The sequence below is a fragment of the Dipodomys spectabilis genome, unplaced genomic scaffold (genome assembly GCF_019054845.1).
Source record: "Dipodomys spectabilis isolate Male_0828 unplaced genomic scaffold, ASM1905484v1 ptg000231l, whole genome shotgun sequence".
Lineage (NCBI taxonomy): Eukaryota > Metazoa > Chordata > Mammalia > Rodentia > Heteromyidae > Dipodomys > Dipodomys spectabilis.
In genome coordinates, this window is record NW_024870908.1 from 1339069 (window position 1) to 1625984 (window position 286916).

Here is a 286916-nt window from a genome sequence, read left to right on the forward strand (position 1 = left end):
GTTCAAGCTTAGTTTGGGCTACAGATCCTGTCAAAAAATAAAAATAAAAACAAAAAACCCAGAAAATAACCAACTTGAAGGTTTATATTTCATTGTCATCTTTCTTTTTTCTCTCTCTCTTTCTTCTTTCTTTCTCTTCTTTGTTTCTCTTTCTTTTTTCTCTTTCTCTCCTTCCTTCCTTCCTTTCTTTCTTTTTGTCAATCAAGAGGCTTGAACTCAGGGTCTGGGCACTGTTCCTGAGTTTTCTCACTCAAGGCTAGCACTCTACTTCTTTGAGCCACAGTTCCACTTCCAATTTTCTTGTGGTCAATTAGAGAAAAGAGTCTCATGGGCTTTCCTGCCTGGGCTGGCTTTAAACCACCATCCTCAGCTCTCAGCCTCCTGAGTAGCTAGGATTACAGGTGTGAATCACCAGCACCTGGCTGAAGTAATTTTTCTCTTTTGAGTATGATATTTATTTCTTCTTCTTCTTCCTCCTCCTCCTCCTCCTCCTCCTTCTCCTCCTTCTCTTCCTTCTTTCTCCTCCTTCTCCTTCTTTCCCCCCTCCTCCTTTTTTGATAGGATTAGAGCCAGGTGCTGGTGGCTCCTGTCTATAATCCTGGCTACTCAGGAGGCTGAGATCTGAGGATTGAGGTTCAAAGCCAACCTGGGCAGGAAAGTCCCTGAGACTCTTATCTCCAATAAACCACTAGAAAACTGGCAATGATGCTGTAGCTCAAGCTGTAGAGCACTTGTCTTGAGCTGAAGAGCACAGGGACAGCGCCCAAGCCCAGAGTTCAAGCCCCACTACCGACCAAAAAAAAAAAAAAAAGGTAGGCGCTCCCACTTATTAAATAGGTATTGTACTGTTGAACCATGCCTCTAGCTCCCTTTTGCACTATTTTTTTGTTAGTTTGCTTTTTTTTTTTTTTTTTTTTTTGGAGACATAGTCTTGCTTCTTTCCTGGGATGTGTACCACTTTGCTGCCAACAAGGAAAGGGCCTTCTCTGTCTGCTGTACCCATTTGGCCAGAAAAGAAAATCAGTCATTCATCCAGCTAATATTTATTAGATGTCTCTGTGGCAGGAGGCTGTGCTGAAACTGCCTCTCACCCCAGAGAGCCACTAGTTCAAGGGCAGGAGCCGGGGAGGAGAGGAGCAAGACATGGAATTTCTCCGCAGTCATATGTTTTATTTAAACTTGCCAATTTAAAAAAATTCTACTTTCTCTAATATGTCCATATTTGATCTTAGTACTAAAATGTTTTTAAATTGCCAGGTGAATTATTTAACATTTCCTCCCTAATCGGCAGTCAGCTCCCTGCCCTGGAAGCTCAGCCTTGCTTGTCAGTGGCTGGTAGCGGTGACGGAAGCAGAGAAGCACTGTGCTAGCTTCAGGGTGATGAAGACTAGGTGCCATGTCCAGCTGCGTCATGGAGCTGGTACGTGTGTGCGCGTTCAGGCTGCCTGATGTTGGGTGGGTGTTTTGAGGCAGTGGAGACTGGTTTTTCTTGTTACCCTACTCAGTGAATTTGTGCCCTCGAGTGCACAAGGGAGATGTACTGCTGCTTTTCCCACATGACTGTCAGTTCCCAGACTCCCCTTGGGTGTGTCTGCTGACTGTGAGTTGTGTCTTGAGCAATGCGGCCCTCACATGCAAGCTGTCATCCTCCGGTATGCGAGATCAGAGCCTGCACTGGTGATCGCTGCTGTCCAGGGTGGCATGTCACGTGGCCAGCCAAGGTGAACTCGGGCTGCGCCTCCACACGCCTCCCTACCGAGTGCCTGGCTCAGAAGGGAGAGCGGTTTCCAGAGAGGGGCGTGGCAGGCAGGCAGTCACCATGGCATGCTCACCCCGTGCCCTTCTCTCAGAGGATGATGATTAAAGCCTTTGAAATCCTCAGGTGGCCGGACTTCATTTACTTTTATTTATTCATTTTTGTTGGTTGTGAGGCTTGAACTCTGGACCTCAGCTCCTTAGCTCAAGGTGAGCTCTCTACCACTTGAGCCACAGCGCCACTTCCGGTTTTCTGGTGGTTTATTGGAGATAAGAGTCTCATGGACTTTTCTGCCCAGGCTGGCTTTGAACCATGATCCTCAGATCTCAGCCTTCTGAGTAGCTAGGATTACAGGCATGAGCCACCAGTGCCCAGCTTTTACTATTATTTTGTAAGTAATCCAAAGCTTTTTGAGAACACACAGGGTCTGCCTGTGTTCTTTCAGGGAACGGCAGTGAACCAATACCACACCCTAATTCAGTGATAGAACATCACCCAATTGTGTGAGTTTTGTGCCTTGATTGGATTTCTGGGGATGTGATCAGGAGATTGAGAGCATGCTTGTGGAGTGAGTTTCCAAGGGGAAGAGGCTGGCCATGAGTTAGGAGGTCTGGCTTAGCTCACTCCAGCAAGCTGCTTACCAGGGACTCCCACAGACATTGCATAGCTAAATGGTGACAAGTCTGCTAACCTGAGAGTTGCGGCTACTCTGCCTCCTCCCCTCTAAGCTCTTTCCTTGCCTTAGTTGATCATGTGGGGATGGAGTGGGGTACACAGGGCTCTGCCTACACTTCGACCTTTGCTCTCTCTTCTGTTGTCATTTTATGTATTGCCAAGTGGTAGAAGCCAGGCAGTTGATTCCTCTGGCAAGCCCTGTTAGTTGAAATCATCACTAAGTACCATCTGTAGCCATGTACCTCCTTGCTGCTAGTTGGACAGAACTGATGTGGATGTAGCTTTAGAAGCATGACAGTTCTTAGAAGCAGTTCTTTTCCTGTTGGGAATGGCCCTATCTGCCCAGCTAACGTGACATGGGACACAGGACACTCATTTGCAGTAAGCTCACAGGTAAAACACGATGTGTGGTGCCTTCTAGCCAGATTCCAGGGCAGTTGCTTCCAGAGAACTTGTGCAATCAAGCATAATACTGTGTAAAAGCAGAGAAAGTAAAATCATTCATGAAGCACGCTTCAAGACCAGACTACTTGTATTACAGGCTGCGGAACTGGAGGATTAGAATTCAAAGGATGGCAATGTTTTTCTAGGGAACAATGTAGCGAGTACTTTTAAATCTACAAGCACTGTACTGTCAGTCTGCTCTGTCGATACCTGGCTCTAAGAAGTCATTTTTCAGTTTCCCAATTTCTATTGAGATCTTTTTGTTGGGGGAGAGGGGCTCTGTGGTTAAACCCAGTGACTTTTGTACAATAGCCAAGCGCTACCACTAATAGTATTAGGTATTTTGACATTACGCATAACCTTTGGGTCATTGGGAACTTTATTTATTTATTTTTTTGTGTGTGGGGGGGGTCTGGTCGTGGGGCCTGAACTCTGGGCCTGGGCACTGTCCCTCAGCTCTTCAGCTCAAGGCTAGCACTCTACCACTTGAGCCACAGCGCCACTTTCCGGCTTTTTTCTTTTTTGCTTATGTGGTGCTGAGGAATCAAACCCAGGGCCTCAGGCATGCAAGGCAAGCACTCTACCACTGAGCCAACTTCCCAGCCCCTCATTGGGAACTTTATGATGCATTGTTCTAAAGCATTCAAAACCACTGAAATATACCAATATCATGCTTGCCATTGTATTCATCATTTTTTACACATATTATCTAGCCAATTGATTATTGCATTGCACATCTAAATAGACAAATATATATATATATTACTTTCTCCTTATGCTATGGAAAACAAAACAAATGATTAGAATAATTTAGAGATAAGTGTGAGATGGAAAGGCTGGACAGTGCCAGTATTGCATGTGTGCTTGTATGAGTGTACGTGCCACATATGTGTGCTCGTTGGTATGTGTGCGTGTGTGCGTTTGGGTTGCTAGGAGAGCCTGGGGCCCCGGCGTCGGAAGACTCACTCCCCCACTGAGCCACGCCGCCCGCCTCCAGTGTCACTTTAAAAACCAATCTTATTCTGTTGGCAGAGAATTTCACAGATTCTTCTAGTATTGGAGATTATTACTTCTCTGGGTTTGGGGACTTGCTAACCACTCAAAGCCCTTGCCACAGGGCAAAGCTTGTTCTTGCTGACTCTCATTCTCTCTATTCCTCTCTCCTTTCCTTCCTTCCTTCTCCTGCTCTCTAGGTACTGATGTGTTGGTTCATCTCATTTTGGCAGTTTAGTGTCCCCCAGAGCAGAGCAGGGTAACTATTTGATGAGGAAGAAAATGAGGTGGAATAATCTTCAAAAATTATGTCATAGACTGCGAAGTGATTTGGGAAAAAAAAAGAGAAAAAAAGTAAACCAAGTGTAGAATCATATGAAGTGCTAAGACAGAATGGGGCTTTTAAATCATAGAGGTACACACCTGTAGTCCCAGCTACTCAAGCGATAGGAAAGTTCCTTGAGCCCATGGGTAGGAAAGTTTCATGAGTCCACAAGTTTGAGGCCAACCTAGGCAACCTTGTGAGACTGTGTCTCCAAAAATTAATAGAAATACCTGTATCTGTTTAGGGGTTTTATGTGTGCCTCCAGCAAAGCAGGTGATGGGGCTCAGCCAGTCATCAGAGCAGGGAAAGGGGTATGGAAAGCCAGCAGTGCCTCCCGCTTTGCTTTCTGGAGAAGTGGGACTGCGGGGGATGGGGAGGGGGCATCTTCTCTAACTCAGATCATGGCAGTAACCACACGTGTCTCTCGCTATCCTCAGGCCACCTGTGGTCTGAAGAAATGTCCTTCCTGTCCTACCAGGAAGCCCAGGACTCCTCAGCAGCTGGACAAGCATTGAAGGAGGCGTGCTGCCATTGCCCAAGACTTCTTTTTTTGGAGGAGGGGGTCGGGGGGAGGGAAGGACCACCGTGCTAGGTATCCTAGAGACACTGGTAGAATGGGGACTCCTGCGGTAGTATGGGGTGTTTGTGCATGTGGAGTTGGATTGCAGGGGTAGGGAGTGGGGAAGAGGGAAAAGGCGAGGACAGACAGAGGGCTCTTGTTCCTAATGGGGCAACCTGGGACACGCCCCGCCCCCTCTGTGGGGACCCCTGCAGTAGTTGACAAAGGCCTCACCTGGTGAAGGGATAGGTGGCTCCATTGGCAGTCCCTAGGGAGTTTCTGTGACTGCTCTGGGTGCTGACACTTTACCGCCCAGGTGAGCCAGCTCAGCCCTGCCTGGCTGATAAGGACTTGTCATTTCCACCCCCCACCCCCCACCCTATACTGCTCAGCCAGGATTTTTGCCCAGGGTGGTGCGAAATGGGAATAAAATGATGCTGACATTTTCCACCACCAGGTTGCTAATCACTGCAGAGGATTGAACACTTCCTAAGCGGCCTACCAAGTTGCAAGGTTCAGCACTCCCCTAAGTGCTGTGGGTGTGTGGCATGCTTCGGCCTCTTATGTTGTGCATGCATGTGGTGCGCTTCTCCCTCGTGTGCTGTGTGTGCATGTAGCATGCTGCTACCTCGTGTCTGCACCTGCGTGGAAGCCGAAGCATCCTCCGCAGGAATGAAAGGACTACACTTCAATCTGCCACCTACAGCCAGCAGTTCAGCTGCACACAGCTCCGATGGGGTCGTGTCCTGAAAGTTCTTTTGTTGATTAACCTTTCAGAACACAAAGCACATTGTCACATAGAAAGGCAGCTTTGAATGGTGGGTATCAGCGAGAGAGCTTCGGGTTGGGCGGTAGTGGGTCAAGAACGCAATGCTGTTTGATACCAGTACAAAAGGAGGGAGAGGCAGGGGACATCGGGGCGGCTTCCTGTCCTGAGGAAGCCTGTGTTTGGTGATACTGGGCAATCTGAGACCTGTTGCATGCCAGTGGTGCAGGGAAGATGGTTTGGGGGAAGTGGGTCCAGCAATAGCCATGGACTTGCTGTGGCTACAAGTAGCGGCTGCTTGCTCAGCCTGTCAGAGACTCCCAGTGTGACACTCATGCTACGCTGTCTCATCAGGTGGGATCAGAGAGAGAAGAGGATGTACTAAGACTATACTATAGGGCACCATGTTAGGATTTGAGATGATACAGAGCCTGTCCATGGCGCCTCTCACCATGATAGTTGTCTGTGTGCACACCTTTGTGTTATGTGCCCTCAGAGATCGCTATAACAAGTATGACTAACATGAGCGGGGCGGTCTTCCCCGGGGTGGGATTTATTCAGTGTTCTTGACATTTCACATGGTCTGGCTGAGCTTTGATTTTTTACCCCGAGTTATTCTTGTGTAGTTGAGACATCAGTCTCAATTTTCTTGCATGCAGTGTGAAGAATGTTGTAAATTGCTCAGGTCTTTCAGCTGTCTGTCAACTCCCGCAAGACTGTGAAGTGTGGAATTGCTTCCTAACTCCTGTTTTAAGTTAGGGGTTTTGTCTCAGAAAATGAAGGTTGGTTTTTGGTAATTTTTTTTTTGGAAGAAGTAATTGTTTTAAACTTTTTTCCTGAGCTCCATCTGTTCCTGCTTGCCTCCATCTTAAATTTCCTTCTGTTCTACATGTCACCAGTCCACCTTGTAAGGAGGTGTGTCGGCAGGTGGGATGCCTTTTGTGCTTGGTGTGGGGTTTTAGGGCAGTCAGCTACTGCTTTGAGGGTTCATTAAAGTTGTCCATAACTAGGGGTGGTGGTTATATACCTGTAATCCCAGCATATGGGAGGCTGAAGCAGGAGGATTGGGAATTTGAGGCTAGCTTGGCTACAAAGTAAGATTCTTCCTCAAGAAAACCCAACCAAGAGGGGAAAGGGTGGATGCATGCAGGAAGGAATAGTGAACACACACAGTCACAGTGTTCAATGTGTGTTTGTGAAAATGGAACTAGGAAACTTGCTGAGACGGATGGGTATACGGCCGGTGGGAGGGCACCTGAGCGCTCAGTGTGAGCTGCTCTTTGCTCTCCCTTCTCCACCAGCCCTTTTGTCCTTCCTCGGGGTTCACACTCCTTTCTGCCAGCTATTCCCAAGCTAGTTTCTTGTCTACCCCACATCTCTCTACTGGCTGTCTTTCAGTCCCTCCCTGTCCCTCACCTTCCGCCCTCCCTGCTCCTGAATGTCCAGCTCCCTGTCCCCAGCCCCTGGATGGGACCAGCTTGGGACTCAAGGACTGTTGCTCCTTCTGTCTTTCTGTACCCCTGCCTTTGCATCCTGACTCATACCCGCCTTCATATCCTTATTTACTGCTTGGCTTCTGCTACTCCCCAGAACCTACTGGGCCTTCCAAGTCTTCCACCACACTGGCCACAGCGCCCCCTACCGTCGCTCAGCCTCTGCTCCGTGTCCTTCCCAGAGATAGCTCCCTTCATGGTCCTGCCTGGGGCTGACTCAGTTCTCTTCAGTATTTTCCACACCACCTTTTCTCCCAACCCTTAGGCTCACCAGAGCCTAAGCGTCTTTGTTAAGGGTACCATTCCTGTGTGTTTGGCTTGATCAGGTGTCTCTGGAGACTGCAGGTACACACGGTCTGTCTCCCCAGTAAGTCCAGGTCTGTGTCTAGTTCACACTGTATGTTTGTTCATGGCTGAGTACGTGACTAAATGAACAAGTAAGAATTATGTGTATTTGTATAGCAGTTGACACGCTGCCTATCTTCCCAGTGGTTGATATTATCACTCATCTTCATTTTTGTCCAATGCAATATTCCCAAAGTGATAATCTTGTGCTCATTTGCTTGGGCCTGAGGTCGAGTGCCTCTGTGTGTGTTTATTGGCCTTTTGTGCTTCTGTGAGATGATAATGTGTTATCCTCACTCCCTTTTCCCATTTCCATTGTCATCTGACTGATGTCGGCATTTCATGTATTTCTGGGCTGGTTTCTGCCAAGTGTCCTATTAATGTCTTCACTTCACCCAGTGTTTCCTCTCTCTCTTTTAAGAATCCTCTGATGGAGTGGAGTTTTAATATTAATGCAGCCAAGCCTCCTGATCTTTTCTTTTATGCCTCTTCATAAATTTTTCCTATGTCAAGCTCAGAAAGATCTTCACTTATGTTTTCTTTTCAAGTTTTCAAAGTTCGCTTTTGACATCATTTAAGTTCTCCATCCATCTAGACTGGATTTTTTGGCCTGGCATGACTATGAATCTACCTTCATTATATTTCTATAGATAAACAATTTTTCCAGCTCTTCAATTTTTCTAGACTGTTTTATCAAATATCAAAGTCTCACGGATGCAGAATTTTATTTCTAGGCCCTTAATTCTCTTCCATTGACCAGGTTGTTTACTTGGATACCATAACTACCTGTCTTAATTATGACAGCATGAAAATAAATTTCCTTTGGAAGTGTCTGGTGGCTCATACCTATAATCTTTGCTATTCAAGAGGCAAAAGCAGAGATAGACTACTTATGGTCCAAGGCTAGCTTAGAAAGAAGCATGAGACTATCTGGAAAAAAAACAAAACAAACCTAAAAGCAAACAGTAGTATGGATCAAGTGGACAAGCACAAAGCCTTGAATCAATACCCAGAATTACCAAAAGGAAAAGAAGGCGGTGAAAAAAAAGAAAAAGAAAATGAGCTATTGTTGGCTCTTTTATTCTCCCATTTAAATTTTAGAATCTATCCTTCAGGCCCATGGAAAACTTAAGGTATATATCCCATTTGCTAAAATGACATCCCCATCATACTTCCATCACCCCCTAAGCTCCACATCCCATTGGAGTCACTGTCTGCCTCACCACCCATAACCCAGCCCAGTTCCTTCTAACTGCTGCTCTTTTCTGAGCTGTTGAGACTTTCAGATGGCTTATATGTCATATGTTAAATCTTTTTCTCCATCAACAACTAGTCTGTCTACTTAGACTTTGCTTGACGTGAAAGGAAAGCCCTTTTTCTTAGGAGGCAGTGGTAAGGCTGAAAGAGTCTGCCTTATACCTTTTTTCTTTTTCTTTTGTCGGTCGTGGGGCTTGAACTCTGGGCCTGGGTGCTGTCCCTTAGCTCTTCAGCTCAAGGCTAGCACTCTGCCAGTTAAGCCACAGCGCCATTTCCAGTTTTCTGGTGGTTTATTGGAGATAAGAGTCTCACAGAGTTCCTGCCTGGACTGGCTTTGAACCATGATCCTCATATCTCAGCCTCTTGAGTAGCTAGGATTATAGGCATGAGCCACCAGTGCCTGGGTGCCTTAAACTTATAATCCTTTTGCCTTAGCTACCCATGTGTTGGAATTACATGTATAAACTATCATGCCTGGCTGGAAAATATCTCAATTTTTAAAAAATGTAAACATAGCCAGGTACTAGTGGCTCAGGCCTGTCTGTAATCCTAGCTACTCAGGAGGCTGAGACATCAGGATCGTGGTTCCTTGTTAGGCCAGGCAGAAAAGTCTGTGAGATTATCTCCAATTAACTATTCAGAAAAAGCTGGAAGTTGTGCTGTGGCTAAAGTGGTAGAGTACAAGCCTTGAACACAAAAGAGGCTCCAGGACAGCGCTTAGGCTCTGAGTTCAAGCCCCAGAACCAGCAAAAAAAAAAAAAAAAGTAAACATTTTTAGTTATTCTTTAAAACTCTTAATATAGAAATGACTTTATGAGACACTTGTCAACCTTAAACAAAATACCTCTAAGTACACCATTTTTTGTCTGGATAGCGGTGTCTATATATTGCTCACGTGTTGGTTCCGTACCAGCTTGGCTGCTTAGTCTACATGGCCTCAGCCAGCTGTTGAGTTTGCTGGATGCTCAATGTCTATGTGGTCACTGAGACGTACCTTCCCTGGGGATTTGTAGAGATTGATTGCTCTGATCTGTGTGTGTCAGGAGCCGATGAAGCTGTGAACAGGTCAAGTTGTTCTGGCTTAGCTGCTTTGCTTGCCTGTAGGGAAATGGGGTAGATTCTCTATGCACTTGCTTCCCCTAGTGGCTTTGACACCACGTGTTGGGACCAAAAGATGGCCTTGAATCCTTGCTCTGACAAATTTAGAAAGGGTTTAATGTTACCACGCAGCCTGCTCCGCGCTGCCCTGCCCCTCGCAGGCAGGCTGGACGTGCTGGAGGACGCAGTTGGCAGCCAGTTCATTCTGCTGATGCAGCCCTCGGAGGCGTGGCTGGCAGCCAGAGCTTGGCCTTCTAGAATGAAGGTCCAGAGCTGCAAAGCCGTGGGACATGAAGGACGTGAGGCAAGGCTGGCCATGCGAAGGCCAGCAAAGTGGATTATTACTCATTTCCCTTCTTAAGTGAGCCTGATTTCCAAATGAATTCCCTGTTCACATTAGCCACTTGTTTGGGCACATGTCCATGGGACAGAGAACATGGTGACTGGAAACTGTCGTCGGATGCCATTAAACACACACGCACGCATGCACGCACATGTACTACACACACCCCTTGGCTCTCTATCCCTCTCATCACCTTTGCTCTTCTGGGGGATATTGACCTGAGCCTCCTCTTTTACTTGGTAATCCAGATTCAATTCCAGAGAGGCTTGCTGCCAATGCCATCCTTTTGGGCAGGCTTCAGGAAAAAACAAAACCTTCTAGATCAAAGGCTGGCATTTAAGAGGAAGTTCCAGGAGACACTCACATGGCAGCCGCTGGCACAGACGGTCATTACATCGCTAGGACCTGCGGGTCTCTCCACAGATCACATGTCGATGGATTTTCGCCAGAGCCCTCACCATCTCCTCCTCGTGAGTGGCACGTACCGAGTGTGCGTGCTCATGGTGTCTGATTCCTGCTCTGATCTCTTCAGGAGACTTTGGATAAGAGGAAAATTTGCAAAAACCCTCAGCTTTTTTTTGCCTTTTTTTGAGGGGTCCAGTTTTTGAAACCGTCTCTCCCAGTACCTGCCAAGATGTGTGGGCCGAGAGTGGCCTCAGACTCATGATCCTCCTGTCTCGGTCTTTGGAGGACTAGCTCATTTCCTTTTCACCTTTATCTGTACAGCGAACATTTGCAAACTACAGAGCACTTAAGTAGTGACAATTTGTGTCTTACTTTAAGTATTTGTTTTTTAGGCTTAATAGTGCCTAAGCACCAGTGGCTCGTGCCTATATTCCTAACTACTAGAGAGGCAGAGATCAAGAGGATTGTGGTTTGGGGTCAGCCTGGGCAAAAGATTCACTACACCCCATTTCCACCAATAGCTAGCTAGGTGTGGTAATACCTTCAATCCTATGCCGGAAGTAGGGCTGTGGTTCAAGTGCTAGAGTGCTAGCCTTGAGCCAAAAAAACGCTCAGGGATAGTACCTAGGCCCTGAGTTCATCTGCAGGACTAGCACATGTGTACATGTACACACACACACATACACTCCAGCAAAAAGGCTGGACGTGGTAGAGCACTTGCATAGCAAGCACAAAGCCCTGAGTCCAAACCCCAACACAGCCTCCCCCCCTTCCGCCCCCAAGAATAGTTGGTTAAGTATTGAGGGCTTGGAGTTGTTAAGTCATTGTACACTGCATGTGTACAGCCTCTGACTCCTGTGCAATTAGCCTTCCCAGCCTTGGGCTAAGGGCCCTGATGCATGACAGACCCTGGTCCAGTTCCCTTGTGCTTACATTTACCTCCCTGGCCACCTCTGCTGTGCACTCAGTCATGTTACAGCTTCTGAGAACTGCTCCACACCAGGAGCTCTTCTGGTTGCAGGGTGCATAGTTTCTGATGTCATTGTGCAGGTGCATGTGCCGAGGTACCAACACTGTCCTTGACAGTATGGCCAGGCTCTTACTGTTTCAGGGACAGCAGCTAAGAGAGTGCATGCCCAAGCTGCACAAGCTAGCACCAGCATGGGGGAGCCATCCATCCATCCTCCCTTATGTGGTGCCTGTGTGTTCATCCAGCAGCTTCGAGGAAGAGGGCAGCAGGGGGTGAGAACAGCTAACCCAGCTCGAGCTAGGGATGATGCTCAGTGGTGGAGCTCTGGCATAGTGAGGTCCTGGGTTCCAGCCCCAGCACTGCAGAAAGAAACTTAACAGAAAACCGGCATGAGGCTGGGTGTTGGTGACTCACACCTGTAATTCTAGCTACTCAGGAGGCTGAGATCTAAGCATCACAGTTCAAAGCCAGCACAGGCAAGGAAGTCCTGAAACCTGTAAGTGGAGCTGTGGTATAGAGCACTAGCTTTGGGCAAAAAAGCCCAGTGACAGAGCCCAGGCCCTGAGTTCAAGCCCCACAACTGATTAAAAAACAACAACAACAAAAACCACCTGACTTGGTACTGTTCCCAAGTCTTCCTGCTGGTAGAGCAGAATCTGGAGAGTTGATGTCCTTGAAAAAGAAAAGGAGTACGGCATGTTTCAGTACCCTGGCAGTATTGGGGTAGCAGAGCCTGTTGTTCTTTGTTTTCAACAAAATACAGTTGACAGTTTTTGCCTACTGGTGGTTTATTTTATTTTCATTTCTGTCTGAATAATTTACAAGCAGTCATGCTCACTGCGTTTATTTGGCTCGTGTTTTATATATATTACAGTTTGTTACAGTTTACGAAGCGTCTTCTCCTCCCTGTGCATCGGTGGCCTTGCTCTAGGCGAGGATGCAGACCAGGAGCTGTGCTGGACATCCCTGGTGTCACCCGAGCCCGGGGCCCCTAGGCCACACCCTCACCATCAGTAAGGATTGCTTCCTTTTCCCTGCAGCTGTGAATACCAGCAAATACGCAGAAAGCTATCGGATCCAGACCTATGCCGAGTATGTGGGGAAGAAACGGGAAGAGAAGCAGACCAAGAGAAAATGGACAGAGGACAGTTGGCAGGAGGTGGAACGGAAGAGGCTGGACACAAAAACCTTATCTCACGAGTTACAGAACCATGACTTCTGTACCAACAGGTGAGAGCCTAGCAACTGGGTCCCGCGCAGCTTCGTTTAGAATTGTGAGAAATCGTGTGTGTGTGTGTGTGTGTGTGTGTGTGTGTGTGTGTGTGTGTGTGTGTGTGTGTGTGTGTGTGTGTGTGACTAAGGCTTGAATTCAGGGCCTTATATTGGCCAGGTGGTGCTTTGTTGCTGAGCCACACCTCAGTCCCAGTTTTTTGCTTGTTATTATTCCAACACTATCTTTCTTGCTTTCTGTCCAGGTGTGGGTTTGGACTGGGATCGGCTTATCTTAGGTTTCTTGTCATTGAGAGGATGGTGGCACACATCTAGCTTCCCTCCAATGAAGTGGAGCCTCAAGGTCTTTTTCTGCCCCAGCTGGCCTGGGACTGTGATCTGTCCAGTCTCCACCTTCCACATGGCTTGGGAAGACAACCACGTATAACCACGTACCACCACACCTAGCTACAGGTTGAGAAGGACTGGCGTTGAACCACGATGCTGCCAACAATCCTAGCCTCCCACATAGCTAGGATTACAGGTGTGAGCCATTATACCTGGCTGTCTTAGATCTTTTTTTTTTTTTTTGTGGGTTGTAGGGCAACTCTGGGCCTGGGCGCTGTCCCTTAGCTCTTCAGCTCAAGGCGAGTTCTCTACCACTTGAGCTACAGCACCACTTCTGGTTTTCTGGTGGTTTTTTGGAGATAAGAGTTTCACGGACTTTCTGCCTGGGCTGACTTTGAACCGAGATCCTCAGATCTCAGCCTCCTGAGTAGCTAGGATTACAGGCATGAGCCACTGGCACTTGGCTTGTCTTATATCTTGAATTTGCATTTCTCATGATTAGTGATGTTCGTGGACTTTACCCATGCTAGGCAGCTGCTTTACCATTGAACTACACACCCCATTGCCCAGCCTTTGATCTCCTTTGAAAGTACTTTTTGGCCATTCAAATATTTTCTTTTTTTTCAAATATTTTCTTTTGTTTTCTGTCAGTTGAGCTTGAGCTCAGGGCCTGGGTACTGTCCCTGAGCTCTTTTGCTCAAGGTTAGTGCTCTACCACTGTGAGCCACAGCTCCACTTCCGGTTTTCTGATGGTTAATTGGAGATAAGAATCTCATGGACTTTCCTGCCCAGGATGGCACTGGACCACAATCCTCAGCTCTCATCCTCCTGGGTAGCTAGCATTACAGGTGTGAGCCACCTGCATCTGGCACGTTCAGCTATTTTCTTTCAGAGGTGGCTGGTTAACTCTTGGTCCTGGCTCCTTTGTAAACTGGGTTGATTTATCTTTTTGCTATCAATTTATAGTAGTTGGTTATTGTACCCTGGGTATACAACCCTTGTCCAATGCATGTATAGTTTTTTTGAGACTGTAAAACTGTAGCCTTATTCATTTTTCTTTTGTGAAGTCTTTTAATGGGCAGTAATTTTTAACTTTGGTAATGTTCCATTTATTAACTTTTTTTCCTTTATGACTAGTGGATTTTTTTTTTTAATCAGTTGCAGGGCTTGAATTCAGGGACTGGGTGCTGCCTCTGAGCCTTTATACTCAAGGCTAGCGCTCTGCCACTTTGAGCTACAACTCTATTTCCAGTTTGGGGTGGTTGATTGGAGATAAGAGTCTCATGGGTTTTCCTGCCTGGGCTGGAAACTGCTATCCTCAGATCTCCTCCAGCATCCGGCTGGATTTTTTTTTTCATAAAAAAAAAAAACTGCTCAGGCTGGGAAGGTGGCTCAGTGGTAGAGTGCTTGCCTCGCAGGTGTGAGGCCCTGGGTTCGATTCCTCAGCACCACATAAAGAGAAAAAGCCAGAAGTGGCACTGTGGCTCAAGTGGAAGAGCGCTAGCCTTGAGCTGAAGAGCTGAAGGACAGCGCCCAGGCCCAGAGTTCAAGATCCACGACTGACAAAAAACAAAAAGCTTTGCTCTAAAGCAACAGTGATTATTTTTTCCTCATATTTTCTTCTTGAAGAAGTGATGTTTTGCTTTTTATATTTGTCTTAGTCCATTCTCAATGAATCCTGTATTTAGAGTGAGAATGGGTATTATGGTTTGGATCTCAGCTGTCCCCCAAAAGCTCATGTTTTGAAGTTTTTGTCTGCACTAGTGGGGGATAATGGAAATCTTAGGGGTGAGACTTACCAAAGAAAGTAGGTCATTGGTGGTAGACCCTTGAATGAAGAGTTAACAAAAACGTCTTCCTTTCTTTTTGAAATACTGATATTGCTAATATCATTTGTATTCAATCTTCATTTTATTTTAATTCAGCTTTTCTTTTTTATTGTGCTGAATTAATTAATTAATTAATTTTGATCAGTCGTGGGCTTGAACTCTAGTCCTGGGCAGTGTCCCTCAGCTCTTCAACTCAAGTCAAGTACTCTACCATTTGAGCCACAGTACCACTTCCGGTTTTCTGGTGGCTCATTGGAGCTAAGAGTCTCGTGGACTGTCCTGCCTGGGCTAGCTTTGAAACAAGATCCTTGGATCTCAGCCTCCTGAGTAGCTAAGATTACAGGTTTGAGCTACCAGCGCCTGGCTTGAAAATTTTTTTATCTTAGTTATATTAAGGGATTTATTTTCTTTATCCCCTATAAAATGTGTGTGTGTGTGTGTGTGTGTGTAAAACAGTCTCAAGATGACTATTGTTACCTTTATTCATAATTATTGAGAAAAATCTTTGCTGTTTTTTGTGTCAATGGCTAGGCAGGAGTGTATGTAGTTCAGTGGTTAGAATACCTGCCTAGCAGGTATGAGGCACTGGGTCTATCCCCAGCATGGCCAGAAATTGGGAGGGGGGTAGCAAACAACCCACTGAGTTTTACTTTTAAACATTTCTATGTGGAGCCATGTGCCAGTGTCTCACAGCTGTAGTCATAGCTACTCAGGAGGCTGAGATCTGAGGATCTCAGTTCAAAGCCAGCCCGGGCAGGAAAATTCGTGAGATTCTTATCTCCAATATAGCACCAGAAAACCGGAAGTGGTGCTGTGGCTCAAGTGGTAGAGGCACTGTCCCTGAAGAGCTCAGGGACAGCATCTAGGCACAGAGTTCAAGCCCCACGACTGACAAAAAATAAACAAATGTTTCTATGTGGTTAAACTAAAAAACACAGTGAACATTTTTTTTTTAACTTCAGATTTTGCATTCTCATTGCCTTACTTTTGCTAATAGCTGGTGCTCTACTACTTGAGGCAAACATCTTATCCGGGAGTTTTGCTAGTTAGTGGGAAATAACAGTCTTGTAGATTGATTGGTCTGCTCAGGCTAGCTTGAAACTTCAGTCCTTGGATCTCAGCTTCCAAATAGCTAGGCTTATAAGTGTGAGCCACCAGTGCCCGGTATAGGCTTGCCTTATTTTTACTTTTGTGGAGGCTACTTCTTCCAGAATTTAAATTTTCATGACCGTTACATTAACCACTATATGCAGCAGGGTGAATCTACTAAGCAGGATACATTTAGGAAGCCTGGCCTCTCCCCTCACATCCTCTCTGTGTCTTCTCCATCCCCTGTGGTGATGCTCTTTCATCTTACAAGAATGTGAGTGTCTGGGGCTGGGAAGGTGGCTCAGTGGTAGAGCGCTTGCCTTGCATGCCTGAGGCCCTGGGTTCGATTCCCAGCACCACATAAGCAAAAAGAAAAAAGCCGGAAGTGGCGCTGTGGCTCAAGTGGTAGAGCGCTAGCCTTGAGCTGAAGAGCTGAGGGACAGCACCCAGGCCCAGAGTTCAGGCCCCACGACCGGACCCCAAAAAAAAAAAAGAATGTGGGTGTCTACATGAGCCCCTCACTGTCCCCTAGATCAATGCAAGGCACCCTGGCATTGTTCCCAGCAATTAGAACACAGCTCTCGGCACCACCAGGTCCTTCAGTCTCCTGTGGTTCCTTAGTTAAAACATGCTTTACCTACACCTGGCTGTTTGACTCCTCAGTTATACTAAACCACCTCAGAGCCAAGAGCAGGACTGTTGATAGGTCAGGTGCTTTTTGAAAACTAACTGGTGACCAACACTCTCCTTGTATTGAGAGAGAATCTGTTACCTTTCTCATCTCTTTGCTTTTTCCTGCCTGGTCAGGATAAGACTCACCAGCACACAGCATGCTTTCTGAGTTTCTTGTAGGCTGACATGTACAACATCTATTAAAGCACATTCTTCCTTCCAGGCACCAGGGTAGGTGCTCATTTATTTAACCTATGTATAACATCTCAGTGAAACCTGGGGTGATAAGCTGTTCCTGAAGGCTGAATCTCAGTGAAGCTAAGTCATTTAGCTCTGGCTACACAGGCACCTGCTTCTCCATGTGATATACAGCGTCATCTCCCAGCATTGTGGCGTGTTTGCATGGTTGCGTGTCTCATTTGAATAAATTATGAAAAGAAAGGTAACTAGTAAAGTAGCCTAAGAAAAGCCTCCCAACTTTCAACCTTGCTTTGTTGGGGAGAAGATTTGAATGTCCAGGCCAGTGTCATACCCACTCAAATCCTGCCAGGCCCCATTCCGCTACACTCCACGTGGAATCCAGTCTTGATCTTTGATGAATGGGTGGTTGGTTTCAAGCAGAGGAGCAGGAGCCAGTCCACAGGAAAATAGGGTATATGTGTGTCTGTTCAGCCTGGCTGGGAAGGCTGCAAGGCTGGGCGTGTGGGGGAGGAGGGCAGACGACAGCCATGAGGAAACAGAGTCTGGATAATTAGAAACCAGCACTGTGGAGAGTAGCCCTGAGAGGGGATGGAATGGCACCAGGGACAGAGCCTGGGCGGTCCTGCTGCCGCCCTCCACTGCTTCATCTGTTAAAGTGCTGGGGACCAAACCTAGGGCCTCGTGCACGGCCAGGCTCATGCTTTTCCTTTAGCCTTTCTCTTTGCATCTGCAGGATGGTGTAACACACCTGACATCCAGGTAGAGTGGTGTGGAGGTGGGGGGGGGGCCTGCTTTACTGTAGCAGTGTATAAAATGTAGGGACCACAGACATGGACAAAGCTCAGCTGGGAAGCACAGCAGTTGTTTGTATTAAAAATGATCTCTGTGTGCATTTTTAGGACTTTTCATTTATTTGATACTGAGAATGGAGCCCAGAGTTGTGTACATGTTGGACAGGATCTCTACCATTGAGCTTCATACACATCCCAGCCCTGTGTGCTTTTAGAGTTTAATCTCTAAGGCTTCTTTCCTTGATGTTTAAAAAAAGCTGTACTTCATTAAAATTTAGAAGGTTTTTGGCAGTGACATAGCTCTCTTTAAATTAGGAACTATGGAAAAGTTTTGTCACTGTCTTCAGAGTCAAAGCCAGTGTTTCCACGAAAAGCTTCTTGTCGCAGAAATTGAGGATTTGGACAAATGCCTGCTGTGGCCTTACTGTAGAGTAGCGTGGCAACTCGGGATTTTATTTTAAATAATGGAAGGCCGAGTTTAAAGTCATCTTGTGGCATGCATTGCCTTTTGATGTGTTGGGGGGGCTTTCATGTTTCATAATGTCAGGAATATTTGGAAATTAATGCTGTATTTCTCTGACTTTGGATTATTTACTCTATCCACCATTTTAGAAGTCATGGTCACCTGGGCTGGGTTTCTCGGTACTTTGTGTGGTAGCGTCATTTTCTGTGAAAATGTATGGTACTGTGATAACAGACTGCCCCCCCCCGCCCCCACATTTAGATAGTACTTAGTGAAATTCTCTGTTTGCCATGTCTGGAAGCTAAATGCATTTCCTGTTTGAGTTGCCTAAATTACACGCACTTAGGCTTATTTCTGTCGTCTTTGAAATAGTGTTAGCTAAAACAAAGTATGAAACGTGTAAATCCTGCATTTTAATTGGCAGATGTAGAAATCCTTTGCATTTTTCTAGAAGGCCTTTTTCTGACACTTCATGCTTAGCAGAAATTCTGCGAGTGCGTTCTCAACCCAGTGTGACACCACCGAGCTGAGAGTTGGAGCCCAGTTCAATTGTTGGCCATCTACCACCCCTGAGGCAGAGTTCCTTGCCCTTAGCTGTGTGGCTGGTAGTACAGAAACCAGGGCTTGCTAGCTGGGAATATTCTAGAATGTTCCAGAAGCCTTCTGTACAAGTGCAGATTTTGCTGAGGGTCTTGCTGTGTTGGACAGTGACAGGAGAAACTGCCTTTGATCTTAGGTCTTTCCTCTGAAGATCTTTCGGTTTCTTTATGGTGATATGTGTTTTATATCTACAGAAGCAATGTCTGCCCAAACTAAGGTCACAAAATGTTCTTATTTTCTCTAGCAGTTTCATAGTTTTCAGTTTTATATTGAGGTATACGATTTATTTCCAGTTGATGTTTATATATGGTGTAAGACAGAGGTACAGACATGCAGTTGTGATTACTGTGGCTTTGTGAGAAATCATCTGGCCGCGCCTGTGTGTGGACCTCTGGACTCGGTGTCCATCATCACCCAGTGCCCTTCTGCCCGCAGTAGTTGCTTCGTGGTGAATCTTGAGGTCAGTTATTGCATTTGCTTTTCACATTTTTCTTTTTAAAAAAGTTTGTTCTTTTATTTTTTTTGCCAGTCCTGGGGCTTGAACTCGGGCCTTGGCACTGTCCCTGAGCTTCTTTGCTCAAGGCTAATACTCTACCACTCAAACCACAGTGTCACTTCCAGCTTTTTCTATTTATGTGGTACTGAGGAATCAAACCCAGGGCTTCATGCATGCTAGGAAAGCACTCTACCACTAAGCCACATTCTCAGCCCCATTTTTTTTTGTCAGTCATGGGGCCTGAACCCTGGTCCTGGGCGCTGTCCCTGAGCTCTTCAGCTCAAGGTGAGTGCTCTATTACTTGAGCCACAGCTCCACTTCCATCTTTTTGCTGGTTAATTAGAGAGAAGAGAGTCTTATAAACTTAACCTGTCTGGGCTGGATTTGAACCATGATCCTCAGATCTCAGCTTCCTGAAATAGCTAGGATTACATGTATGAGCTACTAGGTGCCCAGATTTTAGTCAGTTTGTTAATTTCTACACAGAGCCTGCTAGCTCTTTGTTTGGAATGTCATTGAATCTGTCAATCATTTGTAGAAGAATTATCTTACCTATAGTATCTTCTTCTAGTCCATTAGAATAGTGTATCTTTTCACCAGTTTAGGATCTCAGATTTTTATCATCAGACCTGGCATGGATTTGTGTGTCTGTGTGTCTATCTGTGTGTCTGTGTGTGCATTCATGTGCGTGTACGCATGTGTGCATGCCAGTTCCAGGACTTGAATGATGGCCCAGGGGCTCTGTTTTTTTTCCCCCTCAAGGTTAGTGCTGCTCTACCTCCTGAAACATAGTCCTACATCCAGCTTTTTTTTTTTTTAAGTTGAAATAAGCGTCTCAAAGACTTTCCTGCCCAGGCTGCCTTCGAATCTCAGTCCTCAGATCTCAGCCTCCTGAGTAGTTAGAATTACAGGCATGAGCTACTGGTGCCTGGCTAGTAAAAAGTATTCTGATGTGATACTGTTAATTTTGGGTAACTCAGAGCTAGTTTTTCTCTGACGTAGGCCATTACATGTTTTCAGCTTCGGTTTTTGCCTATTTATGCTCTTTTGCTCTATAGTTCTCTCATATATGCACAGAGGGACACTCTCATTCCACAAGAGCTGTCCTTTATTGCTGTGTAACTGTCATGCAGACATTTAATGTTAATTTTGCTTTTCAAACCCAAATTCCCATTTTTTTTATAAAAGTGGGATTTGAATTCAGAGCCTTGTGTTGGCCAGACAGATATTGTACTGCTAGAGCTATGGCCCTTTTTGCTCCAGTTATTGTTCAGATAGAGCATAACTTTTGTGCCCAGGCTCATCTATATGAGGATTCTCCTATTTACAGTTTCCATACAGTTGGGATGACAAACACTTTTACCATGCTCAGACTTTTCTGTTGAGGTGGAATTGCAAATTTTTTTTTGCCGAGGCTGGCCGCACACAGCAATCCTACTCATCTTAGCCTCTTGAGTAGCTAGGATTACAGAGTGAATCACTGCACCCAAGTCAAACTCAAATTCTTCTTTTTTTTTTTTTTTTGCTGGTTGTGGGGCCTGAATTCTGGGCCTGGGCGCTGTCCCTCAGCTCTTCAGCTCAATCTAGCTCTCTACCACTTGAGCCACAGCGCCACTTCCGCCTTTTTCTGCTTATGTGGTGATGGGGAATCGAACCTAGGGTCTCATGCATGTGAGGCAAACACTCTACCACTGAGCCACCTTCCAGCCCAAAACTCAAATTCTTGATTAGAAATAGTCCTACTTCTGAGGGAGTGGCTTCTGAATTGAGCACATTCTGGCCAACATCCCACCTTGCACCCAGATCATGCCCTGAGTCAGAGAAGCAGTCGTGGTCATGGAATCTGCACTCAGCCTGAGCATTTGTGAATGAATACAAGAAGCAAGCTTTCCAACTCCCACCTCCCCACACTTTTCCAGTTCATTCTGATGTGAGAGGCTGCACTAGGGGTGGGAGTGGTGGGTGTCTGTCCTTCCTTCCTTCCCCTCAGGAAGCATTTTTTATCCAGCTGATGGAGCAGTCAGTTGCCCATATAATAGAGTGTAAGCCATGCTAACATTATATATAATTCAGGACCGAATGAAACAGTTTAGTGTTTGTCCCTTGCCTTGTTGCTTCTGGGGGGACAGCACGCTCTTCTTCCATTTATTTTACCCATTCAGCAAGCTGAACAGGGTGGGGTGGGACAGAGAACCCAGTGCCTGCCAGGCCCTGAAAGTGCTGTGCACATGGGCGTACACTCTTCTCTGGTGGAACTTGCCCTCTCCAGGGAGGGAGGGAGGGAGTGACAGAGAGAGGAGGGAGGGTAGGAGGAGAGAGCAAGAAAATAGAAAAAGAAATTACAAAGAGCCAATGAACAGCCAGGTAGAGGTGAGGAGAGGCCAGGCAGGGCAGCATGGAGACGTGAGTATGAGTGCTGCAGGCTACAGGGTCTTGGGCTCCTTCAGGGAGCACAACCTGAGAGAATGAGAATGGCGTGGCTCTAAAACAGTCCCAAAACTGAGGGGACAGTCTCAGGCCTGCCCCACTGCTTCGCCACCCCCGGATGAGCTTGCTCATCTGTACCTTAAAAATGGTCACATACGAATGTGAAAGGAGGGAAGTTTATAAGCTGAGAAGCCTCCCGAAATGAAGGGGCAAAGCTGGGTGCCAGTGCTCACGCCTGTCATTGTAGCTACTCGGGAGGCTGAGACCTGAGGATCGCAGTTTGAGGCCACCCAAGTGTAACACATGAAATGCACGATGATCCCTCTGAGGGCCTCTCAGCAGAATTCCCAGTAACCAGTGACCTTTCCTAGGAAACAAGAGACTATCTCTTCAGAGCAAACTTAAGATTAGTAACTGAGAAATAACCTGTAAATTAAGTTGTAAATGTTCACATACATACTTTGTACACTTAAAAGTTCTATGAGCTGAGTGCTGGTGGCTCACGCCTATCATCCTAGTGGAAGATCTCAGGAGGCTGAGATCTTTGGATCTCAGTTTGAAGCCAACCCAAGCAAGAAAAAGACTGTGAAACTTTTTTTTAAATATTTTTTTATTGTAAAGATACTGTACAGAGGGATTACAGTTATGTGAGCAAGGTAATAAGTTCATTTTCTGTCGAGCATTGTTACACCCTCCTTTATATTTCCCCTACCATCCCTTTCCTCCCCACCTTCCCAACTCCTCCTCCCCTCTCCACCCCAACCCCCCTCCCCACCTCACAAAGTTGTAAAGCTGGTTTTCAACCTAGTGTCTTGTACATCTCATTGTTACAATGGGTCATCTAGTATCCTTATTTCAGCATTTTGTTATTTCCCTTCCCTCCCCAAATTAGAAAAATGTATATACAAGATGCAGGGCACTGGAATCAAATACAGTGACAACAGGGAAGACTGTGAGACTCTTATCTCCAATTAACCATCAGACAACTGGAAGTGCTACTGTGGCTCAAAATGATAGAGCACTAGACTTGAATGAAAAAAGCTCAGGGACAGCACCAAGGCCCTGAGTTCAAGCCCCATGACTGACAAAAAAAAAGTTCTGTGAGATCAGGACTTGTCAGGCCTGCCCAATATAGTACCTGAAGCAGGGGAGCACTAAAGTTTGTGGTGGGCACTGCCCAGGCAGGAGCTCATTAGCCATAGATGCCACAGTAAGTTGGGGTTAGATAAAAGCAGAGTATCCTAACAAGGCTCTTCAGTTAATGTTAAAAATTAAAGCAATCAAACCATTTGTCTATGAAATATCCATAATCTTGTTGTTTCTGATTTTTTTTCCTTTTGGTGTTGCTGGAAACGGACCCCAGGGCCTGTGTGCCCTGGACATGCACTCTACCGCTGGGCCACTTTGCAAACCACCACCTCAATGTTGCACACTTGTGAAGAAACAGAGCGCTAACACATGCCAGAAAGTTTCCTCGTGTCCAAACCTGCTGAAGTTTTTCCTCTCTAGACCAGCTTCACCTCATCTGGAATTCGCATAAATGGAATTAGGAAATACCCACTCTTTCCCGGGAGGCTTTATGGTCTTAGAATGCTTGGGCGATTCATCACATTGTCGTGGCAACTTTGCCTTGCCAGGCTGTACGTTGTGGTGCGAGTGCACTGCCATTTGTTTCTTCACTGTGGATTGCCCCCTGTTTTCTCCTGTTGATGGACACCTGTGCTGTCACCACGTCCTGTGTGCTATAAATAGAAAAGATGAAGGGCTGGGTTATCCCTTGAGACCTTCTAGCAGAGTATGATGGGATGCACGGGTTGGGGGAGCCTTAGGGGCTGGGAATAGATGTGAGAGAGTGGAGTGTTGGAGCAGGAAGTGTGGGGGAGAAGCTTTTGGGCTTAGAAGCTCTGAGGGGAGCCGTGGACACCTGGGACAGAGCATCTGATGGACTTCCTAGTTCAGCCTGTGTTGAGGCCCAGCAGAAGAGCAGACTAGAAAAGCTGATTGGGCTGGGCGCCAGTGGTTCACACCTGTCAACCCCAGCCACTCAGGAGGCCGAGATCTGAGGATTGCAGTTCTAAGGCCAGCCTGGGCTAGAGAATCTGTGAGACTTTTATCCCCAATTACACACACACACACACACACAGAGGCACGCACGCGTGTGCCCAGAAGTGGCACTGTGGCTCAAGTGGTAAAGCCCTCACCAAGAGCAAAAAAGCTCAGACACAGCACCCAGGCCGAGTTCAAGCCCCAGTACCAATGAAAAAAAAATAGTAATAACAGGAAGGAAAGCTGATTGGACCCAGCAGATGGAAGATCCCAGCTGTCATCCCAAGCATGTACAATTCAGGTCTGCAGTGACATTGGGGAATGACAAAGGCCAGACACTGCCTCCAAGCCTGTGGCCAGGCCCACTGGCGGGGAGGGGGTGAGGGTGGGGTTAATCAAATGAGATCGTTTGTTAATGAGCCAAGATGGCTCTGCTTTGTTTCAAGAGGCCCACAGTTATATATTTATTAGTCGTGTATCAGTGCGTGCATCAGGACACTCCCCCTCCCCTCCCATTCTTTCTTTCCCTCTCACCTTCCATCCTTATATGATATCCATCTGTGGGTTCTTTTTTTTTTTTTTCAACAGTTTAGCATTTATTATTTCTGTTTAATTATTTGGCTAAAGCTGCCCTGCCAGCTCCTTTGCCCCTGAGACACACTCCGTTGATCTTTGAGCAGTTTCCCCCCTGGTGCTATGAGGGAGTTCACAGTCATTTTCCAGCTGGAATCAGACACTCTCAAGAAGCTCTGGTCTGTGTGGCTGAGTGTGGTAGCACATACCTGTAGTCCCAGCATTCAGGTGGCTGAGGCAGTCGGTTCATGGGTTTGAAACCAACCTGGGCTACATAACAAGAACTTAATAAAGCGCATGAACAACAACAAAAAAGAAACTGTGTAGAGATGTGAAAGGGGGTAAATGAAAGGCCAGCCAGTCTCAGAGGCCAACCGCCCAGACCTTTCCCTCCTGTGTCTCTTGTGACTCAGAAGAGGCACCAGGAAGCATTTGTTCTCCTGTTGGGCAGAACAGAACAGACCTGGGACCGCTGGATGAACAGTTTCTACCTGGGACACCTGAGCATTCGCTGTCCAGGGAGGGTACGTGGGCGCATGCTCACACTGTCTTCTCACCACACCGTGCTGTCCCCTTTAAATGGATTGCCTTGTGGCTTTTTATTTAGGGTTGTTTCATTTTTTTTGTTTGATGCTTTTCTTAATAAATAACCTATAGTATTTGCAAGACCATTTAGAGGAGAAAAGTTCACTGGCCATGAGCACTGTTTTGTTTTGTTTTGTAATGAAGTTGTATTTCTGGGGACATGTTAAGGGAAAATCAGAACACATAACCTGATTTCATTCAACATGTCAAATCTTATAAAGCTTCCAAAAGGGACCGAGGTCTCAGGATAAATGTAACGAGTCACCTTTTTGGAAAAGAAGGGAATTCTGTAGCTCACAAACTCTTCCTTTTAAGCCGGTGGATTGAAGATCCCGGGGAGACTCCATTAGAAGATTTAAGTCTCATCCTCTACTCTTCCGCTGCATCAGCTTCATTAAACCAAGGGCGGGAATGTTCTGGCAGAATGTGCCCTCGCCACTCCCAGCAGCTTGGCACAGGGCAGAGCCAGCCTCTGACCAGCTGGTCTTGGGGAGTTTTTAACTTGGTTCATAAGAAGGCCCTGTTTCCAGCCATCACCCCATTGCTGATGGCTAGGGAATGTCCCCTTCCGCTCCTCTGAACAGCCTGTGTCCCCCTTGGTGCCTTTCAGCTTCTCGGCCACCAGCACCGTGGGAGAGAGGAACGTCAGCCCTGGGGCAAGAGAAGCTGGCTCGGAGGACGGAGTGGCTGGGGAGGAATCTGAGTGCGAGGCTGAGCCCCTCTCCGAGGGACGCAAGAAGGCCAAGAAATTGAAAAGGATGAAGAAAGAGCTTCCTCGGGCAGGTTGGTGCCGTTCTTGCTAAACCCCTGGGCTGTCTGTACTGCCTAAAGGCTCTAGACGCTCCTGTGTTTAGGGAGAAATGCTAGCAGTGTTTCCCCTTGCAGGCAGAGCCTTGGCTCTGGTACCCAGGCCTCTCCCGTGGGGCTCCACGCTAAGTCCTGCCTCATGCTTTCGATTCTGGTCATGTGTTCAAAGCAGCCAAGGTATTTCAGATGTGCGTTCCATCTGCCCAGATCCACTCCTGCACGATTCCCACCCCTCCTAGCAATGCCTGACCACCCGGATCTCTCCCTTGTGCAGTGTTATGTAAGAAGCAGGGAAACAGGAAATCACCATGTGCTGAGCAGTATACCTGCCAGACTCTACCGCCTGCTCCCCCTTTACTGTCCTTGGTTCCCTCGCCGCTCCCCGCTGGTGTGGGGAGCCATCACCCCTGTCTTAGATGTGTGGTGCTGGCTCAGAGAGGTTAGGAAAGAAGGCATCGGGGCCACTCGGGTACTGGAGGCAGAGGTAGAGCCCAGGACCCCCAGCCCCGTGTCTCGTGCAGCTCCAGGCACAGACCCCAGGCAGGCCAGAGCAAGGGCAGGGGGTGGCTGAACGAGTGGCCACTCCTGCTGTGGGGGACGCTGGTCATTGGTCAGACTGCAGTCACAATGACAGTGCCTGTGACACAGCCTCCTGAGTACGCCTTGCAGGCTTGACCGGAGGCCTCCCCTTTGAATCGGTGAGGTGTTCACCATTGTCCAATTCACGATTGAGACTCGAGGCCCGGAGGTCAGTGGCTTGCTGATGGCCCAGAGCCCTTAACGTGTGTGTGCCCCACATCACGGTCATATCTGTGCACTTGGGATGACAGAGGCACAGGCCCGTGGCTGTGGCTCCCCCCCGTTGCACACAGTGCCTGCGGCTGGTTAGAGTTCAGCCGAGGTGGAGGAGGCAGCAGCCGGCGGTGGAGCTGGGCTCAGACCCAAGTCCAAGTCTATAAGCTCCATGTGCTTTGGTCCTTCTGCCTGTGTGGCCTGATCTGACTACTGAATCTCTATCTATCTCTCATCGATAGGAATGAAATCCCAGAAGCAGCAAAAATGCAGCAAGTGCTTTTTATAAATTGTGCTGGTTTCATTTTAACAGAAAACTTGGGCTCTTGTGGGAAGCCTTGATGGTTGTAGGTTAGCCATTCCCGTGGAGCCTGGCACCCCCCTTGAGCTGTCTCCTCTCCTTTTCCTACCTGAGTTTAGGAGAAGTCTCTAATCCCTGGCCCGTGCTCATAAAAGGATGAGGGATTTAGCTGGACATTGCTCATATTTTCTACCGCAGTAACTTTGGGGGGACAGAGATTGAGAAGGTCAAGGTTCAAGCCTATCCCTGGCAAAACGGTCCTGAGACACCATCTCAACAATATCCAGACATAATGGGGTACACCTGCCATACCAGCTGCACAGGAAGTATACATAGGAGGATCAAAGTCCAGTTTGGGCCTAGGCAAAAACACTACATACCATTCAAAAAATAACAAAGCCAAAAAAGTCTGGGGCAGCAAGGGCAAGGCCCTGAGTTCAACCATGCCAAAATAAATAAATAAATATTAGATGTTAGCATGACTTAGCAATCATGCTTAGCTTGTGTCCACTTGGTGTCTGTCCTGTGTAGCTTGGTCTCTCGGGAGCTTCTAGTTTATCTCCTCTCAGAGACAAGCCTTTTTAATTTTTCTCCTATGTCACCATAATCTTTAAAATATACTATGTTAATAGATTAGCTCCTTTTACAGTTTTCATCATTCTAACTGAAACCTTTATATAAATTATTTGAGGTTTTGGACTTCTACTACCGTAATAAGATAGGTTTTTTTTTTCTTCCCCTTCCCTTTGACAGTAAAGCTGTTATTGCCAAAAGATTGAGCTTTTTAAGCCAGGGGCTGGTGGCTCACGCCTGTAATCCCAGCTACTCAGGAGGCTGAGATCTGAGGATCATGGTTCAAAGCCAGCCCAGGCAGGAAAGTCGGTGAGATTCTGATCTCGAATAAACCACCAGAAAACTGGAGTGGTGCTGTGGCTCAAGTGGTAGAACGCTAGCCTTGAGCTGAAGAGCGCAGGGAGAGTACCCAGGCTCAGAGTTCCAGCCCCATGACTGACCAAAAAACAAAAAGATTGGAGCTTTAAAAAAAAAAAAAAAGATTGAGTTTGTGCTTCTCTGTCAGTGCTGCCAAAATAGGGAAAAGGATGTCATGACAAGTTTTAATTGAACCTGGGAGACGGGCTTTTTTTCCTGGCCCTCTCCCCCTTACCCAGGAAGGCCTGCGTACGGGGTCGAGCTCACTGGACCCTCTGACTGGCTGCTTCCGGCACTCTCCTCCTTTTGGCCTGTGCTGCCCATATGTCGGTCAAGAGTACAGGAGCCAGACCTGTTGAAAAGATGACTGTGCTTCTTCAGCCCCTTGAGTAAAACCCCGGGATTCAAGAGGGCTTGAAGCTCCAGCCTGTGGAGGACCTGTGTTGAGCAGGAGCCAGAGGGCGTGAGTGGCGGTGTGGTCAGGGTAACCCTCTGAAAGGCTCCAGTGTCAGAGCATTGTCACAGGTGGTCAGCAGCAAGTCACCTGGCTTCTGAGGCACACTGCCTTTTCCAGAACCTTTTCACACACACAATCCAACCTCGATCCTTCTTCCTTTATCCAGCACAATGCATTTGACATCTGTGATGTTGCTTGCATCATTGGTTCATTTTTTTTATTATTGAGTAATATTCCACTTTAAGGGTCTATGGCTGTTGGCTTATCCATTCTCCCAGCCGACGGACATCTAGGCTTTGGTTTGGGCTTTGGCTTGGAGGGTGGCTAGGCTGGTTTTCCCTGGACAGCTTCATCAGTGCACAGCAGCCTCTGTGCGGCCGACCCGGCCCGCACATTTCGCTCTATGAGCCTGCACTCCCTGGGTGGGTCACAGACCCAGACGTTAGACACTCTGCCTTAGCACTGACAGAAAATGGCGTGCATGGAAAAGATAGGCTTCAGACTTGGGGAGGAAGATCTCTTCCATCATAGAGATGGACTCGGCCAGCCTCAACCAAGTGGGGAACGCTGTGGCTGCAGCTTCTGTGCCATTCTGGGATCTCTGGGCCCTGGCTGGCACGCTTCCCTTTTGCTGCCCCTGGGGTGTCTCTGTGCCTCCCCACACAGAAACCCACATTCCCGGGTCCCCAGGGAAGCTCGGCGCCACAGAAGCAGCTAGCCACCTGCTAGCAGCGTGGCTCTGCCATGTCTTTCTGGTCTGTGTGTGTGTGGCTGCTGGCGACAGTGGGTGGACGTGAGTGAAGATTACCCATGAACCCGGCACCCAGCGTGATTGCGTGTGTGTGCACCCCTGCGCGCCCTTGTTTAAACTCTGGAAATGAGAGAACAGAACTGGGGCAGGGTAGGGAAGCTCCTCACTCCACCCGCGGCAATGGGTGACTTCCACGTGGCTGCTGGGGCTGTGACCTTTGCCCTGCTGCCCACCTGAAGATGCATGCATGTCGGGCAGGGCGCAGCGCCAGCCGGCTCCTCCATGCGTCCTCCCAGGTCGCCCTCCCTCGCTCACGCGGTGCTTCCTTCCCCTCCAGGGAGCTGCACGGACAGCCCGGCCAAGCTCTTCGAGGTTCCGGACACCTGGTAACGGAGACCTGAGCAGGAGCCGCCGCCGGCACGCTGGGAAGCCATACCACATTGTGTCACTAAAGCCACGGTGTGGAAGAGGCAAAACCACGAGTGTCTCCGGTTTTTACTTTGGTGGCTGTTGCTTTTTTTCTCTTCCCCCCTCCCTCTCATTTTAATCGAAACTAACTGTGGACACACATCACAGCTGTGGGCGGTCATGAGCGTGCGCATTCCTGTACTAACCCGTTAATCATTTTCTGCTCCCGGGAAGCTTTCTTGCAGGTTAATGCGGGAACAGAGCCCACTTCTGGTGTCTTGGTCTCAGGTCAGGCCTGAGCCCTCTCCTGCTTACCTTCCCGTCCCTGTCTGTGGGCTGGTCAGAGGCCAAGGACATGGCTCCCGAGGGCCTCAGCCTCCCACCACGGCTGCCTGAAAACATCCATCCATCAGGCTTGTTTCCAATGGGAAGGGTGCAGGGTTGGTCGCTGGGGGAGCCCGCATGGGCCTGGGCCATATTTATTACTGTTACTCTCCGGCCGTGCCAGCTTCTCCTGGGAGTGGTCCAGTGAACACCCAGTGCTGTTCTAAGTGGGTGCTGTTCTAAGTGGGTGCCCTACAGTCTCTACTGCTCATCCTTGCTTGGTGTTTCCCTGTGTGTGTGTGTGTGTGGCATATGTGTGTTGTGTGTGTGTGTGTGTGTGTGTGTGTGTGTGTGTGTGTGTGTGTGTGTGTGTATGAGAGAGAGAGAGGTTCAAGAAGGAAAATCTAGTGGTTTGTCAATGTCTAGCAGAGCTTCCTACCCTACAGGGAATGTGTGTGTGTGTGTGAGAGAGAGAGAGAGAGAGAGAGCGGGAGAGGGAGAGAGAGGGAGTATGGGGGAAGGAGGAAGGAAAGGAGGTGAACCCCATGGTGAACCCCAACCTGGATGTGAGCATCACGAGGCGAAACAGCACATCCCGGACCTCCTTCCACAGGTCTGCTTCCAGTAGCTCGTTAGATATTGAACATTTTTGTATCGTGAAAATAAAAATGAAAAGTGTATTTCCAAAAGATAAAATTAAAGAAATTTTCATAGAGCCCTGGGTCTTCCTTGCTCCGTGTCGTAAGTGAAGGGCAGACTGGCTGCCGGGGTGCGTCTCACCTGTGAGAAGACCTGGGAAGTTGGTGGGCCTGGGAGTGTGTGGACTCTTTCTTCCCTCCTCACTTTGTCTCCCCCCCTCCAGGTCAGACACCGGTGCAGGAGGCGGTGAGAGGGAGGGGACCCCTCACACCCCTCATAGAATTCCTGGTAGACCCCTTTACTACGTAAATTCTATGTTGGTGAAGTCTGTTGTGTCTTTTTTTTTCCTTCTATGTCTCATCTAAGAAACCATAGAGTGGTAAAACATGCTTATTTATTTTCTTACAGAAACATTGTAGTTTTAGCATGTCATCTTGAATTATCTTTTTAGTCTCGTGTGAGACTCGGTTGAGGTTCCTTCCTTCCTCTAATACGTCATCCGGGCATTCCAGCAACACCTGCAGAGGCTTTCCTGTTAAAATGCTTTGGGAATGTAGTTTAAAAAACCACCACCAACAACAACAAAAATGATTGGTTGAGCCCAGCTCCAGTGACTCCCATCTGTTAGTCTAGCTACTCTGAAGGTTGAGATCTGAAGATCACAGTTGGAAGAAGAAAATGCAACAACATTTGGCGGCTGTTAAGGACCATGCCAAACCATCTCTCTCAACCTGGAGAACCAGTGAGTATTAGAAACAGTTCAATCTTTTAAAATAACTTCATTCACTCGAAAACTGACGGACCTCTCTTTCTAGAACCTTCTATTTTGAAACCGATTGCTTTCTGGAATGGTAATCCTTGCTTTCGGAATGTATAAGGGGTTTTGTCTTGTTTTAGACTTTGGTTAGGTACGTAAGTTGGTTTAAGAGACAATGTCTCAGTGTGTGGCTCAGGCTGGCCTCCAGACTCGGAATCTTCCTGCCTCAGCATCTTGAGAACTGGGATTACAGGTATGTGCAACCTTACCCAGCTGAAAATACACTTACTGCTCCACTCCCCTGTGTATTTTTACTGTATCCTCATGGGAACTGTGTGTTGGGGCTTACTCTGCTCTGAGCCCTTCATACTTCACTGAAGCAAATTATTCCCATTTGAAGGAAAACTTTATGCCTGTGGCCCATTGTATTTGAGGCTCATACAAGCGTGTATTACATTTTTGTTCCGTTATGTTTTTTGTTGATTGTCAGTTGTGTGGCTTGAACTCTGGCCCTAGGCACCATCCCTGAGCTCTTCAGCTCAAGGTGAGCACTCTACCACTTGAGCCACAGCACCACTTTGGTTTTCTAGTGGTTAATTAGAGATAAGAGTCTCACAGAAGTTCCTGCCCTGGGCTGGCTTTGAGCTGTGATCCTCAGATCTCAGCCTCCGGAGTAGCTAGGATTACAGGCGTGAGCCACTGGCACCTGGTTCCAGATTTTTTTTTTTTTTTTTTTTTGGGTCCGGTCGTGGGGCCTGAACTCTGGGCCTGGGCGCTGTCCCTCAGCTCTTCAGCTCAAGGCTAGCGCTCTACCACTTGAGCCACAGCGCCACTTCCGGCTTTTTTCTTTTTGCTTCTGTGGTGCTGAGGAATCGAACCCAGGGCCTCGAGGATGCAAGGCAAGCGCTCTACCACTGAGCCAACTTCCCAGCCCCAGATTTTTTTTATATATTACTTTTTGCTGTTTTTTCAGATAGTATCTCCCTAAGGAGCTTACATGTAGCTCAGTCTGACCTTGAATCACAATCCTCCTTCCTGAGCCTCCCAAGTGCTGGGCATGTCATATGCCCAGATGACTGTACATATCTAGAATTGAGGTACTAGGTTGGGGCCATATGCTCCCCCCATCCCCCACTTTTTCTTTTTCTCCCTCCACCAGCAGCTGTCAGGAATCCAGGACCACCCAAATACACACAACCCTCCCTCCCTCCCTCCCTCCCTCCCTCCCCCCTCCCTCCCTCTCTCTCTTTCTTTCTTTCTTTTTCTTTTTCTCGGTTATGGGGTTTGAACTCTGGGCCTGGGAGCTGTCCCTCAGCTCTTCAGCTCAAGGCGAGGGCTCTACCACTTGAGCCACAGCGCCACTTCTGGTTTTCTGAGTGTTTATTGGAGATAAGAGTTTCACGGACTTTCCTGCCCGGGCTGGCTTTGAACCGTGATTCTCAGATCTCAGCCTCCTGAGTAGCTAGGATTACAGGTGTGAGCTACCGGCGCCCAGCCACACAACCCTTTCTTGATGCTGTGGGCAACCATGAAGTCCTAGGGGATGGCCTCTGGAGGTGGATTACAGCATTGGGTGCTGGAAATGCTTAGCCAGGTTCCTTTCCTAAACACCTCCGAGAGGACGAGTCCTGAGTCACAGCATGCAGGTCACCCACCTGGGGAGCCAGCTCATCAGTTCAGTTACAGAGAAGTCCCAGTGTTCACAGCGCCAGAGGATGGCTGGCCTCCACTCCTTACATACCGTGGGTAGAGCTGAGAGAGCTCCATCCAAGGTTTACAGATCAAGGGAATGAAGATGGAAATGCCAATTAACTGATTTGATCATTGTCTACCTTGAACATCCCACTATTTCCTATAAACAAGTACAGTTAAAATCAGTTGGGCATGGTAGTGCACACCTGTACTCTCAGCATTGAGGAAGCTGAGGCAGGATGTTGTTGAGTTCGGGGCTATGTAAAGACGCTGTGTCTCAAACAACAATCACAACAACAAAATCAAAGATTTAAAAGCCAGAGAAGAGCTGGGCAGAGAGGCTCCAAACAGCCCCACCCTCCACCTCCACCCCATCCCCTTACCCCCATCTTTGAAGCTCCTTGTTTCCAGAGTGAGCTTGGAGCCTGGCACCACCAGCAGCAGGTGAGCCCTAGTCAGAAGCACGTGCCAGGCCCCGGGGCTGGAGCCCAGCCATCTGCGAACACACCCCCGGGGGATTCTGGTGCACAGGCAGGTTTGGGAAGCTCAGGAAACAACCCGTCCTTGTTTGTGCCCAAATGTGTGTGGGCCGGGCAACAATCCAAGGGAAATGTCCCTGCACCCCTTGTTAATGCGAAGAGTCACCATCTTGGAAATGAATAACATCTTTGCTTTGGATAACTTGGGCCAGGGGGGAAAAATGTCGCTCTTTCTCTTGGGTCAGAGGACTGGTGCTTGCATAGCGTTGGCATTCAGACTGAGAGGTTCACGGTCTTCTCACCTCCTTCCTTCCCCCAGGAGGGAAGGTGAAAGCCTAAAGCAGCTCAGAAACATCCAGAGGGACACAGCTTGCAAAAGGGCAATGCTGAGAGCAACCCCCGCCCAAGTGCCAGGTCTGGGCTCTGCATGGCCTTCCCTCCTGCACTCACATAACATGGGAGCTGGGAGTGTCTCCAAAAACTTGGCATCTTTTAACTGTGCACCCCTACAAACCACTGGTGGCTCTTGTAGGCTTGGCGCATCCCTGGCCAACTACCGAACGATCCTTTTCTTCTTCCACCTGTTTTCAGTGCTAAGGAATGAATTGGTTTTAGATGTGTCTCCACCAGATGCCCCTGCCCGCGTCTCAGTCAAATGTCACCCTGCCTAAGACATTTAGGTGATAGACTCCCAGGTCCTGTCTCCAGTGACAGATGGAGGCCAGAGCCATTTGAAAATGAGGGGACAGGGGCAACAATGGCAACTTCGGGTATTTTATTTGGGCATTTCACTCTGGATGGGCCTCTCGTTGCCGTGGCTGGGATGTAGCCTGGCACACTGGCTCTTCTTGGTGGCTGGTGGTGGAGAGCTGTGCCAGAGGCCAGAGCTGAAGGGTGGGGCAGAGCTGCTGCCGCCCATGGAACCCTCTCTCCCCCTCCCTTCAAGAGGGTCTCCAGGGGTGCCAGTCACAGCAATGGAACAGAAGACGGTCCAGCCATTTCCTTTTGGGGCTGGGGAAGGAAGTCGGATGGAATGTGAAGCTGCAAGGCCGGAGGAAACCAGAAGATCCTTCCAGACGTTCTATTTGCGGCAAGAAACCTTGGCATGGGGCGGCCAGCTCTGCTGCAGAAAAATAGACTAATTTGCTGAGCAACAGCTCACTTCTGCAAGCAAACAGGGGGAACACAGTTCCAGCTGAGACTCTAGGAACTTCGGCCCCTCTTCTCTGCTTCCCAACACTAGAAAGAGAGGGAGGAGAAAAGCCACTGAACCTCAGAACAGCTCGAGCAACACCATGACTTTACTACCATGGCCAGAGGGACGCAGAGCAGAAAGATAGGTTTGTAGCTTTCGTATCTTGGAAACACAAAGGGACCTTCCCTGCACCAGCCAGGAGGTGACACACAGGCCAAAGCTCAATTCCCGTTCCTTCCACAGAGGTGACATGACTAAGAAAACAGGCCACTGTGTGCAACAGAAGGGCCTGTGGCTAGACAGCATGGTTAAGTGGCAGCTGTGGTCTGCATCGTGTCCTAGAAATGGGACCATTTGTTTGCCAGGCTGCCATCATAGTGTCATTCATTCATTCTGTTCGACATCCCATAGAACTGTGTGGAATGTGACCAGCAGATCCCGATGACCAGCCACACAAGCACAGCCATAGGCATGCATACATGCATGCATACTCAAGATCTCTCTGGAAGCAGTGCCTCACACACTGACTTGCTTTTGACCTTGGATAAATTCTAGGTAGCTATAAACCTTAGAGTTTTCTTCTCTGTATATGGGGTAATTATACTCCCATGTGTTCAGTGAGTGTCAGCTGTAAACAGAACTCTGAATATGATGGTTTAAAACTCATATATGACTGCCAAAGTAGGCAATCTGAAGTCAGCCTTCTGGAACTAACTTCCATTCCAAGATCACCTCATGGTCACAGGTGGCTGCCACAGCTCCAACCATTATGTTCCTCAGTAAAAAAAAGGAGGAGGGGGGGGGGAGAGGAAGAAAGAAGAAGAAGAAAAGTCTGTGAGATGGGAGGAGGAGGAGGAGGAGGAAAGAAGAAGAAGAAAAGTCTGTGAGATTCTTATCTCCAATAAACCACCAGAAAACAGGACATGGTGCTGTGGCTCAAGAGTGCTTGCCTTGAGCTGAAGAGCTCAAGGAGAAGGAGAACAACAACATTGTATCTCATCTTTTAAAATCCTTTCACAAAAGTGCAGCCCAATACTTCTGCTTATAGTTTATTGGCTACAACTTAAGTCTCATGGTCACATCTAGCTGCAAGGGAGTCTGGAAAAGGAGGCTGAGATAAGGAGCCTCTAGGATGGCCTCCACCAATTATCACTGCTTCCTGGGTTTCACTTCTTGTGAAGTGACAACACACCCTTGAATGTGGGCCAATCTAACCAAGAGAAAAATGACAAAATAATAGGATGACATTTCTGAGATTAGTTTGCAAAGAGAAGGTAGGTTTTTAGCTTGGGTGCCCTCTCTTGCTCTGGGGGAAGGAGGCTGCCATGTTATAAGCTGCCAGATTCCCCCACTCACCCCTATCAGATCCACACGGCATGGAACATAGGCCTAGTGAATAGCTACCAAGGTCTAGAGGCCCTCAGTCAACCACCTAATGGAAGAAGGTCCTCCCCCACTGGACTCCTTAGACAACAGCAGACCTAGAGGACATCTTAACTGCAAGATCTGAGCCAAAGGAGCCATAGAACTGACCCACAAAAATGGTGAGAAAATTAGCATATGTTTTTCTGTTGCTACATTATTGGTCTCATTTGTTACCCAGCACTCGCTAACAAATACAGTGGTTTTCTGGCTAGCCATATGCTTAGTCTTCTGTTACTAAGCTGTCACACTCTGGGAAGTGGTTTTTAATGAAATACCAAGCCCAGGACCTCTTTCCCAGGTGTCTCCAGCATCTGGCCCTGGAGGGATGTGGAAAGAAGACAGAGCACTGACTTTACAAAGTGGTTGTAAGGGGCTGGGAAGTTGGCTCAGTGGTAGAGCGCTTGCCTTGCATGCCTGAGGCCCTGGGTTCGATTCCTCAGCACCACATAAGCAAAAAGAAAAAAGCCGCAAGTGGTGCTGTGGCTCAAGTGGTAGAGCGCCAGCCTTGAGGTGAAGAGCTGAGGGACAGCGCCCAGGCCCAGAGTTCAGGCCCCACAACCGGACCCAAAAAGAAAAAAAAAACAAAGTGGTTGTAAGACACTGGCACAGTTTGAGCACCTGTCTTATCGGGGGAAGCAAGCTGGGCAAGCAGCAGCGTGTAGGGTGCATGGGGTGGGGGCGCTTCAGGTGGGAAAAGCATGTGAAGGAGACATCTCATACTTCATGAAGACCAGAAGCCAGGGGCTGAGCAAGTGGCCACCTTGGTTCTTGTCGAGCTTGGTGACAGCATTGGAGAACTGGCCCTTGGGTGATCATTTTTCTTAACACCACATTCTGCCTGAGTTTCTCTACTGGGCGCTCAGTAGGCTTGAAATACAGGAGTTGACCGCTTGCTCACAATGGGCCTCTTTTTGCTGACCGTGGTGTCCTCCACAGGAAACACCATCAACGCATTTCTTTCTTTTCGGCTTGTACTGGTGCTTGAACTCAGGGCCAGAGCATTGTCCCTGAGTTTTTTACTCTAGGCTGGAGCTCCACTTGAGCCCCAGCTCCACTTCTGGCTTTAATTGGAGATAAGAGTCTCACAGACTTTCCTGCGCAGGCTGGCTTCAAACTCTGATGCTCAGATCTCAGGTTTCTGAGCAGCTTGGGTTACAGGCAGGCACAAGCCATCAGCGTCACGCTTTCACCAGTGGGTTTTTGTGACCTGTACTCATCTTTTCAGACCTCATGGAATAGCCTTGGAACTTCTGAGCCAAAGTAACTGATCCTAGCACCAGGACAGTGGACTGGCGGCAGGTGGTTTAACACTTCCAGCCCAGCCTGGCTTTTTCCAGTGTGTGCGCATCCGAAGACTCTGGCTCACCACGGGAGGGGCAGGGCTGGTGGGCTGTGCCAGCTTCCGGTCCAGTTTAGTGAAAAGTTCAGCAGAACGGCAAGGAGGTCCAGATCCTGGCTCCATCTGATCTTGGGTATTCCCCCAACTTTTCTGAACTAGCTATCCCTCAGGCAAAATGGGCAAAGCTTGTCATACTGAGTGCGTAGCGTAGCAGGTTGCGGGTGGGGGGGGGGGGGGCAGGGCGTGACAGGAGAGGGTGAACTGCTCTCTAGCCTGCTAATTCGGGAGGATCAAACATCAGCCCCCCTCACAAAGATACATTCAAGTCCTGCCTCCAGCCAGCTGTGGGCGCATCATTATTAGGAAACAGGGACTTTGCAGATGTGATTGGAATTAAGGATCTGAAGATTATCCAGGTGTCCTTGTAAGAGAACACAGAGGGAGGAGGGAGACGCAGGATGCAGAAGGAAAGGCCACGTGTCAGTGCGCAGACATTGTGGCAATCTATGATCTCATTCCGGGGAGAGCCAAGGACTGCCAGCAGACCCCAGCACCTGAGACGGGGCGCACCGGGCTGTCACCCAGCACCTGATGAGAAGCCAGCTCTGCCAAGGGAACTCCAGAGAAATCTGTGACTTCCAGGCACCCAAGTTTAGGGTAATTTTTATGGTCATTGGTTAGGCAGGAAACCAATAAACAAATACACAGATATTGATCAGTTAGTTAAGTAAATGTGACAGTGCAGTGTGACCAGGGAAGGGCAGCATGCTATAGGGAAGTCACAGGAGGAGCTAACAAATCAGAGACAGCACGGGCAATGGTCCTGGGGTGGGCAGTTAGTTCTCTCCTGACTTTCAGGTCCCAGTGGGTCTCTTAGGAATTGTCTTGGTCACCGATGGCTTTTAGACGTCATGAAATGCCGGCCACCGGGGGCTCATACCTATAATCTGAGCTATTCAGGAGGCTGAAATGTGAGCATCATAGTTCGAAGCCAGGCCCAGGCAGGAAAGTTCATGAGATTCTTATCTCCAATAAACTAGTCAGAAAAAGCCAGAAGTGGTGCTGTGGCTCACACGGTAGAGCACTAACCTTGAGCACAGAGAGGTTCAGGGACAGAACTCAGGCCCCGAGTTCAAGCCTCAGGACCAGCCAAAAACAAAAAAAAGTCATGAAACTAGATAGCTGTCCTTAATAGCACGAGGGGCAATTTGGCGCCTGTGGTGTTTATAATCGAACACTGGCCCCTGAAGGGAATCAGCTTGCTCAGGCCCTGACCTGCTGACTAGAAACAGCTTTGCCAGCATCCTCTGACCTCCACCCATCCAGTAGAGCTGGTATCTGGTTGCTCAGGTTAGTTGTGCCGTGGTTTCTGTGTTCCCAATAAACAAAGAGGAGAATTTACTCTTACTTTTGAATTTACTCTTACTTTTCATTGCCAATGAGAGCTCTAACCTGGTTAGAGGTGTGCTGCCTTGGAGGGCCCCAGACCTGAGCTTTCTGGAGGGAACTAAGTGAGAATGCAGCCAGGTTAGGAAGGGATGCTTGGTGCTGGGTCTTGGATGGCTTGGGGGGGGGGTACCCTACTGGTCCTTAGGGGCGTGGCCTCAGGACATTGGGGCGTGGCCTGTAGCCACTTGGAGGTAGTGTAACACTGCTTAGGGGTGGGGCTTCTGGTTGTTTAGGGGCAGAGCCTCAGGCTGCTCAGCAACACCAGAGTGGTTTTTTCCTTCTCTGAGTCCTGCTACAGCACATTTTTAGGCTTGTTTTCCCATCAGTGAATCCAGAGAAAGTATTCTCTTAAACTCCTCCTCTATGAAAGAGTCCATCACCCCCTTGGTGACACAGTTTCAAAGGCTGAGATGATTTGCTTTCATTCAACCAATACGTTTGATCTGCTGCTGATACTAGGCCCCATTCTAAAAGAAAGGGATGGCAAGTAGCACAAGTAGAAGAGGAATGTTCTGTACAGCTGTATTGGAACAGGGGCCCACAAGCTGGGGTTCCAGGGCTAGATTTGAGGGACTGGTTTGGCCTGGACTGTGAACTCAAAGTGGGTTTTGCTTTATTGGGGGAGGAGGGGCGGGATACAGTGGTACTGAGGATTGAACTCAGAAACTCACACTTTCTAGGCAGGCGCTCTTCCACTTAAACCATGGTCTTTGCCCAGTTCTTACATTTTTAAATGGTCAAGGATAGTCAAAATAATAACAGGAGTTCTAGACCTGGGCAGATTACCTGCAACTCAAAATTCAGCCTTATAAATGAGCTCACACTCTTTCTTTGGGGCTTTTTGCTATACATTGGGGCTGAGTTAAGTGATCAGAGACTACTGGTAAGGCCTGCAAGGCAGAAATCTTTCCTGTGGAGTCTTTTGCCTAAAAGCATTTCCCCGTCTCCTTCTAGTTCCTTGCTGTTCAAAATGGCTCTGGATCACTATTATTGGCATCACCTGGGTGCTTGTTAGAAAGCCAGACCCGAATGGGAGCCTGTATTCTAACAAGATAGCCAGGTGACTTGTGTGGATATATCTGAGTGTGAGAAGTGCAAAAGCACAGGGCACGTGGGCTACACCTAGCACCTGGGGTGTCGATAGTACAGTGTAGAGCTGCCAATCCTTCCAACCTGCAGCTATGCTTGTTTACGTGGTAGAAGGGACTTGGCTGGTGTCATAGGATTACCCAGTTGTGCCCAATGATTAGATCACGAGGGGCCTTATAAGAAGGCCCAGGCGTGAAAGAGGAAGAAGAACCCCACTGAATGAAGTAGAGCCGGAAGGAAGACAGAGCTCTGGGGCCAGCAGGCCGTGTCTGGAAAAGCCAAGATGCCGTGTTCCCGCTTGGAGCCTCCAGGAAGACCACAGGAACACCTAGACCAGACTTCCTACCACAGAACTGTAAGCAAGTGATTTTCTATTTTAACTTGTGGAGTTTTTTGGAGCTTGGTTCAGCGGTGATGGGAACTGAGTGCAAGTTACTGTTGGCGTCAGTGTTGTGCTGGCTCTGCCGTGTGCCATTCGGGTGTTTCCACCGTAGTTTCCTGCTCAGTTAGGGGTGGTGAGAAGCTCTGATGTTGTGCAAATGTTAGCCTAGAGTGGTGGTATATACTCCTGTAATCAGCCCTAGGGAGTCTGAAGTGACAAGGATGGAGAGTTTGGGACTGTGTGACTTTGGAGAAGTTCTGGGAGCTCTTTGACCTTGGGTTTTCTCCAAGGTCAAATTGTGTTCCTGTTTACCTCCCTAGGCTGCTGGGCGTCCCTGAGCAGAACTCTGGGCCCAGGCGGTAAACAGGGAGGGTGGGGCACGTTTCGATGGCCTCCGTTAGTCTGTCTGTGTCACTCAGTCGGAAATGTGGTAACCTGTCCAGGGCATGCTTGCTTTCCTGGGCCCCTTTGTCTCTGCTTGTGGCCCCATTGGAGGGGCCAGGCCCATGGGAGGTGCTCAGAGCAGGGCCTGGGCCTTGGCACCCCAGCATCCATTCTGTGCTGGGACTCCCATCTTCGCTGGATCCAGGGGGATCTGACACCTGGCCTTGGGACTCCAATTTCCAGCTAAGCTGGGCTTCTGGGGGCTTTGCTGAGTAGGCTCTGTCCATGTGCTATCATCGGGCTGAACTGAGACTTCTCTGTCTTGGTGGGGAGGGAGGGAGGGGGAGTTGGTTGCCCCTGCAAGGCACACAGAACGCTGGGCCTGTGTGTGGATGGATGACTCGGAGGCATTGCCAGGAGCCAGCACTATCAGGAAGCTGTGTAGGCCCCCTAGCAAGCCGTGTGACCCGGGTCTGCGTGTCATGGAAATGCCCAGCATTTCCCCAGCACCTGCTGTATGCCAGGTTCATTGGCAGCGTGGTATGGAACATTCATCTGTCTCCCGCCTCTCTCCTGGAAGAGATCTCATTTCCCTGTTCAGACCTGAACCTGGCTCCATGTGAGAGTTGGATAATGACCCCAGGAGCGGCAGGTGTAGCTCAGTAGTAGATCACTCGCTTGGCTAGTGTGAGGCCCTTGGTTCCAACCCTAGCACCACACACACAAGAAGATAATAGCAGCCAGGTGTTGGCTCATGCCTGTAATCCTAGCTATTCAAGGAGACTGAGTTCTGAGTATTGCAGTTCGAAGCCAGCCCAGGCAGGAAAGTCCACGAGACTCTTATCTCCAAGTACCACCAAAAGGCTGGAAGTGGCGCTGTAGCTCAAGTGACAGAGAGCTAGCCTTGAGCAAGAAGTTCAAGCCGCAGGACTGGTGTGCTTGTGTGCACACACACACACAGTAAAATCAAGTTAGCAATGTGCTCAGGGCTGCTCCCCAATACTGCTCCCCCTGTCTCTCATATTGGAGTGGGGGTGGGGGGCTGCTTAGGTGCTAAACCCTCTGTAGAGCCACCTCTGGGACGTATGGTAGCTGAAGCTCAGAGAAGGGAGGTGACGGGCCCCAGGTCACACAGTGTCCTGCTTCCAGGTCTGGAGGTGGATTCTCCATCCCAGCCACCGGGACAGTGGCTTGGCCGGGGCGGCGCTACCTCCGGGGCCGAGGCCCGTTTTATGGTGGCGGCTCTCTGCCTCCCAAATGCGTTCCACTCGGAGGCCAGCGGGCCTGTGGTTTCCACTTGTTTTCCGTAACCTGAGCCTGCCCAGTGCTTGGCACGGCATCTGGGCCTCTGCTCAGCTCAGGTTCCTGATTTCATTGGATGGGTTTGAATTCTTCACTGGCAGAGAAGAGCCGAGCCACAGGCAGTGGGCAGATCCCTGCTTCTCCCCCCACCCCATTCCCAGGGGGGTGGGGACCTGCTGAGCACCCTGGGCTCCCTGCTCCCGTCTTGAGTGGAAGTCAGAGAGGTTGAGAGCCATGCCTAAGGTCACACAGCAAATGGATGATTGGATTCAACACCCAGCCATCCAGATTCCTTTTCCTCTGTGGGCTGCAGGTGGAAGCTGATCGCGGGGACACGGTGTGGCAAGAACCAGGCCCTTGGCGAGGGGTTCTCTGGGATCCTTCTCATCCTCCTTGCTTGTGAAGGGCTAGAGGTGGGGCTGCACGTTCTGGCTTATTTGGAGGGTGCGTTTGGAATCAGTGCTGGCCAGTAGCTCGTGTTACCTGAATTAGGATATGATATAAACAGCTGCGCGTCATGTTGCATGCGTCTAACTCTGGACTGGGTGCCCCTGCTAGGTGCTGTGGAGACGAATGGCTGAGAACAGTCTGGCAAAGCCCAACCCCTGCGCCACGGATCTCCTAAAACAGCTGTCGGTGTGCTCTCCCTATTACAAGGCCAGACGCAGTGGCGCAAGCTTGTAAACCCGGCCACTCGGGAGGTAGAGTTGGGAGGATTGCAGTTCAAGGCAGCTCAGGCAAAAATGAGACCGCTGCCCCCCTCCACTGCCACAACAAAGAAGCTGAGCAGGTGTTTTACTTTATCATCCCAGCTACCTAGAATGCATCACTAGAAGAACTGCGGTCTGAGGCTAGCCCCAGGCCAGAACCAAAAACAAGACCTGTGAAGTATTACAGTCCGTGGTCCTGCCAGAATGTTTCTGTCCTGTCTGTCTCTCCCCACCCTCCAGTCCCACTGTGTGCCTGTACTGGCATGCTGGGGATTGGTTAGGATGGGGAGGGTCCCAGAATGCCCCACGCCTTGCTGGATTTATGAATGACAGGCTGAGACATTGTGATGGCCAATTTGGGGGATAAGACTTATTGTTGTAAAATAGCCACACGGTGGTCTAGCTGGGATTTGAACCCAGACAGCCCTGACTCCAGGGTCTGTAACCCATCCCCACGCACCCACACAGCCAGGGCCTGGTGTCCTTGAGCTGGCAGGAGGGTAGCCCTTGCTGACCCTGGTACTTTGTGGGTGGAGGGCCCTGCTCTGTTGGCACAATCACGGGCTGTGGCTTTGATGCCCGCCTTCTTCTGACCCTAGGGGAGGACCGAAAGGGGGGAGGGGCTATGCTACCTGCAGCCCTGCTTCCTGCCTCTGCCGCTCGCCTTGGCTGGCATAGATACCTGTGTTGGTTCCTGCTACTTAAGCCATTTACTTACAGCATCCAGATGAACCGATTACCCAAACAGTAGCTCCCCTTCCCTGCTTGGCTGCCCTGCCCAACTCTCCTTAGAGTGAATGAATGACCACAGCCAGGGGAGCTGGGGGCGGGGGTGGAGTAGGGGAGCTGGCCACGTCACACTCACAGCAGCCCCAGGAGGAGCTCTTTTGTTAAACAACTTTGTTAGATATGTTTTATAGAACCCCCAAACGCACTCATTTAAAATGCATAACTCGAGGTAGGGTGTGGTGGTGAACAGGTCTTTAATCCCAGCTTCTCCAGAGGTGAAAGCCGGAGGAACATGGCTAGCCCAGGTAAAAATGGAAGAAGCTACTTGAAGAATAAACAAGGGCGCCAGCAGCTCACGCCTGTCATCCTAGCTACCTAGGAGGCTGAGATCTGAGAATCGCAGACCCAAGCCAGCTGGGGCAGGAAAGTGAGGCTCTCAAAAACTAGAAGTGGCAGTGTGGCTCAAAGTGTTAGAGTGCTAGCCTTGAACAAAAGAGCTCATGGTCAGTGCCCAGGCCCTGAGTTTAAGCCCCATGACTGAAGAGGGGGGGGAAAAGCCAAAAGGCTTGGTTGGGGGCGTGGCTCAGGTGGTAGAGCACCTGCCTAGCAAAGTGCAAAGCCCCGAGTTCAAACCCCAATGCACAATTCTGGGAGTTGTAGTCAATTTGTGCAACTATCTCCACCATCTTCACTGAGGCTTGTCCTTCCGTTCTTTGTTCCTGGAAGTGGCGTCCCAAACCCCCAAAACTGTGGTGCCCTCCGTAGCTAGGCTTCATCCTACACGCACATGCCTCTGACTGGTTAAGTAGTAAGAGACTAATGATAAAAAGGAATGTTGGTGACCATATACTGCAACAAAAGTTATAGGAATGTGTTTCCTCTCTGTCTCTCAAAATTGGTTTGTAGTTTTGCTCTTTTTTTTTTCCGTTCTCTTTTTGGTATGTTTGTACTGGGGCTTGAACCCAAGCTCTGGTGTTCTTGTTTGGCTTTTTTGTTTTTTTGCTCCAAGCTGGCCCTGTATACTTGAGCCACGCCTCCACTTCCTTGTCCTCTTTCATGTGAAGGAGGGATCTTGTCACTTCTTGTCACATCCAGCTTTCCAACATGGGCTCCCCCTCCTGCTCTTGGGAGCCATTATTAAATAAGATGACGGTTGCTTACCACAAACACTGTGATTCTGAGAGACATGAGCTGGTAGCCACCATGGCTCCCAAGTGACAAATGGGCAGGTAGCATATACAGCTTGTGCACTGTGGACAAAGGCACGATGGGGTGGGACAGAGTGGGCCCAGGGGCAGCAGGAGGGAGGGTGGGCCCTGCGCAGCGGTGGGGTAGGAGGGAGGAAGGCCTAAGGGTAGGAGGGAGGGAGCTCGTGTCTGTGGTCACTCCCTCGGTGCTAGATGCTGTCCTTCATTGAGACCCAAGTTGTGGTTGGTGGCAGCCAATTCCACTAGGGAAGGGGACTCCAAGGGAAATGACCGGCTCAGGGTCACTAGAGGCCTGGCAGGAAGGCTGAACTTGGGCCTCAAGCTCTCATCCCTTGTGCTTGCTGGGTGGTACCTGAAGGAATGTTCTGGAATGCCTGTTCTGTTATGAGTGACTGTAGAGATACGGGACGGGGATGTGCCACACCTGTGCCTAGAGAGCCAGCAGTGAAACCTAGCAAAAGTGGCCTCTGGGAAAGCTTCTGGAAGCTCCAGCCAGCAGCCAAGCCCTGCCTAAGGGATTGGAAAGAATGACTCCCACCAGCCACCGGCCTCTGAGGTCAGGGTGACCCGTGAGCCGGGCCTGGAGCCTGCCCCTCAGCCACGCCACACCCAGCCTGGGCCGGCAGCTCTTGTGGCCCCAGAGACCCCTCCCTGCCACGGCCCACACGTGGCCTGGCCTGACTACCCGTCCTGAGCTCTGGGCTCTGGCCCCACACAACACACTCCCTGGGGGGATCTGCAGCGAGGTCTCCAGAGCCCTGTCCCCAGCCTGACACGCTGGAGCCTTAGGCTGGCAGGGCTGCGGGGGGTTAGGGGGGGGAATGCTGTGTCTCCTGGGGTGTACATGTAGCACAGAGCTCAGGTGGTCAGGGTGGGGGTGCCCGGTCTTCGTGCATTCTGCACAGAGCCACAGGGGACCCCGCTAGAGAGGGCCCGGCACGCGGGCTTGCATCCGCAGTGTGGCTGCGCCGCAGGTCCCCTGCTCTCCTAGCGTCTCCATTGCCAGTGCCTTTGGGTGCCAGGATGGAGTCTCCACCGACCCTCAGCGCCTCCCTAACTCCAGCCTGTGTCAGGCCAGAGCAATGAAACGGGGTGGAGAAATGGGCCAGGAAGCCTTGGATTGACAGCATCCTCAGACAGTCAGTGAGCTGGGAGCTGGTGGCTCAATGCCTGTCATCCTAGCTACTCAGGAAGCTGATCATGGTTCCAAGCCAGCCCAGGCAGGAAACTGCATGAGACTCATCTCCAGTGAACCCCACCGTAAAGCTGGACGTGGCTTTGTGGCTCAAGTGGTAGAGCACCATCCTTGAGTGAAAAAGCTAAGGGACAGCATCCAGTCCCTGAGCTCAAGCCCTAGTATCTGCACACAAAACACCAGGGCTGGCCATTCAGGTGGCGCCCACTGCTTCCCTCTGGAGTCCGAGTGGCCTTCAGTAGGGTACAAGGTTTCAGGAAAGTCTAGGGTAAAGGATGTGGCATGGGAAAAGTGGTCCTGAGCCCTGGGATTGTGACAGCTAGGAAGGCCATCCCTGGTTCTGGGCAATGTGTCTAGTGTCAGACACAGGGAAAAGAGAGCCAAAGGTAAAGTTTCAAGTTGAAAAGGAAGCTGTTCCAGGAGGAGGGATGGGCTTGTGCAAAGGCCCTGGGGTAGGAAAGAGCTCTGGGATGCAGATCAATTGAAGTCTATCTAGCAGCCATTGCTTCTCAGACCAGGATAACTCTGGGGTCACCCGAGAAGGGGCAGGCTGCCTCCTCCTCTTCCATTCAGCCAAGGGGGGATGTGGGGAGACCAGATTTGCTGAGCTGATGCCCCGAGGCGCTACGTAAATATGGAACTCATCTGTTCTTTCAAACTGCAAGCTTAGGGCTTTTGTGTTTCTGATTTCTGAGCTGGCCTCTCTTTTGTGGCTGGGGTTTTGTTGAAGTGCAGTGGAGCGTGCGTGTTTCTGATCAAATCACTGGCTCTGTGCTGGCCGGCCCTTCCTGAGGGCCGGTGCTGGACTGCCAGAGGGGAGCAGGGATCCACAGTCCTTCTCTGGCCACAGTGATGTATGTGGTGTGACTGAGGGGTGTGACGGGGGACCCTGACCCAGGGGGCAATTGGGGTGAGCGGAGAAGAGGGAAAGGTATTTCACGCTGGAGGAAAATGCCCACAGGCGTGCATGTGTCCCTGTCCCGGCAGGGGTGACCGTGCCACACTTCACCATTAGCCTGAGCTGAAGCTACCACTCCCATTGTGGACCTGGGGCTCTGTAGAGGGCCCTTCCCTCTTCTTTAGAGTTTTCAGCCTTGTCCACCCAACTGTCCACCCATGTATGTCTCTGTCCATGCACCCATCTGTCCCTCTATCCCATCCAGCGCATCCACTATGTGCATCTGTCTGTGTGTTCATCTGTCCATCTACCCGTGCATCCACCTGTTCGTTCATCCAATCATCTGTCCGTCCATCCACCAACTCCACATGGGGTGCTGGGCTTAGCCTTCCCTGGCAGATGTGGGCCGGGCTCTGCCCAGGATGGGCACAGATTTGCTCCTGGAGCTGCTCCCACTCAGATCTGGCTGCCTCAGGCAGAACAGGGGTCCAGAGCAGCCTGGAGCGGGCCCCGGCCTCTTCCCAACATTCTCCTTCCCTGACTCAGGGTAAGGAAGCACACCCACCACCGCCCAACCAGCCACCCTCTCCAGAACAGCCCCTCCCTCCAGCCCCCCTGGCCCTGCTTAGTCTCTTCTGGGGGTGGGGGGGAAGGTCTGCTCAGCCTTTCCTCCCTACGTAGCCCTTCCAGTTTCTTTTTTTTTTTTTGTCGGTCGTGGGGCTTGAACTCTGGGCCTGGGCGCTGTCCCTCAGCTCTTCAGCTCAAGGCGAGCGCTCTACCACTTGAGCTACAGCGCCACTTCCGGTTTTCTGTTGGTTTATTGGAGATAGGAGTCTCATGGTCTTTCCTGCCTGGGCTGGCTTTGAACCGCGATCCTCAGATCTCAGCCTCCTGAGTAGCTAGGATTACAGGCGTGAGCCACCAGCGCCCGGCATTTTTTTTGTTGTTGTTGTTGTTGTTTTGTGTTTTTTTTTGGCGGGGGGTCCGGTCGTGGGGCCTGAACTCGGGGCTGGGCGCTATCCCTTAGCTCTTCAGCGCTCTACCACTTGAGCTATAGCGCCACTTCCAGCTTTTTTTTTTTTTTTTTTTTTCTTTTTTCTTATGTGGTACTGAGGAATCGAACCCAGGGCCTTGAGCATGCAAGGCAAGCGCTCTACCACTGAGCCACCTTCCCAGCCCGCCCTTCCAGTTTCTAGACAATACGCTTAGTGCTACCTGGTGTCTGTCTGCTTGCCTTCCTTTCCTTTTTTAAAAAAATTTTCTAGGGGGCTGGGACGGTGGCTGCCTTGTGTGCATGAAGCCCTGGGTTCAAGCCCTGGGTTCAATTCCTCAGCACCACACACACAGAAAAAGCAGAAATGGTGCTGTGGCTCAAGTGGTAGGGTGCTAGCCTTGAGCAAAAGCAGTTCAGGGACAGGGCCCAGGCCCTGAGTTCAAGCTCCAGAATCAGGGGGAAAAAATTCTATTTTTTTGAACAATCTTGCTGTATGGCCCAGGCTGGACTGGAACTTGCCACCCTCTCACCTAGGTCTCCCAAGTGCTGGATTACAGGAGTGTACCACTAGGCTTGGCGATCAACCTATCTTTTGGGCGATACTACTCAACCCACATCACTACAGGATAGGATCCTGATTCTACATTTAAAAAAAAATAACAAAATACAATAACAACAACACACAGGCCTGCTGTTCCGTTTCCTAATCAGGTCGCTCATTATAGACTTGGGCTCTGCTCACTGATAGGTCTCTGTTTGAAGATGCCTGTGCATGTAGTTCGCTTCAGCTAATGTAGTACAAAGCACACGTGTGGCGGGAACAGGCTGGCTGGTGGCTGAGAACTTCCCCTACGGTGCCGTTTGTGGACTGGCTTCATTCCTCCTTCCCATGTGCCAGGTTTCTGGCAATAATCAGAAATTGATTTAATCAGGGAGCATATACGTGCCTTTGATTAGAAGACTTGTGGTGGGATGTGAGTCGGATCCTTTCCAAGTATTTTTTGTTTGTTTGTTTGAGGGTCGTGGGCCTGAACTCTGGGGCTGGACACTGTCCTTCAGCTCTTCGGCTCAAGCTGAGCACTCTACCACTCGAGCCACAGCACCACTTCCAGCTTTGTTCTTCTTATGTGGTGCTGAGGAATCGAATCCAGGGCCTCATGCATGCAAGGCAAGCGCTCTACCACTGAGCCACCTTCCCAGCCCTCCAAGTATTGTTAGCACCGTAGTGCATTCCACGTCCTGTTCAAACGCCCTGCGCATCATTTGTGCCTGAGGACTTTGTGCAGAACGGGGTGTGAGCTCTCTGGAGGACAGCACTGAGAACAGAGCTGACCTCGTGAGTGGCTGGCCAGCTCTAGGGTGGCCAAGGGCAGGCTGCTCTGGCCAGACCCCTTCTGGTGAGGTGATGCCAGGAGGACACGAGGCCGCCATCTTCTCCATGTTCTTGGGGTGGCGGGAGGAGGGATTGCTTCCAGCTCTGGCCACCTTTTGGGGGCCCCTGGACAGACTGGTCAGGGAACTTGGGGTTTCCTTTCCCATTTTTGCCCCACAGTCCCGGTGCTCTTTTTCTGCCTTTGGGTATGTCCCTGTCACCACTGTTCCGTCAGTCTGGGCGGGAGCTGCTGCAGGGGACAGGCTGGGCTCAGCTGGGGACAGTCCCAGGGAAGAGCTGCGTTACTGCCTTCAGTGGCTCTTCAGGCCTCGCTCCCCAGACATTGCTCCAATAGACCACGCCCCCAGAGGCGGGCTGGTTCCAGGCTCTACCCAGACAGCCCAGGTGGCCACGCCCCCACAGGCGGGGCCCTTTCAAACCCCGCCCCTATGTAGCCACTCCCCCAAGGGCCGAGCTCTGGCCTGGTCTCCCTCCCCCCACCCTGCCCCAGGGCTCAGGGCTGTGCTTGGAACCTGGTCTGTCCCCTTTGGCAATCGCTGCCCAGATGACAAACGCAGATCCTCTGTCCCAGCTGGTCTCCTGCCCAGCAGTAATCCACTGATAAGCGGCGTCTGTGAGCCCTTATGTGTGTGCAAGGTTATTCTTTGCACCGCGATTTTAGCAGGGAAAGATTTCTGTGCTCTACAGATGTGAGAACTGGCCAGGCTCCATCTCTGCGCTTTATTAGGTGCAAACTGGAAGGTTTGAACCAGCATGGAGCAGAAACCTCTTCTCCTAAAAAGGAGGAAAGGGGGTGGGTGGGGGAAACCACTCATGCTTATTAGCATATATTTGCATATAAACCCCATCGACTTAGAGGGACTCAAAGTTACTTAGGTGGAGGAGGCAACCCTGGCCTGTGTAGGTAGGGGAGCTGGAGGGCACGTCACAGATTTGCACATTATGTCGTAAACTTATTCTAATTTGAGAATTAAACATACACACACACACAAACACGCTGAAAACAAGAGTGTGGTTTAAAACTGCGGCTCCTTCGGTTTGCACCTCTCCCTTGGACATTCCTCCTCTGATAGCTGGGTGGCCTCCGGTAGGTTACCCAAGCTCTCCATTGAGGGGGATGAGTAATAAGTGCTCCGACCTTGGGCTGCTCAGAGGATGATGAAATCAGATAAACTAGGCCTAGTGCCTGGCGTGCAGTGGGCAGGTTGGCAAGTCAGTGAAAAGTCCTATGGTTTGAAAGTAGGGGGAGCAGCAGGATGGAAGCCCGAGAGGCTCACAGAGGCTGGGCCAGGCCTGGTGGGTCCCTGTCTGAAAGGAGCTGCCTGCTGAGCAGTGGGGGGGAGGATGTCTTCTTTTTTGCTCCAGGTGTGGGGGGAATGTGTTTCTGTCTGTCCCGTGGTTAAAGCCTGGTGTGAGAACAGGGTGTCACATGGAAGTCTTGGAGCCCCTTTGGCTCCACTTCCGGGGAGTCCCATCTTCGGGGAGGGCCTACCCCTGGCTTTGTTTCACGGTTAAACAGCCCTCTTAGGATGAGACTACAGTGTTCTGCCTGGGTCGTGGTTGCTGCAGAGGATGACAGTAGGACAGCCAGAGTTGCTGGTGTGTCCCGTTTACCTGATCTCCATGTGGCCTGCCAGTCCCAACAACATCTGGTGATACTGTATGTGTATGTGTGTGAAGCGGGGAGGTTAAGACTCCTGGAGGGGCTAAGCTCTGGCCCACGCTTGTCATTTCAGACAACTGAGAGGCATTATCCAGGAGGATCACGGTTTTTGAGGCCAACCTAGGCAAATTTTAGCGAGACCCCATCTCAACAACAAAAAACAGCTGTCGGTAGTACTACACATCTATCATCCCAGGTACTACTCAGGCGATAGAGTTGAGAGGATCTCAGTCCAAGGCTGGCCTGGGCAGAAGCCAAAAACCTTATCTGAAAAAACAGACTCACAAGCAAAAGGGAGAGGGGCATGGCTCAAATGGAAGTGATTTGTGCCTAGCAAACCTGAGGCCTTGGGTTCAAACCCCAATACTACTGAAAAAGCAAAACCAGCTGCTGTGGAGACCCAGGGCTGCCAGGACAGAACTCTGCAGTCAGGCTCACCTGTGTCCCTGGCACCGCATCCTCCACCCCCTCTGCCTCGGGCTCAGCGTTGTCTCTATTCTGTTGTGTCTAGCATGCTCCTGGCTCAACCTGCACCTGACTGCAATTCCCATGGCCCCAGTGGTGAGGACAGGGGTTGGCAAATTTATGTCTTAAGCTTTGTCAGTCACTTTATCTCTGCCCATTGATTGAGCCAATGTAGGTCAGGGGCAGCCAGGGACTTGAACAAACTGTGTCCCAATAAAACTTTATTAGCAGGTTGCCAGTGGCTCACACCTATCATCCTAGCTGCTCAGGAGGCTGAGCTCTGAGGATGATGGTTTGAAGCCAATCAAGGCAGGAAACTCCATGAAACTCTTACCTCTAATTAACCACCAGAAAACTGGAAGTGGAGCTGTGGCTCACGAGGTAGAGTGCTAGCCTTGAGCAAAAATACTCAGGGATGGCACTCAGGCCTTGAGCTCAAGCCCCAGGATAGTGCATGCACGCACACGCACACAACCCTTTATTTACAGAAACAGCACAAGAATGGAAACAGTGGAAAATAAAACCTTAGGAGGGAGAAAATAGGTGCAAGCTGGTTATCAGTTTTTTGATAGAAGGGTCTCATGATGTAGCTCAGACTGGTCTTGAAATTGTGATTTTCCTACTTCAGCCTCCCAGTCGCTGGGATTACAGGTATGCACCACCATGCCTGGCTGAAATCTATGTAATCTTAATAAAGCAGAGATGCAGAATGCCAGACCTTTGGGCTCCAGTTGGCACAAGATAGGACAGGCCTGTGTTGGGAAGCATGGATCAAGTGTGAGACCCCGAGTTCAGTCCCTAGTACCACCAAATGTAAAAAAAAAAAAAAAAAATACAGTCCTTGTGTACTGTTGGATGAGAATGTAAAATAGCACAGCTCTGATGGAATGCCCTAAGTACAGACATTTTCCCCAAATCAGAATTGCCACATGGTGCTAGCCAAGGCTCAATTGGATATAGCTCCAAAATTGACATCGGGATCTTAAAGATACCCTGCATACTCACCTCCGCGGGAACATGATTCGCAGTAGCCAAGAGAGGGAAGTACACACATGCAGATGGATAGAAGAAAGGCCACACACACACACACACACACACACACACACACACACACGACATTAGTCAGCCTTCAGAAGGGAAGAAGTTTCCTATCACACGTGACCCCACCAATGAGCTTGAGGGAAAGTGCGCCGTGAAATAAGCCAGGGACAGAAAGACCGACACCGCCTTGAGTCTGCTTCTGTGAAGCCTGTATTTACGGGTCCCCTCCCCCACCCCCATATACTTCATTTCCCCTAGCTGACGCAAATTTCCAGAGACTTAGGGGCTTGAATCAATAGATTCCTTATCTTACAAAGGTGTGTGTGTATGTGTGTGTGTGTGTTATCTGAAATAGACTGGTAAGCCTGCCTGGACATGCCGGGAGAGCACCAGCATTCCTTGGCTTGTAGCCCCTTCCTCCATCTTCTATTTTGGATTACTGTGTTAAGTAGTTGTACAGTGGTTTCCACTCAATGTGTCTGCGAGTACAAGGTGCCTTGATCTCCTGTGCCTTTGGGGTGAGGGCAGGAGCAGAGAAACCTCTAAACCGCCTCTGAGATGTACGGCAGAGGAGGGAAACACGGGGCCCTGAGTCCATGCCTTTGTCCTTAAGGTGCCTTTCCTTAAGGCAAATGTTGAGTACTGGCAGCACACCAGCCATTTGCCATGTGGACGGGACAGGTTAGCAGGCCAGCGCCCCACGGCATCTCCTGATGGGGGTCAGGGGTGGGGATGCACACCGGGAGTTAGAGGGAACCTCAAGGACAAGGTCATTTTTAGAGATGGCACAGTTGGCCTGATGTGGTAGTGCATGCCTGTAATCCTGGCCAGTCCAGTGGGAGAGTTACAGTTCTAGACCAGCCTGGGCAAAAGCTCTAGATGTTTCCTGGAAAACCACTAAAGCAAGAGGTACTTGAGGTACAACCTAGGTGGTAGAACACTTACCTAAACAAGGGTGAGGCCTTGAGTTCAAGCCCAGGTACAGCCTGGGCGCATGCACACCCGAGTTCCAGCTGTCCAGCTAGTCACACGGGCTGGGAGGTGGTGGCCTTCTGAGCCTCATTCTGTCACTTGAACGACGATGTTCCCTCTGCCACCATAGCTCACACACCATGGCATCACAAGGGCTCGGCCTCCACTGGCTCCCTGGGGACCCCATTGAAACACTCCCTGCAGACCATCCTTACGTGTGGGCTGCTGCTGGAGACATTGCCTGTCCCTCTGGGTACTGGCCAAGGACAGAGGTGACATGTCTTCCTCTCTAGTCACTCAAGCTCCAAAGTTATAGTGCTCATCATCCATTCCATTCAGCTTGTGTCTGTCCCCTGCCTGCCAGAGCAGAGAAACGGCACAAACTTTGCCTTGCGGGGCCATGCTGGGGCTCCTGGACACAGGAGATAAGGTCAGGCGGCTAGCTGACCCTTCCCTGACCTCCCTTCCCACAGTAGTTTGATCTGGAATATTCCCCCGAAAACTCGGGCACTGAAGATTTGGTCCCCAGTTCTACAACTAGAGGACGGGAGCGCAGGGGATCCCAGGGCTCTGATGTCATCCCTGGGTTCACCAGGGAGTGAACTGTTGGGAGGTAATGGAAGGTGGGAGGTGAGGCTCCAAGGGAGAAAGTGGGTCATGGCGGAGTGACTTTGAAGGTGGTGGCCGTGGGCTTGAACTCTGGGCCTGGGCGCTGTCCCTGAGCTGTTCAACTCAAGGTGAGCGCTCTACCACTTGAGCCATAGTGCCACTTCTGGTTTTCTTGGAGATCAGAATCTTGTGGACTTTCCTTCCTGGGCTGGCTTTGAACCATGATCCTCAGATCTCAGCCTCCTGAGTAGCTAGGATGACAGGCGTGAGCCACTGGCACCTGGCTGAAGGGGAGATCTTGTCTCTGGCTTCTCCTTCCTTTCCCCCATTCTCCTCCCTTCCTCCCTCCCACGTCTCTCCTCCCTCTCCCTCCCTCACCCCCTTCCTCTTCTCTCCTTCCTGGCTGCCATGAGGTGAACAGTTTCTTCTGCCACACATCTGCCACTATGATTGTTCTGCCTCTCTTGGTCCCCAAAGCCATGGAGCCCACAGTCAATAAAGGAAAAGTCTTGAGGCCATGAGCAAACAAAACCTTTTCCTCCTTTAAGTTGATTGGTGACAAAACGTGACCAATCCCTACGTGCACATGTGGTAGTTCTTTCCACCACCCTAGTGCAGTGCGTGCATGCCCAGGGGCTGTCCAGCAGGGCGTAGAGGGCGTCTCTAGTGTACAGTTCTTAAGGGACCTCCACACTGCCGTGGTGGTGGCATTCGGTTCTGCTTCCAGCAGCAGCGTAAGATGCCCACCCCCCTCCGCCACCCTCCAGTCCTCCTCAGCATTTATTGTCTTCTTGATGACGGCCATTCTGACCAAGAGCCAGAGTAGCAGTGTGGCTTGGATGTGCATTGGTTTGCTATTTTGTCTGTCGCCGTCCCTCCATGTCAGGCATCCTGAGATCCCAGGCCACATCTGCCACCAGGATCCATGCTTGCCTCCTGAGGCAGTGACCAACTCGCTAGGATGCAGGAAATAGCCTCTCCCACGAGGGCCCGGCAGGGTAGGCAGTGTCTCTGTCCCTTTTGCTGCATAACCAGCAAGTCCCAAAATGCAATGACTCAACACAGCCAAGTGTGACTTTTGTTGTCTTCGTGGTTCAGTGGGTGAGCTGGACAGTCCATTCCCTCATGACCACAGCTGTCTCTGGCTGGCTAGAGCATGATAGCCTGGCCGTGTGCGTCATTCTGACAGTCAACAAGCACAGAAGCTTCTGGAACATTCTGCTAGTGGAAGTCAGATCACTAGGACAGCCTTGATGTGTGGGAGTAGAGAAAGGGACTCCACTGCCTGTAAGCAGGGCAGCAGGGAGTTTCTGGCCAGGCTTAAACAGCAGCAGGCGGCTATGTGGTTTGCAGCAATAAATCCTCGCCTCTCTGTGCCTTGGGAAGCACCCCGAGGAAGGACCCCCGGCCATTTTTGCTAGTGATCGTGGGAGCTGGGTGGGTAGATGTAGAGAGAGATGGGGAGAGGTGGATGGGTGTCGGGTAGATGGCAGGTATGGAGGGCTTTATGAATGGCTTTTGATGTTCAGGTAAGTCCTCTTGACTTATTAGTTAATGATAAGTCATCTTACTTCCTGGGCCTCAGAGTAAACAGCTGCTGTCTGCTGTTGACGCCAAATACCTGGATTTCTAAAGAGATCCGGCCTGTGGCTCAATGTGCGTTTTCGTCATCTGTATTTGTCTGGGAAGAGGGGTGGGAGGCTGAGGGTCAGGCCAGGCTGCAGGCTTTGTGGGTGAGAGATTAGATCCAATCCTCCCTCCCCTCCCTGGGTCTGTCCCTCCCTCTCCCTCCTTCCTTCTCCTTCCTCCCCTCCCCACCTCCTCCTCCTCTCCTTCTGCTCTACTCCAGTCTTGGCACAACTTGGTAGTGTTTGGTTACATTGAACCACCACAGACCTACCTTCTCCTGCAGAAGGGAGCAACAGGTGGCTCTGCTCTGGGCATAGCATTGGTTGGCATTCGCCTTGGGGGTGCAGGGTAGGTGTCAGAGCCCCAATCCTCTCCCAGGCCATCCCCAGGGCTGCTGGATGGGGGTGGAGGGGCTTCCTGACCCTTGTTGGCACTGTGAGGGGCGGAGGCATGGGTGGTGTTCTCCAGGCCTCATGGGCAGAGCAGGTGTGGCCAGGCGTGCATTCTGGGCACCCTGGGGTGGCTGCCCCAAACATCAGCCACCCTGGGCTTGGGGCTGCCTCCCTCCACACAACCCTCCTCCTTGTGGGTGTCTCCTTTTATTTTTTTATTTTTATTTTTGGGGGGTCCGGTCGTGGGGCCTGAACTCTGGGCCTGGGCACTGTCTCTGAGCTCTTCAGCTCAAGGCGAGTGCTCTACCACTTGAGCCACAGCGCCACTTCCAGCTTTTTTCTTATGTCGTGCTGAGGAATCGAACCCAGGGCCTCAGGCATGCAAGGCAAGCGCTCTACCACTGAGCCACCTTCCCGGCCTGGGTGTCTCCTTTTAGAAGGACCCTGGCCACTGGATTTGAAGCCCACCCCAACCTAGTGCAGCCTCAACTTACCCCATTACCTCTGCAGATGCCTGGCTCCCACCAAAGTCAGACTCTGAGCTCCTGGGTAGGCATGAATGTTCTGGACCACCATAACCCAGTCCTGGAGGTGGGGCAGAGGTGCCTGGTGGCGTGGGGAGAGAAGCAGAGGGTGGATGGCAGAATGATGTAATCCAGAAGCTTCTGGTATAATCCAGAAGGCCCTGAGTGGGAGCTCCTTCAGCCTGGGGCAGGCTGGCCTCGAGGTTCAATGGAGGCCCAAGTCCTCCTCAGCTAGCGCCTCCCTTGCGAGATGTGAGTCAGAGGGCCTGGTACACCAGGTGCCCATGGGGTTGCCATCGGAGAGCACTTCCGGGTCCCCATCACCGTGGAATGCCTGACCCGGAACCACTGGGCAACCCCAGCTGAGCCAGGTGTCTTTCCCAGAACTGCCTGTTGCAAGCAGGCTGCTCACCAGCATGTGTTCCCCTCAGCCTAAGGGATGGCCGTCTTTCTCTGTTTCCTGCCTCTGTAACAGTACACCCCGAGGCCAGGCCAGGTATAGACAAGAAAGGCTTACTGAGCTCTCAGTTCTGGAAGGTCAGGTGGTCAAGGACACTGTGCTGGCATGTGCTGGACCGTGTCCACACAATGCCATGGTGGCTGCTGTGGCCCTCCTGTGGGATCCCCAGTGGACTAATCCTCTTACAAGGGCAGACCTAATCATCTCCACTTAGAGGACTGCACGTGGTCTCACCTCTGATCCTTCACCACATGGTTTCACTTCGCCAAGAGCTGGCGGGGACGTTCATGTCAGGCTGTGAGCAGCTAAAGGGAAGATGCTGGTAGCTCAGGACAGAGCTGGACGCTGGGTTTGGAGGAGAGAAGGAGGCTTGTGGACTGCCAGGGTCTGGGGGAGTTCTAAACTCAGGGCCCGGCTTCCAGGTTGTAGCCAAGGTACTTTCCTTACACCATGTGTTAGCCTGCATTCAGCTTTTAAACACACAGGCTTTCCCCAGGACCTATTCCCTGGGCTGTGCACACATTACAAGGTCCGACTCAGGACTAGCAGTCTGGACTGGCACTGTCTGGGTTACTGTGTGTATATGTACACATGCATGCATTTGTGTGTGACGTGTAGTTTATGTGTGTACATGTGTGTGTGTTGGTCCTGGGGCTTGAACTTGGAGCCTGGGCACTGTCTGAGCCCTTTTGCACAAGGATAATGCTCTACCACTTGCTATCTCTCTCTCCACTCCTGGCTTTTTGGTGGTTAATTGGAGATAAGAGTCTCAATGGACTTTCCTGTCTGATCTGGCTTTGAACTGTGATCCTCAGATCTTAGCCTCCTGACTAGGATTATAGGCATGAGCCACCAGTGCCTGGCATAAATGGCAGCTCTGTGTGTGTGTGTGTGTGTGTGTGTGTGTGTGTGTGTGTGTGTTGGTTCTGGGGGTTAAACTCAGCTGTGTGTGTGTGTGTGTGTGTGTGTGTGTGTGGGTGGGTGTGGGTGTGGGTGTGGGTGTGGGTGTTCTGGGGCTTAAACTCAGAGCCTTGCCGCTGTCCCTTAGGTTTTTTACTCAAGGCTAGCACTCTACCACTTGATCTACTTCCTACTTTTTGCTGGTTAATTGGAGATAAAAGTCTCTTGGATTTTTTTTGCCTCGGTTGGCTTTGAACTGCGATCCTCAGATCTCAGCCTTCCAAGTAGTTAGGATTACAGGGATGATCCAGGCTGGATTTTTATAGTAATCTCTGTGGCTATCTTAAAGCTGATGGCTCTCAACATTAATTATCATCACAAGGGGGACCCACAGGCTCTTGACATAAACTCTGGGCTGTTTTCTGTTCTTAGGGTTTTTCCCAAGTTTGGGCTTTGGCAGAGCTAAGGAGAGGCATCAAGGCTCTACTGACATTTCTGGTCCTCAAGAGTTAAATTCCACAAGGTGGAGGCCAAGTCCTTTCTTGTCTTGTGCCCCTCTATAACAAGACTTGGTGATCCCATTTTACACCTGGGGAAACTGAGGCTCAAAGAGGCTAGAGATCCTGCTGTTCAGTGGCAGGATCAGAATTCGAACCTGGATTTGTTCTCTCCACGAAGTGGCTTCTGCCTCCCCGGAGGCCCCCTGGGGCTGTGGAGAGAAGAGGGGAGGGGGATGCAGCTCTGCGCAGGGCTTGGGGTTCCTCAGGAAGATGCTTTCCTCAGGGAACAGCTCTGTGTGTCCCAGTGTGACACTGACATCCTGGCCTGACCCTCAAGTGGGCGAGAGACTTCGGGAGGCTGCTGCTTCTCCCCTGCCTCCCTGGTTGCCACGGAGACGGGGCAGGATGCTTGAGGATGCATTCCATGCCTGCTGCCCGAGCTCATACCCGGGGATGCCAGCCATGGAAAGGCAAGACTAGCCTGCTCTGAGGGAGGGAAGGAAGAAAGGGAGGGAGGGAGGGAGGGAGGGAGCGGGCTGGCCTTCCCTCTGGTTGTTATTATTATTATCCTTAGTGATTATGAAAAGTGCATGCGCAATGGATTTCATGGCCTGGGATACCTAGCCAGGCCCATCCCCAGCTCTGTCCATCTTGTCACTTGGATGCCTCCCTCTGCCTCTCCTCCTCCCCTCGGCTATTTTGAAGCAAATTCCAGACAGCAATCAATTCCTTTTGCAAACCTTTCCATCCACAAATCCCAAGGAAAAGATAGTTTCCTAATCACCATCACCCCTGGGTTAAGTTTTAGAGCCCTAATGAGATGTATTTGGGATTGCTTGGTGCATCCTACCTCTCTCTCCGCTACATGCTTCCTTCTCCGCATTCACTTAGGTAATTTATTTGTAACTTGTTTCCTGAGGAAAGCCCTCCCCTCCCCATTCTTGGTTTGACCTCAGAGCCTTGAGTTGGCCAAGCAGGCACACTACAGTTTAACCCATGCCTCCACAGACCTTATTTTTTGCTCTAAGTATTTTTGATATAGGGTCTCATGCTTTTGCCTCCTCCAACCTATGTACCTCACATAATAGGGGTTACAGACACACACCACAACTCCCGGTTTGTTGATTAAGAGGGGAATCTTGTTAACTTCCCCACTCCTACCCCCGCCATCCCATACTGACCTCTAAGCACAGTTCTCCTAAGCTCAGCCTCCTCACTTGCTGAGATTACAGCAAGTGTCTTCGTTGGCAGGAATTCTTCCATTAAGTATATCAAGTTACTGCTAATTACCTGGGCTTAAGATCTTAGCTCATCCAGCCCTAGAATGAAATCTGTGGAACAACCCTGGGCTCTGGAACTTTCTACAAGGGTCAGAATGACCTATGTGTATCTATCCAGTGTGGTAGCTGCCAGCCATATAGAACTATCAGATGCTCGAACTCCTGGCCAGCACAACCAAGAAATAGTTTTAAATGAATTTATTTAAGCCAATTTAAACATAAAAAAAGAGTCACTGAAATAGATGTTGGTGGCTCATGCTGTAATTTTAGCCCCTCAGGAGGCTGAGATTGGAGGATTGCTGTTCATAGCCAGCCCAGACAGACAAGTCCACGGGACATTCCTCTCCAATTAATCAGAAAGTGGAAGTAAACGAGCCTTGAACAAAAAAGCTCAGGGACAGTGCCCTGAGTTCAAGCCCCAGTACTGAGGGGAAAAATCACAAATGTCTGTCCTTTTGGACAGCCCTGCTCTATCTAAAAAGTTCCCTTGTAACCCAAGCTTCACATATGTAAAGCTAAGAATCATGATGATTTTCCCAGGAAATTGGTGGGATTAGAGAAAATGTATATGAAGAACCTGGTGCCAACAAGGAACTCTATAAAACACTTGTTTTCTTTATTAGCATCCGCTTGCTATTCATAAAAAAAGAGGGGGAGGGGTACAACGTTTGCTTGGAAATCAGGCGCTAACGCACCTTAACCACACAAGCTAAAACTTCTAAGTTTCTGTAGAAAAACTCTTGGAAAAGTTTCCTCAGTGGTAGAAGTCAGATTACAGTGGGAGCAAGGGGCGGTCTGTTACAAGGGCTTCATTTCATGGCAGATGCAGCCACAGCTCGATAAATTAAGCAATCAACTCCCAGTAACCAGGCGTTTTAATCCTCTGACTTGGAACCGTTTCAGATTGCTTGGTTTTGTGTTCTCACAGGCTGAAAGGAGGCATCCATCCTTAATTCTGTTCTTTTTTTTTTTTAAATTTTATTCTGGTCTTGGGATTCGAATTCAGGACTTGGGCGCTGTCCCTGAGCTTTTTCACAAGGCTAGCACCACCACTTGAGCCACGGCTCCACTTCTGGCTTTTGGATGATTCGTTGGTGATAGGAGTCTCACAGACTTTCCTTCTCTGGGCTGGTTTTGAACTGTGATCCTCAGCTCTCAGCCTTCTGAGTGGCTGACAGGTGTAAGCTACCAGGTGCAGTCTAATTCTTTTCCCTTAGTTCATCAGTTCTGTTCTGGAAACATCTTTGCAGATGTCTAAGTGGCAGGAGGGAGATAGGAGGCTGGAGCCTCTCCATCCTCTAGCCCAGGGTCGAGTGCTGAGATTTCCTGCAAGTTCACCTGCAGCCCAGCAAGAAAGAGGAGCAGGAGCTGCTGCTGGCCCGCCAGCCGCGGTCTCCTGGCCGTTGGGTGCTGAGCCTGGATGAGGCCATCACAGTAGAACTTCATTTCTCCTAGAAATCTTGGCATCCGAAGTGTCAGCCTGGGAACATATTTGTTTGTGTAAATTAAAAAGGAAAAAAAAAAGAATATGTTTTGACCATATTTAAGTGCTAACTGCGCGAAAGAAATAAATCCTGGCGTGGGCTGTGCTACTCTAGCCTCGGGTCTGGCTGTCTCCCTCCCCTCTGCCTTTGTTTATAAAACTCCAACTAAGGCGGATCTCAGTGGCTCCCTGGGGGCCAGCCCCCTCCCCCACGAACAAAGCCCACTTACCTCTGCCTCCCCGGTGTCTTTGCAGAGGCAGGAAAAGGTGTGGGAAAGGGGTACCCACTCCTGGTTGCTGTTTGAGCCAGTTGGCCATGGCTTCAGGGGAGCACCAGGCCATCTGTGGAAACATCTAGAGTGTCCTTGTCCTCTGACAGAGAAATCCTGCTTTGAGGAAGTGGGGTGCAAAGGAAGAGCTTGTGCAGGTCACCCCCGTGGGTGCTAGAAGTCACTAAAACTCCTCTTCAGCATGCACGTACAGTCATCACCCGGAACCATCTTCTTTTCCTTGTGGTAGTACTGGGGTTTGAACTTGGGGGGGACCTCTGGCTTGCTAGGGAGACACCCTACTGGGTGAGCCATGCCCCCAAATCTCCACCCTTAACCTTTTTAACATCATAAGCCAAAAAACAACATGCTTACAAAATGTATGAAGATGGAGCCAGGTGTGGTAGTGCATGCCTGTAATCCCAGCTCTACACAGGAAACAAAGAAGGATCACAAGTTCAAGGGCGAGTCCAGGAAAAGTTAGGGAGACTGTATATCAGTAAACTAAATGAGAACAAAAGGATCGGGGTGGGGGATGTGGCTGAGGTTCGAGGTTTGAAGTCAGCCAGAGGAGAAAAGTCTGTGAGACTCTGATCTTCAAAAACCCAGAAGTGGAGCTGTGGCTGAAGTAGTAGAGCACCATCCTTGCGTGGAAAAAGCCAACCAAGAGTGTAAATCCCAGCACTGGCACAAAAAGAAGGGGAAAAAATTGAAATTTTTGAGGATTGTGCAAACTATGCATTGATTTCTTTGTCTTAGTAAGGTTGGGTCATAGAAAATTTATAAAGGGGCTTTTGATTTCCTACCTTAATCTTTTTTTATATACTGTTTCTTTCCACAAGAATGGTATTATTTAAATTTTGAGATAATTTGAAAACATAATAGGACGGTGTACTCAAAATTATTTCTAGCCAGGCATGGTGGTACATACCTTTAATCTCAGCATTTAGAGGAGGCTGAGGCAGGAGGATCCTAGGTTAGCCCATGCTACATAGCAAGAGCCGGTCTAATCAACAATAATAGCTTATACATGCAGAGCAATATAATTCACACTTTTTTTTTTTTTTGTCGTGGGGCTTGAACTCAGGGCCTGGGCGCTGTCCCTCAGCTCTTCAGCTCAAGGCGAGCGCTCTACCACTTGAGCTAAAGTACCACTTCTGGTTTTCTGGTGCTTTTACTGGAGATAGGAGTCTCACGGACTTACCTGCCCGGGCTGGCTTTGAACCTCAATCCTCAGATCTCAGCCTCCTGAGCAGCTAGGCTTCCAGGCGTGAGCCACCAGCGCCCGGCATCCCATTTTTTTTTTTTTTTTTTACCACCTCCCTGCCGGGACAAGAGAGAGGTGGCAGGCAGGAGCTGGCTCTGTCTTGTGGGTGACATGTGCACAGCTGGTAGTAGTAACAAGTGTTGGAATGAATGAATGTCCCAGGGAGAACAGGAGGGGCTGACCAGACCCTTCCCCTGTCCTCCCGCCTCTGCGTTCCCCTTCAGGATGTAGCAGCGCTGTCACGCACCTGTGTGCATGTGCCGATCCACCCACGGGGGAGGGCGTGGAGGGAAGGCTGCAGCTCCCTGGGGCCCAGGGCCTTGGTCAGCACATGAGGCCGGATGGAGGTGGCCTTCAGCAAGGCCAAGGCCTCTCCCTCGGGGCTTGCATTGGCTGCCAGCGGCCACAGACTTCTCTGTGGCATCCCTGGTCCTCCTCTGGTTCATTTGCTGCCCAGGCCTCAGTCTCGTCTGTCACCCGGCCGCCGATCAGAGCCTGCTCAGAATCGGAGCCATGCGAGTTCTTAGCACGCAAAGCTTGGGGTGGATATTGAAGTGTCTGGGGCCATTTTATGTTTGGAGATTCTGATGGAATGAGCGTCTTAGGTGTTTTGTTTGTTTGATCATGAGGCTTAAACTTGGGGCCTGGGTGTTGTCCCAGTGCGTTTTGGCTCAAGGCTAGCGCTCTACCCACTTTAAGCCACAGCTTCACAGCTCCAGTTTTCTGGTGGCTAACTAGAGATTAATCTCACTGGCTTTCCTGCCTGGGCTGGCTTTGAACTCTGAACCTCAGATCTCAGCCTCCAGAGTGGCTAGGATTGCAGGTGTGAGCCTGTAAGCGCCCGGCTCAAGATTTCATTTTAAAACAAACGTGCGATCCTACAAGTTCCGGGGTTTAGCCTGCCTCAGTCAGGACGGTTCTTGTTCCCTCCCAGTTCCTCCGTTCTCCACACCACGGCCGAAGCTGGGGGTGACTTGGAAACGCTCGGGAGTGGACTGTGGGGCCTGGAGAGAGGCAGAGGGAACTCCAGGCTGAGGCTGATCCCAGTCAAAGCTGGATAACGAGACTGCACATTCCAGAGGTTTCTCTCCTCCCAGTGATGGTGGGAAAGTTCCCTGCTCCAGAGTTGAAAAGGGTCCTTTAAGACCTGTCTCTGGCAATTCCACAAAAATGTGAATCTTAGAGCTGCCCTGTGACCTAGCACGTCCACTCCTTCATCCCCAGGAGACCCGGAAGCATCTCTGCATGAGAGCATCCGGGAATGCGTGTAGCAGCGTTGTTTATAATGGCGTAGAGAGGAAACAACCCATACATCCATCAACTGACAAATGGATAACGGATGCGTAAAAGGTGGTCTCTCTACAGAATAGAATATTACTCAGCCCTAAAAAGGAAGTCCTGATGCAAACTACAACATGGCTACCTCTTGAGATCATCACACCACGTGAAAGGAGCCACACCTAAAGGCCCACGTACTGTAGGATTCCATTTCTGTGAAATGTCCAAAAAAGGCCAAGCCATGGAGACAGACATAGAGCAAATGCTCGGGGCCGGGGGAGAGGAGGCAGGCAGGATGACCACTACAGGACATGGGTTTCTTCCTGAGGCGATAAAAATGTCCTGAAATTCCTTTGTGATGATGGTTGCACAACTCTCTGACACACGCAATGCTATTTAAAGTGAATTTTGTCTCAGTCTAGCTGTGAAGAAAGCCTGCCCTCCATCAGGCATGGTGGTGCATGCCTATAACCTCAGCTACTCAGGAGGGAGAGGTAGGAAGATTCCCATCCAAGGCTAGCCTGGGGCGGGGGGGGGGGGGGGGGGGAGGGGGAGGGGAGGAGTGGGACTGGGCTAAAACCAAAAGGAGTAGGAACATGGCTCAAGTGGTAGAGGCCCTAAGTTCAATCCCTAGCACCAAAAGAAAAAAGAAAAAGAAGAAAAATCTGCCTTCCTTCCTATGTTGCTAGACTTCTTAACTCCTTACCAGGGGGTCCCCCCAACGCATGCACACATGCGTGCACACACTTGTGCACACACACGCGCCCCTCTCTTTTCTAATTACCTTCTTATGACCTAAGACGTTTTTCTTTCCAGTTTCTACACTTGACTTTTACAAAATGCCTTCTCTCTACAACCTTTGTGTCCTCTTTGAAAATTCTCACAGGGCTGGGGCTGTGACTCAGTTGTAGAACTTAGCACCAGCAAGGTTTACAGTTGATCCCCAGAACAGGAAGGAAAAAAAGTAGTCAACTGAGTGACTAAATGCCAGCCTGCCAGCTCCTGCCTTGTCCTGAAGAGCCACCTGCCTCTGCCTCTGCCAAGTCAGGGGTGTGAGCTCCAAGAGCTTCAGAATTCCCTGCAAGGGGAAGCAAAGAGGTGCCAGCTCCGCCTCTCGGAGGCCCTGGCGGCCTGCTCTGATGGGTAGCTGAGCCCTTTTCCAGGTATGGAGAGGAGAACCTTGCCGGGGCTGAGATCCTGTTGGTCTAACTGAAAGGCAGTCTGAACCGGGGATAGGCAAACTGTGGCCTGTGAGCCCACTCCCTATTTTTTTATGTTTTTGGTCGATCAGGGGGCTTGAACTCTGAGCCTGGGCGCTGTCCCTCAGCTCTTCAGCTCAAGGTAAGCACTCTACCATTTGAGTCACAGCACCACTTCTGGTTTTTGAGTGGTTAATTGGAGATAAGAGTCTCATGGACTTTACTGCCTGGGCTGGCTTTGAACTGTGATCCTCAGATCTCAGCCTCCTGAGTAGCTAGGATGACAGGTGTGAGCCACCAGCACCTGGCTCCCACTCTCTATTTTTTTTTTTCTTTTTTTTTGGGGGGGGAGGGGGTCTGGTCGTGGGGCCTGAACTCTAGGCCTGGGCGCTGTCCCTCAGCTCTTCAGCTCAAGGCTAGTGCTCTACCGCTTGAGCCACAGCGCCACTTCCAGCTTTTTTCTTATGTGATGCTGAGGAATCGAACCCAGGTCCTCGAGCATGAAAGGCAAGTGCTCTACCACTGAGCCACCTTCCCAGCCCCCCACTGTCTATTTTTATAAATAAAGTTTTATTGGCACACTGAGCCACAGCTGTTCTTTTGTGGCTACTTTTGAGTAGAGAGGAGCAGGTTCGAGAGTCTGCCACAGGCTCTTACGGAAAAATGCGGCGAACCCTTGAAGAGAAGATTGGGGTTTGAACCCCAGCTGTTCATACACTGGCCATGTGACCCTGGATGGATCACCTCCCAAACCACAGCCTGGTGTGCACTCTTGAGTAAACCTGGGCCAGTAGGTGCACCTCCATCTTTATGGCTGGTGTCATTTAAGATGCATCATACAAATTGGGTGCTGGTGGCTCACGCCTGTAATCCCAGCTACTCAGGAGGTTGAGATCTGAGGACTGCAGTTCAAAGTCAGCCCAAGCAGACAAATTTGAGAATCTTCTAATTAACCAGCAAAAATCTGGGAGTAGAGCTGTGGCTCAAGTGGTAGAGTGCCAGCCTTGAGAGGAAAAAGCTAAGGGACAGCACCCAGGCCCTAAATGCAAGTCCCAGTATGGAGACACACACACACACACACACACACACACACACACACACACACACACACACACACACACACACACACACACACACACACACACACACACACACACACACACACACACACACACACACACACACACACACACACACACACACACACACACACACACACACACACACACACACACACACACACGTATATGTGGTATTGGCAGTTATGGAGGAAACCAAGACAATGTTTCTGAGGGTTCTGATCTGAGATACCTGAGAGCCGGCTGGCAAGGCCCCTTGCAATGCTGTTATGGGTGTCTGCAAGGTTTGGGGAGTGAGTCTTTACGTCTGGGTAACGTGTCTGCGTGGGGGTTGGGCACAGTGGAGATGAATTTTAATCCCAGGGGGGGAGAATCTTGAATCTGGAAGTTAATGTCCTGGAACGTAACGGCCCCTGCCACGCTGAGTGCCCCCCTGCAGATCTCTTGGGCTGAGTAACCAGGCTCCGAATCCAGCCTGGGCCTTTCAACTCCTGCCTTTGAACTTCCCTGCGCAGACTGTTCACGAATGACCCATGGCAGGGTGTGGAGGCCGGAGGAGGCCCCCGGTACCCATACAGTCAGGCTGCCCAGCTGGGTGGCCGTGCCTGGCACTGCCAGCGGCCTGCTTTCCCTGGAAGGGGCCATTGAGGTGGGTGGTTGAACAGCACTTGATTCATCGGCTCCGCTTCTTAACCATTAACCGAGCACCTACTACGGGGTGAGTGGCCTCCGATGCAGCTCTTCAGACACCTAGGCCTGGTATGGTTCTTACACAGTGCTCAGCATGGGCGATCTTGGCAGTGTTTTTGACCCTCAGCAGCGGCTGGGACTATGGCATTTCGTTTTATAATAGTTCATGTTTAATATTACATAATCTTATCTAAACATATGGTGCACAGTCACTGCCAGGTACAGTTCTCAGGCCTTTGTTTATTTCATTGTCTCTGTAGCCTCTTCTCCTAGTGCCTGCCGATGGGGAAACTGAGGCACAAAGAGCCAGAGGTTGCACAACAAGTCAGTTACAAACATAGGAAGCGTGGATGCGGTTGTCCCTGTATGTAATCCCAGCTCCTCTGGAGGCAGAGACAGGGAGGTAGCCCATTAGAGGCCAGACTTGGCAAAGTTATGGAGTCTGTCTCAAAATACAAATAGAAGGGCTCAGATAATAGACAAGACTCTCAGTTTAATCTTAGCTCTGGGAACAGGGGAAGGGGGAGAAGGCTGGCTCCCTATCTGTGTGTGTGTGTGTGTGTGTGTGTGTGTGTGTGTGTGTACATGTATGTGTGTGTACCAGTACTGGGGCTTAAACTCAGGTCCTAGGTGCTGTCCTTTAGCTTTTTTATTCAAGACTAGCACTCTATCACATGAGCCACACCTCCACATCCACCTTTTTGTTTTTGGTGGTTAATTGGAGATAAGACAGCCCATGTTTTGGACCATGATCCTCAGATCTCAGCCTTCTAAGTAGCTGGGATTACAGTCATGATCCACTGGTGCCTGGCTCTCCAGTCTATATTCTTAACGTGCCATGAGGTCCCAGGAATTGCTGGGTCACTGAGGCACGCATGTGTACCATCCCTTGGCTGACCCCCCAGCGTGGAAATCTCTCCCTCACAGAACTATCCTCTTCTCTGCTTGACCATCAACACTGCCCCATGGGAGCCCCGGCCTCACAAGTCACACTCAGCACACAGTGGGCCCCCAACACATCTCTGCCCATCAAAGCACACAAGGGAAGCCGGGCCGGCCGGTTCTAGAAGCCACCGTCCATCTTAGCTCTCTGGATTGAAGCCTGTGTGGCTTAGAACTTTGGGGGAGTCCCTGCGGGCACCTGGGTTTCCCAATGGGTGCGTGTGGGTGGAGGGGTAGGTAAAGGGGTGCCCTGAGGGCTGCAGGGCGGGGTGGAGGCATGGGCTGGCATCTGGCCTGGCAGCTGTCTGTCTGTCCCCCTCTGCCACCCCCACTCCCCCATGACACAGCAGAAAGTGACACCCGACTTGGCTCTGCTTGCTGGGAACGCAGCACGACTGTTTGTCTGCGAGCCCTGGTCCTGGGGGACTGGTGAGGAGTGGGCACCCCGCCCAGAGCAGCGTGGCCCTTCGGACAAGCGCCCCTCAAGGCCGAGGGTGCTGGGGACCCCCACCTGCCTGAGGCTCCGGGGGTCTCTCTAACCCTGCTGGCAGTCACACTGGACCTCCCCTGTTGATTCTCCCCGTCTCAGCCAGGAAGGGGGAGTGGGGTGCTGGCCCGTATGAACCCACACGGGGACAGATCAGAAAAGGGAACATAACAGGAAGCGTCAGTGTCCAGGAGCGGGGGATGGCTCCCAGGTTTTTCATGCTGGAACCTCCCCACCCCATGTAGAAAACTCCTAAGGACAGCAAGGGTTCTTTACCAGGTAGACCTGTGACACTCTGCAATTCTGGGCTACCAGTGCCGCATCTGCTGTCTTTAAAAAGAAAAGAAAAGAAATTCTCAAGAATTTTTACTTGGGGCTGGGAAGGTGGCTCAGCGGTAGAGTGCTTGTCTAGCATTCATGAAGCCCTGGGTTCGATTCCTCCATACCACATAAACAGAAAAGGCCAGAAGTGGCGCTGTGCCTCATGTGGTAGAATGCTAGCCCTGAGCAAAAGAAGCTCAGGGACAGTGCCCCGGCCCTGAGTTCAAGTCCTAGGACTGGCAAATACATATATATTTTTTTTTTTTCAAAAATTAAAATTTTTCTTAAGTGGGGCACTGGTAGTTCATACCTGTAATCCTAGCTACTCAGGAGGCTGAGATCTGAGGATCGTAATTTGAAGCTAGCCCAGGCAGGAAAGTCTGTAAGACACTTATCTCCAATTAACTACCAGAAAACCTTGAGCAAAAGAGCTCAGGGCAGTGCCTAGGCCCTGAGTTCAAACCCCAAGGCTGACAAAAAAAAAATTCCTCTCTATCTCCACCCCACATGGAAAAACTGACGGCCTGCTTTATTACCATAATTGAGATCTTTAGCGCGTCCCACTTAAAATCGCTAACGCACAAGTGCTACAAGACTTGGGAAACCTCTAAGGCAAGCCATGGATTTCACTGCCTGAGAACCAGAGGCGTGGAGAGGCGGAGTCATCTTCTGTGGGGTGACGCAGCAAGAGACACCCAGAGGCTGAGCTGCGGTTCCCCCTTGGGCTGTTTGAATTGGCCTCTCTGTATGAATAAAAATTAGTATTAAAACCTTCTGCGAGCTGGACGCTGGTCGCTCACGCCTGTAATCCTAGCTTCTCAGGAGGCTGAGATCTAAGAATTGAGGTTCAAAGTCAGCCCGGGCAGCAAAGTTCTTAGGAGACTCTTATCTCCAACTAACCATCAGAAAACCAGAAGTGGCGCTGTGGCACAAGTGGTAGAGCACTCACCTTGAGCTGAAGAGCTCAGAGACAGTGCTCAGGCCCAGAGTTCAAGCCCTCGACCCACCACAAAAAAACACCATTCTGCGTTGAAGGCATTGATTTCTCCATTGCCAGACCTTGTAAGTCAGTTGAATTCATTACAACATCAGCTATTGCCAAGAATTCTTTGAGGCTGTCACCCCCTCCCTTGGTGGGTGGGGAAACTGAGGCACACTGAGGGAGCTGATGGGCCTGTCAGGGCCCCCTGTCAAGGTGAGGATCCCAAACAGGTAACTCTTGTTTCTTCTCCATCCGCTTCCCATCCAGTCCTTTCCCAGGCCTGGAGGAGGGAGATTCACCAGCCAGAGGGCTGGGCACCTGGCTCTCCTTCCGCCAGCTGTTGGCAGAACTCGGGGCTGCTGTCTTCCCGACCCAGGGACCCCAGAGGAATACTGCAAGAGCAATAAGGATTTTTAGGGGCATTATGATAGTGGAGACATATCTGCCCCCAAAAGTCCCTCATTTTCCCTGCGGTAACCAGAGCAGGCTTCCAGGAGGAGGTGGCTTGGGGAACACTCAGAGCCCAATCTAAAGAGGACAAAACAAAATGCATAAAGTTAGAGCAAACTTGAAATAAGTCCACACTTTGGGGCTGAGCGGCGGCTCCGTGTAGCCCCACCCTCACCCAGAAAACCTCGTGTCTTGGCCTCTTGGCAGTAAATGGCAAAATGCTTCAGCTCAAAGGCTTAATACAAATGTTCACTGGGGGGAACCCACAGGTCTGGAACCCCAGAGTTCCTGAATCTGGACGTGGGGATGATTCCCTAGAGCCACATGACCCACAGGAGTCTATACTGTTTTATTTTTTTGCCTGTCCTAGGGCTTGAACTCTGGGCTCTACCATTTCAAGTGGTTTTTTTGTTTTGTTTTGTTTTTTTTGTAGTTTAGTGGAGATGAGTCTCACGGGCTGTCCTGCCCAGACTGGCTTTGAACCATGATCCTGAGATCTCAGACTCCTGAGTAGCTAGGATGACAGGCTTATAATGCTTCCCCCCTGCCCTCCCCACCCCCTCACCCCGCAAAAAAAAACACCTCTGGGTGATCATTGATGATCAAATTGAACAATCTTTCTCTTCTGCACCAAGGGAAAGCGGGTCTCCTTGGAGGCACATTTCAAGGAGGCTGGGGGCACACTCTGAAGGTTGTCCCTGGGGGCAGGTGAGGGCCCCACACAACCAGCACCCCAGGGCTATGAAAGGGTTAACCAGGCCACAGAGGGGGAGGAGGAGGAGGAGACAGCAGCTCACCCAACAAGGCCCTATCTCCTGGCCCCTGTGGGGGGGGGGGGGGAACGGCGGGGAGAAACTGAGTCGTATGAGTGAAAAGTGGTATTCTCTCCCCCAAAGAAAAAAGGGGCAAAAAGTCATCCCAACACATCCCCCTCCCCTCCCCGCACAGAACCTGCGGGCTCCTAGGTTCTGGCTGGGTGGCCCTGAAGCTGGCAGGGCCTGGGACCTGGGCCAGGCCAGGCCACCATTGCGCTGTGACATGTGGCAAGGGGCAAGGTGGCCTGGAGCTCTTCTCTGGGCAGTCCCTCACCTAACCCTCTGGGTGGAGCTCAGGTTAAATGCAGCAGGCCCCCAAGTACCCAGGTGGGACCCACTGAATGCCAGCCTGAGACAGAATCGAGAATCCATGAGGCCTGTCTGGTCGCCTGGAGTCAGTTACTGGGGCCAAATGGGAGTCCCACAGGTTTGGCCCAAGCTCCCTGCGTGTGGGCAGGCCCCATGCCAAGGCCTGGCAGGCTCCACTGCTCTTAACTGGCACGGCTCAGCCCCAAATGCCCACTCCCCCAGACCTTGCCCTCAGTTGACCCGTGGTGGCTCGAAGGTCGCCCACGCGGCCCCCCTCAGGTCCCCTGCGATCACCCGCACAGCTGCAGCCCCAGCCCCTCCAGCCTGGGTTTGCCTCGAAGCCAGACCCCTGGAAAGAGCTGGAAACAAATGCAAAAAGAACTCAAGCAGCCTATGGGGTGACCATTTTCCTGGGCCACTTTACACTGATAGCGACAACTCTACATGGGCAGAGGGGGCTGGCTGCAGAAGCATAACCCTGCCCCGGAATATTCTAGAGCCACGTGTGTGTGCTCGCCCAGGGTAGATTTGCCCGTGGGACAGCCAGGTGGCCCCCAGGCTGCGGAGTGCTACCGAACACTCGCCTTTCAGCAGAACCCCAAGGAAACGCGCTCCCAGCCACCTGTCTGGGCCACATTTGGGCTCCAGGTGTAGCTTCGACCACACCTGGGCCTTGGCTGGCAGGGGTCAAGCTCTAGAGGTTACAAACCCACAGGCTAGGCCACTAGTGCCCTGACCACGGACTCCAGCCACAAACGCTCACAGCCCGCTGTGCGTAGGGATGGAGCCTCGGGCCAGCCCTGCCCGGTCTCCTTCCCAGGGCAGCCTAGGCACCACTGCCTCCCCCAAACTGCCCCCACCCCCCAGGGCGCTTTCTGGCGACACTAATACCTTTGCATTTTTCCGAAAGCTAGGGTCCTTCCGGGCACTAGAGGAAATGGGGTAGGGGGGGGGCGGTGATTTGTCTTTGTGGTTTCCAGAAAAGTCAAATATCTTACAGAAGGAAGAGAGAATAAAACCAGGGCCTTTATTTTAAAGATCTGTACGTGTCCCCGCAACTGCGGGCATCTGAGAAGGCAGTGTCTGAACACTTAGCTGCTTTGAGTGGAAACCATTCATGGGGCAGGGGGCTCAGCCTGGCCCTGGGAGATGGGGACCCCAAAGTATACTCCTTACAAACCTCAATATTTGCCCATGTCCCTGAGGAGGCTGGCTGGGCACCAGACCTACCAAGTGGATGGCAGTTTATATCCTATTTGTGAGTGTCAGCGTTGTTGTTTGGGGTTTATTTTCATCTCGTTACAGATCTGAGGCAAAGAGCACTTTGTTTGCTTGGGTTGGAACAGGGGGTGGTAAAGAAAGATTGAGCATGAGGTAACTTTGATCCACAGTGTTTTTTTGAAGAGTGTGTGTGTGTGTGTGTACATGTTACTAGAGCTGCACACAGGGCCTGGGTGCTGTCCCTGATTTCTGCCTCTCAAGGCTGCTGCTCTACCACGTGAGCCACAGCTCCACTTCTGACTTTTTGCTGGTTAATTGGAGAAAAGAGTCTCATGGACTTTTCTGCCCAAGCTGGCTTTGAACCTCAATCCTAGGATTATAGGTGTGAGCTACAGGGCGTCCAGCTGTTTTTTGTTTTGCATGGTTATTTTCTGACATGGGACTCGGAGAACTGTTCGGTTTAACACTTTGGTTTTTATTCTATCCTGACTGAAAGGCAGCTGATCTCTCTGCCTTAGGGAAAGCTACCTGGCCGGAATCTTTCTGCTCTCTGTGTTAATGAAGAAGCAGGGGCACAAAAAATAGAGGAAGACCCCAAGTAGAACTTCCCCATCTTTCATTGCATTGAGTCTCCTATGCATGCTTTATTTTGAAGCAACTACTCATTCCCCCCTCCCTTTCATTCTTTTCTATGGAAATATTTTTTCCTTATATATTTTGCTAAGAACTAAGTTGCTTTTTTTTCTCTCTAATTCCACACTTTTTTGGAGTGGAAAAATAGCAACTGTTTAATGAAATTTCACAAGGAGAGGCAAAAGGAGAAAAGCCAAAATGCGTTTGGTGTATTCAACAGTTCCCTGTGGAATATTATTTTTTCTTTCATCGTATTGCTTGGATAGGAGTAAGCGGGGTGGTGTGGAGAGGGGGAAGGGAGGGGTAGAGAGGGGAGTGGGGCTTAGAGAGGGGCAGAAGAGTGAAAAATGCTGAGTTCTTTGCTGAGGACTTGTACCCGCCAGCTCCTGATTTATAATCTTGCCACCATACTACTTTGCCTGTTTGCAGACTCGCAGGGGGAGAAAGTTTGCTAGATGGATTCCTAATTATATGCGGGGATTCGGGGCTTGAATATAAACCAAAGCCTGTGCTTGGAAGTGTTCGCCTTCCAGGCAGAAATGGGTTTGCACTTAGCACTAAATTCTGTCTGCTTTTCCACCCTGAACCATGCATTCATTTCTAACGTTCAGCTCGGGCGCCTCGATGATCGCTGGGTGTCTGGGCCCTGGCAGTCAGTGTTCTGGCCTCGTTAACTCACCTAAAACACCCTATTGGTAGATGTGTCGTTAGAAGCTAATTTGCCAGAGATAGCCTTGCTTAGCAAAGCAGATAGGGTTTGACGGTGAGCTCGGGTGGTAATTCACACGCGCTGCCATAAGCACGCTTGCGGGAGGACTTCCCACGGACAAGCCAGGCTGTCGCCCTGGCCGCCTAAAAATGGTGCGGCTTCACCTCCCCATAGGACAGAAGAGGACTTGGAAGTGGAGATGGTTTTGCCAAAAGCTACTGTCATCCATGTGCCACAAATCTCCATCCCGTGGATCAAGGATTCTGTTCTCAAACATCGTTTCTGGTCTAGTTCACTGTTCTGTTCCCTGTTGTGAACACTTCATGTAAAATCCAGGCTTGCAAATAACTTAGGGCCTGTGGCTGCCTATGGAGAGCGTTTGTGTGTATGTGAGTGTGAATTAATACAAACTGACAAGGTGTACTTGTGTGCTGGGAGGGGCGTGTGTACCCCCACTGTCTTGTGCTAAAGACTCCCCTGATCACATCTACACTTTGTGTGTGTGCACATACAAACACCTACACACACGCGTGCCAGTATTAAGGCTTGAACTAAGAGCCTGGGCACACTGACTCTTAGCTTTCTCTCTCAAGGCTGGTGCTCTACCACTCACTGAAGCCACATCTCCGCTTCCAGCTTTTTGCGGGTTAACTGGAGATGGACTTGGCTGCTAATCATGATCCTCAGATCTCAGCCTCCTAAAGAGCTAGGATTACAGGCATGAGGCAGCAGGCACTGGGCTCAGACTTTCCTATAAAATGTCTTTGACACTGAGATAGCATGGGATTGCCAGGTAGCCATAGGCAGCGTGCATCTTTGACAAGCGTGAAGCGGAATCTGATGTCATTACGCTTTATGATTTCAGTGGCATTTTGTTTGGGCGGCTTGAAACACTTAACATGCATCTGTCCTTCACTGCCCCCCCATTCTGCTCTCTCAACCATTTTAATAAACCATGGGGAGGGAATCATTTTGCTTTTTGGCCTCCCAAATCACAGCAGGTTCGGCAAACCCAACACACACACACACACACACACACACAGATAAGAGCACCCCCCCCCCCCCCACCCCACAATGGGTCAGTCAGTGTGACCTTTAACAAAGCAGCAAACATCCCTTTTGACTTTGTGGGTTTTAGACAGCAGCCAGGGCCACAGTACCACCTGCCCTATCCCCCACCCACCCCATCCCACCCCAGGTTCTGCCAGGCTCAGTCCCTCGGTGTTAACAATGACCCCAAAAGCGGGACTTTGTGGGCCAGTTGGATAAAACACAAACTCATCTCGCCCTCAAAACCCCGATTCTGGGCCCACAGCCTTCGGAGGAGCTTTCCTTTCTCCCAAAGTGAGATTCCTTCTACTACCCCTCCCCCCCCCCCCCAGCTCACAGCACCCAGAGGAAATCCTGAAGAATTAAAGGGGTGATCACTGGCTCTTCCCTTAGAAGGTGTTTTGTTTTTTCCCCTCTGTAAAGTGTGGAGGGGGAGTGCCCAAGGTTTTGTACCCCAGGGAGCATCCTATCCTTCACCTCCTTACCCAGAGCCCACCAGATGCCCCCAGCCCAACACTGAGTCCTGAAAGCTTCCCAGAAAACATCAGGGGCTCCCCCCCACACCCCACAAAAAAAATCCCTTGGCACAAAGCATTCCTGGAGTGTGAGGAGCCTTCACAGTTGAGCTCACGTTGACAGCTAAATAAAGTTTAGTTATAATTGTCACTCATTAAAGTCAAATTTGTTGCAGGTCCAGATTGGGAGAAACTATTTTCATCTTAATAAGCTCAATTAGTCTGTAGCTTCCGGGGAGGCCATCCTGCCCTGAACATTTCTTCTCTCCCCATTTGACCCCCTCCCCTCTGTACCCCAACTTCTCCTAAGAACAGATGATAGATCTGGACGTCCTCAGAGGGGTGAGCCCGACCCTGGGCTCCTGACGGAGGCAGGGACCCCCGGCCCCAGCCAGAAGGCCGCCGCCTTTCTTTCCTTGATTTTCCCCTTGAACTCTTCCCCCCCCCAACTTAGTGTCTGGCACCGACACCCCGATCCGTACCCTAAAACCTAGGGGTTTCTATTTAATTAAAAATTGGATTCTTAGTCCGGTCCCCTCAGCGCGTTCGGCGTGCGGGGCGCCCGCGGGGGGGATGGGCCCCAACTTCACGCGGGGTGCGGCCAACTCTCCGGGGACGGTCCCCGGCCGGCCCGCACGTGCGGGGCCGGGCGCCGCTCCGCCTTGATATCGGGGTCACCGCGTGGTTTAATCGGGGTCACGCAGCGAGTCAGTTTCCCCAAAGGGCTGTGGGTGGGGGCGGGGCGCGGTCTCGGCGCCGCCGGCGCCGCGGGGAAGTGGGGGGCGGCCCCGGCCCCCCCCCCCCGGCCTGGCCTGACGCTCGCTGGTCCTGGGGGGCCGCGCGGGGAGCCCCGGCCCGCCGCCTCCCCACCCCCAGGCGGCTGACCCCTGCCCCGGGCTCGGAGGAGGGCGCCGTGCGGGGAAAGCGGGGAGACTCACCGCTGCCGCCTCCTGGGGGGCGCCGGGAGCCCCGGGGCTGCGCCTTCCCGCACCGGCCGGGCGCCCCGGGCCCTGCAGCCTCCGCCTTGGTCCTCAGAGCCTCCATCCGCACGAGGAGAGGGGTGAGGCCGGGGGTGCAGGAGGGTCACCTGTCCGCCCCACAGACCCGGCGGGAACCCCAGACAAGAGCCGGGTGGGGGCAGGGGTGGGAGCTCTGCGGAGAGCACCGGGAGTCGACCCGGCGGGCGGCACCGGCCTCCCGTCAGGGGCCCGCAAAGCCGCGCCCCCGCCCCGCCCCGGGCCCCGCCCACCGCACGCCCCGCCCACCGCGGGCCAAGGTCCCGCCCAGGCCCAAACCACGCCCCCATGTGGATCCTGCCCCGTGGCCCCGCCCAGGTGCCCAGCCCAGAGCCACGCCCCTTTGTGGAACCCTGCCCCTATGGCGCCGCCCTCCCCCGACCACGCCCCGCCCACAAGGCCTCCGCCCCGAACCAAGTTCTCAGCGAGGCCCCGCCCTGGCCCCCGAGGCCCCGCCCCGCCCGAGGCCCCGCCCCGCCCGAGGCCCCGCCCCGCTCCCCGAGGCCCCGCCCCGCTCCCCAGCGCCCGCCGCTGGCCCGGGTCGGTGGTAGCTCCTGGCTGGGCCTCCCTCACAGGTTGGGAGATCTGGGGGTGCGGGAGGGGTCCGGGGCGCCTTCCTGGAAATTTGCCCAGATGTGGTCTCCGGGCATGGGAATTCCTAGAAGTTCCGCGGCGACCCTCGGGGTACAGCCTGGGGGGGGACCCCGCTTCCCACCGCAGGGTCCTGGCGGCTGGGTGCTTCCCCGCGCGCCTGCCCCTGGAGGAATCCGGGGGTTGGGGCCCCCCGTGACCGAGCCCCTCCCCAAGCCCTCACCCCGTGAACGGGCTGCGCCCTCCGACCCTGCCCTGCCCCCCGAGGCGACTCATGCCCCCCCCAAAGCCTCAGGTCTGAAATCTCAAGGTCACACTCCGCTCCCAAGATCGCCCCCAAATTCTGACCCCGCAAATGAAGTTGGCTTTTCCCTCCCGAGCCCGAGTCGGGGTCGGCTCGCGGGTGCCGGGCGGCCCCAGGCTCCGGGCTGAACACGGGGCGGGGGGGAGCGGGGCTGGCGTCCGTCCCCGGCACGGCAGCTGGGGGGCCTCCCCCCCCCCGGCCGCCCCAAAATCCCCGCCCCCGCCCCCTCGGGGATCCCCACATCCGGTGCGCGGCGCTTGCTGTGCCCAGAGCGGTTCCCACGGCCTGCGGCCCGCGTCTCCACCGCCGGAACTGTTAGCGCTGCCCCCTGCCGGCCGGCCGGCGCATGCACAGGCCCCGCCCAGGGTCCCGCACGACGCACGGTCCCCACGGTCCCCACGGTCCCCACGGTCCCCACGGTCCCCGTGCGCGCACGCGCCTCCCTCCCCCCACGGCCACCCATGCTCCAGGGGTCCCGAGACCCCAGGCCGCAGAGGACGCGCTCCCTCTCCTGTTTCCTGAGCTCCCTTCCCCTCACCGGAGGCTAATTCTAGAAACATGGCAAGGAAGCCTGGGGTGCAGGGACTTGTGGGGTGCAGGGATCCCCTGGGGCGCGGGGACCTCTGGGATGCAGGGACCTCTGGGGTGCAGGGGCTCCCTGGGGATCAGGGACTTCTGAGGCGCAGGGACTCCTAGGTGCAGGAATCTCTGGGGCGCAGGAGCTCCCTTAGGGATCAGGGACTTCTGGGGTGCGCAGCCCCAGCCTCTTGGAGAGGGGATGAACTTTGCAGAAGAGGCGCGGGCCCTCCCCAGCCCCTCGCCCGCGCACCTGCTGTGGCACTGAGGTGCGGTGCTTTCTAGATGGCTGTAGGGTACCTGGTCCCTGAGTCCTACAGTGAGCTCCCTGGGCTCCAGCTCCCCAGGGCAGCTGCGGCTAGGTGTCTTAACCTTGGCAGAGGGAAGGGGACCCCCCAGGTCTCCCCCAAGTCCCCCCAGGCATCTAGGCTTCCGCTCAGACCCCACGGCCCGGAGCTGCTTTCCCAGGCTCTGTCTGCAGGCCCCTGGCACCTCTCTCGCCTCGCACACCCAAGGGCTCAAGAGAGAGCTGCGAGATAATGAGTAAAGGAGAAAAACACTGGAAGAGAGGCTGAGTGAATTCAGGGGTGACATGTTTGTGATGAGCTTCGTAGGAGGCCAGGAACACCTGTCTTCATGTGGACAGACAGACAAGACAGACAAACCAGCCAACCTCTCCCCTCCCCCCCCCCCCCCCCCAGAGTGCTTTGGTGAGACTCAGGGTCTGTGGTAGACTGGGAGAATGTCCTCACTACTAAGAGGCCACAACAGGAGCACACAGGAGCCTGGCTTTTCAAATAAAAGATAGAATGCTGGGTGCTGGTCATCCTAGCTACTCAGGAGGCTGAGATCTGAGGATCGCAGTTCAGTGCCAGCCCAGACAGGAGAGTCCATGCTGTGGCTCAAGTGGTAGCGCGCTGGCCTTGAGCTGAAGAGCTGAGGGACAGCGCCCAGCCCCAGAGTTCAAGCCCCATGACCAACAAGAAAAAATGAGTGCTAGTACAATTGAAGGCTTCTGCCCAGGGGTGCAATTGATGGCAAAGTGGAGCCTGCAAATGTGTTTTATTGTCCTTCAGAGCATTTAAAATAGTAATAATTGGGGCTGGGAAGGTGGCTCAGTGGTAGAGTGCATGCCTTGCATGCATGAGGCCCTGGGTTTGATTCCTCAGCACCACATAAGCAGAAAAAGCTGGAAGTGGTGCTGTGGTTCAATGTGGCTCAAGTGGTAGAGTGTTAGCCTTGAGCTGAAGAGCTGAGGGACAGCGCCCAGGCCCAGAGTTCAGGTCCCACGACAGAAAAAAAAAAATTGGATATAACAGCCAACTGTTTTTTTTTTTTTTTTCTTTTTTTCTTTTTTGCCTTAACTGGGGCTTGAACTCGGACCTGGGTGCTGACCCTTAGTTTTTTCCATTCAAGGCTGGTGCTCTACCACTCAGGCAAGAGCTCCATTTCTCACACTTTTTTGTCTGGTTAATTGGAGGTAAGAGTCCTACAGACTTTTTTTTTTTCTTTTTTTGCTCTGGCTGGCTTTGAACCTGGATCTTCAGATCTCAGCATCCTCTCTCTCTCTCTCTCTCTCTCTCACACACACACACACACACACACACACACACACACACACACACGTCCAAATTTCTGCCTTTTTCTTTAAAACTCAGATGACCTAGAAGATATGGCTGTAGAGAACATTCCGTTGGGGGGGAGGGTAGAACAGTTGCAGGCTGGTCAGGATAGGCTCGCTGCTGTAACAAAGAGCCCCGTGCTTCTGGATTGCTCCACGCAATGCAAGTTCATTTTTATTGTGGTCCAAACTTGTAGAGCATGAACATCTACAAACTGGCCGCTCCCCCATCCCATCCCATTTGTCTTCTTCTATAAGGCAGTCTGTAAGCAGGTGGTGTCATCGGGGATGGGAGGCCACTAGCCTTGGCTGGGCGGGCGCCTCCTGCCGGTCCAAGGACAGAGCCAACTCTTCACGGGGGGCCTGGCATCTCGTCTGGTGACGCCAGCTCTGTGCTCCCCAGAGACCTCCCTAGGCTTTCCCTTCCATCATTCCTTTTCTTTTCCGGGCTTCATTTTGTACATTTTTTTTTTTTTTTGCCATAAAAGTAGTGAACTTGAAAGTGGCCCCGTTTCTCCTTGCTGTGCTGCGATCTTAGAGACAGACGGCCACTCTGCACCCCGTGCCCCACCTGGAGTCCTTCGTGACTGCCGTGAGTCTCTTGGGATGGGGATGGAATGGTATGTTCACAGCCTCAGAAAACCGCAGGCATGGTGTGCACTCCCGTGCAGCCCTGGAGAGGCTGAAACAGGATGTTGGGGAGTTTGAAGCCAACCTGGGCTAGACAGTGACAGCCTGTGTCAAATAATAGTCATACAGATTAAAAAAATCAAAGCCAAAATGTGCATATATGCGTGTCTATTTATTGAAAGATTTTTTTTATGGCACTGGAGTTTGAACTCAGAGACTGATAATGCTAGACAGGTGCTCTACCATGAGGGAGGAGAAGAAGAAGATACAGAGAGAGAGAGAGAGAGAGAGTATTCTGGGGCTTGAACTCAGGGCCTGAGCACTGTCCCTGGGCTTTTCAATTCAAGGCTTGTGTAGGAGCCTCTGCTCTATTTAAGCTTTTTGGCTGCTTAGTTACAGATAAGAGTCTCACAGACTTTCATGCTTGAGCTGACTTCAAACCACGATCCTCAGATCTCAGCCTCCCAATTAGCTAGGATTACAGGCCTGCGTGAGTCACAGGCACCCTACAAAGTTCTGCTTTTCCTGACTCCCAGACACACACTACCTCACCCTGGGTCTCTCCATGGAGATGGAGTTTCTTGAACACCCATCCTCCCCCGCCCCACACACACACATTGTCCTGAACTGCAATCCTCCTGATCTCTGCCTCCTAAATAGCTGGTATTAGAGGTGTGTGCTACAGTTCTGTTTGTCTATTTTCATCTAAAGAGGACACCAACTGCAGTTCCAGTTCCATGAGAGGAATACATGCTAGCGGTATGCTGCCAGCACCGCATCTGGTAGCAAATGTGGTAGTGTGCAGTTGAAAACTTTCTTTGGAGAGGAGTGCGAGGCTGGCCATGGGGCTGAGGGAGATGGCCTGCACAAGGTCTTGGGTTTGACTCTAAGTACTGGGTAGGGGTTTAAGGAAGCTAGATCTCCTGTAAAGTGTACTTACCACACGAAAATAAGCAAAAGGAATGAATGCCACAGCCCGGAGGGAAGCTCAGGGCTGGGTGGGTGGCTTTGATGATGAAGCCATCAGGTGGCTGGGTGGGGTGGGGGCGCTCTTGTCCAAGGGAATCAGATTGCATGCATTAAGTATGTGCTTCCTCCCCCATTGAACTACGCCTTAATAGACTTTTCTTTTTTCTTTCCTTTCTTATTATGTGCTGGGACAGATCCCTGGGCCTCCCACTCCACAAACTAGGTACAACTCTAACCCTTTATTATTTTAGGCCCTGAGCTTTTTCACTCACTTTGAGCCACAGCTCCATGCCCCAGTTTTTGGTGGTTCATTGGAGCTAAGAGTCTCAAAGACTTTCCTGCCTGTGCTGGCTTTGAACCTCAATCTTCAGCGGTCAGCCTCCTGAGTAGCTAGGATTACAGGCGTAAGACTTTGGCACTTTAATATATCTTGAAACTACAACAATAATGAGATCAAATGTCTCTGGGATTAACTGTGTTCATTGATCTCCCTCCCTTCACCTGATCTATGACTCTACAGAGTGTCTGTGTCACCATTTATAGACCCAACCTGGCTAGTGGATGTTTAAAATGTCAACAAAAGTTCTTGGTGGAGGAAGCAAATGAACCTGTGTCTGTGGGTAACTTCACATTGAGAGAAACTGAGGCACAGAGAGGCCACACCCTAAGCCCAAGGTGCTCCTCAGGCAGTTGACTGGTAGAGCCGTGGGACATCAGTCTCATAGTGTTGTTTCTTCCTGCCACCACAAGGTGGTGCTGTGGACAAAAGCATCTGTGCAGCTTCTGTGGAGAGCGGGTCCTTCCAGCTGAGGGGCTACACAGAGCCCCTCTGCCTTGCATCCCTCCAGCAAGCCCTCACCTGCCACCAAGGGACTCTGAATACTAGGGAGGTAAATTGTAAAACTTTAATTTCCTTCTTTCCCAGAAAGCCATGGGCTTCAAAGGTCATTTCCCCACGGGGCAATGAGGGTCTCCAAGGGTTGCCCCAAGCTTCTCCACCCACCCCTCCCTATCCCCTGCCTAGAAACCTCTTGGCCTTCCCTTCTCGTATCTCAGGGAGGCATTGGCAGACTGCTCCAGAAAGCCAAGGTGACCCTCACACCTGAGATGCATAAACGTTACAAGAATCCAGATGCCACTTTATATATTCATGAGTGCAAGAAACATCTTGCTTGTTCAGGGCAAACAGAACTTGGGTTGGGGATTTGCTTCTCTAGTTTCTGATCGCACAGTCCCACCAAACTGGCCATTCCTTGCCCTCCTCTCCCTGCCCCCTCCGCCCCCTCCGCCCCCTCTGCCCCATGGCACCCTCCCAATTCAACCAGAGGATTCCTGCCTAGAAACAGAAAGAAAATGGCAAGCATTAATTCATCCTTTTAGCTGTTTCTATGTGGTCTGTGTGGGGGGGGGGGGCAGGTTTTGTTTTGTTTTTGTTGGTCGTGGGGCTTGAACTCTGGGCCTGGGTACTATCCCTTAGCTCTTCAGCTCAAGGCGAGCGCTCTACCACTTGAGGTATAGCACCACTTCCAGTTTTCTGGTGGTTTATTGGTGATAGGAGTCTCACGGACTTTCCTGCCCTGGCTGGCTTTGAACCGCGATCCTCAGATCTCAGCCTCCTGAGTAGCTAGGATGACAGGCGTGAGCCACCAGCGCCCAGCTTGTGTGGCAGGTTTGAGCCTAGGAACATGCACTTACTAGGCAGGCAGGGACACTACCACTGAGCTACATCCCTAGACAGAGCAGTTTGTTTCTGTTGTATTTGCATATGTGGTTTATATAGTAAATTTGCCATTCATTTATTTTGGTGGTGGTGGTACTGGGGTTTGATCTCAGAGCTTTGAGGTAGGCAGGTGCTGTACCACTTGAGCCATGCCCAAACCTTTTGCTTTAGGCTATGTTTCAGAGACTTTCGCTGTTTCTGCCCAGGCTGGTCTTAGACTGCCATCTTCCTAGCCCTAGATTGCCTTGTTCTAAAGAGCATAGTGGGGTGGAGAATGAAGGCATGAATAAGCTCTTACCCATGATGATAGCCCAGAAAGCAATCCTTGTCTGTCCTGGGGCTGGGAAGGAAATTGGGTTGGGGTGACACTTCTTGCTCTGCAGGTACAAGCTTACTTATTGTCTATTGTTGTGTGTGTGTGTGTCTGTGTCTATGTCCAGAAGTGCTGGTGCTTTACCACTCGAGCCACGCCTCTACCTCCTGAACAGCAGTCTTTGTTTATTGGAGGGGGATATTTGATGACCTTTCTTGCTTTATTTTGGTTTTTGCCATGCTGGACAGTGAACCCAGGCTCTGTGCGTGCCTGGCAAGGCCTCTACCTCTGAGCTACTCTTCACGCCTCTATGTCGGTTAGTTGGTTTACTGTTTATTTGAGACAAGAGTCTGTTTTTCGGAGCGCTGGGATTTCAGGTGTGCGCTACCGCAACTGTCTGGGGCATTTCATGATGATGGTTTTTAGTGGGGAAAGAACCTAAGTGCTCTTTCGAGGTCTCTTCTTCAAAAAGAAGCAATTCTGCATTCCTGGCATCCGCCTGTGTGCTAGTAGTTTTGTCTTGCGTGGGCTGTTGTGGGGGGGCCGAGAGGATTCTGGGGGCCACCAGCTTGGCAAAGTCCAAAGCATGTCGAGGGTAGGAGCAGAAGGAATCCTTTCCGCAGCTTCCCTTGTCATTTGCTATGATGCGGCCTGGCTGTGCCGCTCTGCTGGGGGGCCCGGAGTGCTGGGGGGCCCGGGGTGCGGGGGAGGGGCCCGGGGTGCTGGGGAGGGGCCCGGGGTGCGGGGGGGGGGGCCCGGGGTGCCGGGGGGGGGCCCGGGGTGCGGGGGGGGGGGGCCCGGGGTGCTGGGGGGGGCCCGGGGTGCTGGGGGGGGCCCGGGGTGCCGGGGGGGGGGCCCGGGGTGCCGGGGGGGGCCCGGGGTGCCGGGGGGGGGGCCCGGGGTGCCGGGGGGGGGGGTCCGGGGTGCCGGGGGGGGCCCGGGGTGCCGGGGGGGGGGGCCCGGGGTGCCGGGGGGGGGGGCCCGGGGTGCCGGGGGGGGCCGGGGTGCCGGGGGGGGGCCGGGGTGCCGGGGGGGGCCCGGGGTGCGGGGGGGGGCCCGGGGTGCCGGGGTGCTGGGGGGGGGCCCGGGGTGCCGGGGGGGGGGGCCCGGGGTGCGGGGGAGGGGCCCGGGGTGCCGGGGGGGGGCCCGGGGTGCCGGGGGGGGCCCGGGGTGCCGGGGGGGGGGGGCCCGGGGTGCCGGGGGGGGGGGCCCGGGGTGCCGGGGGGGGGGCCCGGGGTGCCGGGGGGGGCCCGGGGTGCCGGGGGGGGGGCCCGGGGTGCCGGGGGGGGGGGCCCGGGGTGCCGGGGGGGGCCCGGGGTGCCGGTGGGGGGCGGGGTGCTGGGGGGGGCCCGGGGTGCTGGGGGGGGGCCCGGGGTGCTGTGGGCGGGGGCCGGGGTGCTGTGGGGCCCAGGGTGCCGGGGGGGGGCCCGGGGTGCCGGGGGGGGCCCGGGGTGCCGGGGGGGCCCGGGGTGCCGGGGGGGCCCGGGGTGCCGGTGGGGGGCGGGGTGCTGGGGGGGGCCGGGGTGCTGTGGGGGCCGGGGTGCCGGGGGGGCCCGGGGTGCCGGGGGGGCCCGGGGTGCCGGTGGGGGGCGGGGTGCTGGGGGGGGCCGGGGTGCTGTGGGGGGCCCGGGGTGCCGGGGGGGCCGGGGTGCTGTGGGGGGGCCGGGGTGCTGTGGGGGGCCCGGGGTGCTGTGGGGGGCGGGGTGCTGTGGGGGGCCCGGGGTGCTGTGGGGGGCGGGGTGCTGGGGGGCCCGGGGTGCCGGGGTGGAGGCGGCGGCGTTAGAACACAGCCCTGGGCAGGGAGGCCCTGGCCGCGGTGCCACTTCCTGCGGGGCGGGGCGCCTCGCTCTGGAATGCAGTGCCGGCCCGGAGTTCCGTTAAAAATAGCAAGACAGACAGACAGACAGACAGCAGCGGCGGCTGCGGGCGGAGGGCGGGGCTCCCGCACCTCTGCAGGTGTCTGGGGCGGGAGGAACTTGGATTTAATGTTCAGAAGCAGCACAGGGTCTTTAGGCCGGGGGAGGCCTGGCGGTTCCGGGGCTTCCCGGGCGGCCCAGCCCCAGCGCGTCCGGGCGGAGGCCGAGTCCGAGTCGCAGAGGGCGGGCCCAGCGCAGGAAAACAGCTGCTCCCATTCGCAGCCACAGATCCTCGCCCGTCACCTTTGAAAAGTAGGCTTCCCCTAAAAATTCACCCCACCTTGCGAGACAGGGCAGCCACCCCACAGGCACGGACGGGGTTCGAACCCGTGATCTTCGGTTTACGAGACCGACGCCTTACCACTTGGCCACCGCGCCTGCGTTGGAGCGGCGGCCCGGAGATCCTCTATGCTGGCGCCGCTCCCGAGCGCCGGCCCCGCGGGCACGCGCAGCGCCGGCCCCGCCCAGGGCGGCCAGGGGGCGGGGCGCCGCGGCCGCGCACGCGCGGGGGCCCGGGCTGTCCGAGCGCGGCCCGGGGCCGGGGTCCCCCGCATCGACGGGGAATTCGGGGGCCCGGCCTGCCGTCGCCGGCGGAGGGGAGGCGTGGGCCCGGCTCTTGTCGTTGTCCCGGAGTTTGTGGTTCGAATCCCAGCGTGGCGAGCGATCGTGCGATTGGGGGGGGGGGCAGCTGGTGTCGGAGCCTCAGTTTCCCCCTTGCAGCGGCGGAATGGCGGCAGTTATGATCATTCGCCGTCCTGCTTGGGATCGGGCTTAGCGAGGGCTGTGGTGGCAGTGGGCGCCTTCGGCTCACGCCGGGTCACCCCGGCTCCTCGGGTTCGAGGCCAGCCCGGTGGGAAAGTCCGTGAGCCTCTGGCCTCCCGAGCAGCGCCGAGGCCCCGCGGCAGCACCCGCACCTCCCGGGCGCCCGGCCCCCTCGGCCGGGCTGTGCGCTCGGTCCGGGATGGGCAGGTGAGGGCGCCCGGATGTGGGCGGAGCCCTGGTGCCTGCCCCGCCCCCGCAGGAGGCCCCGCCCCGCAGGAGGCCCCGCCCCGCAGGAGGCCCCGCCCCACAGGAGGCCCCGCCCCGCAGGAGGCCCCGCCTCGGGAGCCGCCCCTGGCCGGGCGGGGCCGCCGGGCTGCAGGCTTAACTGAGGCTGAAGGAAGGAGGCAGGGAAAGCCGGGTGGCGAGCGAGGAAGCGCTGGGGTGAAGGAAGGGGTGGCACTGTCCGAGAAGACACGCACTCCACCTGCCGTCGGTTACACAAGAATAAGACTTACCATGTGAGCCAGCGCCGTGGCTCACGCCTGTCATCCCAGCTACTCAGGAGGTGAGATCTGAGGATCACGGTTCAAAGCCAGCCTGGACAGGAAAGACTGTGAGACTCTTATCTCCAGTAAACCACTAGAAAACTGGAAGTGGCGCTGTGGCTCAAGTGGTAGTGCGCTGGCCTTGAGCTGAAGAGCTGAGGGACAGCGCCCAGGCCCAGAGTTCAAGCCCCACGACCAACAAAATAAATAAATAAAAAGTTATCGTTAAGGAGTAGAGAAGGGTTTCCACTCCAGCATCTCTGCTTTCTAAAGTGTCTGTGTATTCTGAACAATAAATACTTCTGATGGCCAAGCTGCACGTCACGCCTCCTGGGCTGTGGGACAGAGATTTATATTTGAGATGATCTGTCTGTCTGTCTGTCTACCTGCCTACCTATTTATCTACCAATAGTCCTGGGGCTTGAACTCAGGGCCTGGCAGCGTCCCTGGGCTTCTTTGCTCAAGGCTAGCACTCTACCATTTGAGCCACAGTGCCACTTTGGCTTTTTCTGTTCATGTGGTACTGAGGAATCAAACCTAAGGCAAGCACTCTATCACTGAACCACCTTCCCAGCCCCAATATTTTTTTAAGGCAAATTTTCTTCTTGTAGCCCAGGCTGCCCTTGAACTTACCATCCTCCCTCAGCCTTCCGGAGGCAGGGATTACAGACAAGTACCACCATGCCTGGCTGAGTGGCTCATCTTGAGCTTTGTGGGGTTGGGGAAAGTGACAGAAGTCATCTATCTGCCCCATACTTGGTATGACAGTGTGGCCATGGTCGTTGGCACTAACCCTAACAAACGCTTTTGGCTCTTTTTGTTAAGAGCTTGTTAGACACAACATACAAGCATTCACAAATGGCTTCTCCACATACGCTGACGCTTTGTGTAAACTGCTATGATCCTTTCACCCAAATGGCAGAGAGCTGGTGTATGAAAGAATCCTTTATTTTTTAAGTTAATTAATGTTATATAACATTTCAAGAGTACAGCACTTTCTCACAGCTCTAGGGAAGTTTTCATCGGTAGGTAGAGCCCTTTTACTAGACCTGCCGTTTTGAAATCACTGTTACGTAAGTGGCGATCAACAAGCCAGGCATGGTAGCTCATGTGTGTAATCCCGGTTACCTGGGAGGAAGCGATCAGAAGAATCTCAGTTCAAGGCTAGCCAAGGCAAAAAGTTAGCTGGAAAATACCCTCCCCGCCCCCTCAGCAATGAAACAAGTCCGGGCTTGGTGGTGCATGCCTGTGATCCCAATTACTCAGGAAGTATAAATAGGAGGATTGTGGCCCAGGCACAAATGTAAGGCCCGATCCCTCAAATAACTGGGTCAAACAGGGCTGGTTGACATGGCAGCGTGCCTGCCTACCCGGTGCCAGGCCCCTGAGTTCACACCCTGGTCCTTCAGGCCTGTGTGCGGAGCGGCGTGCATAGGGTTAAAGATGGAGTATCTGTGCTGAAGTCTGCAGTGACTGTGGAACTGTGGAGGTGTCTTCTGCCATCCGCCTCCAGCCGCTCCTCCCGCTTGGTGAGTGATCACGTGGTCCCGCCCCCTTGTCACCCTTCAAGGCACAGGGTGGGAGTTAAAGCAGCACGCTGAGGGCGCCTCCCAGGCCGCGCTGGGTCTGAGCCCTTCCCAAGGCCTTTATTTGTCCTTGTTATTTTTCTAGTAGAATCTTGAATTTTTTTTTTTTTTTTGGTCCAGAGCTGGCCTTAGACCAAGACCTACAGCTCCCATAGTAGCTAGGGTGACAGGTATAAGCGACCACACCTGGCTTACTGATTGAGATGCTCTTTGCCTTGAACCGTGATTCCCCCTGATCTCTGCCTCTCAAGTAGCGAGGATTACAGACTTGAGTCACTCTGCCTGGACTACATTGCCCCATGCCATGCTAGCGTTGCCCTGTCAGTTGCTTTGCAGTAGATTTTTTTTTTGGGTCTGTTTTGGGGCCTGGACACTGTCCCTCAGTTCTTCAGCTCAAGGAGAGTGCTCTACCACTTGAGCCACAGCACCACTTCTGGTTTTCTGGTGGTTTATTGGAGATAAGAGTCTCATGGTCCTTCCTGCCTGGGCTGGCTTTGAACCATGATCCTCAGATCTCAGCTTCCTTAGCAGCTAGGATGACAGGCGTGAGCCACCAGCACCCAGCTTGCAATAGTTTTTTTTTTTTTTGGGTCCGGTCATGGGGCTTGAACTCTGGGCCTGGGCGCTGTCCCTCAGCTCTTCAGCTCAAGGCTAGCGCTCTACCACTTGAGCCACAGCGCCACTTCTGGCTTTTTTCTTCTTGCTTATGTGGTGCTGAGGAATCGAACCCAGGGCCTTATGCATGCAAGGCAAGCGCTCTACCACTGAGCCACCTTCCCAGCCCCTGCAATAGGTTTTGAGGTTGGAAAATGCAGGTCCTCCAGCTTTGTTCTTTTAGTGGCTATTCTGGATCTTTCCATTTCATGTGTTTAGGATTCACTTGTCCACTTAAAGAAGCCAGTTGGGATTTTGGTAAGGAGAGTAATTTGTAGATGTGTTTGTTGGGGAGGGAGTAACTGCTGTCTTAAAAATAGTACAGTCAGGCACCAGTGGCTCAAGTCTATCACCCTAACTACTCAGGCTGAGAACTGAGGATCACAGTTCAAAGCCAGCCTGGGCAGGAAAGGCCAGGAGACTCTTATCTCCAATAAGCCACCAAAAAACTGGAAGTGGTGCTGTGGCTCAAGTGGTAGAGCGCTTGCCTTGAGCTGAAGAACTGAGGGACAGCGCCCAGACCCAGAGTTCAAGCCCCACAACTGAAAAAAAAAATAGTACATCTTGGACTGGGAATGTGGCTTAGTGGTAGAGTGTTTGCCTAGTGTACATGAAGCCCTGAGTTCGATTCCTTAGTAGCACATACGCAGAAAAAGCCAGAAGTGGTGCTGTGGCTCAAGTGGTAAAATGCTAGCCTTCAGGTAAAGAAGCTCAAGGACAGTGCCCAGGCCCTGAGTTCTAGCCCCAGGACTGGCAAAAAAAATAGTACATCTTTGGGCTTGGAGGTATGGCTCAGTGGTAGAGTATCAGCCTGGAAAGTGAGAGGCCCTGAGTTCAAATCCCAGTACTGCAGAAACAATAACAAGGTGACCATCTTCAGCCATACCTCATCCTAACAGAAGAATCTTGGCATGACATCCACACCTGCCACCCCAGTTACAGAGGGAAGCCCAAGGAGGGGATCATGGTCTAGGCTGGCCTGAGCAAAAAGCAAGACCCTGTCTCCAAATAACCCCAGCGAAAAGGGCTGAGGGCGTGGCTCCGGTGGTGGAGGCCTGCCTACAGCCGTGACACCTGAATTCAAACCTCAGTATTGTCCAAAATGTTTTTTTTACAAATAGTATCTTCTGCCCATGGACTTGGGATGTGTTTCCATTTGCGCCTTTGTTCAGGAACATTTTGAACTCCTCAGAGTGCAAGGCGTATGCATCTTTCATTGGACTTATTAGCACAAATCCTAAGCGTTTTCTCTTCTTGCTGATGCCGTATGTGTTTTCATTGGTGCATTCATCACAGCAATATGCAACTGAAATGGAGTTTGGGGTCTCACTAACTGCTGTTTAATTGTTCGCCATGGCAAGGCAGAGGCCCTGTCTACAGGGCGGCTTTGCTCACAATGCTTTAGTGTTCTTTCTTGAGTGCCATTTCCTGCGCGCACCTGTGTTCTCCAGGATGCGGGACAGAACTGTGGGGAGATGGAGTGTGTGCATCTTTAGCTTTGCTGGATTTTTTTTGTTTTCCCGTCAGTAGTGAGGCTTGAACTCAGGGCCTGGGCACTGTCCCCAAGCCTCTTTGTGTTCAAGGCTAGCACTCTACCACTTAGGCCACAGTACTACTTCCCGTTTTTGAGTGGTTTATTAGAGATAAGAGTCTCATGGAGCTGGCTTTGAATCCAGGATCCTCAAGTCTCAGCATGTGAGTAGCTAGAACTATAGGCATGAGCCACCAGAGCAGCTTGGCTATTTTTAAATTGTTCTCTCATTCTTTTATGTCCCTTTAGGTGGTGGAACTGAGGCTTCATGCTTGTCAGGTCAGTACTGTACCTCTTGAGCCATAACCCCAACTTTTTGTGCTCTGGTATTTTATGCTGATACTGGGATCTGAACTCAGGGTATCGTAATTTTGGCTTGCTTGCTGCTGGCGCTCTACCAATTGAGCCATACTTCCAGCCAAGCATTTTTCGTCAGTCCTGGGGCTTGAACTCAGGGCCTGAGCGCTGTCCCTAAGCCTCTTTGTGCTCAAGGCTAGCGCTCTACCACTTGAGCCACAGTGCTACTTCCAGTTTTTGAGTGGTTTTGGAAGTAAGTCTCACTGGGACTTTTCTGCCTGGGCTGGCTTTGAATCTCGATCCTCAGATCTCAGCCTCCTGAGTAGCTAGGATTACAGGCGTGAGTCACCAGCGCCCAGCTGAGCCCAGCTTTTGGTGGCTAGTTTGGAGATGGAGTTTTGAGGACGTTTCTGCTTTGGTTGGTCCTCCAGATCTCAGCTTCTTGAGTACCTCGATTACGACATGAGCCAGATAGTTTTTAATTTTAGAGTGTTGTGATTTTGCCCCAATTGATTTTGGACCCTGATCCTTCTCCCTATGCCCCCCACTGAGCTGGAATTATAAGCATGCACCTCAACACCCGGGGTGGTCACTCTGGAGCTTCTGTATGCGACTGTGTGTGCTCCAGAGGGCCTTGGATCAAGGCAGGGTTTCATCACAGGTGATTTGGGCCCAGTCAGGCTCATAGAAGGTGTCTCAGCCTCTGGTTAGCTTTGGGTCTGGCTCAGGTGACCATAAAGGTGCCCACTGCGTGGCTTTTACCACTGTGCGCAGCCATGTGTACAGCAAGGGCCTTGAAAAGGCCTAATCGAGACCTTCAAACTTCATCATGGGTGAGCATCAGCTAAGCTATCACCGGTTGTACTGCAGAGCCTGTGAACAAAGGCTGAGTCTACAGGAGGTTACTACCCTTTGCTACCCTCCAATTCATGGTGGCACTTGATCCTGCATGTAGAGATTGGGAGGTGGGCCTTGGGGAGAGGGTCGGGCTGGGAGTGTGTGTGTGTGTGCTGCTGGGATCAGAGCCCTGAGAAGGGGCTCGAGGGAGGCCAGGCATTAGCCCCGTCTCCAGGTGAGGACGCAGGAACATGGTGCCATCCTGGAAGCAGAGGCTGGGCCTCACTGGACATGGACTTCGGGTCCTTCAATTGCCAGAACGGTGAGAAGTACGTTCTGTTAATAAATGGCCCTGGCTCAGGGACATTCATAGGGCAGCCTGGACAGACTGAGACCCTCGGTCTGGGTTCTAGGATTTCAGCTGTCTGGGCGGAATCTGCTTTGCTGGTGCTGGAGGCTTCCAGTCCTTGGTGGTCCGGCTTGCAGATGGGGCTGTCAGGGTCTCCCCAGACGCCCGCGGTGCCCACAGACTAAACTCGCCGTGTTCTTCCTGAGGAAGGCACTGAATTCGAAGGGTGCTTTGCTCATTATGTGAATGGTACAATTGGAAGGCCTGCTTGGAGAGTGCTGGTGGTGCATTCATGGCACGTGTGTTCACGTGCGTGTGTGTGTGGCACTGGGGTTGGTGGGGGCCTTGGACCCAGTCTTTTCTCTGCATTGCAAAAAATCAGTTTGTTAAAATGGTTTCTTTTATTTGAGACACAAAAATGCAAAATCGCTGAGATATCAAACATTTCCCGACCAGCTACGATACCGCTATGTACAAAAGATCTGATGATAAATGTGCACACATATAAAAATACAGTATGCAGAACCTATGTACAGTACATGTGCAAAATGTATGGCATCAAACATGATAGGGGACTGATCTCAGGGCGCAAACAGCACGCACAAAGGCATCATGGTTTTTTTCTTCTTAAGAAAACGACACAAGGCAAGCCGGGCGCCGTGGCTCAGGTCTGCAGACCCTGGCGACTCAGGAGGCTGAGAGCTGAGGATCAGTTTGAAGCCAGCCCAAGCAGGGAAGTCCGTGACACTCATCTCCAATTAACCACCAAAAAAAGCCGAAGTGGCGCTGTGGCTCAAGGGGTAGAGCATCAGCCTGGAGCAAAAAGAAAAAAAGCTCAGACGGCGCCAGGCCCCGAGTTCAAGCCCCAGGCCCGGCACGAAGCGACGGCGACGACGACGACACAACCGACACAAGGCGACGCATGAATGGACCCGGATTGCCATCGACTGGTTTATTCAATGGACAGGGCTCGCGGACGGACGCCTGCTCCTCCCCGTGACGTGACGTGAGATGTAAGACGTAAGTGACTGAGCGCGCGACCCTGGCCGGTGGCGCCGCCTTTGCAGCCGGCCCGGGCAGAGAGCCGGTCCGCGCCCGAGAGAGCGGGGAGAGCGGGAGAGAGCCGGTCCGCGCCCGGGCCCCGGGAGAGCGGGGGGGGGGGAGGGGAGGGGGAAGGCCCTGCCCCGCCCCGCCCCGCGCGGACACCGCCTCGCTCGGGGACGGACCTCGTGGCGGCTGCGGTGCACAGCGCCTCCTTTTGGCAAATACTTGGCAACGCCTTTGGTTTGCAGGACTACAGGTGGCTGAGGCCGAGCACTGTCGCAGGGCCTGGCCGCCTCGCCCTCTGACCGCCGCCCGCGCCGCCGCTGCGCTCCGTCCGGCTCCGCGGCTGGGGCGCGCGGCGCGTGCGCGGAGGTGACGCCGGGTGCGGGTTCGGGGCTCCGCGCTTAAAGCTTTGCCTGGCAGTTGGCACAGAGCTCGGCACACGCGGCCGCCGTGACCTCTGACCCCGCCTGGGCAGCACCTGGCAGATGTGAGATGGCCACGCTGCTGTCGCAGAGCGGGACGCTTCCCGGGCGCGGGGGGGGGGGGGGGGGGGACGGGGCTCCTGTAAACATGGACAGCTGGGGGGAGGCTGCGGGGAGGAGCGGGGCGGGTGCAGATGCTCCGCGGACAACCACTCGGCAACAAAATGCAACCCTGAACGCAGGGCCGGCGCGGGGAGGTCGGGGAGGAGGTGGGGGGGGAGGTCCGGGATGGAGGAAGTGGGGGTCGGGGGAGGAGGTGGGAGTCGGGGGAGGAGGTAGGGGTGGAGGAGGTGGGGGATGGAGGAGGAGGTGGGGGGGTCGGGGGGAGGAGGTGGGGATGGAGGAGGTGGGGATGGGGGAGGAGGTGGGGGGGATCGGGGGGAGTCGGTGGGGATGGAGGAGGTGGGGGGGTCGGGGGAGGAGGTGGGGATGGGGGAGGAGGTGGGGGGGTCGGGGGAGGAGGTGCGCGGTTCCGTTCCAGTTCTGGCTGCAGGGCGCTGGTCTCCGGCACCTTCCAGTTAGCGTGGATCGACCCGGGCGGGGGCGTCCGGAGCCGGCCGCGTCCGCCGCCAGCGCTGCCCCCAGCTCCTGCTGACAGCGGAGCCCCAGAGGCGCAGCCCCGTCTGAGGCGGGCGCGGGCGGCCGGGCCGGGCTGTCACGGGCCGGCGGGCGCAGGGGAGGCGGCGGGCGATCCCGCGCGGGCAGTAGCCGCGGCCTCTCTGCGCTGGGCGCGCGCACGTGCGTGGAGGTCCTGTACAGTAGGCGCGTTTCAGGAAAGCGCTAGAAGCCAGCGGGGGTCGCCGGGGTCCCCGCCCCGCCGCGGCGGCCCCGACCCGGGAGACTGAGATCCCCCGGGGGTCGGCGGGGGAGGGGGTCGGCGGCCTCCCGCGCGTTTACATCCCGCATGCGCGCAGCGGCCCGCGCGGAGCTCGCTCCCGAGAAGTGACAGCACGGCGTTTCTGCGTGAAAAAGCCTCCAGTTTTTCAGTCCGGGCGAGGGGACGGGCGCGGGGACATCCAGTTACAAGGCGGAGGGCGGCGGCTCCGGTTCCCTGGAACGACTCAGCAACCTGAGCCGGGATGGGCGGGGATGGCGCGGGCATCCACCCCAGCGCTGCTCAGAAGGTTCTAGGCTTCCGCAGACCAGGGCCTTTCCCGGGATTGTCTGGTGTCCGTGTTTTACAGCATGGGAACCTGGAGATCTACCATGAGATCCCCAAACTCCACGGTAAACTACAGCACAGGCGCGACGCCGACGCGGGCCTGGGCGGCCGGGGTCCCCCGCGCCCCTCCCCTTCCTGTGCCGGTGGAAGTCCGCGGAGCCTGCGGAGCTGCGGGGCGGCAGATGCGTGTCTCCGTGGCCGGCTCCCGGGCCTCCCTCCTCCTCGCGCTCGGGCCCGCGAGCCGTGTGCGGCAGCGCCTTAGTCCCAGGGCAGCGGCAGGTCCTGGGGGTCCAGAAACTCGGCGGAGAACATGCTGGGCGCGGTGGCGCTGAGGGGCGTGAGCCCCGAGGACGAGCTGGGCAGGGTGATGTCCAGCCACTCCATGCTGTCCAGGTTGGAGTCCGAGAGGTCGAGAGACAGGCAGGGGGTGCCCGCGGCGAAGGGCGCGTCGGCCGTCTCCATGGGCGCCGGCGAGGGCTCGAGCGCCGGCTGGCTCAGCAGCTCGGCCTGCAGGTCCTCGATCAGGCAGAAGGCCTCTCTGTCCTCGGCCGCGCCCTGCAGCGGTGTGACGTCGCCGGCCGGAGGCAAGGTTCCGTCCAGAAAGGCTTCCAGCTGGTTCTCCAGGCTGGCCGAGAGGCTGCTCAGGGGCTCTAAGGCTACAGGGGGCGCCATCTGGACTTGGGGCGGCGGGCGGGACACCACGGTGTTGACCGGCATGGTGGTGATGCTGGCTGTCACTGGTCTCATCTTGGAGATCGGGGAGGGCTCTTCTTTGATAGGGAGGGAGATCTCTGTGTAAAGTGATGGACACGATTAGCAAAGAATTCAGGCACCACTGCTAACTTACCACTTTGACTCCTCCTCGCATCGTCTTGGAACAGAGAACTGTGGGATCAGCCTAAGTCCCCATCAGCCTCGGGGTGGGTAAAGAAAACCGGCCCAGACACACAGGGAATACTGGACACAAAGAAGGAAAGGGTGCTGTGTGCCAGCGCATGGATGGAACTGGAGAGCATGATGTTAAATGAATTCTGCCAGAATTAGAAAGAAAACAGGAGGGTAACAGAGGGGAAGCGGCGGCGGAGGGGAGATGAGGCGAGGCACTGGTGAACGCATGGATGGAAGAATGAACAGCACAGTGGAACTTTCCTAAGATTAATATCAAAAGCTAAAGGAGAAAGGGCAGGTCCCTGCTTGCTTGTTTCCAGACTTGTTTTCTGAATTTGTATAAACTCAGGATTTGATACGTACCTTTTTCCCTGCCCTGGCCAGTCATGGGGCTTGAACTCAGGGGTGGGCACTGTCCCTGAGCTCTTCTGCTCAAGGCTAGCGCTCTACCACTTTGAGGCACAGCACCACTTTTGGTTTTTGAGTAGTTAATTGGAGATAAGGGTCTCATGGGGATTTTTCTGCTTGGCCTGGCCTGGAACCATGATCCTCAGGCCTCAGCCTCCTGAGTAGCTAGGATTCCGGGTGTGAGCCACCAGCACCCGGCTTGATGTGTGTCTTAAGCACAGATTGTTATTCCTCCCTAGGTCAAGTGGCAAGTTATTGGCCCCTGCTGTAGTCACATGTGTACGCAAACCAACCTCCTTCACTTTTATGAGGATTAGCTGGCTTTGTTTTATGCAGACCCCCTAGGAGAACCAACTAATGGCAGGTCTTACAGCTCAGCTGTAAAGTGGACACTTTAATAGGTGAGAACACGGCCTTGGAGCATGGGCTGTCCATGTTCAGCAGTGCCGGCCTTCCTCACCCAGCGTCCTAGCCCGTGAGCAGGCTTGTGCAAGCTCTATGCCCAGCGTCCTAGCCCGTGAGCAGGCTTGTGCAAGCTCTTTGCCCAGCGTCCTAGCCCGTGAGCAGGCTTGTGCAAGCTCTATGCCCAGCGTCCTAGCCCGTGAGCAGGCTTGTGCAAGCTCTATGCCCAGCATCCCAGCCCGTGAGCAGGCTTGTGCAAGCTCTATGCCCAGCGTCCTAGCCCGTGAGAAGGCTTGTGCTCTATGCCCAGCGTCCTAGCCCGTGAGCAGACTTGTACAAGCTCTACGCCAGCCTCCTAGCCCGTAAGCAGGCTTGTGCAAGCTCTATGCCCAGCCTCCTAGCCCGTGAGCAGGCTTGTACAAGCTCTATGCCCAGCCTCCTAGCCCGTGAGCAGGCTTGTACAAGCTCTATGCTTACACCTTGTTCCACTTGCTGCTGGCGTCAGCAGTAGGATGAAGTAGCACACATCTTCACCTTGTGATAAGAAAAGCCCTCTCTTTTAGAAAGTAATTGTTTGCTGGCTTTTGCACTTTCATTTCCAAGTGTAGGCTGTAATATGATGCTTGCTCATCATTTATGAAGTCTTTTACCAGGTTTAGAAAAAAAAATTTGGGGGGGCAGTTGTGGGGCTTGAACGCTGCTCAAGGTGAGCACTCTACCAATTTTTGCTCCATTTCTGGTTTTCTAGTAGTTAATTGGAAATAGTCTCACAGGGAGTTTTCTGCCTGGGCTGGCTTTGAAGTGTGATCTTCAGATCTCAGCCTCCTGAGTAGCTGCGATTACAGGTGTGAACCACCAGTGCCTGGCTACATTTTACTTTTTTTTTTTTTTGTCGGTTGTGGGGCTTGAATTCTGGGCCTGGGCGCTGTCCCTCAGCTCTTCAGCTCAAGGTGAGCGCTCTACCACTTGAGCTACAGCGCCACTTCCGGTTTTCGAGTGGTTTACTGGAGATAAGAGTTTCTCGGACTTTCTTGCCTGGGCTGGCTTTGAACTGTGATCCTCAGATCTCAGCCTCCTGAGTAGCTAGGATGACAGGCGCGAGCCACCGGTGCCTGGCACATTTTACTTTTTAACCATCACATTAGAACATGGATTGCCTCTTAAAAAGTGCATAGTTGAGATGCACCATGAGCTTATTTTGCAAGGCCAATATAGTTCTTTTTTTTTTTTTTTTTTTATTGTAAAGCTACTATACAGAGGGTTACAGTTACATGAGTGAGGTTATGAGTACACTTCCTCTTGAACATTGTTACCCCCTCCATTGTTTTCCCCCTACCATCCCCTCCCTCCCTCCCTTCCCCGAGGTTCTTTTTTTTTTTTTTTGATTGTGATTAAATGATTACATAATTTCAAAGTCACAAGTTCATTCTAACTTCCCTGGAGCAAATTGTCTACCACAGTCTGTAATATATAACAGTGTTCACATGTTATATACCATATTTGTGATCAGCAGCATGGGGATATTTAGTAGTGGTTCAACCAGATGAGCGGGAGTTCTTTGTTTCTTAAGTCCTGTTAGTTTTATCGTATCACCTAACCTTTTGGATTTAGCATCCACTTATCAGGGAGACCATGTTTGTCTCTTCGTTCTTGGCTTACCTCGCTCAACATGATTCCTTCTAGCTCCATATAGTTCTTAGCAAAACCCACACTTCACATGCCACTGCCTGCAGTCATGTGTCAGAGCTCTTTGGTGCCGAGTTTCCAACCAGAACATCAACCTCACTGTCAAAAGTGCCTGGTACCAATGGAGACATTTCATCACACTGAAAATGTCAACTTCTTCCATCAGGGTCATTTAAAAGTACTTTGAAACAGCCAGGCAGCGGTGGCTCTCGCCTGTCATCCTAGCTTGTCAGGAGGCTGAGATCTGAGGATCTCGGTTCAAAGCCAGCCAGGGCAGGAAAACTGTGAGACTCTTTATCTCCAATAAACCACTCAGAAAACCGGAAGTGGCGCTGTGGCTCAAGTGGTAGAGCGCTGGCCTTGAGCTGAAGAGCTGAGGGACAGCGCCCAGGCCCAGAGTTCAAGCCCCACGACTGACAAAAAAAAAAAAAAGTACTTTGAAACAGTAAATAACTTTTGTCCTTTTTTTTTTTTTTGACAGTGTTGGAGACTGAACTCAGGGCCTCGCACAGGCTAGGCAAGTGCTCTAGCACTATAATCACAGCCCTTGAACTTTTGAAATAGATTTTATACTTACTTTGAAGGCCACGTAAGCAGAGGCAAAGATACCCTTGTTGTTATTTTGTGGTCGACTGACCGCTACCTCGGTTAAGACTACGTGCTGTAAATCTGAGTCTTAGAGCGCAGGTAACTTGCAGGCCCAGGACTAACGCAGCCTGGGAGGGACCTGGACACACAGCCCTGAAACTGAAACTGCCTCTACGCTGTGCCTGGGAATGGCCTTTGCTTTCCATCTGGCATGAGTCTATGGAGACCCAGCATCGCGTTACTGTGTGAAGTCTCATCAGCGGCTTTCTCTCCTTGTACTACAAGTTGTCTTAACTGCCTTAAACGAAACAGATTTAAAAACAAGTGCTAGGATTAGCTCTTTCTTGGTGTGCGCAGGTGAGCTGAGCAGGAGGGACACTCTTGGGCATGTGTGTGTGTGTGTGTGGTCAGGTCCTGCCTGACTTCACCTACCTCCACTCTTTATGAGGATGTCGAAGAGGTCGTCCATCTGCTGGCTGTGCGCGGTGGAAATCTGCAGAAGAGAAGAAGAGAACACTGTGTTAGCCGCTGCCCACGTGTGCCGTGCCAGCTCCCAGCACATGCGATTCTACCATCTGGTTTTCTGGGAAACACCGAGGGCACCTGAGAATGAGCCCAAGTGTCACAGCTGTGTAGGTAAGCGGAGAGCAGAGCAAGAAGTCAGCTCAGAGCACTTCCGTGCTTCCTCATTTCCTGTCACAGAACCACTTTTTCAAAGGTGTCTAGAACTTTAAGAGTGCCTTCATTCACTTAGGCGAAAAGCTGTACATCAAAAACGGCCACATCACGTAGTGCATGCTTTGCCAGCTTTGACTTTTACCTACTGAACAAGAAGCTGCCTTTAATGTAAATGATACGTTTAGTTCCTGACAGCTGCTGACCTGTTTCCTGTGCTCTCTCTAGCATTTTTCTCATCAGCCTATGTTCTTCCAGCGTGTTAGTTTGCCTTGGGCAGGGCTGGGGTTATTAGGGCCTCATACTTGCTAGCAGGTGCTCTACTGCTTGAGCCTCACTCCCTACCTCATTTTGTTTTCATCATTTTTCAAATAGGGTCTTGGTTTTAGCTGGTCTGAAACATGATCCTCCTGTTTATTCTTCCCACGCAGCTGGGACAAACAGGGGCAAGCCAGTGCTCCCAGTGTTTTATTGGTTGAGAAGGGATCGAGCAACTTTTTGCCTGGGCGGTCCGGTCCTCAGCCTTCTGGGAGCTAGCACTGCAGACCCGTCCACACAGATCTGTGGATGTAAATGGATCCATACTAGGTTCTCTTTTTGGCAGACATGAGAAGAATTAAGATTCTTTTACTCTGTAATTACTTTGAGATTTACTCCTTTAGGAATAGTTCTTTCCTTTTTATTTCTAAGTGGTATTGCTGGACTTCTTCGTTCACCTGCTATTGGACACTTTGGGTTTCCAATTGAGTTGCCAGGAAAATGTGGGTGGAAGTCTTTGTAAAAACATGCTTTTTTCCTCTTTGGCAAAAATTTAAGACCGGAGTAACTAGATGATTGAGTGGATAGACCTGCAACTCTTTTTAAATTAGCTTATAAGGAGAAAGAGATTTTACTGTTCCATTTCGACATATTTACCATAACAGATCTCAGCCTCCTGAGTAGCTGGGACTACCGGGGTGAGTCACCAGTGCCCAGCTACTCACACATTTCGTATTCCCATCAACAGGGTGAGATTTCTCGGTGTTCACATTAACACGGCTGGTTTGTAAATGCTGGGTGTGTCATGAGGTATGTAGTGATGTCACAGTGGTTTTATTGGCATTTCCCTGAGGACTAAATGGCTGGGCGTCTTCCCACATGCTTCCCTGCCTGTTATTTTTTTGGTGAAATGCTTGACTCTTGCCAACAGCAGGTGGTCTGTGTGTTTAGGCATCGGCCCTGAGCCCGTGTCTGTGTTTGATGTAGGACTGTGGAGAACGTCAGGCATCTGTCGCTGCCCTGACTGCCCCAGCCCTCTGGGGCAGGTCTGTGGGCATGGAGCTTGGGGGGGCGTGGCTGGGCTGCGGCTTGCAGTGTGCTGGAGGTTGCATGGAGGTGCTGGCTGCACGGGGTTGCCTGGGTCCTTGGCTGGGTGCTGCCTAGACAGACCATGGAGCGGGGGCAGCACAACGTCAGACTCCCTCTGTCTACATGAATGAGGGCCAGTCCTGCTGGGATCCACTGAGGAACATGCCAGCAGGGCCGTTCCTTGCGTCCTCTAGGAAGAGGTGGGCCTTCGTCAAAAAGGAAGTTAAGTGGGGGAGCTCTAAGAAGCAGGGATGTCAGGAGGTGCTCAGGGTGGTGGGTGAGATGCTGCTGGATGGACTATGAACTGGGGTGCTCCCCTGCCCCGCTCAGAGGAGAGAGAGGCACCGGAGGCCACACGGGCACTAGGTGTGGTGAAGTCTGCAGAGCTGGGGGGCTGGCCTGCTGGGCGGAGCCTGCCAGGAGCGAGTGCATTGGAGGTGTGCAGCCCTGACTGACGGCCTGGCAAATGGTGGGTTTAATAAAGCAAAGGGAAACAGGAGAACTGCCATCCTGGGTGGAGTAGCAACGTGTGAGGACATCTCACGTAAATAATTCTTTGGACCCAACCAAAACATGAGGTCACAACTCTGTGTGTTGCAGGGGTGAGTTTCTGAATGGGCGGTAGCCAAAGGTTGTGCAAAAGTGTCTGGGATTCTTCCTAACGTCCTTTCAGTGGTGCACAGCTAGGTAAAATGGAAGGCTCCTGGGCATAATTTTCGTGTTTCGATGGCGGCAAGTTGTTGTGGGAACCGATGCCTGCCTGTGCGCTGGGCGCGGTGTGTGCTCGCTCACTCGCTCACCTCCGGGAGGGCCGCGCTGCGCGTCTGCTTGATGGCCTCCTCGTAGCGGGGCGGGTCTTTAGTCTTGGTGACAGGGGTCCCAAACAGAGAGTGCTGGACGACAAATGGCTGGGCTGGAGGGGGCGAGCTGGGCTGTGTCAAACAGAGGAGGAGGAGTCAGCCAGATGCTCACCGGGCTGTGGGCAAGTCGCCATCATGGTGGTTTTTTTTTTTTTTTGGGGGGGCCTGAACTCTGGGCCTGGGCGCTGTCCCTCAGCTCTTCAGCTCAAGGCTAGCGCTCTACCACTTGAGCCACAGCGCCACTTCCGGCTTTTTTTCTCTTTGCTTATGTGGTGCTGAGGAATCGAACCCAGGGCCTCATGCATGCAAGGCAAGCGCTCTACCACTGAGCCACCTTCCCAGCCCAGCCATCATGGTGTTTTGACCATGTCGCCCCATCAGTACCAAATGCAGTCACTCCATGTGTGACGCCCAGGCACTGGAATGACTGAACCCAGCATGCACCGCACCCGAGGTCAGGCCGCCCACCCGGCATGCACCACGCCCCGTGGTCATCATGGTTACCTTGCTGGGTACGCTGGGCCCGTTCTGCAGGGGAGGAAGTGGGGCGACTCGCGGCCCATTCTGCGGGGGAGCAAGCGGGGCAGCTCTGGCGGGAAGCGTGCTGTTGGCGGCCTTAGTGATGAAGGGCTGGGGCGCGGCGGGGACGGCGGGGGCAGGCTGTCTCTGATATGGAAGGATCGCAGTGGGCGCTGAGGTTGTAAAAACCTGGAATGAACGAGTGTTTCTGTCAGCCTGTCCTTTGCAGACAACCCAGTTTGAGTGCTGCGAAGGGCCAGGGAATGCCACGGGTGAGGCCTGTGAGCAGCCTCTGTGGAAGGCCTCCGGCAGTGGGAGGTGAAGGGGCTGGGCCTAGAGACCGAGGCGCCCCGGGCTGGCGTCAGTGTCTGAGCACACCCCACTCAGGATCTGCCTCCCCAGCGTCTGCCACTCGCAACATGACTGGGAAGTGCCAAAGCCTCGTGGACTCCGTCTTCCTGCGTCCACGCAGACAAACGGGCAGGGAAGTGCCGGAGAGCCTTCCTGCTTCAGCACTTTCTAGAACTGCCCCAAGTCGAGTCTCTGCTCTGTGTCACTCCCTGGGGGACTGGGGAGTGCGGCACAGCCTCCCACCCCCCACCCCGGCGCTGGAGGAAGCCCGCCCTGCCCTGCCCCGCCCACCCACAGGCTCTTTTCTCCTCTACCAGCAGAGGTGAGAATTATTTATTTTTTTGGGTCCGGTTGTGGGGCCTGAACTCTGGGCCTGGGCGCTGTCCCTCAGCTCTTCAGCTCAAGGCTAGCGCTCTACCACTTGAGCCACAGCGCCACTTCCGGCTTTTTTTCTTTTTGCTTATGTGGTGCTGAGGAATCGAACCCAGAGCCTCAGGCATGCAAGGCAAGTGCTCTACCACTGAGCCACCTCCCCAGCCCAGAGGTGAGAATTTCTTTGTTGGAACTCTGGAATGTTTGGTGCAGCTCTATCCAGTCACGGGCTTACAAATCACGTCCACACTGCTGGCGTGGCACTGCATTTCACAGAAATATTCACGTGTTCTTTACACTCCTAATATCCAGAGAGGGGAAAAGCCTATTCCTGGTACTTTGCTTATAAATATACGTAACTGCTCGGAGCAGACACCTGTGTGACAGGGGTGGGAGACGGGGTTTTCTTCCTTCCTGAACCAAAGAACACTTAACATTTACTATGCTTATAGTGACCACACCAAAATAGCATTCTGAGCTTTCTTGAAAGTCCGCGGCCATTAACTACCACCGCCTGCTTCCTCTCTGGGGGGAGGCGGGTCAGCGGCTTGCTTCCTCTCTGGGGGGAGGCGGGTCAGCGAGCCAGCCGTCTGCTCCCCATGCTCTCTCAGAGCCTTCAGTTGAGCTCTCCTTGCCACCTGGACAGGGGCACCCAGGTACCAGGTTACGCTGAAGGTGAACACTGTGGGATGCGTTATTGTCCAGGTTTGAACCAGGAACACCTGTTTGGGAGGCCTTAGGATCTTTCTGGCAAGGAGAAGCACACAGAGCTCCACCTACTGGATGAGAGCAAGTTTTGACTGGAGGCAGCCAAACTCAGGATTGGAGTAGGAACTTGGGCACAGGAGAAAACTGACACTCGGAGAAACAAGTGAATTTTGCATGAGGCCAAGTGTCTCAGTTGTGGCAAAGTACAACCTGGAGAAAACAAAAAATATTTTTTGGTTGATCGTGGGGCTTGAACTTGAGGCCTGGGCTGTTCCTGCGCAATTTTGCTCAAGGCGAGCAGCTCTACCACTTGAGCCACAGTGCCACTTCTGGTTTTCTGGTGTTTCATGGGAGATAAGTCTCAGACTTTCGCACCTGGGCTGGCTCTGAGCTGCGATCCTCAGAACTCAGCCTCCTGAGTAGCTAGGATGACAGGCATGAGCCACCAGTTTTTCTTTTTTTAAAATGTTTTTATGTTTGTTTTTAACTAGAGGCAGGGTTTTGCTATGCAGTCTAGGCTGGCCAAAGTCTAGTCCTTTTGCTTCAACCTGTGTGCTGAGATTATAGGTAGGAACCACCTTACTAGGCACTGTTGGCTCTTAATACACGAGATGACAAACTCTTTATATACATACGTGTGTGTGTGTGTGTGTGTGTGAGTGAGAGAGAGAGAACACGAGTACTTGAGATAAAAATAATCAATTATCTTCCTCTTCTGTTCTCAGGGAGCAGCAGATTTAATTCACAAAGAAATGTATTTTAAAACAGTAAATTCAATATATGAGAATTTAAAAAGTACTTCTGCAACTCACCTGGAGGAGAGTTAACTATCAAGTTGTCTTTAGCGCTAAAGAGCCCCTCAACCTCAGAGAATGGGACATAGTAGCCCAGCAGCCTCCAATCTAAGGCTCCTCTGATGGCGGGGACTGGGGCACTAGGGAGCTTCCCGAGGCCCAGGCCTCCTCCAGGAGGAAGAGCAGCTGTGCTCCTGGGCGGCACCCTGGCCTGACTGACCTGAGGCTGGCTGAGCACGTGCTGTGGAAAAGTGTCTTGCTTCTGAGGCCCGGTCGGGGCCAGGCCGGAGGGCAAGGCAGCAGCTGGTATCTGAGGCTGGATTCCTGCTTGTTGCGGCGTCTAGGAGGTGAACAGAAATCAAGGAAAAATCAAAGGGTGAAGCAAAACTGGAACCAAGAATTGCCAATTGTATCTAAAATGAGACACCATGTTGATAGATAATGTCCACTCATCTGTACAGATCTGAGTCTTGTTTTTGTTTTTGCCAGTCTTAGGGCTTGAACTCAAGGCTTGGACGCTGGCCCTGAGCTGCTTTTGCTTAAGGCTCGTACTCTACCACTTGAGTCACAGCGCCACTTCTGGCTTTTTCTGTGTATGCAGTACTGAGGAATCGAACCCAGGGCTTTAGGCATGCTAGGCAAGCACTCTACCACTAAGCCACCTTCCCAGCCCAGATCTGACTCTTAACTGTTTTTTCAAATTTAATTTTAACCCATACCTATGTACCATTAATGGGGTGCCATGGATGTTTTGATAGTGTACATATTATACTTAAGGTTTAAAAGTCAGGTGAAACTTTTATCTTTCTGGTGCAGAGTGATGAACCAGGCTCCACGTGCCAGGCCAGCGCCCTGCCACTCTGTCACGTCTCCACTCTGTCATTTCTTTAGGAAAACGTTCACAGCTTTTCTCCTGGCTTTATGGAGGCCATCTGTAGTGACCCTACTGTGCAATAGCAGGCAGGACTCCCTCTCCTCTTTATTTTTTGTTTACTTTTGTCGGTAGTGGGGCTTGAACCTGTGGCCTAGGAGCTGTCCTCGAGCTTTTTCATTCAAGGCTAGCACTCTACCACTTTGAGCCACACCTCCGCTTCTGGTTTTCTGGTGGTTAACTAGTGATGAGTGTCGTGGATTTTCCTGCCCAGACTGGCTTCAAACCGGGAACCCTAGACCTCAGCCTCCCAAGTGGCTAGATCATAGTTACGGGCGCCGAGCTCCTGCCCGCCAACCAGGTGAACCTGAGCAAGGCTGACCCAGCATCCATCAGCTGGCCTTTCCATCTGCACAGGGAGCAGTTTCCACCAGAAAACTGGGAACTGAACGGGGCTGCGTAGTAGCTCTGCCCACGGCAGGGCAGGATTGTACATTTCACAGCAGTAAGGAAATCTGTGAGCCTCAACTCCACGATCACTGTTTCAACATGCACCAAGGAGCTTGGGGCAGCCGGCCACATGCTGGGTCCTCACAGGCTTGGATAAAATCTGGGTTCATTTCTGTATCAGCTCTAGTGAAAAATTGTGTGTGTATGTGTATGTCATATGTCTTTTAAAGAGACAGCATGGAGCCAGGTACTGGTGACTCAGACCTGTGATCCTAGTTACTTGGGAGGCTGAGATCTGAAGATTGATGTTCAAAGAACAGTTCTTGAGATTTTTATCTTTAATTAGCAAAAGCCAGAAGTGGAGCTGTGGTTCAAGTGACAGAGCACCAGTCTTGCGTGGAAAAGCAAAGGGAATAGTGGCCAGGTTCTGAGTTCAGTCACCAGTACTGGCGCATGCACACACATGGACATAACGTGCACACACTTAAAGAGACAGTATGGAATAGACTTTCAACTCAGATGATCTACAGATAAAAGTGTTAAGACTTTAGGCATAGGCCAAGGGCTTCCAGATGATTTCTCTCTGTTGTTACAGATATGAAGACCAAGAAGCACTGGTCCACATGGTCTGTTGGGACTTACAGCCCACAGGTGGTTAAGACCTACCCAGTGGCACTACACAGAAGCAACTGGGGCAGATGGGAGGTGAGAAGCTGCGTGGAGACCTGGGGGCCTGGAGCTCCGGCGCCCCTGCCCCCCAGGGCTGTGCGTGAGGCAGCGTTACGTCACCAGCGCCTTCTAGGATCCAGATCTGGGGGTCAGAAGACCTGGGTCTAGAGGTCCTTAGCCAGAAGTGGGGTCTGTTGCTGGGGCCCTTCTGGGGAAGGGGGAATTGATGTTGGGGCTGTGCTAAATTAGGGCAGCCACTGGTGTTCTAAAGGGTCTCTATGCCCGACACGGTTCACTGAGGGGAACAGCAGGAACAGAAAGGCCCGTGTTCACTGGATGAAAATGGGGCTAGCCCTCTACTTGTGAACCGTTTCCCTGCCAGTGGTGAAGCCACTGAGGGAAAGGGGGGGGGGGGTAAAAGCGACTCGGCATGATGGGCCGATGCGCGTCCCACCTGGAGCTTGAGGCTGCCCACCGGGAGCTGCACTGAGGTGACGGCCGAGCCCTGGATGGAGACGGGGAGCAGCAGCTGGGCCGTCTGCGTGGTGAGCAAGGCCTGCGGCTGGGCGACCACGGTGGGCGGCTGTCCCTGGGGGCTCACATAGAACTGCGAGACGATGCTCTGCGGCTCGGCCGGCGCCTCCTGCTTGATGACCACGGCCTTTTTGGCCACGAGGGCCTGGCCGCCGGTGGACATGGGCTGGCTTCCTGAGTGGCCGGCCACGGGGCCAAGCTGCCGCGGGCTGGAGCAGTCCGGGAGGGAGGCCTCGTCCTTGACGGTGGGAGGCACGCTGCTGCCCTGCTTTGGGTCCGACATGCTGACGGGATGTGGGGCCGTGCCGGGCTGGGGCTCGGGGGGCCGCTGCTGCTGGCCTCGTTTCTCCACCTCCAGCTGCATCTTGAGAACCTCCACGAGCTTCTGCTCCTGCTCCAGCTTCCTCTTCAGCTCCTCGATCTGCTTCTCCTTCTCCTGAAGCTTGCGGTCCTTCTCGGCCGCGTCCTGCTCCAGGGTGGACAGCGTGCTGCTGGCGGGGCTCAGGCTGTCCTCGTGGCTCGCCACTCTCAGCGGGGACGAGCACAGGAACTGCGAGGGTGACATCATGGTCATGATCTCGGTCAGCGTGTCGGCCATGGCTGCGTCGTCGGTGCTGAGGCTGGACTGCTCGGAGGGCGCGGGGGAGATGGGCAGGGGGGAGTGAGCGGCGTCCGCAGGGGTGGGGTGGCTGGCTCCGGCAGGTGGCAGCTCCGCCTTGAGCGTGGGGACAGGGCCCGGCCCGGCAGCACTGGGTAGCGCTGTGACCGGCAGGGCCACGGTGACCTCCGGGTTACTGGTGACGATGGCAGCGGAGGCCGCCACCATGCCGCCCGCAGCAAGGCCGCTGCCTGCCTCCTGGAAGGGCTTCAGGCGCTCGATGAGGTCTGTCTTGGTGCCCGACACTGGCAGTCCCCTTAATTTCAACTCTGTCTTCAGTTCTGATACCTGGTGGCACAAAGAAATCACATCTCTGGGTTTATAGGGATCTGGCGGAGCCACAGGCTGCTGTCCACCCCGTACCTAGGGAGCTGTGTTGTGTCCCCAGCCTGCAACCATGGCTACCCCGTGAGCTGTCTCCTCCGTGTGCTCACCGACAATGACGCTTGGTTAGCAAGCAGGGCACAGGAGGAGACGAACCAGAGACTATGCACACCCTCTACCAACAGCTGCTCGCCACACTACCAGCACAAGACAGTCCCTGAGAGCTGTTACGGGCATCCTAGAAAACCCACGGGAAGTAAAAGCAAGTGCCTCTGAAAAGGCTCTGGTGTGGTGGAAGGTGCTGTGAGCTGAGTGCGCCGTGTCTGGCAGGCTGGCCTAGGTGCTTCGAGTGGGCTCCGTGTGGAATCACCTTGAGGTCATCCAGACTGGAAGGCAGAGGCCCCGGCTTCCTGCCGGGCGCGGCGGGGCTCTGTCGGGGGGTGCTGGGCGTGGTGCTGCTCAAAGTCGGAGTCCCACTGTTGCTGTTTTTGTCATTTCTTCAAAAGAAACCAAGTTCATAATTAGACAGTTTCTCCTAAGGGTTAGCTTAGGAAGACACCGGGGCCCTGGTCACGGATCGGGAGAGTCGACAGTGTCAACTAGAACTGCGGCAGGTTTTGTGAGCTTGTTTGTGCTGGGGTGCCTCACAGAGGGCGGCTGGGCTGGAAGGGCGGCCGGGCTGGAAGGGCGGCCGGGCTGGAAGGGCAGCCTGTGCGCTACCAGCTCGCGCTACGCTCCAGGTTCCGCGCCGGCATGGTGCTGATGGAGAGCAGCCAAGCAGGGGACAGAACGGAACTGGAACCAGAGCTCCCTCCACACAGCCCTGGAGCTAGCAGGGTGGCACTGCCATGCCGTGGAGGGAGGGGGTGCTTCAACAATGGCACACTTTCTAGAGGTCTGGATAAAATGTCAAATGCTTATCTTTGTTTCCCTCTGCTCAGGTTAGAGTGAGCAATCTGTGCTGCGCAGCCTCACTGTCTCCTAAGGAGCCTTCAGACACTTGCTTTCTGCTCCTGCTCTACGCTCCCTGGGTCTGAGCAGCGGACGCACGGCCTACACGGCCCTGGCGCGTCGCCCCAGCCACTGCCCGTAGGACGCACACTTCAATTATTCTATGCAGACATCCTCCAGTTGAAAAGTACTTGGTTTAAAGTACTTGTGACTATGATTCAGTGTTTAACTTGGTTCTGTTACTTTAAAGGCTGAACGAATCTCTTCACTCAAAGCCAGAGAAAAAGAGGAAGGAGCTGAGGGCTGCATGCAGGCTGCCGTGCTCCCGTGGCCATCCACTCTGGGCGAGGCAGATTGAAGGAAGCCCTCTCTTACTCCTTCCACAAACAGAAGGACTACACGAGGTGGGTAAATGCCACTGGCACAGGTACTATCGGGCTCCAGGCTTTGTGAGGGAATTCGGGTAAAGATAAATAATGTACTGTGGTACTGGGGTTTGAACTTGGGACCCTGTGCTTGCTAAGTAGCTGCTCTACCACGTGAGCCATGCCCCAGTCTTTTATGCTTTAATCATTTTTCAGACAGGTTCTCGCTATGTTGCCCAGGTGGACCCGGACTGCAATCCTCCTCCTTTGTGTCCTATGTGGCTGGGAAGACAGGTGTGAACCACCAAGCCCGGCCTTTTGCTGTTGAGATGGGACTGTGCTAACGTCTCCCTCCTTTGCTTTGCCACCACCCGGCACCTGGGCACCCTCTCCACCAGCGCTCACACCATGCCCCAGCCCTTCCAGGTGCGTCCTGAGCCATTCCTATAGAAGCATTTGCTTTCACCGGGCGCTGGTAGCTCACGTCTGTCATCCTAGGTACTGAGGAGGCTGAAATCTGAGGATTGTGGTTCAAAGCCAGCCCAGGCAGGAAAGGCCATAAAACCACCAGAAAACCAGAAGTGGCTCTCTGGCTCAAGTGGTAGAGCATTCACCTTAAGCTGAGGAGCTGAAGGACAGTGCCCAGGCCCAGAGTCCAAGCCCCACGACTTGCTTTCTTAGACCACTCCCACTCTTGTGCCCACTTCTTTTCAACAGGCAAATCTCTCCCGCATGACTAATTGTGAAAGGGCATCTCTAACTTACAAAGCCACCCTCACTGTGACTTCCAGTGCTATACTGTGAGCTTGGATAGCAAAGTGTGAACAACCGTGGAGCTTGAACACAGGACCACACCCAACCTCCAGACCTCGGGTCCTCCTGACCCCAGAGCCCCACCCACTGCCCAGGCCGTACTTGATGGGCGCAGGCAGGATGGCCTGGTAGCTGTAGTGCTGCTGTTGCTGCTGGCTGAGGATCTGCAGCTGCAGGAAGAGCTGCTGCTGCTGGAGCAGCCGAGCGTAGTTGGAGTCCATCTGGGGTGCATTCTTCTCCCCCTTCTGGTCTGGAGGAATGTACTGGTGGTACTTTAACTTCTTTACCCGTGGCTTGGGATCTTTGCACTTTTTGCTGCGGTGTTTATCATTTGGATTCTTGGGATGGCTTTGCTGTTTTTCGGAGGGAGAAAGACAAGATCGTTTTTCACAGCTTTACCCTTGCAGTTGATGGTAGTGGGAATCTCAGTGACTAAGTGAAAAAGCAGTGTACCTAGGAACTAGTGTGCCATCACATGGCAAGAGCCAGGGAAACAGGCCATTTTGGCTTAGAGCACACAGCCTCTCCCGTGGTACTGTTCTTGGGATTAGTGCGGCATTCGTCCTTTAAGCTGGATGAGCCCTTACTGTGGGCCGTGTGGACACAGTGCTCAGGGTTTACCTGTCACTTCATGTGCAAAGGGGAAGGACAAGACTAGTTCACTGCAGTGTTTAAAAATAGATGGGGGCTGGGAAGGTGGCTCAGTGGTAGAGCGCTTGCCTTGCATGCATGAGGCCCTGGGTTCGATTCCTCAGCACCACATAAGCAAAAAGAAAAAAGCCAGAAGTGGCACTGTGGCTCAAGTGGTAGAGTGCTAGCCTTGATCTGAAGAGCTGAGGGACAGCGCCCAGGCCCAGAGTTCAGGCCCCACAAAAAAACAAAACCAGAAGGAAGAGAAGGGAGTGCTTGACCGTCTATACCTGGAGTGGTCCCTGGCGAGTCTGTGGGCATGCTCCGGGCCAGCGTGTGCTGACCCTGTCTCCCGGCCTTTGCATGTGGTGACCGCTCGGTGCTCACAGGACGCTTCTACAGCATGTCATGGCTGTGTGATGCAGCGGGTGGACATGGCCGGGGCACTGGAGCCAGCGCTGGCTCACCAGGGCTGATGTGGACATGTCCTCCATCTCTTCCCAACTCAGCCTTGTGGTGGTGTCTTATCCTTGGCTTCTCTAACCAAGCCCTGAGTGTCACTTTTTTTGGGAGGGGGTCAATTTGGGGCATGAACTCAGGGCCTGGGCACTGTCCCTGGGCTTCTTTGTGCTCAAGGCTAGCACTCTACCACTTGAACCACAAGGCCACTTCTAGTTTTTGAGTGGTTAATTGGAGATGAGTCTCATGGGGACTTCTCTGCCTGGACTGACTGGCTTTGAACCACAATCCTCAGATCTCAGCCTCTCAAGGAGCTGGGATTACAGGTGTGAGCCACAGGCAACCAGCTTGAATGTCACATTCTTAAACAGTGCTTTTCCCCCCAACCAAGGCCTTCTATTGAGAAAGACTCCAGCAAAGAGCAGAAACTTAGAGGCAGTGCTGGATTTTCATGTCAGCAGAGGAAAACGAGCTGCCTCTAGCCCTGACATCACGAGGATGTGCGTATGGAGAAGCCCAGGTACGAGCTGATGGGCAGGGATGGCCCCAGTGCTACGCAATGGGAGTTGGTGACACACACAACGTGCTGTCCAGTGGCCGCGTGGGGGAGAGAGCAGGCGGCAGCTCTTGTGGGCGGCGCTCCCTTGCTGCTGGCTGTGGGGCGGGCAGAGCTGCCTTGGCCCCGTCCAGCTCCTGACTGGCAGCAAGAGGGCAGCTAAGTCCCTCATGCCCTTTCCAGTTCCACTTTGAAATGATTATAGCATTACCAGCCCGCCCATATACTTCAGTGAGAGATTCTAAGTATCATTTTAAGAACTTTAAGAATGTTCTTCTTCCCTGAGATTTTTTTCTAACTGCCCAAGTGAAATGTAGGGACGGGACCCAAATCGGAAGCTTCTCTAGGAGGCGCTGGTGGGAGGACTGGAGGCCTGGCCCCGTGGGCCAAACCTGGTCTGCAGAACATGTCGTGTATGGACAGGTTTAGTGAGTCTTGGGGGGACACTGGGCATGCAGATGGGCGCCCCGCCCCGCCGTGTGTGCACTCGGTACCCACCTTCACCAGGGCAGGGCCAGTCTTTGCGGAGGACACAGTGTTTGTAGGAAGGACGGGAGCTGTGGACCGGGTGGGAGGCTGGTCCGTAGTGGGAGGTGTTTTCAAGAATTCAGGAACTGTTGGGGTCACTGAAGTAAACTGGTGAAAAAGGCAGAAAAGGAACAAGGAAACTGGAATGAATGACAAGAAATCACCTCATTAAAAGTCTAGCTGGGCACCAGTGGCTCACACCTGTAACCCCAGCTACTCAGGAGGCTGAGATCTGAGGATCATGGTTCGAAGCCAGCCCACTCAGTAAGTGCGTAAGACTCTTATCTTCAAATAACCACTCAAAAACCGTAAGTGGAGCTGTGGCTCAAAGGGGTACAGATTAACCTTGAGCAAAAGAGCTCAGGGCCTCAAGTTCAAGCCCTACAACCAGAAAAAAAAATCCACTAGAGAAGAAATGAAGGAAAAATGCACTGTGTCCGAGACTCAGGTGGTGGAGCATCATGCCTTACCTTGGAGGGATCAATTATTTAGGCTTTGTCCCATATCAACAAGCAGCTCTAGGTAAGGCCAGCCTGACTGTTGTATGTTCTCAGAATTATGCTCAGAGCTTACCACTTTTTGGCAGAAAAAAAAAAATTTCAAGATTCATGATCAGAACAATATATGGCATTTGTATGGTTTTCGGGCTGGCTGGAGGCTACAGCACAGTGCCCCCGAGCCCAGGCCTGGTGACACCCTCATGGTCAACCCCTCCACCTACTGCATCCCCAACCCGACCAGCAAGTATTGGCCACACCTCCACTTCCCACGGTAGGAGAGTGGCTGAGGGGCGCGCTGTGCTGGGACGGGCCGGTCTCCCTCTAGCCACCTTGCCTACGGAGAAGGGTTGTCCTGTTCTCTCCATCACAGCTGCTGGTGCTCAGTGGAGGGAGTCAGGTGAGCAGAGGAAGCTAGGAAAGGCTTTGCTGGGCTTTCTCACCTTTTGTTGTTATTGTTGGCTGTGGGGCTTTAACTCAGGGGCCTGGGTGCTGTCCCTGAGTTCTTTTTGCTCAAGGCTAGTGCTCTACCACTTTGAGCCACAGCTCCACTTGTGGTTTTCTGGTGATTTATTGGAGATAAGAGTCTCATGGACTTTTCCTGCCCGGACTGGCTTTGAATCCTGATCCTCAGATCTCAGCCTCCTGAACAGCTAGGATGACAGGCGTGAGTCATTGGCACCAGGTGGTTTTCTCACTCTACAAGCAATCTGCTTTCAGATTTTAAGTGTCCATCTACTGGAAATAGCACTATGTCAGCAGTCAGTGGGAGGGATGTGGTAGGCTTAATACCAGCTTTATTTTAAGGAATAGTGTCTTGATTTTCTTTACTTTCATTTCCCCACACAGTTCAGACTTACGACACTAACAATCAAAGTCAGTTCTCTAGAAGTACTTGTGTTTTAAAATAGTAAATCATATTTTCCCTCCTTAAATGACCCCAAAATCCAGAGGGCTATTAGCAGCAAGAAATATGAAGCACGGCGCATCTAGTTACTTAACAAACATTTGTTTGATGGATGAATGGACATTCCTCATGGCTTTGCTCAGCTAGGTCACATTCCCCAGTCCGGCCGGAGCTGTGTGCGCGTGCAACTGTGTGTGCCAGCTCAGCTTTCTTCATGGATGTCAGCTTGGAAATCATGGCTAACAATACGAAACCCTTCAGAAAGATGGTCACACTGCACGATTCAAGCAGAAATGAAGGGAAACGACTCATCCCGGGGATGGCCCCAACATCCCTGGAAGCCCTGGCCCCTTCCTGAACCTCAGACCAGCTCACCTCACACTCCATGCAGAGGATGTGGCCTTCCTGAATCCTTGCATCCTTTTTGCGAACAAGGGTACTTATCTCTGGGTAAGTTATCACAGAGGGCAAAAAACATCTCCTGGGCTATTCCGTAACTATCTGAGGTAGAATGGAATGTTTGGATTATGAATTATATATGCATGTATCTACTCCAGATACACTGTGAGCTGGGAATCATGTGACCTGTCCAGCCCTCACCGACTAACTGGTATGACAGTGTGAGCAGGGTTAATAATCTGAAAGAACATCCAGAAGCACGGATGCAGAATCCATCATAATAGTTGTGCAAATGTTCTGCCTCGTTTCTAGGCGGTGCCAAATCATCCTTAGTCGCAATCACTGTTCTCATGAACTCCGCTGGAATTTCAGAAAAGCACAAGAATAACGGAACTGAAATAGTGGTGGTTAGCCACTCTTACTGCAAAGATAATTTCTAGTAAAGAGAGAAGTATTTAAACTCTTCTTCACATTGTTAGTACACACACCCCTTTTTTGGTAGTACTGGCTTTTTGCACTTGCTCTACTGCTTGAGCCATACTCCCATCCCTTTTTGCTTTTGAATAGGGCCTTGTGTTTATTCCTCAGGCTGGTCTGAACCTTGAGCCTCCTACTTATGCTTCCCACATATCTGGGGTGACGTTTATGTACTACAGTACCCAGCTACTAGTTGAGCTCAGGGTCTCACAAACTTCTGCTTGAACCTCAATCATTCTATCTGTCTCCCAAGTACCTAGGACAATAGCACTTTGTTATATTTTGTAAGGCTTTTTACTTGTTATTTACCAAAGTGTTGCTTTGAGCATGGCTGTGCACGACCCCCAGTATCTAGGATAGCAGGTGCCATACTGGAGAGTCTGGTTCTTTGTTGAGAAGGGGTTTTATAAGTAGTTCTGCCAGGTCTGGCATCAAACTATGATCCTTCTCCCTCCAGGCTCCCAAGCAGCTAGGATTACAGGTATCAGTGGCTCCCAGTTTATTAGTCTTTTTAGTGTGCCTTAAAAGAGAGAAAAAAAATAGGCCATCCTGGTGGATCAAGCCTGTTAATTATAGCAACTTGGGAGGTAGTGAGCAGGGGACTGCTGCTGGAGGCCAGCCATCTCAGTCAGCAGCTGGGTGTGTGCCTGTTATCGGCGGGCTGGCATCATGGCTCTTGAGCCTGCCTTTCCCAAAGACAGCGGGGGGGGGCGGGGGGGGGGCGCGGGGGGGAGAGAGCACACGTAGGAGGCTCACAGTCCAGGCTAGCCTGAGCAAAAAGGAAGACCCTACCTTGAAACAACCAACATAAAAACAGGTGGGAGGCCTCGCTCAATGGTGGAGCATGTGTGCGGCAAGCTCGAGGCTCTGAGCTCAGCTACAAGAACTGCAGTCCCCAAACACAACGACCCGAGACCTCATTTAGGCCGTGTCTGTTTCCTTCCTATTGGCTTATATTACCAGAAGAACTTAAAAGATTAAGAATATCCAGGCTATATAGGATACCATGGCTCACAGTAAATTCAGCAATGTGTTAAAATCTTAAAAAGAATCCTAGGCAAGCTTAAGTTTGGTACTATAAAAATTGACTTTCAAAATGCTGGGGAAATGTTTCCATAGAGAAACAGGCAAGTTGCTGACTTTCCTCTTCTTGTCCCATGACTACTCATGATTCCTTCTTAGGTCACAGTGGCAGGAGGCCCTTTCTCTCATTGTCATGTTAGCACCGTAAGAGGACACATCAGAAAAATGCTTAGACCAGCAGTTCTCTTCTGGAGATTGCTACGGAGTTCTGCACCATGGAACAGTTAAGGCTGGAGCAAATGAGCAGACTCTGTGCTCATTCTCCTACAGAACAGCCACTCACCAAGGACAAACGTCGCTCTCTGGCAAAGTGCGTGTGTGTGTGATTGCTTCCTTCCTTCCTCTCTTTTTGTTGGTCATGGGGCTTGAACTCTGGGCCTGGATGCTGTCCCTGAGCCCTTTTGCTCAAGGCTAGCACTCTACCACTTGAGCCACAGCACCACTTCTGGTTTTCTGGTGGTTAATTGGAGATAAGAGTCTTTTGGGGACTTTTTTTGCCTAGGCTGGCTTTGAATCATGATCCTCAGACCTCAGCCTCCCGAGTAGCAATGCCTGGTGGAAGTGCTTTCTTCAATTACTATTTTCTTTATGCAATATTGGGGACAGAAACTAGATATTGGGAAAAAAAACCTAAACAAACCAAGCTTTTGTATACTGTAGCTTTTAAATCTGCAGTAAGTCTGTTTTACTTTAGGATGTAGTAAGAGTTTTGATTAAGATGTCTACATGCAAACAAATTCAAATGCAGCTAGTCATTAATATTTCCATATATGAATCCCTAGACAAAATGAACAATGAATAAGCTCAATGTAAACTGAAAACATGTTTTGTAAACTGAAAACCTGTTTTGTATGTTTGAAAGATGTGTTTAATGTAAAACCTTAGCTTTGTCTAGCCCTGATTGTTCTAATTTATAATTTTCAGTTTAACCATTTTACCTTTAGAACAATATAAAAAGCCATTTGATTTACTGGCATAAAATCTAGCGGACATTTAGCTGATTTACATGCATCACTGATTAGTAGTGCAGATTTGCATAAATCATGGCTTTGAAAGGTGCATCATTAAAATCTGCAGTAATACGTACATAAGATTTACCGCTTTTGATCACTGTAGGTAACGTTTACACTCTTCATTCCTGTCACCGCCAGCTTTTTTCATGACCCCATCATTCTCTAATCCTAGGGACAGCTTACGGGTCCCTGGAGTGGAAGGACAGAGTGGCTTTGGGGGCTGGGCTGTTTCTTTTGGTATAATGATAGAGAGTCACCTATGCACTGCGCCTGGTGGAACTGTCTTCTGCTCTGACTGTGAGAGCCACTGCTGGCGTTCTGTGCACTGGGTTTGTCCACTGTCAATGGACACTAGCTCCCTGCACTCCGACTCTCAATGCTGCTCCTGTAAGCCAGGTAGGCATATGTCTGTCCTAACTTGGGCTTCCCATTCTTTCAGATGGAGGACACAAGCAGACCGGCTAGATCGTATGGTGGATTCCATTTCAAATGTCTGGAGAGGCCAGCACTGGTCTCCAGGGCTACTTTGACTTCCTTAGCTGCACATACAACCCCAGTTTGCTCAGCATCCTTGCCAAAACTTGTTACTTTCTGCTCTTTGGACAGCAACAGTAACTATGGGCATAAGGTGGCATCCTTTGGTTTTAATTTGTAATTCCTTAATGATCAGTTACATTATACCTTATCATTTGTCATCATGTGTACAATGGGTTTATGCTATATGTTGGGAGGTTTTGTGATATGCCCATTGACCAATGTATAGTAATCCTTTATCATGACTTTCTAATATTCTATTCTATAGGCTGACCTTTGACTGTTAATAATATGCTTTTTTTTTGTCAGTCATGGGCCTGGGTGCTGTGGCCCTGAGCTCTTTAGTTCAAAGCTAGCTCTACCACTTGAGTCACTTAACCACTTCTGGTTTTGAGTGGTTTATTGGACATAAGAGTCTCACGGCCTTTCCTGCCCGGTCTGGCTTTGAACTGCGATCCTCAGATCTTCAGCCTCCTGAGTAGCTAGGATTACAGGCGTGAGCCACTGGCACCCAGCTGATTGCTTTGCACAGAAGTTCTGAATTTAATACTTTGTTTTTAACATAGTTACTTTGGTCTCATAGTCAAAGGAAATTTTCATAACACTGATTTGGCAATGATTTCTTGCTAAGAGTTTTATTGCTTTGGATCTTACACAGAGCTCTTTGTTCATGAAGTTAACTTTGGTGTAGAATGCTACAGAAATAGTCCCACTTCATTCTCTCCCATGTGGATGCAAAGCTGCTGAGCATCATTGGTTGAGGAAGACTGTCTTTTCCTCATTAGATGATTTGGTACCTTGTCAGATTCTTTCACCATGCATGTTAAGAGCTTATTTCTGGGCTCTCTGCTGTTAGTCTGTATTTGTGCCTGATTAGTGTAGCTTTGAAATAATTCTCAAAGTCAGGATAAGACAATCAACATTGTGGTTTTTGGTTTATCACAGGGGATGTACTGCAGCCACCGAGCGCCTGTGTCGTAAGGACTCCCAAGGTACACTTCCCTCCCTGAACTCGGGCGTCTTTCCATCTGTTTTTGATGCCCTCCTCTTTCTCTTTTGCTTAGATTCTGTAGATATTTTCCTAAAATAATCCATAGATTACAGTTAACACCCTACATTTGTGACATCTTGTCTTAATACCGACTGTAGTCATATACAATATACTGCTTTACAGGCTCCACAAATTATACATCTACGTTCATGGCTACATCACATACAATTTTTATGTATTTTTGCTTTCAAATCCTTTAGGAAAAATGTGGAGTTACAAACCAAAATGACAGTATTGTAAACATCTGTGCACATGTCCTTGTGTTAGCTTTCCATGACTCTGACAAAACGCACAGACAACCTACTTGAGGAGGGCCCACCTGCCCTGCTCATGGGCTCCAAGGTGTTAACAGGTGACGCAGGACGGCGCGCTCGCTGAGACAGCATCTAAGGTTTGGCCTATGGTTCAGAGATGATCAGTCCTTGGTCCCTAAACTGTGCTACTTCAAGCCTGTGAACACACGCTGTGATGGGAGAGAAGAAAGAGAGCAGAAAAGAGACATAGAGAGAGGGGGGAGAAGAAGAGAAGGAAAAGAGAAAGGAGGGAGGAGACAGAAGAGAGAGGGGACAGGGAGGAAGGGAAGGGGGGAAGAGAGGAGACAGAAGGGGAGGGAGAGAGGAAGGAGGGAGGGGTCAGGCACATAGAAAGGACAAAGTGGAGAGGAGGGAGAGAGGGAAGGGGATAAAGATGGTGAGGGAAGACAGGGAGAAAAGAAAAGCAGCGAGGGAAAGGAGAAAGAGTGAGGATAGACACACAGAAAAGACAAAGTAGGGAGAGAAGAGGGGAGTGATAGGGAGAAAGATAGGGAAGGAAGAAAGGGGAGGGAGAGGGAACACAGAGAGAGAGAAAAGAGGACAGACACACAGAGGACAAAGTGGAGAGAAGACGCAGAGCGGAGAGCAAGGCTGAAGAGAGGAGGGAAGACAGGGCTGGGAAGGTGGCTCAGTGGTAGAGCGCTTGCCTAGCATGCATGAAGCCCTGGGTTCCATTCCTCAGTTCTACCTACATAGAAAAAGCCAGAAGTGACACTGTGGCTCAAGGTAGAGTGCTAGCCTTGAGCAAAAGAAGTTCACGGACAGTGCCCAGGACCTGAGTTCAAGCCCCAGGACTGGCAAAAGAAAAGAAAAAAAAAAGGAAAGACAGAAGGAGAGAGACATGAGGGAGAGGAGGAAAAGAGGGGGAACACAGAAGAGGAAGAGAGAACTGTTGCTCACCTGGGAACGGCAGGCAGGGAAGGTGGAAGAGGATCTAACAGTCCATTCACCCACGAACTCATCCATGAATTAATCCATTAATGAGGTCAGGACCTCATGACCCAATCACCACCTAAAAGTCCATTAGTTGTCAACCAAGACTTTTAATATACCCCCTTTGGGTAGGGTTTGGATCTAAAAATAGCCATTTCATTCATTAAATCAGTAACTACTTGCTGATGTGCTGGACCCAGGTATTTGGTGCAAGTTATTGGGACAACATGAGGGAAATCTTGGTATCTAATAAACAATGTGTTAAGTCCTTTCTCCTTGAGGGAAATAAGAGTAGGTAAATATACACATCAACTAAGAAGTCTGGACAAATTCTAAATAAAGTACAAAAACTACCCAAATAAAGAAAGCCTAATTATCCATTCTTTGTGATTAAAAACAAAAACCCCAGAGACAGCACTGAATCATAGTTTGCCACTGAAAACTATTCCAGTTGTGTTCCGTCTACTCAGGATGCTGAGGACTGAGGGTTATTAGGCAGAGCTAACCTGAGAGAGCTAACCTGAGAGACTTGTATTTTTTTAATCAGTAAAAACATAGACGTTTGACACTTGAGATGGCTCAAGTGGTAAAGTGCCAGCTGTGACCCAAAAAGCTGAGAGTTCAAGGCCTGGAGTTGAAGTCCCAGTACCCGCGCAGCAACAACAGAAGAAACCAGAATCCTCACTATTATTTACAAACCTCCCGAAGATGCATCTTTCTCCGATAGCAAGCCGGCACATTTTCCTTGGATGTGCTTTAATTCCATGAATAAAAGCACAAGAAAAGTGGCTGTCAGGTTCCTTACTGATACGATGGCAGGCACGGGGCAGGGCTCCATTTCTGGCTCTGGCCTGCTAGCAGCCTCTAAAGTGGGACAGACTTTCAGCAGTCTGCGTGTTGCCTATAGACTGGCAACACGGGAGTTACTTAGTTGGAAAAGCTGTGCCTCACTTACCAGTCCAAATTCATTCTTTAACACCACCACCATTCCTGTTTTCCTTCAAAGATTCTAAATGCCAGTATGCTGGGTGGGGCTGCTGCTTTTAACTTAGGCTCATCTAAGTAGAAAGCTTAACTATCACAAGCAATACAGGGAAAGGAAGAAGATAATCTACGCAGGCGCGCAGGCGGAGGCAGAATTGTGATGACGCCATTAGCAGGCAGATGGGCAAGGTGGTGAAATGCTTAGGTCATGCTAATAGCCATCACATCCTGAGGCGCTTGGGCGGTAGCAGAGGACAGCCCAAATGCTAAGTAGAACTGGGTTTTAAAAATGCTATTTGCTTGCATGCTTGACATTCTTTTTAGCCCTATTTTTAAAGCTCAAATCAGGATGCACCAAATATGTGAGAACACAGCAGGATGGGGGGCACGGCTCCCCATCCCTCATCCTGTTTGCAGGCCAGCTGCCCAGAGAGCCGAGGGGTCATGCTTGCTGGTGACCGTGGACAGGATGGTGTGAACTGCTGGCGCTCACACCACCTCGAAGGAGCCCTACTCAGATGAAGCGAGCAGAACCTTCTACAAAGAGTCTGTCAGTCTGCACTCACAGAGCCTGCGTGGGATGTTGGATGCGCACACACAGTAGGTCTAACCTCTAAGGGTCAATGTCTCCCCTCTCTAGTAGGCTTACATTCTTGTTAGAGGCAGAGAAAGAAGGAAGTAAATGAATGTACTTCACAGCACAGTGATGAGTGAGGCGAAGGAAATAGTGCTGAAGGCATAGTTTCCGCCAAACAGATGTTTGCGAGGGAAAAGCAATGATGTAGGAAAATAGTCTCCAGTCTATCATGCTTATGTAAACACAGGCTGTCTCTATGCTAAGGATTAAAGCAGATAACTGTCAAAAGTCCTTTAACAACTCAGAAATCAGACAACAAGCTTAACAAGAACATTTTCCTGAACTTGAGCAGTCCCAATAAGAACTGCCAATAGTTTTCATTGTAAAATAACCAAGGGCTATTAAGATTCACGGAGATGAAAACGAGTAATGTACAACACTAGAATTCTTACCAAACCTACAGACACGTGAATACCATTAAAAATTGGAAATGTGAATTTCCAATATAATTAAACAATAATCTAAGATTCTTTTGCACGTACTGCATTTCCAGTTCCAATATAATCTAAGGGTAATAAGAGCTCAATATTTGCTAAACTAATAACTTGGTCTCAGAAACCATTTAAAATGCCAGTTATAACATTAAAGGTCGAGGCTGGGGTGTAGCTCAGTAGTAAAATACCTCCCTGACATTTGTGAGGTCTTGGGGTCTATCCCTGGCACTGCAAAAGGAGACAAAGATAAAACAACTATCCAGGGTTGAAAGTATTGTTACTTATGGAAAGATAGGGATAGGGAAGTCTGTAATACACTCCAGGAAAAACAATCAAGTGCCCACCTTAGGCCCAACAGACTCAGTATCTGGTAATTTATCCAAAGAAATAGACAAGCACCCAATGATATCTACTTATCTAACTATACTTGTAGCAAGTATGTGAGAATACCATAGTGGTCTTACTGTATGGACAAGAATGAAAAAGAGGAAAACAGTTCTAGATAACCCTCAACAAGGCACTGGTTAACTGAGATACAATATATTAGTTCAATTCAACTGAAATGCTATATATTTGCTTTTTGTTTTCAAGACAGTCTATCCACAGGGCCTAGGTGGCCCAATATTGCCTATAAAGCCTAGGCTGGCCTTGAACTCTGATCCTCAGACCTCAGTGATGGGATTACAGGAGTACACCTTGTGTTTGGCAAGTGTATCTGCTGATAATGAAAAGCATTTATAAATGTTAAGATAAAAAGCTCAATGTTGAATTACTATGTGATAAAGCAGTTCTAATCATAGGTGGAATGCTAAGAAAAATAAAAACATGTCCACTTATTATTCAAAAGTCTATGATGCTGGGTGCCGGTGGTTCATGCCTGTCATCCTAGCTACTCAGGAGGCTGAGATCTGAGGATTGTGGTTCAAAGCCAGCCAGGGCAGGAAAGGCCGTGAGACTCTTATCTTCAATTAACCACCAGAAAACCAGAAGTGGAGCTGTGGCTCAAGTGGGAGAGCACTCGCGTTGAGCTGAAGAGCTGAGGGACAGCGCCCAGGCCCAGAGTTCAAGCCCCACTACTGACAAAAAAAGTCTATGAATATGGCAAGTCTATATGCTGGACTACTAATCAGCTATTAAACAAATGATGTATTGATACAGATGGCAAATTATGGATGAATCTTCAAAACATTGTACTAGCTGAAGGAAGCCCAGTATGAGAGACCACAGGTATAATTCTATTTATAAGCATGTTCACTGAGCGCCTGGACAATGGGGAGCATCTGTTAATAGGTCAGTGATTTCTTTCACGTTGTATACTTAAGAGAGTGGCAATGATCACACAACTGTATATATTGAGACCTACTCAACTGTATGCGTCACAAGGGCCAATCTTCCCCCAAACAAAATATTAAAATTCGTATGGAATCTTTCTGGTACTCTTAAGTATAGTTTTGAAAAAAATAGGAAAGATGGTGTTTGCACACGTTAAGTGTGCAGTACTGACATTAAGACAGAAGTGGAGGCCAGCGGCCACGTAGCTGAAAGGTTAGCCCTCACGTCTGTATAGTCAGCTGGTTCTCAACAGGGAGCCATAGCCTCTCACTGGGCAAGAACAGTCCCTTCAACAGATGGTCCTGGGAGAGCTAGCTGTCCACATGTGGACGATGGGTGGACCCTCTTCCTAACACCATATAAAAATCTTTGGGGTCTTAGGACCCCAAACCATAAAACTACTAGAAGAAAACACAGATACAACGAATGAACATAATGAATAAATGAATAAACACACTGGAATAAAAAGAGATTCTGACAGACTATAGTATAGATAAACATTGAGGACAGTATGCTAAGTGAAGCAACCATCACGAAAAGATGAACACTGGTCATGCACCCATGGGTCACACTTATAATCCCAGCGACTCCAGAGGCTGAGATCTGAGAGTCACAGTTTGAAGCCAGTCTGGGTAGTAAAGGTCACAAGACTCTTATCTCCAATAAACTACCAAAAGTCAAAATTGTCTCCAATAAACTACCAAAAGTCAAAATTGGCGCTATGGCTCAAGTAGTAGAGTGCTGCCTGAAGCAAAAGCAGCTCAGGGATAGCACCCAGGGCCTGAGTTCAAACCCCACCATAAAAAAGAAATGCACATGTAGAATAGAAATAATACGTAAGAAACTATTGAAAAGTTTTAAGTGTTTGATCATAGGTAAGTAAGTCTATTGTATTTTTCTGTGTGTTCAGATTTTTCTTCTGGTGAAAACATGTGGCCCTGATGCAGTCTATAATAAAAAGCAGAGCAGCGCGAGGCCATACCTGGGTTGGAGTGTTTGTGGTCACAGGAGATGGCGACTCCCTGGCTTTTGGCTCACTTGGCGATGCAGCGGACCCCTGAGACTCCTGGCTAGCTGGCTGGTCGGGAGACAAAGCATCACTGCTGTCTTCGTCGAATGAGAAGTCGCCCTGACTGTGGGGATAGCCCTCCTTCCCGGCGCCTAGAGAGAGAAATGACTGTTAACGTACGCTGGCCTGGGAATACCACGCTTAAAAGGAAAAAGGGGAGACAGCACCACCCATGTGAATGTCACAAGCTGGTTTAAAGTAATAAAGAAGAAAGGAACACAGTGGAAGCACACACTGCTACCTATGATTTATTTTGGGGGAGAAAAAAATTAAAAACACCAATCAGACCAAGCCTTTAGATCCGACTACCAGTTAAAGAGTGCAGAGGACAGGAATGAAATCCTGTGGCTCAGGCCTATTTGTCAACAAATGAGTAGTAAGATAAAAAGGGAAGGCCAAGGTAGAGATTTAAAGATCTGTAAGGGTCTGAGGCAGCATGCAGATCAAGCTCTGACAGCCCCAGAAACAAGTGTTGAAAGGCCACATGGTTATGGGGGAAAGGGCTAGAACGTCAGGGTTCCTCCAGGTAGATCCACATCTTATTTTGGGGGAGGGGAGGAGAAGGGGGGGTGTAGGAGGGTGGTTCCTCCAAACCTAGATGGACAGTTGATTGCACAAATTGGAATTCATGGCTATAAATCATCTAAGCTTTAAACTCACACTTAAATAAGTCCCTGGGAGCAATGGAAGCTACAACAATTTTTTGTGAGTTTTTTTTTTGATCGGTCGTGGGGCTTGAACTTGGCCTGGGCACTGTCCCTGAGCTCTTCAGCTCAAGGGCTAGTGCCCTACTACCTGAGCCACAGTACCACTTCCGGTTTTCTGGTGGTTAATTGGAGATGAGTCTCATGGCCTTTCCTGCCCTGGCTGGCTTTGAACTGTGATCCTCAGATTCTTGAGTAGCTAGGATTACAGGCATGAGCCACAGGCACCTGGCCTAACAGTTTTAAAATAGGACAGTAACTTTTCAAAAGATTAACTACTATTATTTTTGAAATGACGTTTTCCCTCTCCTAGAAGTTACACCAGAAACAAAAAACCACTGGAGATAGGGGTATAGCCCAGTGGTTCAATCCTTAGCAAGGAAGAAGAGGGAGAAATCAGGAGGTATGGGAAGGCCAAGGATAAAGCAGACAGAGACTACCATTTCACAGAACACATCTGTATCAGCGCACCACTGGCTTTCCTAAAGTAACACAGAACAAGCCATTTCTCTATTCTCTTTTCTAAAAGAGAAGAAAAATAGCTTGTGAAAATATAATGAAAGGTTTGTAAGAATACCAAGCACCAGAAATGAAAAAGTATAACACTGAACTTTATCCTAGGAAATGTGATAATGAAACGAAAAGTCGGACCTAAATCTCAGACATGAAAGGGTAATCTGTGTTAATCGGGAGGAAGTAACAGTCCTGAGAATCACTGTCCATGTCAGGCTACTTCTAATTGAGCAAGAGAACAATACCCATGGTGGATGCTGGTCCTTTCATGAATGTGCTTTATCCATCCATCCTCCCTCCATCTCTGCCTCCCGCCTTCCCTTCCTTTCCCTCTCCCCTCTCTTTCATTTCCCTTCTTCCTCAAAAGACCCCATAAGCCAGCACTTGCCTATAACTGCTTCCTTCACACTGGAGTCCACGGGGAGGATGTTCTTCTCCACCAGCTCCATGGGACCAGGTCTTTGAGCAATCTTCTCATTCAGATCGTCAGCCAGCCGAGCTCTTTTCAACTTCATCTGAGTAGCCTGCAGGGAGGGCTCTGCAAATGTTTCTGAAAGAGGAAACACAATTTTCATTGTTCCATGGACTACTATCTCCATCCCACAATGTTATCAGGATCATCAGCTCAGGCCTAGACATTTACAGGTTCCTAGCATCTTTGCTGAAGAGGAGATGACTGTTTATGAATGCTCCAGGTCAGGCACTGGAGGCTCACGCCTGTCATCCTACCTACTTAGGAGGCTGAGATCTGAGGATCCTGGTTTGAAGCCATCCAGTGCAGAAAATTTAGGCACTTATCTGCCAATTTTATTTCTTTAAACCAAGCTAATCAAAATTGATTTAATGTTTTTTTTGCCAGTCTTGGGGCTTGAACTCTGGACACTTTTTTGTTCAAGGCTAGTGCTCTACCACTTGAGCCACAGCACCACATCTGGCTTTTTCTTCATTTACTAAAAGAGGTAAGAGTCTCATGGACTTTCCTGCCTGGGCTGGTTTCAAACCGTGATCCTCAGATCTCAGCCTCCTGAGTAGCTAGGATGACAGGCGTGAGCCACCAGTGCCAGATGGCGATTCCTTTTGTAGTTGTGTATTTGCCCTAGTTTTAATTATTTTAATTAAAAAGGAGTTTTGGAAGCAGACAGCCCTGTTACTACACAATGTTGTGCCTCATACATCAGGAAATTTTGACCTAGGACCCAGAAGGAGTCATTTTCCATGTTACTTACCAGAGGGCTGGCTTCTTTGAAATTACTTATTGCTGATAGCTGGTAGATGCTCTGCCCGACTGAAACTCTGGGAAAAGCCATTTCAATCCAGAGGACTTCTGAGAACATGACCCAAGTAGAGCAAGGTATGTCTGTACCTTCTACCCTTGCGCTGGAGAGAGGAAGACTAGCACACAACCATGGACTCTTCAGGCCAGAAGAGACCCTACTTTGGAGTCTAACTCAATACACAAGCTGTTTTACAACATCCTAAGGTGGTGTCAGCCTGTGTCTTTCCTCTACCACAGCAGCCTCTTTATTCTCCAGTGGAACACTGTTTCAGTTTGAAATTCACCTTTTTGTTTATTGTGATCTGTTTTCACCACTAGAACATCAGCTCCAGGAAGGCAGGGGTCCATATGTTTTACAACTCGTGAAGATTTCATTTTGGACATGTCTGACCTTTGAGGATTATTCCTCATGGTAAGCTGCAATCCTTTATCTTGTAAGATGCACCTAATTCTATACTAATTCTATATTCAGGCTCAGAGACAACGGATCTTGTTTCTACCTGACAACTATCTCCAAGTGCTTATGAAGTTTCCAGATTCTTTCTGAATCTTCTCAAGGCTTAACACACTTGTGACTATCACAGGATCAAGTTCCTCATCCTGCTCATTAAATCAGAAAAGCTTTGGGAGCTAAAGTAAATGGATAGAGGCATGAGCTTCCAAGACTGCTCTTCCTGAAAAGGGGGAGAAGGGGGGCTAAGCCATGTCTTTCGCAAGGATGGAAGGGCAGCTGTTCCCCTCAGGATCCTCAGGGAGGAGGTCATGTCACTGGGAGACTTTGAGAGCGGTGGGTGGATAAATGTCAGATCATAAGGACTGTAGTCATGCCCAGGGGATAGGAAGGACTTGGGGCTTAAGGTTAGATTTATGACTTAACGAGCATGGCATATGTCCTTCATTATTTAAAAAACAACAAAACCCCTCTGGATGAAGCCTGTCCAGGGGTGTGGGCAAGGCACCTGCGGGACTGGCAGTGGAACAGCCAGCTCATCAGCTGGTTATTTGGAGAATCAAGTCTTCTCCTGTACCAAACACAGTGTTTTAGTTGGGGGTCTTCAGATCTGGAGAATGCCAGCCTGTGAGGTAAAAAGTTACTAGAATGGGAATCAGAGGAAAGAATGGAATTTGTACTTGCTTTCTTGAGAAAAACGCAGCAAAATAAGCAGAAATAAAACTTGTACCTTCTAAAATATGCATCCTGACAAGTTCAGAACGGTCTGGTCGACTCCGAATCTTGTGTTTCAAAAAGTTTTCAGTCTTTAAAAAAAAGAGGTAAAGAAAGTCTTATCATAAATAATTCATAATTTATTGTGGTTTTCCATTTTTTCAGGATAATCCACTAAGTAAACTGTGTATTCTTTTTGTCAGGTGTTTGAGAAAAAGGCTAGAAATCAGTAAGAAACTATTTCCAATATGATTTAAATTGTTATCTTCAAAATGCTCCAAAGACTTGAAAAGGATGTTAGTAGCAAGTAAGTACTTCATTGTCTTAACATCAAAACTTATGAAAATCAAAAGCTCAAAATGTTAAAGATGAGTTTTTTAAAAGCCGGGCGCCAGAGGCTCACTCCTATAATCCTACTACTCAGGAGGCTGAGATCTGAGGATCGTGGTTCAAAGCCAGCCTGAGCAGGAAAAGTTCGTGAGACTCTTATCTCCAATAAACCTCTAGAAAACCGGAAGTGGCGCTGTGGCTCAAGCGGTAGAGCTCTCACCTTGAGCTGAAGAGCTGAGGGACAGCGCCCAGGCCAAGAGTTCAAGCCCCATGACCAACCAAAAAAAAAAAATAAGATGATTTTTTTAAAACACAAATCTAATCACTTAAACATATTTCAATAAAATATTATTTTTGGATTTCTAAAAATATTAATATCCTTTGATAAGGTCATTACCATCATTCATATTTCCTTTATCAGAACTATACTCAGTTCTTAAAAATAAGGCTTTAAAGTAAGTCTTAACCAGGCACAGGTGTCTCATGCCTGTTATCCTAGCTACTCAGGAGGCTGAGATCTGAGGATCGTGGTTGGAGGCCAGCCTGGGCAGGAAAGTTCCTGTGGGATTCTCATCTCCATTAATCATTCAAAAACTGGAAGTGGTGCCTTGCCTCAAGTAGTAGAGTGCTAGTCTCAAGCACAAAGAAGCCCGGGGACAGCACCTAGGCCCTGAGTTCAAGCCCCACAACTGACAAAACAACCAGTCTTGTATCTTATAAAATTCTTTTTTTTTTTTTTTTTTTTGGTCGGTCGTGGGGCTTGAACTCTGGGCCTGGGCGCTGTCCCTCAGCTCTTCAGCTCAAGGCAAGCGCTCTACCACTTGAGCTACAGCGCCACTTCCGGTTTTCTGGTGGTTTTTATTGGAGATAGGAGTCTCATGGTCTCTCCTGCCCAGGCTGGTTTTGAACCGCGATCCTCAGATCTCAACCTCCTGAGTAGCTAGGATTACAGGCGTGAGCCACTAGCGCCCGGCAATCTTATAAAATTCTAAGTGGTTATTACTGCACGCTGGGAAAACTGTTAAGGAATTTTTGGAATATGCGTCATAGACATTATACCCCAAAACAAACTCAAAGGAACAAATGAGCATAACGGCACTTTTAGAGACAAACGCAGACACCCATGTGTGTACTGATGGCGCCTCCCCGAAGGACAGGGCAGCTGGGCCAGCACGGCAGGGTTTTTATGCTGCCATTCCTCCACGCTCAGGTAAACGCCTCACTGCTGCTCTTGGCAGGGTAAGGGAGGGAGGATTACTCTCTTACCATGTCTCTAAGACTTTTTCCTGAGAACAACGTGAAGAAATGTGACTGATACACCGAGTGGGGAAAACTAATCCATTTCTGGCTTAAAACTAATACTATTTAAATGTGACACATTTTCTTCGAACTCCACCAAACCACCCTAGAACCCACACCATTTAGGCTGTGTTTTTCTGATACACTTAGGTGTGCGATTATGTGTCCACATGTACAATACAACAACATGGAAAAATAAAACACTTTAAAAGTCCTTACTCTGGCTCGTTCCAAGCTTTTTATCTGTTCATGGAATGCCGCTGGGCTCTTCAAAGCTGTGAGGGGAAAATCAATGGTTTCACAGTATAAATACAGGAGTTCACGCCTCAGTCCAAAGCTACACCACATCACCTTGATGGATAATCCTAACTGTGCATAGCTCGAGGTCCATTTAATTCCTCTAAGAGATACCAAAAATTTGAAGTGCTATGAAATTAAATGTATATATTTTACAAATAAACATTTAAAACAGGGTTACATATATAATGACAATACCGGGCCAGACGACTTCCCACCATCTGGGCAAGCTTGCTTAGGGCCCGTGACTGGCCCTTCAGAGGTCTTTGCTCTTCATGCCATATCAGCTCAAAGCCCAACGTGGCCTCAGACCTGAGGCGCTGTTTATTCCTAACCCACAACAGGCTCAGCTCTGGGGCCATCATGATGCTGCTGCTTTGGTCTTCATAGCAGCCGTGCATGTAGGTGTCAATCAGCCTGGCACATATGAAAGACCCAAAGAAGCCAGTGACTTCTTGAGGTCATACAGGTAGGTGATGGTCAGAGGGACTGAGATTTAGGGGGGTGAATTTCTAAGGCTCTTGTTCTTCCTATCATGTGCTCAAAAATCACAGTGACTCTTCAACATGAGGGCAGGCAGAAGTTAGGAAAACCACACCTGCTACACAATTCCTATAGACTGTCTTCGCAAAATCATCTTGGCTATGTGCATCAAAATCTCCTAGTAGACTGCATGGATGCCCACAGGTGAGCAGAAGGGATGCGTAGCCCATCCACCAGGGCTAGGCTTCCTGTGTCACTGAGACTCGGTCTGGCCTTGAGGCACTGCAGGGGCTCCCAGGTTCTCTATGGTTCTCTATGGCAGTTAGAGTGGCCTAGTGATATCATCCTGAACATCTCCATTGAATCCTGCTTGTTTGATTCACAGAGAAGAATGCAGTAGTGGGAGAATCGGGCAGATTATCAGAGCAGCCTTTGACTATTGTAATTCTTGATGGAAACTTTTTCAGTAATTAATCGTCTAGGAAAAAAGTTTCACTAGGAAAAAAAATTTACTGCTGAGAAAAATCATTCCTTTATGATAAATCAGTAAATGGTTTATGGGCCAGCAGTGACTTAGAAGACTGGGAAGCAAAAAACTCACTCGAACTTCTTTCTAGTGTTTTAACTGTTGTAAAACTTTAAAAAAATCCAGATGAGTTAAAAACCTACATAAAACAACTAGCTTCCCCTTAAAATACAAAATCACCCCCAAAGAAGGAATGTTTAAAGGAAAAGAGAACAACTTAGGCAAATACTCAAAAATCTCTTGAAAGGTTGAACCCAAGGGACACTCAGGAAGTATTTGTACTTGAGCCAGAAGGATTTTTATTAATTATAAATAGAATGCTTATTAGTTTTCTAATTAAGATACCTTTAATTACACAGACTATAGTACAGTACCAAAGATAATTAATTTGGATTAAATGAGTAGAACAAGACTGAATCAACTTCATCATGTTACTTTTGCAAGTCTAATCTCATATCCATTAGCAAAATGATTACTTCATTTTAAAACTAAAACAAATACTCAAGTTTGAAGGAGGAACTTCAGTGTATTAAGAGTGTTCCTCAGATAATTTGAAACGCATTTTGCGTGGTTCTCTTAGATTGGCAATGCTGACGGCTGCGTCTCCCGCTAGCTATGTGGTGGCGGCTCTGCCTGCGTGGACAGGCGCCCCCAGGCCGGACATGGCCATGCTGCTGCTGCACACAAGAGATGAACACTCCGGGTCTTACGTGGCATGATGCCCTGGTCCACTAGTTGTTCTCGCGTCCTCCTCTGCTGCAGCCTCAGTTGGAGCACTGTGGAGAGAAAATAATGACCGTTGAAGCTGATGGACAACTGCAGGGCATAGCGACTCAGGCCTTTATTGAACACTGATTTCATAACCAAACAACAAGGACCTGGCCTGGCACTATCCAATTTGCCAAGCGAATTGTTTTGTGATTTCTGTCTGCTGGATGAACTCTGAATTTACACTGCATAAATTTTGTTTAGCTAACAACTTTACTATAAAGCTTATGATTTCCTGTTTAAATATCTTCATATGGCAGTAAAGCAAATCAACTGAAATTGGAGGTTTACACTCTAAGACTTACTAATAAAGGGACTCTCTTCCTGAGAAACTGAAATGGGAGGTTCTGTGGCATCCTTTAGCTTCTTAGCTAGCTGGCTTGCCAAACTGAGTGAAAGACAAATGCTCCCTAGATTTCCCAAGCAGAGTTCTTCTGTGGCATCTCATTGCCTTATTTAGAAAATGAGCCTTTTTCAAAGGATGTGATGGTGGAAAATGCTTCCTTGGTATATTAGCTATGTTTGGGGTTAAGCTTCCATTTAGGTTTTTATAGCAGACCAGCAATAAAAAGCAAGGTTAGGAGGATTAAGCCTGCGCTTAGAGGTTATCAATAGGTATACAAAAAATAGCTGTGCATTTTTCCAGCAGTGGGGAGGCAGGGGTGCAGGGCCCCGCCCCGGGCTGCCACTCACTTTTCAGTGGCTCTCAAATGTCCTTAGCTCTGCTTTATATACAGAAGTGTGGCTTCTGTTAGTTTTGGGGGCTACAGGGTCCAATGCTTCACCTACACCTCACGCAGAGGTGAAGCAAGTGATGAAGAACTGTGTTACACAAAACAAGAGAAAAATCATGCTTGCAAAGAACTGTGCACGTTTCTGACATTTAAATGTCTGGTGACAGTTTGTCAGCTGTGCGTGGCACGCGAGTGCGTCTGCGGATGGTGTGCTCCGCTCCGCTTAGTTAGGAATGAACAGAAGCAAGGCGTGGGCCTCTGTGTCTGGCAGTGCCCAGTGGTTGAGTTCTCGCAGGAGTGCCGACACTAATGCCCAGTGGCACATAAGGTGGTAATGCACAGAGCAGAACCCGGGGAAAAGCACCGGAGGGCAGGGGTGAGGGGAGGGCGCGCAGAGGCAGGCTCTGGAGTGGAGTGTCAGCAGCGGCGTCTCTCCTTTCTCCTGATGTGATCCTCACGGAAAAGCATCAAAAACAAAGAGTAACACAAGTATTAACAGCCTCCTTTTCTGTGTCAAAATAAGCAGCAAACTATCCCCAAAGCAGGAAATGTACTTTCAAGGCAAGTGTGTCCAACACAGTTCACTCGTGGGCGAGTGGTTTCTTAGAGTGGCAAGTGACATGTAATTAGACTGGAGTGTCTCCCACGCTGCAGCAGTCACGGCAGAGCCCACACACAGCAGAGCAGCTGCTCCAGCTGATCTCTGACGATGGCACACCCCGGCATCACGCTCCTGGGCACTGCCACCTGCAGCCGTGAGGGCAGCAGAGAGACGCGTGCCTCCCTGCTCCTTCCCTGTGCGCCTGCCCTGCACCAAACACGCGGCTTCAGCTCTGACTCCAAGCACACAGTTAGGAGTAGATTCCCAAGCCCGCTCCCATTTCAGATGCCAGTCACTAGCCCAGATGACTCAGACTATGAACTTGTGAGGATCCCACCAGACCATTCTCAGGTTTGAGAATTTGCTAGAATGGCTCCCAGAATGCAGGCAGGCACTGCATTATTTTAGAGCACACAATTTAGAAATAGCTCAGTGAAAGAATCGCATAGGGTAAGCACGGGGAAAGGGCGCCCTCTCCAGGCAGCCTTTGGTACTGGCCTTCACATGGTATAGTGCTCGAGGCGGGGAGGGGGGACGACATCCTGGTGTCCTGCTGAGTAAAGGGCTGAACTGTGTGCTTTTGGGGTCCTAGTTCACAGCTGCTATGCTGTTTGTAAGGTGACTCTCCCATGGTTGTCTTGCAAATAGTTGCACATCAGCTATAGATTTCTCAGGAGGGAAGACAAGTCCAAAACACTCAGTGACAGTATTTACATCTTAACAAAAGCCAAGTGCATAGGCCATAGACTAAGACAATTCATGCTACAATTGCTCATATTTGTTCACTTCAAAGAATGTCTCAGAAAAGCCTAGAAACTAAAGCAATCCACATAACAGTCCTAAGTCATTTGTAAGTTTGATTACTACAAAAAGAAAGGGGGGGGGCAATACAAAAAAAGTCCCTTTCAAACAGGCAGAGTGCGTTCTCCATGGAAAACACCAGCCTCGTGTGGGACTATGACAGCTGTGCATTCCAGAGGAGCAGTTCTCCAGAGGCTACCCGGGCCACCAGCGCAGAGCCCAGGGTATGCTTAGACCATTTGCTTTTTGCATGCATGTATCTTTCTTAACTAGAATACACCAAGGCCTCTGAAATCAATTTTTCATACATAGTAAGATTGATACACATTATACAGAATGAGAAAATATAAAAATGTAGGAGAAAATAAAAAAAAAAAAGAAAATTGCCAAAAATGTCACCCAGAAATGCAATTGCTGTTATTATCTTGGTATATTTCCTGTCTTTTATTTAAGCATAAATTATTTTTATTTTTATTTTTTTGTTGGTCGTGGGGCCAAAACTCTGGGCCTGGGCACTGTCCCTCAGCTCTTCAGCTCAAGGCCAGCGCTCTACCACTTGAGCCACAGCGCCACTTCTGGCTTTTTCTGCTTATGTGGTGCTGAGGAATCGAAACCCAGGGCCTCATGCATGCAAGGCAAGCGCTCTACCACTGAGCCACCTTTCCAGCCCTAAGCCTAAGTATTGACTGTTCTTACAAATTACAGTTATAGTTTATGAACATGGAACAGACATAATTTCACAGCTACAACGTTCCCTCTTGCTGGGTCCCTAAAGATCCTCATCGCTGCTGGGCGCTGGTGGCTTGCGCCTATAATCCTAGCTACTCAGGAGGCTGAGATCTAAGGATCATGGTTCAAAGCCAGTCTGGGCAGGAAACTCTGTGAGACTCTTATCTCCAATAAACCACTAGAAAATCGGAAGTGGCGCTGTGGCTTAAGCCGTAGAGCACTTGCCTTGAGCTGAAGAGTGGAGGGACAGTGCCCAAGCCCAGAGTTCAAGCCCCATGACTCACCACTTTGCTTTTTTCCAATTCTTGTACCTCTACAGAATTCTGTAGTGCACTTTTCCTCACTTCCCATTATCCCCAAATTCCTAGATGGAGTAACACCTCTGTGTAAGCGGGACTAGGCACAATTGCTAAGAGGAAAATTCTGTTCCCAGACAATGTCTTTTGAAATCATGCCAGATGCGAGAGACGATGGCTGCAGATGACTTTTTATCTATTTCATTCAGAGAAAAAAAATTAAGTAATTATGGACCTTTGCCAAGACAATGTGTCTTCATTATTTCCTAAGAAGTCAGGTTCTTTTCTATTACATGCCAACAAAAGAAAAATGCATAGACTTTTGAATATTTAATACTATTTATTTCTTGCCAATAGATTAAAAACAGTATTATCTAAATCAAAGTGCTTTCAACTTTCTCTACTTTTATACAAGCAAAAATTTCATTTTAATCACTATGCTGAAGAAAGCAGACTTGCAATGCTACACTGGAATTATCATTTCTTAGTACCATGGATAGTTCAGGTGTCAAATTCTTTTCCCCAAATCTCTAAATGGTTCTAAGTGACAAAATCTTAAGACTTCCAGTATAAAGTACCTTAAAATACAATTTATCTCACTATCATGTTTGTACCCAATTTTAAATTTTCAACTGATTTTTGAACCAAGATGCTGCTGCTTGTCTCCCTAAGCACTTTCACATTTAAGAATAAATTCCCAAAGGGGAGAGGTGATTAATCGAGGGAAAGTTGTTTTACTTCAGTGTGTGAATTTAGGGTCTGAGGTTATTTTATTTTGAATTTTTTGGCAGTATTAGGGTTTAAACACAGGGCTCTGCACTTGGTAGGTAGGCACTCTACCACTTGAGCCATTCTGCCAGCTGTTTTTGCTGTCTTTTTTTTTTTTGTTGGCCGTGGGGCTTGAACTCTGGGCCTGGGCGCTGTCCCTCAGCTCTTCAGCTCAAGGCTAGCGCTCTACTACTTGAGCTACAGCGCCACTTCCGGTTTTCCGGTGGTTTATTGGAGATAGGAGTCTCACGGTCTCTCCTGCACGGGCTGGCTTTGAACCGCGATCCTCAGATCTCAGCCTCTGAGTAGCTAGGATTACAGGCGTGAGCCACCAGCGCCCGGCTTTGCTGTCATTTTTAAGACAGGGTCTTATAGTTATGCCCAAGCTAACTTGGACCTCCTATTTACACTTCTCTCCATAGCTGGGATGGCAGGAACATACCACTATGCTCAGCTTTTGCTGTTGATACAGGACCTCACAAAGTACACAGATTAGCCTTGCATAACAGTTCTTCTGATCTCAGCCTCCTTGGCTGATTACAGGCATGAGACAGCACACTTAGCTTTGAAGTTATTTTTGAATTTATCTTGATGGAAGATAAAAGACGAAATGTGATTATGTTGCCTTGAAGAAGCAGCTATGGGCAAAGTGAAGATCATGAGAAAGTAGTGGATACCAGGTTCTTCTCATCTCCATTACAATTCATTTGTGCCACGCTGGGGGAGAAACAAAGCACTGCATGCTCTTAGAGAGGTTAACAAGTGGCAAACAAACATTAGAGTTCTGGGCATATTTTCGGGGGTCTAATTTGCCCATTATAAACTAAGATTCCTTTTCCAGTAATTTTTATTTTTTGTTCGGTCATGGGGCTTGAACTCTGGGCTTGGGAGCCGTCCCTCAGCTCTTCAGCTCAGGGTGAGCGCTCTCCCGCTTGAGCTACAGCGCCACTTCCGGTTTTCTAGTGGGTTATTGGAGATAGGAATCTCACGGACTTTCCTTGCCCGGGCTGGCTTTGAACAGTAATCCTCAGATCTCAGCCTCCTCAGTAGCTAGGATTACAGGCGTGAGCCACGGGCGCCCGGCTTTCCAGTAATTTTTTAAAATGTGATGCAAAGGTACCACAAAAATGTTGGCGTGTCAGTGAGAGCCAGGCTTTCTATACTACTAAGCCAACTTCACCATTGCTTCCTGAGACAAAAGCAGAGTGGTGCACGCACACACAGATGCAGAGCACAGGCACCACAAAGAGCAGGTGGATGTGTACCAGGAATTTTCATTTCATAACTATTTTCTAGTGAAAAGGGGAGTAGCGACATCAAGCTAACTAAAAATTTGCACCGACCTTTGGCCTAAGTAGCAGATGCTACCTCCATTCTACTGCACCTTGTTATGCAGGCTGCTAGCTTGTGGAGAGATGGATTTGGAGCTGCCATCCTCTGCCCGTAAGGAGGTCTCCTAATCTAGAATGCAGCATTTACCCTCTATTAGCAAGGAAAGAGTAAAACTGTAGGAAAAACTGAAAGCTGACAAGACTGCTGTCATTCCAGGCTGCCTCACTGTGGGTTTCCTGCATTGATCTGCAGCATGAGGTCAGGAAGACAATGTTTTCAACACCCAGCCTTGGAAATTTACAGGAGCTCTGATAACTTGCTGGTTGGCTGCTGCCTCTGTTGCCATGGAAACAGACTGCTAAAAATGGGGCATGTTTCTTTAAACTGATCATACCTTCACATAAATCCCTGGCTCCTTTTTGTCAAAAGTTGGAATGAATTTAAAGTACGTTTCTTATGGTATGAAATGAACTATTAAGCCAGGGGCCTAGTACAGATGGGCAGAGACTGCATGAGCCACCAAACGTACAGAGAACTATCATAATACATCAGGGTTTTTTTGGGGGGAGAGGGGTGGTAGCGGTGCTGGTCCTGGGGCTTGAACTCAGGGTAGAGTACCCACCCACCTAGAAAGTATATGATTCTGAGTTCAAAACACCGCTCCCACCCCACCCCCGGCAAAAAAAAAAAAACCCCAACCCCTTAGCATACAGAAATGCTTTCTATATTCTATTAAGTCTTAGTTATAGTTACCAAGGAACATCCATAATGCTTTTACTCATATTGACTCTATTTTATAAAAAGTCCTATTTATATAATCCCAATAGAATAAGATATATATCAACAAGAATTCACAGGTGTCTAGCTTGAATAGTGTCCTCAAATTCCTATGTGGTTGTGTTTGGAGTTAAGGTGATGTGGGCAGGAGGCGGGACCTCACCCACTAGGATGAGTGAACTGACAAAAGACAGCAGAGCTTTCCGAAGGGCCATGGAGTGAGCACAAAGCCAGCAGTGGGACAAGATTAGGGGCCCTGCCCAGAAACCACAGCCTTATGTGATTCCAGCCTCTAGGACTGTGGGAAAAGTGATGCTGTGGTATTTTTGTCATTGCAGCCTGGGCTGACAACTCCAGACACAAGAGGAATTCTAAGCTTGGCCTTTTTACCACTCAGGAGCTTGTTTAACAAACCCAATAAAGCCACCATTAGGAAATAACCAAAACCCAATGTTTGAAAGCTTTGAGTAACAGCTGTCTGGTGTCATACTGGTCTGTCACCTCACTGAGGTGACACTGCAGACACACTTCTAGGGGGTCTCAGGGGAGTTCTGGTGAGGAGGGCCCAGGACAGCCCAGCAGCCCGTCCCTGTGTGTGTCTGATGAGCCAGCTCAGGACAGAGAGGTCTGCTCTCACAGCACCTTCCCTGAAGAGATGTGCAGCTCTGCCTGCACACCTGCGGTGCAGGGGAGACCACATGATCGGGTGCACGTGCACCACTGACTCGTGTCCCAGAAGGCTGGCGTGCAGAGGACCTGAGCGGGGCGCAGGGAGAGGTGATCTGAGACAGCAGGGACTCTGACTTGAAGGTTTTGGATTTTTTCCCAAGCACACTGGAAATCCTGGGTAAGGAGTGCGCAGTGGCTTTGGAGACTGTGTGGAGAGCTCTGTGAGTAGGGGAATGGTCCGGCCAGGCACATGTGCCTATTACTGAGCAGCTGAAATGTGGCCAGTGTACCCAAGGAAGTGAATTTTTCATTTTTATTTATTAAGTATATTAGCCAACTCACCTTGTTTTTTAAGAAGAGACAGAGTGTCCTGTGAATCCCTGGGCTCACTCCTGGGCTCCTTCCATCCTCTCAACCTCTGGTACTGATTGATAGCTGGTGCCACTCCCTCCACCCACCGGCCACATGTGACAGGTGGACATGGCGGGCAGTTCCATGAACTGGCAGCTACCAACTTTATCCAATCTACGTTCCCAGCATGGATTACTCAGAATACCTCAAACGTTCATCTTCTTTCCAAGTCTACTACAGATATGCCTCAAAAACACATGCTAGGGCATTGTTGTTTCCTTGGCAATCCACTGCAAACTGCCACATGGCAGAACTGAGAACCTGGTTCCTCAAATAAGAAACTCTTCCTCGCCCCCAACTCCTGGGTTGAGTTGCCTATGAGACAGTAGTTTAGCAAATCACACGAGAGTGTCTTTAATAGCGACACATTGAATTTGAGGCTGCTGGTGACTTTTAGCCAAGTAACAGTTTTCTTTCTGTGGTACTTTACTGTCAATGCTAGAGAACTCTTTAGATTAGCCTTCAATTTCCATCCTTTAAGACCACTTACTACCATTTTGCCTTTGCCAAGTATGCTGTGGCACTGATATTATGTCATTTGTCTCAATAGTGATTCATATTAAAATAATTGTATTACATAATCTCAAGTCAATTGATTTTTCCTGAAAATTCATAATTATCGTTTTTCTATTGTCAAGTCAGTGTGGTCTGTAACACACTTCTTCACTGCAGGTCTGGAAATTAATTTTAAATCCTATGTGTGTGGAGCATAATTAGAACATGTTCAAAGCTAAAAGTTGAGATTTCCCCACCACTGCTATGATAAAAGAAGCTAATCTAAGTAGAATGCTATTTTGAATTTGCTCATGAAAATGTGTGACCATTATTACTATTCTTGCCTATAGCAAAAACGTACTTAAGCTCTCCAACTAGTATTTATTGGAAAAATCACATAAGCACGGACCAACCTGTGGTGATACGGTTTGTTATGCACACATTTCCCGTGCTGGCGGTCGGCACAGTGACTTTGCCGTGGGCTGGGAGAGGCTCTGGGACACAGTACTTATCTAGCATGTGCAAGACCTGGGAGAGATTGGGGGGGGGGCGTTCGGAGTACACTTCTCTTTTTCATATGTTACTAACATTTCTTGTTGAGGTACTATGAAAATCTCTGACTCTATTCAGCGTCTGTTTCTTCCTGCTCCCGTCCCATATTTTCAGCCAACTACTATTATCCACAGTAACACAAATTAAGAAAAATCCTAATATATAAAGAAGCAAGCACCTGAGAGGCAGGATGACTCCAAGTCCTTTCCAGGCGACATTAAGTCAGCCGCTCCAGAGAGCAGGCTGTGTGTGTGTGTGTATTTAGAATTATAGAAACTTCCTATTCACTCATTAAAAACAACATCAACAACAACAAAACCAAAAAACCCCAACAAAGTCAGCCACTCCAGAGAGCGTGTGTGTGTGTGTGTGTGTGTGTGTGTGTGTGTGTGTGTTTAGAATTATAGAATCTTCCTGTTCACTCATTAAAAACAACATCAACAACAACAAACAAACCAAAAAACCCCAACAAACCCAAGCCAGGTGGCATGGCTCATGCCTGTAATCCTAGCTATTCCAAAGCCTGAGCCAGCTTGGGCAGGAAAGCACATGAGACTCTCATCTCCAACAAACCAATTAACCTTGAGCAAAAGCAGCTCAGGTACAGTGTCCAGGTCCTGAGTTCAAGCCACAGAACTGGCAATAAAAAATAATAAAATCTAGAGGCTGCTTTTTCAAACAGATTTTCTTTTAAAAAACTGACCCTGACAAGGATGAGTAGCAAATCAGATGTGATGGATGGAAATGTAATGCTGGAGGAATAAACGATGAGGCGTTACTGACAGTCACTTATGTATTTGTCTCTGACAAAACAGCATAGGACTGCCTACTAGACTCTAGGGCACTTTCAGTGATAAACTAATCACAGGTGTTTGCACAACTGCTGGCATACTGACGGCCTTTCAGAAATTAATACAATGCATGTGTAATCCAACACTCAGCGCAGATGAAGCTCCCCAGGGCGCCTTGTCCCTATGTTGCAATCTGTTGTTCCGTGGGACTGTCCGCTGCTGCTCGTCTGTAGGCAGCGCCGCTGTGACACAGCCAACTTCAGGGGTTCCGCCTGTCACAGGAACCGAGGTTTTCATATGACCAACCAGCCATTTCCACAAAATTCTCAAAACTGCTCTGGATTTTTTCCCCCAAAATAAACCCTGGTCCGAGGTAGCAGATCATACTCTCTCTCTCTCTCTCTCTCTCTCTCTCTCTCTCTCTCTCACACACACACACACACACACACACACACTTCCTCAGGAGAAATACATACTTTAGTCAGATATAAATCAAAGTCCAGTCTAATACAACTGTGGTAAGATGGACAAATTCACCATCCAATCATTTCTGTGCAGTTTTTTGAAACATGAAAGTTCTTTCCTTACCTCTTTATATCTACTTTTTTTAGGATGATAATACACAAGCTACTTTGTAAGCATATGCCAGCTGGATTTAAGTGTGTGTGTGTATGTGTGTGTATATACATAGATATATAGATATATCTATGTATATATATGGAGAAGTAACACAGGATTAGAAAATGGGTGGGAAGAGGATGAGAACCTGCATCAAGGCAGACATCTTGTGTAAACAGCAGGAAATAGATTCTGTTTATCTTCACTGTGCAGATGAGGAAAGAAAGGTTCAGAACAATGCAGGGGCACAAAACTAGTCAATGGTGCACCTGGGATTTGAACCTGAGGACACTTCACGCCCTAGTCTATCCACATGGTATCACTGCAGCTCCAGCTGTGCCTCAGAACTGGGGGGGGGAGGACAGGAATCCATCCATTATGGAACTATCAATGCTACTTTGCCATCTGGTAACAATGCCCTACCCCATATTGTACTCATGGTGCTGAGGATCAAATCGAGGGCTGCACATGTGCCAGACATGTGTTTTACCCGGAACCAAACCCCTAGTTTCTGTCTTTATGCTTTTAATCCTTTCGTTCTATGCTCCTTAACCATTTTCTTCTACCTTTGTGGTTTTCAAGTAGTGTAAAAACTGCTTTGAATATATGGAGCTAATGGGAACACTCAAATGTGACTTAAATGAAACAGATAAAAGTTAAAGTTTTTTAAAAAGAACAAATGACTTAAAAAGTTTTGTTTCCTCCTAGTGTCTCTCCAGAAATGTGCCTTAAAAATCTGGCCTTGATTTTTATGAGTCTACAATAAAGCAAGCTGGGTACAAACAGAAGCAACACACTGTTCAGTTCATGACAGTGGCCGCTGACACCTCATTGTCTATCATTCATTCCCATCCAGGCTCCTCTGGTTCTACATACACCAAAACAAGTTCAAATCCAGTAAGTCCAGCAGCCACTGTCTCTTCTTATAGTTGAAAGTCATAACTATCTGTCATTATATTCTCATATTCTAAACATGGGAGGGAAAAAGGGAGGGGGGAGGGAGAGAGAATAAAAGAATATCCTTTTGGAAGAGGCTCCCAGTGGTCCTTAGGTAGATGCAGTGTTTATACTCTGAGTTTTTGTAAAATGAACAAGATCCAGAGTGAAGGCGAGGGCAACAGGAGGAAAGTAAAAGGGGTCCCGGGGTCTGTGCTTCCTAAAGTAGGACTTGAAACGTAAGGTCAAAGACAGCAGGCATTGGGAGGGGTCTCAAATTTAGAACAAACTTACTGAGATCCCTGAATTAAGGCCTTAAACCAGGGCCCCTGGTCTCCAGCTACTGGAGCGCAGCATTCCACAGGGGCCTGCCTCGGGCAGTGCCAGGCCAGAACAGCCAAGCCCCTGCCTTTGGCCATTTTCTTAGGTCAGTCAATCAGTGCTGTGCTTGCTGGCAACAGTAATTAACAGTATTCTCAAGCTTATTCTTTGCTTGCTTTGTTGAAAACAACAACAACAACACTACAAAAACCCAATATACAATACAAAAACTATGCAATATGCTTTTAAAGCAAAAAAAAATGTAAATGTGGTGTGCGTTATGAGCAACTGGCCATCATTCAGGATTTAATGAGAAGCAGCTAGCTCCTTCCTGGCTTTGAACAATACAAATTGCTAATATGTTAAGTGAGGGAAAATTAATTTTCCGGGAATTATGTGTATGCAAACCTAAAAGCAGCAGTGCTCTGACTAATGTTGAAAAGGAAATGGCTCCTAAAAAAACACCAAAAAACAACCATGGGGGAGGACCAGAGAAGAGATACAGGACGAGGGCAAAGACGTTCCTGCAATCGGGAGGGCTTCCTCGGCCGGACGGGCGGAATCATCACTGCGGCATGCCCAGCGCTCGCTCCCCGGCGCCCCTTCCAGGACCGGCGCGGGCTGTGGAGCCCGGGCGCGGGCAGACCGAGCGGAGGGCAGACACACGGACGGCGGCACCGTACGCGGACAGACGGACACGTGGCCGGCCGCCCGGCCCACAGACTGACCTTCCTTGAGGCTCTTCTGGTGGCTCCCCTCAAGGCATTCCTTCCCCTTCAGGGGCTCGAAACCCCCGGCGGCCAGAATCTCTGGGAAGCCCTGCGGCTGCTTCTTGGAGCTGTCGATCATGGTGAGGCTTTAGGATGCGGAGGCAGCGGCATCGGCGGGAGAAGGCTGGGTCTGCGGGACGCGGCTCCTCGCTCCTCGCACCCCGCACGGGGCGGCCAGGTCTTCCACTAGCAGAAGGCAGCCATCACCTCCAGCCGCGGCCCGCCCCGCACGCGCCGCGCCGCGGCCCCAGCTGGCTCCCACGCCCGTCCTCCGCGGGGAGGCGGAGCCGGTGCGCACGGCGCCAGGTCCCGCCCCGCGCCCGCCCCGCGCCCCCGCCCGCAGCCTGACAGCCCCAATCTTCCGATGAACACTGAGTCAGGCGGTTAAAAATAAGTCCTCCGGTGGTGACAGGAGAGGGCGGCGGACACCCAGAAGACGGGGCCCGCGGCCTGCCGTCCCGGGCTCCCGCAGACCCGGCTCCGGGCTGGGAAACTTCCCACTGCGGCTGGCGAGGGGCGGGCGCCGGCGCCGCCGGCCGCGCTGCCTTTGTACCGGGAGGTGGACACTGCTCCGGCCCGCGGCAGTTCCCTTCCCGCCGCTAGTCGGCCGAGAGTCCGCGTGGCGGGGCCGGCGTGGGGACGAGGGGACCAGGACGTGGAGACAGGGCACCGCTACCGGGCGCCTGTCGGAGCGGCCGCGCCGCGAGCCTCGCGGGCCTTCCCCTTCTCCTAACCAACCATTAGCAGAGTGCCCAGAACATTCACTTTCCACTAAAGGCGCGAGTGGACGAATGAGTGAACGGATGAATGACTGGCGTGTAACAGGCGAAGTGCTAATACATCCGGAGCTCTAAACTAGTCCTAGCTCAGCTGACAAAGCACCGCCAATCTGGGGTGAACCACTAGCCGCGGCCTGAGGACACACAGCGCGTCTTCTGCGGGAAAGGAATCGCACCACGCACCTTCCTAGGCACTCACACCACCCACTCGGCGGCCGGAAGTCACTCGGCCTCCCGGCCACACACAGATGGGGCTGGAGCTTCGGCCCAGTCCCGGGCTCCCGGGCTGCGGCCTTGGAAGGGGTGGCAAGCTTCCTGTCAGCCGCACCCCGGCAGGAGGCCTGGCCCGTGCAGGCAAGGCGAGGGGCTGGTTTTAGCACACCTCTCCGACAAGCTCGCACATTCTCCACTATTCTCTCTAGTCCTGAGGCCGGGATTTTGTGAACAAGAATGCCAAACAAGAGCACGGGGCTGCGTTCAAATCCCAGTTTACCCCCGCTCCCAGCAACTTCTGCGCCTATCTCCATATAAGTAATAAAAAAGCACCATTTTCTGAGGATACATTTTAGGTTGATCACTTAGATATTTTGCAAAGATTATTTCATGCGACCCCTGGCAAAATCTTGTGCTCTCTACCGTTATTTGGACATTTAGACATTTTATACATCAAGACAATCTGACAAAGCTTGTAGCAGCCTTAGGATTTAGCCACGTTTTAGTTCCTCAAAGCTCAAATCTTTCTACTGCAGTTCAGTATATTGCCTCCCTTCTCTAGAATACCACCATTTGCAGGCTTTGTTCTGATCTTTAGACAGATTCATGAGCAGAAGCCAAAACTTTTATGACTTTTTAGTAATTCTACTGGTGAAAGCAGAAGCAAATATAATGATTTTACAGAATTTTAATCTTTTACGAAATAATGTTAATGCTTTATTTAGTGCTTATCCTGTGCTATGATCTAAGTGTTTTTCATATATTATCTTATTTATCTTGCCAGTAGATTGGTGAGGTCAACCTCAGATGGAAAAACTGAGGCATAAAAAAATCAAATATTTGAGCCGGGCACCGGCAGCTCACGTCTGTAATCCCAGCTGCTCAGGAAGCTGAGATCTGAGGATTGCAGTTCAGAGCCAGCCAGGGCAGGAACATCCTGGGACTTATCTCCACTAAACCACCAGAAAACCGGAAGTGGCGCTGTGGCTCAAGTGGTAGAGTGCTCGCCTTGAGCTGAAGAGCTGAGGGACAGCGCCCAGGCACAGAGTTCAAGCCCCACAACCAGAAAAAGGAAAAAAAAATTCTGTCAGAGGTGACCTATTTTGTAAGTGGTGGCCAGGACACCAACACAAGTAGACTCCAGGCTCTACATTCTTAATTACTTTGCAAAAGGAATAATGAAACCAGCAAATACCAACATTCCCTTTCCCAGGATGCTGCTTTTAAGTTCTGAAAATGAAGTCTAATGTCACAGGCTCATCCATTTCTCTCTTTGCTGCTGGTAGTTTCCTTCCCTAAATCCTGTAGTCTCTACAACCCACCCACCTCATGGCTGCCCTGGACGCCCCGCCCCCTCCTGCTGCTGCTGAAGCTGACGTTCAGGTTCCTCCTCTGCCTAGCCCACTGCCTCTGCTGCCCCCCCCCACGACTGGCAGCCACTAACTCAGCCCCATGTCTTTGGACGGAATTAGGGAGGAAGGAAGGAAGCCTTCGTTCTCTCTCATAAGAGAAGCCCAGGGTCATTCACTATTCCTGCTTGTTTCTGAGCCCAGGGCTGGACCACCTTCATTGGCATTTGGTTCTGTTGTTATGTGAGACATTGAACTGCAGATGGTATGTGATTAAGGTCATTTAATAGATGCCTATGATCTGCTTCCACAGTGTGTGTGCGCACTCGAAAATGTTTTACTATGAACAAGACTGCTATACATCACGTCAACTTTCCCACCACCCAAGAAGAGATATTTAATAAGCGTGAGAAAAACTGTATGGCTTAGAGTAGCAGCAATCCAAGAAAGACTTTGGGGAATCAGAACACAAACAGACGTGGCTCAGGGGATCTACACAGAAACTTGGCAGAGCCAATGTATGCTTACAAAGCCGATGAAGAAAAGACACTCTGTGATGACGCTGTGCCTCAATAAGGAAGACGCAGGGCATATTACTAATGGACAAGGCTTCCCTGGTGCCAAACACTCAAAAGCCAAAAATGTAAAGAGCCTGCGGAGAAGCAAGGGCTCTGGAGACCTCGCTCACCATTCCTGCCATGGAGGGGAGAGAAGAGGACATTCCACCTAGCGCTGCTTTGTAGTCTGCGGGTGAATGGTGCTGCGCTCTGAAGCTTCATCCAGAGGTTGTGGGTGGATACATTTGATGTGTGCTGAATACATTTTAGTGGAGTTTGTATTCAAGATTTCTTCCAGGGTGCCATATTTCAAGGAAAATACATATTTTTTTATCTGTATTCTAAATACTACTGAGAAATACTATACCTTTAGATCATTTCTAAATGGGCATAACAAACTATTTTTGTAAAAAAAAAAAAAAAAGGATTTGAGAGGAAGAATTGAAGAAAAATGTTCTGTTTATACAGAGAATAAAAAGGAAATCAAACTATGCTATCTCTGAAATCAGATAATGTACCTTAAAAGAGCTGCACAGTGACACATGCCTGTAATCCAAGCTACTTAGGAAATGGAGGCAAGAGTTTCAAGAGGCTGAGGTCAGCCTGGGCTCTACAGTGAGATCCTACCTCTAAAAACTACACATGTAAGAAAATGTGCACACGCACACGCACACATTGAGGGGAGAGATGCCCTGTGGAGTGGGGTTCACAGCTCTGTGCTCTGTCCTCACACTCTCCGTTCTGTGCACGCTCAGTGGGGGTGTCCTGACGTCCCTGAGTAGAGTGTGCTGGTCTCTCCTCCTGCTCAGAGCAGTGGTACAGATGTGACAGAACCACAGAATATGCCTTATTAGCGTAAAGCCATGCGAGCTCTCTCCCTTTACCCAAGGTTTACAGTTAAGTGAAACCCATCCGCTCCACTCAGTAACTACTCCTATCATCATGCTACAGTGAGGCCCTGGGAGCTTAAATGACTTGTCCATCCGTGGCTTTGAAGAACTGAACAGAAAACTTTTAACCTAGGCGTATGGCTTGAGTCTCCTTGCTTTTCTCAATGAGCTTTGTGAGAGAATTGAGCCCTCTGCCCAAAGGCATTCACTGTACACAACAAATTAACTTCTAAGAATCTAAAATGGTTCATACACTTATTCGTTGGAGAATTGGGAAGTCACTCAAATCACATTTGTAGGATTTCTCTTTCAGAGTCTGGACTGTGAAGAGTATCCCATTGCCCTCTCCCTCCTCCCTGCCCGCTGCTCCTCCCCTTTCAGCCACTCTGTAACCTGGATGGTGTTCAGTACAAGGGGGAGGGAAATGGGTGTGGGGAGGAGGGAGAAGGGAGAGCTCATTCAGGAGGAGACCTTGGTGGCCTTCCTGAAATCCCTCAGTACGGAAGGCAGGGGTGGCAGGCAGCCTCCAGGGTGAAGGAACAGGGAGGGAGAAGCAAGGACAATCACAATTAGTTCTGGAAACAGGGATACTTCCCACAGAGGCTGATAGACCCCACCTATCTAGTAGAACACAAACTGCCATTGAAACAGTGTAACAAAATGGAATGGCTAGATACAAAAATTTAGTTTTGACTTGGGCATACCAGCTCCTATATCCTTTGTGTTTCTGCACATAAAAGCTTTAAATATGTTTGTATGTGTGTGTGAGAGAGACAGAGAGAGACAGAGAGATAGAGACTAGGGATTGAGCTCAGAGGCCTTGTGCTTGCTGGGCAAGGGCTCTGCCACTAGAGCCATACCCTGAGTCTGAAACTTACAGTTCTACGGAAAAAAACAAAAAAACAAAAAACTCCTATCCCTTGTCATTTCAAGCAAAACATTCAGAGAAGTTAAAAGTACAAAACAGTGTCTGCAAAACAGGGAATGCTAAATGTTTTCTATGGCCTAGTGTGCCAGAATTAAAAACCAACACAGAATGGTAATCAGACTTTAACCTGGAAGGCCAAGGTGAAGCATTTTATGGCTTAGATTGACCTCCCTACAGTGATTTACTCTGAATCATCTATCGGGACAAGGGGAAAAGGAGTGGGGGCGGGTGCCTCACAAACAAGGCTATGGGGTGAGAAGCCTGGAAAGGGAAGGACAGGAAGCACATGCAGAGAGAACAGTGTGTTCAAAGATACCAAGTCTCAAGGAAGAACAATGCCTGGGGAGCAGTGGAGCCAGGCTGCTGGGCAGGGTGCAGACAGGCACAGGCAAAGGCTAGTCGGGGTCTGCAGGTTGTGGAGCATCTGGGCTTCCTCCTGAAGACAAGCCTCAGGAAGCCACTGGGAACACACTGGGACTCAGGGAGCGGCCAGGCCGCAGGCTGTGTGTGCAGTGCGGGAGGGTCACTCCGCCTGGGTGGCAGAGATGTTCTCCCCACAGCATGGGTACTATTTTGGTTTTTGGGTTCCAGATAAATACCTTTCCGCTGACTAATCTAGAACCATTTATTTTAAAAAGACCATTTCTCTTCTACATAATACACAAGTGGCTGGGTATTATCTCTTCTCTACTCTGCCTCACTGTTGAGGAGTAAATCCTCTGGTTTTGCTCTCTTTCAAGACAGCATGGCTACACTTGGCTGGAACTCACTGCTCTTAAAAAAAGAGCCACACAGCAACAAATACATCTAGCCAATTAGCAACAAATACATTTAGCTTTCAAGTATTGGCTCATAAATAAAAGAACCAGAGATTCTTAGCAAAAGGGTTAATTTTAAGACTAGGTTAACAAAAGTATAAGGTAACCCTAAAGTATCTTGTGCTAAACATGAACATTAATAGGTTAAAAAGGATATAAAAGAGAAGTAGGTAAAAAGACTCAAAATAAGGGAATCTCATTGTCCACATCTGTGACAATTTGTACATTCAAAACTATAGCAATAATGGATAAGACCATTCCAATTTCAAAAATTAAGGACTCTAAGTCTATAGCAATTCCTTCCTTAGAGAAGGTGGCTATTCTTTTCAGAATGCCAACTGTCAGAGAAAAAAATGTGTCAGAATTAGAAGATCATTTTGCAAGTCACTTTATAATAATTTATTTAAGTGAGAACTGTCAGTGTAACCATGAATATTAGGTGTCTGGAACACAGAATAGTTTCAAGGCACAGTCCACAGATTACTTATTAAAAAGAAGAAAGGCATATTACCTAGAAAAGGAAAGGAGAATATTACCTAGAAAAGGAAAGGAGAATGTCATCTTCACTAAGTGTCCACACAATCTCACCAACAGTGGGTCCAACTGTCACGTTCCTTCTAATGTGATTCATGGAGATGAAGCACCTATGTTTCTCACTGAAAATGTTCAACATGAACTGACCAAGCAAATCCAAACTGGGGTCATCCTATAAAATAACTAGTTGTTCAAAAACACCCAACTGTGAAACACTAAAAACAAACCAGAGCCGGGCGCTGGTGGTTCACGCCTGTCATCCTAGCTACTCAGGAGGCTGAGATCTGAGGATTGTGGTTCAAAGCCAGCCCAGGCAGGAGAGACCGTGAGACTCCTATCTCCAATAAACCACCATAAAACCGGAAGTGGCGCTGTAGCTCAAGTGGTAGAGCGCTCACTTTGAGCTGAAGAGCTGAGGGACAGCGCTCAGGCCCAGAGTTCAAGCCCCACGACCGACAAAAAAATAAAAAATAAAAAAAACCAGAGAACTGAACTACACTAGAAGAACAGCTAACACACTGAGTTAAGTGGATTAGATCCTGGCTTAAAGAAATGATATGGGACATTATCAGAGTGAGTGGAGAAGTAGAAAAATAGGTCAATTAAAAACTATTTTACTGATGGTACTTTTTTTTTTCTTTTGGTCAGTCATGGGGCTTGAACTCTGGGCCTGTGCGCTACCCCTCAGCTCGTCAGCTCAAGGCGAGTGCTCTACCTCTTGAGGCACAGTGCCACTTCTGGTTTTCTAGTAGTTTATTGGAGATAAAGAGTCTCATAGACTTTCCTGCCAGGGCTGGCTTTGAACCATGATTCTCAGATCTCAGCCTCCTGAGTAGCTAGGATTACAGGCGTGAGCCACTGTTACCCGGCTGATAGTACATTTTTCAGGGTGATAAGGATATATGTAGTATATAGGAGAATGTATACTGACATATTTGGGCATGCCTGTAATTTACTCATAATCCTTAAAATTAACAAGCAGCTCTAACTTTGGCAGTTTAAAAAAGTATGCAAAAAGACTACTGTCTTATTATGAGAAGTCATTTAAGAAAAATGCTAATTTATATTGAACAGAAAAGATAGAGTTGATTTACAGAACTAGTAGATTTTTTAACTCTCTTGATGTCAAAGAAAACTTGCCATAAGAGAGTGATCGATTGTAAGCTCTTGATTTTCCTGGAAATAAAAATATATTTGCTTAAAAGATTTAAAAGAACAAAGGGATTATTTGCTCATCTACTGAAAGGATTTTTTAACTTTTATTTCATTTATTTAGCTGAGTACCTTCAATGAGCATATACAGAACACAGAGCACATTTCTGTACTCAAAATCACCGTGATGCCTGCTTGGAAAATGATTTTTTTTCCTAGCATGGCCACATTTTCTGAGAAGAGTGCAAAGTGGGATGCAGTACAAAAAGAAGGTAATGAAGACTGGGATGGATTTGTTTCCATGAATGTCCACGTGAGTACTTCAGTGCACACGTACATATCTATGCACTATCATATATATATATATATACACACACACACATATGTATGTGTACATAGGTTCAACCAGTGCATGCATATGGTATTATATATATATATATATATATGATTATGCGTGCATATATATACACACACACACTCAATCCTGACTATTTTAATGAGGTAGATGGTTAAGCAGAATGTTTTAATCTTTAGAATGTTCTTATTGATTTGACAGTACTGGGGTCTGAGATCAGGATCCTGTGTCCATGTGCTTACTATCAAGTGTTCTAGCCCTTTGACTGCCATTCTTTTTCAGATAGGGTCTACCTTTTGTCTGGAACTGGCATTGGACCCTGATCCTTCAATCCACAGCCTCCCGAGTAGCTGGAATGTCAAGTATAAGCCACATACTTGGCTTCAGGAGACTTTAAAAGAAAAATTATACTGCTGAAGTAAAATCTTACACTTACTTTAGTTTTATATATAGTCATTTATTTTTATTTGCTTTATGCAAAAGAAAAAAGCCACAGACTACCTTAAAAATGTCCTTGTTTGAGCTTTCAATTAAAACCAATCTTTTTGAGGCTGGGAAGGTGGTTCAGTGGTAGAGCGCTTGCCTTGCATGCGAGGCCCTGGGTTCCATTCCTCAGCACCACATAAGCAAAAAGAAAAAAGCCGGAAGTGGCGCTGTGGCTCAAGTGGTAGAGCGCTAGCCTTGAGCTGAAGAGCTGAGGGACAGCGCCCAGGCCCAGAGTTCAGGCCCCACGACTGGACCAAAAAAAAAAAAAAAAAGATAAAACCAATCTTTTCTATTGCACTAGCACTCTGTATCATTTCAGAGCCAAATGTGTCTTTAAAACCTCTTTTTTATTAGCTGGTCTCCTTTACTGTATTAAAACCTCCTCTCAGTTTATAGGTCTTATAAAATTAAGAACCTACCTCATGGGTAAAAGGCCTTTGCCTAATGAGAGGGGGAAACCTCTACCTCCTGGCAAATTAGGGGTTTAACTTGGCTAGCTACCGGTTGGTTGTAGGCTCTTGGTTTGGTGAGGAGAAAACACGTGGACAGAGCCTTGTTAGTAGGTGGATCTGGAGAAATAACTGTTGGTGGTTACATTTTCAAAGAGAGTGAGGGAAAAAAGTGGTATGTTTTTGTAAGAAAATGCAGGATAACAGAGAAGGCCAGAATATGATGTTAGGTATTTAATTATATGATTATAGCCCTTAGAAAAGCAAAAGAATGGGAGAAGAGCACCTTATAAAAAGTGTATTACTTAAAAACAAAAATCTTTTGGAAAAGATTCTGTTGGCACATTTTACTTGCTACAAAGCAAGATCCTATCTCAAAGACTTAAACAAAAAGAAAAGATAGGAATATTACATATTTATGTAAATGGCCAACCATAATTTGATGTAATTCATTCAAGGACTTTCTTATGCATACATATGCTTTCTTTTCTTGAGGTGCATATATGGGGCAGAGGGAGCTGATGGCAGGATGCTTAACCAAATGGTTAGTTGCATTCATGATAAATCCATAGTTTTTTTTTTTGGTCCAGTCGTGGGGCCTGAACTCTGGGCCTGGGCACTGTCCTTCAGCTCTTCAGCTCAAGGCTAGTGCTCTACCACTTGAGCCACAGCGCCACTTCTGGCTTTTTTTTTTCTTTTTGCTTATGTGGTGCTGAGGAATCGAACCCAGGGCCTCAGGCATGCAAGGCAAGCGCTCTACCACTGAGCCACCTTCCCAGCCCCAAATCCATAGTTTTTATTTCTTGTTTATCGCAATATAACAAGATATTCTTGGCAAGAAAATTCCCATTTAACAACATATGAGAAGAAAAACAGAAGCTTTACTTATCTCCTAATGGTTGTGTCACCTAATTGAATCAGTCAGTTCTTTATTAATGAAGTTAGGATTCTGTAAACCAGAGAAACCTTTCATCGTTAATTTTTTTTTGAAGGAAGGAAGGGAGGGAGGGAGGGAGGAAAAAAGGAAGGAAAGGAAAGGAAGAAAGGAAGGAAAGGAAAAAAGGAAGGAAGGAGAGGAAAAAGGAAGGAGGGAAGGAAGGAAAGAAGGAAGGAAGGAAGGAAGAGAGGGAGGGAGGGAGGGAGGAAAGGGGGAGGGAGGAAGGAAGAAAGAAGGAGAAAGGGAGGAAAGAAAAAAGGATAGGAGGAAAGGAAGGAGGGAGGGAAGGAGGGAGGGAGGAAGGAGAGAAAGGAAAAAAGGAAGGGAGGAGGAAAGGAAGAGAGGGAAGAAGGAAGGAAGGAAGGAAGGAAGGGAGGGAGGGAGGAAGGGAGGGAGGACCTTTTAAACAAACGATATTCTGCCTCTAGCTCCCAGTACCAAGAGGTTTTTCTCACAGCTTGCTAGACATTTTGTCAGCTTCACAGGTTCAGGGTTACATGTCTCACTTTGTAACAAACAGTTCATTCACTGACCAAGAAGTACAGAACACTTTGGTGTGCCCTGAAAGGCTGGGTCTGAGTGGATCCAAAAAAAATGGCTTTGCTGTCCCAAGTCTAGTCTGAAAGCTCAGTTATGCGTATCAAGAGTGGATGTGTATTTCTAACCCAGTGTTTTGGCAAATGATAGAAGCAAGCCCTAAACTTCACCTCCTTCCACAAGAAACTTGACAAAATACATGAAGTAACTGCTTTCACACATTGTGAAACAGGTAATAAGGGAGAGAGGTTGCTACTAAGGGAAGGTCAAGGAAGGGAAGGGATGGGAAGGAAGGGCCTTAGCTTTCTGCTTGGAGGCAATACCCAGTCCCCGGGTTTGAGAAGCTGGAAGTTAGAGCAGACAGTCAGTCGGCTTGTGGAGCTTAGGAGACAGAGGAGAGCCAAGGAAGACAGGTAAGCTAGAAGTATAGGGCAGAAACCAGGAGGTCCAGAAACCCACCTAAAGGTATCCTTGATCCTTTGCTGTACTAGGCTATATGTACATGGAGTAAAACATCACAGGGTTGGGAAGAAATAGCCAGGGTCTATAAGCTGAACCACCCGAGTGCATACTGGTTCGAGCTCTCCCCAGCCGGGGTGCAAAGTCCTCTCTGGGCATTCAGCAGACATTCTAAATGGTCAGCCCTGGTTGTGGAAGCACCGTCTCTGGCACGAATGGTACACTAGATCTTTCCTAGGAAAGGTCTTGAGGGCGATCCAAAAGCAACTCAGCTGCGTACCAAATCACAGCACAACATCCTCTAAAGGAAGACAACAAAATAAAATCCAGACCCTCAGCAATGTAACATTCACAGTGGTATATTAGCAAAAACAAAACAAAACAAAACCAAAAACCAACCAACTACACTACTTAACAAGAAGCAGGAAAATGTGACTTGTTTAACAGGAGACAAATAAAAAGGAGGACAAAAACTGGAACTATGAACAGCTATATAGCTATGGAAAAGCATTTTAAAGAAAACATGATCATAATGAGGATGCGGGGGGAGAAATGGACAATACAGAAAAGAACAAAATGGAACTTCTAGACATAAAAACTCTAATATTTAAGATAAACATTTTATTGGGTGGGATCAGCAGTGTATGAGATCTACCTTAGGTAAGACCAGAAAAGTCTTAAAAACAAAAAGTGGAGCTAATAAGACATTACAAAAATTAAAGTGTAATCTTTATAAAAGGCCAAAAAAAAGAAAAGAAAAAGAGGGAACAGAATGGACCAACAAATTCCAGTGTAAGATGAACTTAAACATAACTGTGGTAGGTAACCCCAGTAGTGGCCCCCAGTGATCCCTTCCTTATGGTATTTATGGTCTTAATCCTCTCCCCTTGGATAATGTGTTTCTAATCAATAGAACATGGCAACATTGAGGAAATGCTACAAAAGACTCAGAGTTTTGCTACTGCAGGACAGAGTAGGAGAGACACTTGAACTTAAAGGCACAGGCAGGAACTTCCTGAACACAACAAATTGGAGAGAGAGACTGGACAAATGGGACTACCTTAAAATAAAAAGTTTCTGCACAGACAAAGAAATAGCAACCAAATTAGAAAGACAGCCAACTAATTGGGAAAAAATGTTTACCAGCAAAATATCAGACAAGGGTCTAATATCCATTATATACAGGGAACTTAAGAAACTAACACCTCACAAATCTAACAAACCAACCATGAAATGGGCAAGGGAACTAAAGAGAGACTTCTCAGAAGAAGATATAAATGGCAAAGAAACAGATGAGGAAATGTTCATCATCCCTGGCTATAAAGGAAATGCAAATAAAAACAACACTGAGATAACACCTTACCCCAGTCAGAATGGCTCACATCGCTGGAGGGGATGTGGAGAAAGAGGAACCCTACTGCCTTGCTGGTGGGAATGTATACTAATACAACCACTTTGGAAAACAGTCTTGAGATACCTCAGACCTCCCTTATGACCCAGCCATACCACTCCTAGGCATATATCCTGAGCAACAGGAACCAGTATACAGACACATGCACCTCCACGTTTACTGCAGCCAAGATTTGGAAACAACCCAGATGCCCCACTACTGATGAGTGGATCCAAAAATTGTGGTACCTATACACAATGGAATATTATGCAGCCATTAGAAAGGACAAAATAATGGCATTTGCAGGGAAATGGTTGGAACTAGAGCAGATTATTTTGAGGAAGTAAGCCAAAAACAAAGAGACAAACAGCACATGGTCTCCCTGATATGTGGATGCTAAAGGCAAAATACAAGAAGATATGGCAAACAGGACTCAAGAAACAAAGGACAGCCACCCATTTTGTCATATCATTGCTAAATGACTCCATGTTCTGGACCATATATGTGGTAGCTATACGCACGCAACAGAGGGAAGCCGGAGGAGGAACAGAATAAGTGGGAACAGCCCACACTAAGCAAAAGGAAAGAAATGTAAACATCACCTGATGTGGAAAAAATAACTTGTAATGTTAAAGCTCATAGAATTCAAACTGTATGATACTGACAATTTACCTTGTGAAAATTAAAATGTGTTTGTGACTCTAAGTATCACTATTCCACAATACTGTGAAATTTATATAATCACCTAATCTCAAAGAAAAAAAAGTGAGAGAAGGGATGACAATGCTGTCAGACACTATGTACTCATATACTGTTTTGTAGAATGGCAAGTTTTTTTTTTTGTCGGTCGTAGGGCTTGAACTCTGTGCCTGGGCGCTGTCCCTCAGCTCTTCAGCTCAAGGCAAGCACTCTACCACTTGAGCCACAGCGCCAGTTCTGGTTTTCTAGTGGTTTATTGGAGATAAGAGTCTCACGGAGTTTCCTGCCCGGGCTGGCTTTGAACCGTGATTCTCAGAGCTCAGCCTCCTGTGTAGCTGGGGTTACAGGCGTGAGCCACTGGCGCCCGGCTAGAATGGGAATTTCTTTGTACAACTACTTAAAGATAATAAAAGTAAAAAAAAAAAAAAAGACTCAGTTTTGCCTTGTGAGGCTACTTGACACAGGCTTTAAACAAGCTGGCATGCTGGGGACACCCAGGTGAGGGCCGCCAACAGCAGCCAGCAAGGAACTGATGCCTGCAGGCCTCACAAACAGCATCTTGCTAAGAATAGTATAAGTAAGCTTAGAAGCGGCCCCTTTTCCAGCTCAGCCCTGGCTGACACCATCTCCGGCTCCCAAGAGACCCTGAGGCAGAGGCAACCAGCTAAGCATGCCTGCACCCTGACCCACAGAAACAGAGCTGAGAAGAAACATGTGCTGTGGTACTAAGCTGCTGAGGTTTCAAGCAACTTGTTTCATAGTAATAGTTCAGCAATACATCAGACATATTCCCTTCAATGTTACTGTTGAAACACAGCAATAAGATTATCAGGTTACAATTTCAAAAAGAGAGATCTAGCTATATGCTATATATAGATATAGATATCTAGATATAGATATATATGCTATAAGTAAACCATTTTATAAGCTACAGATGAGTTGAGGGCAAAACCATGGAAGATGGTAGCTCACATCAGGCTAGACGAAGAAATCCAGAATGGCTGTATTAGTATGAGAAAGTCGACTTCAGAGGGACCATTACCAAGAAGGGAAGAAGGCTCGATAATGTGAAGGGATCAGTTCATCAAGGACTTGCATCAAAGCCTCAAAACACATGAAACAGAAGACATACTGAAGTAGAAATGAACACATTAGGCTGGGTGCTGGTGGCTCACACCTGTCATCCTAGCCACTGAGGCTGAGATCTAAGGATCACGGTCCAAAGCCAGCCTAGGCAGAAAAGTCCCCATGAGGGGCTGGGAAGGAGGCTCAGTGGTAGAGCACTTACCTTGCATGCCTGAGGCCCTGGGTTCGATTCCTCATCACCACATAAGCAAAAAGAAAAAAGCCGGAAGTGGCGCTGTGGCTCAAGTGGTAGAGCGCTAGCCTTGAGCTGAAGAGCCAAGAGACAGTGCCCAGGCCCAGAGTTCAGGCCCCACGACCGGACCCAAAAAAAAAAATCACAAAAGTCCCCATGAGACTCTTATCTCCCCAGGAAACTAGAAGTAACACTGTGGCTCAAAGTGGTATAGTGCTAGCCTTGAACAAAAAGAGCTCAGAGACAGTGCCTAGGACCCGAGTTCAAGCTCCATGGCCAACAAAAACAAATTTACGATGGAAGTGGAAGTTTCCAATATTCCCCCAACCCTTGGTGGAACAAGAAAAAAAGGAAATCCATGAACAGGGACACTGCAGACTTGGACAACTGTATCAATTCAACCTACTGGGCCTACTAGCAAAAACATTGGCTGTACCCTAAAAGGTACCTAAAATAGTCAGTCATTTACAAAATACACATATTTACGTGAGAAAGTATAAACCATTTGTGTGTCTTCACTGAAGAAAATAAAAACCATAGTACTTTCTATATGCACTGGGCTTTGAGAATCATAATTAAGTCCTTAGATTTCTTTAAATTTCATTTTTTAAAAATCCTAACTTGATTTGATTCATGGAAGTTTAAACATCTTCCAAATTACAACGTTCGGGTATCCAAGTCAAATTTTGAACGTTTTGAGGTTTTAAGCATCTTGCTCCATGGGGGTTCAGAAAGCACTCACTAGTCAATTAGGCAGACACCCCCTCTTCTACCCAAAGACAGCAAACATGCAATTATGCCCCATCAGCAAATTGTTATTTAACCAAATTCCACTTCTTCGGAAAAAAAAGGAAATTAACAGATATATAAATGTTGAAGACTGTGTTAAAAATATATTCGAAATGCAGTATTTTCTCATGTTATGAATACCACTGTTTGTTCATTCTTTCTTTCCTTCCTTCCTCTCCCTCTCTCCCTCCTTTTCTTCTCCTTCTTCTCCTCCTCCTCCTCCTTCTTCACAGGGATGAGGACTGAACTCAGGGCCTCTAGGCAAGTACTCTTCCACTGAGCTAAATCCCCAGCCTGCACTGTTACTCTTGGCTTGAGAAAAACATCTGCCTGTGTACATATTTTTCAGCATACAGTATATATCTTATCTATATTTTAAACATTAATCAAGAGCCATACAATTCTCTAGGACATTCCATTATTTCTGACCAATTTCGTACTTTGATTTCATTTCTTTTTTTTTTTTTTAAACTTTAAACCTAAGGTAACCTAGAGTAGCCTGGGCTTCTCTTTTTTAGAATAAAATGAATTTTAACTTTTACTACTAATTTTAAGAGGCTAGCTTGAGATCATAAATCAATTTACTTGTTTATATTCCATTTTTTAAACTTATTCAAAACATATTACATTCCAACAAGAGAATCAAATGTCAACTAAGGACTCTGATTGTGCAGGGTCTCTAATTTAATAGAACTCTATGGACTTACCTAAGGATCACCACTTAGAAGAAAAACATGCAGACAGAACAAAGCAAAACACAAAATCTCACAACAAGCCTGCCTCCGCACCGCACCGCACTGTGGAGCACGGTTCACCTCTGGAATGGCTCTCAGCAGTTAAAGACAACTGCAATCCAAACAAATCCTAATTACCCACTCATTTCCTTAAGTTATTCAGGCTCCAGATCTCTTGGGTTCTGCCCTTCTCATGTATTTTTAGCACTATATTCTTTTTTTTTTTTTTTTTTAAGAAATGTGTAATAATACACAGTAAAGTATCTTAAGGAGATCCAGATGGAGTGAAAACGCTCTGCAGAGCCACCCCCACGGGTGACCTCAAGCCCTGTGTGGGGCAGCCGCCACCGACCCAGATCCTCAGGGGAACTCTCTGACACAGGAGCTGATGCTGCTCTCGCCATCCCAAAGGTCACTGTGAAACACTTACAGATTCTTAACATACATATTGGTTTGTTAAAAGAGGATTTACCAATTTAACCTAATTCTTTGTTAAATGATTGGGCTAAAAAAATGAAAAAAAAATAGAGATATGATTATGACATAGGTTCCCTGGAATCAAAATGAAAGTGATAAAGAATGTAGAAGATGACTTAGAACAAGAAACTTGGTAACTGTTTTATTGCTACTAGATCCCAGGTCTTCTATACAGTACTTACTATATACGTCTCTCATGCCTTAGGAGTCTCAGCAATCATAACTACTTTCTAACTTCCTGGAACAAGGAGAGAAGAAGAAAACCTATAAATCAGCCCCTGATGACAGGGGGTCTGTTCAGGGGTTTACCAAATGGAATGACCCTACTGGAATTCCTTCAAGCAGCCTGTGAAAACGTCAGAATGGAGTCTTGTTTTAGAGGTCAGAGTCCCTAGAGGGCTCTGAGTTTTGGCCTGTTTGTCTTTTCACATGCCTTACTATTGGAAAATCTTTCCTTGTAGACACTGACTGATGCCCAGAGAATGTGAGGATTGTGGGAACTGGCAGTACCCATAGGAGACGAACTTCATGGGAAACCCATGCCTACTGCCCAGGCCCACTCAAGAGCGCATCAGATAAGCTGCTCTTCAAATACCATGACGGACACGAGATACATTAGGAAACTGTGTCATTCTGATCTCTACAAAGAAACACTCATGGAATAGGGGCAAAAATTACTGGAACTATTGAAATAAATATTTTAATTCAAATACTAACTTTGTGCTCTATACCAACACCAAAAGAGATGAACTTACCTAATAGTTGAGGGGTGAGACCCCCCCAACCCGACTTGAAGGTGAGCAAACTGAGGCAAAGGCAGAAAAATCACAGCAAGTACTGGTGAGGCCAGGACCAAGACTCAGCCAAGGTGGCCTCAGAGTTGTGCATATGGCCACCGTCCTGGCATGTGTGGATCAGGCACATCACGTGAGGCTGGGTGGCCAGTCCCGGTGCTGAGTGCTTTCCATCAGCCATGAAGGCACTAGTCACTTTTCATGTTTGATCTCAGTTGTTCTCCAAACAGCCAAATGACCATTTCAACTCTTAGCCTACAATTATCTCTAGAAGAAGCTGGTTTAACGAAGGAGGGGTACAGAATCTGACCTTGTGAGAGCCCTCTCCATTGAGCTGGGTATTTGGCCTGAGATACAGCCCAGCCTGTCTGGTATGTGTAAGGTCCCAAGTTCTCCTTATCCTCAGCCATCTGCAGGTATCAATCTCACTTAAAATTAATTCTCTGTACAAGGTCAGGGGGTTACCTTTAAAGATCTATGTATCCAATAATTAACTTTATGAGTCAACTCACTTTTAAAATGCCAACTTTGTTATTAGAGGCATAAAATCTAGAGATTATTTTAGGGTAAGAGATGTAATGATCATTCCACAAATGTTATTCCTAACAATAATGAAAATATCCTTATTTTCATCCTTGGAACATCAACTTTTTAATCCTTTGAAAGATCAGAGTATCGGGCATAGCAAATGTTTCTTTTTTTTTGGGGGGGGGGGGGTCAGTCGTGGGGCCTGAACTCTGGGCCTGGGCACTATCCCTCAGCTCTTCAGCTCAAGGCTAGCACTCTACCACTTGAGCCACAGCACCACTTCCGGCTTTTTTTCTTTTTGCTTATATGGTGCTGAGGAATCGAACCCAGGGCCTCATGCATGCAAGGCAAGCGCTCTACCACTGAGCCACCTTCCCAGCCCCAAATGTTTCTTATCTCTAGTACTTGATGGTATCGATCAGTTATCTTCCTGACAAACGGTCAGACTATGTCGCTTTCCTTGTTAGGTTTCTATTAAACACAGATACTGTATGTCAAAATTTTAAGCTAATGAATACAGACATTAGCATCATCTTAATGAAAACAACAACATACATGACCATAAAAGAACAAACAATTTGGACTTTAAAAAAAGCTGAAATATTGCCTTTTGAACTGAGATTCTGATGCTACAATCAAAACAACACATACCTGCCAACTCTTGAAAACCAAGAATAGGAAAATATTACATATTCTAAATTAGACACATTATTTTGGAGAGTAATATAAATTGAAGCAATTTCTCCTTCCTTTCAAGGGAAGTCTGATGCATTGAGAGAGCTGGCATGTATGTTTCATGATTCTGCAAGGTCCGTGTTTAAACAGCCACAGGACTAACTGGGACCTACAAACACTCCATCAGCTACCGCGATGGAGGTGTAGTTCTCTGTGCCACAAGGTGAGAGGGACATGGTGGAGAGCACATGATGCAATGAAGGGCAGCCAGAGGAAGACACATGGGCCAGAAGCTCCCATACGGACACTGCGATGGTCACAAGGCCACAGAGCGCGTCTCAGACTTACCCACGCTCACGGGCTGAGCCAGCAGAGGCGGCTGGAGTCCTGACTCCCACAAGACTACACTTCCTGTTAATAGGAGGGCAGCAGGTGAGGGCAGGAGAGCCAACAGTACAGATCAATTAAAGGAGATAGAAATACATTGGGTATGAAATCAGCTTACTAGTCTATGTGATTAGTAATTACAAAGCAGAGAAGTTTCCAATACATTTGTCATTCTAACATATTGTTGCTGTCATAATAGTACATTAGTGATGTTTTAAAATATAAGCCAAATAACAAAGGGATAAAAATAATTATGGGTCACCTTTTCCCAGGACAGTCCCCAAAGTTAATAGGCTGTTTTTTAGGTATGATGGAGAACGGGCAGCCCATGCCTATCATTTCTCTTGCCCTGTGGTGAGGTCATGTGGCAGACATATAAGTAAACAGAGCCACAAGTTAATTGTACTAGATCCCTCAGCCTAGCAAAGGGACTGATAGTAAATTATTCAAGTCCAAGAAGTCTTGAGATGACTTTAGTAATCTTCTCTTCCTCCCTTCCTCCAGATCTTAGCCTTCCGAGTTGCTAGTATTACAGGCATGAGCCACCAGCACTGGACTAATGATATTTCTTAAGTAGCCATTTATATTAAATATGCTGTGATTGCTTTCTGAGGCAGAGCAAAGACTGCTCCTCCATACATTACTTTTTTTTTTTTTTTTTGGTCTGGTCGTGGGGCCTGAACTCTGGGCCTGGGCACTGTCCCTCAGCTCTTCACTTCAAGGCTAGTGCTCTACCACTTGAGCCACAGTGCCACACTCTGGCTTTTTTTTTTCTGCTTATGTGGTGCTGAGGAATCGAACTCAGGGCCTCATGCATGCAAGGCAAGCGCTCTACCACTGAGCCACCTTCGCAGCCCCATAAATTACTTTGTTTATCCACAGGTGGGATGTATGGCAAAAATCATATGGTGGATTTGAATTTTAAGATAATCATCTCCACATAAGAAAAATGTATCTCTATGACTATAGTAATTACAACAGCTTCATCAATTTTTTAATGTATTTTTGTAAGTTTAAGTTTAAACGGCTAATTGCTATTATGCTGTAAGTCTTCCTTAAATCCTGATAAATTACTCAGAATGAGGCTTCAGGAGTGCTATATTAAAGCATCCTCCACCCTCCACCCCCAGAGATAGCTAGAAAGTGTTCATGCTGGCTTTGAGATCAGACTCACTGCCAGCTACAGACGGGAGGAAGATGACTCCCACACAGCCTGCCCTGCTTGGGTGTGTTCAGCCACACACTGAAGCAAACTAAATCCTTAGTAACAATGAAACTATCTAAATAATTAGAAACCTAGCATAGAAAAAAAGACAGAGATGTTCCAGGTTTTTATTTACCTTGGGAAACAAGGTAATGAGAGATTTTTGTGAAGGCCATTTTGAAACAGTATGTCATCTTTAAGCTGTTTAGAAGGCTTCTTGCATTTTGAAGGGTTCTATAGATAAATTGTCACACAGGGAACAGGAACTGCTACAATTAAGAAAGAACCTTATTTGCAGCTGTCAGGAGGTTTGTAGCTCACTTTTGCACTCTGTGTTGTATTTAGTATATGTCCTACAGGTTGATTAAAAATTACAAAGAAGGGGCTGAGAAAGTGGCTCAGTGGTAGAGCGCTTGCCTTGCATGCCTAAGGCCCTGAGTTCGATTCCTCAGCACCACATAAGCAAAAGAAAAAAGAAAAAAAAAAAAGCCGGAAGTGGCGCTGTGGCTCAAGTGGTAGAGTGCTAGCCTTGAGCTGAAGAGCTGAGGGACAGTGCCCAAGCCCCACGACCGGACCCCCAAAAAAAAAAAAAAAAAAAAAAAATTACAAAGAAGCTGGGTGTTGGTGACTCACGCCTGTAAGCCTAGCTACTCAGGAGGCTGAGATCTGAGGATCACGGTTCAACGCTAGCCTGGGCAGGAAAGTCCACAAGACTCATCTTCAATGAACCACCAGAAAATTGGAAGTGGAGCTGTGGTTCAAAGTGGGAGCTCTAGCCTTGAGCAGAAAAGCTCAGGGCAGCCAGCATCCAGGCCCTGAATTCAAGCCTCACAACTGACACCCCCCCCCCCAAAAAAAAAAGTTTACTAAGATGAATTATATTCAAGAAATATTTTTTTCAGTCTAACTCCTGAAAACAGCAAAAGAAATGATCAAAAAGCATCAGAATGTTCATTAGTGCCCTTGAGCCAATAAATACTCACAATCCTATGTGTTAACAGCAAAAAATATGATGATTTTATAGCAAAATATTCACTTCTATAGCTCCTAGTTATTTAGAAAGGACATGTGAAAATTCCATAGTTCTGTTTTGGCTACCTAGCACCTATTGATTGCCTCCCTATTTATGATGCTATGAGAGTTTGCTGTGTGGTTGTCAGCTCCCGAGGAAAACAGATATTTCCTGTTTTCCCCACCAACCTCCACTCAACTCCATGTCAGTTCATATGCAGTCTGAGGAAGACAAAGGCACAGATGTGCGTTTCCAGACATCTGGACTGAGAATAAGTCTGACAGGTTAAAGAGGAGTGGGAACGAGTTTTCAGAGCAAAAGTTAAAGAGAAGGTCAGCTATAAATGTAGGCCATTCCTTTTCTAAGGTGCAAGGCAAGCAGTTGTCTTTGATTTGGTTCCCCAACCTGGCAAAGTTCAACTGTCTTTTTGCAAATATGTTAATAATACACGTACGGAATCCAAGACAAAGAGCTACCTTGTGTGCAACAAATTTTTCAGGAAGTTATTTTCTCTCTAGTAAGTTATCATTTAAGAGGCAGTCTAAATTATTCACTGTGATAAATTTAATGGATGAGAAATCATTAAAAAAAAAAAAAGCCAAGACAGGACCAAAAGCGAATCCTCATGACTGCAGGGACTGGTCATACCAAGCTAGGTGCAGATGGCTCACCCTACATTCCTAGCTACTCAGGAGGCAGAAATTGACCAGAAGATCACAGTTTGAAGACAGATTGGACAAAAAGTTCATGAGACCCTACCTCAACAGAGAAGTCTGGGCACCTATAATCCAAGCTATGGTGGGCAGCATAAATGGAAGGATTGGCCTGGGAAAAATATGATACCTTATCTAAAAACTAACCAGTAAAAATGCTTGTGGGCATGGTTTAGCTATAAAGTGCCTGCTAATACTGGCTAAAATAGCAACAAAATCTCTTTTTATTGAAAACATGCATCACAATGAACAGAGTCAAAAAGTCTCAGTAGAGGAGGGTGGCAGGGTTCCCTCAGAACCCTGTCCAACTGGAGAAGGCTGGAGAAGGCACCCTTTGAAGAAGATCATTTCCATGACTCCACCTTGCCCTGAAGCCATGATATTCAACCTCCGCCACCTGAGCAATCCCTACGTGAACACTAGTTTACCTGTCCCTTTCATTCCCCTTTGGCCCAGTGCTGACCACTGTGAGGAACACCACTATGATGCAGAGAGAAGCCTATGACGTCAAAATGAACACTACTTTCTTCTTTAACTACCCAGCTGGCTGTGCCACCTCTGAGGAGCTGCTTTCTATCTACTTGGTCTTGCCACATCCGCCACGAAGAACAACTCCAGCTCATCTCTGTGGCCGTCTTCCTTGCCACTCCCCTCTCAGTACTCTCCTCAGTACTTTAAGAAGACAGGGCAACCCTGGAGGCACTCCCCAAACATCAGCTTCCTTTCTGCACACAGCACACAATAACCTAGCGCATGACCTACCAAGATGCCCACACCTCCAGGCCACCCGGGAGAAAAGAGCACAGCTGAGGAATAACAGGACCAGACGATCTGAATCAGCCTCCTCTACCACAGCTACACAGTATTTTGTAGTGACTAACTTTAGGCCAGCCCCTGCATTTTTATATGATTTAAATTTGACACTAATTAGACCTAAAACTACAAAGAGCAAACATTAAAAAAATCATTAAAATAATAAAGTTTGGTTTCTTATATATTTTTTGATATGAGTGAAGATACTCTTCACATAATTGTCAAAAAGCTCTATGTTTTTACTTGGCATTTTTATTTGTTCTAATTGATGAAAATGATATATATATCTGTCATGATAACATCATATTATGTACTGAGGACACTTCCAATCTATTCTGCTGGCAATTTTTAAGAATATGATGCATGGGCTGGGAAGGTGGCTCAGTGGTAGAACGCTTGCCTTGCATTTGAGGCCCTGGGTTCGATTCCTCAGCACCACATAAGCAAAAAGAAAAAAGCCGGAAGTGGCGCTGTGGCTCAAGTGGTAGAGCGCTAGCCTTGAGCTGAAGAGCTGAGGGACAGTGCCCAGGCCCAGAGTTCAGACCCCACGACCGTTAAAAAATAAAACAAAACAAAAACAAAACAAAAAAAAAAGAATATGATGCATTGTTAGTAATCATAGAGAATGTATTCCTCTAACTGAAATTCTGTATCCTTTGTTAAACATTTCCCTAAAGACCCATAATTTTGATACCTATACAGAAGTGCTTTATGTGCTTTATATACCATAAACTGGAATTAGAATTCCTGAATATAAGATTTCAAATGTCTTTTTTTATTTTGCTATTCTTGGGGCTTGAACTAGGGCCTGGGTGCTGACCCTGAACCTCTTTGTGCACAAGGCTAGCGCTCTACCACTTGAGCCACAGTACCACTTCTGGTTTTTCTGAATAGTTTATTAGAGATAAGAGTCTTAGGACTTTCCTGCCTAGACTGGCTTTGAACTGTGATCCCCAGCTCTCAACCTCCTGAGTAGCTAGGATGACAGGCGTGAGCCACCAGCACCTGGCTTCAAACTTCTTGAAATCATTTATTAGAAAAATGAATTACCTTTTAATTGATTCCTTACACAAATTCCTTACATAGTATTACTTGCTTAACATTGAACAGTGAGGCATTTGAAGAAAACACACAGTTTGAGATTTATACAAACAGTAATGAGAATCAGAAAAAAGGAGAAAATATATATACATTAATTATTCCCTGGCTATCTTCTTAAAATTAAAACATTACTTGTTACAAAGAAGCCTTTTAAGAATCACTTCTTAAAAAAGTAGCCTATTTTTCTCTCTGAGGATATACAAGGAAGAGTAGTGAATTCTGGGAAAAATCAGGCAGGTAAGGAGGATGAGTTGCTCTTACTGTGGGCACAGAACATCTTAAACCATGCCAATACATTCTCTACAGAACCAGAAAACAAATCAAAAGATAAGATTCCAAAGCAAAAATTCACACCTAGAATGTTTTACAATAACAAAAACAAATTACATGATTATGTTATAGAGATTATGCAGGTGTTAACTACACAACAACTTAAAAAACCAGCCCTACTGTTTTGTGACTGGTTTTTATGATGTAGCTATGAAATTCTCCATGTCAGGGCATGCACATATTTAAAAATTTCTGGAACTCAAACAAAAGAGGCAGATATAAAGACATGGAAATTAGATGGGAGATGGTTGGTAAAAACAAAAAAAACAAAAAAAACCCCACACTGATCACAAGATTCAGTGCAGAGTTTGAGCATGACGATTTTAAGAACTGGAAGAACAGAAAAAACAATCCTCCTATCTATTACGGCCTTGCTTCAAAGGTATAGTTACACTGATAAGCCAAATTCTGACCATTTCATGTGGCTACTAAGCATTTGTGGGGGAGACACAAAGACAGAGAACATAGAGGACATGACCAGAGTTCCTCCCCTGCTGCACATGGCCAGACTTGTCCATAGTAGAACATTCTGATTTTATGCTAATAGGACTCTAATTTCTTTTAGGGAAGGAACTTTGGCACTTTACTGGCTCATGGGTACTATGTAAACCTTATCATACTTAGTCATTTCTCAGTAAATGTAGTCCTGTGTCTCTGCCACTGGCTCCTACTGGCAGAAAGTTCAAACACCATCACTAGTGGACCTCAGCCTCCTGATGGCGCTGATGGCAATGTATCCAAGATGTTGATTTAAGCCAGTGCCTAACAACAAGATCCAGATACAAAGTGAAGTATAAACTTATTTGAAGGGAGAACAAAGTCACGCCCAAGGCTTAAGCCAGGGGACTCTGTTACTTCCCCACCTAAGATAAGGCCACTGGAAAACACTCAGGACTAAGAAACCTGTCACAAGGTACAAGGGGAACAGTTCCCTTTCTTCTGGCTTTTTTATTCTTCTTATTTTTGTCGGTTGTGGGGCTTGAACTCTGGGCCTGGGCACTGTCCCTGAGTTCTTCAGCTTAAGGCTAGCGGTCTACCACTTGAGCCACAGTGTCACTTCTGGTTTTAGTGGTTAATTGGTGATAAGAATCTCATGGCCCTTCCTGCCCAGACTGGCTTTGAACCTCGATCCTGAGATCTCAGCCTCCTGAGTAGCTAGGATTACAGGTGTGAGCCACCAGCACCCGGGTCTTCAGGCTTTTAAAGTGAAATTAAGAAACTATGTTTGTGATGGCAAGACTCATTAAAACTGTGAAACATACAGTAACCCACTTAAAATTCTGCCATTTCAATATATGTACTTAGTGTCATCAACATTAACATCACATTATATCTACATTTTATTGTTCAAGTGTCTATCATCTTTCTTCATCTATTTGAAAAACTGACAGCACTGTTTTCTGGAGACTCTGGATTCCTCTCTGACTGAACATTGCTGTACCAGTAAGGAATGAATAGAAATTACTCTCTTTACATACAAAGATATTCTAGCTAAAGCCTGAGCCTCTGGCCAGATCTTGAACCCACTAGTCTAAAAATACTCAAACAAGAAGTCCTTGCCTTCTCAGTTATCACTGAGCAGTCTCAATCTTGTCATTTCTGAAATGAAGGCCAACACCCTGGAGATGAGGAGGGAGGAGAGGGAAGTCAGACCCACAGTCTGTCTCCCTGGCATCGCACGTGGTATGGCTGCCCAGTGCCACTCCAGATGAGATCTTCTGTGCTAAAATGCTTTCTGAAGGCAATGCTGCTACCAAAGCTACCTACTGGGACACACTGAAGGGACTGGCTAAAAAGTAAAATTCTGCCCACTGTTCAAAACCATCCAGATCCTCCAGTTCTCTTCCATGGCAGATTACTGATTGTAACTGACAGACAAGATGAAACTGGAATCCTGGGCTCTAAATCAAAGTACTGCTGCGCATGTTGAGGAACTCACCGTTCTTCCTTTCGTTCAGAGGGGGCAGGTGCTGACTGGACTGCAGGGAGAGCTCCTGGAATTCATGAGCCACCGCTTCACTCTGAGGACTTGGCGCAAGAGGAGCTAGAGGTCCCAGTTCGTCCTCCGTGTCTATGGCCCCCACGTGATCCATTGTGTCCAGCTACTGGCGACAGGGAGTGTGAGATACACCTTACACGTGGCCTGTTGAAGAGACTGTCAGAACAAAGTATGGGTAAATAAATGGCACGCTAATTGTTCTTCAGCTTCCACAGAAGTGGCAGCGTAGGGTTCTAGTTCAATTTTACTGCTGTGTCCATTACCAATTCATTTACCTTTCTGGAATAATAGGAATAATAGGAATAAACTTTACTTATTCTAATTTATTTACTTTATAAGAGTAAATAAAGGGCTGGGAAGTCAGCTAAGTGGTAGAGTGCTTGCCTTATACACATGAGGCCCTGGGTTCGATTCCTAGCACCATATAAGCAGAAAAAGCAGGAAGTGGCTCTATGGCTCAAATGGTAGAGCGCCAGCCTTGAGCTGAAGAGCTGAGAGACAGTGCCCAGGCCCGGAGTTCAGGCCCCATAACCAGGAAAAAAAAAAGATGAAAGATATGGGACATAATTCTTTGGGCCCAAGAATGAAAGAAAGCTGTAACTATAACTATCAATTAGCATTCATCTTTGATGCAATGAAGACTTCAATGCATGTTAAAAATGAGATAAAAGTCAACTAATGCTAATGAAAATAAAGAAGCAGCTGGCTTGAAAGTCCCTTAGCTCTTATATATTAAGCAACATAAATTAGTCAACATCTACAACTAGCAATATTTAAGGTAGAGAATCCCTCCTCACCCTGGGTCTCAAAGTGAAAAGACCAAGGAATAATACTTTCAGGTAAGTACATGAGAAAGAAATACATCTATAATCACTGAGATTTGGGGGTGTTTTAGACAAAAACACCAATAGAGGAATTTAAAAAATACTCAACCCTCCAAAAGAAAGAAGAATAGAGAAATAAAAAAGGGAAAGAAAAACAAAAAACAAACTGTAAAACAGAAGGCCTTAAATCAACTTAACAGTAATGACATTAAATGTTAAGGGACTAAATATTGCAATTAAAAGACAGAGATTGGCAGATTTTTTATTTTTTGCTTGTCCTGTCTCTGACCATCTTTGTACTCAAGGATAGTGCTCTAACATTTGAGCTACAGCACCACTTCTAGCTTTTTCTGAGTAGTTTAGTGGAGATAAGAGTCTCTTGACTTTCTTGTCTAGACTGGCATCGAACCATAATCCTCAGATCTCAGCTGTCCTGAGCAGATAGGATTACAGGTATGAGCCATCAGCATCCTGCTAGAATATATTTTAAGTAAAACAGGTGTGTTCATAAATAATCTACTTTTAGAAAGAATACGTGAATAGGGTGGAGATAAATGAATTATAAACAAAGTCATATAAATGGGAAGCCAAGAAGGCTATAATGTCAAGTAATAGAGACTTGAAAAAGTTGTATTAGGTAGTTAAAATTTCAGATGAAATTATTTACTTCACTACAGAACACTGAAATGAAACTCCTAGGTTTTTCAATACTATTCACTTTAATTTCAAATGATTTATTTCAACAAAATCAAATCAGTTCATATCAACATTTTTCTAAGGTACCATAATGTCCTCAATAAGCCTAATGGAAAGCACATCCAAACATAGTTCTAGTGATATCAAAGATACTTTATGAATAGATTTAAAAAATAAGCCAGGTACCAGTGGCTCATGCTTAAAATCCTAGCTACTTAAGAGACTGAGATCTGAGGAATGCAGTTCAAAGCCAGCCCAAGAGGGAAAGTTTGTGAGACTCTTATTTCCAATTAATCACCAAAAAGACAGAAGTGGAGCTGTAGCTCAAGTGGTAGAGAACTAGCCTTGAGCATAAACATCAAGGATAGTGCCCATGCCCTGAGTTCAAGCTCCAGGACCAGCATAAAAAAAAATATGTATTTTTTTCATGGCAGTATTTTTTCATAGCAGATTTTTTCAATCTATTATGCTTTGACATCATGCTCACCACCTTCAACTCCAATGCATCCTCTGAATTAAGAAAATTATAAGCTAAGCAAATCTTTACAAAATGAAGCAAAGGGGAAATTAATTTTAATATTCATGAACATTTTTGATGAAGTATAGATTATATTCTGAAATATTGCTAGCTGTCATATTAAAATCTACTTAAGCAGCTGCTTGACAATTTCTTTTGAAAATGAAATTCAATATTCATCATAAAATCACTCTAATAGTCTCTAACTGGGATGCTATGTGTAGGAATCATTAATTAAGATGGTAAGAAACTGTATCAGAATGGATTTTTTCACTGGGTCATAATTTAGATATGAGAGTAAAATGATCACTTAGCTCTAACTGGTCAAAAAAAAAAGACACAACACTAATTTGGCTGATCTGACAGAATGAGCAAATAGGGGCTAAATACCTTACAAATATCATTAATATAATTGGATCCCAAAACAAACCATGCCATATTATCTGGCACTAGCCTGAAGCATAGAACAATAGGATCTGAGATACTGCTTCTACTCTCACAAAACAAACCACTTCCATGTCAGATAATACCGTCATGATAGAAAAACTACAGGAAAAAAAAAAGACAATGCCACAAACCAAGGAGCCATTATATTTTCATTTCTTAAAATCATCATTTCCTCATTCATTTTTTCAGGATGAAGCAAAACTAACACCAAGAATCATGATTTTAAAGAGATTCTGGGTTAGTGGGTTAAACATTTGTTTTGAATTTAACACAAATCCAAAGGCAACTTTCTATCCTCTGGACCTTATTGTTATAATGACTAATATGAATGGCATACTAGTAAATAAAATGGCTATAATCACTGCTATCTATGTACAAGAAATGTATATAGCTCAAAGATATCAGCATTAAATTTCAAAGGTTCAATAGGTAACTAACTGATTGAACATAGGTAGATTATACAAAAAAAAAAGTTTTGGCAATAATGTTTTGCTATTGCCACTGTCCCTGCCCTTTATTTTTTTTTTAATTTTTTATTGTAAAGCTACTATACAGAGGGTTACAGTTACATGAGTGAGGTAATGAGTACACTTCCTCTTGAACATTGTTACCCCCTCCATTGTTTTCCCCCTACCATCCCTTCCCTCCATACCTTCCTCGAGGTTCTTTTTTTTTTTTTTTAATTGTGATTAAGTGCTTACATAATTTCCCAAATTTCACAGTATTGTGGAATAATGATGCTCATTTAAAGTCACAAGTTCATTCTAATTTCCTGGAGCAAATTGTCTGTCACAGTCTATAACATATAACAGTGTACACATATACACCATACATGTGATCAGCAGCATGGGGATATTTAGTAGTGGTTCAACCAGATGAGTAGAAGTTCTTTGTTTCTTAAGTCCTGGTAATTTTGTCATATCACCTAACATTTTGGATTTAGCATCCACTTATCAGGGAGACGATGTACCATTTGTCTCTTTGCTCTTGGCTTACCTCGCTCAACATGATTCCTTCTAGCTCCATCCATTTCCCTGCAAATGCCATTATTTTGTCATTTCTAATGGCTGCATAATATTCCATTGTGTACAGATACCACAATTTTTGGATCCATTCATCTGTGGTGGGGCATCTGGGTTGTTTCCATATCCTAGCTATTGTGAACAGTGCTGGGCTGGGAAGGTGGCTCAGTGGTAGAGCACTTGCCTTGCATGCTTGAGGCCCTGGGTTCGATTCCTCAGCACCACATAAGAAAAAAGCCGGAAGTGGCGCTGTGGCTCAAGTGGTAGAGCGCTAGCCTTGAGCTGAAGAGCTGAGGGACAGCGCCTAGGCCCAGAGTTCAGGCCCCACGACCGGACCAAAATATAAAAATAAAAAAAAAACAGTGCTGCAATAAGCATGGAGGTGCACGTGTCCTTTGTCCCTGCCCTTTAAAGGTCCCTGAATCACACACATTAAGGACACATCTAGTTAATAGCCAATATAATGAACTTTCTAAATACAAGTAACAAAGCAAAGTTGGATAAAGAAATTCAAAGACCAAGTTAACTACATACACAAAGTAATTCCCTGCATCAGAAAAGTATTCACAATTAAGTCCTGTGATCAAACAGAAAGATTTGGGTCAGGAAACAGAACTGTATGTCACTGTTGAGGCATGTCGATGATGTCAGCTGTTAGCTATTTTACATTATCTGTTCTTCCCCCAAAATTCCTGGTAGCAACTTGTAAATATCTGCTATAAAAGTTTACAATTGATTTACTAATGTGAGCATAAAATCATATCAACTGGCCATGTGAAACTATTAGCATACTATTAGCATAGTTATTTGTTTTCTTCTTCCTACCCTTTCTCCCTCCATACTGGGATTTGAACCCTGACAGGAAGGGGAAGAGTCTCCAGAGATTTAATTGCAGTAGGTCAGAGAGAAGGATTTAGTGTATAGCCAGAGTTGAGAATGACTGATTTAGTGGAACCCCTTATTTTAAACAGAGAATAAATCACTTATCTAAAGAGTGGAAAGACAAGAAAGAGGCAAATTACTACAGTCTATATGAAAAAGAGAATGCAACAAAATTAAGACAGTGGTATCAAAGCCAGGCTACCAATTTAGGGCCCATATTCCTTCCACGAACACAAAACACAGCTATGCCAAGATACAAATGCAGTGGAATGAAAAACATGAAAAATGAAGAGAGTCAGCTTCAGACAGTGGGGAGGAGCAGTAGGGAGAGGGAGATGGCCCATGTATTAGTGTGTACTAGCACAGGCTTGGAAGCTGGGTGTGCTGTCAGGCACTGTGCTGGCCTCCGGCCTCCCTGCCAGCAGGGACACAGCCCTGCTTATCGGGAGGTCCTAGTGGCTGAGGAAAACCCCTCCTCCCGTTGTTGCAATTTAGCAGTGTGCTCACGTCATTTTGCAATTAATCAAGGAAAGAAATAAAATCTACACTGTTTGGACTACAAATAACGGGATTTTTTTTTTTTTTTTTTTGCCAGTCCTGGGGCTTGAACTCAGGGCCTGGGCACTGATCCTGAGCTGCTTTTGCTCAAGGCTAGCAGTCTACCACTTGAGCCACAGTGCCACCTCCCACTTTTTCTGTTTCTGTGGTACTGAGGAATTGAACCCACGGCTTTACGCATGCTAGGTGAGCACTCTACCACTAAGCCACATTCCCAGTGCATAGAACATCTTTTAAGAGAAGATTATAATTCTTTCAAATAAACAGCTTCTAAATAGTTTTAAAAATTATTTGTAGCAGTTAGATTTCATGCATAGCCATTAAATATGTAACAAAAATGTACTATGAACATACCGAATACTAATGCTATATACTATACTGATGTATAGAAAACTTACTAATAGCACTTCTGTGCTAAAAATGGTTGTTGGAGTTCTAAGGAATGCTAATGGGATGATTTGGGGTTATTTTCATTGGTCGTGGGGCTTGAATTTAGGACCTGGGCACTGTCCCTAAGCTCTTTTGCTCAAGGGTAGTATTCTACCACTCTGAGCCACAGTTCCATTTCTGCTTTTCTGGTGACTTACTGGAAATAAGAGTCTCACAGATTTTTCTTCCCGGGCTGGCTCTGAACCACAAGCCTCAGATGTCAGACTCCTGAATAACTAGGATTTACAGAAGTCAACTTATGTCCTGCAAGGGATGATTTGTTTTTAAACTTATTTACAGAATGAACATAGCACGAAAACAACTACACACTGACCTTCACAAATGATGCATTCTTACTAAAGACAATACTAATACTTAAGTAAACAGCATTTCTGAAACACTTATTATGATCCATCTATAAATATAGTTTTGAGTTAACAAATATTTAAAACACATGTGGCTTTTAAAATGCTACACAAAAAGACACCAAGAACTAAAATGATGTTCTTTGTTCGCAAAGTAAAACGCTCCAAATCAAATGCTCCAAAGCTCGAATAGCTGTTTTCCAAATTTTATTCATAACAAATGATTCTTAAAGAACTGATAAGAGAATGAATTCTAACTTGGAATGAAATTATTTTCATAGTTAGCAAATATAAAGATAGTAAATATTAGTTAAATAAGACACTTAGTATTATTTCAAAGTTCTGGGAAGTAGGAAAGAAGGAAAGAAAGGGAAAGGGAGGGAAAAAAAAATAAAGCAATAGGGAAACTAGCAAGAGGGAACTCTCGCCGGGCTCACACTCTGGTGGCTCACGCGTCATCCTAGCTACTCAGGAGGCTGAGATCTGAGGATCATGGTTCAAAGCCAGCCCAGGCAGGAAGGGTCATGAGACTTTTATCTCCAATTAACCATCAGAAAACCAGAAGTGGTGCTGTGGCTCAAGTGGTAGAGTGCTTGCCTTAAGCTGAAGACCTGCGGGACAGCACCCAGGCCCAGAGTTCAAGCCCCACGACTGACACCCCAAAAAAGAAAGAGGAAACTCTTTTGTTTTCTAGTTTCGTAATCCTGATATTAGTAAGCTACAAAGCTTAAGCTTAAAATACACTGGGATAAACCCAAACTGAATTACTTGTGTGAAATATCTAACTGGGTTAGCAAAGTACTGAAACCAGGAGTTCTAGTTGTAATTCAGTTCTTTATGTCTATTTTTTTTTCAGTAGTGGGATTTGAACTCCACGGCTCACAACTGCTAGGCAGATGCTCCGTAACTTGAGACTCAAGTTTTTTTAGTACTCACATAACCAGTGAATTGGTTGGTAAACTATTTCTACATGATCCCTAACTTCTCCATTTCTACCAAACCAGCCATTGGAGCTTTGACAGGCATTATGCTGAATCTGTAGATCAATGTGACAATGCTGCCATCTTAATAATATTACGTCTTCCAATCTACAAACATGGAATTTCATTTCTTTTAACTTGTCTTGCTGCAATATGTAAGTCTCATACATCTTTGGTTGAATTGAGGTATGTTATGTTTTGGATGCTACTGACAATGAAACTTCTTAATATCTTGGTAATTGTTCACTGCTGTACAAATAAAAACTATTCAATGTGCATATTAACCATGCATCCTACAACCTTGCTGAACCATTTTATTGGCTCTATTATATTATGTTAAGGATTTTTTTAAAATACCACAGATACTATATACAGGCATTGGCAGTTTTCCTGCTTCCTTTCCAATCTGGATGGTATTTTTACTGGGACTTGAATTCAGGGCTTGGGCACTGTCCCTTAATTTCTGCTCTAATCTTTATTATTTTCTTCTATTTGTCTTAGTTTATGCCTCTTTTTCTAGTTTATTAAGGTGGAGACTGGTTTATGGATGTTAGTTCACTGGATGAAGATATCCTTAAAGTTCCAAACTTTTCACAAAGCAATATAATATACATTTGAATGCTTCATATGTGGCATTCATAACTTTCAAGTCACTTACTATAATGTTCAAACCAATTAATCTCAATGTTTCTTATTTAAAATACACTTTTAGGGCCAGGAATATTGCTTAGTGGTAAAGTGCTTGCCTAGCATGTGTGAAGCCCTGGGTTCGACTCCAGTACCACATACACAGAAGAAGCAGGAAGTGGTACTGTGGCTCAAGTGGTAGAGTGCTAGCCTTGAGCAAAAGAAGCTCAGGGACAGTATCTAGGCCCTGAGTTCAAGCCCCAGGACTGGCAATAAGTAAATAAATATACACTTTTACTTTTTATAATTCTGATCACACATTCTGGATTAAAGGACAGTTTACCAACATTCTCTTCTTTATGAGACCCAGAACAGAATCTAGTCTTCTGACTAGGATATGTATAAACAGAATTAATTTACTCCTTAGCTCATTCTTGACTTTAGAGGAAATTATTTGTTTTTACCTGTTTAGTATGTTATCTATAAGCTTCTCATATATAGCCTTTATTATGTTGAGATACATTTCTTTTATTACTAGTTTTTTCAGAGTTTTTAGCATAAAAAGGATGTTGAATTTTGTCAAAGATATTTTCTGAATCTGTAGAGATGATCATCATTCTTGCCACTGGTTCTGTTTATGTGCTAATTACATTTATTGATTTACATATATATATTTTTTTTTTTTGGTCGGTCATGGGGCTTGAACTCTGGGCCTGGGCGCTGTCCCTCAGCTCTTCAGCTCAAGGCGAGCGCTCTACCACTTGAGCTACAGTGCCACTTCCGGCTTTCTGGTGGTTTATTGGAGATAGGAGTCTCACGGTCTCTCCTGCCCGGGCTGGCTTTGAACCGCGATCCTCAGATCTCAGCCTCCTGAGTAGCTAGGATTACAGGCGTGAGCCAACAGCGCCCGGCTGATTTACATATATTGAACCAACCTTGCATACCTGTAATAAAACTAACTTGATCATGATATATGATCTTTTTGATGTGGTTGTTAAATTTGGTTTGTATTTTATTGAGAATTCCGGTGTCTACACTCATTAAAGAAGTTGGTCAATAATTCCCTATTTTTGTTGTTGTTGTATCCTTGTCCAGAGTAAGTACAATAATGGCTTTATAGAATGGTTTGGTAGTGTTTTCTTCTCTTTCTGTATTATGGAAATGTCTGAGGATTATTGGTGTAGCCCTGCCCTAAAGGTCTGGTAGAATTTGGCACTGAAGCCATTTGAGCCTGAGTTTTCTTTGTGGGGAGACTATGTCTGCTTCAATCTCTGCTGGCTCATGTCTTCTTGGTTCAATTTTGGTTAAGTGCATCTAGGAATGTATCCATTTTTCTAAATTTTCCAGTTTATTGGAACATAGGTTTTCAAAATAGTCTTCTGGATTTCATTGGCATCTGATGTGATATCCTTATTTTCATCTCATTTGAGTTCTTTCCTCTTCCTTTTAGTGAGAATGCCAATGGTTTATCAACCTTGATTATCTTTTCAAAGAACTGACTTTTTGTTTCATTGGTTCTTCCTACAGTTTTAATATACCCCTTTAGCAACATACATAACCAGTAGCTTTTCCATACACAATGAACAGGTTGAGAAACAAAGAACAATTCCATTCATAATAGCCAACTCCCCCTCACTTCCCCCAAAATATCTAGGAATAAACTTAAGCGAAGTAGTGGAAGACTTCTACAAGTGAAAACTAAAACACTGAAAAGGAAAGTGAAGACCTTGAATTATACCACAGAGCCATGGCATTGGCACAAAAACAGACATGAATGAAACAGAAGGTCCAGAAATAAATCCACACAGCTTGTCACTGAAAGCTGGTCAATTATGGAGGCAGGGGAGAGTGAGAAGAGGAACATGAGAGGTCAATCTGATTAAATATTGCAAATGCATGAGTGATATATCAGAGTGAAAATCCTTCAAACAATATATACTTAAAAATGAATGAAAGTAGCTGGGTGGTAGTAGCTCATGCCTGTAATCCTAGCTAGTCAGGAGGCTGAGATCTGAAATTTGAGGTTCAAAGCCAGCCCAGGGGGAAAGTCCTTGTAAGATTCATCTCCAATAAACCACTCAGAAAACCAGAGGTGGCGCTGTGGCTCAAGTGGTGGGGCACTTGCCTTGAGCCGAAGAGCTCAGGGACGGCGCCCAGACCCTAAATTCAAGCCACGTGACCACCACCACCAACAACAACAGAAAGAAGGAAGGAAGGAAGGAAGGAAGGAAGGCAGGGAGGGAGGGAGGGAAAAGAAAAGAGAATATGGGAATGTAAAATAAGGGGTAAAAATAATGTGGGCACTAATGTATGGTTGCAATCAACAGGAGATAGGTTCATGTTATTATAAATCTGTGCAGTATTATACCACTCAGAAGGATGAAGGAACCGCTCTACATGTGAAACTGATGCGGAAAATAACTAAACTGTGTTGCTAAGTGACAATAAAAGGAGCAAAGAAGAATATGAATGTATTTGTCTGGAGTTGCATTTTAGCAAAGGTGTCTATGTTCACATATGTGTATGCATTCAGACATATTTAAAGACATTTCTGATTGTGCAGTCACCTCTCATCCTCATGCGCAGAGGCATGTATCTCAGCGGTGTGTGAGCTGGACAGTGTAATGAAGTAACTGGCAGGGGCACAAAGGGACATTTAGTGTTGTTACTATCTCAGAACGTGTAGATATACTCCACATCAACTCAAGATCTTTGGAAGATTCCTCCATCTTGGCATTGAGAGTACTCAGCTTTGTTTCATCTAAAACTTGTTCACCTTTTATATATTTTCATTTTAGTCACTGATTAAACTAGAACTGAGCTCAACCAGAGAAATCTTAACTAATAAGACTGCTCTTAAGCTGATGCTGCACCATCATTCACGCTGGAGCCTCCCGAGTTTCAGACAGCAGAACCAAGGGCGGGTTACTTGGCCTCCTCAAGCCTCTGTAAGCATCTAAGTATGCGTGGCCTTGAGGACACATTTGGTAGCTCGTGGCTTCACTGAAGTTGCTGCGTCCGCTGGCTGATGCGCACACCCAGCCGCACGTCACCCACAGCATGGTGGAGCTGAGGGAAGGCAGGCTCTGTCCCTGGCTGCCTGGGCTCACGTCTGGCTTTCACACCTCCCAGTTAGGATGGCAGGCCACCACTTACACTTTTAAAGCATAAGATCTTTAGTTAAAATGAGAGCAACAGAGTGGAAGGAGTGTAAGAAATCCACTTGTGGGGCACGGCGAAGGTTTGAATAAATCAGTGTCAAGAATAGGAACAGTTAGTGTTATTATTTCATCTACCATGTTCCAGGTTCCCTGTATCTCTTATGTGAAATAACACAAAAAGCACAATTACTTGAAATTTTTCTAACTGCATGTCAAGCCTCATTTCTAGTTTCTCTTGACTTTCTAATTATACTTCAAACTTCTAAATTTTTAAAAAGTTCATTCCTACCAACTGTTCTTACACATACACAGAAAATATTCAGATGAATAATGACAACAGGGCTTGAAATTTCCTCAAGATGAACACACCACAGTCTAGTTCTAAAGTAACAGACATTGTTTCACCAATATTGGGGATGTAACAAGCATTTGGGTCCTAAGATATTCAATGACATTACGTGTATGGCTATCTGTAAAAGCTAAAGGTTTTAAAGGAAATAAATAACTATAAAGAAAAGTATTCTTCCTAAAGTTACTTCTTAAAACTAGGGACTCAGGAACTGAAGGCATGGCTCAAATAGCCAAGTGCTAGTCATAAAAGGAAAAAAAAAAAAATCAAGCAAAAGTTAGACAGCCTGAGTTTAAGCCCCAGGATCAGCATGCATGTACATATGCACATACACATAAACACACACATATAAAACAACAACAAAACCTCAGCATCCAAAGTAATTTTGGTAGACTATAAAAATTTCCTATACTTTAGTTCAGTCAGTAAAACTGTCCCCCAAAATTTTTATTCCTTGTTATATCATCTTTGGTTTTTCCTCACTCAGAGCAGCTCAAGAGATCTGAGGATTTTGGTTCAAAGCCAGCCTGGGCAGAAAAGTCCCCATGAGACTTATTTCTAATTAACCACTCAAAAACTGGAAGTGGTGCTGTGGCTCAAAATGGAAGAGCACTAGCCTTGAGCAAAAAGATTTCAGGGACAGTGTCCCTGGCCCTAAGTTCAAGCCCCATGAAAAAAAAATTAATTAAATAATTATTTAGTTATTTCTGTGCTGAAGACGACTAAACTAGTGAAGTGAAAGAGGTCTCAGATTTGTGTTCTGCAAACCCTTTGTTTTTCAAGCAGCATTATTTCAATTATTTCCTACAAATACATCACTGTCCTGACAATATCCTGTTTGTGTTTAATCTTTAAAAATTAAAAACCCTATAATCATTACGCAGAGCATCACTCACCATATTATAAACTTTATAGAACAGACTTAACCCTTGAGCTTATTTGCCAAATGAAGAAAGTAATGATTGCATGCAATCTCACTAAGAATTATTTTCTATTAATTTTATTTATTACTGATATTGAGACTTGATCTCAGGGGCTGGCTCAGTGTTGGATCACAGCTGGTGTTCTACCCCCTGAGCCATGTTTCTGTCTAGCCCAGTGTTTTGCTGGTTACTCTAGATGGAATCTTGCAGACTTTTCTGCCTAAGATGGTTTCAAACTGCTACCCTATAGGACCCAGCTTCCTGAGAAGCTGGGATTACAGGTGTCAGCCAGGGGTGCCTGGCTTGAATGAGTTTTTTTAAAAGGCAAGAGACTCAAAAGGTTTTTAATCAGACAAGTGATGACAGAGGAGTTTTAGAAAATTTCTAGACTTTTTTTTTTTCTTTGTCAGTCATGGGGCTTGAACTCTGGGCCTAGGTACTGTCCCTCAGCTCTTCAGCTCAAGGCTAGCGCTCTACCACGTGAGCCACAGTGCCACTTCGGTTTTCTGGTGGTTTTATTAGAGATAAGAGTCTCACAGATTTTCCTGCCCAGGTTGGCTTTGAACTGTGATCTTCAGATCTCAGCTTTCTGAGTAGCTAGGATGACAGGTGTGAGTCACCAGCACCTGGCTTTTTTTTTCTCACTGGATGAAACTGAGGTGTTATCTGCCCACTGTCACCGGGTACCCTCAACCTTGGTCCCCTCCTGCCATACCCTCTGTCTGTCACGACCACTCTCTTTGTCAGGACAGATTTCAAATTCCAAGTGTTTACTTCCCATGGGACTCTGACCAGGAAACAAAGGTGGTCTTCTGGCGGGCTGGGCCACAGGGGAGCCTGGTGCCATTTCATACACTTGCCATAGTGGCCTCAGGAAACCGTGCAGCTGTGTCTTGTCACTCTCCAAACAGACTGCATGGATACACCATCGCAGACACCGCCTCCGCCTCAGCACACTGGACAGCACGCTAAACGCGGCCACCCTGTCGCTGCCCAGGCACTGACTGCGGCACGGCCCTTCAGGCTGCAGCAACGATTCTGGGGAGAGGTGTCTTTATTTGACACGTGAAGGGCATTCATTCCAACAGGTGCCAAAGTACAAATGAAGGCTGCCTTAATATTTTTAAGGACTAAATTCCTGAGCGGATCTGACTGAGGAGAAACCAAAGATAATTGATGGTTTTGAATAAACCAAACCAGTATATGCCAGCAAGGTCATTGAAGAGCACACAAGAAAGAAAAATATATACAAAGAAAAACACGTAGTGGTTAAAGAGCATTAATAGGGAAAAGCTAAAACAGCCTATTACCCTTCACCCCACTGAAATGATGCCAGAATTGACAAGAATGACATGGATCTATATGAACTGAAACGAAAATGCCCTATTTATGTTATTAAGGAGATGGTACAAAATATACATCACACACACAACAGAGAGAACAAGAGAAAGAATGAGGTGGGCAGGTAGAGTGGAGGTGGACTGGCGGGTGAGGCCAGGCAGAGCCGTCTATGAGTGCTGAGTGACAAAGAAACAGAGAGGTGAGAAAGTAGGGACAACACAGGGACAATGAGAGGAAATGCAGAGGATGCTGGCTGGCTGGCAGGCAGGCAGGCAGACAGACTGTCAGACAGACAGACAGGGAACGACATACACCAAGCACCACACTAGTGTGTTCCACACAGCAGCTCTTCGTCACGTGCCCATTAAACATGAACCAATTACAACTAGATCAAATAAGCAATTCAGTCCCACACTCATGGCAGTCTCAAACATGTGGAGTGCTCAGCAGGTGACTGCACGTGGCTAAGAGACACCATGTCATATAGGATGTACCAGCAGTACAGAAGGCAGCTTTAGGCAGTGCTGCTATACCTTTAATATTACGTAACGTTTTTATAACAAGCTTGTAAGGAATAAAGACATTTTCAATTTGAGCATAAAATTGCTTTGGAGTCTTCTCATTCTGTCTCTCTTGTAATTTTTTTTTTCCAATACCACATAAATACCAGAGGTTTCATAAGGCTTTAATAACCTGTGGACTGGCCAACTTTCTCTATGTTCTTTGACTCTTACGCAGGTCTGCTTAGTGAAAGTTCAAATGCCACCAAAATAAAGAAGACAACGACATGAGTTTGGAGCATTGTGACATCGCTCTTGTTCTCTGAAACCTAAAAAAGATCTTGTTACTCATTCTTTCTTTGCAGAAGCAGAGCAGTTGATAGAAACCCTGTGCAGTTCCAACAAACATTTTAAACTGATGCTTTTCTTCAAAAGAACAATGGCGTTTAAAAATAGCACTTTTTTTTCTGACTCAATTCAGTACAAAGTAGAAGGAGAAAAAAAGTAAGCCTAAAACTTAAAAAAAATCCCCATGAAGAAAATGGCAATGCTGAAAATCAGTTTTCATATGAAGATTGCAATACCAAAGCAAAGAATATCTACGATAACCAACTGTCAAGGCTTTCTGATATAGCAGAAATTTGAGGCATCTGGTGATGTTTTAGGGAGGTCACAGTTTAAAATGAGCTAACTGAAAGATCTTTGGGGAAAAAAGTACACACAAGTTTACAGGCAACATATAATAGTGTCTTAAGACTTAGCTCCCTTTGAAAATGGGACTAATTTGCAGCCCAAGATCACAGCCTCAGTCCTGACTGCTATACAAAGCCTTCACCAGGAAAAAGCAATTTTCCTAGTGTAACCACTCACTGTTTCCACTCAAGTATCCACAATATCCACTCAAGGCCCTCGCTACAGGCCAAGTGCAGTGTAGAGATGTAAAAAGCCATGGTAATTAAAGACAGCGTGGAAGTGGCCAAGGGTATATCTACAGCCCAGTGGAACGGACCCCGTGCATGTTGAGCAATGACACGGTAGCATCACAAATCAGTGGGGGAAAGACAAACCATGAAATAAGTGATGCTGGCTTATGCAATTAGCTCATTTGCATGGAGTATTATTCTCCATCTCATACCACACAGAAAAATTAATTCCATGTGGATTAGATTTACACAGGAAAAATCTTTGAATGAGGACTTATTATGATCTGTGTGACCCTAAATTACTTAAGGAATATGGAGGCATCAAGTATGATGCAAAAACACCCACCCTAAGTAAACAGATGGGTAAGTATGTCTTGACTGAAATATAAAAATGCTACACAGTGCAGCATAACACAAAAATGAAAGATAAGCCATTGCAGAGAACACATCTGAAGTATGTGAAATATATCAGAAATGTAAAATATCCATAGGAGATTAATCTTGAATGTATAAAGATCTAAAAATACATGGGAAAAAACATACAGATGAAGAACAGGACACAAAAGAAGAAACTGTAACAATCAAACCTAAGAAATGATGTATTTCAAAAGTCTGACTATACCAAGGCTTGGCAACAATGTGAAGCAACAGGAACTCCAGATAGTGCTGTTAGGGGCTGAAATTTCAAAGGCTACTGTGGAAAAGGATCTGGTAACATCAAGTTAGGGTGAGGACACATATATCTTAGGCATCAGTAAGTAATTCCACCTCTAGGTACAAACTGTGGAAGGCCAGGAGCATGGCTCATTGGTAGAGCTCTTGTTTAGCATGCACAAGGCCCTGAGTTCAATCCCTAGCACTGTGGATAAAAATAATAGCAACAATAATAGCAATTTAAAAATAAACTCTAGAGAAGCTGTCAAAAAACATTTTCATAAGAAAACAGGCACCATAGTGTCCACGGTAATGTTGTCTAACAGCAAAGCACAGACTCAAAACTTTCACTGACAGAAGAATGTAACCTTAGGGGCTGGGAAGGTGGCTCAATGGTAGAGTGCTTGCCTTGCATGCATGAAGCCCTGGGTTCGATTCCTCAGCACCACATAAGCAAAAAGAAAAAAGCCGGAAGTGGCACTGTGGCTCAAGTGGTAGAGTGCTAGCCTTGAGCTGAAGAGCTAAGGGACAGTGCCCAGGCCCAGAGTTCAGGCCCCATGACCGACCAAAAAAAAAAAGAATGTAACCTTAGGACACTATACAGCAAAAATGAAGGAATTTCTGCTCCACTTCCACATGGATATATCTCATACATAGTATTAATTTTTTTTAAAGTGACAGAAATACACATACAGTTTGATATCTTACTGTAAGAAGTTCAAGATCCGTAACTTAAATATACTGCTCCTAAGTACATCTAGACGAGTGCACATAATCATGGCTGGGCACTTTAGGCCCATGATTCTTCTGCAGATTGAAGATGCAAGAGCAGCAGCCGGAGCAGCCCACAGGGTTATCAGCAGTGCTGCAAACCACTGTGGTCATGGCTGTGCTGGTGATGAGGAGGCAACAACCCCGACTGCCACTCACTCCTTTCATTCAGAAAGTATTTAAAGAGCCAGATCGTAGGTGATGAAAATGCAGCAATTAGCACAACCAGCAAGAGGTCTCTAGGAGGTTGTGGACCTTACAGGCCCGCTAGGCATGGGTTATTTAACTGCAGCAAGGGGTGTAAGCCATGATGAGAAAGCATGATGATCACAGCCCCAGTGGCAGAGAGTCCAACACAGTAAGAAGGGAAGAGTCTACAAGTCCTTCCTGTGGTGAAAACAAACTATGATCCAAAGTACAATTAGAGCTTCTCGGTCCAAGGGGACTAGAAGGAGGACGTAAACTGATGCCAACCAGAGACAGGAAAGAGTGGTGAAAAGCTGAGGGTGGGAGACAAACCGAAGCACTAAGCCAACACAAGCACCAAGCATCAAGCCCTGCACACCAAAGCCATAGCACAATTGTGGGGAGGAAACTGATTCAAAGTCCATTTGAAGCTGGACTCCTTCTGATGGTCTGGAAGGTACCTCACACCTAAAATCTAAATAGGAATGTAGGAAGTGGCATCCTAAATGCTTAATCATGTTATGTTTGTTTGGGCTAAGGGACAACTATCCTGAAGTGCACTTCATATGGGTCAAATGAACAAGTTATACACTGAACATTGTAAGGCTCACAGTGAGTCTGAAAAAGTTAGGTCATCAACCATATGCTGCCAACTTTGTAAAGTGCTATGGCCTGGTAGGGCTCTTTAAAATAATAAATTTACCAGAAACCCAATTTGAGATATTCAGATGTCAACTGGAAAGACTTTGGCAATATTAAAGTTTCCAACCACAAACTTATCAGTATAAATCATACTTTGTACTTTGAATTTGTGACAGTTTAAGAAAGCAATCGCGAGTACTCTATCCCAAGGAACTAACAACCAGTACCATCTATTTTTATTGACAGACTCTTGGCATCCCAAGCCAGAGCAGCAGACTTTAAAAAATTGACATTAGCTTATTTTACTTTTGCATGTGTTATATTTCTTATCCTAAAAAAAAAACAACTCAAGACACTTACTAAGCCAAAGATCTCACACTAGCCTAAAACTGCCAAAGTGAATGAGAAAGGAACAGGCCTGGCTAAAGAGAGTGAAGTGCTCCGTAAAGCCAGGCCCTTCCTTGATTAGCTGGTGTTCTACTGACACCCACCCGCATCCTCCTCAGTTACTCAGTGATGCTGGGCCTGGCTGGCAGGTTTTTCTCTGTAATCTGCCATCAAGCTAGGGAAGTGGGAATTACTTCTAATTACCCAGTGTTGCAGAAGTTCAACTTCCTCAACAACAGGAGCCCTCCGGTTCTCCCCACCTCAGCCTCCCAGAGGCAACAGCTGCAGACACCGCCTACTTTCTGGTAGATCTTGAATCTGAAGCCCTGAGTGTGAACACATCCTTTCTGTGTGCCTCTCACTCTGTTCTCCAATCTTTCCTTTCCTTCCTTTGCTTTCCTTCCCCCCGCCTTGGTTGTGCGTTCATTCCACATTCAAGTAGCATTTAGAAACATCTGCAACTTGCCAAGTTATGTTCTAGGTGTATGGAGAAATACTGTTATTAAAAATAAAGAATAAACAACTCAGACAAAAACTATTGTTCTGGACTCTGGCAATAAATAAATATGGAATTAAAGATACCAATATTAGTGTATGATTACTCCAAGTGCCAAGCAGAGCACCTGGCAAACGGATGACAATTCAGACAGGCCCCGGCGCCTCCCCACATCCTCAGCTCTGAGTCTCCTTCCTACCATCCCATCACCTCCTCTTCTCACTAGCTGTTCTCCACAGCCCTCCATCCTCCTCCCACTACTCACTCCGTGATCAGCCCCCAAATAAGCACACCCTTCATCACCCCAACTTCATAGCCCTTCCCTCTGGACTCACCCTAGCCCCCTTGTCGAATTCTTCGTGCAGCCACACTCTCCGTACATCTGAAGCCATCTCACACCCTCTGGGGTCTCAGGCCACAGACCCTGCCACCTTTACTTTACCTCCTGCCAGAAGCCGTCTCTCCTGACTCTTGGCCACTTGGTTAAACTCCACGGCTTTTCTCTGTATCTGCTGGCAGCAGCTCAGTGCTGTTTATTTATTTTTTTGGTCAGTCGCGGGGCTTGAACTCTGGGCCTGGGCGCTGTCCCTCAGCTCTTCAGCTCAAGGCTAGAGCTCTTACCGCTTGAGCTACAGTGCCACTTCCAGTTTTCTGGTGGTTTACTGGAGATAAGAGTTCCATGGACTTTCCTGCACAGGCTGGCTTTGAACTGTGATCCTCAGATCTCAGCCTCCTGAGTAGCTAGGTTTATAGGCGTGAGCCACCAATGCCCGGCCTCAGTGCTGTTTAAACCACACTAACTAACCTGCTCCACATGTGCCCTGGACAGGAAACAACTGAAGAGGCAGGAGGACATGAGTCAGAAGGGCCATGCCTTTGAGAAGGGAAAAGCAGCAGCCAGAGAATTAAGTGTCTTGCACTGGAGCCCACAAAGCTCTCCACCTAGGCTGCATCCACCTGTCTTTCCCTCCTCAGACAACCCCACCTGTCTCTCCTCCACCCATCCCCTATCTGCAGGCTGGATGGGCAGCCACACACGTAGGCACACAGAAGAAGCTTGCTCGTTCCCTTCTGGTGGCTCCAAGTGTGGAGGCAGGGTAGTGGAGGGGGACTGAGAAGCAGGAGGAAGTTAGAGTGCTAGAATAGGTGGAAGCTCTGGAGCTAGCCAGCCCTCCCCCACTCTCATCGCCTTGTTAGCCCAGGAAGAATCTGGTGAAGGAATGGCATATGTCCACTCCAGCAACACCAGTGCCCAACTTCACATGCCCCGTCCAGATCCCAACAGACAGTACCGTGGAACAAACCCAGAAAACTACAATGGGTTCATCCCCAGTCTGTGTCATCTCTTTCAGCGGGATTCAACAAATCTTTTATTCACTTCTGCTTGGGAGGTACCTCAGTGACGGACACCCCTCACCATTCTGAGCAGATGAACTTTGCTTCGATTCTATTCTACTGAGATCAGTGGGCTTCTTAAAACTTCTGACTCAAGGGGCTGGGAAAGTGGCTCAGTGGTAGAGCACTTGCCTTGCATGCTCGAGGCCCTGGGTTCAATTCCTCAGCACCATATAAGCAAAAAGCCAGAAGTGGCGCCAGAAGTGGCGCTGTGGCTCAAGTGGTAGAGCGCTAGCCTTGAGCTGAAGAGCTGAGGGACAGCGCCCAGGCCCAGAGTTCCGGCCCCACAACCGGACCCAAAAAAAAAAAACAAACTTCTGACTCAAAAATTGGGCACACTTACATCTACCTTCTAGCAGGTCTCGGGAAATTCTTTCCTTCCCTAAGGCAAACCCATTCTTCTCGACTATCCCCCGCCCCACCTGTGAGGCTACACCCAGTTATCCTACTGTTGCCTCTCCATTTAATTTACAGGTACTGAGGAGAATAAAAGGTATGAGTAAGTTACCAAAGTGGGGGAAACATGGCATGTATGTAAAGGCAGTGATGAGACTGGCCCTGTGACGCGGTGGGGTGTGTGAAGGCCATGGTCACTAAGCCAGATGATAGACAGGAGCTTAAAAAAAAACAGCGTGGGATGAGGATTCTTGGATGAGAAAACTGCTTGTGATGAAGGCATGGCATAAGTGAAGTGGGATAGGATGGGATGGGCAGGGGACAGCCTCATGCTTTGTAGATAAGGCAATCTCCCTGACAAATATGAGCGCCTGGATGCTCACAAGTGAACCATGGAGAAGGAAGAAAGGGAGGACAGTGGGCTGAACCTGGTGACAAGACGTGCTATGAACGCACTTTGAGCCTAAATTCTGTAACGGTACAAGGCTAAAGTATGACATGGCACTGTGCAGGTGGGGTTTCTTGGTCTCAGCATTTGAGGCTGTGGAGGTCAGGGGTCCTGAGGTCGCAGGTCTCAGCAGCCCTGATGTGTGACTCAAGAAGCACAGGGCTAAAGAAGCAAAGCTGCTTTCTGAGCTCCTTCCATCGCTGCCTCCTCTGGAACCCACCAGATCCTCAGCTTCTACTCTTCTGCCAGCAAAAATGATGCCATGGACCCAGCCACCTGGCCTGGCCTCTGCACATATCCGGTCCAAGAGGGAATTCCGTTGGCCATCACAGCTTCAAAGCTGCTGGCCTAGCTCTACCCCAACCCCCCCACAGAAAAGCCTGCCGTGCCTTTAACATGGCACTGCACCGACTCTGGTACTCCTCCAGACACAACATTATCCCCAAGTGCTAGAGTGAACAAGATGCAGCCCTGCTCTAAGGATCACTCAATATGACTCTGAGATGAAAGGGCAGCGCATACTGACCCGTATTGTTTCTCCCCCTCCCCCCCCCCCCCGCACCCTCCCCCCCCATGCTGACTTAGGAACAAACCTTCACTAGGGATTCAGGAAAAGACACAGCAAGCCTGGAATGTGGCTTTGACATGCACAGCGCTGCTTCATTTCTAAGCAGGGCTTCTTCCATTTTTGCCCAGACATCACTGCTACAAAACCAAGTTCCTAGCCATTGAAAGTATTCTAGGAAAGGAGATTGGGGGGGGGGGGGGGGGGGGGAGTGCATTAAGAGGGAGAAGATTGATGGGAACACATTGTAGAAATTCCTCCCTGTGTAACCCATGAATGCTATTTTTATAAAAGGGATTTCAAGTATAGAAAAGAAGAAAATTAGAGGAGTTTCTAGATAATTTCCCAGTGAATTTAGCATCTGGAAGCTGTTTATATGAACAAGCATGATTTTTTTATACTACATAAAAATGGACATCTCAGTATCTCAACAAGGGGCTGTGCAGGCTCTAGCCCCTAGTGATACTGTAACAAATACTAAGTGACTGTCCTGGGTTACTCAAACAGCAATATCACCATAGACAGATGCTGCTGAACACTTTAATAACCCAATTATTTAGTATTATTCCATTTCTCTCTTCTTGCTAATCCAAAGAGCTAAAATTTAAAAATGAAAAAGGTACACAATTCAGATATCCAATGTGTCTCTTTAGTTTATGTTTTCTTATTTCCTCAAACTATTTGAAGCTTGATTTCCTTTTTACCACATGCTGTGAGCATCTCAAAAGCTAAACCCGGATTGTTTGCTTACAGCTTTAAGATATTCTCTGTGTGACTAAGTGGCAGGTGGTGGTCAGTTTATTTTCATGCACGTAAATGAAGCCCTTGAACTTCAGGGTGAGGAAGAGCACATGCTTCAAGTTTAGAAAGGAAGGAACTCCACAGCAGTTTCCTTTGGAACAGCCTGCTTTTCCAGCTTCCAGAATGAAAAAAAAAAAAAAAAAAAGTTATATTTGTATAGGGATTGCTAAGAAACAGTGATGAAATGATATAATTTTCAGATTACTAGAAAAGCTTACATTTTCTCCCACAAAATGAGAGACATTTATCCTTTGGCTTTAAAAGTCACAAATACTAAGCTACTGAACTTAGTAGAACAGATGACAAAGTACACATGCCAACTTTGTTGCTAAACACATCCTCTGACTTTAATAATACTTGATTACTTTTGAAAAAAACACTCTTTAAAAATAAAAAATAAAATGCATTCAGAACCATACCTCTGAGTGGATCCCACCCATCAGCTTCAACGGCCTCACACAGATACCAGGCACATAGCCAAAAAGAGCTATGTCACCCACTGGTTCTAAGTTTCCTCCTGTATAATCTAATTTGGTACTGTGTGTTTAGAAATTCTCTCTCCAGGGCTGTTAAATGCATTCAACCTGGAGTTCTTAGGGTATTTCTTCCCGAGCACTGCTAGTCACCTTTTTCATGTATGCCAGCTTCACACATGGTAGAGAATGCCATACACTTGTTTGGTTTAGGGAAGAGCAATACAGACAAGCAAAACCACCAATAATTTAAAGTCTCTTGGATGCTCTTTAGCCCAGCCTAGTACTACTCCCTCTCAGCATCTAGCATGAGGCCCAGCAGTTGCCTTGAACTCACAGCTCTGAGAAGCACTGGGTCCTGCTATAAAACAGGCAACTCACTGTCAGCTCCAGCTTGCAGAGCCCACTGCTGTGGCCCAAGATGAGAGAGACCCAGGTGTCCCTGCAGAAGTGGAAAGGAGGCATTGGTGGCCAGTGTGCTTTCCTGGGATCAGATCATAGAGAGATCACAGCTTTAGCATTCCCAGCAACCTCTCCTGTGCCCTCTCCCTGGAGAACACACCAGTCCCGAGTCCTCTGCATCCTCCCCCGGCAGCTGCCACCAACAGGCACTGCCCTTCCCTGTAGGTAAGCATCTTCCCTTTGCCCACAGGAGGTCACCATCTCACCCATTCATCTGGGCCAAGCTCTAACAATCATTCAGAATGGACATTTGCACTATTTGCTAGAGACCAATTTAAAGTCTGTCTTCCAGTAGGTTCTTGCTCCTGCCCTAACTGTGCTCACCTTCCTTACAGCTAATAAAAAACTGCGATCAAGAAAGGATAATAAAAAAACCCTTCACTCTAAAAGAAGAAGGTAGAGTTGTAGTTGCTCTTTCTTGGTGGCCCTGCAAATGATGGCATTTCACTGGCCCAGATGTGATAAAGAAAGGCTCCCCATGGTAGCTCAGAGCTACCGCAGGTACGACAGCCTCCCCGTATGGCTGGGAGCTCCACCACGGGAAGGTGTTCTACCTTCACCCCGAGTCTAATCACGTCTGCTAACCTGTGCCTGGACGCCCTGGGAGACAGTCAATGCGCCGCGCAAGAGGCTATACCACTTCAATCAACAGGCTAACAGTTGTACACAAGGCCAGTTTGACATCAATTTTACTTTATCTTTCCATTTTCATTCTCAGCAGCCACAAATGGTCCAAGGATAGGTGCTACGTGTTTCTCTGTTGGGTCTTAACCCAATGCTGAGCACATGGCAGGGATGATAGCAAACAGCTGCTACACGCGTTTCTAACATCAAAATGTGTAATATGGAAAGCATGGGGGATGTTTTAAGATCACAGAACTCTCACGCATATAAAAGTAATCACAATTACCGGAAGTTAGAATAATGAACAATGACAGTACTGTGCAATTCATGTTAGGATTCACTTCAAGCATACTCAACCGCAAACTCTGAGCCATGCCCTCTCCAGTGGCTCATTCGATCTGCAGAGCGGGCCCCGGACAGTTTGGAGAGAGAGGCTCAGTACCTCACCAGTAACACAGTCAAGTGGCCACCTGGCTAGCTGACCCAAGATGACAGTCAAACACCCATCAAGTCAAAAGTTTAAGACCTCTCGAATACTTCCTAGTGTCTGATTAAGAAGAATTGTGTTTTAAAAGCCTTACGTTAGCTTGCCACCTCTTTGCACACACTCAGGATATATTTCCTTTGGGATAACACCGTCCTCATCCAATCTTGTCCATCTGGCAAGCTGCTACGCATCCTTCTGCTGGGATGTACTGCCATCACGTCTCCTCTCCTGCCTCATCTAATGGCTTCTTGCCACACGCCTCAGGAGAAGTGGAGTCCCAGTCTGTGTGCCCGTACCCAGGACTTTTGCATTGTACCTGGAACATGGCAGGCACACAGGGAGTGACCGGTCTTGAAGCTGTTAAAGTAGCACTAAGATCTTCAATTTGCAACAACTATCTCTCACACAGCAGTGTCAAGTACCACATCCTAACTTGTAATAATTTCGGTTTATGTCCACAGCAGTGAAGTAAAGTACTTTCTGTAATACTAGGGAAGGAAAGCCCTACCTTAAGGTTCTCCTACCGAAATGCTTCACAATCATTTGCCTTTGTTCTTTGTGCAAAGAGGCAGATGATCACATTTAACTTTCCCTGATACTTCTCTTGGGACACTCTTAACCTTACTAATAACAATATGATTTATATTCTCAGACATAATTAAATTCGAATTTTCATTAACAAAAAGAACTCTATGAGAATAATACATCTACTAGGCCACAGCAGTAGTTTAGATCCTGACAGACCAAAACATAGACATTGTGATTTTTTTTGGCGGGGGAGGGGGTCTGGTCGTGAGGCCTGAACTCTGGGCTTGGGCACTGTCCCTCCTCAGCTCTTCAGCTCAAGGCTAGCGCTCTACCACCTGAGCCACAGCGCCACTTCTGGCTTTTTTCTTTTTGCTTATGTGGTGCTGAGGAATCGAACCCAGGGCCTCTGGCATGCAAGGCAAGCGCTTTTACCACTGAGCCACCTTCCCAGCCCCTTTGATTTTGTTTTTAAGGTAAAAATCGTTTCTGGTCTTTTGTGGAGGGCAGCAGCAGCAGTTCTCTTAATCCTGTCCCTCAGATATTTCTATAGCCATAAAGCAAAGCAAAGCAAACAAAATTGGAAGAAGCCAGAATCAGGAAGAAATACCTTTGTTGGTAAAAACCATGTATCCACTGACCTCAAGGTTTCTGGTCCAAGTCTGTTTCCTCAAGCTCCTTCAATGAGGGGCTCTGTTGTATGCTAAACAGGAGATGAGCAGCCCCATTTCCTGACTCTAGGATTTGTTAGGATGGAACACATTGGGGGTGGGAGCAGTTGGAGCAGGGGAGTTAATAATAGTAGGTCAGGGTAGCAAAGGGACCCCAGAGCATGTGTGTGCCAAAAAATACGATGGTGAAGGATGGGGTGCTGGGCTGGAGGAAAAGGCACTCTGGAAGGTGAGAGACGCTGATGCCCCCAGCACTGGGAACAGTTTGAGATCAACCAATTTCCCAGTGAAACAGAAGTAGATCTTTACAGCAATCTTCCTCTCCACCCCCATATTTTCCTCCTATTCAATAGCTCAGGCACACCTGCCAATACTGTTACGGCTACAGTTACCATGACCACCGCAAACAGTCCCAACAGAAAAGAAAACTGGATTTGTCCATTAAACCCAAGGAAACATTAGCTGTGTACTGCACTACGTTTGACATGTTCTAACTCATTCTTCACAACACAGCAACCAAGAGAGAGATCTGCAGCCAATGTAAGGTAAACTTTAAGAAATAGCACTTCAGGGTGGGGGCAGTAGCTCTGTGGGAGAAGGCTTTCCTGGCAGGCACAGGCTCAGCAGTATGCAACAAACAAAATAACAAAAAATGAAACAAGGCAAAAACATCAACTAACATATTGGGGGTTTGATCTCACTGATTTCTCTGTATATTTCAAGAGAGTAATCGGACATCAGCTTCTTCAAGGTGTTCCTGCCCTGCCCTCATACCATGCCTCCCTCTGCACACCCCTGTTCACCCTCAGTCTGCAGAACCCATGCACCCCCACTCTGTGGACCCCCACTTGCTCCATCACAGACTTGTCCCAGTGGAAGAAGGATGGGAGCATGCAGCTTAACTCTTCTGAGTGTACTTCCCTGGGCCTCCATCTTCATTTATTTATTTATTTATTTTTGTTGGTCTTAGGGCTTGAACTGTGGGCCTGGGCAGTGTCCCTGAGCGCTTCAGCTCAAGGCCAGAGCTCTACCACTTGAGCCACAGTGCCACTTCCGGTTTTCTGGTGGTTCATTGGAGTTAAGAGTCTCACGGACTTTCCTGCCTGGACTGGCTTTGAACCGAGATCCTCAGATCTCAGACTCCTGAGAGCTAGGATTATAGGCATGAGCCACCGACACCAAGCTATCTCCACATCTATGTCCTAGGAACAAACTAGTTTAAGAACCTTGAAGAACCATACTTCACTCTTGCAATTTGAAACAAAATAATAAACACCCACACACAAAGAGGAAAGAGAGCAGAAAAATCGATGAATCAAAAAACAGAAAACATCATTTCTACTCAATGCTAACAAAGTAGATCCAACAATATATAAAAAGAATAATATACCATGACCGGGTAGAATTGTACTAAAAAAGCAAGTCTGATTTGCCCATTCAAAACACAATGTAATTGACCATATTAACAAACAATAACAACAAAAAGCCATATTATCATCTTGATAAATACAGAAAAATAACAGAATACAATCTTAGCTTAAAAAAATAAAAACAAAAACAAACCAACAACCACAACAAAAAGAAACACAGTCAGGCACTGGTGGCTCATACCTGCAATCCTTGCTACTCAGGAGCTGAGATCTGAGGATCACATTTCAAAGCCAGCCCGGGAAAGAAAAATCCTGTGAGACTCCTATGTCCAATAAAACTATTCAGAAAATGACAGGAATGGCGCAGTGGCTCAAGTGTTAGCCTTGAGCACAAAGAGGCTCAGGGACAGTACTTAGGCCCTGAGTTCAAGCACCAGGACTGGCAAAAAAATAAAAAATTAAAAACCTCTTAGCATAGTAGGAATAGAAGAGAACACTCTCATCCCAGCAAAGGGAACTGCGGGAACTGTGAGGACAGCAATTATTATCACACTCAGTAATGAGAGGCAGAAGCGTTAGCTTTTAGGGTAAGGGAAAAGGTGAGATGTCCACTCTTACCGTTCCCACCCATGTTACACCGGAGAAAAATCATTCACATTTAAGAAGGAAGTGGTTACGCTGTCTGCATTTTCACACAGAAGGGTTAGCTATATCCAGGGAGTCTACCAGAAAAGCTACTGATGAGTGAGTTTAGCAAAGTTGCAGAATACACAATCTACACACAAAACTCAATTGTATGCTGAGCGAGCAACATGATTTTATACTGAAATAAAAAATTGTAATACCAAAAACTAAAATATTTAAGAGAGAAACTGAAAAATGTGCACAATGTGTATATTAAGAGACTGCTGAGAGAAAAATATAACAAATGGAGAGAAACACGTTTGTGGAAAACTCGTTAAGTCACTTCTCTCTCAAATGATCTACTGGTTCAGTATTGCATTCAAAATCCAAGTGTGCCATTTTGTATGAATTGACAAGCCTATTCTAATCTTCAAGTGGATATGCAAAACCCAGAATAACCTAAAGAACTCCTCAGGGCTGCACACAGTGGCACACATATGGATTCCTGCTACAGCTCTGAGACCAGCCCAGGTAAACTAGTTATTATATGAGATCCTGTCTTAAAAACAAACCCCAGAATTTCAGCTATCTGGAAGGTGGAGACAGGAGTATCAAGGTCTGAGGCTGGAAGTGGGCAAAAAGCTCAGGAGCCCTTCTGAGAAACCAACAATAAGACAAAGGCTAGGGGCATGATTCAAGTGATAGAGTACTTGTCATGAGGCCCTAGGTTCAAATCCCACTATAGCCACCCCCCCCAAAAAAAAGAAAAAAGGACTGCAAAATAAAAATGGTAGAGGCTGAATGCTACTGTATTCAAGACTTATGAAGCTATACTAATGACAATGTGGTACTGATGTAAAGAGCAAAAACAGCCAATGGAACCAAACAGAGACCACAATAGACTACTGATTCTGACAAAGGTACAGAGGGGTGAAAATAATTCATCAGAGAGAGAACAGCCATAATCACAGCTGTGCTGGAACAAACCGATACAGGAAAACAAGAACAAGGACTAACACAGTGTACCACAGGGCTAGAGCGCTGCCTAACTTGGGTGAGGCCCTGTATTCTGCCCAACCCTGGGTAGCAACCCTTACAACTTAGGGGTGGTAATGAGTCCTTCGACATGACACCCAAAGCACAGAGCATGAAAGAATAAACTGAATGTCATCAAAATCATGAACATATGTTCTTTTAAAAACAGTGTTAAAAGAACGTAAAGACAAGTCACAGGCTGGGAAAAGTATTATCAAACATAAATTTGATAAAGAATCTGTATCCAGAATATAATAAATATAAGACTTAACATTTTATCCAGGAATAGCAAACGCATGAAAATATGCTCAACACCTTAGCCATCAGGAAAATGCCAATTAAAAATATAGTGAAATACTGCAATGCACCTAATTAAGATGACTAAAATTAACAAGACTGGACATACCAAGTAATGACAGAGACTTGAGTACCAGGAATTCTCATGCACTAGTGGTAGAAATGTTTAAAAACAAAAACCAGAAAAACCTTTGGTAATCATGTCTGTAATCATAGCTACTCAGGAGGCTGAGATCTAAGGATCGCAGTTCAAAGTCAGCAGGGCAGGAAAGTTCATCAGACTCTCACCTACAAATAACCACCAAAAAAGTCAGAAGTGGAAGTGTGGCTCAAGTGGCAGAGCACTAGCCTTGGGCAAAAAAGATCAGTGACAGTGCCCAGGCCCTGAGTTCAAATCCCAGGACCAGCATATAACAAAACAAAACCTTTGAAAAATAGTTGGGCAATTTAAAAACATGCCTACCACATGATGCATCTCACTCCTAGGGCCTACCTAAGAGAAAAGAACACGGGCCAGATGGTTCTATTTATAAGAGCCCAAATCTAAAAGTGCCCCTATAGCCAACAACAGTGAAGTAACATAAAAATGTGGCATATCCACACACTGGAATACTTCCTGCACTGTAAGGAATAGGTGGGGTTTTGTTGTTGTTTCAGTACTGAGGACTCAAACTTGCTAGGTAAGCACTCCAGCACTTGAACTATATCTCTATCACCCACTACCCCGCTTTTTGTTGTTTTTGTTTTTTTTTTTTCCCGCTTAAATTTTGTTTTGAGATACAGTCTTGCAATGTATCCCAGACTGGCCTGGAACTCACAATCCTGCTTCTGCCTCTAGAGTAGCAGGGATTGTAGGGATGTGCCAAGATGCCTGGCTATGAGTAAACTATTGATCACTCAACACCAGGGATAAATCACTAAATAATCCTGCTGAGTGCAAAAGCCAAACGAATGATTATGTACAAGATTCCACTTATAGCAAACTTTAGAATAGGCAAGCTCATCTGTCTAGCAACAGAGAGCAGACCAGAGGTTGCCTGGCGACAAGGGCAGAGGACTAGAACAGTCTTACACAGTAATACAAAGAAATCTGGGGAAGTGATGGATATGTTCATTCTCCTTAGGGTGCTGATGGTTTCGTGGGTGTCAGAACCGATTAAGCCATATGCTTTAAGTATGCAGTTTACAGCATGTCAATTATACCTCAATAAAGCTGTCTTTAAAAGAGCTGTCTGAATTTTACAATATCCAGTTTAAGTGGTCCCTTTTCATCAGCATACTGAGGACCTTTAACTGTAGCTAAGCAACTGATATAACTGCTTCAAATATACCTTTTCCTGTGACCTTTACTCTATATAAACACAACTGTAAAATAAATTACTGTTGGATAGAAAAGTGAACAAACTGGTCTCTCTGGATTGCACAGTCCTCTCTGTTTATTAGCTTCAAGTGAAGGCTGGATTGTTAGCCAAACTGCCAGCACCGAATGCTCAACTTAATATTGAAAATATCACTACTGCAAGCCACCCTGAAGCAACTCATTATTTCAAGTAAACATTCATTGCACACACACACTGTGTCTACCAATGTTGTACTGTTGGATTTCACACAGAAAGGCCAGCGTCAAAGTACACAGCTGCTCTTGGTCCTCTCTCAGAATCATCTGTAAGCTGTGTGTCATCTCACAATGAAAAAACAGCAGAGGAAACAGGCTACAGACAAACTGGACAATGGCTCTCGTAATTCAAGATAAAATAATAAATGGCAGTGATAAAATGGCTGAAGAACTGTGCCCTTGCAGCTCGGAGTTTCAGGATGAGAAGCTCTTGAAGCCTGGGTGAGCTTAGGACAAAGATGAACAATTATTTCTACACACAAGAACGGAACCTGTCAGCCCCAAGAGGTCCTTCTGGCTTGGAAATGGGAAAGGATGTGAAAGGCTTAGAGAGGCCCAAAAGGATCTTACAAAATAATAACATCCAGAAAGTTTTCAGTCAATTCTCTAAAGGTTGGAAGCAACAATAATACTTGTACCAAGCGTGTGCTTTATGACTGAATCTGGAGACTTCCATACTAAGCCGAATATAAAAAGTGTAAAAATCCCATCTTACACAAGAGAGAAGCTGATTTACACATCACGAGTGACACCCAAAAGGTCCATATCTCTTGTCACAATCTGTAAGATAATTTATGACTTCTTCAGGGCATCCTCCTCCAGGAAGCTTTTACTATCTTCTCTTCCTTGTGATTCTTCCCTAAAAGAATCAAATGAACTTGTGCAATGGACACAAGTCAGCGAGCATCCCTTGTCGACAGAGACTGTAGCTGGCAAGTGCCAAAACTCCTCGTCTAAAAATTTCAAGTTGCCTACGAACTTGAGAATACTTTTGTGTTCTCAAAGGAATAGTTTTACTCAACAATAAGCTTTTAGTGAATTTTGACTGACATAATGATTCCTTGTCACATGTTCTGAACATCTCACACCCAAATTCACAGCCACAGTAAATACCTCTATGCTCCAAATGTTCAGTAACCATGCCATTCCTGACTGCAAGCGTGTGTGCTGTGCATACGATCTTTATTTCTAGCCGGGCACTGGTAGTTAATGCTTATAATCCCAGTTACTCAGGAGGCTCAGATCCGAGGATCATGGTTCAAAGCCAGCCCAAGCAGAGAAAGTCTGTGAGATTCTTATCTCCAATTAATCACCAGAAAACCAGAAGTGGCATTGTGGTAGAGAGTTAGCCTTGAGCAAAAACATGCTCAAGCCCCATGACCAAGAAAACAAGTATCTTGGGCTGGGAAGGTGGCTCAGTGGTAGAGCGCTTGCCTTGCATGCCTGAGGCCCTGGGGTCGAGTCCTCAGCACCACATAAGCAAAAAGAAAAAAGCCGGAAGTGGTGCTGTGCTCAAGTGGTAGAGCGCTAGCCTTGAGCTGAAGAGCTGAGGGACAGCGCCCAGGCCCATAGTTCAGGCCCCACTACCGGAAACAAGAAAAAAGAAAAAAGAAAACAAGTATCTTCGTTCCCATAGCAACAACCAAAAAAAGAAAGCAAATCTCACAGTATTGATTTTGTCTTTCAGTTTTTGTTTTGCAGATTTTTCTAAATGAAAATGATTTGGTTTTGAGTAAAATAGGAAATATACATACATACTTATCCAAAAAGCAGTGAGATCCAACAGCTGATAAGTAAGGAAGTTTACGACATCTCCACCAATATGCCTGCTGTGGCTCAAGGTCCACTCAAGCTCAGAACCCCTGCTGTCTAATGATTGCTGCCTGCCATTCTACTGGACTTGGGGGGCACCATCCCATAGCCTCACATCTGTCTGATGACGTGTACAGCACCATACTAGGATGTGCATGTGGCAGCAGCCTGCTCTCCTCGCAACAGCACCCAGAACATTTTACAGCCAGGTAGAGTGTGCTGCTCCCCTTCCTCACAGTGCAGAGGACACCTTGAATCTGTTGGCAGAAGTCTCCCAAGCCAGGCCAAGGGGAAACCCATACCTGCCTGAGAACAAGGACTCATCTCACCTGGGCTTACTAGTTCCCAGTGGGTTTATTATTCTCTAGTTCACCTTAGTCTGCCTGAGCATGGGAGAGAAATCATGTAAAGACAGTGCTGGGCACACAACAATCTCTGTGCTATGTGTTGGATGCTTTGTTACCTTACCCTGACATAGGCTGGCAAAGTGACAAGACAGACTTTGGTAAGAGGACAAGACTATGTTTAAAGTGGATTTACATATTTAAAATAATTCTACTTTTATTCCTGTTTATCATAGAAATAAATAATTAAAGGTACAACAGGACACATAAATGGCTAACTTATCCGTCTCTCCTCTGAAAACAGTTCTGTATCTCACTGATGAAAGCATGGACAGTGTTTTTCCCGGAGCCTGGTGGAGAGCACCAGCCCTGCCTTCCACTTCCCTCTGATCAAGCCCCTATTTCACCTCCTACATAATGGGATCTCATGGATAACATCCAGAGAAGAGGTTGCAAGAGACACAACCCATTCTTTCAGAATTTGTATACACTATTTGCTACCTTAGAGAAACAAAATAAAATGTAAAGTCACTAACGGAAGAGCTAGAACTGGCTGGAACTTCTTCTGTATTTTCTCTACCCATGAAGAGACTTTGGTATCAACAAGATCTGCCAGCTACTTAAACTATAGGAATAAATAAGTACATTAGAAATGTCTGTAGCCTACTTCCTTCACACACTTAAACAATTAAAATGTACTGAGTTTTTTTTTTTTTTTTGGATCATGGGTCTTGAACTTGGTCTGGGCGCTGTCCCTCAGCTCTTCAGCTCAAGGCTAGCACTCTACCACTTGAGCCACAGTGCCACTTACGGTTTTCTGGTGGTTTGCTGGAGGTAAGAGTCTCACAGACTTTCCTTGCCCGAGCTGGCTTTGAACCATGATCCTCAGTTCTCAGCCTCCTGATTAGCTAGGATTATAGGCATGAGCCACTGGTGCACGGCTCAAAGTGCACTTTAATTATTTTACACCTTCTTATTTAAATTCTTCCCTGAAGTAGACTAGATACAGATTTTTAAAAATATCTTGGATTACTATACCCCTATTATTTTAATTACAGTAACCAGTCACTGGAAAATCCATTAATGAATGGAAAGAGCATACATGTGAAAGTAGTATTGTATAGGTGGAGCATCAGAAGTGGCCCTGCAGTGCAGAAGCCAACTGCAGGAAGGCTACAGGCTTTCCCAACAGGCCCTGTGCTTAACACCTTCCATGGAAGAGCTCTGATTACCTCTCTGAGGTCTAGTCTGTGAACTTTTCTCTTTTGAATGACAGTACCTCTGAAGAAAGAATTCATTAGGAAAGAACAAGGCTGAACACTTTTTCAAAAATAGAATCACATTGCCAGGCGCTGATGGCTCACGCCTGTAATCCTAGCTACTCAGGAGGCTGAGATCTGAGGATCACGGTTCAAAGCCAGCCCAGTCAGGAACATCCGTAAGACTCTTATCTCTAATCATCCACCAGAAAACCAGAAGTGGTGCTGTGGTTCAAGTGGTAGACCACTAGCCTTGAACTGAAGAGTTCAGGGACAGCACCCAGGCCTAGTGTTCAAGCCCCACAACCAACCAAAAGAAAAAGAAAACAAAAGAAGAATCGCTTCCAGACATGAAACATGATGTACCAGATGGCACTTTACTTTTAGCCAGAGCTGATAAGGTGCCTCTAGAAATTAATAGTCATTAATTTCTACTCTGTAATTGGCTTTATAAGTGATATAATTTGTCTGGGATCTTAACTCAGAAAATTTCTATGTAATTACTCAACTAACCTATGTTGAGGATTTAAACTCAGGATTTTGATGTCATTAAACCCAAAATGTGCTCTTCCCCAGACTTTGAGAAGATTTGTTAAAATGTAGAATGTAGTGTCAACTTAGGATTTGCTCAAATTCTATCTGAAAGAACAGCATTAATCTACAATTCAAATGAAAATGATCTGTTATTTTTAAATAATTATAGCAGTATATCTAACAGTAATTTAAAAACTGAGATGCTATAAATTGAGTTCTGAGAAAACACTCCATTAAATTGCAGCATGCTAACATACACTGACCTTCAGGAATATGGGGCCAAATTCACTAGAACTTTTTTGGTAAAAACAAATAAATACAAATGATTCACACATCTCTACACATTTATTGTAGGCAATAAAGTGAAGCATTATAAAAATACAACTAGGAAGCCAGGAGCTGGGTGGCTCATGCCTGTAATCTTAGCTAATTGGGTGGCTGAGATCTGAAGATCAAGGTTCAAAGCCAGTCTGGTCAAGAAAATCTGTGAGACTCTTAACTCCAATTAATCACCAGAAAACCAGAAGTGGTGCTGTGGCTCAAGTGGTAGAGTGCTAGCCTTGAGCTGAAGAGCTCAGGGACAATGCCCAGGCCCAGAGTTCAAGCCTAACAAACAACAAAAAAACAAAAACAAAAACAAAAAACCTCCACAAAAACAGACTCTCTCTCCATAAGTTCTGCATCCATGCAGAGCCAAATGCAAACAGAAAATATGTGAAAAAGTATTGTTCTGAACATATCCAGACCTTTATTTACACAACATTGTGCTGCAGTGGATATGGTAAGTAACCTAGACATATCTCAGGAAACAAGAGCATGTGCATAGGTTATGGACAAATACCATGTCACTTTACATCAGGCAATGGAGCATCCTCAGAGTCTCGCAACCACAGGGATGTCTAGAATCAACTCCTATAGTCACTAAGGAATGAATGTGCAACTTTCTATATTACTGTGTCATACGGACGTGTGGAATGACAGGAGTGTTTAGAACAGTATTTTGCATTAAAATTTTTTTAAACAAGTAAAACACCTCTCCCAAGTGGGAACATAAGATCACTACTTTATATAAACATAATTGTGTTTTTCTACAAATTAAATAGTGAAAATTAGGGCATATCCAAGCTACCAATGGTTTGTCTGAATATGGGAGACACAGGGTTGGAAGCACATTCACGGCAAAATTAAAGGGTAAAAAAACAAAGTCGAATTCCCTTTCTTGACTCATGTTCCAATCGTTACTAAGCGAGATAGGCATCAGGAGTCAGTTCTCAAGATACTATGATCTGAAATCTGCAATTCATTTTATTTTTATATAAAAGATGAAACTATTAACATTTGCTATTCTAACTACAAAATTCTTGCCTACAAAACCTTGATGTGGACTGAATTCTTTTTAAATTCTCATTTAAATTTTTAATTTTTTGCTGTTATAAAGTTGGTATACAGAGGTATTAGAGTTTTATAAGTTAGGTAATGAGTACCTTTCTTTTTAGACAATGTCACCCCTGAATTCTTACTTTTAAAGTGAACTTTCAGGCCTTCCCATTGACAAATCAGACTTGATTTATAAGTTCCCTGCTTTCTATCTCCAGAGCTGACCAAAGCACATTTTCTTAGTACAATCTGTATTGTCCTGAGTGTTTTACAAACATCTCTTGAGTGTTTACAAGAGAGATCTGAAATCATAGCCCTGGTTTCATCCTATGAGTCAGTTATTCTTAAAAGGAAATAGTTCCCTCTTTACCACCTTTACTTCCCTATCTATCATAAGTCTAATCTTACAAACCCACTTTAATCAGAATTTACTGGCAGAATTGTCAACAGGTAATTACTGGTATTAAATACTGGGTAATGCAAAAAGAAAAAAAGAGAAATAGACAGGATTTCATTATATGGATATGAAATGATTGGTGTAGATAACAGCTGAACTTTATAAATGTCTCTTAATAAGGTCTCCAAAGGCTTGAAAAATGACACAGCCCCACACTGATATTGATTATTTACAGCCCCACCTGTATTTAATCCATCCCTCTGCCTGCATGCATTCACTTATAGATACCAACTTAGAACCTACCACGTGCAAGTACAGTATGCCAGGCTCTGAAGAGTCACTCCCTGTCTGGAGTGAAGAAACCCAAGTCTATCGATAACCACAAAAATAAGTCACACACTGATATGGCACACACTGAGTCGGTTTAAAAGTGAGCTCAGCTGAGTCTGCATTCTAGTCTCCTCAACCTGGAAGCTTATTCTTGGATATAAATGGTGCCACCACTGGCATCCTGGCCCTCTCCCCTGTTTCCAGGTCACAGGATTGCCCAGTCAACCTCATGTTCCCTGAGGAAACATGCACACTTTGCTGGAACTTTCACTGATGGTGGCAAGGAGTTTCCAACAAAGACCCTTGCCTGAGCAAGAAGAGCAAGGTCAGAAGCTTCCTGAACTTTAGAAACCATGTCTGGCAAGAGTGCTTTCCTCCTTGTTGGAGAGCCTGCCCTGTGGATGCAACTGGAACCGAATCCCCTGTGGTCACCCTGAGCTCCACAGAAATGATTCCAGCTGCACCTTCCTCCAGGAAATCTATCCATCCTCGCAAGCACGGTCTCTTTTAACATGGAGCAGGCATCTTGCCCACTGCCTCCACACCCTTCTAGCCTCCATCTCCTCACCTCTGTCAGCAGCATCCTAGTCCAGGTCCTCCTCAGCTCCCACCAGCTCTAGTGTAACAGCCCTGCAGGTCTCCCATCGCCAGTCCCCATCCCCCACACCCAGGGTTTGCAGTTTAGTAACTACAGTGACCATCATCGCCCTCTTCCTCTGTTGGGCTCCTCAATGGCTCCCCGTGACTATGGCCAAATTCTAACTTCCAAGATGACACACCCAGCTTCCCACAACCAACATTCCTTGCCAGCCAAACAACTGCCCTTCCACGCCTCACATTTTATGCTCTGAATACATGGAACTGCTGAGGCTTGGGCTCAGAGACATCCACCCATCCTGCTGAGTTCCTAAGGAAGTAGGACCTTTTCTTTCCCCAAAAATCTCAACAAATGAAAGCTAAATGGCTTTCTTTAGGGCGCCTTCTAAGTTTTACTACAATCATCTTCAGTAAGGCTGCTGCAGACACCTGGTGAAAGCACATACAACACACATGGGCAAATGGTAGGGACAGATGGGTGCAGCGCTGGCTGGCCAGGCACAGCACCAGCTCTCTGGCTGCTCTGGGAAAGGTCCGGGGCAGCATGAGAGCTCTGCGCTTTCAGGTCTGGACCAGGCTCCCTCCGCCCCTGCTTCCCCAAGCCCAACCAACTGCTCCGTGCACATCACACACCTACAGATGTTTATAGAATGAGCAAGGTGTTCTGAGCTGAGAATACTAAAGAGCATTGTTCTGATTTTAAAAGATTTAACATGGAATTAGAGAAAAAGCACAAAAGATCTTAATGTTTCTAAGAAAACCTACTGCACAGGTAATCAACTGCCCATTCAAATTTGTACACATTTTTGATTGAAAAATGTTGAGAAATAAGCCATTTTTTTTAACTTACAGAAATGTTCAGAGAGAAAACTGCACAAACAAAAAAATTGGAATATGGGGCCTCATCAAAATTTAAAAGTATTAGGCATGATGGCAGACACCTGTAATACCAGCATTCAGGAGGCTGATGCTGGAGGATCACAAGTTTAGGCCAGCTTGGACTACATAGTGAAACCCTATCTCAAAAACAACAGCAAAAACATTTCAAACTATTTGTGTCAAAGACCATCAAGAAAGCGAAAAGACAATCTACAGAATGTAAGAATTATTTTTTAATTTCTGTATGAGATAGAGACATGTGTCCAGAAAACGTAAGGAACTATTATACCTTAATACAAAAGGACAGCTCAATTATTATAGAGGGCAAAGAATTTGAATAGGTATTTGTCTGTGGAAGATACATCGTGGCCAAGAAACACACAAATGTTCAGTATCATTAGTCATTGGAGAAATAAAAATTAAAACCACAATGAGGCACTTCTTTGCACCCCAGAGGGGTGGCTACTTTGACAAAACATGGAAAAGTGCTGGCAAGGATGTGGAGAATAAAATCCCGGAGCGCTGCTGATGGGAATGTAAAATGGTGTAGCTACTTTGGAAAGTAGTCTGGAAGTTCCTCATAAAGTTGGAACATCAAGTTGCCCTGTGACCCATTAATTATACTCCTAGCTTATATCCCAAGTAAATGAAAACATGTATCTGCTCATAAACGTGAACACAAACATTCACGAAAGCATGATTCACAATAGCCCCCAAGGAGACACCACTCAAATGTCTACCAATGAATAACTGATGAACAGAATGTGGTATGTGTATGCCACAGAATACTATTTACCATGTGCATGCAGTACTGATATCTTCTACGACATAGATGAATCTCAAAAACACATCAAATATTAGAAACTAGACACAAACAGCCACATCCTGAAGGACTGCATCTCTATGGCCTACTTCGAAGAGGTAAATGCACACAGACAGACAGCAGATGAGTGGCTTCCAGATGGAACAAGAGGAAGATGGTTGCTGCTAATAGAGTTCTTTTGCAGAGGGATCCAAGTTTGTGGAATGAAGGCAGCAGTAACTGGTGTATCTCTCTGTGAAAATACTAGACATCAACGAATTACTTATTTTTGATGGTAAACTTCATGATACATGAGTTATATATCAAGAAGACTATTTTTCAAGGTTTTACTGTCCAGTAAAACCTCTATGGTAATACCAGGGTGAAGCACTCTGCGTGCAACAAGATAAGCTGTCATAAAGGCACACAGTCTGTTCCCTGGGGGAATGATTTAGTTTCCTACCAATAAATCCCTACAGCCATCAACTATAAAACCAAATCCAAAGCAAAAAGTGCAAAGAATAAAAGGAGGGGCTAGGAAGGTAGCTCAGTGGTAGAGTGTTTGCCTTGCATGCATGAGGCCCTGGGTTCGATTCCTCAGCACCACATAAGCAAAAAGAAAAAAAAAGCCAGAAGTGGCGCTGTGGCTCAAGTAGTAGAGTGCTAGCCTTGAGCTGAAGAGCTGAGGGACAGTGCCCAGGCCCAGAGTTCAGGCCCCAGGACCGGACCCCCAAAAAAAAAGAATAAAAAGAATGCAATCTACAATTAGCTGCCAGGTAACAGAATGGAATTAACAAAGAAAAATGTTTACCAGGACTGCTCACTTCCCTTTGATTACACAGATTTAAACAAATCAAAAGTCCTTTCTACTCACAGGAAAAATCTGCCAGCTTCTTTATTAACACAGAGCAAGGAAAAACAAGCATTCTCTCCTATAACCAAATTAACATCCCGCAGAAGGTCTGTTTGTACTTGGCAGTCACAAACCTTTCATCTCAGAGCGTTACTAAATTAAACAATCCTATGTTGTATTGAACACAGTGAGCCAGACACCCTGGCAGGCTCCTCCACTTCCCAGTGGCTGTGGGGGAACATTAGGAATGAAGTGTGGTGCTGATGATTAAATAGCTTTTCTGTCATTCTGCTCAACACTTCAATTGTCTACAACAATGGAAACCTTTAACTTTCTCTCAGCTCCTTACTCTGTCCCCATATGTAAGAGAGCAGAGATCTTGGAGTTAGAGATCTAGATTCAGCTCACAGTTTTGCTTTTCTTTTTGATCTGAGACTGGGACTCGAACTCAGTACTTGACGTTTTCACCCATTTGACTAGAGCTCTACCAATTGAGCCACACCTCCAACTCCAACAATTTTGATTTTCTTAACCTACTAAGCTACATACCCAAGGACAAATTTCACAGTCCCACAGCAGCCTTCCATTAGTAGCTGTGAAAACACAATGATGTAATGCAAACAAAGACAGGGCACATTGCTCAATGTCTATCCCCACAGAAAATCCTCACTGTTAGCCAACTCTTCACCACAACATTCATTTTAGAGCTTAAATCAAAGCATAGGTAATTGACATCAGCATTTTTCTACCTCCAAAACAGCTAAATAATCAAAAGAGCCTGTGAAGATTTCATATCAAACAACTCCTTCCCTTCCTTCATCCTTCTCTGACATGGAACTGGAGGTAAGGAAGCCATCGATAAAGTCTCTTTCAAATGTATTAAATCAGGGCATGACACAAAGCACTCATTCACTTGAGGCAAGTTTAAAAGAACTGAACTGAGAGACACAAGAAGAGAAACATTCACTATTAGGGGGAAATGCATATTTTGCAGTGAAATAATTGCTAACCTTTCCATAAAGATTGATGCAATTTGATTATAATTCCCAAGTGTCAGTAATCAGTTCTTAAGGTAAAAGAAAGAGGAAGTAGGATGGTTTTAAGCTCTGCAGAGGATGTGGGAGGATATCCTTTCCCACTGACAGCAAGTGATGTTTGATTGATGGCTGCTAGAATGTTCTGACTGAAAAACTTTGTCACATTAGAACAGACTGAAATCTATTTAAAACAAAACTTACCAGGTTTCATATACACAAACACTTGAGGCCTACCTTGACCCTAAGATGAGGGAGAAAATGCATGATGGCTCTCAGCCACATTCCCATCTTGGACATCTAGACAGTCTTAAAACTGTGCAGGGACAGACTTTTTTAGCCTAGCCACTACACTACACTAGTCAAGCTTCCAGGTTAGGGGAAAAGGAAAATTCTCAGGGGGGTGGGGGAGTGTTCAGAGCACAAGGAAGCTCCTAGTGAGTTTCATTACAGAGATCATTAGGGAACTTGTGGCCCAAAACCACGACTCCTTCCTCCCCTCTGCAAAACTCTCCCCTTACACTTGGAGTGAATCATACCCCCAGGAGAGAACAAATCTGTGAGATTCTATAGAAGGAAGGCTCACATGCTGGCTTTTCTAGGGATCTATTATCTGGGCTGCACACCAGCCTTAGTTTTCTTCTTCCTACTCACCAGGTGTAAACCAGTTTCAGCTGGACAGTCCTTGGCCACAAGTTCTGTATGTGAACACTCAACCCTTCTCCTCTGCCCAACACCCCAGCCAGTGGTCACTTACTTAGCCAGTCTAAACTTTAAGCTTTATGCCTAAAATAGGAAAATACTTACAAATGCACAAAATCCAAACCACTAAATCTGTAAGAGAATCTTAAAATCCATTTATACATAGCATAATTTTTTTCCCAAATGGAGCTATTCAGAAAAACAAATGATAATAAGCAAATTCCTGTACCACCACAGAACTAGAATTTTAGTATTTCAGAAAACAAAGACAAGAGTATACCATTAGCCACATTAAGGTATCTGAAGGTAAAGTCCAGGAAGACCTCATTCATTTAGGCCCAATCAATGAAGAAACAAACTGATATCTTTCCTAGCCTAGTTTTGGGAAGGAGGCTTAGCCCTCATTTTTTGGACTAATTTGAGTTCCTTGTGCTATGTTGATAAGATTGATTTACTGCTTAAAATCACTTGATCCAATTTTTACTGAACTTTTTGTGTAAAAAATAAAATCAATTAAAGAAAAAAAAGAGTTGCTAAGCAAATTAAAGAGTAAATGAAAATATTAGCTGGGTGCTAGTGGTTCACACCTGTAATCCTAGCTACTCAGGAGGATGAGACCTGAGGATCATGGTTGTACACCAGCCCCAGCAGGAAAGTCCATGAGACTCTTATCTCCAATTAACCATCAGAAAACCCCAAGTGGTGCTGTGGCTCTAAGTGGTAGAGCACTAGCCTTGAGTAAAAAAGTTGATGGGCAGTGCCCAAGCCCTGAACTCAAGCCCCACAACCAACAACAACAAAAAAAAAGAAAAAGAAAAGAAAGGAAGAAAAAAAAATCACCACAGAATTAATCAATTAAAAACTTGGGGCTGGGAAGGTGGCTCAGTGGTAGAGCGCTTGCCTTGCATGCATGAGGCCCTGGGTTCGATTCCTCAGCACCACATAAGCAAAAAGAAAAAAGCCGGAAGTGGCATTGTGGCTCAAGTGGTAGAGTTCTAGCCTTGAGCTGAAGAGCTGAGGGACAGTGCCCAGGCCCAGAGTTCAGGCCCCACGACCGGACCCAAAAAAAAAAAAAAAAAAACTTTACACTCGCCAGGCGCCTGTGGCTCATGCCTATAAACTAGCTCAGGAGGCTGAGATCTGAGGATCACAGTTCAAAGCCAGCCCAGGCAGGAAAAGTCCATGAGACACTTATCTCCAATAAACCACTTCAAAACCTGAAGTGGTGCTGTGACTCAAGTGGTAGAGTACTCACCTTGGGCTGAAGAGCGCAGTGATAGTGCTCAGGCCCAGAGTTCAAGCCCCATGACCAACAACACAACAACCCCAAAACTTTACCCTCAAGTTACTTACTACTAAGCACTAGTTAAAACTAGTGTATGTATTCTTCACAATCCCATATTCCAATGGAAACAAGTCTGACAGGACACAAGGAGTTGCTTGAGTCTATAGAGATAATCAACTGCCACCATTTGCTCTGCCTATGAAAAACTGGCTTATGAGTCAGAAAAGCTTCATAGGCAGTTCCCCCACTGAGAAATAGCCATTCTACAAAACTGCTGGCACCTAATTCTCTAGTTTTCTTTTTACAAATGCTGAACTATATGATGAAAATTCAATTTCCCTCTATTATGATTAAAAGTATGAGTGAAGGGCATTTACTTTAACCTCAAATAAACTTCAAATCCTTCAATATAAACTGTACATAGTCACATGTCCATATCATGAAACATAAATAAGATTAAAGAGGACCTTGTATCCTACCTACTGTAGATATTTACTTTGTCCTTAGCAACAACGAAGGTAGATCTAAAATGTAGTTTATGTGATTTATAAAATATATGTACATAGCGCAAATCAAAATGTCACAAAATGTTATAGTACCAAGTGCATTGTAATTGTGTATGTACAGATTTAGGAGTACATAAAAATCACGTTCTAGCTTTCTTCTCCAAATTAAAATTGAGGCTATTTAGCCTTTAAATCTTAATTTTGGCTTAATAATGACCATAAACACTGCCATTCATCTCTGTACAAACTCATCTGGACTGCCACCTCCTGCCAGGTGTGGCTGTATTTGGTGCTGATGAAAACTGGTGACTAACACCCCCACTGGAAGAGGTGCCCCTGACTCAGGGAGTTCTGTCAGCAAGGTGAACATGGAGTGAAAAGAAAAGCGGCCCCAAGGAAGGCAATCTATATCATAAAAAGATGTGTTTTATGCATAGGAGAACAGTGAATATTAATTGCCTTTTTATTAAGTCAAAAAACAAATGGTATGTCAATGACAAAGTTGGCATGTGCTTCATGTGACTCCTTATGGAACTTTTGTTAGAAATAAAAGCTACAGCAAACAGAAGGTTAAATATCACACTCATATTCTTTGGACAGGAGAAATTCAATATGAATAGACAAGTTTACAAGTGACTGCACAGAGTCCACAAAACTCAATGAAATATCACATCATCCAAAGTGTAGGAATCATATATGCTGCATACTAGTCAGCAATTTGTATCCAGGTTTGAAAGATGTTCAAAATTTTGTTTTTAAAGCTTCTGTAAAGTTTCCCTATAACTGAATGCAACTCAAAGGGCATTGTTCTTTTTTTGTGTATGTGCCAGTCCTATGGCTTGAACTCAGGGCCTGGATGCAGTCCCTGAGATTCTTTTTCTCAAGGCTAGCTCTCTACCACTTGAGCCACAGTGCTCTTCCAGCTTTTTCTGAGTAATCTAATGTAGATAAGGGTCTCACAGACTTACCACCAGAGGCTGCCTTCAAACTGCTAGCGTTACAGGCATGAGCCACCAGTGCCCGGGAAACAAGGTTAATATGTTATCTTTTTTAATTTTTTTTTTTAATTTCTTTGTTTGTTGGTTGGTTGGTCATAGGGCTTGAACTCTGGGGCTATGCCCAGAGCTCTTCAAGCTCAAGGCTAGCACACTACCACTTGAACCACAGGGCTACTTCCAGTTTTCTGATGGGTTTATTGGTGATAAAAGTTTCATGGACTTTCCTGCCTGGGCTGGCTTTGAACCATGATCCTCAGATCTAAGCCTCCTGAGTAGCTAGGATAAAGACATGAGCCACCAGCACCTGGCTAAGGGCATTGTTCTTTACAGAGGAAAAGTTTCTGTGTTCAAAACAATTACAGCTAGCTGATCAATAATTCTCATGTATAATTCTTAAATACTTATAATCAAAGCAAAAGATGGAGAAAAACAAAGAACTCAATGTATTTTAATATTTTCATTTCATTTCAAAGTCCAAGCGTACCTCATAGGTGACAATCACCAGTATATTCTAAGAAAATTCTTCTCGCAACCCTACTCAATTCCCTATTTTCCCAAGAAAGTATTCACTAATTTCCCAAGTCAACGTAACTGCAAATGGCTGTGGGTTTCTACTGCTGGTGTCTTTCATAGGGCCGTGTGCTACATCAACCCAACAATTACATTCACCTTCCTGGCACCCGCCTCGCCACTCTTGCGTTCTGTAAACTCAAACACTCCTAAAAGTAGTGAGCCTTGTGCCCCTTCACAAGCAGGCTATCAAGAAGGAAAGAGGGATGAGAGGCTCTGAAAATTGTTAAAAACTTACCTCAGCAAAAATCTTGTTATTCTTGTCTTACATTCTCTGATTTAGCACCTTTATTATGAACCTGAGGAGGGGGGAAAAAAGGAAAATTACTTTTCACAGAAAGTACTACCTGCCTAGCAAGGGTGGTGGGAGAATGTCTAAAATAAACCAGAGCAAAAAGACCAAGTGTGATTAAAACTTCTGAACTGTGCAGGACCACTGAGCGGACTGCATGTGAACACACTTGGGGGGTGGGGGAGCACCGTGGTGGTGGAGCGTGGGACTCTCAGTACAAGCATGGAGACCCATGCATGGAGGCCCATGCTGGGGGTGGGGGGGTGAGCCAGGCTCCACCCTGTGGCATCAGTGTGGAGTCTGTTTCCCACACACATGCAGCAGTAGTAACCAAGGGGATGCTGAGAGTTACAGGAAACAGCCACCTTAGCACTCAGCCAGTTCTGGGAATATCATACTTGTTCAACAAGTGTTTACTGATTTATTTTCACACAGCCTCATATAATTAATAAAAACAAACAAACTTGCCTCTCACTACCTCTACCCCTGTTATTTATTATACTTAACATTGCTACTCTTGCAAAAGGCACCGTTTTTAAGAGGCTAACAGTGCGATGGTTGAGAGTTATCCAGGCCCCGACGGCAGAAGGAAGTCAACTCTTCATTCCCTTGTTCAGCACAATTGGAACATGAGTGCTGCTGGTACCGGGCATTCTTTACTGTACAGTACACTCTCTCGTCCAGTTTCCAGTCAATGTATCAAGGTCCAAGTCACAAGACAGCCCAGCTAGTCTAGGTGACAGATACTGGTTTTTACTGGGTCAAGGGCAGTACACAAGTGGCAGGATTAGGTAGAACGATTTGGTCTCGCCGGAAACACAGGGACTTTGGGGAATGCTGGGCAGCATCACTGTTAGGGACAGGCAAGAGAGGAATGAGTAGTAAGGCCAGCAAGTAGGAGAGGCCTTGGGTGTCAGGCTAAGTTTGTCCTCATTGACTATTTTATCTGCTCATACTGATTAAGAGTTTAGTTTTAACTTCAATTCTAATAATTTTTTCTTTTTTCTTTTAAAAGCAAGCAAGGTAGCATGGAATAGGAAAGTGAAGCGGCACTTGAGGTAGGAGAGACATGCAGACGGTTTCAGGGCTCTCTCTGAATCTTCCCAACATTCTCACAGACGAACATTCTTATGATTGTTCCTTTACACACTGGAAACTGAGGCATGGAAAAGGCAAGGATTATATTTTTAACACTCTTGACTTTCTCCACCCCCAGCACTAGACAAGAGTTCTAAAGTTCACACGGAAAAATTTAAACAGCAAGAATTGCCAAGAAAAGAAAGAACAAGGTAAAACCAGCTGTAAGGTATGTTACAAAAATAAAAATGTGGCACACTGCTATAGGAATTCAAAGACCAGTGGACTAGAACACACCATCTGGAAATATACTGCAACTCACCCAGTTCACAAGACAATCAAAGCGTACTCCAAACAGCCTCTGAAGCAAATGAATAAAGAGAACTGGCAGCTGTGCAGAAAAAGATAAAGCTGAATCTACACACCACTCTGAATGCCAGAAAAAATTCCCAGTGGACCGAAGATATAAGTGTGAAAGTGAAACCATAAAAGCACTACAAGAAAACCTGGGCAAACTCCAATAATCCTGGAGGCCTTTGAGTCACTCAAACTTCAGACACCATAAACAATTAGTACAAACTACATAAAACCTAAAGAAAAAACTGTAGAGGTTTCAATTCTGAAGGTTTCAATGCTGAAGGCAAATGAAAACCAGCTGATAAAAACTGCAACTTCGATGAGATGACAAAGGGATAATCTCCCTCTAGTTTGTGTATTCCTAGAAACTGATTAGGAAAAAAGTAATTTAAAAGAAAACTGTGCCAGCGGCACAAGCAATTCAGAAAAGAGAGAAAGAGAGAAGGCGGGGGTGAGGAAGGAAGACACAGAGAGAATAAGAGGAAGAGGAAGGGAGAAAGGAAGGAAGGAAGGAAGGAAGGAAGGAAGGAAGGGAAGGAGGGAGGGAGGGAGGACTGATGGACAGAAGAACGGACAGACAACTAACCTTTAAACACATGACAAGATGCTCAGCCTGACTCATCATCTGTCACATACCATGTTGGCATCTCTCACCTATCAGTTGATACAAACTGGCAGGCTGGCAAACATAGTGGGCTCAAGAGGCCTCAAGAGGCAGGTACCCCTCACACACCCGAGCTGCCCTCTGCATCTGGGTGTCTGTATCCACAGATTCAACAAACCTCATACTTTATCTACATTGAGCATGTATGGACTCTTTTCTCTGGTCATTATTTCCTAAACAATATGGTGTAACAACTATTTACACAACATCTGCACTGTATTGTCTTGTAAGTAGCCTAAACATCACTAAAGCATTTGGGACAATGTGAAGAGGCTATGCAGACACACTGTCCCATTGGATAAGAGGCTGGACAATCATCAGGTTGTGATGTCTATGCTGGGGTCCTGAAGAAAGCCTTCACAGACACATAGACATTTCAAAATGCTGCTGCTATCAAAGGCAAAGCATTCGCCAACATCAGAAACATGCTGCTTGGTGACCCAGCTCCATATGTGCAGACACACCTGCACAAGTAGGTTTTCATCATGGAATCGCCTGTGATAGACACAACACAAACATCCACTAGTAAGGGCTGGTTAAGTAAACCTGGCACAGTACAGACATTCAGTCTAAAAACACTTACTATAAAGTAATGCTATATACTTCCCTATACCAATATGAAAAGATCTCAAGCCAGGTGCTGGTGGCTCACACCTGTAATCCTAGCCACTCAGGAGGCTGAGATCTGAGGATAATGGGTCAAAGCCAGCCCCAGGCAGGAAAGTCTGTGAGACTCTTATCTCCAATTAACCACCAGAAAACCAGAACTGTCATTGTGGCTACAAGTGGTAGCACACTAGCTTTGAGCAAAAAGAGCTCAGGAACAATGCCCGTGCCCTGAGTTCAAGCCCCATGGCTGACTGCCTACCCACCCCCTCACCACAAAAATAAAGATCTCAAGAATATATAAACAATTTACTTTTTTAAATTTATTTTTGCCAGTGCTGCGGCTTGAACTTAGGGCCTGGGCACTGTCCCTGAGCTTTTTTTGCTCTAGGCTAGCACTCTACCACTTGAGCCACAGTGCCACTTCTGGCTTTTTTTATGTGGTACTAAGGAATCGAACCCAGGACTTCATGCATCCTAGGCAAGCACTCTACCACTAAGCCACATCACCAACCCGTAAACAGAATTTTTTTTTAAAGGGCAAGAGGCAGAATATGTTACATATCATACTACTGTGTGTGTGTGTGTGTGTGTGTGTGTGTGTGAGAGAGAGAGCGTGTGCGCGTGCTTGTGTGTGTGTATTTATTTATAATGGCATTTGCTTGCAGCTGCACTAAGAAATGGACATCTACATGATCTAGGTACAGGTTATCTGTACCATCCCCACCAACCAGTTGGAAATTAAAAATTCCCAAAGTATGTTTTGTGCCAGTTTAAATTTAGAACCACACAAATATTTAACCTAAACACCTTTTTAAATTGACCTTTTCCTCTTTAAGTATTTCTCAGTTACTTTCTTCCAAAGAGAATTATCATCTTTCTCAAATCTAGGAAAGGGCAAAACTATCACCCAACTACCATTATTTGATTTTTTTTTTCCTTTTTGGTGGTACTAGGGTTTGAACCTAGGCTTCATGCTTGTGCTAGGCAAACACTCTACAGAGCCAAATTTCCAGCCCAAAACTTTTAAAACTTTTTTTAAAAAGTACTTCACTGAAATAATAACTACCTATAAACAAGAGTCAAAATTCAATGAATCTTAAAGAGTATTTTTCTCTTGAGATTGGATATTTTAAAAAGCAATTTTAGCTGGGTGCTGGTGGCTCATGCTTGTAATCCTAGCTACTCAGGAGACTGAGATCTAAGGATCACGGTTCAAAGCCAGCCCAGGCAAGAAAGTCCATGAAACTCTTATCTCCAATAAACCACCAGAAAACCAGAAGTGGCGCTGTAGCTCAAGTGGTAGAGCACTCGCCTTGAGCTGAAGAGCTGAGGGACAGGGTTCAGCCCCAGAGTTCAAGCCCCATGACCAAAAGAAAAAAAAAGCAATTTTAGGTTGAATGCTGGTTCAAGCCTGTAATCCTAGCTATTCAGGAGGCAGAGATTAGGGCTGGGAAGGTGGCTCAGTGGTAGAGCACTTGCCTTGCATGCATGAGGCCCTCGGTTCGATTCCTCAGCACCACATCAGCAGGAGAAAAAAAAGCCAGAAGTGGGGCTGAGGCTCAAGTGGTAAACCGCTAGTCTACAGCTAAAGAGCTGAGGGACAGCGCCCAGGCTGAGTTCAGGCCCCAAAACCAACAACAACAACAAAAAAATCAGGAGGCAGAGATTGTGAGGACTGTGATTCAAAGTCCTATCTCAACCTGGGGTGGTGATTCATATCTGTAATCCCAGTTAGGTGAGAGGCAAAGATAGGCAGCTGCAGTCTAAGATTGCCTGGGCAAAAACTCAATACCCTACCTGAAAATGACTAAGGCTAAAAGGGGTTGGGGGCATAACTCAAGTGGTAGAAGAGGGCCTACCTAGCAAATGTGAGGCCCTAAGTTCAAACTTGAGGATTGCCAGGCAATTTCAGTGTGTCCATCATTTAAAAAGACAGAATACTTCACCCTTGTAAGCTAAAGCATGTGACTAACACTGTTGTTTTTTTAGGAGGGGTACTGGTTGAACTTAGCCTGGACACTGTCCCTGAGCTTTTGTGCTCAAGGCTGGCACTCTACCACGTGAGCCACCGATCCATTTCTGGCTTTCTGTAGTTAATTGGAGAAAGAGTCTCCTGATCTTTCCTGCCCAGGCTGGTTTTGAATTTCCATCCTCAAATCTCAGCCTCCTGAAGAGCTAGCCATCAGTGCCTGGCTACATTTATACTTTTAAAGAAGCCGTCTGAGGCAGGAGGGTCCAGGGAGGGCAGCCCAGTTTACTGTCCCTGGACCAGCGGCATCCACAAACATGCTAACTTGTTAACATGCAAACTCTCAGGCTCCAGCCCAGACAGCCGAATGAGAAACTCTAGAGCAGCAGGCTAGCAATCCTGGCAACACACAAATCTGCAAGCCACAGGGCTGCACCGGTGTCTTCTCACAGGTGTGCACACACCACTCACATCATCGGCATTTTGAAAAGCAATGAAGTCCATCTGGGGAAGAAGGTGTACAAAATGGTCTTCGCAAGGTTGCAGCCCCTAAGACCTGCTCTCAGAATCACATGGAGAAAGGCCGTGCACAGGTTTCCAAAGAGAGAGCACAAAATAGCTTCCTGATGAAGTTGTGTACATCATACACAGTATATGGTTTTGATGTTTCTTATTAAAACAAGGGTAACTAACAATGAAGCACTAAAATTCAATTTAAGGATGTCCCATTTAAGTACCGAGTGCTAACCGATTGCGCCACTGGAACTCCAGGATGTCCCATTTAAGAAAAACCTTAAAAAACATTTTAAGTGAAGTTACAAGCCTTCAGAAAGGAAAAACAAAGCAAAACAAAGATGTAAATAAAATGAACCCATTCAAGGCTTGGTTTTACTATCTGCGTAACTACCTCAGACCCATAAACCACAGCGGGCTGGCCATGGAAAAGAGCCCCAAGCAGGGTCTCCAAACACTTCTTAAAAAATGGTTCTTAGGGACTGGGAAGGTGGCTCAGTGGTAGAGCGCTTGCCTTGCATGCATGAGGCCCTCGGTTCGATTCCCCAGCACCACATAAACAAAAAGAAAAAAAAAGCTGGAAGTGGCGCTGTGGCTCAAGTGGTAGAGCATTAGCCTTGAGTTGAAGAGCTGAGGGACAGCGCCTAGGCCCAGAGTTCAGGCCCCACGACCAGACCCAAAAAAAAAAAATGGTTCTTTGATTTACATAGGGAAAAGATCTCTAAAGAAATCCTCTGAGTGATGAAAGCACTAAGAAATGGTGTACATCTTCATTTTGCAAGTCACCCTTTACAGAAAGGTGTTGGTGTTAAGATGCTCAGCATGTGGGCACTTTTTTTTTTTTTTGGTCAGTCGTGGGGCTTGAACTCTGGGCTTGGGCGCTGTCCCCGCACTCTTCAGCTCAAGGCGAGCGCTTGAGCCACAGCGCCACTTCTGGTTTTCTAGTGGTTTACTGGAGATAAGAGTCTCACAGACTTTCCTGCCCAGGCTGACTTTGAACCGTGATCCTCAGATCTCAGCCTCCTGAGAAGCTAGGGTTACAGGCGTGAGCCACCAGCACCTGGCTTGTGGGCACATCCCTTGTGTCACTGAATCTAAGATGCCACCACTTTTAACACACTGCTTTACACACGCCTTGTGAGGGAAAGCTGGCAAATAAACGACTATTGTTTAGATGCCACTCTAGCTCAGATGTGCATCTGAAGCAGACAAAATGCCCAAACTGTAAATGAGATATGTAATATGCTGTTATTTTCATTTTAGTTAACATCTTTTTTCTGTCAAATGTAAAAGTCCACAGAGACAGGCATACTTGGTCCATTCAACAGTGTACCTCTGTGACTTGAAAACTGGAATATTTCCAACAGTAATTCGTATGTACTTAAGTCAACTTAAAAACAAGGTGGATTTTTTTAAATGATTTTAAAAAATAGTATGGACTTATATTTAACCCTGGGACAAGACACAGCCTGCTCAAAGTAGTAAAATTAATTACTTTCTGTTTGGATGACTTTCCAACTCAAAAGGATTGAATGTACCTTATATCCTTTTAACTGTATCTTATCTCCTTTTAAATGTATCCCTAGTTTGGCAAGTCTTCCATACATATTAGTTTCTCCAGCTCCCTTCAAAAGTAAAAGGCAAAAAACAATGACCATTTTGCAGCAAGGAGCAACTTTTTTTTTTAAGGCCCAATAAACTTTCTGGCTAGATTTAAGCAAGTTGAAGAAAGTAGTTATACTGTAGTTATAAAATGTCAGAGTTAAACTTTCTTTGACTTTTTCCCTAAGTAGGAATGACTAGCAGAGCTTCAAATGAAAAGGCAATTTCTAATGAGTCAGACCAGGACTGTAAAAACAATGGTAGTGTGATTGTATCACAGCATTTCAAGTGCTTGTAGGACACTTTAGTTTTAACTCAGCACACCTGTGTTGTCCATGTTTGCTGACGTGAACCAGTAAGCAGAAAAGGTGAAAGTGATTCCACTAGTGTGTGTTTTAATAAACCCAGATGGTTGCTGTCGCCTCCCAACTGCTCGCACCTGAAGCTGTAAGGCGATTTAAGTGCTTAGTTGCCAACATTCCTAATAAGAATGCCCATCAGGCAGAGAAGTTTCCAGAAAGGTGCAAACCTTACCTCATACAGGACTTTCTAGAATTGCTGATGAAGTGTCACTGACCAAGAGGCTGGTTTTGTTTTTGTTTTAGCGTAAATCATACACTTCAGAAGGAAAATTTCCTGGTATACTTGACAAGATAAGTGTAGATGGTTCTTTCGAGATGTAGCCCAGGGTGGCCTTGAACACTCACAGTCCTCGCCATGGCCTCCCAAGTGCTGGGAGAGCAGGTATGCACCACCATCTGGCACAGAGGTTATTCTTTATAGCGGTTCTCAAGGGGACATCACTGGCATTTAGAGTTCGGGGCCCAGGATCTAGACTGGAACATCCGGAGGGATGAATCGGTATAACTGAGATTTGCCTGAGTCCCTCGAGTCTTGAACGTCAGGTCAGATTAAGCCCGTTATGAATTAGCCCTACTGTAGGACACACTACTGAAAAGTTTTGCTTTTATCAACGAGTATGGGACTCTACCCTCTTTCCTACTGTAGGAGGAAACAGTAAGGGAAGTTTCCAGGGGAACTGGGAGCCCGCCTAAAACCCGAAGCTCATTTCCTCACACCCGTGCCCTGCGGCCGGGACTAGCGCTGCGTGTGCAGCTACTATTAGCAGGGGTATCGACAGTGCGAGGCAGCTGTATAAATGAGACACAGCTCATACAGCAGCTTCGATCTTGCTAACATTGGGTTCTGAATGCAATAGAGATCCGGCACTGTCCTTTACAGTAGGGTCCCAGAGTCTGACACGCGAGAGGGGGAGAGCGAGCCGGTGACAGGGTAGAAAAGGCGTCCGAGGTGGGGCGGGGAGGGGAGGGTCTGCGGGTCGCCTAGGCGGTCACCTCTCTTCCCACAGTGATTCGAACAGCAGGTCCCCTCCCCCCCACGTCCGCCTCCATCTCTGCTCTATGACCGTGTTCCCAAAAGCGCTCCTGCTGTTTTATCTCTTCTTATCCCCCCAGACGCCGCAGGGGCAAGCAGCCTGGTCGGTCCCCGCGGTGGCCAGCGCCCAGGCCCGGCTTCCGTGCCCCGGCCTGCCAGCCGCGTCCCCGCTTCCCGCATCCTGCAGACTCTCAGCGGTGCGTGGGGGCGCGGGGCAGGGCGGGGGGGGGGGGGGTGGCTACTACTTAGGGATTTCATTTCAGGGTTAGCCAAAGAGAGGGGCCTTGATTCTGAGCTTGGCCACTGGGGTTCCAAAAACTGGGATCACGTGCTACAAGAAAAAAAAACACGCTTAAAAAAGTTCCCTTTGCCCAAGGCAAAAAATGAATAAGTAAATAAGCCAACCAAAGGCAGAGGCCTGAGGCTGCTCGGGGCCGGACCCCGGCGCCAGCGGCCCTCACGCGGGGGCGCGGGGCTGGACCCCCCCACACACACACAACGGGGGAGAAACCACCGGCGCCGGGCACGTCCCGGCTCCAGGGGCTCCCGGACACACCCGCGGCCGCCCCGCCGGGACCCCGGGGAGGAAGCGCGGGCGGGGCGGGGCGGCGGGGCCCGCGGGCCGGGGAGGCCGCGCCCCCGCACGGTGACTGCGGGCCGAGCGCCGCACCTCCCCGTGCAGCCCCGGCGCCCGCCGCAGCCCCGAGCGCCGGACCCCCCGCCCCGACCCCCAAACCTCCCGGCCCCGAGCCAAGCGCCGAACTCCACGCCGCCCGGGGAAACTGAGGCAGGCGCGGGGCCGTCCCCGCGCGCGGGGACCCGCGGGCAGGAAAGCGGGGGGGAGGGGGCTCCCGGTCCCCGGCGGCCCGCGGCCCCGGCCGCCCCGCCCAGCCCCGCGCGCTCCCGGGACGGCGCGGACCGGGCTGCAGCCCTGAGACCGGCGGGGTGGCCTCGGGGGACGCGGGGCGCCCGCGCGCCCCGCCGCCCCGCGGCCTCCGGTGTCCTCGCCCTCCTCAGCCCCCAACGGCCGCCACCGCCGCCCGCAGCTCAGCTCACCTCCCCGCCGCCGCCGCTAGCGCCGCCGCCGCCACCGCCGCCGCCGCCGCGAGATCTCGCGAGACCTCGCTCCCTCCGCTCCCTCCTCCCCCGCCCTCCCCGCGGCCGAGCGCGGCGGACGCGGACCCCGGCCTGGCGCTGGCGCTGGCTCCGCGTCCCGCAGACGCCGCCCACCCGGCCCCGGGTCAGCTCTGCCCGATGCGGCGGTCGGCTCCCCCAGACAACGTCCCTGCCTCCATTCTGCTCACCCAGCCCCGGGGCCGGGAAGGGAGCGAACCCAGGTGCGAGGCAGCTGTCCGGCCCTCACCTGGCCGGCCGGGTGCGCATGCGCGCGCCCGGGGCCCGAACCCGAGGCTCCGCGCCGGCGAGCCGCAGCACCGCGGCCGGCCGGGTGCTGAACCGAGTCCCGTTCCTCCACGTGACGGCCCTCAAGACGTGGGTCCTGCCGTCCTCGCGGCTGCAGAGAAGGAAACGGGAAGCTTGCCGAGGTTAGGTGACTGGTCCCATCCTTGTCACCAGCCGGCGCATGGCGGGGCCGGGCCTTGGGCTCCTGGGGTTCCCGTGCCCTACAGCAGCCCCGGGCTCGGGGCCCTGCGCCCCCACGCCACGCCCCCACCCCCAGGCTTCACCAGGGGGTAAAGAGGTGACCGGAGGAGGTCATCTGTGACAACCCTCGCTCCCGTCTTAAAGGGCAGGGGATTGAACTTAATTGCATTGTGTTTCATCGTGACAATAAAATGCATCCTCCTCATTGCGTGGACTTCCTACACACACACACACACACACACACCCCATACCAGGCCCTGTGCAGGGTCCCGCAGACGATGTGACCACACTGTTGCTGGCATGTTGCTGTGAGCCCATTGGAGTGGCTCACAGGACATAGACTAGAATGTATTTGAGGTTAGAGTGAAGAAATGTAGGACTTTCCGCGCCCCCCCCCCCCAAGACAACTCTTAACATGATGATTAACGAAGAGAAGCTAATATTTATTCAGGGTATGTCACAGTGAATACCAATATTCTCCCAATACCAGAGATGAAGCAGCCTCCTTCCTTCCTTCCTTCCTTCCTTCCTTCCTTCCTTCCTTCCTTCCTTCCTCCCCTCTCTCTCTCTCTCTCTCTCTCTCTCATCCTTCCTCTCTTGAACTCAGGGCCTGGGTGCTAACTCTGAGTTTTTTCACTCAAGGCTAAGGTTCTACCACTTGAGCCACAGCATCATTTCCAGCTTTTTCAGGTCTTTATTGGAGATAAGTTTCATGAACTTCTGCCCAGAGTTAGCTTCAAAGCTTGATCATAAGATCTCAGCCTCCTAAGCAGCTAGGATTACACATGTGATCTACTGACAGCAAATACTTAGTGTTCATGAAGAGACAGAATGTAGCTGGGCACTGGTGGCTCACACCTGCAATCCTAGCTATTCAGGAGGCTGAGTAGCTACTCAGAATCGTGAGCTACTCAGGATTACAGTTCAAAGCCAGCCCAGGCAGGAAAATCCATGAGACTCTTTATCTCCAATTAACCCCCAGAAAACCAGAGTGGTGCTGTGGCTTTTAGTGGGAGAGTGCTAGCCTTGAGCAAAGAGCTCAGGGACAGAGCCTCATGAGCAACCAAATTCAAAAAAAAAAAAAAATACAGGTAGAATTTGGATCTGAGGGGCTGGGAAGGTGGCTCAGTGGTAGAGTGCTTGCCTTGCATGTCTGAGGCCCTGGGTTCGATTCCTCAGCACCACATAAGCAAAAAGAAAAAAGCTGGAAGTGGCGCTGTGGCTCAAGTGGTAGAGCACTAGCCTTGAGCTGAAGAGCTGAAGGACAGTGCCCAGGCCCAGAGTTCAGGCCCCACGACCGGACCCAAAAAAAAAAAAAAAAAAGAATTTGGATCTGAGTCTTAGTCCAGATCCCAGCACTGCCTTGAGAGAAGGCATTGTTCCTCAGGCTAGTGTGAGCTAGCTAGTTAGGTCTTCTGGGCCAGCTGTTGTAAAACAAGAGCCTTGAAGGTTCTACTTTATCCCTTCAACCTGCACCAGGTTCTGCTTGCATGAAGCTAGCATACCTGGATAGGTCACATCCAAGTTAGCAGATGCCGGCCCACCAACCCTCCAAGCCTACACTCCTGCTCCATATAGGCCAGAGCAATGGGAGCTCTAGAGGGGCCAATGCAACTAAGCCCACCAGGTGAGCGAGGAGGAGAGGAGAGGGAAGGGGAAGAAGACCGCACCAAATAGGCAGCTAAGATGCCAGATGCTGGTGCCAGTGCTGGCCATGTGTATGTAGTTCATTTCATCCAACAATGCAGGAGTTCTCTGGAGAAACAGAACCAATCAGACATAGATACCAGATAGGATTTATCATCACAGCTAAGCCCCCAAGTGTGACATCTGTAATACAGTTCTGCGAAAGTCCAAAGGCACAAGGACCAGGGGGTCAAACAGTGTAACTCTCTAAAGCTGAAGACCTGAGAAATCGGGGAGGGGGAGGGAAGAGGGCCACTGGTATAAGTATCAGAGCCAGGGGATCAGAGAACCCGAAGTTCTGGTGTAGGAGATTGGAGTTGGGTTCCAGATTTGTCTTTCCTCCTCTTCCTTCCATTCTGGTTTTCAACTAATTGAAGTTAGAGTAGTTCCTCCTTACTTGGTCACATGATTCAAACTGTGGTCTTTTCCAGACATGCCCAGAAATACTGCAATGCCAGCTTTCTGGGTACCACTTAACCCAGTCAAGTTGACACCTCAAACGAACCATTGCAAAACCCAAGTGGAAATTATGTTGGTCCCTGCTGCCCGCCCCCCCCCCCCCCCCCGCAGTACAGATGAGTAAATCAAGGGCCTGTAAGATGAAAAAACTTGACAAGCCCACAAATTTCTGTCTCAGTTCACCCCAAAAGTCTATAGGTTTGTAAAACACAAAAGCTAAAGATGCCCTAGAGTGAAGATGGCATTCTAAGGTAGAGAGCCTGGCCAAGGAAACATAGAATCAGGCAGGGAGATGCAGGCCCATTACTCTGGCATCTGAGAGGCTGAGGAGAGAAAAACAAATGTTCAAGGCCAGCCTGGGCTACATAGTAAAACCCCAAAACAAGAAAGGATGTAAGCACACAGAAACATCGGAAATGAGAGAACTAAACAGGAGCAGAAGGGTATTATGGGCAATGGTATTGGTTTCCAGAAGTCTGCCCTTCTCTGCTGGTGAATCCAAGCACAGGATGGAATCATCTGTCTCTGCCCAAGTGCTTGGCCTGGGATGGACGGCCTGTTACAGGCAGCTTTCACATCTGTAGTCTCTTTGTAGACACAGAGAGAGTAGACACCAAAAGATGCACTGTAGGTCCCCGAGGGTTCACGCCTGTAATCCTAGCTACTCAGGATGCTGAGATCTGAGGATCATGGTTCTAGGCTAGTCCGGGCAGAAAAGTCCATGGCAATCATCTCCAATTAACCACCAAAAAGCAGAAAATAGAACTGTGACTCAAGTGGTAGAGCACTAGTCTTGAATGGAAGGGGGAGAGGGAGGAGGAGGAGGAGGGGGGGGGGGGGAGGAGGAGGAGGAGGTGGAGGAGGAGGAGGAGGAGGAGGACTCTCACACTTAACATGAGGGCTGTATCCCCTGCTGCTCAGGTCCCATGGAGGCCAGCTCCTGCTCCAAGCCTCTGTTCCCCTGGCGGGGCTGCTGGCAGAAGCGGCTGGCTTTGGGGACAGTGGTTGCTGGGCCAGGTGCTGACGGCAGCAGCGGGGGCAAGCCCCTGGCACCCAGCACTTGAGGCAGGCGCAGGCGGGGTGGTGGCTCGTTCATCCAGCCCAGCCTGAAGTGTGGTTTGGGGCATTTTTCCTAGAAGCTTAGCCACATGTTTTTTTTTTTTTCTTCATCCTTCCCAATGATCCTATGGGACATCTGACATTCTCTGTAGCACTCCATTTTCTGTTTAAAGCAGTGAGCATTTCTACCCCTTGTGGACCTGAGCCAGTTAATGGGGTGGGGGGCGGGGGGGAGGGAGATAGGCTCATCAGGGGCAAAGAGAAGGGAAACATTCTCTGCTATATCAGACAGCCCCAGTTGGGCACCGGTGGCTCACGTCTGTAACTGTAACTATTCAGGAGGCTGAGATCCAAGGATCACCATTCCAAGCCAGCCTAGGCAGCCCAGTCTGAAACTCTTTATCTTCAATTAACCACCAAAAAGCCAAAAGTGGAGCTGAAGCTCAAGTAGTAGAGTGCCATACTTGAGCGACAAAGCCCACAGACCTTGAGTTCAAGCCTGAGGACTGGCACAGAGAGGAGGGAAGGAGGGAGGAAGGGAGGGAGGGAGGGAGGGAGACAGACAGAGACAGAGAGACTAGCACAGAGACATGGGTGGAGGGAGGGAGAGGGAGAGAAAGTCCCAGAAAGTCAGCCTAACTCCATGCCACCAACAAGGCTTTACCCACAGCTGATGGAACCTGATCCTCAGGTAAGGCTTGCATGGCAGAGAACAGAGAAGCCAAAAGATCCCAAGGTCCTCAGCATCAACATGTCGCTGGTTTGAGTCCAGACCCACAGAGCCCTGGACAGTTCCCTTCCCTGAGCTAATGCATGCGGTTTAACCAACTGCCCTTGGCCTCCTGTTCCTGGAAGCCCAAGCATTTACACAGATGCAAGAAGAAGGCAGCAATTTATAGGGAATGAATCTGCATCCCTCCTGCCGTGCCCGGGGCTGGCCCCCTCCCCTACAGCCTTCACAGCCTCTCACCCTCCCCGTCCCCCCTCCATGAACTTTACTCTAGACCACGTATCCTTCCCCTGCCCCTCGCATCCTTCCATGATCTCTTAGATGGGCGTACAGTGGTCTTGTACTTGTCAGCTCACACATATGGTAAGCGACAGAGCTGCAGGTCTGGAGGCTGCCCAGATTCCAGGCTTTTAACCACTAAGTTTAATGTAATGCACCATCCAGACTCATTATGGACAAAAGAGGCGGGGGGCGGAGGGGGGAGGAGTATGGCTTTGAGCCAAACAAATCAAGTTTAGCTCCATATTTGCTCTCTGGCCTTGAATGCCCTTCTTCAGTCTCCCTGTGACATGTAGTTGGCGACGCCAACGTCGCAGAGTCTGGGAGCATCATCTGTGCTGTCCAATGGCGTCAGGCATTTTGTGGTTGACTCTTGCTAGTGATGAGGCCTGGCCAAAGCATGGAGTGGAGAAAGCATGTGTCCCTTCTGGCCCATGGGCGTCCCATGGCGGGGGGGCAGTCTGTCCAGCAAGACAGAGGGCCCATGGGTGGGATGGCAGGTGTCCTATTCAACAGTGCCCGGGGCCCATCTACCACACACTTTGTGGTGTGAAGCCATTTAGACTGGGGTGCGTGGGGGAAATCATAGCATGCGCTAGCCTTTCCTGGCTGATACAGCCTTTGCTCCATATCTGTGTGTCTAGCATTTGTGCATTCAATCAACTAAGGATGATAAAAAACAAACAAACAAAAAGGCATTTTTTCCCACAAACTAGGATTGAACCCAGGGCCTCAGACTTGATCCATGTCCCCAGTCATGTTTCTTTTCAGTTTGTTATTCAGGTAGGGTCTCGTGCTTTACTTTTCTCAGTTGGGCCTCTGATCATTAGCCTCCTAGCTCTGACTCTGGAGTAGCTGGGACCACTGGTATTACAGCCATGCCCAGCTTGTTTTTTGAGATAGGGTACGGCTAACCTTTGCCCGGGTTGGCCTTGAGCCATGATCCTGAGATCTCTTTCCGAAGGAGCTGGGACTACAGAAGTGAGCCTCCGTACCTAGCCTTAATTATTTTTTAAAATAACATCTGTATCAAACATGCACAGACTTTTTTTCTCATCATTATTTCCTAATAATTAACAACTGGAGATAGCATTTGTGTTACACTGGCTATTAAATGATTTAGTGATGCCTTAAAGCATATGGAAGGATAGCCATAGGTTATAATGCAGCCACAATGCCATTTATATGAAGGAGTTGCACATCTGTGTGTTTTGGAATCAGAAGGGGAAGGGTCACAGGCACTGAGGGAGGAGTGTACACACAATATTATCATTTATTGGATCATTGATTAAAACACTGTTTTGCTTAGTTGGGCAAAATGAAAAACGTAGGCAATAGCCCTCAAGATCCCAGCTCAGAACATCTGGATGGGCTCTGAGCTCTGCAGTTTTCTGTAAACCCCCAACCCCCTTCATCTGATGCATTCTTAAGCCTGAGACACCTGTGTAGCAGGTTGAAGCAGTGTCTGGTACTTGCTAGATAAGCATTCTACTACTTGAGCCACTACCCTAACCCTTGTAACCTTTGTTATTTTTTTTGAATAGAGTTTTGCTTTTCTTGTCCAGGTTGGGTTGGACTGTGATCCTCCTATTTATGCTACTGCATAGCTAGGGACGTCAGGCACACACCACACACCCAGCTTCTTTTGGGCTGAGATGGAATACTGAAAACTTTTTGCCCAAACTGGCTTTGAACTATGCTCCTCTGGATCTCTGACTCTTAAGTAGCTAGGATTATTGGCATGAGCCATCATGCCTACCGGACCCCTTTTCTTGAGGGTCATATAGACTGGAGAGGACAAATGCAGAGATAGAAAAGTGACCAAACTGGGCATGTGGTCTGAGATATGTGAGGGGGGGGCTGCCGCCTTCTCTCTCTTGAGTCATGTGACTAGCACCAGGAGTATTTTGTGCTACAGCATCAGCCATGGCCACCTGAATGCTTGGCTCAGCTAAACCAGAGCCATAGATCTTACAAAGCAGCCCTTTCCAACAAGACCACATTGCATATAAAATATGTACTAAACAATGTGCAGAAGGCCAGGCGCCTGTGGCTCACGCCTGTAATCCTAGCTACTCAGGAGGCTGAGATCTGAGGATCATGGTTTGAAGCCAAGCTGGGCGGGAAAGTCCAGGAGACTCATCTCCAATGACACCAAAAAGATAAAAGTAGAGCTGTGGCTCAATTTGAGCAAAAAAGCTCAGGGACAGTGCCCAGGCCTTGAGTTCAAGCCCTGGGACTGGTAGAAGGAAGGAAGGAAGGAAGGGAGGAAGGAAGGAAGGAAGGAAGGAAGGAAGGAAGGAAGGAAGGAAGGAAGGAAGGAAGGGAGGGAGGGAGGGAGGGAGGGAGGGAGATAGGGAGGTGGAGGGAGGGAGGGAGGGAGGGAAGGAGGGAAGGAAGGAGAAAGAAAGGAAGAAAGGAAGGAAGAGAGGGAGAGAAGGAGGGAGAGAGGGATCAAGAACAATCTCACATGGCCATTGAGAGAATCCAGTAAAGTATAAACTTGGGGGGTAGAGTCTGACTCATAGAATAAAAGACAATGAAAACTCCAGCTACCTTTGTCACCATTATCATCAGAGCCTTCTTATCACACCTACTGCCGTAATTGCCTCTCAGCCCGCTGTGGGCATCGTCCACATATTATCCATCACAATCTCTCCACTTCTGGCCAGCCCCAAATGACTTTCCTCCGCCCCCTCCAAGAATGGCTAGTGTTCTCAGAATTCTCCACGAGTTCTCCATTGTCTTGCGCTCTGCCATGATTGCACAGAGCCCCATCCCCAGGAAGTGTCTGTAGTTCCCCAGTTTGTGGCTGGCAACTCCATTCCTGCCCCAGAGTCAGCTAAGAAGATAGGAGCCAGCCTTAGGCTTACTGACTTGATGTCTCCGCGCTGTGGGGAATTTGGGATCTATTCTTGGTTAGCATAAGCCACTTATGGAGTGGTTCCCATCTCCCCCCCTGGGAGGATCACAATCAAACAGGCCTCTGGACTTTGGGTATTGTTAATAACAGAAAAAGACCTGTAATGGCCGGGCACTGGTGGCTCATGCCTGTCATCCTAGCTACTCGGGAGGTTGAGATCTGAGGATCATGGTTTAAAGCCAGCCTGGGCAGGAAAGTCCATGAGACTCTTATCTCCAATTAACCATCAAAGAACTGGAAGTGGTGCTATGGCTCAAAGTGGTAGAGCACCAGCCTTGAGTGAAAAAGCTGAGAGATAGAGCCCAGGCCCTGTGTTCAAGCCCCATGAACAATAAAAAAAGAAAAAAAGCCCACTGACAGATTTATTTTCTTCCGGGAGAAACTCAAAAGACTCAGGAACTTGTGTTTGGAATAATAACACTGCCCAGGCCACCAGGAGGGCAAACCTGGCCCTTCTTCACTCAACTTGCACATATTCCGAGAGCAGTGGGCAAAATTTGGATTCTTGGTGAAGCATTCTTTGAGGTTTCACGCTGAACCAAGTCCCTATGGCTATGCAAGGAAAGAAAACCAGAAAATTCTCCCACACCCAAAGTGGTGTAAGAACAGCAAACCTATCAGAAACAAAAATAATGAAATGAAAACAATAACCCAGTTCTCAGACAATAAAATAAAGGAAAGATGGGGAGCTTAACTCTTCTGACAGATTTTAAAGTTCTATATGTGAAAAGTTTCTGCTAGCACCTCCTTGGAGGTGAAAAGTCTCAGGGCTCTTGCTAGTGGCTCATGCCTGTAATCCAGGAGACTCAGATCTGAGGATCATGGTTCAAAGCCAGCCCAGGCAGGAAGTCTGTGAGAGTCTTAGCTCCAATTAACCATGAAAAAGCCAGAAATGGGAGCTGTGGCTCAGGTGGTAGAGCATTAGCCTTGAGCAAAAAAAGCTTAGTCCTGGAGTTCAAGCAAAAAAGAAAGGGAAGGAAAGAAGGGAGGGAGGGAGGAAGGAAAGGAAAGGAAAGGAAGGAGAAGAGAGGAGAGGAGAGGAGAGGTGGAAGGAAATTCACTGGTCTTGTGAAAAGGGAAATCAGAAGGAAGGGCAACAGGAAGTGTGTTCAAAGATCAAGAGACCAGAAACCAAAGGGGATCTCAAGGTAGCCAGCTAGAGGCAAGGGGCCTCCGGCAGGGAGGCCAATGCCAAAGCTAGAGGCCACGGTGTGAGAGTTCTCCCCAGAAGGTTACTGCAAAAAATAGGCCTTTTCCAGTTTACACATGCTGCCCCCAGTACAGTCTCATTCCCATCTCTTCTGAGTCACAGGCTGGAACAGTGAGTTCACATTCCAGAGTCTGGCCTGACACTTTTGCACTCGTTCACTGTTGATGAAAGCATCATGTGTGCATATGCACGTGTGTCCACATGCATGCTCACTGCTCTTTCATGAAGAAGCTTACTCTATTGTGTAATTTCCAGTGGCATCATCTAGCTTACACTGCTGTATTCTGATGACAGCCACGTTCAGGGGATTAAAGAAGGGAGAAAGGTGTGAGAGAGAAAACGTTTTTCATGACTCATCAAAGTGTTAGCCAGGCGTGATGGTTCACCCCTATAATTGCAACTTTTTAGAATGCTGAAATTGGGAGGATCATAATTCTGTTGGAGGCCAGCTTGGGAAAAAAGTTCATGAGACCCCATCTCAACCAATAAAAAGCGGAATCTGTGTTTGTCATCCCAGCTATGTGGGAAGCATAAATAGGAGGACTGAAGTCCAGACCAGCCTGTGCAAAAAGTTATTAAAAAAAAAAAACCAACTAGCCAGGTGCTGGTGGCTCAGGCCTGTAATCCTAGCTATGCAGGAGGCTGAGTCTGAGGAGTTCAAAGCCAGCCTGGCAGGAAAGTCCATGAGAGTCTTATCTCCAGTAAACTACTCACAAAAAGCCAAAAGTGGCACTGTGGCTCAAATGGAAGAGCACTAGCCTCGAGCACAGAGGCTCTGGGACAGGCCTTGAATTCAAACCCCAGGACCAGCAAAAACAAAAACAAAAAACTGAAGCAAAAGGGACTGGGGGTATGTCTCAGGTAGTGAAGTAACTGCCTGTCAAGTGCCAAGTCCTGACTTCAAACCACAGTACTACCAAAAAATTAAAATATTCCAATAAAAATACTTCAGTTAAAATGTACTACAATTTCGGGCTGGAAAGGTGGCTCAGTGGTAGAGTGCTTGCCTTGCATGTATGAGGTTCGATTCCTCAGCACCACATAAGCAGAAAAAGCTGGACGTGGTGCTGTGGCTCAAGTGGTAGAACGCTAGCCTGGAGCTGAAGAGCTGAGGGACAGTGCCCACGCCCAGAGTTTAGGCCCCACAACCAAAAAAAAAAAGTACTACAATTTCAAGTAAGAAAATTAATACTAGAATAAACCCTGGAATAAACATTTTGAGGAAAAAAAGAAAGAAGGAAAGAAAGAAAAAGGAAGGAAGAAAGAGAGAAGAAGAAAAGAAAGAAAGGAAGGAAGAAAGGAGATAGGGAGGAAAGAAGGGAGGGAGGGAGAAAGGAAGGAAGGAAGGGAGGGAAGAAGGGAGGGACAGGAATGGGGGGGAGGGGAAGGAAGGATGCTAGACAGCTTTCAGGACAAATCTCTAACTCTTCTGTGTATATTATTTGCATTGTGAACATCTTCCAGAATCCTCAGACCCTTATAAAGGGTTTACACATGTCAACCTGGTGTGTGTGTATGTGTTTGAGTGTGTCTGCACATCTGAGTGTATTTGTCTGTGTGTTTCTATTTCTACATTTCCCTGTGTGTGTATCTGTGTATATATGTCGATATGGGTCTGTGTGTATGTGTGTGTGTATATGTGTCGATATGGGTATGTGTGTGTGTGTGTGTGTATATGTGTCGATATGGGTCTGTGTGTATGTGTGTGTGTATATGTGTCGATATGGGTCTGTGTGTATGTGTGTGTGTATATGTGTCGATATGGGTATGTGTGTGTGTGTGTGTGTATGTGTCGATATGGGTCTGTGTGTATGTGTGTGTGTATATATGTCGATATGAGTCTGTGTGTATGTGTGTGTGTATATGTGTCGATATGGGTCTGTGTGTATGTGTGTGTGTATATGTGTCGATATGGGTCTGTGTGTGTGTGTGTGTGTATATGTGTCGATATGGGTCTGTGTGTGTGTGTGTGTGTGTATATGTGTCGATATGGGTATGTGTGTGTCTGTGTGTGCTGGCTGTGTCTGTGTATCACAGGTGCATGTGTATGCCTGTGTCTCTGTAAGCTTGTGTCCACATGTGTTTGACTGCACGTGGGCCTGTCTCTACACGTGCACGTCTGCCCCTGTGTCTGCATGTCTGGTTGTGTCTCTTTATGCCTGGCTGTGTCTTTTGTCTTGTGTGTGTATGAAATCACGGAAGGAACTAAGCTCCTGTGAGGGTGAAGGTCAATAAATTGCCCCATGTCAGAGAACACGAGGTCAGCGGAGACAGGAGGAAATGAAGCGGTGGTGACAGTGGCTTAGGAATTCCATGTCGGCTTTACTGGGTACTGGCGCCTCCCCAAGGCTTGGAATGTGGGTGGGGGTGGCGGGTCTAGACTGTGATCTAGAGACCAAAGGGCGGGACCCCCACCCACCACAGCTCCCACTGTGTTATCTCTGTTGTGCAGCCAGGGAAACTGAGTCTAGTATTTTTTTTTTTTTAACATTGGAGAGCTGCCAGCAGAGGCCTGTGTATGGAATGGCGCACCCAGAATCTCAGCAAGGGGGCGGGGGGGGGGGGGGGGAAGGATTCCTCTTTGCACCCTGAGGAGGAGGCTGCCTGTAGGGCAGGATTCTCCAACACCCCTCCAATTTCTTGGATATATTTTTTCACTGTTGCCTGTCCTGGGGCTTGAACTCAGAGCCAGAGAGCTGTCTCAGCTTTTTCACTCAAGGCTAGTGCTCTACCACTTGAGCCACAGCTCTATTTTTGGCTTTTTGGTGGTTAATTGGAGATAAGAGTCTGGCTTTCCTGCCTGGGCTGGCTTCAAACTTTGATTCTCAGAACTGAGCCTCCTGAGTAGCTAGGATGACAGGTGTGAGCCACCAATGCCCAGCCATTAGAAACCATGCAACATCAGAAGCCCTCCTGAACTCCCAAAAGCATTGAGATTTGTGACCTGAGAGGTACTCTCCAGAAGGTTTTTGTTTTGCTTGCTTTTAACTTTCCATTTTGGAAAAATTCAGGATTAGTCAGGCATGGTGGCATACATCTGTAATCCCAGCTGCTCAGGAGGCTGGAAGCCAGCAGGGGCAGAACAGTTTGTGAGGCTGTGTCTCCAAAATAACCAGCAAAAAAAAAAAAAAAAGGACAGAGGTGTGGCTCAAGTGGGAAAGCAAGCGAACTGAGCAGGTGTAGGGCTTTGAGTTCAAGCCTCAGTACTGCCAATAAATAAATAAATAAATAAAATAAACGTGAGAAGCCGGGCGCTGGTGGCTCACGCCTGTAATCCTAACTACTCAGGAGGCTGAGATCTGAGGATCGCGGTTCAAAGCCAGCCCAGGCAGGAGAGACCGTGAGACTCCTATCTCCAATAAACCACCAGGAAACCGGAAGTGGCGCTCTAGCTCAAGTGGTAGAGCGCTCGCCTTGAGCTGAAGAGCTGAGGGACAGCGCCCAGGCCCAGGGTTCAAGTCCCACGACCCACACAAAAAAAAAATAAACGTGAGTCAATCTGTGTTCAGAAGCAGTTACGAGCAGTGGGAGGGACTGCTATTATTTGTTGACGCAATGATTTAATTCAGCTACGGAGGAAAAGCCTCATTCTCTGTGAGCTCCAGCTTCCTCCTCTTCTGACGGGAAAGCTGTGTTTACTTGGTGCTGAAAGTCAGGCTATTGATTAGGAAACCTGAGTGAGGTGGTTGGGAGAAAGCCATGGGGCTCCTAGGAGCTGTGGATTAGCACCTTTGGGGGAGGGGGGAGGGGGCAGGAGGGGACAGGCTTTGCACACAAAACAGTAGGGTGCGCACAAAGCAGGGGCCAAGAATTGTTGGGAATGAAATCTAATCTGCAGGTTTGCTGTGTTCTGTGGGAACGCTGTGGGTGCTGGGGGCGGGGGGGGGGAGGTTTGGGGGGGGGAAGCACTCAGGGGTCAGCTGGAGGGTATGGGGACTGAGGAGGGTCATGTGGAGCGGGATGCTGCGGGGCAGTCACCCCAGCCTAGAGATCTCATCATCCAGTCACTCAGCAAAATATTTATTGAACACCTATTATGTACCCTGTGCAGGAAGTGATAAGGATGCTGCACAGAAGTGATTATAATTTGAAGGGTCCACGGAACTCCGGCCCTAACCTTCATATCCTCCCTGTGGGGATGAAATGCTTCGAATGCTTTCCAGGACTTATCACTGAGAGCATTTTCTCAGCCATGATGGAGACAAATGTGCCTTCATTTTCCTGCTATTCCGAAATGACTAACAGCTCACATACCATACTTCCATTCGGGATGGTTTAAGGAACACATCCCAAATAAAACGTGCTTAATTGTTAAATGAGCATCTAGATGCGCATGTTAACTGAGTATCTTGCAGTACATGTGGGACACAGAGACACTGTCTGCTATCTATCTATCTATCTATCTATCTATCTATCTATCTATCTATCTATCTATCTATCTATCTACCTATCTACCTACCTATCTATGTGCAGCACTCCAGACTGAACCCAGAGCCTTGCTCTAGGCTTGCTTTTGGTAGGATGGAAGAGGGTGACATTTTCAGTCTTGATTTAGATGTCATTTTCTTCAGGCAGACCTCCTTGAGTCTCCTGGTTGGGTCTAGGTCCTTAAATTACTCTTCTCCTTTCAATAGACACATTCTACATACTACTGTGTCCATCATGGCTCCTGTTTGACCTTGAGTTCTTGGGAACAAGGTCATGTTTCATCACACCTTCCTGCAACCTTACCACGGGAACTGGCATTGGTACTATGTATTGCTACTGTGTGTGGTGTCAGAGATGGAAGTAGGGTCTTGCATTTGCTAAGCATGTATTCCAGCGCTGAGCCATGCCTACTGCCCAGTGTGGCATGCTGCCACAGCTACCTGGCACTGTGCTTTCCTACCAAAGTCCCTTGCTAACTGCTCCAGTAACCTAAGGAGTCAAGGTGGCCTCCTGCCACAGGCCCATAAGAAAGCTCAGGCTGAGACATTAAGAAACTCAGTGTAAACCAGGTGTAATCCTAGCCACTCAGGATCACAGTTCAAAGCCAGCCTGAGTAGGAAAGTCCCATAAGACTCTTGATCTCCAAATAAGCACCCAAAAGCAGAAAGTCAATCTGTAGCTTTAAGTGTCAGTGTTAGATCTGAACAGAAAAAGCTAAAGAACAATGCCTAGGCCTTGAGTTCAAGCCCTAGTCCCGGAATGCACGCAGCACCTGGTGTTTCTTATTTCTGTCTCTTTCTTTGCCACCCTCCCCGGCCTGAATTCTTGAGGTCTGGGAATGGTAGGAAGCACTGGGTGCTGGGCACCATGTGGCGGGTTGGCTGGGTGGGTGGGAAGCCAGAACAATGAGGAGGAGTGCATGTTCACAGCTGGCAGCCACGCTGCACACCAGACACGGGGATCTCCCTCCATCACTGGACCACAGCGTGGAGACCACCGGAGGAGAAGCGGCTCACATCCTCTGAGTGGGGAGTCCACCTTGTGTCCGACAGGCGCCATCTGCTAGCTGATTTGGAACAAATGGGTGCGTGAATGCTTGGACTGTGATGTTGTCTGATGCTCTGGCAGAAAGAAAGAATTGGGGGGAAAAGAAACCAAACCAAACAAAACCAAGAAAATGCCTCAAAATTCCCCCCATATCCACATCTGGAAGACAAGATCCACACCTCATGGCGCATTTAATTATTAATATCATATAAAAGAAGCTCCCCCCCATGTTGCTTTTCCAGGGAGCTCCCAAAGCTTCTGGGGATCTGGTTCTTTTGTGGATCTTTCCTGCCCCTACCCGTAAATCTGACCCTTTCCTTGGCCAGGGCAGCGGCCTCGAGAACTTGAGACTTACCGGAGCAAACAAATTTTGCAAAAACAATCTGTCCCATAAACAAAGCCGGTGGAAAGCATCCAGCAGCGCACACAATGCAGCTAATCTCCTGGGCACACATTTCCCAGCCGGGGTATCAGGTTGGACCCCACTTCCTTCTAGGTAGAAAGGCCACTTGGCCAGAAGATCCAAGAACAACAATGATTTGCAAATTCTCCTCCCCCTCCTCCACACTTGTCTGAACCGTAACAGACAGGAATTTAGAGTGGGGAGCTGCTCCTCCTTTTTTATTAAAGTAGCCCCACAAATTGAAGACACATTGGAAACTTCTACAGCCCTTGCCTTCGGCTCTGGACCACTGATGAGCCCGGAATTTGAGGATAAAGAGGTTTAAAACTTCCCAGAACTGTACTTTCCCACCCATTCAAGGGAGAGGGTGTGCAGACGGCCCAGCCTCACTGGTGCTTGGTGAGGGTAAGGGTAGCTTGGCCCCTGGCACAGACAAAACAACAACAGAAAATATTAAATAAAAGTCAGCAAGGACATAGAGAAAAACCAGAGCACTTGTCCGCTGTTAAAGTGAATGTGCTATGCAAAGTAATAGGAGGCTTGTTTTTGTTTTTTTTTTCTTAAAAAAGGGAGCAACAACAGCAAAAATAGAATTACTATGCAATGCTAGGTACACATCCAAAAGAGCTGAAAGAAATTCTTTTTTTGTTTGTCAGTTGTGGGGCTTGAACTCTGGGCCTGAATGCTGTCTCTGCGCTCTTCAGCTCAAGGCAAACGCTCTACCGCTTGAGCCACAGCACCAATTCCAGTTTTCTGGTGGTTTATTGGAGATAAGAGTCTCATGGACTTTCCTTGCCCAGGCTGGCTTTGAACCGAGATCCCCAGATCTCAGCCTCCTGAATAGCTAGGATTACAGGTGTGAGCCACCGGTGTCCAGCTAGAAAGAATGTCTTACAAGTGCTGGGCACCGGTGGCTCACGCTTGTTATCCTATCTATTCAGGAGGCTGAGATCTGAGGATCATAGTTCGAAGCCAACTCTGGGCAGGAAAGTTGATGAGATTCTTATCTCTAATTAACCACCAGAAAACCGGAAGTAGAACTGTGGCTCTAAGTGCTAGGGTGCTAGCCTTGAGTGAAAACGCTCAGGGACAGCACTGCCGTGGCCCTCAGTTCAAGTCCCACAACTAAGGGGGAAAAAAAAAAAAGGAATCTTTCATTTGTGTTCAGCCAAGACCCCAAAACAAGCATGTATAAATGAGGGCTGCACTGGGCATGCAGAGAGGGGACCGGCAGCGAAGGTGCCTGGCATACCCACTGCATGACACTTAAGATGCAGACACACATGCACAGAATCCCACGGGGATGGTGGATTCACTGGGGCCAGACTCCAGTCCCAGTTCCGCTGCTTGCTCATGTGTGACTGTGGGCAAATCACCACTGGGTCTAGTTTTCTCATGTGGAAAGTGGGCCAGACATTATCTGGCCCAGAGGGTCATGAAGGATCCACATATGACAAATGTGTACCAAGTACTTAACTTGGTGTTAAGTACTTGGGTTTAGTGTGACTACTGTTCTGCAGCTATTAAGTGGCAAGATGCAGGCCTACATTTTGAACCAAGGCCATGTAAACTGCCTACTTAAAAAGCTGGTCCCTTGGGTCTCTTCTGAGCATTGCAGGATGTTTCCTATCTCCAGCCCCTGCCTGGGCCTCTGGGACTATGATAAATAAGTTTCCCCCACCATATTCAAGGTCTCCAACTGAAAACAACTTCTAAAGATTCTCCTAGACAAAAGGACTCAGTTTCAGAGTGGCTTGGTAGTGCATGCCTATAACCCCAGCTACTTGGGATGTAGGAAAATTTCAAGTTCCAGTTCAGCCCAGGCAGTTATTGATACTCTATCTCAAAAACAAAATACAAACCCCATGCCAATGGCTCACACCTGTAATTCTAGCTACACAAGAATCTGAGATCTGAGGATCAGGGTTCAAAGCCCAGCTGGGCAGGTAGTAGGGTGTGGCACAAGTGGTAGAGCACTCGCCTCAAATATTTGAGGCCCTGGGTTCAGTCCCCAAAGACTCAACTCCTTGTCCCATCTCCAGCATCCCTGCTGTCTGAATCTCACCATGTATGTTGCCCACCATGACAAGAGCCTTCGATCCCAGCTTTAATCCCAGCGGCCAGGGGCAGCCATCGCTACGCAATTCAGGTCAGTCTCAACACAATGCCCACATACGTTCAATGTCTTCTGGGCTCAGCCGCATGACCTGCTTCCCCCCCCCCCCACCACATCCTCCAAAAAGCCTGTGCGGTGCATGTTACCATTCCATTTCACAGATGGGGAAGTGGAGGCAGGGAAGGGAGGCCTCTGCAGCCTCCACTCCCACAGCCAGAGAAGGGCAGAGGCAGGCCCGACCTGCTTGTGGGGGCTCTGCTGCAGCAGGGCAGAGGATGAGGGGGCTCTGTGCCCCTGCAGTGCAGGCACAGCTTCCCCTCCCTCAGTTTCCTCATCAGCAAACAAGGGCTGGGGACCCAGTGCTGCCTTGGGCTGCTCATGCTGCCTCCTGAGGCTGGAGTCTTGGGTGAGACCCAGAAAGCTGAGCAGCCGCAGGCCCAGGGCAGGCCCCGCCTGTGGCTGGCCTGCTGGCCAATCACAGTGCACCTCCCCCCACCCCCTCAGGCAGGTCCAGGTGTCTACTTGATCTCTACTTGATCTCAGGGCATTCCAGGACAGCAAGGATGCGATCTTGGCAGGACTATGGGGCCCAGTTCCCAGGGGATGTGGACAGGCACCCTGGGTCCTCTCCAGAAGATGCTGTCCCCCAGGGGAGGAGGGGTGCTTCCAAGGACAGAAAGGGAACAGCTCTGGTGGCTGGGAAGACCCTCCCACGGCCTCCCATGCCAGGTGCTCTGTGTGCATACATGCGCTGTTAACCATCACCCTTGCCACCTGCCGAGGGTCCCACCGTCCCCTGCAGATGCCCAGGGTTTTCTGATTGAGCATTTATACAGGTTCTTGACCCTCAGAGGTCCTGCCAGGCAAAGTCAGGATTGTCCTCATGGTAAAACTGAGATTTGAGACCTAAATAAGGTGCCCGGTGGGTTGATAAAGGGCAGAGCTGGGACTCTAACCAGCAAATGGCCTCTCGCCACATTCTGCCTCACTGACAGAACCTTCTAGGCCTCTACCTCCTCCCACCTGTCTGAGATGTCAGTTCTCCTTCTTTTTTTTTAATCCTTGTACCAGTACTGGGACTAGAACTCAGTGCCTGGTGCTTTTACTAGGCTTTTTCACTCACAGCTGGCCCTCTATCACTTGAATCATGCCTCCAGTCCAGCTTTTTGCTAGTTAACTGGAGATGGAGTCTCACAGACTTTTCTGTTCAGGAAAGGCTTTGAACCATCACAATCCTCAGATCTCAACCTCCTGGGTAGTTGGGATTATAGGTGTGAACCACCGTTGTCTAGCTTTTACTAACTTTCAGTTAGATCCTATGGCTAACTGAAGCCAGAAGATGGGTGGGGAAGAATTACTTATCAGAATAACCTATCAGAAAACAAGAGGAAGCGCTTTCCATTGGTACCCAGTGCGCAGAGAAGGTGAAAGACATCAACCACACTTCCTGAGTCAAACTACATACCCAGCCCTGACCCTGGACCAAAGACAGTCCCAATCTGTACAGGCGTCTAGCAAGCGAGGAGATGACTCACAACCACCAAGATCACACAATTAAGAAGCTGCATAAGCCCGAGGTCATACCTGTAATCCTAGCAGCTCAGGAGGCTGAGATCTGAGGACCATGATTAAAAGCCAGCCTAGGCAGGCAAACCTGAGAGATACATCTCTAATTAAAAGGATGGAAGTGGTGTTGTGGCTCAAGTGGTAGAGTACTAGCCTCGGGCAAAAAAGCTCAGGGACAGCGCCCAGAGCCTGAGTTCAAGCCCCAGGCCCAGTGTGCATGTGAGTGAGCACGCATACATGTGTGCATGCACACACGCGCACACACACACACACACACACACACACTACACACACACACACACACACACACACACACACACGCAGATTGGGTTTAAACTCAGTCTAAGAAGCCCCTCCATATTGTCTCCTGAGTTGTGGAACTGTAACCCCTCTGTACAAGAAAAAAAAATGTAAATAAAAAGTCACACCTATAAAATAAAATAAAGTGCTTCCTTTGAAAGTAAATATATATATATATATATATATATATATATATATATACACATATATATATGAAAGGAGCAAGAGAAATATGAAAGAAAAATAGAGGGTAAATGTGATCGTAGTACATTTGTGCGTGTATCTCAGTGAAACCCCTTTGTTCAATTAGTATATACTAATAAAACTGTTCAATCCTCTCCCCACCCCCCAAAAAAGAAGCCCCTCCTCCTGTGGGGTGGGGTGGGGTGGGGAAGGGCAGGAAACCTCAACGTTCCAGGCAGACAGCTAAGCAGCCAAGGCTCAAGCTATAGGAGTGAAGTACTTGTCCCAGAGGAAAGGCTGTATCTCCCCCTGGTCATCTGCCCACCAAATGGTCACTGTGGAACAGGGGAGGACCCAGTCCAGTGCCAAGCTGCCATGTCATTTCCAGAATCCCTGGCTCTATCACTCAGCCCCCTGCTGCAGGAAACCAGAGAATCCTGGCATCTGCCTGGCCAAGAGCCCAAGGCCACAGAGCCTGGGGGAGGGGTGACCTGAGCCCCAAGAATGAGGTCTGGGCTCCTCTTTCCCACCTTGGAAGCCAGGGCAAATTCTGCACTAAGGTGACTCTTTTTGTTGTTGTTGGTCATGGGGCTTGAACTCAAGAGCCTGGGCGCTGTCCCTGAGCTATTTCACTCAAGTCTAGCACTCTCCCGCTTTGAGCCACAGCGTTACTTCCCGTTTAATGGGAGTGATTAATTGGAGATAGGAATCTCACAGACTTTCCTTCCCTGGCTGGCTTCGAACTGTGATCCTCAGATCCCGGCCTCCTGCGTAGCTGGGATTATAGGCATGAGCACCAGCCACCATTCCACAGCTACTTCTGAAGTTCTTCTCACAGTCTGAGGCTATCTCTCCATCCTCTTCATCAGTTCCTTCTAAGACTAAAGTTCTACCTATTGGTCAAGTCTGAAAGGATCCGTCACATCCATCCCAGGGGACCACGCAGAGGCAGGCAGCACAGGAGAAAGATTATTACAAGGTTTACTAGAAGAGCCATATTTGCCCCAGAGAGAGAGCACAATGTGACCTCTGCTATCTAGGTCGAAGCAGGGTCTGGGGGTAGGAAGTGAGGTAGATGGGAGCCCAGGTGGGTCTGGGCAGAGAGAAGGAGGGGCCAGCTGTATGGCGGGAACTCCAGGGCAGGGAGCTCAGGTTTGGGTGGAGCTGAGGACCAAAGGTGGGCATAAGCTTACAAAGTCTGACTTAAACACATTATTTCCTTTTATGGGTCATGTTTTGGAGTTATGTACAATAACTTCTCACCTGATACTAAATCTTGAAGATTTTCCTCCCCATTTTCTCAATTCTTCGGGTTGTATATATGGTCCACTATGTTAATATTTGTACAAGGTCTGATACTTGGAGGGTGGTTCATATTTTTGTGTTGAGTACTCACTTGAATTGAGTACTGGTGGCTCACACCTGGAAGACTCAATGCTCAAGAGGCTAAGATCTGAGGATGTGGAATTCTTATCTTTAATGAGCTGCCCAAAAGCCGGAAATGGAGGTGTGCCTCAAAAATGGTAGAGCACCAGCCTTGAGCAAAAAAAGAAAAAAGCTAAACTACAGCACACTAGGCCCTAAATTCAAGCCCCAGTACCAAGACACACACACACACACACACACACACACACACACACACACAACCAGTGGAGTATACTTACATTGTTCTTTCTTAACTCTCTTTCAGTAGATTCTGTGTGCCTATATTGAAGTCTCGGCTCCTTTGTAGTAAGCCTTAATATCAGGTGGAGCCTATGTAGCCTTCCATTTTGTTCTACCAAAAAATCATCAATGATCCTCTAGAGACTGTGTTAAATTTGTAAAATAAACTAATCTGAGGAGAACTGATGTTTTTACTAGATCGAGTCTTCCAGTTCCTAAACATTGTATAGTTTTCTGTTTATTCATATCTTCTCTTCTTTCTCTCATTAATATTTTATACTTTTCTTTCTTTTTCTTTCTTTCTTTTTTTTTTGTCGGTCATGGGGCTTGAACTCTGGGCCTAGGCACTGTCTCTCAGCTCTTCAGCTCAAGGCGAGCACTCTACCACTTGAGCTACAGCACCACTTCCGGTTTTCTGGTGGTTTACTGGAGATAGGAGTCTCACGGTCTCTCCTCCCCGGGCTGGCTTTGAACCACGATCCTCAGATCTCAGCCTCCTGAGTAGCTAGGATTGCAGGCGTGAGCTACCAGCGCCCGGCCTTATTTTATACTTTTCTTGTATAAATTTTGTACTCATTTTGTTAGGTTTATAATGCCTAAGTAATTTTCTGAAGGATAGTAAAGGATCTTGCTTTTTTTCATTTTGGATACAACTGTTCATGACTAATCTATGGGAAAACAACTTATTTTTGCATATGGACTTGCATTCTGTAATTTTGCTACAGTAAACTATTTATTACTGCAAGGAATTGTCTGACTTTATTTTTCTATGCTGACCCTGGGGCTTGAACTCAGGGTCTAGGTGCTGTCCCTTAGCTTTTTTGCTGGTGCTCTACCACTTGAACTGTAACTCATATTCTGGCATTTTGCTGGCTAACCGGAATTAAGAATCTCATAGAGGGAGGGAGGGATGGTAGGGGGAAAACAATGGAGGGGGTAACAATGTTCAAGAGGAAGTGTACTCATAACCTCACTCATGTAACTGTAACCCTCTGTATAGTAGCTTTACAATAAAAAAAAATAAAATAAAAAAAAAGAATCTCATAGACTTTTTTTCTGCCTGGGTTGCCTTTGAACCACAATCCTCAGATCTCAGCTTCCTGAGTGGCTTGGATTACAGGTATGAGCCACCAGTACCTGACTTATCCGGTTATCCTTTTTGGTTGTAGTAGGGTTGGAACTGAGGGACTTGCATTCATTTGCTTGCTCACTGTGCCACTTGAATTATGTGTCTAGCCCTGTTTTATTTTTGGAGATAGAATTTCACAGACATTACTGTCTGAGCTGGCCTTGAACCTCAGGATTCCAGGCATAAGCCACTGGTGCCTAGCCTGAGAATTGTTGTGTTGTTGTTGTTTGATGAGTCCTTCTTGCCATTCCATGACTTACCAGGTCTGTTCTCAGCCTGACTGACCTCCATCTCCTTGCTCCAGGAACCTGAGCCTCCTGTTTCTGCCCCGGCCATACCAGGAGCCTAGGGCACTAGGATCTGCACAGGAGCAGCACAAAGACAGAGATTTGTTCCTTACCTGCAGTCAGACCGGGGCATGAAGTCAATTCATTTATTCCTAACGCATGTTAAGTTCTGACTGTACAAATTTCCTTGCTAAGTACTAGGAAACAAATGTATGGAGGATCATAAAGACCAACCCTACCTTTTTATGGCTATATATTGGTCTACAATTGCCTTGAGCAAGCGCCCTGGAAGGTTTTGAACTTTAAACAACTCTTAGTTGATACATAGTGCATTTTTTTCACATTGAGATATGAACTACTGGATTACTACTTCCTGCACATTACAGACTTTGCTTGGGAATCTGGCTACCTGGATCCTGATTCTAGCTCTACTGGACAACCTGCGGAAGTGACTTGACCACTCACTCTGTGCATCGTGTTCTAATCTATAAACTAGAGATCAATAATAGTACCTACCTCCAATGTTGCTGGGAAAATCAAAATCAGGGCTGGGAGTGGCACATTTGCTCTCCTGACAAAGACATAGAAAACCCCGCAAAAGGTTTGAAAATAAAAATCCCAGACAGATCCAGGTTCTCTCCTTCCTGCCTGCCTTGCGTCTCGGTAGACGCTACCTGTGTTGAATGGTACAAATGAAGAACAGAGCAATGTCCACTTCCTTTGCAATTTCTTTGGTAAGCATGCCAAGGTGGCAGCAAGCCAACTTTTGAGAACAAAAACTGCTGGCTCATTTTAATAGCTGCTGCCCTCCAGAGTGGTCAGATTGTTTCACAGGGAGATGTACAGGTTCCATTTTTCAGGCCCATACCTGAGTTTAATTAAAAAGGAATGATATTGTGGCCCACCGACACATCCCTAAGTCAGATCTGGACTCACGTCGCATCCTGAAGTAGTGAAGTTGGTGAGAATCAAAAAACACGACTAAAATAAGAATAGCGGTGAACATGGGAGCAGCTAACCCATGCCGGATGCTGTTCTCAACACCGTGCCCGAATTAACTCATTTTTGCTCAAGGCTAGCCCTCTATCACTTGAGCCACAGCCCCACTCTGTCTTTTTTTTTTTTGGTGGTTAATTGGACATAAGAGTCTCATGAGCTTTCCTGCACAGGCTAGCTTTGAACCATGATCCTCCAATTTCAGCCTCTGGAACAGCTAGGATTACAGGCCTGAGCTACCAGTACCCGGCAAGTATGCACACTTTTATAGAGCTACTAGAGTGTGTTTCCTTTGGAAAGGAAGCCCATTATGTTCAAAAAGTCCTTAAAGGTGTTAGAGACCTCAGAAAGATGCTGAGTGGCTGATTTAGGGTCCCCGAGTAATTTGGATCCAGACAAGCCAGTCCCAGGGACAAAGAGATGCAAGCTGATGGCCAGAGGGTGAAAGAGGATGAGCCATAGGAAATGTCAATGAAGACAGAGTAAGTGGGAGGGAGGAAAGAAAGATGTCTTCAGGTAAAGGAGACCTGTCTGGCACCAGTGGCTCATGCCTTGGGATCCCAGTTACTCAGGAGGTTGAGATGTGAGGATTAAGGTTTGAAGCCTGGGCAGGAAAGTCTGTGAGACTCCACTGTCAATTAGCCAGCAAAAATGCAATCAGGAGGTATGGTTCAAGTGGTAAAGCGCTAGCCTTGAGCAAGCAAGTCAAGCAAGCCCTGAGTTCAAGACCTGATACTGGCACAAAAAAAAAAAAAATAAGAAAAGATAAAGGAGACCTGGGCATTTGGTCTGTTGAAATAGGAGGTCAAGACAGAGGGAGCAGGGGAGAGATGGAGGGGGAGCATTTTGAGAAACATACAGTCCTCACAGAGCAAGGACAATTTGGAAAAAGCCATCCATGCCCGGGAGGCAATGGCGCACTTTTTGGGGTGACAAGTCCTGTTCCATTAGCTCTCACTGGATGTGGGGGTTGGAAGCAGTTTTGCTAGTTTCTCTGGAGTTCGCTGTCTATGGTGGGCAGGCTTGATGGGAATACAGGACCCTTGCGGCCATTGGCTTCCCGGCGGTCTCATTCCCAGGCCGTGCCATTGGCTTCCCCAGGGAAAATGACATCCTTTTTCTGAGGTGAGATGCGTGGAATAAATCAAGTTCCCCAGGTGGAAAAGGTGAAGAAGGTGGAACTGGGAGGCAAAGGGTGGTGCTTGTCGAGTGGGTTACATGGTCTCAGGAAAGGAGAGAGAACACCTGTGGCTATGGGCGAGTTGTAGGCACACAGAGTCCCATAGACATGGAGGAACCCCATAACTATGATGGGCATCCTGGGGTGCGTGGCTGAGTGGCAAATGGTGACATTGTAATTTCCCATGCTTTCTGTATGTTTTTGGCAGTACTTGGGTTTGAACTCAGGACCTTGCCCCTGATAGGCAGGCGCTTTACCACTTGAGCCACACCCCAGTCTCTGTTCTTGTGCTTTTGACTGCACCTCTTTCCTACCATCTCTTTGCCTAGAGATATTTTCCAAGTTTAGATTATCTGCTCATGTGGATAATCTTAGCTACTCAGGAGGCTGAGCTTTGGAGGATCATGGTTTAAAGCCAGCTTGGTCAGTAAAGTCTGTGAGACTCCATCTCCAAAATAACCAGCAAAAAGCTGGGCAGGAGGTATGGTCCAGTGGTAGAATGCTAGCTGTACGTAAGCAAAGCTGAGCTTGAGCACAAGGCTCTGAGTTTAAGCTCTGGTACTGGTAAGGAAAAAAAGAAGTATCTTAAGAGTGGAGATCTAGCCAGGCGCTGGTGGCTCACACCTGTAATCCTACCTACTCAGGAGGCTGAGATCTAAGGATCATGGTTCGAAGTTACCCCAGTCAGGAAAGTCTGTGAGACTCTCATGTCTAATAGGCTACTCAGAAAAGGCCAAAAGTGGAGCTGTGGCTCAAGTGGTAGAGCACTAGCCTTGTGCACAAGGAAACTCAGGGACAGCAGCCAGGCCCTGAGTTCAAGCCCCAGGACTGGCACAAAAAAAGAAAAAAAAAAAAGAGTGGAAACGACTTCCCTAAGGCCCTTATAGCTAGAATATAGGCTCTGCTCCTGGCTATGGGTCCAAGGCCTATGGCCGGGTCCTGCTGCAGATTCTGAGTCATCAAATACAACCTCACACTCTACTCAACTAGCTAAAATAGGTTCTGTTGCTTACAACTGAGTTCTGACAAACGCAGGAAGGGCGATTGAGTAAACAGAGGGAAAAGGTGGAAAACAAGGTAGGAAGACTCATGCCTGTGACAGAAATGGAACTACGGTGGTAGAGGTGAGCCAAAAAGCTCAGGGACACCACCCAGGCCCTGAGTTTGAGCCTCAGGACTGGCACAAAAGAAAAGAAAAGAAAGAGAAAAGAAAAGGAAGGAGGGAAAGAAGAGACTATTGCGCAAGCTTTAAGTTTGTAAGTTCCACCTCATTGTTTCTGCCTAGGAGGAGCCTGTTCCAGAGGCTTCTAGCAGTCTCTGGTCAGGATGGTGCCTTGATCACTCCCCTTTGAGTTGTGACTCTTCCATCTTTCTGCAGAGCTCCCCCATCTGTTCTTCCATTTGATCTAAACTTAACAACACTGCCATGAGTCAGAGAGGTTCAGTAACTTGCTTAAAGTCACACAGACAAGCCCGGTTCCAGTATCCCAGCTTATGAACAGAATGGTGGGTCCATGCACTGTGATCCTGGGGTGCTACGAGATGTGAGTTAGGAGAGAAAAGAAGTAGGATTACAGACATTTGAACAGGAAGAACCATGAAGGTTACACAGTCTTGGTGCATGTATGCAGAAGTCTGTAGTCTGCAAGTCTGCAAGCACCTGTACAGACCCCAGCTCTGGAAGAGGCTCCTGACTGCGCGGTGCCTGTGTTCTTCCATGAAGAAGGGAACCTGCATCTTTAAGGGCCACTGGATCCTCATTTTAATTATTAACTTGCTGCATTATTAACTGGCCTGCTGTGTGTGGAGGAAAACCTGGGCTCAGAACTCCACAGCAACGATTCTTTCCTGGAGCCATCTCCAGGAAAGGAGGGTAGGGAGAGCTTGGTGAATATCAATGAGCTTCCTTCCAGTTTAAAAAAATATGCAAAATTTGTCTGTAAGTTTGACTCAGTGAAGAATATAGTTCTAAAGCTGGACATAGTGACACACTCCTGTGTCACTCAGGAGGCTGAGGCAGGAGGATCTTAAATCCAAGGCCAACTTAGGCTACATAGTGAGGCTCTAACTCAAATAAAAAACGAAAACATTAAAAACAAAAAACAACGGAAGCCAGGTATTGGTGGCTCAGGTCCATAATCCTAGCTACTAAGGAGGCTGAGATCTGAGGATCATGGTTCGAAGCCAGCCCAGGCAGGAAAGTCCAAAGACTCTTATCTCCAATTAACCGCCTGAAAACCGGAAGTGGTACTATGACTCAAAATGGCAGAACACTAGCCTTGAGCACCAAAGTCCAGGGACAGCACCCAGTCTCTGAGTTTAAGCCCCGCGATCAACAAAATAAAAACAAAAACAAAAAAGGGAAGCTAGGCACTGTGGCTCACGCTTGTAATCCTAGTTACTCAGGAATCTGAGGTCTGAGGATTGAGGTTTGAAGACAGCCTGGGCAGGAAAGTCCGTGAGAATCTTATCTCCAATTAATCACCAAGAAAAGCCAGAAGAAGAGTTGTGGCTCAAGTGGCAGAGTGCTAAGCCTTGAGCAAAAATATGGTCAGGGACAGGCCCTGAGTTCAAGCCCAGGGCCAGCATGAGCACGCACATTCACATACACACACACCCAGAGACACAGACACAGACACAGACACACACAGACACACACAGACACACACACACACACACTTTCTCACCAAAAGGCTGTTTTCTCCTTCTCTATCCCAGTGAGGGAACTGATTAACTTAACAGGTATTTACTGAGTTGTCTATTGTGTGCGCTTGCCCTGTAGGAAGGAGGGAGAGTGTGGTGACATTTTTTCCACGTTTTCCTAATAGAGACAAACAAGTCAATGGAAACTAAGCTAATCTCAAAGGGATCGAGCACTATTTGTGCCCCCACAAGGGGGTTGAGTGGCAAGCCAGGCAGGGGACTTAACTGCTGGAGGCCAGATCAGGAGGCAGCTCATTCCTCCGGTGAGGGAGACTGGAGTTTCCAGTGGAGAGTCCAGTTCTGGGTCAGATGCTCCCAGAGCAAGAATGGTTATTGTTAAGTGGAGATGGGGGCCTGTGTGAGGGACTCTTCTGAGATGGGTCCTTTGCTCTGATACAATCCCAAATCAAAGCAGATGTTGCTTTGTCTCCCAGCCAGATAGGCCACAAGAAAACCAAGCACAGTACACATATGGTTGCATTTAAAGGCTTGCATTGGCCAAGCAAAAGGGTTTGCCTTTTCTTTTTGGTGGTCCTCAGGTTTGAACTCAAGGCCTTGCCACTGGCTAAGCAGGTGCTCTACTATCGGAATCATGCCCCCTACATATACCCTACCCTTTTTTCCTTTAGCTGTTTTTGAGATGGGGTCTTGCTAACTTTTTACCTAGGTTGCCCTCAAAACCACAATCCTCCCAAGCCATACCTCCTGATCTTTGCCTCTGGAGTAGTGAAAGGATTCCTTTCTGGTTTTTTTTTGGGGGGGGGGTCTGGTCCTGGGACCTGAACTCTGGGCCTGGACGCTGTCCCTCAGCTCTTCAGCTCAAGGCTAGCACTCTACCACTTGAGCCACAGTGCCACTTCTGGCTTTTTTCTTTTTGCTTATGTGGTGCTGAGGAATCGAACCCAGGGCCTCAGGCATGCAAGGCAAGCGCTCTACCACTGAGCCACCTTCCCAGCCCAAGGATTCCTTTTTATACTAATGGTTGAGTTAAGCTAATTTGTTGCAAACAAGGAGGACTGCTTGCAAAATGGTGAGATGTACACAGCAATTACAATGTTTCCTTCTCATTGCACTGCTTATAAATGTCAGTATACTGGTGACCTTACCAGAGAAGGTTTGCTGATTGGGCCTTAATCACTGCAGAAGCAAAGGGTTCCATACCATTAAAGAAGCCGAGTTTAACTGAGTATGATGCCACATGTCTAGAATCTCAACTTCTCAGGAGACTAAGATCTGGAGGATCATGGATGGAGGCCAGCTCCAGCCAAAACAAAAGTTTGCAAGATCTCATCTCAATCAATACAAGATCTGGGTGCAGAGGTGGGTACCTGTCATCCCAGCTACAGAGGAGCTGTGAATGGGTAGACTACAGCCTGGCAAGACACTATTTAAAAAAAAAAAAAAAAAGAATAATAGGGGCTGGGAAGGTGGCTCAGTGGTACAGTGCTTGCCTTGCATGCATGAGGCCCTGAGTTCGATTCCTCAGCACCACATAAGCAGAAAAATCTGGAAGTGGTGCTGTGTGGCTCAAGTGGTAGAGCACTAGCCTTGATCTGAAAAGCTGAGAGATAGTGCCCACGCCCAGAGTTCAGGCCCCATGACCAAAAAGGAGGAGGAGGAGGAGGAAGAGGAGGAGGAGGAGGAGGAGGAGGAGGAGGAGGAGGAGGAGGAGGAGGAGGAGGAGAAGAAGGAGGAGGAGGAGGAGAATCAGAGCAAAAACGTCTTGAAGTTTAGCTCAAGAGATAGGGCTCCTGCCTTGCAAGCACAGTGCTCTCAGTTCATGCCCCAGCACTGCCAAAAGTAAAAATAATCTCCATCACTGCTTTTGGCTGTAGTTCATTAATAGCTATACAATCTATGATTCATCACACTCCATGCCCTCCATATCCTATCCTGACTAAGAATTCAAAGCCTCCACAGCCTGCCCTCACCAGCCAGACCTGCTGGTCTCACTTAGAAGATGCAGAACTAGCCAGGCACTGGTGGCTCACACCTGTCGTCCTAGCTACACAGGAGGCTGAAAGCTGAGGATCAAGGTTCAAAGCCAGCCCGGGCAGGAAAGTCTGTGAGTCTCTTGTCTCCAATAAACTGCTCAAAAAAAGCCAGAAGTGGTGCAATGGCTCAGGTAGTAGAGGGCCAGCCTTGAGCAAAAGAGCCTCAGGGACAGTGCCCAGGCCTTGAGTTCAAGCCCTAGGAAAGAAAGAAAGCAGGAGAGAGAGAGAGAGAGGAAAGGAAAGGAAAGAAAGAAAGAAAGGAAACAGAGAAAAAAGAAAGAGAAAGAAAGGGAAAGAAAGAGAAAGGGAAGAAGGAAGGAAGGAAGGAAGGAAGGAAGGAAGGAAGGAAGGAAGGGAGGGAGGGAGGGAGGGAGGGAGGGAGGGAAGGAAAGCAGGCACAGGATCAGTGAAATCTTCTCAGATGCACTTGTGAAATCTCAGGCTTAATTCTGGCCTACTTAATGCTAGTGCTTCCCAGAGGGCCGAGGGTGGGAGGTACAAGAACAAGAGGCTGATTTTAGCTCTGCTTTGGGGACATCTCCAATCATCTTTGGAGAGACTTGGGGAGGAAAATGGACTCATCTCATACTACTAAAAAGAGCTCGCTGGCCTAGAAGGATACACATGAGATCTCCAAACCATAGACAGCTTGCTTCTTCCTTTGCTGCAGGCTAAAAGCTCCGGAGTCATGACTCTTTAGGGTTAGGATACAAGCTTTGGATTCAGGCAGCAGTCCTGGGTTCAAATCCCAGCTCTACCCTTTGCTGCATATTTCCATATGTGTAAACTACATAGCCTCTCGAGCTTCTGTTTTCCTCCTCTGTGAAGTGGGTATAGCACCACCACTGTATGCCTGTCAGAGGTGTCCTGGGGACGGGAGGCAAGGCCCATGCACAAGGCAAGGGTGGTTCTGCCAGATGGCTACATGTGCTAGGTATCAGACATTTCCCACCCTCCCTTTGTTCACCAACCCTCCCCCTCCCCCCCCCTCAGCTCTTCCTATTTCCCTTCTCCAGTGACCTGTCATGGTGGCTGGCACTCCAAGCAATCTCTGCACTGTCATCTGACCCCCAGTTTTCAGTATCCCTTTGTTTTTTCAAGGGTAACATTAAATGTCACCCAGAAATACAAGGTGCTACTCAAAGAACCCTGTCCAGCGGAAATTCCCCAGTATGTTCTTCATAACAATAACTGATCCCTGTGGACATTTGGTGGGGAGAAGTTATTAAAAAATTATTTGGCCAAGCTGGGTGCCAGTGGCTTATGGCCCACACCTACCATCCTAGCTACTTAGGAGGCTGAGATCTAAGGATCGTGGTTCAAAGCCAGCCCAGGCAGGAACGTCTGTGAAACTCTTATCTCCAATGAACCACTAAAAAGCTGGAAGTGGAGCTGTGGCTTAAGTGATCGAGAGCTACCCTTAAGCACCAAGGCTCAGGGACAGCGCCCAAGCTCTGAGTTCAAGCTCTAGGATAAGCACATACACAAAAAAATTATTTGGCCAGGACAATTTGAGAAATAGTTTTGTTTACTCCAACTTCCTGAATTTATTTGGTGTTTTCTCCATGTGTTTAAATCTTTTTAGCCCAGCCTCTACGGGCCTCTACTTTGGTGATCTTGAAATGGAGACCAGAAACAGAGAGAGTGAGTGAGAGGTGATACTGTCCCAATTTTTTATGAGATGTACAAGACACTGTTGAAAGTGAACTTTACAACTTCAGCAGGGGAGGGGGGAGTAGTTGTGGAGGTGGAAGGGAGGGTAGGGGAAAACAAAAGAGGAGACAACAATGCTCAGTGGGATAGGAAATGTACTCATTACCTTGTTCATAGGATAGGAAATGTACTCATTACCTTGCTCATGTAACTGTTACCCCCTCTGGACAGTATTTTTACAATAAAAAACGTACCAAAAACTTTTTTTTAAAAAGAAAAAAAGTGACTTGCCCATGGCAGTCCAGCTGATTGGCAATGGAGTGAGCTGCTCTCTCCCCAAGTCCAAGGCTCTTTCCTGGACATCTGGATGAAATGGTTTAATCTATAAACCATTGAATGAATCCCAGAGATCACCTTGCCCAAAGATTTCATGATTTCTTGTCCAAGAGAAAATCAGAGAAAGGAAGTGATATATTCACAAGACACAGAATTAGGAGAGCAGAGACAGAAGTGGCACCCAGGCCTCTTCACCTCTAGGTCGGGCTGCCTCTGTCTTATGCCCAGGGCTAGGTTGTCTGGTTCAAGGCTCTGGGGTGATCTTCCTTGATTATACCTTGCCTTCCTCTGCTACGGGAGCGATGCTGTCCAGTCTAGTTTTCTGTGATGATGGAAATCGGTGGATCTGTTCTATATCAGAGCTGACCCCCTGGAGTTATGCAGCACTTGTAACAGCACTGAATTTTTAATGTTATGGAATTTTAATAAATTTACATATGCATTCATGCACATATAAATGAAGGTGACTGGTAGCTGACCTATTGGACAGGTCAACTCTAGAGGCAGGAGATCACAGTGAGTCTGTAGATATTAGTAATGAGTACAAGTATGATATGGGTGGATTACTTTAAGAGCACTCGAGGCCAACCTACCTGGACCTCATCGGGGGCTGACATGCCTTTGCTTGAGCTGTTTCCTTCCTTCCATGGCAACAGTGCACCTACTCTTCTAATCTAGGCTGCAGGGCACCCTCCTCCAGGCAGTTACTGCTCATCCTTCCCCACAAAGCAGAGGGAAGAATCATCTGTGAAAAATCCTCATTCCTATATCTGTCCCCATGAACAGGAAAGGAAGGAGGAGGAAAGATGTAAAGGTAGATGGATGGAGAGATGATAAATGGACAGATGAGTGGATGATGGATGAGACATGGATGGATAAGTGGATGGATGGATGGATGGATGGATGGATGGATGGTGAAAGATGATGGGTAGATGAATGAATTAATGAATGGATAATGGATGGGTGGATGGATGGAAAATGGATGGGTAGAAGAATGGGTGAGTGATGGAAGAGTGGCTAGATGGGTGGATGGATGATGATGTATGAATGATGGATGATAGTGATGGATGGATGAATGGATAGGTAGGTGGATGAGTGGATGGGTGGGTTGTTGGATGGTTAATAATGATGGATGAATGATGGATGGTGATAGATGATGGGTGGATGGATAATGGATGGATGATATATGGATAATGGATAGATGGGTGGATGATAGGTGGGTAGATGGATGAGTGGGTGGATGGATGGATAATGGACAGATGGATAATGGATGGATGATGAATGGATAATGGACGGATGGGTGGATGGATAGGTGTATAGATGGATGGATGGGTGGGTGGATAGGTGTGTAGATGGATGGATGGATGGATGGGTGGGTGGGTAGGTGGATAGATGATGGATGGGTGGGTGAATGGATGGATAGGTGTGTAGATGGATGGATGGACAGGTGGATGGATGAATTAATGGATGCTGGATGAGTGTATGCATGGCTGGAAAGAAGAAAGGAAGAAGGGAATAAGGAAGAAGGGAGAGAAGGAAAGAAAAGAAGACCTCAGTGCTACAGGCATCCATCCTAGCTTGCTGTGCAGGACAGCCTGGTGGGAGCCTCCATAAGGACCTAAGTTATCTCCCAGGGCATGGCCACACCACCGTGTGGCCCTGAGGGGTGGTGTTCCTCCCAGACTTCCACACTGTAGCAGGGCAGAAGAGCTCCAGAGCAAGGGAGTAAGCATGTGGGCGTGGAGGTGGGGGGGGGGGGGATACAAAGGCAGCAGGAACAGAGGGAAGTGGAAACAGGGCAGAGGCGGGCTGCTTAGCAACCACCAAAAGAAAATTTAGAGAAGTGACAGGCCCATTTTTCCCAGTGTCTCAAAGGGAGTGTGTGGGGGGGGGGGGTGAGAGAGAGAGAGAGAGAGAGAGAGAGAGAGAGAGAGAGAAAGGTGGGGGGAGAGAGGGAGAGAGAACAAGAAAAAAAAAACAAAGCTTGTCACAGCCTACCCCCGCTGGTCATGTTGAGCTGTTGAGGTGGTTGGAGGAGGGTTGGTACAGATGGGATCCACGTGCACTGTGAGCCCTGGCCAGCCATGTGGGGAGGGCGGGCAGGATTAAAGCGCTGTGTGAAGATACTCACCCTCATCCCGCCTACCTACCATCTCTAGCCCTCAGCCATTCATCCCAAGGAAAGGATGGGCCAGGGGTCCTGGCCTCCACCCCAGGCCCTCCACCCACCCTCCCTGCCTCTGAGAACCTTGTCTTGCTTTCCTTTCTTAATTTGATTTTCTCTGGCTCAGAGTAGAGATCAAAAGAGGGAATTTTTTCCAGTCTTTTACGAGTAATTCCCAGAGCCTCCCACTGGAGATGCAGACGTAATTACCATAATTATTTAAAAAGAAGTCCCGCTGGCTCCTTCACCCACTTCTTTCCATCTCTTCTACAGGACTGAGAGATGGAAGTGAGGGAGAAGCCTTTGTAATGGTTGACCAAAAGCCTGGACATGGAGTTCCTCACCTTATGTAAGACGTAGTAGGCAAAATAGGCCCTAATGTAAAGAAACATAACAACAACAACAACAAAAGAAACCTAAGCCAACAATATGGTGGGACCAGCTCTCCCTTTCTCCTTTTCTTTTTTTGAAAAATCTTTTCTTGGGCTGGGAAGTTGGCTCAGTGGTAGAGCACTTGCCTTGCATGCCTGAGGCCCTGGGTTCGATTCCTCAGCACCACATAAGCAAAAAGAAAAAAGCTGGAAGTGGCACTGTGGCTCAAGTGGTAGAGTGCTAGCCTTGAGCTGAAGAGCTGAGGGACAGCGTCCAGGCCCAGGGTTCAGGCCCCACGATGGGACCCAAAAAAAAAATCTTTTCTTTCAGAAAGGTCTCTCTTTCTACTCCAGCCTACTCTGGAATGTGAAATCCTTCTACCTCACACCTGGGCTCTAATTGGTTTACAATCCCTTTGATTTCAGCAAGTGTCAAGTTGACACTGACATTTTCTGACTTTCCTTCCAATGTCAGCAGCAATAGTCCTCAGGCTTAGAGCAGACAAAAACACCTTAAAGAGGGATACGTGTGTGTGTGTGTGTGTGTGTGTGTGTGAGACTCAGTTGTGCAGCTTGCGCTCAGGACCTGGGTGCTGTCCTTGAGCTCTTTATTTGGTCAAGGATAGCACTCTACCACTTTGAGACACAGCTCCATTTGTAGTTAACTGGAGATAGGAGTCTCACAGGGGCTTCTGCTTGGGCTGGCTTTGAACCATGACCCTCAGATCTCAGCCTCCTAAGATCTCAACTCCTAAGTAGCTAGAATGATAGGCATGAGCCACTGGCGATCTTGGCCGTTTGGTACTTTTGTGGGCCCTAAGAAGGGTTTTTGTTATGACAAATAGGGAGCTAAGGCTTGGAGTAGAGTCCAGGGGAAGCAGTGGGCACTGCCCCTTCACCCAGCAGCCTGTGAGCCCAGCTCTGGAATGGGTCCTGAGGTCACTCATTTGTGCCAGTTGGTCAACTGCTAGCACTGAGTGAGCCTGGATGATGCGCGCGCGCGCGCGCGCGCGTGTGTGTGTGTGTGTGTGTGTGTGTGTGTGTGTGGTGTGTATACTAGTACTGGCACTTGAATTTAGGTTCTGGGAGCTATCCCTTAGCTTTTTCACTCAAAGCTGGTGTTCTGTCACTTGAGCAACAACTCCACTTCTGGCTTTTTGGTGGCTGATTCGCAATAAGAGTCTCACGGACTTTTCTGCCCAGGCTGGCTTTGAACTGTGATCTTCAGATCTCAGCCTCCTGCTTAGCTAGGATTACAGGAGTGAGCCGCTGGCACCTGGTTGGATCTTTTTTAATTTTTGTTGACGACAGGTGATCTGACATCGTAGGCTACTTGCAGCCATCTGACCATCGTGGTACCCAGGTTGGGCACGAGGCCAGGTGAAGGGCAGCTGTAGGACGTCTTCATGTGGCAGCCCAGCCTGATTTCTCTCTTGGCAACTTGGGATCTGAGTGGAGGCCTTGGTCCCCTGTCATCATCTGTACCTGCCCCCTCAGGACATTGTGGTCCACGCACAATGATGGCTGGGGATTAAGGATGGGCAGTGAGTCCTTTTTCCACTGGCTTTGAACCTGGGAGGGTGAGACGCTGGAGTATTTCTGGCCATTTCTGCCACCTTGAGGAGGGAGCCGACCTCAAGAAATGGAGAGAGAAACCCAAGCCTGATGGTATCGTTTCCATCCCTAGATCCAGCTGTGCCTGAAGCCAGACTCTACCCTTGGCCGCCTCTAGAGCTACTCATCAAGCCAATAAATCCCCCTTTCATGTAATCCAGTTAGGATCAGGGTTTCGGTCACTTGCAACCACAAGCGTCTTAACTGATGAAACGGCTCGGTGCAAATCCTTGGCCACAGAGAGAGAAAGAATTCAAGACAGCGCGTTCCGTGGACTGCAGGGCTGCTAATGTCCCCCCATGAATCCCAGCATGAGAAAGGCTTCCATTGTAACAAGAAGCCCCACATTTCAGATGAGCCCTTATTTAAGCCATGGAACAATCTAGCATATAGATACAGCATTGAAATGAACAGTTCATGTTGGTGGTACTGGGCCTCTTACTGGCTAGTCAGGTGCTCTACCCTTTTTGCTTTTTTGTTCTTGGGGGGCTATTCTGGGCTGGACTGTAGTCCTCCTACTTATAGCTGGGCTGAGAGTCATACCGCCATGACAAACCTGTTGGTGGGGATAGGGATCTCACTTAACTTTTTGCTCAAGCTAGCCTTGAGCGATGATCAGTCATACCAATCTCACCAACTAGGTTGGCTGGGATTATAGGCATGAATCACGGTGCCTGGATTCAGTCAGTGTTATATAGATGAGGAAATGGAAGGCTCAGGGACTCCCCTCTTTTGTGAACTTTAGTGGCAGAGTCCAGGCTGGGTTTCTTGGAGTTACGCCCAGCCATCCCTTGGTGGCAGAAACACAAAGTTTTGACCTGGCATGACTGGCAAGGTGGCACCTACTGATACCTCTGGGCTAGGTATGACCAAACTCCTTCCCCTGCAGGATCCGTACGGCACCCAGTAAGAGTCAGAGCCACTACCTGCTCAGAGACAGAACAGCAACACAAAGGCCCCGGGGATGAGATCAGAGTGCATCCGTGCTAAGTAGCTGGGGGATGCTGGACCTTCACTCCAGCTTTCAAAGCCTCATTACTTTCCCTGTCTGGCGAGTGGAGATGGTTGCAGCTGCCGGCTCCCTCACCTACCCCAGCTGCGAGAAACGTGCTGGGGAGACAGAGGTGACCAGGAAGAAATCCAACCCTGCACACTTCCTCCAGCTGGCTTGGGGCTGGGAAGAGCAAGACTCGTGTAGTGACCTGAAAGGAACCTTTCTGTCCCCAAAGCAGAGACAGATAAGACACGAGGAGCGAGCGCAGACGGGTGCAGCTACAGGCACTTGTGGGTTTATTTTTACCCTGTTATCTGCAGCCTAAAATGTCAGGCTGGGGCCCGCCTCTCTCCGCTCCCTCCCAACCCCCACCGACCCACTGTGGCAACACAGCCTGGAACAGCCCCTTCCTTCCCATGACAGTCACAGCGCCATGGTGACAGGAGGCATGGAAACACTGAAAGAGAGAAGGGGGAGGTGAGACCTTTTATTTGGGTTCTAGAATAGGCTCATTTCCTCCTGGAAACAGGGGGTGCAGAGGCGGTCCTCCACGCTTTGTATCGTGCAGGCATGAAACCCCACTTGTGAATGGCTTACGTAACACAGAGCATTTCATTGGGGAGAGCCACTGAAATACCCTGCCATGGAGCGGGCTGCCGATGAGGTTTGACCTGCAGCTCGACGCCGCTACAAGGACTCAGTGTTCTGGTGCTTGGCCTTCTCTGATGCTGGTTCAGCCTCAGGAGCCATGTTGCCCTCCCCTACAACTCTGGAAAGTTCCAGGATCAACCCCCAGGGTCACACACAGTAGCAGGAACAGTTCGGAACATCACATCCTACCCTGGAGAAATCGAGGCAGGGTGTTGTAGCCCATGCCTGAGCCAGTCATTTGACTGTGGAGGCAAAGTTGCTTCTGAGTAGCTTAAGCCCAAACCGATCACCAAGAAACAGGGGAGCTGTGGTTTTCTGAAGGAAATGTAGGGTGCTACACGAGAAGGTGGGGAGACAGATGTCCTGAGTGCAAGTGGTGTGTGTGTGTGTGTGTGTGTGTGTGTGTGTGTGTCTGTCTGTTTGTCTGTCTATCTGTGTGTCTGTGTGTATGCTGGTACTGGGGCTTGATCTCAGGACCTGGATGCTGTCCCTCAGCCTTTTTCATTCGTGGCTGGCCCTCTACCACTGGAGTCATGCTTCTAACCTAGCTTTTTTGGTAGTTAACTGGAGATAAGAGTCTCACGGGCTTTTTTGCCTGGGCTGGCTTTGAATCCAGATCCTCAGATCTCAGCCTCCTGAGTCATCAGGATGACAGGCTTGCACACTTCTTTTCAGGGCAAGCTCAGGGGCAGCAGGCCCGACTTAGATGGAAGAGAGAAAAAGAGGCCGGGTTTTTTCACTGTGAATCACACCCTGCCCCTCCCCCCTTCGGCTCCCACGGTGGCATCTGGCCTAGAGCAGAGGGACCACAGATAATGGGGAGACAGATAAATGAATGGATACTGTTCTTCTCGTTCCCAAAGAAGCCTGGTCATCTTGCCAAGGCTAAAGTCATGGAAAGGGAGAGCGGAGAAAGTTGCGATGTATAAACAAAAGCAGCCAAGTTCAAGGACCCATTCAGGACACTCCCTGCAGGCCCCGCAGGTCGGCCATGAATGCCGCATGCCAGCAAGGGGGAAGCTTGCAGCACAAACTAGTTCACCAGAGACAATGCTGCTTTGGTCTTCGGAGCAACAAGTTCTGGGTTAGAGATTTAGCTTTTAAGTAGGCCATGCTTTTCTGTGTTTATCAGGTACCCTAGAAGACAAAGTGCAACGGCAACCACTGCCATCAGCACTACAAAAGCCACTCAGGAATGGCAATGCCCTCCTGAGAGATAACCAAGCCCAGTACCTGCCACCAGGGCTGGAGGGGGCAGAGAAGAAAGGGGTTTTTCTCCTTCCTTCCCACATCCTCCTCTGGGTGATACCTGGGGGTCTCTTGTCTCCTGAAGTTTCACCGATCAAGAAGAACTCACCGTATTTGGTTTCTGTCAATCCTTGCTGTGGGTGACAAGGAGAGCGCGGGCCAGTTCTTCTAACATCCACCCCGATCCCTACCCTCAACCTATCCTGAGATAAACCACATGCAAACCCAAGCCAGCTCTCTGGCTGAGTCAGAGGGGACCCCCCCCCCCTCCGCTCCCAGCAGATCCAAGGGGTCACCTCTGAAGGAAGGAATTCCTTCCCCAAGAAGAAGGAGCAGGGAAAGAGGAGCTGTGGGCTGTCTCCCCGCTGGAGGCGCTGGCTCGGTCCTGGGATGAGTTCATGTTTTATTCTTAGTGAAACAAACAGCCCCTATAAATAGAGCGGGGATCCAAGAGGTCTTTGCTCAGGGACAGACAGACTCACTACACGGACGCTCTCGGGTTACTGGGCTGGCACCACGTAAGGAAGGTGGCCTTTTTTTTCTTGCAAGTGGGAAGGACACGTAAGAGGTGAGTCGGACTCTCGGGTTTGGCCTGATTTTGTAAGCTTCCTTTCTCTGTCCCTCCCTCCTTCTTTCCCTCCCTCCCTCCCTCTCTGTCTTTCTCATTCATTCATTCATGTTGTGGGAGGAAGGGAGGCATCCTGTCTACACTGGCCTGGCAGTTCCAGCTGTCCCCAGGGCCGCCCCCCCCCCCCCCCGCCCCGGCACCGCCTCCCCTCCTCCCCGGGAGGGGATCTGGGTGCCATATGTGCATGGCAGGGTGCTCTGCTCCCTAGGGGAAGGGTCCTTGTGCTCGGTTTTATATCTCCCCATGTTGCGAGGAGCATGCGCACAGAGTCAGGTTTCCACAGCAGACCCTGAGCCGTGGTCGACTCCATAGGTCTCTCAATGACTTGGTTTTCTCTATGGAGAGGACAATATGGACCTGTGTGCCAGTTTTTCATCCCAGGGAGGCGAGGCATCTACAGAAGTTGGATAAATGTAAGAGCAACGGGAAAGTCCTTAGTAAGAGCTGCTCCAGGCTCAGCACTGGGCTAGACCATTCCATACACTGTTTTAAGAGCTCTGTAAAACTCAATTCCATGCTGGACGCTACTCAGGAGGCTGAGATCTGAGGATTGTGGTTTGAAGCTAGCTCACATAGGGAAAGTCCACGAGACTAAAAGAACACCCTCTATCCCTTCTTTTCTTTCACTTCCTCTCCTTTTTTCCCCTCTCCTCTCTTCTTTCACTTTCACCTCTTCTCTCCTCTTCTCTCCCTTCCCATCTCCCTCCCTCCCTCCTCCCTTCCTTCCTTTCTCCCTCCTCCCCCCCCCCCCCCCCCATAGGTCCAGGACCTTGAACTCTGGGCCTAGGCTGCTGTCTCTAAGTTCCCTTTGCTCAAGGCTAGCACTCTAGCACTTGAGCTACCACACCACTTCTGTCTTTTTCTGTGAGTAATTGGAGATAGGAGTCTCAGGGACTTTCCTGCACGGGCTGGCTTTGAACAATGATCCTCAGATCTCAGCCTCCTGAGTAGCTAGGATGACAGGCATGAGCCACCAGGATCTGGCTCTTTTCTGTTTTTCTTTTTTCCTCATCTCTTCCCACACGTCCAGTCTGAGTGGGAGGGGACGGAGCGGTTACATATGGAGGCACAAGGGAGGCACTGTCTGGGGTTTAGTCCCAAGTATCCAATGTCAAGAAGGTGTGAAAGCTGCTACCAGTTCAGTCTGGATTGTTCACCCAACCCCATGTGTTAAAGCCTTTGGCGCTTTGGTCCTATGGGGAGGTGGTGGAAACTGTCGGGGGGTGGGGGGGGGGTGTCTGGTGGGTTAAGTCATTGGGTTATTCTGAAAGTAGGCTTCAGGACCCCAGCCTTTTCTTGTCTCTTCTGCACCGGGCCTTGAGGTGAGTTCCCGCCATGATGCTCTGCCTCACCACGGGCCCAAAGCAACAGGGTTCACCAAGTATGGACTAAGCCTGCCCAAAATGGGAGCCCAAACGCCCTTCTCTCTGTAAGTTGGCCACTCTCCCTCTGTGAGTTGGTTATTGCAGAGCACTGCTGTAGTCATGCCCATTCAGACTTAGCCCGGCCAGGATGAAGATGGCAAGTTGCTTCCCAAGCCATCACCACCCTCTAGCCTACACTGTTAACCATTTAATATTTTCTTTCTCTTCTCAGGACAGGACTTCACTGGTCTGGGCCATATCATGAAGGAGTACGTGGGACCTAGCTTCCCTGGGCTGGCTCAATCAACCCTCCCCACCCCCCACCTCCTGCTCCTCTTCCTCCTCCTGCTCCTCCTCCTCCTCCTCTGGCACAGTACTGGGGTTGAACTCAGGGCCTCATGTTTGCCAGACAGGCACTCTACCACTTGAGTCACATCTCTAGCTTCTTAAACTTTCTCTCTCAAGTGATTTCTCATCCTTCTGCCCAGGGCTAGCCTCAGATCATGATCCTTCTACGTATGGCTCCTGAGTAGCTGGGACTGCAGGTGTGAGCCACAGTGCCCAGCCAACCCTCATGTCTTTTGAAGGCTCTGTTGAGTCCTCACCAGAGCCGGGTGTGTGTGTGTGGTGTGTGTGTGTGTGGAAGAGATGGCTGAGTTCGTTAAAGTGGCGCTGGTGGCAAGTTCCTGTGCCAAGGGGTAAGAAATACACTCAGCACAGAAGATTATCTGTCATTTCTAGACACGCCTCTCTCGGGCTGTGGATACAATTCCTAACATGTCCCTGCTTAGGCCTAGACAAGGCTGATTCAGAAAGTGGGAGAAAGAAACTTGGAAGGTGCAAGAAAGATGGCAGCCAGCCCTCCCCAAAGCCATCATGTTGTCTGGTCAGTTACTCAACAGAAAACGAACTACAAAAGATGAGGCACAGGTTGGAATTTTCTGGAAAACTAGCACTTTCCATGTGCAGCCAGGTCCTCAACAAAGAAGTATGGTTCTGGGGTTTGGTTTTGTTTTTTAACCTCTTTATTGTTAAATCTCTCACCCAATTTGCTCTCTGAACACTCCTTGGAGTAAAGACAAAGCTTAAGTGGTTTTGTTATTAAATAAAAATGACAACAAAAAATGCTGAGCAAATGATTTTAATGGATCCCCAAACTAATGGATAGTGGAAAAAAAAAAGAAAGAAAGAAAGCTAAAAGCAGATGTAAGTGAATTAGAAAACAGAAACCGATCAAAATCCTGGCAAGGTTCCAGGTGGGAAAAAAATAAATATCCATGAGCAAGGTTTGAATTAAAAAACTTTAGAAATACAGAGATGGGAGATCAAAGTTGACAGCATAGTGGTTTAGATTTTTGCTAATAAAATATTGACTAAAATAAGGCAATAAAACCTACTCAAGAAGAGGTAGAGGGGCTGGGAAGGTGGCTCAGTGGTAGAGCGCTTGCCTTGCATGCATGAGGCCCTGGGTTCGATTCCTCAGCACCACATAAGCAAAACAAAAAAAGCTGGAAGTGGCGCTGTGGCTCAAGTGGTAGAGCACTAGCCTTGAGCTGAAGAGCTGAGGGACAGCGCCCAGGCCCAGAGTTCGGGCCCCACGACCGGACCCCCCCCCCCCCAAAAAAAAAAAAAGAAGAGGTAGAGAGCTAAGTGCTGGTGGTGGCTCTTGCCTATAATCCTAGCTGCTCAGGAGGCTGAGATCTGAGGATCGTAGTTCCAAGCCAGTCCAGGCAGGAAAGTCCATGAAACTCTTAGACTCTTATCTCCAATTAACTACTAAAAAGCTAGAAGTGGAGCTGTGGCTCAAGTGCTCTACCACTTGGGCGAAAATCTGAGGGACAGCACCCAGGCCCTGAGTTCAAGCCTTGGGACTGGCACTTATACAAGGCGGGGGGGGGGGGGGGGGAGTGTGGACAGAGAGGAAAAGAGGGAGAGAGGAAGGGAGGGGAGAAGGAAGGAAGGGGAAGAAAGTACTAAAAATCATTTTTGTCTTCTCTTTTATCTGCCTTTCTTTGGGAGGGTAAGGGGCACAGAAATAGAGAGACAAAGGGTAAACAAACACAGCAGTGGAACTCACTAGACACAATGTTGAAAATGAATTATACAACTTTGGGGGGGCAGGGGTTGGGAGGGAAAAACTGGGAAAAAATGAGGGAAGAGATGATGTTGTCCAAAAAGAAATGCACTCTTCACCTCATGTATGTAACTGTAAACCCTCTACACATTACCTTTAGAACAATAAGCATTTTTTAAAAAAATCTTGACAATACCAAATATCAGAGAGGTAAACAGAGTTAGTGATGTCAAATTTAGGGCAACCAATTCAAAAGAAGAGCTTGGCGCTAACACCTAACATGGAGCTATACACTAGACACACACACAAGGGCAGCGTTTGCACAGGTGAACGTGAGACTGAGTACAGTACCATTGACACACGAGCCCTGGAGAAGCCCAGCTGAGCAGGATGAAATGCAGGAGAAGAGAAGCCAGCGCTAGCACACCACCAGAGCTAGCACCAGCACCTGCACGGGGGCTAGCACTAATGCCAGGCAAAAACTCGAGGAGCCTCACCCAGGTAGGTTAGCCCTAAAAGTCACTCTTCATATAAACTCTAAGCACAACGCATACACATACATGCATACAACCGTTTTTGGAATACATAACAGAATTGAAACAGTTATGATGACACGAAAAAGAAAGCAAGGAAATATTTAAGCCAGAAAACACTATGGCTGGGCAGGAAGGGGATAGGGCAGTTTGTGGGTCTGCAATTGTTTGTCATGATCCTAGCTTATCTGTGGAGATGATGGCTTCATGGATATTTTAACTATTATTATTGCAATTATTTATTATTATTATTATTGTTACATTTGGCAGTACTGAGGGTTGGTCTCAGAGTCTTGCACTTGTTAGGCAGGTGCTCTACCACTTGAGCCACACCCCCAGCCCTTTTTGCTTTAGTTATTTTCAAGGTGAGAGTTCTCCCTTTTGGCCCAGGCTGGCCTTGAACTGTGATCCTCTTGATCTCTAGCTTCTGAGCAGCTGGGATTAGTCAGGAGCCATCCCACCCAGGTATTTTCTGGCTTTGTTTTTGCTTTTGTTTTTGCCGGTCCTGAAGCTTGAACTCAGGGCCTGGGCGCTGTCCCTGAGCTGCTTTTGCTCCAGGCTAGTGTTCTACACTTGAGCCACAGCACCACTTCTGGCTTTTTCTGTTTATGTGGTACTGAGGAATCGAACCCAGGGCTTCATACATGTTAGGTAAGCAGTCTACCGCTAAGCCACCTTCCTAGCCTTCTGCATTCTTTGAAAACAATAAAAGTAGGTCATACATGATTCAATGTATATTTCATGGGCCTGTGCTTGTGACTGCTCCAGTTCTAGGCACCATTGGTCTAGTCTAAAAAAAAACCCAACCAATTTGAAACAAGAGAAAATGGGATTAGAGGGGCCAGAAGAGCCCGAATCTGAGTGGAAGCTTGAAGATTTATCTCACAATGGCAGAGACCAATGGTTCCCAGGGCCTAGTCACAGCCGAAGCAGCATAAAAAGCCGACTCCAGGATCACTCTAAGAAGGAAATGAAGAAGACCTACCTGGAGGAGGCTTTTTCTTTGATCAACGTTGGCTTCCATTTCAGAACGGCTGTCCTGACAAAGCCCAGCGCAGTCAGCGACCACCTGGGAGTTTACGGGGGACGTGGGCTCCTGGTTTCTCTCGAGACGATCGCCCCGTCCACTCCCGGGCCCACCGAGTGCTGTCTCGCCCTGCAAGGCAGTAAGTGCAATAAGGCTTTACCTGGCACTTTGCCATGGAGAAGGATCTCTTTACAACCTGAGCAACCCAGGCTCCCAGCACCCCAGAATTCAGTCATGTGTATCAGAAGGCTGCGTGGGTTTAGGTTCTTCCAGGCAATGACTGGCTTTGAAAAAAATATGCTACCATACATTGATTTTTACAAATATGAAAGGTTGGCTCCGCTTTTCAATACTTTTTCGGTTCTGAGGAAACCAATCACTTGTTCACTCGAACCTATGGCTGCACTGTACTGCATAGCATACAGTAGGTGCTTCATCAATGCATATGAAATAGTGAGAATGGTTTTCCCAACAATATTTTGGACGGACTTAGACTTTAAGTGATTTTGAGGAACCTGGATTTCAAGTGAAAATACCTGTTGAGTGAAACTGTCTTCTTTACAGTTGTCTTATTTATTTATTTGATTGATTGCTGGTCCTGGGGCTTAAACTCAGGGCCTGGGCACCATCTCTGAGGTTTTTCTTTTCTTTTTGTTTCCTCAAGGCTTAGCACTCTGCCACTGGAACCACACAGCTCAACTTCTGGCTCTTTTTGTGATTAAGTGGGCTGGCTTTGAACTGTGATCTCAGATCCCAGCCTCCTAAGTAGTTAGGATTAGAGATGTGAGTCATTGGTGCCTGGCTGTTTATTTATGTAAGTGTTCATTTATTTATGTTGCCAGTTCTGTGATTATGACTCAGGACCTCATACTTGCTCAGCCCTTCTGAGCCATGCCTCTAGCTTGACTTTGGGCCGTACACATGGACCTAAAAGGCACGTGTGTATTTCTGTGTTATGTCAAAAGAAGAGATGAATCTTGGGAAACCGAGGAGGACATAGATAACCATGATGTGTGAGGGCAGCCACTGTGTAAGGACAGAATTTCAAAGTGTGTATAGAATCTGGACAGTCAGAAAACACAGACAGACAGACAGACAGACAGACAGACACACACACACACACACACAGAACAACAGTGACTGAAAAGATGAGGAGACAAAAATCCTCCTGCAGAAATAGCCCTCTTGCTAATATGACAAGTTTTCTAGATTGTTGTAATACACACATTGAACTTATTTGCTGAACCACAATTCCAGGGACAGACAAGTCTGGTTATCGCAGAGGCAGAAAGGGAAAAAAAATGAAGGAAATAAAGGGTTGTTTTTTTTCCCAGCCAGGTGCTGGTGGCTCATGCCACCAGCTGAGATCTAAGGATCACTGGTTCAAAGCTAGCTGGAACAGGAAAGTCTGTGAGATTCTTATCTCCAATGAACTACTCAGAAAAAGCCAGAAGTGGTTCAAGTGGTAGAGTGCTAGCCTTGAGCACAAAGAGGCCCAGGGATAGTGCCCTGAGTTCAAGCGCCAGGACCAGCAAACATAAATTAATTAATTAATTATGCTCAGGGGCAGTGGTCAGATCCTTAATTCAAGCCCAGGGCTGGTACACACACGCGCACACACACACACATACACACACACACACACACACACACACACACACACACACACACACCTACCTCTCCTGTGTCTTAGCCGGCAGAAGCAAGGAATATTATCCAAGAAAGAAAAAGGGCTTTTACCTGCACCCAAAGGGCATTTTATCTTTAAAAAAAATCCCACATACTCTTTTCAGATCCTGAGCAAGTCTGTACACAGACACACTTTTCCCAGTTGAGCTTATTGACATTAAAAACCAGCCTGGCCATCCCTCCCTTGCTGGCTGCTGTTTTCTTTGACTAACCCCAACTGCCAAGTGACAGCTCCTCACCCTCCCATCTGAGCATACGTGTTCATCTTTCTCTAAATGAGCCCACTTGCCCGTGCACTGGGTTCCAAGTGTTAGAGCACTCCATGAGTGCGCATTTTGTGAGTGGTCCACTCACTACTTGATTCCACTTGCACTTGTTGGAACTGGAGACAGATTTCCTGCTGCAGCTGCCTGTGGTGTGTGGGGCAGGGCAGGAAGAGCTGCTGCTTTTTCTTTGCTACGTAATGCTCCTCCTTCCTCCAGCTTCACTTTTCCTATTGCGTCCAGTCCTTTCCTTCTGGTAAGAAGGGAGTTGGGGAAAAACCAGTTATTTACCCATCAACATGCCCTGCTGGGAGGCTGAGTGGGCATTTGATGCCCCAATGCTGTGGTCCCCTCCCTGCCGGCTGGTCACCCCATTTTATATGCCTGTACCCAAAAGTAAGCAGCAGATCAATAGCAGATCAGAGAAATGGTAATCATGGATCAGTCCCGGGTCATTCCCCCCAGGAAGATGTTAGCTATTTCCTCTTAAAGAGTTAAGTGACAGGCTGGAAAGGTGGCTTAGTGGTAGAGGGTTTGCCTAGCATGCATGAAGCCCTGGGTTCGATTCCTTAGTACTACACAACCAGAAAAAGCCAGAAGTGACGCTGTGGCTCAAGTGGTAGAGCGCTAGCCTTGAGTAAAAGCAGCTCAGGGACAGTGCCGGGGCCCTGAGTTCAAGCTCCAGGGCTGGCAAAAAGAAAATAATAAGTGAAGCTGAGAATGGGGGAGGGGGGGGGGTGCATGCCTGTAATCTTGGCAACTTAGGAGGCTGAGGTGGGAAGATCTTGAGTTCCAGGCCAGCCAGGGCTAGAAAGTGACTGAGACTCTTAGTTCAGAAGCAAAGCCAAACAGAAATTATGATAGTCTGGTTTGCACGCGACAAACCACAGGGAGGAACTGAACTCAGGGCCTCCTGCATGCTATGTAAGCCTCCACCATGGGCCATACCCCACCCAGCTCTCTGTCTTTAACTTTTTTTTTTTAAAGACAGGGCCTCTCTGCTACCTTTGCCCAGACTGGCCTATACCTTAATTCTCCTGTCTCTACCTCCCAAGTACTGGAATTATAGGTGTGGTGCATTACACCTAGATAAACTGCACGGATTAAAGTGTACTTTGATGACTTTTGACACATACGTGCTGTGAAATAAAAACAAAACACAACACTGCTAACAAGTATTTGCAATCCAAATCTGTTGCCTTGTGGGTTTGGCCAGGTTGTTTTTTTTTCCTCCTGGCTCTGGAGCTTGAACTCAAGGCTTGGGCACTGTCCCTGAGCTCTCTGGCTCAAGGCTAGTGCTCTACCACTTTGAGCCACAGCACCACTTCCGGTGTTCTGGCAGTTAATTGGAGATAAGAGTTTCTTGGACTTTCCTGTCTGGGATGGCTTAGAACTGTGATCCTCAGATCTCAGCCTCTTGAGTAGCTAGGATTATAGGTGTGAGCTATCAGTGCCCAGTGTATAGTTAGGTTTTTTTTTTGTGTGTGTGTGTGTGTCCAGATTTTTAATCTCAATCTGGAAATTTCCATAGGGGAGATGCAGGGATCTGATGTCACCTACAAGCCCAGGGTTTCATGTGGGGTCTCTGATGGCATTTCAGCCCCCAAACCCATCCCATCCTCAAGGCATGTTTCCCCTCTGACCTGCAAGACTTCTCACCCCACCCAGCTCTGACTCAGCGTGTCTCGGACTCCGATAAGAAGCAGTGAATCTGTCCTCCATTTGTTTGTGAGTCATGCTGCAACCAAGACATCTGCACGCTCTCCCTCTACCCCCCTCCGTTAGGCAGAGAGGCAGCTACGCCCCATTCAGGTCCAGGGCACAGCCATCCTTAGGTGTCCCGGACTCCCGCCCAGCATGTGACTCAATGGCACTCCCTACTGGCGAAGCCAGGAACAACAATCACTCCCACATGTCTGTGAGTCATGGATTTTGCAAAAGGTCTGGGATTTCGGTTTATCTCTGCACCCTGTCCACCCCCCTCTATTAGTGACAGAGTGGAGTGTGAGTCACAGCTTTCAGCCAGGGCCCATACTGGAGCAATGAACCACAGAATTGCTGCAGGGCTGGATGTTCCTCCAGCTGACCTGGAGGCAAGAGCTCCAGGACCCCAGCAAGCGAGGGTGTGTGTGTGTGTGTGTGTGCATCCTAAAGACCTGTGTGTGTGTGTGCGTGTAAGTGTGTATCCTAAAGACCTGGGTTCAAGAACAGCCAAAGTTACAATTCTTCTAGGCTGGGCATGCTTTCCTGACAGTGATTTAAAATTCATATACACGAGTCCTGGTGGGAGCCTGGAGGATGGGGGGGCGTGGGGGGGGGAGGAGGTGGCATGTGTTTCAACTGGAATTAATGTCACGATCGAGTGACACGAAGTGGATTTATCGGCTGTTTCAATGCACGGAAGCAAACTGTTCTGTTTTGAGACCGAGTCTCCATAGCAACGCAGCCGCCCCAGTTACAGCAAGCTTGGTGGGACCAAAATAAAAATCCTTCCTCACCAAGTGTTGGGGTTGGGTAGAGAGATGGCTGAGGGTCTGTCCACTGGCTTTCCAGTCCCAGGTTGACATTCGCCAGTGCCTACTTTGGCTTCGTGCACTCTGGAAAAGGTTGCTTTACGTAATAAGAGAGGGACACGCAGAGGGGCTCTCAGCACTCCCCAGCCAGCTCCAGTGCCCGCAGATCCTGCAGAGAGGACCTGAGCAAAGGGCTCACTTATGCACTCTGGCTTTGCCCTTTCTGCTCCTCCAGGCTGGGGTACACTCGGTACCATAAACACTGGCCTTTAAGAGGTACTTCAATACAAAGGCAGCTCTTCTGAAGGTGTAAAGGGAAGACAAGCAAACCCATGTTTATTTCTTAACTCCACCCTCAGCTCCCCCAACACTGGGCTTTGGTTCCTTTAAGTATTTCTTCTCTCCTAGACCTCCCTTCTTTTTTACCCACACACACACAAAAATCACCTTTGACCTGCTGCTTGTCCCAGACTCTGGGTTTCCTTATCTCCATCTTCCCACAGCTTTGCAGCACCCCCAGGCCTGGGGTGTGGCCCCACAGGACCAGAGTCTGTGGTGAGGCCCTGTGATTCAGCTCCCCTTCTCCCTCTCCTCCCCCTCATTTCCGCGTTCCCCTCCTCCTCCTTCTCCCATCCTCCTCACTTCCCTTCCTTCTTTCCTCCCACCAGCTGCTATCACCTCCTCTCTTTTCCACCTAAATGCAGGCATTTTAGGTTTCTTTAGGAGGTTGAACTTGTAGGAGTATGAAGCTGGGAATAGATTCATCGTGAAGCTGCAGTTACCAGAGCTCAAGGCAATATTATTGTGAAGTATAATGTTCCCAAGAGTTGAAAACATGACTCATTAAAGGAAAAAAACAACCAAACAATCCAATAATGAGTTAATAAGGAAATCAGGGTGATGTTTAGAGAAAATCTGTTTAGGAGAAAATCAACAACCCAGAGATTTATTGTTGTTTGGTTAAAGGGTGGCAGAAATGTTTAACTGCCCCCCCCCAAAAGTAAAACTGTTTAAGAACACCCCTCCATCCACTATGTAGCCCAGACTGGCCTCAAATTCTGGATCCTTCTTGCCTCAGCCTCTGGAGTGCTGGGATTACAGGCATATACCACCATGCCTGGAACTTCTGTTGTTGGGATGAAAGAAAACTAATTTGTGTTTTCTGTAACATATTTATAGCTACTTATATGAGAGTGGACACACACCAGTCTCCCACAACCGGTCCTTCCCCTTTCCAGCCTGTCTCCCGTTCCACCAGAGCCTCTGGAGTCATACCACCTGTATTTCCCATTGTGGTTCCACTGTTCACTACTGGGCCCAAGCTCAGCCTCAGCACCACAGGAGACAAAAGTTCTCTTACAGCCAGATGCCAGTGGCTCACACTTGTAATCCTAGCTACTCAGGATGCTAAAATCTGAGGATCACAGTTCAAAGCCAGGCAGAGCAGGAAAGTCCCTGTAAGACATTTTTCTCCAATTAACCACTCAAAATCCAGAAGTGGCGCTGTGATCAATGTGGTAGAGCACTAGCCTTGAGCAAAAGAGCACAGGGACAGCACCCAGGCCCTGGGTTAAAGCTCCATGATTGACAAAAAAAAAAAAAGCATTATGATGGGAACTGGATGGTAGAGGCACTAGAGCTCTACGCAGAGAGGGTTCATTTGCCTGCCAGCCTTTATTCAGATATAAAAGTATTTAGAGAAATAACATCTCATTAAACAGGAACACGAACTGGGCACTGATGGTACACGCCCATAATTTTTGCTTCTTAGGAGGCTGGGATCTGAGGTTTGAAGCCAGCCTTTGCAGGAAAGTCTGTGAGATTCTTGATCTCCAATTAACCACCAAGGGAGCTGTGGCTCACTCAAGTGGTAGAGTGCCAGCCTTGAGCAAAAAACTATGGGACAGCACCCAGGCCCTGAGTTCAAGCCCTAGTACAAGCACAACAACAACAACAACAAAACAAAAAAGGGACAGGATCTACACTTCAAAGTAGAAGCAAAGATAATGAAATGAGCCAAATTTTAAAAGTATTAAAATGTTTCAAGAAATTGCAATCAATTCCATATGTGCCAAAAAGACACTATTTCTCCCAACATTGATGTCAAAGGTACAAGAGTATGTGGCAGGCATGGAGAGAAGTTAATTTAACCCTTGGTGGGAAGGAGGTGGAGTGCACTGGTCTAGCCATACTTACTGCATACAACAAACCAATTCCCTGCAAAAGACAACGGGAGTGGGGGTGAGGGCCTGGGGGTCTCCAGTAGGAAGGAGTGTGAACCAGGAAGGGAAAACAAGAAGAAAAGGAACTGATTCCTGAGGAAGCAGGAGGCAGTGAGGCAAGCAGCACCAGGAGGGGCTCGCAGGGCATTTCAGCTTTACTCAGATGCTGTGCATAACCAAGAGCAAAGATGACAGCCTCCAAATTCTCAGCGTTTACCAATACGTGGCAGGTAAACCATGCTTTCAGTGTGCTGTTACTTTTGTTTTGCCCCATAAGACGTTGAATACTGAATAAACATACATTTCATTAGGTACACGCACACAGCTTAGTCATGGGCAGACGTGTTAGTTTTCATCTCCCTCCTTGCCACATCACAGCCGTGCAGCCACCAAAGCTGTTGGCGAGGCCGGGTAGTCGTGTGCTCATGTTGCACATTGAATCAGAAAGCAAATAAAAAGGTTCCTGTTGAAGCCTGGCTGCATTTTAATCCAGTCAAGCCCGAGGAGTTTTCTTTATTTATTGAGTGCCAGGCCTGGGGCTTTTGAACTCAGGGCCTGAGTGCTGTTGCTTCTGGCTTTTTGGTGATTAAGAATCTTATGGGCTACCCTGACAGGGCTGGCTTCACACCATGATCCTCAGATCCCAGTCTCCTGAGTAGCTAGGATTACAGGGGTGAGCCACTGGCACCCAGCAGCAGGTCACTTCTTACTTACTGAGAACAGTTTCTTCTTGAATCATGCTAAGTTAACTTTGAGAGGCTGCATGACTGAAACAAGCAAAACTCAAAAGAGATTTTCTTGGAAATGGTGCTGTGGGTCAAAGTGATGAGAGTACTAGCTTCTAGTGAAAAAAACTCAGGCCCTACAACCAACCAAAAAAAAAATCCCTTGTAAAACAGAACAATGTTGGTTTAACAGCATTACTCTCCTGAATGAACATGAATTCATCTATAAGCTGGATAGTCATAATTCTTGAAAGGTGGAGTTAGTGAACATGGTTAGAAAATCAAGGAAAGCGTTCATCTGGCAACTGCATGCATGCATCTGGCAACCTTTGGATCCTTTATCAAAGGTTGTTAGATGGATTAGAGCTCATTAGAAATTTGTGGCCATACTTAAAACACACTGAGACAGAGTCAACCTATCTGCAGCCGGCAGCTCCCACGTGGAATAGATTTATTCATTTATTTTTTGTCCATTGTAGGGCCTGAACTCTGGGCCTGGGCGCTGTCCCTCAGCTCTTCAGCTCAAGGCTAGCACTTACCACTTGAGCTATAGCGCCACTTCCGGCTTTTTCTGCTTATGTGGTGCTGAGGAATCGAACCCAGGGCCTCATGCATGCAAGGCAAGCGCTCTACCACTGAGCCACCTTCCCAGCCTGGAATAGCAGATTTTTGAGGGACTGTTGTATGTGCTGCCCTGGACACCTAGGGCAGGTTAAAGGGAGCTGACAAGACTTAAGGGCTGACAAGACTTCACGTGTGTGGAAGCGTCATCCCAGAATGAATCACACTAACATTTGTGTCACGCAGTGAGTAGCCATGCAAGGCAGATGGGATGAAATGAGAAAGGGACAGTGCAATCCCACGGCACAGGCTGGACGAAGCTGGGCAAGCATGGCCTGACTATGAGAAGAGGGGTGGGCTGGCGCTGGTGTGTGCACTGCCCACAGGAGGGTGCGCGCAGGGCACGGGTGCAGGAGCTCTGCCTTCCGCGGAACACACTATAGCATGGCGGCTGTGGCCCCTTGGGAGGGTCCTGAAATGGACACTCCAGGAATATGGAGAGCTAAGTACCAACAGTCAAGACGCCAAAATGAGAGGTTCTTGAAAAGTGCTTTCATTAAATCGTTGACCATCTCATCACAAGGTCTACTTTCTCTCTGTTCTGTGCCACAAAGGAAAGAACAGCCAACAGGGATGAGATCTTCCACTCTGTGACCTGGCCAGCAGAACTGACACTGCACTGGCTCTTGAGGTAGAAGATGTGGTATGTGAAGATAAGTTAATAATGCATATGTACCAAAGTTAACAAACTGTATCAAAATGTTATGGCTCTTCTGTATGCACATTTCAGAGATGACCTAAAGCAACCGAAGGTTTATGACGTGTTGAGTTTCTCCATGGATTTCTAAATACAGCCTTTGAATTCTTATATATTCGGCATGTCTTCCATTTAGATAGTCTACAATGTCTTCCATTTAGCTCTAGTCATTTCATCTCTACTTGGAGTGGAGAAGAGCGAATGCTAGCTAGGCCATTCCTTTATTTGCATCCTCGCAGGGGTGGGAAGGGGCGGGCAGGGAAGTGGCGAGGGCAACAGGGCGGAGGGAGGCCGCGACCTGCTGTCTCAGACCAGGTACCCCAGAGAGAGCTGGGGATGGCCTCGTAGGACTCATGGCTCCTTGTCGGGGTTTGGAGAGTTTTGAGATTTTGGAGGCTACAGAATTTAAGAGCCTCATTACCTGCACCATCCTGTGTTGTCATCCGGTAAAATTCATTGGATGTCTTAAAACTCACACTTGCCTGAGCAGCCAAGTGTGAGTATGTGCCCATGTATGAGCGTGGTTAGAGCCTCCAGTTGTGGCAATGCTCACAGGGGCAAAATGCTTCCAGCATGTTCCTGCTCAGGCTGGTTCTGAACTGGATCCAAAGATCACAGCTTCCTGAGTAGCTGGGACTACAGGTGTGAGCCACCTACCCGGCTTTAGATGCGGTTTGAAGTGAGTATAGTTAAGTCCAACCTGACACAGGTGGAAGGCACTGAAGCTGGAGGAAACGTGCGCAGAGCTGGTCAGGAGGCTCCTCCTGGGGTCAGCAGACCATGTGGATGGCAAGGGGGAACACTGGGTATGTGGGAGAGTGCAGGACGTGTGGACACCCTCACACAGCTCAATTCAGAAGTGGGGCTCAGCAGCCGGGCCTGGACACTGACCAGACAGAAATGCTGGGAGGAAGGAGCCCGGGCTTTGCAGAAGCGCCTGGAGGATGGGAGGCGAGCCCTGCGCAGCTGGCTGGCTGGGCAGCCTTCACAGGACCACGGGGCCTCCCCCCTGGGGCCACCAGGGCCCACGCTCAGGTCCTTGGCCTCCCCGCGGTGGGCCCCGGGCCTGGGTAGGGCGTGTGGATGAACTCGAACAGCTGGCGGGCGTTGCCTGCGTGGCCCAGGATGGCGGCCAGCCGCTCCTGTGGGAGGGCGGCCAGCTCGGCGAGGCTGTGCACCTGTCGCATGAGCGAGCGGCAGTTCTTGGCGCTCACCCCCGGCATCCGCATCAGGAAGTCCTGTGGCCCCGGGTTGTAGCGCTCCGAGTCGGGCAGCGGCTCCGAGTCAGCGCTGATTGCGGCGGCGGCGGCCGCGTCGGGCTGGGCCCGGCCCCGTTTCAGCTCCTCCAGGAGCTCGGCCGCGGCGTGCGGGGACGGGCACCAGAGCAGCCGCAACCGCGGGAAGTGCAGCGTGAGCAGCACCAGCCGGGAGCCCACGTCCGGGAGCAGCGGGCCGGGCCTGCGCGCATCCAGCTCCACCAGCAGCAGTGGGCGGCGGTAGTAGCGCGCCATGGCCTGGCACTGCGCGTAGAGCCGCCCGCTGCCCAGCGAGGCCGCCAGGTCACCCATGCTCTTGCGCTCCACGCACAGCTCCGGGCTCAGCACGTAGTCACCCACCGCCAGGGTCACCGGCTCCAGGTCCAGGCCGCGCCGGTGCAGCAGCGCGGGCAGCTCGCTGCGGAACTCGCGCAGGTCCACCACCACGCGGGCCGCCTCGGTGCCCGGCTCCTGGCCACCTGCAGGGAGGACGCCGCGTCACCGTCCACTACCACTGAGGCCCGGGCCGGGACCCGGGGACCAGGGACCAGAAGCCGGGAACGGGGGAGCCGGAGGCCCAGGCCACGGGGCCGGGGATACAGGTCAGCGTGCAGAATGACTCCACACTTCATGCCGTTGCTGCTCTGGTGTTACACGCACATCCCAGAACGTTTTAGTGTTATCAGTATTTAGAATTATTGGTTATATTGTTAATACTATTGAGGCTTGAACTCAGGGTCTCTAGCTGGACAGGCAGGCACTCCACCCCTCGAGCCAAGCCTCCTTTTTCTACTGGCTGTTTGGGAAGTAGGGGCTTGCCATACGCCCAGGCCAGCCTGAGCTGTGACCCTCCTACTTGAGCTTCCCCTGGGGCTGGAATCACAGGTGTGCACCACTGTGCCCAGCCAATGGCGGAACCAGTCTTGTGAATTTCTTTTTGCCCAAGTTGGCCTCAAACCGTGATCCCACCCGGCCCCCTTCCAGCCCCTCAATGAAGCAATAGAACACAAGTCCCTGTAAAGCTGTGTCTGCAACTCCCTTCAGGGGACAGAACACCTGCGTGGCAGAGGCTGTGTGTGGCTAAGGGCAGAGCTGGGGTTGGAGCTGGGGACCAGACACATTCTCCCACCATTTCTGTTTTGAGGTGTGCGGTGCAAATCGCAGCCACCCTGACAGATGGCAGTGATAACCCTGCAGGACTCACCAGCTCTGCGAGTGTCGATGGCATCGCCCATGGACGCTTGGCCTCGCATCAGGTCCAGGTTGCTTTCATCTCTGCCTTCTCTTTCTTCAGGGACAACCATGCTAGCCTTTTCCCTAGGGGAGGAAACAGGTTAACACTTCCTGAACCTTACTCTTAAAAAAAAAATTCTAATGCCTAAAATGATCTATTCAACAGAAGCACTTATATTAGTTGTGGTGGTCCAGGAAGCATAAACAGGAGGATCAAGGTCCAGGACTGCCCAGTTCTTACTCAAAAAGTCTGACTATTTTAAAATAACAACAGTGGAGGTCCTGCCCTGTAGTGGTGTGAGCATCTGAAACCAATCCCTGCCCGTGGGACCTCAGCATCTTCACCTGCACAATGGGGATTGTCATCGGCAAGGGGGTCTGCAGTGCCCCGCCCACAAAGGTGAGCTACGCTTATACTGGTAATCCCAACCTGATCATCTGGGATCATCGCTGCAGGGAGTGAGTCAGCTTCTGAGAAAAGGCAACTCCACCAAGCCAGGTGTTGGTAGCTTACCACTGTAATCCTAACTACTAAGAAGGCTGAGACCGGAGGCTAAAGGTCTGAAGTCAGCCCTGGCAGGAAGGTCTGTGAGATTCTTATTGCCAATTAACCAGCAAAAAACTGGAAGCAGAGCTGTGGCTTATGTGGTAGAGCTCCAGCCTTAAGCGGAAAAGCTCAGGGACAGAACCCAGGCCCTGAGTTTAAGCCCCAGCACTGACACAAAAAAGTAAAACAAAAGTAACTCCACAGATTCTACCTGGACAGTGAAATTCTCTAACTAGTAAATCAAATTTGTCTTCTGGCTTCATAATTTATTCCCAGTGATTCACACTAAAAATTCTGATTCCCATTCCCACTTAACCTAAATTCTCTACTGTTACTATAGTATTTCCTATGATTTTTTTTTTTTTTTTGGTATGGGTATGTGTGGGAAGGGGTGGACAAGAGACAGTGTCTCACTATAGCCCAGGCTAGCTTTGAACTTGTGATCTTCCTGCCTGCCCAGTGCTGAGATTTTCAATGAACAGCTCGTGTAACAGTGTTATAGGAAAGAGGCACTGTGTTGGGAGTCACATACATGGATGCCTGTGTAAGTCCTCTCTTGTGATTAAATGTCCAAACAATGAAACCACAAAGACTCTCAGCCCTTTCCTGGAAAAGCGGGGTCTGCAGTGGGGCTTAGCACTCGTTTTTTCTATCCAGGAGCATTTCATCATCAGTGGCCAGCTGTAATGTTTTCTCTTGTCAGCTGTAATCAGCCGATCTGTAGCCGAGCTAAACAATCCTGCGTCGAATCATTCCTTTCTGGTTAAATATAACACTGCCTTTGTTCTTACCACATCACCCATGGAGGTCTTGGCAAAAGCGCATGATCTTATTCTCACATTCAATTTTCTTCTAAGTACAGCCATGATGCAAATGGTCTTCTGGTAATGTAACCTTTTTTTTTTTTAAAACACCTATCAAATTCCCCCAAGTTTTCTGGGAAAGTAAATATCTTAAGATTCTAAATAGTGTAACCATCTGATCTATCCTTTTTTCTTTCTTTTTTTTCCTCCTTTGGCACAGTGGGGGATTGAACATTGGGTCTTGTACTTTATGGAAGATCTTGTTTATAATAGAGAGGCAATTGCTACGCAAGAGTTCAGAAAAAAAAAATCCTAGTTCTTATGCTCATAATAAGCAGGGCTTACCCACAGTGAGCCCGGATGTGTAGAAATCATAAACCAGGAACAGTGTGGGGGTGCCAGGACCTTACCTCTGCTTGGTGAGGGCTGTGGTGCTCTTACCACCTGCTTGGTCACTGCCCTCAACCCCCCACCCCGCCACGGCAGTCTGGTAGTCCAGTCCTATCAGCCAGAGAAGCCTGAGGCCTTCAGCATAGCAGTCTGTCCTGCTGACTACCTCATTACCTGATAAGTTTTTCAAAGGCTTCCTTTTCTTTCCGAAGGGTGGTGAGGTAGCGCTGCTCCTCCGTGGAACCCCCATATATAAGGAAGTAAACCCTGAAAGGTAAGGCAACTCTTAAGCGTGCAGAAGCACAATGGTTCTATCCCTGAAGGGATCAGCAGAGCACCTGAAGTCAGCCACACAGAGCGTATCTGCTGCAGAGTGAAAGGCTGTCCACCACACACTCCTTCCTAGCAGGCTGCGGAAAACCCGCGGTCACAGGCAGAGAGTTCAGGCCAAAACCAGAAAATAACGAGGGGAGAATGAGATTCTTTCCTCATCATTATGGACAAATAAAACACTTGCAAAACCTTAGAAGACTTCTCTTTTGTCTCTGCCCTTCTGCCAATCACTTAACAAGTTGGACAGGAGGTCCAAAGATGAGTTTATCAAATTCCTGTTAGTGAAAAACTGAATCCATGACCTTTGTCTTTACAATGATGTTTTATCCATATCTTAACATAATGGGGCCATCACACATTTTACCTACGTACACAGATTAGATTTCCATCCAGTATCTCAAAAAATAATTTGGCAATGTTTTCTTCTGACAAAAAAAAAAAAAAAAAGCATGCTTTGTGGCTAGGAGCTCAATTCAGCACTAGCACCTTTGTGGTGGCTTTCCTATCAGAGGTATTTCCTTTCTTAAATTGTGTCTTTATTTTCTGATACTTTGTAAAGAGCAGACAGGGAGAAGAGCACTGTGTGATGAGTTCAGATACATCTGCTCACCCAGATGTGCCACATCTGTTTCCTACAGTGAGTGGTTTGACCCCAGGCCCCTTCTGCTCCTGACATTCTGATTCAGAATTGGGTATTACTGTCGACATGATTCATGAGCTATCTCCAAGGCTGCCCCACCAAGTATGAAAGCTGTACTTGGCTTTGACTGCCAGCTTCTGCCCATCATCACTGCTGACCCGGACCCCATTCAGCTCTAGGTCCAAAGGATGCATTCGTTTCAACAGCTACAAGATTCTTTTGGCCCTGCTTTTGGTTCCAGCTGAGTTTAGGATATTAATCCTTCTGTTTATTTCTCTCAGATAACTGGACAGCGAGAACACCATATTCTCTGAGCGCTGTTTTCTCATCTGATATTTTCAGTAGATTTCTCATCTGGTTTCTTGGCACTCAAGGAGGCTGGGTACAGTAATTCCCCCAAACTCTTCAGTTCTATGCAGACGCAATTTAGAGTCACTTCTCAGTTTATAAGGAAGACATTTTAGAAGGCTAAGTTATCTGTACAGATATGCTAACTTTTAGAAGGGCTGGGGATTGTAAGGAGGCTCTCGGTGTTGGGCTTTGTGACACCATCTGCAGGGGCTCAGGCGGTTTCAGAAGCCTGTGTCCCAACCACGCTGCCTGAGGGTGGGAACTGCGGCCCGGCCTGGCCTCACAGGCCTCGACTCCCGGGTCCGGCCTCGCCTCTCGCCGCTGCCCCTCTCCCCCCACGCCCCCTTACCTCCCAGGTCTCCCCAACCCCCAGCCTCGCCCCACCGGCCTCCCTGACCCCCGGACTTGCCTCATGGGCCTCCCCGGCCGGCTGGCCCGGTAGACCTCGAGCTGGCGGACGAAGGCGAGCTCGGCGTCGTAGAGGACCACGTAGCGGGGCTCCAGCTCGTGCAGCGTCCGCGTCAGCGCGTAGGGGTCGCCGCAGCCCAGCAGCGGGTGCAGCACCGCCAGCGGCTCGCGGAGGACCCCGTAGGCCTCGTCCGACCTCGGGCTCGGGTCCGCGGCCTCCGGGCGCTCCTCGGCCCCGCGCTGGGCCTCCGCCTCCTCCCCGCTGCCGCTGCTCTCGGGGCCCGGCCGGGCCGCGCTGCCCGCCGCCGTCGGGGCCGGCCCGCGCCGCTTCCTCCGCGCCGCCCGCTCTCCCGCGGGGGCCGGGCCCCGCTTGGGCGGGCCCCTGGGTCTCTTGCCCGATTTCGGATTTCTCTTTGAACCGCCCGCCTTCCCGAACTCCGTCCACACTGCCTCGGCCTTGCCGTCCTTCTCGAAGGTTCTCCGGAAGAGCTGCAGCAGGAAGGCCTGGGCGCCCGACGCCAGGTAGCCGCGCAGCTGGGCGCAGGTGCGGTCGTCAGCGGCGCAGATCAGCACCTGCCCTGGGGGACAGGACACGCTGGGGCGCCGGCTCGGCCCTTCTCCTGCCTGTCGGCCCCCCCCCCCCCCGCCCTTCCCTCGCTCCTGGGGCCCCCATCTCCCCCCCCCCCCTGTCCTTCCCTCGCTCCTGGGGCCCCCACCTCCCCCCCCCGCCTGTCCTTCCCTCGCTCCTGGGGCCCCATCTCCCCCCCCCCCCGCCTGTCCTTCCCTCACTCCTGGGGCCCCCATCTCCCCCCCCACGCCTGTCCTTCCCTCGCTCCTGGGCCCCCATCTCCCCACCCCCCACGCCTGTCCTTCCCTCGCTCCTGGGGCCCCCATCTCCCCCCCCAGCCTGTCCTTCCCTCGCTCCTGGGGCCCCCATCTCCCCCCCCACGCCTGTCCTTCCCTCGCTCCTGGGCCCCCATCTCCCCCCCCACGCCTGTCCTTCCCTCACTCCTGGGGCCCCCATCTGCCCCAGCCTGTCCTTTCCTCGCTCCTGGGGCCCCCATCTCCCCCAGCCTGTCCTTCCCTCGCTCCTGGGGCCGCCATCCCCCCCCCCCCCCCCGTCCTTCCCTCACTCCTGGGGCCCCATCTGCCCGAGCCTGTCCTCCTGCCCCTGTGAGAGCCCTCAGCCCCCACGCATCGCATGGGCCTCCCACAGGATTAGGAAGCTTGGGAAGCTCGGGTCAGGACGACTCAGTCTTGCACAAGCAAAGCCACTACAGAATCTCTTTACAACTAATTAGCTCTTTTTAATTAATACCTTTCCAGAGGATTTTATACTCTAGAATAAATTCCAAATGGATTAATGAAATGTGAAATATTAAATCATATAGAAGAACTGACTAATCTCCATGCCCCAGATGGAGATAATTGACTAGTGCAGCACAGAGAAGATTCTCTCTAAACAGTGGCTCTGTAAGAATAAAAAAACAGCATTTGATTCTCTAACAACTATAATAAATGCTATTATCTTTACTATGTAATAAACAGATTCAAGCTGTGGACATAGTCTAAGTTGTCCAAGGCAACTAAGAGAATTCATTAAATCAGAAAATTTTGAGCAGACTAATTCTTAAAGAAATCTGAAATACCTTCTCCAATGGAATTAACAGAGTTGTTGAATATATGTGTAAATTATGTGTACTGATACACAAATGCACAGAATCTTCAGTCATGGCTATGTGAAAGAGAAGAACTCTGAGCTGAGGACAGAAACTGGAACACCTACTAGCTTATTCTTAGGTATTCCAGATTTGAAGCCTGGTGAGAGCATTAGGGGAATCGTCACATGGAGGTCCTGAGGTGCCAACCAGTGAAGACCCTGCTGCATGAGCATACAATGAGTCAGCTTGGTGAAAATCTCATCCAATGGCCGGAGCTGCGTTTGCCATTGGCATCTCTGTGCTCACTGTGATTTACTTGGCTACCTTTTATCAACAAAAATAGTGAGATGCTACTTAAGAGCTAAGCAAGTTAAGATTTGGTGCAAAGATTCTGAAACTGCTTGTCATTGCCTCCATCTTCCTACCTGGGCCTCCCAGGGCCTCGCTCTCCTTATTTTCTGCTTCGATCTCTTTCAGCACTTCCGAAAGGGCTTCCCACTTGGGATTGCTTTCAAGCACCAGTTCCTTCTTTGTTTCTGTATAGAAATAACAGTACTTCATTTCACGTGACGACAGCTGCCCACACACTCTTCCCAATGTTTTAGTACAGCAGGAAACACCATCACTCCATACAGCCACTTTTTTTGAGCTTTCTTCTTTATAATGCTACATAGACTCTGCCTTCTTGAACAGGCCTCTGTATGTTGTACCTAACCAACATGACCGGAGGCTGTGGTGCCCTAACACAGAAGAGATGGCTTTGTGTCAGGGTCCCTGTGATGCCACATCGAAGCAGCTATGCAAATTAAGCAACCAGCACTGGGTAATGGTGCTTTAAATGATTTCACAACCCTGAATATGGATAAAAGCTGACAACAACCAAGATGATTTCTGTAAATGCTCCAATGCACCATTAAGTTTTTTTTTTTTTTTTGTGCTGGTACTAGGGTTTGATCAGGGCCTGGGCACTGTCCTTGCTTTTTTTTTTTTTTGGCTGGTCGTGGGGCTTGAACTCTGGGCCTGGGCGCTGTCCTTCAGCTCTTCAGCTCAAGGCGAGCGCTCTACCACTTGAGCTACAGCGCCACTTCCGGTTTTCTGGTGGTTTATTGGAGATAGGAGTCTCACGGTCTCTCCTGCCGGCTGGCTTTGAACCACGATCCTCAGATCTCAGCCTCCTGAGTAGCTAGGATTACAGGCGTGAGCCACCAGCGCCCGGCTTGTCCTTGCTTTTTTTGCTCAAGGCTGGTGCTCTAACAATTGAGCCACAGATCCACTTCTGACTTTTTGGTAATTAGAGATAAGAGTCTTATATCCTTTCCTGCCCTGGCTGGCTTTGTACTATGATCCTCAACCTCACCACCCTGAGTAACTAAGATTACAGACATGAGCCACCAGTGCCCAACTTACATTAAGTTTTAAGATAGACCTTTGATTAAACTAAGCAGAAGGCAAGGACTGAGCCACCCCTTACCTGGAGATATTTGATAGCTGTTAGACAGACGTTGGGCTAAAATCCACAGTTGCCCCATTCTAGTCTCAGCCCTACAAATTCAAAGGGATGATGATGTTCTACTAAGACTTAAGTGCCCAAATATTAATGATCTGGGAGCTATGTCAAAGCATTTGTAGGCAGAGATAAGAACATTCATGACTGATAGCACGCATTACATGAACCCATGGCAGAAGGTGGTTTAAGTTATAATTTGGTAAGTGTTCCCATGCAGAATAGGTGAAGACACATTTAGAGACTTGAGCATATAGGATACCTTGACCTTCTTTATTCTCCATTTTCTCAGACTTTTTGCCTTTTTTGCTCATTTTGGAGTCTGGAATATTATAAACCCTGGCTCGGGCATTTACAAACATTGAAGTACTGGAGTCAAGAAACAGCCAACCTAATACGAGTAGCAGAAAAAACAAGGCTTCAGTTAATATTTAATTACTAAACACTTTGGCAGACACGTGACCTCTGCACCCAACAGCCTACCGCCATCTTGCTTTCCTACCACCCTGCCTTACTTCCTCTTACAGTTTGTGGCCTCTGTCACTGGCAGACTACTGGTTATCAAAGTGTGACCTATGGGCTTCTGGGGGGCCCCCAAGATTATTTTTTGGGGGGGATGCGAAGTTGTAGTTTTATCTCTCAATAATACTGTTTTTCCACTATGCTGACACTTCCATCGATGGCCCAGTGGTGGGAAACACCATTGGTGCCTTTGCATGAATTATGGCAGGAGCAGACAAGGGAACTAGCTGTTGATGAATTGTTTACTGTCATGTATTTGTAGCTGGAAAAGCAGGAAAAATGATTGGTTGTATTAAAATCTTGACCCTAGGGGCCAAGGATCCTGTGAAAGAGTCAGGGAGGGATATCCAGTTTGTTGGAAATAAGATCGCAGCCAGTTGAATATGTATATTTTCTTAAGTTTTCTTTTTTTTTTTTTTTTGTCGGTCGTGGGGCCTGAACTCTGGGCCTGGGTGCTGTCCCTGAGTTCTTCAGTTCAAGGCTAGCACTCTACCACTTGAGCCACAGCGTCACTTCCACAGCTTTCTCTGCTTATGTGGTGCTGAGGAATTGAACTCAGGGCCTCATGCATGCGAGGCAAGCACTCTACCACTGAGCCACATTCCCAGCCCCATTTTCTTCAGTTTTCAACCCTTGCTGTTTCTTTGGGGGGGAAAAATGAACCTTAAAGTTCTAACAGTGAAACTTCCAGAGCACAGCCTATGTCTACATTGGAGATGGTCTATTTGCAGTCTTTTTTCAACATTGCCTGGAAGGGATATGAATATTTGTTATTATACGGAACAGAAGTTAAGTAGGTGGCAACATTAGCTATCAAGAAAACCTACTGGTTGTGCAAGGAAGCTGAGCTGTAATCGGGATCTTGGCTTGTAACTCAGCCGAAGACGACCCTCCCCACACCTGCCTGCTCCCCACCTAACCCTAATCCTGTCAGCTCTTATATACTTAGGAATTTTTCTCTCTTACCTGAATTCTGACCAAAAGCCTTTTCCGTGGCTCTCAGAGATTCCAGAAGGTTAAGAAAGGTGACGCAGTCGTACTGGCAGAGGTACAGCAGCAAGGTCCGGAGTATCTTCAGGTCCTGGACCAAGGACTTTGTCTTGGCTCCAAGCTGGTGCCACAAAGGGTCCAGGTAATGGCGGATTGTCTACAATGAGAATAAAACTTATTACAGTAAAAAAAAAAATCCCCAAATATTATTCCATAAGGAAGTGGCTACAAAATTGCAGTTCATCAAATTCCAGTGATGTCTAACTTTTCAAATACACTCTCATTGCTATAATCTTTGCCGTTAAATGGAGCCAAGCTGCCTCTTTTCATATTGGCATCACTGAGAGGACAGCAGGCCTGATCCAAGCAGTGACTTGGTTTTATAAGCAGAAGCAGCACTGGCACACAGCATCTCATTTAACAGAGTCAGTGGTGAGCAGGAGTGACACTGGATGAGCATAGAACATATCGTCTAAAACAGGACAATTGTAAAAAATGAAATGAGACACTACTACTGTTCACGCCAGGGCAAGGAGAAGCTGGGGCTGTCTGAGACAAACTGGGACATATAATTGAGAAGATTTGTGGAAAGTTAATTAAAAAAAAAAATAAGATGCAAGCCATGGTTCCATTTAGATGTAATCACTGAAAGAAAATCTAAAATGATTCTTTGACTTTTACTGGCCCAAAGAATGACAAAGGAGATCTAGTGTAAAAAATTTTAAGCTACATTTTGTTTTCCTAGGGACATACATTCTATTAAAAGAATGTAAGCTTATTTTTTTAATCCTCATGCATTAAACCAAAACATGCTTTAAACTGGAGGAACAGAAAATATGAAGTTAATTCTTTGAATCAGATAAATGAAAAGTTAACTTTTTCCTCTGTGTAATTGGCATGCATTTTCCCCAGTTATATAAATTGACTTAGAGTTTAAGATAGTAACATGTCCCATATATATAAAATATACATTATCTATATCATACACTACAGAATTATATTATATATTATACTTGCAACATGTTATACAGACCAAATATTATATAACACACTACACATGTTATACATATTATATAAAATATTACACATATCATATAAAATTAGAACCAAATTGGTTTGAACTGGTCTTACCACTTTCTCAATGAAGAATGTACTATAAGACAGAGCAAGTTTTCATTACTTAGTAATGAAACTTGTCCAACTTATTCTTATTGTGAATTCCTGTACAATGATGAAGCACTCTTATATACAACTCTTCTACCTGTAGCCCCCCACATGCTGTCATTTCAGAGCAACAGTGTTACTTGTCCTCTGTTGTTTCATGGGAGAGAGGCCCACTCACTGCAGTCTAACTGAGAAGCTGGACTCGTGCTTTCTTGCCAAGCCACGTCTGTCATCGTCAGTTATTACTTTCCAGTAAACCAAAGCAGCTATATACTTTCAGTCACCTTCAATGTAACTCTAAGACTGCAGCAAATGCCTGCTAAAAACACTGCAGATATTAAAATAACTTGCCTTTTTCCTTTGCCATTAGTGGGGCTTAAACTCAGGGCTTACGTACTGTCCCTTAGCTTTTTCACTCAAGATGGGCACTCTACCATTGAGTAATAATACCTGGACGTCTGGATTTTTGGTGGTTAATTGGTGATAAGAATCTCATGGGTGCCAGCTATAACTCGCATCTTTACAATGTATCCAACTGTGCTTAAAAAAGGAAAATAAGGTACCTTGTCAAAAGGCTTCCCGATAGCATTTTCTAAAGACAAGTCTTCCACTTCCAGTGATGGGTTGTGGCATTTCAGCTCCTTCAGACAGGCGTTTAAAATGTCCAGGATGGCTGTCTGGATGGCCCGCATGGCAGGTGTCATGGCAACATGAATTTCCACCACTTCTGGTTTGTGCTGCTCTAAAAACGAGTTGACTGCCACGTGGAACCTAAAGAGACAAAGTTTTCCATGTCTCTGGAACCTTCTCAGCCCTGTGTTTTCAGTTCTGGTTTAAAACGCTTTTGAATGTTTGCAAATGCAGTTAAGAAACAATAAGAGCTAGGTGCTGGTGACTCACGCCTGTAATCCTAGCTACTCAGGAGGCTGAGATCTGAGGATCGCAGTTCAAAGCCAGCCCGGGGAGTAAAGTCTGTGAGACTCTTATCTCCAATAAACCACTAGAAAACCAGAAGTAATGCTGTAGCTCAAGCTGTAGAGCACTTGCCTTGAGCTAAAGAGCTCAGGGACAGCGCCCAAGCCCAGAGTTCAAGCCCCACAACTGACAAAAAAAGAAAAAAAAAGAAAAAAAAGGTGTACAGAGCATCTGGACCTGTGTGAACCCAATGTCTGTCATTCATACAGGCAGGGCCACATCCGAGCCCCGAGTAGACCATCTCAGGGACACAGTCACCTCACTGTTTTCCTACTGTCTGCTGTCTGTCTTTTGCAAAGCAGAGCACTGGGTCAGACCCTGAGGCTAAAAGCCCAGTGTTCACTGTCTGACTCTAGAGAAGTTTACTCCCCTCCAAAAAATGCTTCAACTACCACTCTTGGTCCAGGGTTTAGACTCCTGGGGCTTGTATTCTGGCTTGGCTTTCTTGTTCAATGCTGGCCTTCTACCATCTGAACTATGCCTCTTCTTCTGGCTCTTTGGTGGGTAATTGGAGATAGTGTCTTGGAAAGTGAGGGATGGGGTGACATGGTCCAAAAAGAAATGTACTATTACCTGACTTATGTACATCAACTTCATAATAACAACATAAAAAAAAAAAAAAGAGTTTCTTGGTTTTGTCTGCCTGGGCTTGCTTTGTATCTTGATACTCAGATCTCAGCTCCTTGAGTAGTTTAGAGTTATAAGCATGAGCCACCAGCATCTGGCTACTCAGCATAAAGTACACTTTTTATCAGGACACATACAGTTACAAAAATGTTAGAAAATTGAGGGGATGGGAAGGTGGCTCAGTGGTAGAGCACTTGCCTTGCATGCCTGAGGCCCTGGGTTCGATTTCTCAGCACCACATAAGCAAAAAGAAAAACAGCCAGAAGTAGCGCTATGGCTCAAGTGGTAGAGTGCTAGCCTTGAGCTGAAGAGCTGAGGGACAGCGCCCAGGCCCAGAGTTCAGGCACCATGACCGGATCCAAAAAAAAAAAAAAAAAGTTAGAAAATTGAAACCTTGTATTTAGAGGTTCACCCAAATTCTTTTTTTTTTTTTTTTGCTTATGTGGTGCTGGGGAATCGAACCCAGGGCCTCATGCATGCAAGGCAAGCATTCTACCACTGAGCCACCTTCCCAGCCCCTCACCCAAATTCTTTAAATTCCCTGAGTAATATTTAATAAGGTAAGTGGAAGTCTTGGTTAGTAAATCTGCAATTCTCTTATGGCTGTTGTGTTGCTGGGCCTCAAGATCTCTGGGTTTGCCCAGAAGCACAAGAAATACCGAGGCTTGGGGCTGGGAAGGTGGCTCAGTGGTAGAGCGCTTGCCTTGCATTCCTGAGGCCCTGGGTTCGATTGCTCAGCACCACAAGAGCAAAAAGAAAAAAGCCAGAAGTGGCGCTGTGGCTCAAGTGGTAGAGCGCTAGCCTTGAGCTGAAGAGCTGAGGGACAGCGCCCAGGCCCAGAGTTCAGGCCCCAAGACCGGACCCCCCCCCCAAAAAAAAAAAATAGCGAGGCTTTGCAGACTGGATG

At 48.1% G+C, this 286916-nt stretch overlaps 3 protein-coding genes, 1 long non-coding RNA gene and 1 other non-coding gene across 6 annotated transcripts in view; 2 read left to right on the forward strand and 3 right to left on the reverse strand.

Moving 5' to 3' along the window:
- The window catches only part of Parn (poly(A)-specific ribonuclease), a 92975-nt gene extending 62732 nt beyond the window's left edge, over positions 1-30243 (forward strand). Inside the window, exons 22-24 of the mRNA XM_042698406.1 lie at positions 12470-12659; positions 25369-25541; positions 29134-30243. Coding sequence (XP_042554340.1) covers positions 12470-12659; positions 25369-25541; positions 29134-29186 — 416 coding nt within the window. The 3' untranslated portion in view covers positions 29187-30243. The remainder of the gene's footprint in view (positions 1-12469; positions 12660-25368; positions 25542-29133) is intronic.
- A 54640-nt stretch (positions 30244-84883) lies between these two features.
- Positions 84884-84955, reverse strand: Trnat-cgu. The gene has a single exon. It is a non-coding gene; the product is annotated as a tRNA-Thr (tRNA).
- Positions 84956-93348: 8393 nt separating this feature from the next.
- On the reverse strand, positions 93349-220368 carry Mrtfb (myocardin related transcription factor B). Of its 2 annotated transcripts, XM_042698369.1 has the most exons (17): positions 220330-220368; positions 211034-211094; positions 167208-167423; positions 130203-130268; positions 128406-128461; positions 126574-126649; positions 124505-124666; positions 122813-122991; positions 111206-111343; positions 109165-109415; positions 107304-107430; positions 105872-106897; positions 103648-103767; positions 101188-101391; positions 100624-100755; positions 98234-98294; positions 93349-94620 (listed from the first exon to the last, which is right to left on the reverse strand). In XM_042698369.1, the coding sequence occupies exons 3-17, from the start codon at positions 167359-167361 to the stop codon at positions 94088-94090; spliced, it is 3285 nt and encodes a 1094-aa protein (XP_042554303.1). In that variant the 5' UTR covers positions 167362-167423; positions 211034-211094; positions 220330-220368; the 3' UTR covers positions 93349-94087. The 2 variants fall into 2 exon arrangements, with proteins under 2 accessions (XP_042554303.1, XP_042554304.1); XM_042698370.1 differs by lacking the exons at positions 167208-167423; positions 211034-211094; positions 220330-220368 and adding an exon at positions 141820-141992.
- LOC122123845 lies at positions 167343-184955 on the forward strand. Its single transcript, XR_006150451.1, has 3 exons — positions 167343-167425; positions 167706-167711; positions 184943-184955. It is a non-coding gene; the product is annotated as an uncharacterized LOC122123845 (long non-coding RNA).
- Positions 220369-271941: 51573 nt separating the features above from the next.
- Positions 271942-286916, reverse strand: part of Ercc4 (ERCC excision repair 4, endonuclease catalytic subunit) — a 20144-nt gene continuing 5169 nt past the window's right edge. The window contains exons 4-11 of the mRNA XM_042698422.1: positions 284971-285178; positions 283220-283400; positions 281994-282122; positions 280653-280763; positions 278568-279144; positions 277009-277101; positions 275066-275178; positions 271942-274340 (exon numbers count right to left, since the gene is read on the reverse strand). Of these exons, the coding sequence (XP_042554356.1) occupies positions 273637-274340; positions 275066-275178; positions 277009-277101; positions 278568-279144; positions 280653-280763; positions 281994-282122; positions 283220-283400; positions 284971-285178 (2116 nt within the window). The 3' untranslated portion in view covers positions 271942-273636. The remainder of the gene's footprint in view (positions 274341-275065; positions 275179-277008; positions 277102-278567; positions 279145-280652; positions 280764-281993; positions 282123-283219; positions 283401-284970; positions 285179-286916) is intronic.

Coding starts and splice junctions, on each gene's coding strand:
- Mrtfb (XM_042698369.1), bottom strand. CDS start 167,361: ATGGATCACGTGGGGGCCATAGACACGGAGGACGAACTGGGACCTCTA. Junction 109,416..111,205: donor CTGGCCCTGCCCTGGTGAAG/GTGGGTACCGAG, acceptor TCCGAAAAACAG/CAAAGCCATCCCAAGAATCC. Junction 98,295..100,623: donor GCAGCGCGGCCCTCCCGGAG/GTGAGCGAGTGA, acceptor TCTCTTCTGCAG/ATTTCCACCGCGCACAGCCA.